Source organism: Mastigoproctus giganteus, chromosome 3 (genome assembly GCF_048544385.1).
Source record: "Mastigoproctus giganteus isolate SK-2022 chromosome 3, ASM4854438v1, whole genome shotgun sequence".
Classification (NCBI taxonomy): domain Eukaryota; kingdom Metazoa; phylum Arthropoda; class Arachnida; order Uropygi; family Thelyphonidae; genus Mastigoproctus; species Mastigoproctus giganteus.
In genome coordinates, this window is record NC_143577.1 from 72,191,834 (window position 1) to 72,480,191 (window position 288,358).

At 37.1% G+C, this 288,358-nt stretch overlaps 1 protein-coding gene across 1 annotated transcript; it reads left to right on the forward strand.

Annotated features, from left to right (window-relative positions):
• Positions 1 to 19,499: 19,499 nt before the first annotated feature.
• LOC150088080 (neuroligin-4, X-linked-like) lies at positions 19,500 to 240,300 on the forward strand. Its single transcript, XM_090370560.1, has 7 exons — positions 19,500 to 20,457; positions 180,350 to 180,499; positions 209,907 to 210,092; positions 220,620 to 221,409; positions 236,539 to 236,654; positions 238,647 to 239,164; positions 239,741 to 240,300. Exons 1-7 carry the CDS (start codon positions 20,022 to 20,024, stop codon positions 240,020 to 240,022), a joined length of 2,478 nt encoding a protein of 825 aa, XP_090226686.1. The 5' UTR covers positions 19,500 to 20,021; the 3' UTR covers positions 240,023 to 240,300.
• The last annotated feature ends 48,058 nt before the right edge of the window (positions 240,301 to 288,358 follow it).

Sequence of the window (288,358 nt, forward strand, 5' to 3'; positions counted from 1 at the left end):
CGTGGAGTATATTCGAAACTTCATTTCAAAATGCCGCAGGTGTTGTTCATCAATCTGTGATAACGTTTGTCGGAAATAAACTAGACATTCCCCAAGGTTAATCGGGTTGATCTACGAGCTTATTTACAATAACCCGATGGCGCTGAAAGATGGAGCGTTAACTATTTTGCCTTCAGGTTTTAAAAATGCTTTTACACTAGTTTATATTAATTCGACACTTTTCTCTACACCCAAAGAATCTCTTTCCGTTTTGAAAGAACCGATTTTAGCGACTTGTTTAAAGTTGTATTCGGTTTATTACAAATGCGTTGTGCCTAGTAGTGAATGATCCTGCAATGTCTTTTCACTCGTCTTTCTATTTTTGATGTTTTACAACCCAGTTGACGGTTTCAATTTTACTTAGTGATAGCTTTATCTTACGTCTTTTTGCTGCAAAACGAAAATATGAAATGCTATCGCTGCCAGACTAAAAACTTTCTTTCTATAATAGTACGTCAGTGAAAAATACTTTGGTATTGCTTATTAAAAAGTGGCCCTAAGTGCGAGGGCTCGCACATCTTTACTTCAGCGATTGCTGAAATCTAGGACGATCTGTATCCAGAAACGCCATCTATAGGCTTCACGAGAGCCCTCCGTGATCTGCAAGGATCTCACAGGCTTTTGTTGCACCAGAAAAAAAAACTGTGCAACTCCCTATTCAAGTAGGTACATATCCAGCTGGCCTTTGAATTTCATCAAGCTAACAGCCTCAATCAACCACGGAAGAAACTTATTTCAGAAAATAACAATTCGTTGGCTAAAAGAAAATTTTTAACAATCCACTCTAAGCCTCATCCCACGTAATTGGAATGTATGTCCCTTATGGCCGTAAATTCAAATTACGGCCACTTATGGATGGCTTCATGAGGAGGCTCTTTGTGCACCTCGAGCAGCTGTCTCTGTTCCCTTTAACCCTATACACAAAAGACTCCCTTTGAATTTGCTGCTGACAGCATGTACTGAACCTATGAAATACATCCTGAAAATGGTATTCTTCCTTCATCCGCTCACTCAACACAAGCTGGTATAAAATAAACGAGCGTGCCTATTAAAAGCAGCTCTTGCGTGAAAGATCAAGCAGGGTGGGTCAATATTAGCACAACATTTACTGTGTCAATATATTTTTTCAAAGTAATTACTTCTTGAGATAATAAGTTTAAATAAATGATTAATTATTAAATTATTTTATCAAGCGATTTAAGGAATGTTTCAGACATAAAGGAAATATAATTCCATAGCTTCGTTTTCCATGCTTTTACACGGATTAAGAGTAACTTTGTAGGCGGACCCTAGTGGCTCATTTGTGGTTATGGGATTACATTTATTACAATGACAGGCCGATTTTTGGTGGCTCTTGTTCTCAAGGGATCTTCCTCTCTTTGGGGAATAAGAGGATGAAACTGCGAATCGTCCTGTAAAGACCCCTTTCTTAAATTATCTTGTGAACAGTCTGTTATGACAACAAATGAGACTGATGTCAACTAGATTGTTGTTCAAAACAGTCTCTAGATTATAGAAAGCTTAATAAAATTTGAATTTTTTGTCTCGTTTCTGATTTAAAAGCGACCTCTACTCTGCCGATTTGTATTGTCATCCGTTCTTCATTTTTGAAATAACTTTTAGATAATTTTTTCAATACACAGTATTTAGTTTTAAAAATGTTTAAACACCAAAACAATTTTTAGCACCATAATCACATATTGTAAGGCAATCCCTCTACACGTGTTCTCTTTTCCACTGCGAAATATCACTCGGAATTTCTATCAGTCACTGTAAAAGTGAAGAACGAATTGTTTTCCCTCTTCAGACAAAAAAAAATTCAATTTTTTTATTGAATTCTGTTCGAGAAACAAAGTTCAGCATTTTTTTCACAGTTATGTAAGGAAGAAAGAAAATTTGCTAAACGAAAAATGTGTCAATCCTTGTCAATGGCTGATAAATTTTATAAGAAAGTGTAGCAAAGCCTTTACTTATTTTATGTTTCATAAGATAAAAAAGATTCTGTAAAAGCCGCTGAATTCTGAAATATAATATTGTCTTTGGAAATGTTGCGAGGTGTTTTTTATGTAGGAAAAATGATTCCCAGGCGTTTTCTCATAACACTGCACAGTATAAGGTAGCCTGCATTCCTTTTTTTGCAAGTGTTTCGCTCAAAAAATGCGAAAAGAAATTCATTGCAAATTTATATATATATACACACACACACAAACAAACAAACAAACAAATTATTTTGTTCCATAGTGCCGTCCCTTTCCAGTCGAATAGTAAAAGGTGTTTATAGAAATAGAGAATACTTCGATTGCAAATTAAAAGAGCTCCTTATAATTATCGAGGTAGATAATTTAATGTGTTCTATTCTGTTTGGATAGGGACAAATTGGGCATAGTACAATCCGATTTTTTTAATATCAGTTTTCTGACATCTGACGATCCCAATAAATCAGTGGGTAAAGCAATTATCAGAGTTTTGGTCTTGAATATGTAAGACCCGAACTCTGTTCAAATTGATTCAAAGATGGATATGCTTTACTTTTTGGTTGCGATAAAATTTTGGCGGTACTCAGACCACGGCATTATTTGTGACTGATTAGACAGCAATGACCATCTTTTTTTGGATGATCAATTTTTGGAATATTTATTTCGTTATTATATGAAACCAGAGATAACGAAGTTATTGCATGGCCAATCTTCCGAATTTTAGGTATCAAATTCTAGGCTTGGTTTTGAAGACCTTACTTAACTTAAAAATTTCACTTACCACTCTTTTAATAAAGAGAGTGGTAAAAATAAGTGAAAAATAAGTCGAGAAACGCATTGCGCCTTTTAAGGGTATTTGTTTTTTGTGCTCCTTGATGCTGCTTTTCTAGGCAATCATTATTATCAAAATTATAAGGTTCAGCTAAAATGGGGTTCCCCTTAGGCGAATTTTTTAACGGGACATCGGAAAAATTCGAATGAAATCGAAGATGTACTAAACGATGACATGAAATATTATTTGTTGGAACAATTCTAGCAAAACGTTTATTTGTTCAAGCAAAATTAGAAATTCCGAGAATTTGTAATTATGCTTTATCAAATAATGTTTGCACAGCACTGGAGTTAAATACTAGAGTGATGACAAATCACAGCGCCCTTTCGTATGAATTAATTCTCTCTGCAAAGTTAACAGCTAGTAATACATAACACTGGTAAGCTAGGAAACTAACTTATTTAAATTAATTCTGTTATGTTAATCCCGAGTCTGGACATAAATTTTACAGAATTCATTATGGATAACGTCCACGAAAGAAGCAAGTCCTCCAAAGTCTTCAACGCCTATAAAAGGTTCCTGCATTAGTAGTCAGTTGTCATCTGTGCGTGGTTGAGTTTTATTGTCTTAATTTTTCTTCGTATAAAGTGGTTTTTGGCAATATCAGTATTGTCAAAGGACACCATTGTGGCTGTACGAATTCACCGGCACTTTCTATTATGTGCGCGATAGGTTGTTCCAAGATCACAACGTTGGTGTGTAATAACAACAGTTAAAAATGTATATTGTCTCTGCTTTTGATGCAATTTGAAAGATGAACAAAGACATTTGGCACCACATATATGCTGCATATCGTCCTATGTAAACCTCAATGAATCTATGAAAAATATAGAGGATGTTGTTCTGATGGTACAGTGTGAACCAACTAGCAACAAATTTTCCGGCAATTATTATTAAGCCAGTATCGCATCCCTTGCGATATTCAAATCGTAAGCACTAAAATTGCCAGATTGTCAAACAAAACAACCAAGACAGTAAATGTTGATTAACGAGCTCATTAAAATACAAGGCTATACTCACTGAGTAGATGCAGAAGTAAAAGCTCATTCAATTTATTAAAAAAGTAACTGTAGTTAGTACCAATTAATCGATCGGATTAAATATTGTATTAAAGCAAGTCTTGAAGTAGTAGTCGTTCTATTGGAAACTGTGAGCTGTCAACACAGCGAGCGACAGTCAGTGGCACTACAGTTTTGCTAAAACTTTGCCTTTTATGTCTGCAAGACACAAAGTATTGAAACTGACTTCAACTTTGAAGATGCCGTAAAGAAACAATATAAATACCCCGAGACTCGGCCAACTTTCTTTCCAATTCGGTCGAGAGCTGTTGACAGCTACTTCTCTACTCTGCAGCTCAAAACATACATGCGGATCTATACTCAACTCTTTCCTCTAGCCCTGCGTAGTATCTCTGAAGATGAGACATCAAAATGCCTTGATTAATAAAGAAAGCCCCCGGGAGATAGCAAAATTATATTTATATTTTAAAAAAAGAACTACTTGAAAATCATTGCAAATCAGTTCTCTTAATGCTGGCTAATGTTACATAATGATGATGGCTGCGCACTGTGCTTTCCAGTTCGATAAACATTCTGAAGATTTCACGCTGTTTTCTTGGCCAGCTAACTTACGGAATCTTAGTCCAAAAGTTCAAATTTATTGGATAAAGTGAGAATAACGGTTCTTTCACCTGTTGTACTAAAATCTGTAGTTATGGTGTGCTCTGCACGTACTTGAATCCTTGTAACGGCTGTATCTAGATTTGGAGAGACGCAAGGTAGTATTAATAAGTTACAACAATGTTTTATTATTATTATTTTGTTCTCTTTCTATGATCTCATGGTCATAATTCATAAAAATAGAGGCGATTTTTGAACTCAATGTAGTCCTATTGAACTCAGTATAGGCACATTACTATACGACTCAATTAAGTCGTATAGTAATACTTTTCCTTAAAAATTTACAGGTTTTTTTTTATCAATATTTTATCTTAATATTTTACGTCCGAGTTCCTTTCGATTCCTTCCACGTACTGATTTCGTTTTTATTACCTAAATGTCGTGTGCTTATAATTGGAGCAGCCATCTTGCTTTACAGAAATAGTCCACGTCAAGATGTTTAACACCATCTTACATACACTGCCCTACCATTAATATCCGGACACCCCTCCATGGATGGGGAAACAGGTTCTATGAAATGCAACACGTCACAGAATCTGCTATAACAATTCACACTGGGCTCCGAACAGAGAATTGCAAAAGTGGGCATGCAAGATGACACGTTCAACAGAATTACCTCAACAGTTCAAGAGAATTGATCACCTCAACAAATGCTAGACGCCGATTAACATGGTGCGCCACCAATCCTGGACTGTAAAGCAATGGAAAACAGTCCTATGGACAGAAGAGTCGAGATTCGTACTCTACCAGTCTGTGATGTCTGTTCCTGGGTATAGCGAATTCCAGGGGACCAGTTCCTTCTTGATTGTATCCTCCCAACAATGAAGTTTTTGGAGGCAGTATCATGGTATGGGGCTCCTTTCATGGTTTGGCTTGTGCCCATTAATCGTTATCTACAAAAACACGAATGTTGCGCGATACCAGGGCAGCCTGCACAATTATGCACTCCCAACATTATGGCAATACTTCGGGGAAGGCCCATACCTGTATCAGCAAGACAACGCGTCATGCCATACTGCTCGGGTCGTGAGAGAGTGGTTTGAGGACATGGGTGTGGAAAAGTTGGATTGGCCAGTCCAGAGTCATGATTTGAATAAACCCTATCGAGCATCTTTGGGGTGTATTGAATCGTTGGGAACGTGCACATCGAGATCGCCGAAAGAACAAGGCTGAACTGGTGGCTGCATTAAAGGCCGAGTGGAGGAACATATCACCTGCCATTTATAAAAAGCTGGTTGAGAGTATGCCGCGAAGATTGAAGGCCGCATTAAAAGCAAAATGTTTCAGCACAAAATATTAAATGACACAATAAAATCCCTTTTTTTTTCTCTAAAGGCAGGTGTCCGGATATTAGTGGTAGGGCAGCGTATATTGTGAGTTTAGTTTGGATCAAATTGTAAATACAAAAGTTAAGGAAAATATACAGACTTGATGATTTCATAAGAACGCTTTCTATTTTTGTAAAACTAGGCTAAAATATTGGTTACCTCAATTAATTTAAGAGATGTTTAACATTTTATGGAGATAGGTTTACGTTATTTTTAAAATAATGTTACTGGAAATAAAATATATATATAATATAACTCATAACCCATTACGGAATTTTCTATCTATTGTCCATTTTAAACGATCATGGCATAAAACACAGCGCCATCTTTCACGTGCACACTCACTGCCTCTGTGAGCAGTTAGCTGAAGATAGTTGTTTGCGGAGGAGAGGCGCTGGCCAAGTCTCACTTGATAGGTGCTGATAGACATTTCCCTATTTAGGGCGTAATTTCTGCTGGTGATTCGATCCTGGTATTCGAGATGCTTTTGTAATGTCTGTTGTGGAGAGCGCTGTTGTATTCCAGGCACAAATTACCAGTAAACGGAACAAATCCTAGGTGAATGCTCTGGTCAGTACTTCAGAGCAGTAGAGTGAAAGGCGACTTCATATTGAGAGAGAACTGAAAAATATATCGCTACCCATCATCAGTTGCAAACACAGAAAAATAAAGAAAAAATTGATATTAATTCTAAAAAAGTTCTTTGAAGACTTGGTCAATAATATTATAAAAATTAATCACAGATTCAGTTATTACTACGTCGAATAATACGGGATAGTTATTCTAAAATATATTTTAGTGTATATTTAATATAGTTTAATGTAATTTAATACAATAATATATAATTTAATGTAGTCACATCACTTTAGAAGAAGAGAAGCAGTTCCTAATAATGTACTTCGTTTACACTGCAGATGAATCATCTCCTGCATTTGAAGCATTGAAAATAACAATTATCTGCCACATATACGCGGTGTGGCATCGGCATGTAGTTCCAATATATTGACAAAATAATCACCCCATTAATCTACAGCGAAATCTTCGGTTCAAACCTTCCATTTAGCTTGTCGGAATTATTAGAAAAACGCATATAACAGATGAAGAGATTGTAATGAGACGTGACTCGACATCACTCTTTTGGAAGTTAGCACTCAAGCGCACTAGAGTGAACCTAATTAATAACAAAAAAACTCGCTAGATTAGAATATAAACTCAATTATAACTCTGTTAATGAATTGCCTTATTTTTAAGTTGTGGCGGTTTCTAAAAATGATTTCTTTCAAAGTAAACTTAACCAGGTAACATTATTAATAACAGCGCAAATATTTGAATATAATGTTTATTTTATATATTTGTTAGTAATTTAATGTTATTCTCTTCATGATCGATATATTAATTTCATTTTTTTTCATATATAGTAATCATAGCAGTAGAATAAATATGTATTCCATAGATAATTAAAATAATTTAAACAATCAATAAATAGAGTTTTGGCCCCAGGTGCCAACCATTATAGGGATCGAGCGATTTTTAAAACTACAGTTCACGTTTAGAATCAAACGTTTTTTTCTTCCGTTCATCTCAATTAAGGTGAACTTTAAGCTAGTTACACAAATGAAAATGATATTTTTATTACTAACTGACTAATTTTATATCTCTTAGTCAATCTAATAGCAGAGCTCATGCTTCCCGCCACGAGCTGGGTTAGCTTTAACCTCTCTGGGTGGTAAAGCTAACCCAGCTCGTGGCGAGAAGCATGAGCATAATCGATCAAGAACTTCTACCTTTCTTGGTCCTGCAATCGTTGCCATCTGTGTCTGTGAGCAAGCGTTCTCCATTCATTATTCAAAGTTGATTATAGAAGACACCAGCCAAAATGGTCAAATGAATCCAATCAGGAGAACTACTAACAGATTACACAATCTAGACATTTCAAGCAGTTATTAACGCTAACTTCCATAAATGAAATCACAATAACTCTACGTGCAACTCTTAACTCATCCAAAGGAGTTATAAACGAATGGAACCTGTTAAATATATCAAAAGAGAGTGCGAGAGCTACACGACAAGCAGTTACACAAGCTAGAAGGATATGATTCAAAACTACAGCAGTCCAGTTCCAACGCGCATTATGATATTAATTTTCAGTACATCTGATTTGCTAACTTCATTAAAAGCAAGTTACCGAAATTGTCTTAGCCAGTATATATATCTTTATATGTACTTCATGTACTACACTAATCAGGTTCGTTTTAGATTATGGAGCTCCTGTTTATAATTCAGCTAGAGAAAACATTCTTATAAAATTAAGTACCATTCAGCGAATGTTTCCAATTCAAAGCTTTTATACAGACGCAAATGAATCTCCACTACATCAAGAGAAAAACGCTGTTGCTGAACCATGCTGCTAAAATTCAGTCTGTTATCCCACCCCATTCAGAAACATCTCTTTGAACCACTGAGATATTTCTAAATGGGATGTTCCATCTGATGAAGACACCTGCTGGAATCTGATTACAAGATCTAAAGAAAAGTTGGAAAATTCACTTTGACAATATTCATCAAGAAATAGAAGAACTGGAAGCACCTTGGCCAGTGGGAATACTCCCCTTCGACGACTAATTTCAATCTTGTGGTGAAAAAAAATTCGTTCTTCCTGCAACGGCCGAAGTTTGTTCCTTTTCTCTTTCTCACTGTTATCAAATTTACACTGATGGCTCGAAAACGGATACTGCTGTTGGTGCAGTAGCTGTATTTCATACTTTTACACTGCTGTCTCACTACTATTAGAATGCAATATGTATATTGCCGAACTATATGCCATTAAAATAGCTTTAGATGAGTTAAAAACATGTTTATTTAACAGGCCTTAATATACACTAGCTATCTGAGTGGACTATCCGCCTTGAAGAAAGAATTCTTCCTCAGTATACTCCATAATGGATCAAATACGCTCCCACTTACTGAATTTTAAATCAAAAACCAAACAGTCACGTTCTGTTGGATTCTAAAACCGGGCATCCCAGGGAATGAACAAGCAGATAAAGCTGCAAATATTCAGTGACCTCGAACACTGCCAAACTCTTTGTACCATACACTGATCATAAAATTAAAATATACGGAACTTGTAAAGATAAACAGTTTCAAACCCTCCAGGCATAAACCAATAAAACACTTTTTCAGATCAAGCAGAAATCACAATCATGGTAATCTTGTTTCGGAATAAATCGTCAGGAATAAGTAATTTTACCAAGGGCACGTCTCGGCTATATACATTTAACTCCTCTATTACTGTGAATGGGAGAAAATCCTTCCCAGTGCAACATTGTTACACTCACACTCAACTTACAAAAAATACATCGTTGTTGATGGCAATTACTGAGGAGGAATCTACAATCTCTATTAAACTTAGAAAAGTCGTGAACACTAAAGAATTTAACGGCAAATGGTGCAAACCTGACTGAATTTTTCAATTATTTAAAATAGATCCAGTTAATAAGCTAATATAGCTTGCCACATAGAATCTACGAATGGCATCTAATAGCCTTAGTAGTTCTTGTGTCAATAAAAATACATACCAACAACAACGTATATAATTGTATATATTTTATTATTAGGTTTTCGATTTTTACAGTATACACCATGCATCTTGGGAACTTTTTGCCATTAATGTTGGATTTGTAAGATTACGGGTGATAATGTGGTGTAAATAAAGTTTCCAACATATTCGAACATATCTGAAGAACTGTATACTTTTATTCTAAATTATAAGTAACAAAATTTCATTTTAAGCAATGTTTAACTATAAAGTTAGAATAACTATCAAATTTAAGCAATAAAGCTCCCTTAATTAATGAGAAATTTGTGACTGAACCTGTACACATTTTCAGAAATTGGAGAAGAACTGGCAAACGCTCCAAATTGTTTCAATTCATCTGTCAAAACACACGCAGATACCAAGCACTGACCTCGATGAACAATACTCTTCTTTGGTACACTTTGCCAGTCTTAAGCATAATTAAGGAGTTAAAATGATTTAGATATGCTACATTAAGTTTGGTAGAAATGAGGAATAAATCCATTCAACACATTCGCAAAATAATAGAACCATTTAGGTCCATGGTATTTCATGCATCAAGTAGAAGCTGTTGCACGAGTCTTAAGGTCTGCATCGAAATTTATGAAGCGACTAAATTTGAATTCCAATATTATTCACCGGGGAACTTAGAAAGTGATTTCTATTAAATGTCCTAGCAACGGCAGAGCTTTTAAAACTGTTTACCATTTTGATTGGCCCACTTGTGAAGGGTTAACCATGAACTCATGGTATGGTGTATATATGAAGGAAGTTCTGGAAGTTATACCACATATTTGCACCCGACAACAAAAGAAGTACAAAATATGAAAACTGCCTGAATAATTTGTTTCCAAGAAATTTTCCAGCGCTTGAATACAAAGGGTAGAAATTACCATGTACACAATACTGTGTTACCGTAAATTTTATGTAACTTTTGCAATTACTATTAGAACATCTGAAAGAGGGATCTGGCCCAAAATCCCGACAACCCAGAATCCCGAAAGCCCCGACAGTATCTACTATATTGTAAAAATATGAATATTTTTATATTTATTATTTATTTATTAGTTTTTTAGAAAACTATTTTATATTTTAAAATTATATTTTAAAAAACTATATATTTATTAGTTTTATTGTTTGTAAAAATTTACCTTATTAGATTAATTTTGTGTAGAAAGAATATAAAATATAATAATAATTTTAACGACAAATACCTCTCACTTTGAAGATCATGTTTTCTGTTACAGAAACAAACAGTTTTAGAATGCGATCAACAAATAAAATCGACTTAATTAACTTTTATTATATTGCATTTAATTCGTAATTTTTCGAGTCGAATTTTGGTATTTGCGTAGGGCGTTTGAGCAATAATTATAGGTATAGCATTGAAATGCTAAAGATAAAAAAAACTTGAAATAAGAATACTTTCGGAATATGAAAATTTAGAGTAATGTAATTTGGCAGCTGCGTCATAAATATCATTAGCATAATTAAAACTATAATTATGGAGGTATTTGTTATTAGCTGTACTTTCATGAATTTCTTTGACAAGTACATTAGGCATGACTATGGGCGCCGGCAGGATATTTTGAAAGGGGTAACAGGTAAAAATATCCCATTTTCTTCTTTTTGTTATTATGGGCTCACATCTGTTGAGTATGGGCTTGGCACACCCAGGGTCCTAAACTGGATATCATCATTCTTCTCTTTCTTGGTGATTCCCTTCTGCTTCTGACTCTCTCTCCTTCTGGGTAAATCGGGAATTTTTTTTTTTTTTGTGGAACAAGACAAAAGCCTCAGGCTTCCTTGCACCATATAGCTAAGAAGAAGAAGAAATGGTACTTCTTGTTAAAGATTCTGCAGTGGGAGAGGAAAGAATTCTTCTATTTACAACAAAAGTAAATATTCAACGCCTATCATGTGCTCAATATTGGATTATGGATGGTGCATTTAAAACCGTGCCCACAATTTTTTATTAATTATATACTTTATTTCTTTACCCGTTGGTAATGAAAACTATCGAATCTTCCCTTAGTTTATGTGTTGATGACGAATAATAGTGAAGAAAATTATAAACGTTTTTTTTTTTTTGTAGATATGATTGACTTTTCCGAAGAAAATGAAATTGAATTGAGATCACAGGCCATATTAACTCACCTGGAATTAGGTGCAATAAATGCCCCCAAAGGTGAATTCCCTAAAGTGTCTAAATAAGGTCCGTTTTTTCCACCTGGGACAATGTGTTTGGGGAAAAATTCAAGCAAGTGGACTAGAATCTTAGTACGGCACCTTTGAAGAATTTAGTCTGCTGCTTCGATATTTGTGTGCCTTGACATTTATTCCTTCTGGTGAGGTACCACAAGCATTTATTGTTCTGGAATTTACCCAGGAAAGCTGGTGATGTGATAGAGTGGTTCGAAGACAATTATATGTATTGAAGAATTAGACAATATATGCGTAATGGTACAGTAATTCGTATTCCACCATTATTTCCACCAACGTATGGTCCGTAGACGATTCCATTCAACTGGGAATTCCGCGCATCCAAAACAGTGTTAAGGCTTGGCATAGAAGATGGGAGTGTACAGATGGACGAGCACATATTAGCGTATATAGAGTCATCGAGGAATTTCAGAAAGATCTGCAACAGGTCGATAACCAGGCTGAATGCATATTTCATGGTGAATCCTGTCCTAAACGCAAGAAGGCGACAGTCGAGAGAGAAACGAGAATAATGACGGTTGTGAACGATCGTGAAAATATACCTGATGGATTACCTTCGCAGTATTACGCACAATGTATCTTTATAAATATTATTTTATTTTATGCATATGTATAAAGTGTGTGCTGTTAATGTTTTCAGCGGCCGTTTTGATTACACTAAAAACATTTTTTATCCCAAACAGTTTTTGAGATATGGACTCTTAACGTTGTTTTTTAAAATACCATCGATATGTCGGGATTTTGGACGGCACCGCCGAACGAGCTAAGATTGGTCTTTTAGATGATTTACAATTCACGTGATCAAATGTGTATATAGATATTAGCATTGTAAATTGTTTTAACGATTACAATGCAATGTAACGTGTGTTAAGCGCCAAAACAATAAGGGTATGAGGCGTTAAGTATATTGTGTAAGATTCATGTATTCCGTGGTCGATTTTCAGGATGAAAACCTGAGTTTACAGGTGGAAAACCATGCTACCCTTGCCTGAGACCGATTAACTCAGCCACGTTTTGAAAAAGACCCATAAAATTTCCTCGCGTCATTGAGGGGATTCGAACTCGGGTCTTTTCCACCCTGCGTGAGAAGGATTATATCAACTGTGCTACCCACGAGGTCGATCAATAGTGATAAATTTATTCATTCTATTTATTTTGTTTTGGGGAAGGGAACTCATGCTTGTCAACACATCACAGTTCAGTTATATAATATAAAACAATATATTCTGTAGTGATGAATTTTGTAGTGATGAAGGTATGAATTATAAATTATTTTTGGCAGATGCAGAAAAGTCCGGCCTCCTTGCATCATTTATCCATTGTAATACTAATAATCTGGACGTCTAGTTACGCAAAATAATAAACTCTTGAAACTCTATATTCACTTTCGAGAAACGTATCTTATATTATAATTCTCAGTGTCTTATATTGTTCGCCTTTTTGTTGGCAGTTCAAAAACAATCTTCGTGAAGACCTTTCTTTATACTTCCACTTAAGTGTGAAAAAGGGGATGATAAAAAAATCGTGGCAACACATTAATTTGGATGGAAGTAATAGTGATCTATATCAGTCAGTGCATGTCCAGGTGTGTGTGCCGTGTTCAAGACAGCCCATCATAGTTCCGTGACTGCCTCCTATTTCTTGTCTTATGAATACTCTCTAAGCTGCTAACTTGATGAAGAATCAGAACGATTTTAATACATTTGAAGGGAGGCTGTCACTTTAAAGTATGACCAATCGCTGTTTATGCTACACCGCAGTTTTATCACTACGTTGTTTTTCCTTTAAATCAATAAATGTTCGCATTCTACTCAAATATTTAACTTCTATATGAGGGTTCAGATTTCATTGAAGTAAATGAGAATTTTTCACCCAATCATGTAACGGCAATTATTGTTTGACTAAGGACATTTCGATTCAGAAATGTAGAGGAATTATCTACAGAAAGCAGTTCCTTTTGAAAGAATCTTTTCACCCTCTGTTTACAATTGTTTTTAACTCTTCTGCATCGTTTCAGAATTGGTTATTACTCTCACAAGAAAACGAGATGTAATATTGATTCCTCGAATTAAAAGATAAAATCGGGATCGTAGATGCACCCTCGTTTTCAAATATTAAATGCCCAAGCCTGGTGGAGTGAGAACAAGAACTCAGGAGACTACCGTTAACAATTTAGTATGCCTCAAAACTATGTTCCCGTCCAACATAATTGGTCTCTATAATGCGCTCGTCACAGATCCCTACAAATTTTGCAATGACAACAACTACAGGAAAGACGCACCTAAGAACACTTAACAATCCATTGAAATATAGTTCGGAAACCAATTCCGATGTTGGAAAGGAGCGAAGTAACTGTGACGACCATCTTATCATAAAAAGGTAGCTTTTGTTGTTGTTGGGTTTCTGGTATTTAGGCCATATTGCGTCTATCAATGTGGTTCATATTACGAGTACTTGTGTTGGCTGCTGTAGAAGCAGTTAAAAGAGATCATGTCCTATCACATAACCTAACCTAAACCCATAATGGGCGGTGTGCATTAAAGTCACCTAATAAACAGAATGGATGTGGTAATTGCAAGACACGATCTTCGATTTCTTAATAGTTTTGAAAGATAAAGGGAGACCAAAGTATGAGTAATACCAATTACTATATGTGTGGCAACGGCTTCTAAGGAGGTTTGCAAAGGAATGTGTCTGGAGGGGACTCGTGAATCCAACATTATGGCTACTCCTCCATGAACTCTATTAGTGTCCAATCTGTTTTGTCAGAAGATAGTGTATAATTTACGATTGAAGAGAAGGCTTGAAGTGTCAAATTGGTGGTCTTGTAAGCACGAGGTGACAATTTGAAGCAGTGAATTAGCTCATGGATGTTATCGATATTGCTGTGAAAACCTGTTCAATTCCATTGGATGATGTATTTCATTGGTTTTGTATGTGGAAGACGAATCTGTTTGCTTTTTATGAGCCAATTATATATAACGATCAATTTTTGATTTTAGAAACGATCAATTTCTAGTCTGGGATTTGTGGGACATCCCCTGAGTAACTGCTATTATTCATAACATCATCTGTATGTATTTCAAGCAGTTCTTGCTGTTAGTATCATCTGTATCCATGCTTGTTAGGCATGATCGCTTTACCTCAACAGGATATGATTTATGCAATTTTTCTGATACTTGATAATGCGAATAATTCTGGGGTGGAATTGTGAGTAGTGTATTAGCATTGGCAGTCTGTACAGAGCCAGCCAAAAACAAAACACGACATTTCACCTATTCATTTGTCTAGTTCTTCCTTGAATTTATTTAAACTATCAACTTTCACAATAACAGATGTAAGTTTTTTCCAACAATAAATTACACATTGGCTAAAAGCGAACTCCTGCACATCTCTTCAGCAACCGTCCTTCTTCAATTTAAATTTGTGTCCCCTCTTGTCCGAGCAAGAGAAAGAATTCCATCAGCATTGAGCTTCCCCAATCCATTCAAAGCCTTAAACACCTTAATCATATCACCTCGCAGGTGCCTACCTTTCAGACGCTGCAATTTGCAGAATTGAAGCATTCCGTGGATGAGCACCCCTTTGTTCTGTTCACCAATCTTGTTGCCCTTCTGTATACTAGTTCCAGCAACTCCACATCCTTCCTAAAATGAGGCCTCCGGACTTGTATGCAGTACTCAAAATGTGTCCTGACCCTTGCCCTATATACGAATACAATGGGATAATCACCTCCTTATCCCTGCTAGAAAAATTCTTGTATATCATTGACAAAACTCCATGAACTTTCCTGGCAGCTGTCTGCATTGCTCAGAGAACTTCATATCTGACTGCATAATTACCCCCAAGCCTTTTTTTTTTTTTTTTTCATTTTTCACAACCCTGAGTGTAGTACCGCACAGTCGGTATGTTACTCTGTGGATATTGCTACCCATATGCAGTGCTTTGCATTTATCAAAGTTAAACTTCAATGTCCATCTGTCTAACTTTTCTTGATCCTGTTGTAGTGGCACGCGATAATTCCTGTCATTAACCGCCCTGCCAACCTTTGTATCATCTGAAAACTTGGACATAAAGCTTGTTGCAGTAGCACACGGACTAATAACATTAGTCCATGAAGAGCAATATCTAAGGTAATATATCGTTTCTTGGAGCTGAAAATGCTTTGACTAGATTTTGGATACTATCTTTTCCATTTATTATTGCTTTGGTATACCAAGTTCGGTTTAGATGTATGCAGCCCAATATGAGATCAATATGTCTGGAGAGATGGACACTTCTATCTGATATGCCGATTTGTGACTGTGAGTAGCAGAAGAATCACTGCCTTTTGGCATACTTAAATTAACCTTTTCTTGATTTTTGATAAGACATTTTTTTATATTTTTTCCTTATTTCCAGAGTTCACAATCTTTGGAATAAACTGGTTGATTGCCCTTGAAATTAGGACACTGTGGTGTTGGTCCCATTCATTCTGTTTGTGTGTGAGTTTTGCACCCACAGTTTGGACGTTTTCCGTTCATGTTTAGACGGCATGCTCTCTGGGAGTGGCCAAATTTATGGCGCTTATAACATCTTAGGCGGTTTGGGATAAATGGCCGAACGCGGCAGTTCAAGTAACCTGCTTTGACAGCAGCTGGGATATTTGCTTTATTTAAAGTTAAGATTATGTTTCCGGTAGGGATTAAGTTGCCGTTTTTTCTGATCATTATTCTTTTTGCTTGAGTGATGTTTTCATCTTTTAGTTGCTGGACTATTTCTTCTCAGAAACGTTTAATGGATCCCAGTCTGTAATCACTCCCTTGGAAGAGATCAGTGGGGTGACTTGAACCGGAATTCCACTTAAAGAAGTAAGCTGTAATAATAGTTCAGAGTGTCTTGCGTTTTCTTGCGAAACTGCTGCGTTTTCAAGGCATCTCTGAGTGATGCTCACAGGTTGTACTGACAAAGAATGTAATATCAGGAATGCAGGAGATTCTAGCTTCCTTGTGGCCTTTTTCATTCTCTTTGAAAGACAGAAGGCATGGTCGGCGTCAATTTGAGAGCGCTTCGGCTCTAAACGTGGAAATACATTGGTTTCCATTTCTGCTCCTTTTAGCCCTGAGGGTTGGAGCTGTGCCACCGGTGACCAAGCGGTTGTTGAAGTTAGTAGAGTTGGTTATTATATGATATATAGACTAGAAAAAGAAAGATGGATTCCCTTTATGGGTTCTTGCTTAGACCTTGCAAGAACAGAAGTACTTGAAGTGAACGAAAGAGAAAATCACACAAGAAAATAAATAAAAATATATCGCTTTCAAAGAGCACTCTATATGTCTCAGATAGAAAATCGCTTGGCACTCGGGGCCTAAAACAGTAGCATCCTCCTGCCAAACTTCTAGTAGGCATGCTGCAGCACGCTTTGAATCTTCAGAAGAAATGATTTGTGCTAGAGTATATCCGTTATTTTCTCTCTGTAATCACGTGTAAAAAATAAAAATGTTCAATGTCTGTTAATTCAAACTTTCTATGTTAATTCATTCTTAATGCATATATGAATCTCACTGATATGGATGCATTTCATTTTAATTTGCATCTTTGCCTTCCTGCTGTAGGCATTATCTGCTTATTCAAACCTTTTGTTTGAATAAGCAGATAATAATAATTTATAATGGTGACATCATATTCAACAAAAGTATTTGCCTTTAAAGAGCGTAACACAGCGTAAAATGTAACTTTACACTAATTATCTTGCGAGTTCGATCAACAGTGTCCTGGTAACATGTAAAAAAATGAAATTCAATTTCTTAAACTAACATTAAACTGCTATATAAACATTATGAAGCGCTAGAGTGTCCCAAAAATTTCAAAATATAATGAATTATAGTACGGATGTGAAGCAGACTCCAAACAGTATAGGGATCTTTAAAAATGCATTGCACCAATGCAGATTTTCAAAATCTCTTCCGCCATTCTGATTACATTTTAATTACTTGCAGAACAGTTGCTGATTATAGCCGGCAGCGTTTCCTGACTAATACTGGTGGCATTTGTAATGATAAAATCCTTCAAGATCGGTAAATCTCCTTGACTTTTCCTTTAAGGTATCTCCCTTATAAAAAAATATGGAATTTAAAGCGAAGATATCGTGACTTTGGAGGTCAATGAAATTGGAAACCTATAGAAAATTAAGCGTCTGGGAAATGTTCATTGCATTTACAGGTGGGAGGTGTGTGTGCCGTGTTCTCATCTAGCACCACACGCTCTTTCATTTGGTACACGCTTCCAGAAATAACTGTAATGCATTTGGACATTCGTGTTGTTAACCGTTCCACATTTTCAGGATTCTTAAAGAAAGAAATAGACCTAGAAACCATTTTGGCATTTCATATTTAGATTCTGGACTAACTCTGCTTAAAAGTATTTTAAACAGAAATAGAAAAATTGAAGACTTAATTTGTTGAAATGAAGACTACTTTCAGTGGTATTTATGATACTTGTCAAGTTCCATTAAAGAACTTATTTGTCACGTAAATTCTTTATTAATTTCAATAGTTAACAAGTTCAGATGTCTTTTCTGCTTCCTAAGTGCTTATAATCTTTTTTTGCAGTTGCTTGTTTTATTTCCACAAAGAGTTGATGGATTTGTATCTTGACTCTAAAATTAATTCCTCTCTGGCTTTTGAAGATGCTTCACATTAGAGTCCACGCAGTGCGGTCCCCGATTTGCACGAGCTGTTAGATATGCAATGTGTATGCGTGGTCGAATCGGAAAGCTGCATAAGTTATGACACTGGCAGTGTGAGATCTATCTTCATGGTTCTTGATTAGAACCTCGGAGAGCATCCGAAGATAATAAGTAAGCCTTTAACTCTTAAGTAATTTAGAAAGTTTGAATGAAACTTCGTGATAAATTTTAATAGCTAAGATATGCACAGCGGATTTGAATTCTAAAGTCACTTTTAAAAGCATTAATTATTTATTACGCATTAGGGATAGTAGGTACAGTAGTCATTAAAATCCTTACTTACTACATTTAATATAAGACTAAACGTACCACATATTTAACATTTGAAAAATAATCCCAAAGAGGTGTTCGCAGATTAACTAAAAGCATGTCAATTGCTGAGCTGAATTATCTCATCTCAGGTGTAACTTTTTTAACACTCCACAAGCAGCCAAACTTGCCTTAAGACGCACTTACGTTTATGATCATTGCAAATTGATTCTCCACGGTGTGCGATTTGCTTTTCTGCCACTCTAAACAAGCTGAGAAACGCGTGTATTTGTTATTTACATAAGCTTTTCGATAAATGCACCGAAAAAAGTAGTCCCAGTGAAAGTTAAAAGTTTCGGGACATTACACTTGTAGGAGAAAGTGTAAACCCACTCCAAATGAACACCAACTTTCCTGTTGTTGGTTTACCGAGTGTCGGCTAAGTATCGTTTTGTGTTAGTCGCTTTCCCCTGCGGAATAATCAGAAGTCTTAAAAATACAAGCTTTCTGCAAAAGAAGAAGGAGTTGTTCGGCGAACGGACATGTGCAGTAATTTCGATTCCCTCTGTAATTCTCTCTGTTCTAACTGCGTATCTTACATGACAATCTTCGTCTTGTTAGCTAGGACGATGAGAATCGATACTGGAAGTCCGCCAACTTTTACAATGCATTCAGCTGAGACCGCTGCTGTCTGCACTTCCGTCTTTGTGACTCCATGTGATGGGTAGCAGCCACTTCATTCTAATGCTGTGCTTTTCTTATGTAACCCCCTTCGGCACAATGGACTTATCCAACATCCAGCACGCATGCTCTTCAGCTAATCAGATATAGCCCCAAAGAGAGAAACACGTCATGTGTTAGCACAATCTGCAGACAGGCATGATGCGTTCTAAAGTATAGAAGACACTTGCGAAGCTTGGGAAGGGGATGATGCAGTCATTATTCTGAACCGTTTTCCTACTCTCTTCTGCGAGAGGGCGCAAGTAATTTCGCAGAACGCTGTACCACTGAGAAAATCTCGCAGCGGCTAAAAAAAAAAATAATAAAAAAAAAAGTCACCATTTAAATGGAAGAAACCAATTGGCTATCAGCGTAGCTAGGAAGTGCGGCTTACGGTTTTCTTTCGAGCGAAATGTCATCGTAACGACTGAGCTGTCTTAGGAAACTGAATCTTACATTTCCCCGGAAATAAATAGAAGGGATGTCGTAAACAGTCTCGTGTTCTCCGCCGCATCACTGCGGTTGGAGCGGGTGGCATCCGGATCGCATCGAAAGTGTGTTTTACGAACTTTTTGTTTGCGCAAAGAACGGGGGTCAGGTAGGATCCGTGCACGATTTTTCGGATGCGTATCGTGGACTGAGGTTCGGGAATGAACCACCGAGGTTGAAACATGGTGCGAATATTCGGGAGCTGCTCGTTTCTCGTACTCTTCTTTCTGTGTGCGTGGAGGAATGTCCAGGCAGACACGAGGCGGTTGATGTCCCGCGTTGTGACAACAAAATACGGAGCGTTGCGTGGTTACATTACAACTCTTCCTAACCGCCACCTTCAACCAGTGGAGGTGTTTCTGGGTGTGCCTTATGCCAGCCCCCCTATGGGTTCATTAAGATTTATGCCTCCCGTCACTCCGGCTCACTGGCGGGGTGTTCGTATGGCAGATCGCTTCGGCCCGGTGTGTCCGCAGAAGCTTCCCGACATAAAAAATGAAACCGAAGCGCTGAAACACATGCCCGCAGGAAGACTGGAATATTTACGCCGGCTAATCCCTTTTCTTCAGAACCAAAGTGAGGACTGCCTTTATCTCAATATTTATGCTCCAGCTTTAGGTAAGTCTAACGTGATTTGTATATGAATTCTCAAGTGCCTCAAAGAATGTGGAAAAAAGTTAATGAATTGTTGGTTAAGTGCATCCAATACACACTGAACAAGCTGTTTGCTAATTTTCACTTATAATCTCAATCAAATGATATGTAACTTAACATAGACCATTTCTGTGATTGTCTAATAATCGTAACTCAAGCAGATTTATGGTAGAAGCCCATGCTACTAGAGCTATAAAACATTATTGCATATGTAGGACATACCCTACATGTACTGTACCTATGTCCTACATGTAATACACTAATAACCGCATGCAAATTTGCATGTCCCTCCTCTCTTGGGGAGCCTTAGAAATAATCTCAATAAATTTGGTTTCTCTTTTATCAAATTATCCTTTTAAGAAAGTTACTTTTATGTATTTAATTGATATGCTATGACAGAAAACGTATTATGAAGTCTGAGGTAATCCTAAGAACATTTTAGATTCAATGGGGGGATTACAGCAGAAACTACTGTTAATATTCTGTTCACTCACTGACAGTCGTTTACTGATCTACTTTATAAATCCATTTTTTTTAAGTGTCACTTGAACTAACTTAATTCAGTCCACTGAATATGAGACAAACTATTCTATATTATAACTGCTATTCTTTCAAACATTGTGTATGAGATTCTCTTTAAACTTCAAAGATATTCGATAGTATTTTACTACTTTTTTTACATACACTCATCTGACAACAAAGAAAAGAAACATAATATAAAATATGAGGAAAATACGGGTCAATATTTTCATTCATACGATACTCGGTTTATGTACTTAACTTCTTTGAAAGACTATGCGTATAGAATGCGCAAAAGACTGCAATCTTATAGAATTCCAGAAGAGCTTTCCCATAATGCAAAGAGTAGAAATTCAAATTTCATAAACTCTTACTCTCCATTCCTCAAAATGGTCGATACTTGTATTTGTGCAGCAATAATGCGAAATAGGCATCCATTGCGGAAATGGTCAAATGCTCCAGCAAACACCCTCCCTCTACCCAGAATTCCTCACTGTTTTTTCTAAACAAAATCGCAAACTACCTCCAGAAAAACTAACACCTAAAAGGCAACATGAACTTAATTTCAAAGTGAATGTATTAAAATATTAATTTTGTAATTACAGCCTTTTGTAGTTATGGCTTGATTTTTGCTATCAAATTGAAGAAGTATCATGTATAATATAAACATGATACTTCTTCAATTTGATAGTTCCAGTTAACTTATGGTTACTCCAATAAGTATTTTTAGTCAATTTATTTTTGTAACAACTCCCTTCTAATAAACTAGAATCTGTGGCTCGTGAGTACTGAAAAATCGGCGCTTATCATTCTGAATAATTAGCTCAATTGGTTCAATTGTTGTCAGAATTTTAATTCACATTGCTATCTTATAAGTTTTAAACCTAAACCTCCTTTTTTCCGTTTTTTTTTTGATTGGAACTTAAAAGATTTTATTCGACTGACTTATCAAGATCTGCGTTCTGCATCGCAAAGAAATGAACGGTTTCAGTGTTTTGGTGTAATTATGTAACTCGTATCTGTAATAACCACTACGCAGAAAGAGAAAGCCGAATTCTTTTAAGGAACTATAGTAGCATCTTTAATTCAGTTTAAGTAAAGAAAAAGAGATCTCCTTCCTTCTCCATTATGTGGTTATTCATACGTAAACTTTAAAGTTGATTGAATTCTAAGTACAGGGGATGGTAGATACCACACTCAGATGTTAAATAAAGTCATCCTACTGCAACGTATCATTCTGTTAAAGTAAAGGGAAAAAAGTACTTTTACAGACGTCTTCCGACGTAATGAAGAAATGTTCTCGATGTGCAAGCGCCGTGTCTGAGACCGTGTGTGTGTGGTTAAGAGAGAGAGAGAGAAAGAGAGATTTTATTTTGTTCAGGTAGCGAAGTGAATTCTAATTTCATCGTGTTCTCTCGAAAGAACATTTAATTGGCTGGTTTGTATTCTTTTAAATGTCGCAGATGCACGCACGGCCAAACTGAACCTACCATGTTGTTTAGAAATTACCCGGATTATGGGATTGTACGTAAGTCACCAAATTAAGCGAATTTGACGATGAGAAGATGGACTTTCCATACAGTTGACTACAGCTTTTGTTTTCATTACGTAGGTGTATATTAAGTGAATTTATTTTACCTTTTTTTAAAAGAAATACGTGATGTAGCGACACAAAATAAGACAATAGTAAGCTACGTGATACTGAGGTAAACAGGAGGGCAATTTCTGTACCCTATGACATTTTTCTTTCTTGACAAGAGCTGATAAATACTGAAAGCAAACGGGAGAGAGAGAATGAACTCCTGTTTACACTTCGAGATTAATTTCTCCGTGATAAACACGATGGAATGGAAATATTAAATCAAGTACAGGTCTGAATTCTAAATCCTAATTAAAGTTTACCCTGTAATCATACTTTTGATTATTTGGTGTATTTTTATTACTATCTGCGCATACTCCGGCTTTATCTATCTCCTGAAGCAAAAGAAAGATGATGGTTTCACTGCTTGACTTCTCTGCACCTCGAAGTGTGACTTAATGAACTTTTAGATCATTTTTAGCCAACTTCGGAATCAATGTACAATATTTTCGGTTCCACTGGGAAGGTTGCCAATAATTAACCTTTAAGCAGTATTGGAAAAAGATTAATGAATGTAAATTCTCTTAAGAAAAAGGAACTAACACTCATTGACTTCTTCCCCTCCATTCTACTGTAGCTAATGGGATAATGAAAATTGAATGTATTCTGATCAAATCTCTCGATAATTATACTTCAAGAAATATATATAATTATTAATATTCTGTTTTCATAAGAACAAGAAAGAAAAATAGGCATGGGATCCCCACCGAATCATTATTCCCTGACAAATGTTTTGTAGAGGATTTAGAGTATCGCCGGAAACTTTATTGACTGAATTTTTAATTCAGCAATTAGCCACGTGTCTCATTTTTGATAATTCAAGAACAGATAGTTGGAGATTATTTTTATCTTTACAATATAAGATTACACTTACCCCATTACAACTGCTTAAAGTTACCAAAACTTTGTTTCAGAATTTGTCCTTCACAGTGGTTGAGTATGACATCAATATCGTACTTCTAGATAATAATTGTGACAATTAACCAGTGGTATTTATAATTTCATGTTGTTGTAGTAAGGTTTTAGGTGCAAATGATTCAGACCATATTGCTCTATATATAATTTTCACGTATGGGATCACCGTTCAAATAAAACTCTGATAAAAAAAGAACATATTATTAAAACAAACACTTTTAGTTTTAAATACGGACTTAGCAAAGTACAACGCCTGCCAAATTGTCCCCATACCTAATACAGAAATTATCTACCACTCATAATATATTCTCGAATCCCAAAGAGCCCCTTTAAATACAAATATCCGTTCATTTAATGGATTCTGTAAATTTAGACTGATCGATGAAAACACTTGACATTTGAGATAGAGTTAATTTGCAGTGCACATTTGCTTTCCAATCAGAACTAGGAAAGTATTGTGCAAATAATAGTTGATTAATCCCAATTACCTTAGAATTCCTTAATAAAATTATTCTTTAATAAAAATATAAAATTAGTCCTAACATTTTTTTGGAAGATAACAAAGATAACTTAAATTCTTAAGCTGAATTTTACCATGCGCGTGTTAATTGGTTCAGAAATTTGTTCTGGTTTCCTAATAAGCATCAGCTTTAATAATCGGGATTAGCGAAAAGGGTTTGGCCTAGTGAGAAAGAGATAAAGTCAAATATTTGTTATGTAGTTTAATTCAGTTATTATTTTAGTAGCTAAACATTTTATTTAGTTCAATTAGAATTCCTCGTTGTAATACTGTATATTTTTAATTATCTAACGATCATTGAACTTATCAAACTGCATTTTTATTTCGAAGACAATTCTTGTGGTGTCTTTTGGGAAATGGAAATTACAAAACCGATTTAAATATGAATAGATCTGAAGAATTAATTTTAAAAAAGTGAACTCTGTTCCAGAGCTATTTCGGAACTAATTATTTGATTAATAACTCCTTTTAGAGAGCTTGGTACATACTGTTATATATAAATATTATATCAACATGGTTATTTTTTCCGGTGGTGACAGCAACAGGGTATGGGTTCACTATATTTAATACGTACTAGCTGTTAGTTGCATTTGTGGGTGGTACAGTTCGATAGAATGTTTTTTTTCCTTCTGAAAATTCGGGTTTTTCATCCAAAGAGCAAATCATCAAAAAATTCTTATGATAATAAAATAATTGTTTACTTCGTAGTACATTTGTTTTTAATATAAAATATTTTAATAAGTAAATTGAATATGACAGTCTTAGAGACTTTTTAGTTAAAATGAATTTTTCATTAGGTTTATCTAATTCAGTGAAGAAGCTCATTGAATTAAACCATCGAGAAATCTGCGCTTTCGGTTTTTCATCCAGAAACCAGAATGGCCAACCACAGAATACACGAAAAAGAAATGGTGCCCGAATAGATTTTGTTTTGTAATTATTCAAATTAAGAATGCACCTATGTTTATTCAAAAATATCTTGAAGAATACAATGTTTACGTAATTACCACGTGATTAAAGCGACCACCTCCATTAAAAACGAACTTCGCATAGTACCATAACATGTCTACAGGAATGCAATAGACAACATTATATACATGGAAGCAAAGACGTTGACTTTATTAAATAAAACTTGACAAACCCCTACACAAAATGATGAATTGTAAATCTGTTATAGAGAGTAAACTTACGAACTACCTCGATTAAACTCAACAGCAACTCCGATCCACCACCAACTATGCCTCCGAGAAAAGAATTTCTTCTGCTAATGCATCTGAGGTTCCGATTCGTATTCATGCTAAGGAAAGCAAAACAAAACAAGACATGAAATCATCTAAATGCAATAAGTTTCCTTGGTGACGTTGCTTCCAGTTTCAGCTTTGCACGCACTCTTGTGCCCACGTGCAGCTCGAAGAAGTACAGGCGGGTTTCCTGTGCATGACAAACAGTGTGTGTATGTGAGGTCGTCTGTTTGGTAGTTATCGTGAGAAGAGATGGAGAAGCTGATAGGCGATGGCTGCAGGATGTAGGATCTTTGCGTGACGTGAATTACTCTCCCCCATCCTCGTGTGTTCCTGGATGAAAATGGAGGAGGGGATGTTGTAAGTGTATGCGATCGTGAAAGGACACTAAAGTATCTCGGATGTTTTTTAAGGCCTGAGAAGCGACGGTTTACAGAAATTACCAGACACTTGAGGCTTAGTGCCCTTTTATTGTGTACTATCTGGACTGAAGGATGTGAAAACACTGAAAACTCGCAATGGCCTTTGGGCCGTTTTAAAGGTTGGCCATAACATCCTTCTTTTAGTGAATTTCTAACTGCCCTCTACAGACATAAAACATGTTAGGCAAAATCGATTCGGAGAAATGCGATGTACTTTTCTTCTTCCTTCGTTGTTTCTAGAGAGGTTGTATAATCCAGCCCTAAACATACTTGATCTTCGTTATTTGTTGGAAGTTCTTGTAGAGAAAACGCAAAGGTTGTTAACTTTGTAGAGAGAGAGAGGACTGATAAGACTCTTCTTAACCATCCCGCTAGAATATACCTCTTTTAGGTCTAATAGGCTTATAAAAGCTATTACTTCCAAACTTCAGGTGAGACAGATGAAGTTCGTTATTTTGAAAGAGGTCTGGAGTTTAGGAGTACTTAAGACACGTTCTTCTACCATGCCAATCTAAGAAAAATGAGAATAAAATTGGGAAGAAAACAAGAGACATTTACTCCGCTATTATAGTACTTATTTTCTTCGAATTGGCGGGCATACTGCCCAAAGGGGTGGGTAAATGGTAGGATATGTTTCACAAACTTATTTTAATTTTATCCTGCAGCTTTAGGAGGAACTCAAATCTAAATTCCCATACATCAGAAAAGTACAGCTTTAAACAAATATTAATAATATACCTTTCTTTCTTTTGTAAAATCTGTATGTGCTACTCGGTTTGCTAAATGGGTGCCAAATATCGACTTATATTGTATATTTTTTCCAGCATTGAATTGCAGTAAATTATACCTCTCGCGGGTGGTAGAGCCGTTCTGATCATTTCCCTTCGACATTGCGGAAATAACCCGGGGTTCGAAACGCCAAGAAGGTCTTAACGGTGATAAACCGCTTCCATATTTGATCGAAATACTCGGACTGACGTAACGTCAGGCCTAGTTAGGAAACATCGTTCTAAGAAGGATGTTTCCAAACATAGAACAGATCGCAGATATACTCAGCCACCAAAGTCTCAATATCATGAATAACGTGTCCTCGTTGGTAGCATAGTTGGTATAATCACTGTCCTTCCACACCGGACGGAAAAGACCGAGTTCGAATCTCGTCGATGACGCGAGGAATTTTTATGGGCCTTTTTCAGAACGTGGCTGAGTTAGTCCATTTCAAGCGAGGGTAGTATGGTTTTTCTCCCGTAAATTCTGAATTTTCGTCCAGCAAACAGCAAATCGACCACAGAACACACGCAGTTTGCAGACATATAATGTATACAGCGCAATATGGTCTAAGTCGCTGATGCCCCTAAAAAAACTGATCATACTCGATCAGTATGTGCTGTTCGTCAGAATGAGTTCTTTTCATAATTGACTCAACAAGTAAACAAAAATATTGTGTGCTTTTGGGAAGGCCTTCCTCAAATGAAAACAACAAATCTAGGAGCATCATAGGTTCCCTATTCTTACGCTGGACCACGCAGACAACTACTACCCCAACGTACGTGTGTGTGTTTTAATATGGGGTTGTATTCCGTACCAGTTATTACATTAATCGGTATGAGGTACTAAGAGTCTGCATGAAAGTGACAAAAAAACTTTTGTCACTTTTTGCATGAAAAGTGAAACAGCATGAAAATAGAAAAACTCTGCATGAAAGTTCAACCTCCCTAAAGACAATGTTTGACTGTATCACAAAATACGATAAAGTCCTAGGACCTTACTTCTCCTCTGACCCAACCGTAAACAGCAACAGTTACAGAAAAAAAGGTTGCAATTATATGCAGGTCTAGGAGTGGAGCAATTGCAGCAAAGAATGGATTTTCGATAGGACGGAACTATGCACTTGCACGTCGTATGTCTAGAAATCTTTTATAGGTTACATACCTCACCCGTTCATCAGTGATCGATCTAAAAGACAGATTAACTCTTATTAACTCATCAACTCTTATAAGATGTGTGCCAGCCCTTCCACGAGTCCAAATATCGTCTCGACATTCTGTTGGCGACAAAACAAAATTCCACCCGAAGGTTTCTCACGACGGCCGAAATATTTGAGGGTTGCTTTTCACTGTGGTCAACGCTGTAAGCAACTTTGCCACTTTAAAAATTAATTTTTGTAAATTAATATAATGATCTTTTAGAAATTCACTATACGCTTCAGAAAGCGATTCATTTCTGACCTTTCAATAGGTGTTTGGTCATATTAAAATAATCGTGAAGCTTTTTGAAATCGAGAAAGCTTTAAACACATTGAATATCGGATTTCAGTCTCTCCGCTGAATATATCGATGGTCCCCATGAACTCAGACTGGATAGTAGCAACAAAATATTACTATAATTATTTTTTTAATTAAATTTGGCACAGGGCTGTTTTATTCTTTCCTTTCCTAGACTTCATTTTCTTTATTTTAACGATTGCTCTTGTCTTGGATTAACTAACTTGTATCTCCAGTCTTGTATCTCTTTTAGATCTTAATCGCTAAACCTTTTTTAAGATTAATTACTTAAGGATTAATAATTAATTTTAGTAAGATAAATTGTTGGAATATGATCAATCTGAGCTAATTTCAACTCCGTGCTTCAGCTCTCATAAGGTGTAAACATAATTATCAAATTATTTTCATCGTCCTCAAGGATTCTATAGAATAAAAAGGGATACTAAATTTCTTACAAAGAGAATGAAAAATATACTTAATCGTAATCAGAATAATACCATACGCAGCTCTGTCCTCAATTTGTTTTAAATTCTTTGCCACCTGTCAATGAATTATTTAATTTTTTAAACTTTCATAAAGCAAATAATAGTTGATTTATGAAAATAAAAATTAAAATTATTTAATTTTTTAAACTTTCATAACAGTGTTTATGGATAAACACTGTTAGTTCTCAAATTCAGATCTATGAATAAAATTAATCAAACAATTGCATTTCACCTCCCAAATTCTGCACTTATTACGAATTTTCTTTCTTGATATCAATCTTCAATTGGACGTGGATCATTTTGATACTCCAAAGCGTTTGATTTAGTCTTCATCCACTTGTTGTCAGTGCTCCAACACTACGCGTATGGGTACTGGTAAAGGTCCTTACATGTGGACATGTGTTTTTGTAGGGGCCGCGTCTCATGTCACTGTGAAGTACAGAATCACTCTGAAATGGCCAGAAATGTGTTTGGTGTAGGTTTGTGTGAGTAGTGTGCATGTTCTGTTGTTGTGTCTGACCGGTTAGCTACCCAGAATCATCTGTCACCTGGACAGATGATTCTAGGTAATTGTCCATTCCACGGGAAAGGTGGGCCAGTCCGAGTAAAACACGTACTGTCTCAAAAGAGACTTTGATCCACCTAGTGTTGCCAGAAGGTAAAGGATACATGATCAACTATCTTCTGTTTCCTCTTGAGTTATTCCAAGCTTTTTAGTTCGCGCAACATTTCTTCTTTTGATGTTTGTTCTTCGCCAAAGTAACCAAAGTTTTGAAGTTCCTTTACATTCAGTGGTATTAGGCCCACTAGCTACTATACAACGAACAAAAAATGACTGATGTGGTCATTACCAGAAAAAATTCATTTTCAATTGTATTCCGTGACCTTTAAAAAATTTCGAAGCTATTCACTCCTGATAACTAATCACTTCATGCAGTTCTTTGGAGAATTCTACTAATAGAACAACGAGATTCGGCTAATAGAAATTGAGATTTCATTAGTAGAATATCAAATTACTTAAGAAATCATTTCATGTCATTTTAATTTGTATATCAGTAAACTCCCATCCTTTTCTTCCATATACTTTTTGTTAACTACCTTTTATCTTGACGTTGTGCTCTATTTGAATATAAATAAATTGATTATAGTCTCATAAAGCCATTGTTCCTTTTGACAACCTTATTTGCTATTGTATTTTTGCCAATATTAATTCGCTGAGCCATATTAATGAAACTCGACCTTTATGCGTTATTTAAAAACTTGTTAATGTTGGTTCCATTAATGAAGACGCAAGTGGAAGTAAAATGACCGCTAAATGTGAGCCGCATTTTTCTCTCTCTCTCTCTCTCTCTCTCTCTCTCTCTCTCTCTAATTGCACTCCAAACTTCAATACAGTGATAAAAACTCGAGATTTCTTTATGCCGCATTTATTTAAAAATGTGGTGTTTCCCGTTTCCATGGAAACTTTTCCCATATCGCCAAAACCTTTACAATGGGACTATTCACGTGGGACCATTCATTTGTGTCAGCAGAGAAGAATGAAAAGCGAAGATATTCGTACGATTATTTATTTTATTTTTCCCTCGAAATTTCGGAAGTTTATTTGGAATTGCTTTCTTCCTCAGAACGATTACCGAATGTAAATGTATTTAGAATTTGGTAAGGATTAAGGCGATGGAATAGCGTTTAAAAGAGCAGATCAATAACAAATTATCCCTGGTGAGAAAAAGCGGAGCGTGCAATAATGTGTGCACAGGTGGGGGCTAAACAGAGAACATAATAGGAAAGCAATATGGTGGGATTGAGGTAACAAAGCAGAACACATAGTTAAGTGGTGCAAAACGCAATTGAATGAAAACACGCTGCACAAATTTAGGGAACTTTTCAAAACTGCACACGATCACGGGTTTTAATTAATGGTTTAAAGAAAAGGTTCTATTTATGCTCCGGTAGGACCACTAAGTCAGACCACTAAGTTTGGTTAGATGTGTGTTAAGCGCCAAAGAAACTAACCCTATGAAGCATCACTATATTGTGTTTGTTATTGCGTGTATTCTTTAGTCGGTTTGCCGTTTGCAGGATGAAAAACGCAAATTTCCGGGAGAAAATCCACATAGCCCTTCTCTGGGACCTTCTAATTCAGCTACATTGTGAAAAAAAAGACCCTAAAAATTCCTTGTGTCATTGGCGGGATTCGAACGCGGACCTTTCCCACTCGATGTCGGAGTACTGTGATTATATCCGCTGTGTGACCAGCGAGGGCTTGCGTTACAGGAGTTTACAACAAATCATTTTGATAATGAATACGATTATTAACCTTACTGAATAGTCAAGTGGGATCAGACCATGGTTTGCCCGTGTAGTTGCAGTCCCGCGTTAACCCTTGGTTATGTCAGCCAAGTAAGTCTTGTGCATCATTGAAAAATATGTGCAACGCAAAAATTGGGGGCGTTTTACTTTTCCACCGTTAGTACTTATTAAAATCGTGGTAATTCTTCCCTTTGAAAGATAGTATTATCATGGAAGATCTCTCTTTTCTATGTCTCTTTCTCAGTTTCTGGAGTTTTTATTTAGTTAGAAGTTTCCTCCTGTCTTAGTGAGTTTGAACAGTGATGAGTTAAGGCATTCGGGCTCACAACTTCACCCTACCCCACCTGTTTACACGTCCTCTGGCTAAGACTGGCGTGGTGAACATATTTGCTTTCCTCTTCTAAGCGTCATCATCAAGTTGGTCCTCTAGGCGCTCTTTCTCCTGATCCCAAACCAATAATTCTTGCCTGCAGCAGTTTTCTTTTTACACCAACAACCGGAATTCGCTTTCAGAAGATAAAACCCATTCTTCGAAAACTTGATTTTAGGCTGTAATGGTTTTCACGGAGATTTTTCCTTCGGAATACAAATTTCTGTAGAAAAATGGTTGACGTCTTTCAGAGGTGTATTGATCTGAAACATCGACGCTAAGTTGTGAAGATCTGTCTCCGTAGTGTGCGTGGAATTGTATGCCTATTGGTTAACGACTGTTGTATCACCAGGTAGAATGCGGCGGTAATAACTTCTCCCAAGGAATAATCCTGTTATCACACGTACCTTTTTTCAAGAAGAAAGGGCATGATACAAAAGTTATTTGGGTGTAAAAAATCTTTATTACGTGCACTCCGCAAACAAACTGTATTCCTGTTTATCTGAAAGAAGAAAATTCTCGATTTATTTTCAGGTTGTTTTGTTTGTAATCTGAGCGATGATTTCTAACAGATTCTTTTGAAAGCGTTATTGGATTATTTGAATTTCCTTCTTGCATTTTCAAATATATTAATAGTATAGCTACACTCCAAAGAGTATTTGATAAGGCAGATTCGGTGAATTAAATTTATTCTTCAGAGCGTCTTCTAACACAGAGAAAAGAATTATTTAAATTTTGCTCCACGCCTGTAATTTTTCATTTTCATCTCTGCATATTCGAATATTTGATAGTGTTATTCAACATTATTCTGTTACACAAAGTACTTAAGGCAGAGACTGTTGACGTAATACAGTATTATCTTTGGCTGAATTATTTACGATAACAGCGATATGTCATAGAAATTTTTATTTTCTAGGAAAGCTCTCCTTTCCACTTTAACCGAGATTAGTGTATGAAAGAAATAGTAGTTTGTTACGTTATTCAATACGACGTAATAGTATTATAATTCACTATTCAGTTTATAAACAAACTGAACTGTTATATAAACTATTCTGGGATTTGCAGTTCATATTTATTTTTAATCATAATAGAGAAAGAGGGATGTCGCCCGATTTTCAAGGCGTTTGAGATATTTATTCTATAGTGGTATTTAGCATGATAGATTAAATTAATATAATATTTATATTAGAAACATTCGTCAGTTGACATCAGAGGAATTCCATTGGTTGATGATTTCTCCTGCAGGAATATGGACTGCGTGCGATAACACCGAATATTGCACCGAGGTTTACGACTCAGATTTAAGGGGGTTGCCGGTATGTAGTTCTGAGTGGCAGAAAGGGCGTGCACAATAAGAAGGATTTTTCTGCATTGGCTGGCCATGCCCTTCTACAGCTATGAGCCACTTCATAAACAATTTACGGGTGATCCAGGCATTTAAATCAAAGGGGAATGTAACCCCAGGGGCTCACATCTGGTGAGTATGGGCTTGGCACACCCAGGGTCCTCAGCTGGATATCATCATTCTTCTCTTTCTTGGTGATTCCTTCTACTTCTCTCTCTCTCTCTCTCTCTCTCTCTCTCTCTCTCACACACACACACACACACAGGGTAACTCAGAAATTTTTTTGGCTGGTGCAGCATAAGCCTCAGGCTTCCTTGCACCATATGGCTAATAATAATGTACACTGCTATACCATTAATATCCGGACACCCACTCCATAGATGGGGAAACAGATCCTATGCATGTAACACTTCACAGAACCTGCAATGGGCACTGGGCTTCGAACAGACAATTGCAAAAGTGGGCATGCAAGAAGACACGTTCAACAGAATTAGATCAACAGTGCAACAGAATTGATCACCTCAACAAATGCTAGATTCCGATTAACATGGTGTAAGGAGCAGTCGAAAACAGTCCTATGGACAGACGAGTCGAGGTTCATCCTCTACCAATGTGATGGCCATTCCTGGGTGTGGCGAATGCCAGGGGAACAGTTCCTTCCTGATTGTATTCTCCCAACAAGAAGTTTGGTGGAGGCAGTATCATGGTGATGGGGCTGCTTTTCATGGTTTGGCTTGTGCCCATTAGTCGTTATCGACAAAACCATGAATGCTGTGCAATACCAGGACAACCTGGTCAATTATGCACTTACAACATTATGGCAGTACTTCGGGGAAGGCCCATACCTGTATCAGCAAGACAACGCGCCATGCCATACTGCTCGGGTCGTAACAGAGTGGTTTGAGGACATGGGTGTGATTTGTTGGATTGGTCAGCCCGAAGTACTGATCTGAACCCTATCGAGCATCTTTGGGATGTATTGGATCGTCGGGTTCGTGCACGTCGAGATCGCCCAAAGATCAATGTCGAACTGATGGCTGCGATAAAGGCCGAGTGGAGGAACATAACATCTGACATTTATAAAAAGCTGGTTGAGAGTATGCCGCGATGATTGAAGATGGTCATAAAAACAAAAGGTTTCAGCACAAAATATTAAATGACACAATAAAAGCTGTTTTTTTTTTGTATATTAATTATATATTTGTATATATTTGTATTTGTATATTTTAGGGATATTAATGGTAGGGCAGTGTATAATCCCTTTGAGCATTGAGGATTTTTATATTTTCGAATGGCAAATGATTTTTACTTTTCTATTTCTATTGCAAATAGAAACACGGTCAGTCTGTCTTGGTGCTCCCCTCCCCTAGTTGTCGTTTTACGATATCGACCAAACGACGCTCCACCGCTGATGCACAGCGATACTGCGTCATTGCATTTCCGGAAATGACATGTATAATGTGGAACACTTGAAGTCAGGCTTCCACTCATGCTACTTCGGCTGCCTTTTCTTTCACCAGTGGACCGAAAATTGGCCAGTTGTTTGCGCTTGCTTCATAAAAACCACTCGTAAAACGTCTTCCGTCCGGGTCTGCATACTTTGCTTTTCGGATTCGTTTTTGTCTGCGAGGTCACTTCCTTTTGTTTCAGAAAATACGGCCGTCTGATTCGTGACATGCATAGACAGGGTAGACAATAGAATGCGGAATTTCCTTGCTGTTCCCATTTTTGTTTTCTTATTCTTGTCCACTGTGCACCAAGGCTCCAGATTCTTTGATATTTCCAGAACATTGTTTTCTTTTCGTTTCGCTTTTGATTCAGCAATAAAAAAAGACTTCACTTCTGTAACGTAACCTTTTTGTAAAAAAGGTCACATTACAGAAGTCGAATAAGATGCTCGAAAATATGGTCACATGTTATCAGTACGGCCTTCTCAACTCACCAAGTGACTTGAGAAGCGGGCTCACGGCAAGCAACGCGACAACCCACTCATGTTCGATGTGATTTAAGTCTGGTGATCGTGTTGGCCACGGCAGTCGTTGGATATCTTCAGTTTCAAGATTTTTCGTCGAAAAGAAAATATGGACCAACCGCACTCCTAAACAATCGCACAAGGATAAGTTCTCTGTACTTCTAAGCAGTTACAGTACCTCTATAAAAAACATGGAGTGGTGTGACCGTTGATCAGTATTCCGCCCCCACATGAGAACACTGCCTTCACCGTAAGCATCCCTTTCTCTGTTGGAGAAATTGGATGATTTGTAGGCTAAAACGGGACTCATCAGAGAATAGAACTGTAACCCAATTGTCAGGGCGTCAAGTAACACACGTTTATGTCACTAGATTATACGAGCTGTGCGGTGGTTTCAGATTAATCGGATACAAATCACTAGCTTCCTTGCGTAGACTCCACTTCAATTGGACCTTCTTAACAAAGTCAGGTTGGAAATGTTTTCACCTCAGACAGTTGATGACAGGACATCGTAGGATCCTGTCTTGCTGTTAGAGCCAGTTATCGGTCTGTTCTGGTTGATGTTGCCCTGGGGAGACCTTGGCCAGCTCTTCCTGTAATGGTTCCTATCCACTGAAACTGCTTTCATCATGCCAAGACGACACTGCGTGACACATTACGCCAACGTGACACCTCCGCCTGCAACTGCCCGGATTCAAGTCGTCCAACGACCCGCCATCTCAAAGAATAATCTAAACGACGATGGTTTGCCATCCTGGGTACTGGAGATGTGATTATCCCACTGAGAGAGCCAAAAAAACGGGAATTAAGTGATGTGGTCGCAACCCATGTTTTTATAAGCGTGAATAATTAGATACTCGGAATTTGCATACCAGGATGCCTGTTATATCAAATATTCTCCTTCGGCGACACTGTTCACAATAAAATATTAATGAAAAACATTTTGTTTTGTTAATTTTTTTCGAGCAGTGTAGCAGGGTTTTATGAGCATAAACGACTATGCTCATATTGCACTTTTTATATACTGTTTGGAAATTGCGTGCGTTCTATGGTCGAGTTTCTAGGAGAAAAACCACCACACTGCCCTCGCTTGAGACTAACTAGACACGTTGTGAAAAATGCCCATAAGAATTCCTAATGCCATCGACGGGACTCGAACTCAAGTCTTTTCTACCCGGTGTGGGAGAGATGGCGATTCTACCAACTGTGCTACCCAGAAGGGCAACACATCAGTAAGCCATTACATAGGAACTAAATTATTTCTGCATTGACAACAGTTAAGCAGTTTATATATATACACTGGTGTGCAAAATTTAAGGACTAGTCAGGTTTTCACCTGTAACTTCTCATAGGAGAGGCCTGGAAATGGGAAAAGCATACCAAAGGAACCTCGTGAGGTACAGAAATGATGAAGGAAACAACACCGACACAACAACGGAAACAAAACGGTACAGAGGGACTTTATTCAAAAATGGCAACATAGCACTGGCTGCCATGATACAGATGCATCACTGCCAAAGATGGAACGAAGGAAAGAAGTGGTTCTCACTAGCAGATATGGCCACCTAATGTCGATGCAGGCTTTGTTCTGCATCGACATAATGTCCTGCGTTCCTGTGCAGCTGGTTTGCAATGGATCCCGCTGTCTGGTGTCGGTCCTTCTTGGCCTGTAGGAGTATATAGCGGTCATCGTTGGGCGTTGATTTTCGTGGACGACCACCACCGGTCCTTCGAACAGCTACACCTGTCGTTCTGAAGGCCGACCATGCACCGTGAGACGATGCTATGGGCGATACCGAAATCTGCAGCCACACTCCTCGCACTTCGAGCTTCCCAATTATTCGACCCCGGGTAAAGTCATCTAGATGTTGTCGACTGACTGGCCATTTCGTTGTCTGTAGCACTGTATGAAACCAATCAACGTCTGTAACAATCGTGCTCACTATTCGGTAATTTGCACATAACTGCTGAACTTCTGCTTTTATCTGTTTAATTCTCTCATCACCATTCAAATTTTTGCATGTGCACCAGCTTTCTATTGAACGGCCACAGTTATGCAAATCGTCACAGGCTGTTTCGTTTGATTTTTGTGGTTGTAACCTTTAGAAAGTGGTGGGCCTTAAGTTTTGCACACCAGTGTAATACATGTTCTTGTTTATACTCCGGCACGACCAAGAGGTCGGTGGAGTTTACAATAAATCAATCAATGCAAACGTTAATCGTATTTAGTCACGGGCTCGAATCCCAGTCTACTCAAAGAGCATGTGCTGTTGCACTTTTTCCCCGACCACTCGGCTACGTCAGACGTTCAACACGCCACCTGGCGATCTAGACCAGGTACCTTGCCTGGCCACTTTCATTCCTTCTCCCCGGCAGGGTGGGAGAGGGGACGGGCTTTTTTTTATCCGTGTCCTCTCCTCCTCGCCGCCTCCTGGTGGGGCATGGGCCTGCCCCACTGACTTCCTTGGGGGTGCCTTCTCTATTGTCCCCATATTTCTGTCTTTTCCCTCCAGTCTTTAGTTTTCTCTCCCTCTATCTTAATGAAAGCGCGAATGCCCCACACAACTTTAAATACGTTCAAATTAACTTTCGCCCATATTCTAAGCCTTTCCTATTCAAGCGACATCACCCTTTGCAATTGAAATAAAATTAATTAAATGATTTTTTTTTAGGTCCTAGCCACTGAAATCTCAGGAAATTAGGTGGCAGGACCTGCCAGAGTAAATAATTATAATACTGGTGTACCTGGTCTGCCTTCACGGGACGAACGTGGGGCAACGTTCGGCCTCAGCAGGGGTCCAGCGGCTAAATGACTAGATGAACAATGGTACATAACACTACACACGTACAATAGCCATACACTTTTAAATCTCTAGCATTTCCAGCAAACTGGCACACCCATCACACTGCAAGCAACGCGGAGATGGGGGAACCCCCTGGTGCCGCTTGACACCAAACACAATTTACACTTACGCCGCAGCTTGACGTAAAGTAACTTAACCTTCTGTTTCACATTTTCAGTAAAAAACATTTGCTCCTACAGGCAAATTCCCAGGTATTTGACGCGTGTAGAATATCTCAGTGCGACATCTCCACACCTGAAAAGATGTGGCCTAATAAAGCTACGTTTCCCTTTCAACAATATAATTACTGTTTTTTTCTTAGATATATTGGTAATTTATGGTTTGCACTCCAAGTCAAAAGCTTCTCCACCACACAATTGGCCCTGTCTTCCAATTGCTTCCAGGAATCCCCAGAAACTATCAAAACCACATCATCAGCGTAGGCGATGGACAAAACATTGCCTAAGTCTTACTCTAAAAACTCATCTAATACAATATTCTACATGAAAGGTCCGAGGATCTACTCACCTCCTTCAATCTCGAACTTAAAATAACCTTACGATTCGAAAAATAGTCCCCAAGAAGCCTATATACATTTGCAGAACAGAGGGCAGTTTTAGCCCTGCGGAGGATGCAACCCCACCATAGGGCATTTAACACCCCCTTAAAGTCAATGAACATACCGAGTACGTATCTCATAAGTTCTTCCTGAACTTTTCAAAAAATTTCTTAATGACATCATTTGTAGAGAAGCCCTTTTTAAAACCATATTGTTTGTTAGAATCAAGTCCAGAAAAAAACATATCTTGGATAAAACCTTCCTATTATAAGCCGCCCAAAATAGGGACAAAGCAATCGAACGATACGAAGTCGGTTCGTCCAAAGACTTACCCGGACCCTTCAGGACCATTTTCCGAATCGCCGGTTTCCATAACTCAGGGAATATGCTGTCTCTTATACATACATCCATTGTATATATCCAAAAGAAATTCAGGATGCATAAGTAGAAACGTTTAAAAATTTCTGCCTCCAGGAAATCAATCCCCGGAGCTTTCCCGTCATTAATTCATAATAGCTGAACACTTCACTCTCAGGAGATATGTATTCACCATTTAGTTTTAAAACTTCATTTAGCCAAATAGAATTCTCTTCATGAGAATCAGATACGATTACATCAATCAAGGTCTGTTGGAAAGATCGGGCCCACGTCACCGTATCACGCTGGGTCTTTGCACGAACACTATGTTATACATGTATCACTAAAATTAACTTTATCTGTAATAATCTTATATACGGAACACCAAGGATCCCTGTTCCCAGCAATCTCCACAAAGGCCCGCCTTTGTGGAGATTGCTGGGAGCCGCCGACCCACCTTTATCTATGGGAGCCGCCGACCCACCAGAGTCCCATTACTAACACCACGACACAGAACTCTACTCCTCAACTGGGAGAAAGAACATCGGCACTGGATCTTGAATGATTGGAGACGGGTCTCCTGATCCGATGAGTCTCGTTTCCAGTTATTGCGAGCGGACAGGAGGGTGCATATGTGGGGGAACCGCACAAAGCTATGCACCCGGTATGTCAACAAGTTCAGGAAGTTGGCAGAGTTTTAATGGACTGCGGCGTGTTCAACTGGCACACGTTGGTACAAGTCTAGACACGTCTAGACGTACCTCTGCTACGTCTAGACGCATCTCTGAACAGTCCAGGTCACGTGTCCATACTTGCAGATCATTTGCATCTCTTCATGGTCATTGTGCACCCACACGGCAATAGACTCTTCCAGCAGGACAATGCGCCTCCCCACAGCCGTGGTGATTAGAACATTCCGCAGATTTTACCACCATGGAATGGTCTCCCTTTTCATCGAACCCGAACCCTGTGGAGCATCTTTGGGGTGCTGTGGAAAGGTCCGTTTAAGCTTTCTATTCTCCACCCAGGAATGCGACGGAATTATGGAGAGCGGTGCAGCAAGCAAGGATGGAAATACCTGTGGAACGCTTTCGTGAAGTAGTGGACTCAATGCCTCGCCGTGTGACTGCCCTTATCCTGGTCAAAGGTGGGCCTATACGTTACTAGGTAGGATATCTCATGATTTCTGTCCACTCAGTGTACTACAGAAATGAGCCCCAACAGTACCAAACAACAACAGTCTACATCATATTTATATACGGTAACGTCGAAAAGTTGCAGTGGCGAGCTCAGAACACGGACCTCAATCCCATTGGATACCAACGGGATTAACTGGAGTCTGGATTGATCTACAGCCAAAATTGCCTCTAAACGGAATGTCGTGAACTCCGTCCGACACCTAGTGGAAGTTATAAATTATGTCCAAGAAGGTTGAGGCTGTCGCGCTGGTCAAAAGTAGGCCAATTACGTAATGGATTTTGAATTAAACGCCCATTTTTAAACCGTAAACCCTTGTGTGTACGAATACTTTTGGTGATGTAGGGTATTCCTTGTGTTTACGCAAGAAATGGAGTAGAAAGTACATACAGAGTCATCAGTGGATAACGCTGTATGTACTATGCGCCATGTATCATGTAAGGCATGAGTAAACAGCGTGTACCGAGGTAACTATTATAACAGAGCACGTGAAGTGCCCTCGTGGGTGGAAAATGATTATATTCACCATCCTCCCACTGAGTAGAAAAGGCCTGAGTTAGTCATTGAATGAAACACTCGGAAACTAGGGCTTTTCATCCAGAAAACCAACCAAAGAAAATATCTAGTTACAGGTGCAATATACTGACGCTTCATAGCCTTGGTTGCTTTGGCACTAAACAAATACCTAACTTAACCTAAGCGTACAATGTCTTGGATTATGGTATGAGTTATTTTTGAGAATGTCGTTTCATTGTGACAACAGCAGTATTTGTGTAGCAGTGCAGTATTCATTATTGTCTTGCTCAACGTGAATTTTGTTCCCCGAGAGGAACTTTCAAATGGTACAAACTCCTCTTTCCAAGGAACAATACTTTATATTAAAATCATTTTTTCAATGCCAAGAGATATTCAGTAAGAAATAATCAAACAAGCCTCTACCACATAAACTGAAACAAAAAATGGAGCTTTGAATTCGATCTATTGATGAACATGTTCTTAAAGTTGCATCAGATTGACACACTAAAAACAGGCGAATGCATGCATATCTACAGGAGTTAAATATTTCCAGCACATTCTATAACAATTTTAATTAAATTATATATTAGTTTTAATTGACTTTAAAACTGTATTGCATATGAATTAGATAATCCTCTATAAAACAAAAAAGAATATAGAGAAGTTTTTTTAAGAAAAAGATCGCAGTTCGGGTAACTTAGAGACGTTTTAAGTATTGGACACACCAAAAAAAAAGGCACTTACCACTTTCAACGAACCACATCCTCTAAAAGGAGAGATCAACAAACTTGCAGTGATGTTGCAGTGTTTGGTTTTATGGTCACACTTTAAACACATTTTGAGTTTAAAGTACACATAAAGTCAGTTACCAGACATTAAACAAGTAACTGCAGAGATAATGGCCACCATTCTCTTCACAAGGAAGGTTTGTTGTGCTCGTATGATGACCAATTAAAATTATAAAAAGGTTTTAGGCCTCTTGTATGAATGTCTTTATTATGAACAGTCCTGCTTTACATGAACGGAAACAAAAATTATTTACTGCAGAAAAAAATGTTATAAATCGTTTTCCTCTTTGGTTTCGACATTTGCGTATTCCATTCGTAGTTTCCACTTTTTCACAACACTGGCTTCCAATAAACAATTTAACACCACCGAAAGAATTTTTATTTAGTGTGGTCACGATACACGTGTTCTGGGTGTAAGCTCCAGGTATCTAGCACACGCAATACAGAAATTTCACATCTCTTGATAGATGACCTCTTTACGCCTGGAGGACATTTACTTTCTCTTTGTTCCCGTTAGTATTTTTATGCACTAAATCGTATGCGGGATTGTTTACAATGCACTTTAAAAAAGAGTCAATTACGATAGAACTGCTCCAGAAGCATCCCGGGTGAGCACGTAGTCCGAATCTCAAATATTTTGGACACTAAAATGAAAGCTTAGATTTTGTAAGATTCGACCCAATAAATTATTGTTTTCTACAATGTATCTAATACCACTGCATCCGGTCAAGTTGTATCAATTTAGAAATGGTAATCGTATTCATTACACCTTTTACAGTAACATCTTACACAACTCCTACTCGTAGGAATACTGTAATAATGTTGTTACTATCTAAATAACACCACAACTGTGCTCAGAGATGGATTCCTCATTTTGTCCCTAATTTTTTATTGATCTTGGAACAGCAGAGTAGAATCCTTAGAGAAGTCCTTCCATCTGAAGAGGTTTCCTACATGCAAAATTGGACAACACGGTAGAAAACTTTGAGAGCTCATGACTGAATTGGCATTGCCAATTAAAGTCAATTCATACTGGAAAAGGCCTCTTAAAGAACAAGACATTGGAGTGCATTATTAAAGGCATTTCAACCAGAAGGTAGAAAATAAGTGAACTACACCGACGAGATTGGAAGAGATTTATGAACTTTCTGAAAACTTCAACTACTTAAGAGGGCAAAAAACACAATTGTACGCATCGACCTTGCATTTGATTTGCGTCGCTTTGCCTTTATATAAAAAGATTGATTAATTAATGCGGTTAGATAATTAATTTAGCTCAGGCAGATCAACATTCGAAGTTTTCAAAATCATGAAACTAATGAACACAAAAGAGGTGCTTGTAAATCCACTACTAGTATATCATTACATAATGCAGCCATAATATACGAGTATTTATCTTTTTGTCTGCCTCAAGTACCAAGCGATTTTCCTATGTGATTCAGATTGTGATCTTTCAAAGTTACTGAGTTCTATTTGGTATCAATTGACTGTTAGTTTTAATTCACTTTAGTTCAGTTCAACTGTCAATGTACTTAAAAGATTTCAAGTAAGAATCCAGTTCAAGTAGGATTATTTTCCTAGTATATTTATTAACTTTACTAACAAGTAGCTTAAACAACCACTTGGTCACTAGTGACAACGATCCTGTCTGGAGATCTTCTATAGAAACTACAAATTACACAGATTATGTAAAAGCTACACCTAATGCCACTATAAAAGGCGTTCTGTCTGAATTGGATTTGAAAAATGTGTCTGAAAGAACTACAAGAACGAATAGTTTTATTTTTTATTTAAATAATGTAGGCCGTCCCCGCCATCTTCTATAATACTGCCTCTAGTTGGTTACTGTCCCTGGCACGTGGAGCGGACCACGGATTCACTTTCTGAGTACTGATAATAAATCTCGTGGGTAGCACATTTGGTAGGATCGCCATCTCCACACCAGATGGAAAAGACCCGAGTTCAAATCTCGTCGATGACGGGAGGAAGTTTTATGGGTCTTTTTCACAACGTGGCTGAGTTAGTCGGTCTGAGGCGAGGGTAGAATGTTTTTTCCTCACGGAAACTCTGGTTTTTCGTCCAGCGAACAGAACATATTCACGGAGCAACATGGCCTTAGTCGCTGATGCTCCTAAAACCCAACAACAACTGATAATACCAAATAAAGAACAGCAAGCAAAGGAAAGAGAAAAGACAGAAGAAGAAGAAAAAATAAGAGAGGAAAACAAACTCAGCAGACAGCTTGAAGCAACAGTAATCAGTAAGTCCATGCATCCTGAAACAAAAACTAAAACGTCTCTGTCCTGCTTCTGGCACGATGGACACCGTGTACTTCGAAGAATGCGACGAAGGTCATAGCGGAACTATTCGCACAAGTAGGTTTGATGTTCTTATACGAACATTCCTGATGAGAGTGTCCACTCCTTGAACAATGAGAACAAACTATTTTCTTTACATAGAAACGTTATGTGCATAGTGAAGACACCGTAGCAAACTGTAATTAAATAGTACCTCTTAAACTTGTGACTTTTATAACCCAAATAAATATGACGAGAACGGTCAACGAAATCCCTAACTCTAAAACTGAGAGTCAATATCCAATTTTTATTATTATGATTTCTACTACCTCTCGAGAAACAAACTTTTACATTCTTTAGAAAACTCCTCCTCTATAGGTGTGCAATCGAGAAGAATTAAAATCAGAAAAAGATAGCCAGCAGGCAATGTAATTTCCACATTTTATCATCTAGCCGTGCCATCAATAGTTTAAAGTTGGATACTTCAGCTGCCCCAATTGTTGATCATAAGAATACACGCAAACAGATTGCACAGAACAAACTCCAATCAGTCCTAATTATAAAGACAGTCATCCAGATTATTCCGAAGAATGAGAACGTTGGCAAGCCGGAAAAACATCCACAAATAAGACAAAACATAAGCTATGGGGAAGCAAGGAAACAAATTTTACAGAGTGAGCCAAAGACATGCATATATAGCTGCAATCCGGAAATATCAGTCAAAAAGAATTACAAGCGAAAGTGTCTGTTCCTCCAAGCACATCTCTTACAAAATTGGGCTCGAACAGTCCTATCGAATTCCGCGAAATTTCTTTAAGAATTTCTCATTCTTCAAGCTAGTAACACCTCCAATTACACCGAAGACGACTTTGAAACTCCTGCAAGTTGATGTTGATACCAACCTTGATGAAACCATTTTATAAATTCATGTGGACATTCCATTTTCCCAAAAAATGACAAAGTAAAATTGGATGACGGCAAAAGATAGACTCTAAAAACAACTAAAAATATACTAATTCTAAAACAAGTTATGGATCAGATTCTACAATGAAATTATACAGATCTTCCTAACTTTGTGTATGACACAGGTGACTTAATTAACCAGTAGAGCAAGTAGGCATACATCTGCAAGAAACAAACTTCTCGCTACAGTTATCCAGCTCAGTCAAAAACTACGCGATCTGCAGGCAAGACAAAATCTACCTATACTGCACATGGAGGAGGAGGAGTAGCCATACTATTAAACTCCAAAAGTCCCCTCCAGACATTTACCATTACAAATTACATCAGAAGCAGTTGCGGTAGTGTTCCAATTACTTGTTTGGAATTACTCTCACAGTAGTATTTACATACAGTATATCGCATCGAGTCAGCCATGCAAGCTGACTATGCTCGACTAGATAATCTTGTGTTACAACTCCATTCTATTTATTGGGCGACTTTAATGGACATCATAAGTTATGCAGATGGAGCCGGACAACCGCCCACGGACATATGATGAAATCATTGCTTGGCAAATACAATCTCACGCTGTCAATCAGACTTCCACACCTATATCCATTTTCTTACAGGCTCCATTTTCTTACATTGACTTGTTGAATTCCGCCATATTGTTTCCAGACATTGTATGGAGGCTTTGTATAACCCGATAAAGATTGAACATTGCCCTTCACGCTCTAAACTTTCCACAGCGAGATCGTTGCTAGTAAACAACTGAACTAAATAGAAATTCTCTTAAGCAGACTGGATTAAATTTATCGTCGTGTTGCAATAGATGAAATCATTCACCGCCAAACTGTAGATAATGCTACTGAACATACAACAAACCAAATATTAACAGGCGCTATTACGGCTACACCATAAACATCAAACAAAATACTCACGCACGCTGAATATTGGTGGAATGATACATGCAGTTCCTCAAAGTAAGAAAAGAAAAAGGACCTATAATCAGTTTCGGAAAAATCCATCAGACAGAAAGCTAAAAAAAGATTCGTGGATAGGTTTTGCCTCTTGTATCATACAGATGCCAGAATAATTTGAAAAAATTACCCACCATTGTGGAAAATTTCCATCAGTCTTCTCCAAAATCCTGATCGCGAACAGGAAATAACTTACCAGAGGAAATAGTGAATGTATTTGCAGACTCCTCCACTCACCTTTTAGCAACACATACATTTGTATATATGATCCATCCCTTCAAAAAGAGTAAAGAGCAGTAGAAAAATATAAAATCAACTTCAGAACAAACTCAACTCTGTTGTACAACCAACCTCTAACAATGTTGGAACTGCAGGCAGGAATCCTTCAAGAACTCAGACCATCCTGCAGCCGGTCCTGATGGCGCATACTGTATCATATGAAAGTATCTGTATGAGAAAGATAGGTCCACTTCTGATCTCATGATCAACGCTTATCAAGAACGAACGTCTGTCACCGTGTCTCTGGACACAGACAAAGCTTTCGACATTCTTAGAAACCTCCATTCCCTTGGTCTCCCCGGCAATTTACTATCATTAATTCACAGCTTTCTCAACGATTAAACTTTTCAAGTCAGTTATTAATGTCTTTTCTCGAACATCTATTCAGGATGTTTCTTAATGATACATACTATCACTCGGGCCGTTCTCAGTACTATTGAAACGTATCCTTTTGCTCATGAACGTTGTTCACACTATGCCTGGTAAACTAGTATTTAGATATTTACTCTGGCAGGTCCTGCCACCTAATTTCCTGAGATTTCAGTGGCTAGGACCTGAAAAAAAAAATATATATATATATAATAAAATAAGACAAAAATTCTCGCTCGGTGGGGGTTAAGAAAATTGAGTAGAAAGGCCAAATGAGTTTAGTGTGAACGCAATTAAAATTATTCATTAAATTTTTCAAGTTATGTGGGGTGTACGCTAGCGTATTAGGTAGAGTGGGGGGAGACAGAAGGCTGGAGAAAAGACAAATATGGGGACGACAGAGAAGGCGCCCCCAGATAATCAGTGGGGCAGGCCCATGCCCCACCAGGCGAAGAGAGGAGTGGCAAGGAGGTGAGGGGACGGAAAATACCGCCCCCTCCCCCTACTGGGGGAGAGGGGAAAAGATAGGACCATGCAAGGGATAATGGTTTCCAAGATGGGCAGCAGCAAGCTGCAGTTGGTCTTCAGTGGTATTGGTGTTCCCATTTGGGATATCACTCATGGGACCAGGTCCCGTCCAGTTTAGACAAGTCAGTTCTTATCATTTATTAAGTAGGTTCAGTTGTTATTCCTGATTGTCATGTGTAGGATTCAGTTGTGCTCTATTGCAGTGAGCACTCGTCTTCTTGCGAAGAACGCTTGGGCATAGCAGGAGAAAGCCAGGTACTCTTGTTTTGTATCCAGTATGTTGTGCTCCGTCCTCTAGGACAATATAGGATCTTTGTTATTAGGATGTTGCGGAGGTCGTCATAAAGCTGGCAATCATACATTAGATGTTGCCAGTTCTCCAGACCGCCGCAAACACAGGTAGGGTCCTCTTCAATTCCCAAAAGGAAAAGTTTGGCATTGATGGCGCCATGTCCGGTGAGTAGGTATGCCGCATATTCTTCATTTGTACCAGACTATATCCCGCCTCGGGCTTGGATCAGAGTAGAAAATGCAAAAACCTTGGGAGGTGCAATATAGCCACAGAAGCCGATGCGCCAACAACTAAAAAAAAAAAAAGTAACAGACTATAATCTGATCCCCACTATTGCAGTCGCAATATTTAACTCAATATAATTCCATTAGAATAGCCTTAGGCGGATACTGAACATTTCAGTTCCATAGTTTATATGTAGATGCGCATGAAGTTCCATTGGCACTTTGGAGAAAGAAACTTACACTTACCTATGTAGCCAAATTTATAGGAATTTCATTTCCTTCTTTGACATTATCTTTTTAATCAGCCTGTGGTCAGGAACTGTACAAATAAAGCAAAAAAAAAAAAAAATAATAATAATAAATAATAATAAGTCTGCCGGAATCAGATTGAAGGGGGTTATACAAAACTGTAATAAAGAATTCTGCGTAATGGGTATGTAGGTTCATGGCACCGAACGATTTACAAACACTGTTTGATAAGGGGTGAGCTTTTCTGATTCGGTATCTGCTCTCTTGTCGGTAATCCTAAATTAAGGAAGACAAAACACGAACCATCGAGTTTTCGGACCTGCATGTTTAATTCTTTGAGCAATATAAAGTACCTTACCCATAGAACTGACAAACAACCATATTGCACGCATTGATTCCCAAAATCTTTGGAGTTCTTGTAGATGTTTAAAGCTGATAAGTTTCACCATGCTCATTGGTTTTTAGTGTCAGCATATAACAACTCGACGCCCAGTGAATAGATTTTCGCGAAATTTTACATTTGTCTCTACTAGAAAGATTTATTTGAGCCCTTACAATTTCATTAAAATTGGACCAATAGAAATCCGGAAATGTTGTTGTTCATTTCAGTGTATGTGTCACAGTGCATTCTTACGCTCTGGATTGGTCCAAAAATATAACGGTAAGTTTAGATTATCTGCTTAAAATCCTCCTTCTTGAAATAGGAAAGAAATGCATTTCATTGGAACAGTGGGACACGCCATGTTCCTCTTATTCTGGATGCCTCTTTCTGAACTCATTCCACTCGAGCATTGCATCAGCCCTACTGAAATAGGAAAACCAGTAAAAAAGAGCGGGCGTCCACATACAGTAAAAGCCTAACCTGTAAAAATAATGAAATTATTCTTCTGATGTTCACTGTGGAGGTTGTCTTTGAAAATAATCAGGCAGTTTTAAAATGAAATATATACCTCGGTTATTCCAACATTCTTTAAAACCTTTCTCGCTGCTTGAAATTGAGCTGGTATGGCACGTTTTATGTAACCAAGATAGTTTATTCAAATTTTTGCGCAACTAAATCAAATATGCCTGAACTTGGCGTTATATTTCACAGTAGTGGAAGCTGCAGCAAAATGCCTATTTCATTTGACTATCCAAGCTTCGTGCAACCATTTATTAAAAGCTTTATTACGTGCTTAAGAACTGGCAGAAGAAAACACAAACATTACCCATCGCAACAAATGTAATCTGGCAACGGGTGTGCTTATTTATAACTAAACAGCTGAATACGCAACGGGTGTGCTTTATATAACTAAACAGCTGAATACGCAAAAAACAACTATTTTGTAAGTTAAAGGATACACAAACACGAAACAATAAATTAATAAGAATATGACTTTATATCAAGATTTGAAGGTCAGAATAAAGAAGATTTCCTAGACGATCTGAAGAGATGGGTATCATCATTGTATTTCTATTTAAGGAACATTCTTTACATATTCTATTACAAATTTACATACCTCATCTGAAAGTAGACGAAAATGTTAATAGCAAAAGAACGTTGATGATATTAAAACATATAATATTCACAGAATACTTTCATTTTATTCACCAACGAGATAGAGGACATCTACATAATAGATATAACGAAAGAAAATGTTGTTGTTATAAGGTTTTAGGAGCATCAGCGACTAAAGCCATATTGCTCCGTGTATATCGTCTGTAAATTGAGTGTGTTCTGAATTCGATTTTCTGTTTCTGGACGAAAAACCCGAGTTTCCGAGAGAAAACATGCTACCTTCGCCTGAGACCGACTAACTCAGCCATGTTGTGAAAAAGCCCATAAAATTCTTCCCGTCAGCGACAAGACTTGGAACTTAGGTATTTTCTACCCGGTTTGGGGACGATGGCGATCCTACCAATTGTGTCACCCACGAGGGCAAGAAGATACCTTTTGAGATACCTCAGCTCGCTGGAAAATCTTACAAAACCAAAATACAGCTGTTGGATCAGACTTAGCATCTGAGTCAAGGTGAATTTGTCTGTCAATACGGATGGTGTTTGTTATGGGCACAAGAGCTGGTATTTCTCAGGCTATAGATGGGGCTTTCCAGTGGAAGAGGTCCCAAATCTGGGAACCATCAGTATTACAAGCAAAAAGTTTCAGAGTAGCTGTTACCTGATATGTCTTGTTCTGGTTAGCAGTCCAGGGATTTTGATTGGGCTGCCAGATCAGTGATACTACGATTAGCTCGACGGGTGCCCGAAGGGAGTCGATCTCAGCAGACAGAATTTCTCTGCAAACAGTCGCTTCAAAGTAGGGTGACCGCCAATGCTCACAGCTAAACCCCATACAGGATGGAAGAGTAAATAATGGTGTTAATGTAACAATTGGTTATGGAAAGGACATCCACATGCAACACTTGCTGCTTTGTTTCATTTCAAGAGAATCCATATGTAACACTTGTTGCTTTGCATACATTTTATATTTTTTTCTTTCTGTGATGATTATTATCCATCTGATGTTTTCTGTCAAAAACAACTCCTAAGTCCCTGTGGTGCCCAGCTAGGGAGATGGGTATGCCATTCAGTGATGGAGATAGCATTATCTCAGAATACTGTAGCGTATTTAGTTCGGTTCATCTGTGTTCCATAGGTGGCAGTGTATTCTGATAGCTGGCTGAGCTTAGCATAGCTTATGAAGTTTAGCTGCCCATGGAGGAATGGTAACGGACTAGCAGTAAACAGTAATCCTGATAGTTCACCATCCTTAGTGACTCTAACTGTTATAGATCTGAATAATCATTTTTGGTCAAATTGCATGTGCAGAGTTCTCTTTGTTAATGGGGATGTTAGGAATTTTATGATGGCACCATTGATGGATGTTGACGGAATCAAATGTAATTCAGGGAGATGATGGCAAATTCAGCATTTGCTTCAAAGGCACAAAGTGTGGCCATTAGTTGTAGAAAGCAGATCAGTGACTGTAAATCGATTTTTTGCTGCATAATGGATCTAAAACGGAGGCTGGGGAAGTATGTGGGTTAGTCGTGACAGTTCAAAGAAGTATTTTAAGTAGCTATAGAGGTAGACGCAGCTGCTGCCGACGTTAGGTGCTCATCTGGAGAATGGAGAAAGGGCCTGATCATATATTCTGTCCAGATAACAAGAAATTTGCCTTGGCTGATGATTGTATTGAAGATGCTGCTAGAGGTTCTATAAAGTATGGACTCTGGGCCTTCACCATGAAGTGGGGGGGGGGATACCATCAACGCCAGTCGTTCTATTCGCAGGAATGGAGTTAATGGAAGTGATAACCATCTATTTAGTCATCAAAAACATTCTTGGACATTCATTCTCGTTCAGGACATTCTTGGAAAAATTCAGTTAATTTTTCCAAGAATGTCCTGAACTTCATACAGAGGAGGAAAGGAATAAATAGGTCATGGATGTTTTAAATTATTCTATTTATTTTTGGGGTTTAGGGTTTTTCATCTGACTAGCTGGTTACGGTGATCATTTTTGTAGCAGCAAGAGGTGATAAGATTAAGCCAATTTGTCATTAAGGTTATTGCAAGATCAGGGATCATTTTTCAAGAGAAAGGTTGCTGCATCATATATGCATTTCTGTTGATCTAAGAACTTTGGACTGATAATTGTATTTAGTTTTGCTATCTGTTGTTGATCTAAGATTTTATTTATTAAATAGAATATTTTATTATCACTGCTGCTGTTCTCAATTGACTATAATGCAATTTTTATTTAAAAAAAACCAATTTTTATTGTATTTGATTGCATACATGTCTTCTTGTCTGGACGCTCGTTGATAAATAGAATATAATGATTTTAAGTAATTGTAGTTTATAACAAGAAGGAGCGCTGTTGCTTTTGTTCTACAAGAGTATTTTTTGATATAAATAGAAGTTTGTATTCTTTAGGTGAATTGTGTGTAAGCTTGCTTTTTATTTCTAATGGTTAGTAAATGCAGATTTATTTGAAGTTGGCATTTATAAGTCATGTAAAATATTGGTTGATTACGGCTGCAAAGCTTTTATCTTCATTTACTTTCTTCTTGTCAGCGGTCTTCTGTTCTAGAATAAATTAATATGGTGCCCACTTTCTGAGCTATTGTTTTAGTCCTCACTGTAGACTTTAAAATCGTCAGCTGGAAGCCTCTCATGCAGAGGAATGCTATTATGTCATGCCAGCAGCTGTAGTCTACTGATGTGCGCAAGTAAGTATAGATATATGGAAGGCAAGTAAACTACAAGTTTCTAGACGAATATTTCCGTTTATATTAAAGCCATACGTCACACGATGGCATTGCTTTAGCATTGCATTGATTTTGATGACGTCTTGAATCTCGTAGTATAGACGAGACTGGAGACATTTAAGCAGAACCATTATGTCAGCAAAGCAGTAATGGGAATGCTTTTAGTCCGCTGCATGACACGCAACATTCCAACTAAGTTGCAGTTGATCTTTAGGACCACTATGCGAATTATACACATAACAGCCAGATGGGAAATGGGTTTGAAGCTTATCGAGAGAGAGAGAGAGAGGTCCCTTTCTCCATACAGCTGACCGTAGGATGGGCATCATTTAATTTTAATACGCTGAAGATACAGATCATATTTCATACCTTATATGTTGTCGAGTCACTTGATAAAGCAATGTTCATCATTCTAATAAACAAGAAGAGAAGCATTATGTTTAATAGGATCAAATGAAATACAGTTCTAATAAACGGATGAGGAGAGCTGTAAAGTAGGGAGAATAAAGAGAGAATAATTTTTAACAGGCACTTAAATTATATATATGCCGGCTTCCAAAGATGAACATATTGTAAGAATCCATGAAAACATCCCGCTGCAGTTTCAGATGTGTACTACAGATTGGTGAACAGAAATTGGCCATGAATTTCATCAGCGACGATGAATACCACGCATAAATCACATAACACGTTGAACAAATGCGAAGTTGTTTGGAGAATTTTTGATGTATTGATCACTCTACTCATGGTACACTATTTCGCAAGGTACGCTAGGTGATATGGTTTTACGTGTATTATGTCTGTACAAGTGGATGCTCTTTGGCTAAGTTACATTTTATGGGGAATAATATGTAAATTGGACAAGGAACGAAATCCTAAACACATGGAATAACTCATAAGAGGAACGTCAAATAACTACAGCGCAGACTGAAGAGCTTTATAAGAATTTCTCCCATCAAACTCTCACTTAGTATTAGCCATATAGTTCAAGAAAGTCACAGGGTTTTTCTGCAATAGCAAAAATAAATCAATAAATCAGACAATTCTTTACATTAAACGAATGATAACTGACAAATCCACCGAATTGCCACTCTCACAGCACAGTAGTTATGATCCTTTCGTACCTTGTGAAAAAAAAGCATGGATTCGAATTCCTTTTTTCGAGCGGAATTTTATGGCTTTTTCTCATCATTGCTGGATTAGTCTGTCTCGGGATAGAGTTACACTGCTTTAAAATATACCGATACCTCAAAGACTTTGCTTTGGTAGATATACGGTCAGCGAGTACTCAGTAGCGAAGTTGTGGCTGGAATGTCAATTGCTGGGCAGTATGGAGATGTCCACTCACGGCATTGTAGAACCCACAGCGATGCTGCGTACTGTTGATGAGACTGTCAAGAAGCTCAAGCGCTAATGGGGAGCACTGATCTACAAGATGACTTTTCAGCTCAGAGAGAGATTGTGGAAATAGTCGCAAGGTACCAGTACCTCTCCCAAGTATGCTTTATAAGATTTCTAGATCTGGAGTCGAGAGATCACACTGATCATGTCATACGGATAATGATATTCATCTCCGGCTAGCTTTACCCAAGTTTGGTATTTCATGATTAATATTATCGTCCTATAAGATGAAACTGACCTGTATTGCACCTGCATAAGTTAAATAAATGAACTTTATTCATATATTATTTCTCACATGGGGGATTCAGGCTATCATCTCTACCACCCCTCTGTCCCCTGAATGCACATACAGGTCGGCATGCCCAACAAAGAGATACCTATAAAAAACTAGCACACATTGCCAAGCCCATGCCTTTCATTATGTTATTGAAGAAGCGTTGTTTTCCTGGCTTCCTTGAATGACTGTATGTTTAGAATCATCTTGTAGAGTAAGTCGTTTGGCGGGAGGGAAACTAAAGTCGTGAGGCTACAGTGTATTCTGTAAATTGTGTATCCTATGAAGTTCTATGTTTTGTTGGATGAAAAGTCCACCTTTCTATGGGGAACACACACTGAAAACAACGCTCAAATGCGACTAACTCGGCAGCAGTGTAAAATAAAACAGAAATTCCTCCTGTCTTGATGGGCGTTCATAAGGAATCCATGTTCAGGTGGCACTTTTCATGTTTAATAGTTGTCTGGACGGGACTCCAATCAGTTCATTTCGTCACCTAAGGGAGCAGATCTGCACTCATGGGTCATTGGTCTTGGATCCGTGTAACACGCTGTCTACACAAATTCTCCTTCCCAGGAAACTTGTGTAGAAGAAAACACAAATGTTCCTCTTTCCTTTACACCAGCCACGGATAAACCTCACAAACTGCTTTTGTTTTAAGACGCCATAAAGTAGCTCAGTGGATAACGATGTCCTCTCGAATTCCTGTGGAAAAAGATTGCATTCGATTGCCATCGCCCGTTGACGTGGAGTTTCGATTCGAATGAAAGGGAAAGATTTGCCTCTTTACCTTAGTTGCTTCAGGGCGTGTTCTACATACCTTAACCCAGCTACCCTCTCCATTAGCACAATAGATATAATGACGGCTCTCATATACTTTGTGGAAAAGACTTGAATTAAAATTCTATTAACAAATCGAGGAAATTTTACAGACTTTTATCACAAAATCTACAATAAAGACAATAGCGGGATGCCAATATGTGATTTTCTGTTGACCATCAGAACAAAGCGAACGTGTCAACCACTAATTCAATAACAGTAACAAATTAAGGAAGAGCTAACTATACCGGTTAATTCAATCCGAGGAGAAGCACGACGTCTGATGCAAATGGAAATAAGATCGTATCTTAGGAAAGTCTGAATAAGCCCAGATGTCTCTTTAACTTCTCGTATTTCAAAAATACTCTGCGTTCTGTCTCATCAACCTACACCCGTTCTTGTCTGTTCTTTCTGATGTTCTAAAATGTTACTGATAAGATGTTCGGGATAGCATAAGGCTTCGTAAGCCTAATGTAGAGAAAATATTATAATGAAACCACAGCTATTAAATTCAGAGATACCTGGCTTTAAGTACTTGACTATCTCTTATAAAGTCTTACACAACCATATCAGATCTTTTTAGTTTCCTTCTTGGAAACAAAACGACGGAATTGCTTAGCAAAATCCTTCAGTCATACGTTATTCGTTGTAATTAATGATTCTTATTTTAGGAGATGTTTTGGATAAATGAGTGCAGATTAGCTCCTTCATGAAAGACTATAAACAAAAGGGTACGTTAACAGTTTGAGAAGTGCTTAAAATCGGCCATTACAGCAACACACAATGGATGTTGGTAGTTTCTACCACAATTCTCTGCCAACGACATTTAATGTTCAAACTTCATAATAATTCTCAAGCCGGTAAATAGACTTTGTAATGTATTGAGCTCCTTCCTGGGAAACTTGTGTTAGTTTCCGACGGCTGTAAAGTATATTTAATATGAGCTGATGAAGCTGGTTAAACAGTTTCAAACTTTGTTTAATGTTAACATTAAACAAACACAGCATTTCAGCATTAAACAAAATTACCTGTTATTACTCCGTCGTACATTTACAGTGCCGTAAAGCTGAGCATATCATTACCGGAGATATATATATGGTTGGGTCACAAAAATTATTACTTCCTAAATAACATCTTCCTGCATGTTCTCTTGGAGGTAGCTTTTTTTATTAGCGCACCGCCCTACCAGAATATTAGAGAATGCAGTTAATAGCTAGTTAATAATCATTTAGCTGCTATATCAGCAGAGATCTCTTTTGACAGTGATTTTTGCAAAGTACCAGATTTGGCCATGAGACGTCAGTATTCTATTATATATTTGCTGGATGAAAAACGGGAATTTTCTGGAGGAAAATTCTGTAATCCTCGCTCGAGATGGATTAATTTGGACACGGCTTGATGTTAGCTTGTTCCACCTGCCTTGATGGTCCTCGAAGCCTTTCATGCGGTGTGGAAAATCAACTGTCATAACTCCTGTGTTATCCCCGAGGTCTGCTTTCCCAGATTCCGCAGATCATTACTTTAGTAGAAGCCTGAGAATATTATAAGTGCCTAGGATGATGCTCAATTTATTCAAACCATTTTCGCGCAATCATTGCAATTTGAGCAGTGACACTATTATTCAAGAATATGCCATTGCATAAACAAGACCTTGTTCGTGGTAACTTACCCTTCAAAGATGGCAGAGTCCTCAATGATAATGAGAAAACTAGAATTGTACCATGCAAATATTGTTCACACCAGAAGGCTGCAACTAGTTACTTCTAGTGAGGAAACAGTAAACTCTCGATCTATTACTTTGCGTAGCTTCCTCCACGCGTGCATTTATTTGTTGGTAGTATAGTTTGAAATGGGATTCATCGGGCCACATGAGAAATTCCCACTACTCCACCGTCTACTGGCCTTTAATGACAACACTGCAAATGGTTTCGCCTGCTTTACTCAGAACCGAGAAGTTTACCGAGTGCAATTCATTTGCATAATATTCACTGTCGTTAACTTCCTCCTTACTGGTTATTATTTGATGGAGCCCATGGATTTATGAAGTGCTGGTTTTCGATTGTTTTCGCGGTACAGTTGCGTATATTTCTTGTCCGTGTTTCCTGAAGTGTGGTGCTGGTTATTGATTTAACAGATTCCATGGATGTATAAAGTGTTTCTTTTCGATTTTTGCTTACATCCAGAGAAGCAAGTCATCTGTATTATTCATAGAGTATTTTCTTCTGTGCTGTTGATGTAAACTAAAAACTGCCTATATTTCACGTCAAAGGAGGTTGTCTACCACGTTAAAAATTTCTCTCTTAGCCTAATCTTTTCTCTCAATACCCTCATATAAGGTGGAGAAAATCAGGATTCGAATCTTGTAAATGATGTGGAAACGTTTCATGGGCTTTTTTTCATAATGTGGCCGAGTTAGTCGGTCTCAGTCACCTATGTGCCTAAATCCCTTCTCTACATTATCAATGATGGGCCATTGCATTTCCAATCCAAGGCAGATTTAATTTCATTTGTAACTAAGTTTTTACAAATCGGATGAATGATGCTGTTACTTCATCTTTCAATCAATCAATCAAAAAAATAACAGTCAGCGACTGCAATTACTTTTACACTCAATAGATTTTGAACGGTCCTGTGACGTTTAATTTCCTCCAACTACTGTTCATTTCATTTTATGTAAATTAAAAAAGAAATCTCGTGTAAGCCTATTTAGAATTGTAATACCAAAGCTTACGCTATCAAGCAAGTGACGCACACATGCAGAGAAATAATATATATAAAAAAACCAGTTGGAATCTTTTTTTCCCCTTTGTTTTGACGTCGCGTGCCCAGCAATACCAGAAAACAATTCATTGTTCGTTTACTCTGCAATCTCAAGGGACTCAAGTAAGGGGATGCATTTTTAATTAAACCGATAGCTACACGCTAACTTCTATTTGTTTAAATTCTGTTTTCTTTCTTTCATTTTAAGCTTATGGTTTGCGTCTGAGAGGGAAAGAGAGCTTCCATAAGAAGGGGCGATTTTAATGTTATTACTTACGGATATTTATCCAGCAGAGCCAGTCTTGTATCGACTTAATCTACGTTGGAGCAATACTTGAAGTATAATTAACTTATGATAATTCTTAGCGGTGCAGATTCTGAAGACTAACCACGCTTGCTTAAAAAAAAAACGTTTTTAAGCTCAAAATTTTTTTAATCAAATCAGATAACTTCAAGGCTTTTTTTGGCCATTTAAAAATTGCAAGCTGAGTATGAAAAGTCGGACATGAGATGTGGTAGGCTTTGGCCCATTAGTTTCAAATATTACAGATAATAGCACTTCCAGCCATAAAGTGACATGTGGTATCACAATCCTGACGTCTGTAACGGATTAGTAACAGTATTAGTAAGGCCAAATGATGCAAGGAGCAGACTTTTTCATTTTCGTCTTGAACCACTTTTAGCTCCTCTCCCTTGGGTTATACGTGACTCCAGTTATTCTGTGCCTCATAGATTACATTTAGAAGCATTAAACTTTATTTGCGATATTTAGAATCACATAAGCAATGGAACGAAATCGTTCTGAATCATCATGGTCTAGCTCGGATTGTTAACCATGAAATCATTTAACTTTTTCTGTAGGACTTATGAAATTTAGAAACAGAAGAGAACTGAACACTAAGACCTCACTCGTCCGCTTTGAAGACTGATCATTAATGAAACCCTCTGTCTCCTATCTTTGAGTTACTTTTCAACTTTTTTCAATTTATAGAGCAGCCTTCCATGAGGGACGCTATCAAAAACTTTACTAGATTTTAGGTATATAATATCCAATTTGTTAAGTGATGACTATATCATCTGAAACTCAAAGTTTAGTTATCTGTGGTTGATAAGTCGCTTCACTGGTGACTGACTGGAGATTTTTAAACACTCAAAAGATTTAAGTTTGACTGTTGGAAAATATCCACCGAGAATATAATTCAAAGTCACTGCCTTCTTCGGTAAAGTCATTTCGTGATGCTACAACAGATGATTTTGAACCGATACTTTACTCCAATTATCAGGACAATGCTCTCACATCCTGGAGCCCTGGTACACGGTTGGTTTCTGTGTGGAGGGGGACTGCCTTTTGTTATAAATCTGTGTTTTAATCATTTAACAATAAAATACCAACGTAAAGTAGGTGGGCTGGTCAATTTTAAATTAAATTCCACTTTCATCTTGTTTGGTCGGTTTCTAATTACTGATTGAATAACACTAGTTTATTTGAATATTTAATAATTTATAATAATTCTGTTTAAATTTTGGGTTTTGTATATCTGATGGTGTAGATCTCTGCGAATATTAAAATATTTATCCTCTTCTCCCCCCCCCCTTTAATTATTCGTGCAGTTGCAATAGGAATACAAAAAAATTAGTGCTCAGAGCAGATTTTTCGAGTTTTACAAATATCCGAAAGAAGATGCCATCAAAACTTAAGACATCTTTTGCTAGTAGACTGAGTCAAGCACATACTGCATGCTGTTTATGACTATACAAACGTAAATTAGCTATCCTTATTAAACCGTATAACTATATTACCCAAACTAACCTACATTTAAATATAAAACCTCGTTGTTGCTTTAAATATTAGCAGATTACTTAAACATCGAATAAGAAATAAATCAAAGGTTGCTTATACCGATTTTCAGGATTTCAAAAATGTTTCCAGAGAATATAAATCTAATTTTCATGTCGGTCTAATAAAATATTCCGCAATAAATCACACATCACGCAATATTAATATTTCATTCGTTTAGTAAATTAATACAAAATGATGGATTTAGATTGAAAGTGTCTGCTGAAAGATTATTAAAAGTTTGTCTGCTTTTCGCAGAATTAAAAGATTAATTCTAGTAATATAAATGCCTTCGTTCTTTAACATTTCTCAGGTACTTTAACTTCGAAGCCTGGATCCGTTAGTTCGTGAGGTACAAGTCGATAATAATATGATTAACTTGTAATGAAACTGGAAATGTAAATTTTATTAATGATTAAGTCATTATTTTTGATGATAATTAATTTATTGAGGCTAGAGTAATGTATCCAATCATCTGGGTATGAGTTTAGTTATTTTTCATTAAAATAGAGGAATGTATTATTACTACTAATTCCTCCATATCAAAATTTATGAGTTATTTTGATTAGTGAATGTTTCTCTCTTCCTCTAATAGTTGAATTGCAGATTTTACGATGATTTGTTTTCGAGTTCAAAGACAAAAGCGGGTGGAGGAATTTTTGTTCTCTTTAAAGCGACAAAGTAAAGTTTCTGTTTCTATCGCTCACGTTCTGGTAATATATTTTAAAAAGATTTTAAAGAAAACTGGCGATCTACCAAGAGTTATATCTCAATTGTGAATTCGTGTTCCAGGTTCAAGTCACGATTCCAAAAAAAAAAATCAACTTGGCGCCCTGCTTTCCAGCCATTTTTCAAGTGTTAAAACGCGAAGAATGTCCGAAATGCGAATTATATCCATTCCCATACCTTGCACGCCAATATGTTCTCGGATTTCTGTAAAACATTTAGAAATTCGGATCTATTTTTCCAGTGCGTACAAAGTTGGCAGTGATGGATCCCAGCTGAATTTAAAACGAAAAATCTTAGATGCTTTGTCAGACTGGAAATATTTGACTCTTTGGAATTGAAGATACTCTAGAGACTGCCAGCTGACTGTACCTGCATATAACTTAAGCTAATATCATCTGTTCAGAGAAGCGATCATGACTAAATATATATAATTTGAGATGAATGAATATATTAGTGAAAACCTCAATTTTCATTACCATTTACACCTCGCTGTAAAAATTATATTCTTACTCTAGTAATTTTCTTTGAGGGAAATTTTATGTCACTCTTTATCTATTAATGAAGGCCTGTCATTGTCTTTCATTCTGTCTCTAGGTTACTATTAAAATATCTGTTATTTCTTAGTAAAGGGATTTTTAAGTTTCATCGGGCTCTGATATTAAAAGCAGTACTTTTTAGTTAACCCCGAGTCTCAAATTTCAACCTCCCAATAATTTACCTTAAATTACACCTTACATTTTATTGGCATTTGTAATGATAGATCATTAAGCTTAAAATCACTTAACTCTGTAATTTTTATCATTACTCATTCGAAAGCTCAGGTTGCCATTTTGAAGAGATAATTGTTGTCTTGTTGGATTATGTGCAAAACCAAGGTGTATAATAGGATATTTTACAAAAACAAGAACTGTTCTAGAACAGTTATTAATAACAGTATACATCTTTTAACCTGGGAATAAGATAAAAATGTGCTTATTGAAATGCTAATAATATTTCTCGTAATCGAATTTAAAAACTACTAAATTATCAAGGAAGTTTATCGATTTCGTGCGATTATCAAGTATGTTCTGGGTTTTTTTTTTTCAGGATTATAGTATTGTTAATTACATACATAAGGTGATATAAGCTTCCATAAAGTGTTTATGCCCGCTAGACATAGGCCCGTTTCCTTTTCCCCATTTTTGAATCTGTTGGTTCCTTTGCATGGAACTTCTATAAGAATACTACACGTTTTTACTGCCTCCTATCGATTTCTTCATCCCTTTCTTCTACTTTCTGCCTCTACCGCACGTCTCTTTAACCGATTCCATTTCAATGCTGGGCTCCTCATTGGTCTTCTGCCTTGAATTCCAGTTCTCCGTAATCTTTTCAGCTGTCGATTTTCAGATAGGAGGAAACAAACGTAGAAAAAGTCTACCAACTAACTATCAGAATGAGAAGTTTCACTTGAATAGCAAAATAAAAATATTTACACTTACTATTACATCGAAATCTTTAACTAGTCAAAAAATCAGCATCGTCAATTGCATTCAAATGATGATTTGGATACGAAACGTGCACTGTTTGGGAGGATCTGAAATAGTTAAACGTATAATTGTGGAAGTTCACTAATTAGAAAGACACGTACAGTTAGACAGTGTTTATGCATGCGTGTGAGAAGTTAATTGCCATTCAATTATTCAGATGAAGTTATATAAAGTGGTGTAGCAGGGAACAGGTGCAAGTCTGGGTGCGGAGTGGTCTTTAATTACTTGAAAATGTGGAAGGAAATCACATTTTTCCCCATTAATTTCTGTGCGATTATCTTAGTGTGGTACATTAAATATTTATACTTGGATCATAGGATCACTACACCCAACAGCTAAGCCTGCTGTGTCTCAAACTCTTGGCGAATGGTTCACACTATCTTCGTCCTTTTTCTCGCTTAAAATTGTATCCACCCACATATTCACCTGCCATACATTGATTTTTTTTGGCTTCTTGCCATTGATTTTGTTTGAAAAGGTAATTTCTTCATACGAGTTTGAATACAGCGCAACTTTTAACAGACTTACACAAATAGCTAAGTAATGCCAAAACCAGTACATTCTAATAGAAGTGCTCTGAAAACAATCGTCCTTGCATTTCGAATTATTTATTTCGAGAACGGAGTAATTAATGAAATTACCAATGGATTCAATAAACAATTACCAGTGAATTCAATTCAAACTTATATTAATAAACTCTTTCAGTCGTGTTTCTCAATAATTGCCCATTAATTAACTGGTTATAAGCAAATTGCATTCTTATAAATAAATAACAAACTATTTTATGATACAAATTTAATTATTAGGCTAGTTTTTATTGAATTTCTCTAATTGATTATATTAACGCAATCTAATATTATTATTTTATATTTATCAAAATGTGATTGTACTGTTCTAGAAATTTCACACTTTAAAATTGCATTCCCGAGCCCTCTTTTATACAGTCCAATAATTAAATATATTTTTTTCCTTTTTAATACCTGCGTAATTATTAAGTTGATGATAGATTTAGTCCCCAGTTAACAGAAATGGTTTTGTTATGCTGAGAACCTTATAATACTTCTGTAACAATATATGAAAAAGGGAAAAAATTGCATTTTATTGGATGCGTATGTTTATTATTTAATATGTATTTAATTGAATTTCAAAACTATATTTTTATGTACGTCCTATCTCGAAACGTATCCTATATCTATAGCATTAAAGTATACGGAAAGATATATTCCGCATTATTCGATTTTCGCTTTAAAGACCAGTCTTCGTCTTACGCGAGGACTGTCTGTGATCATTAAAGTTCTTATTTTTGATCCTGTTAAATGAACTGGCGTTAACTTAAGAATCACGAAGTTTAACTACTGTATTACTGCAGTATTAGTCTATACGCATCTTATAGGACAACAGAATTGCCTTTTGAATTCCGACATAATTGAGATAAATGAATTATTTGTAAAACAGTAATGGCATTACAGAAATGTTAAGACTATCGATTTAAATTATTGCAAAGCGTTCTTATCTATATAATGTAATCAAAGAGGTTGACTGTTTGTATTGCAATAAAGAAACTGAGGCGGTGATGCATCGTGTATTGTGACTGAAAATTAAATTGAGTTATAAAGGTCGGTTTGTCTCTGAAGTCGTTACCGACTGTCGTGGAGACCTTGAGATGCCATAATGAAGACCATCGCAGAAGAATAAAGCGATGCTGCAGTATAATCAATGTGTCTGCATTACGAAACTGCGTTTTTCGTCTAAACTAACAGAATAAAAGACTTAATCTCTAATGCCATTGTTCACTGGCTTATGGATTTTTTCTTTTCACTGGATGATGGTGGATTGACAAAGGACAATGCGCGCGCGCACAAACATACAGACAAACACGCCTTTATTTCTTTTGTTTCATATAAAATTCATAAATGTCATTATGTTCAATATCTTAATTAGCGAGTAGAGGTACCCATTACCACATTTCGGGATTTATCTACAAACTTCGTAAGTGGATCATTGATTTTTAGGTGTATGTACCATGACTTCGACAACTTCGTATTTTCAAGGTTTGCGTGGGATACGTGGTAGTATATTACTGATATGCTTTCTAATTGGTTTATTTAAAGGGAAACTTTAAATTCCGATAAAAATTCGCCATAATATCATTTCAGTAAAGTATTTGGTTTTGTACGTGAAACAATTTTTTAAGCCTCAAGGAAGTTTCTGATCTTGATGCTCGGGACAAACCTATTACCATCCTAACATTATAATAGGACATTCCATCATCCTCTTAATTAATCCTTCAATTTGTTTCAACCCTCCGTTTCGAATTTTTCGATAGAATTAGTTAATTAACTGCCTACAGCAACTTATAGTACGTTGCTCCTGTAAAAGCTATCTCTGGTCACCTCTTTTGATCACTTCAGGTGTGCATCTACATGGGGTGTAAAAGTGTGAATTCACCTGGTGAATGAATAAATTCTAGGGCATGTTCTATAACAGCAGTATTTAATTTACTCTCGTTAACGTATTTAAAGAGATAATGATGTATGTGTCTACTGGAGCGAACTGGTTCTTTTGCGCTCATTTTCAGTGATCATTTGTTAATACTAATCAACCATCCGATTTATTTATTGTAAAGTAAAAATATGCAACGTTTTCATGACAAGAAAGCATATTTAGCATAATTATCAAGGTTTATTGTGAGGCTACAGCTGACATGGCAATAATTATTCCTCAGATTATTTTCTCCCAGAATCAATACCATTTCCGATTCGGGTAATGAAATTTTGAAGAGAACTAATCTTGAGACACATTCATTATCTCTAATTGGACCGTTCTTTTTAGTTGCGTAACATCTTTAGGGTCATGTATCTGTATACGCCTCGTTTCAGATAACCAATCAGCAAAGTTCACGTCTGGACTGCGAGCTGGCCATTTTATTTCAAAAACTCTACTAATGTTTCTTCAACTAAAATGTTCTCTTAATAACCACTAACTCTCCAGTGAATTTGCGGAGGCGTTCATCATTTTGGAAGATCATCTGATCCAACATCAAGTTACATAAAAGCATCAACTGTCCATTCTCAGTGCAGTAATGAATGAAGTGTCCTTTAAAAGTTTCTTCAAAAAAATTCAATCATGAAAGTGGATGAAAGACTGCACTACACTGTTACTTTCTCATCGTGTAATGGATTGTCAATTATTGTGTATAGGTTTTTCCTCCGCTTACACAACGCAATTGTATGGGCAACACAACAACACCATGGAGATAAAGTTGGCTTCGTTACTAAAAACTCAATTTAGCCTTGTTCGTTATATTCAAGTTGGCCGAAATGAGAAATTTAGCCGGACTTCAGTCGGAAGGACTTGAATATTTTTGAACAAGTCTTCAAGATCTTGGTCATTGTTTTCACTACAGATATCTCGGGTATTTGTAAACAAACTGAACACCTCTCTTGCATTGCATTCTTATGAGGGGAGAATTTAGAACTATTGGGAATAATTCGTTTATAGCTGGGCATCTCAGCATCGGTTTCTGTCTATATCAAGAGCCTTCCCATTTTATTTTTCTTAATTTCGTTTTTTATTTTTATCGCACCCAGTCGATATCTAAACTATCATATTAGGGCCACCCAAGAATTACCTCATACACCTGTGTGTATTATTGCCTGTTCTCTGGTCGGTTTGCCAGTTTGCTGGACGAAAAACCCGATTTTTCGGGGGAAGGAGGAGGAACCTTACTTCTCCTGAAACCAACTAACTAAGGCACGGAGTGCAAAAAGCCCATAGAAATTCCTAGCGTCATCGACCGGATTCGAACCTGGGCCTTTTCTAATCGGTGTGGGGAGCACGGTGATTATAACCACTGTGATACCAGCGACCATCCAGTCCGTATCGATGCCTTAAAGAAATTAATTGAACAAGGACCTCTACGTTTCTTTATTCTTTCTTATCTTCGTATAGACTTTTAGGGCAGCCTTAGCGTTGTTCAAAGCGATTATCACTTCGCTAACTCAGAATTCCATTGTGAATGATATATGATATGATTCTTACCTTTGATGAAGTATTTCTAGAAATATACGAAGGTTGTTTGATGAGTTTCTAGCCTCTTATAGAAGGGAGATATATTTTTGTCATATGTTTTCAAGAATTTGTACATTTATATGAACGCGTGCAACTTACAACACTTCTTTTAGGTCACTACAGTTCGAGCCTGCATAAACGGAAAAATTGAACGTCGAGCCGTAATAAAATATCTTTACAAAAAGGGGGTTATCAAGCAAAAATATTCATGAAATCATCATTGCATTAGAAGAATTTTCCCCATCATATGTTACTGTCAAAAATTGGGTGGCTTAATTTAAACGTGGCAGAACTAGCATCGAAGTTTAACAGTACAGTGGACATTCAACAACAACCACACCAGAAAACATCACTAAATTCATAACAGTGGTAACGACTGATCGGCGAGTAACTGTTAGAGAAATAGCAATCTCAGCTGAACGAGTGAAAAAATTCTGTCATATAAATTGGTTACGACAAAGGTTTCTGCACGATGGGTTCACCGCCTTGATCAGGAACGTGTTCGATTCCAAATGACAAAGCAACTTTTTTTCTCGTTATCAATCAGATCCTGAAAACTTTTTGCCAGATATCGAGATGAAACATGGCTCTATCACTACTAGCCAGAGCCAAAATCGCAGTCAAAACTATGAAAGCTTGCTGATTCACCACCTCCAAAGAAGGACAACTCAGCTCCATCGGCAGACAAGGTCATGACACTGGGATCCAAAAGGGATAATAATGGCGGATTATCTTCTAGAGGGAAGAACAATAATACGTAAAGTTATTAACTAAATTACGAGATGCAATCAAGTCAAAGAGGACAGGAAAGCTGACCTGAAGTATTTTATTTCACCGGGAAAATGCACCTGTTCACATATCGGCTGTTGCCATAGCTACAATTCATGGTTGGCTAGGGATTGTTGCCAACCCTCATTACTCACTAAATCTGGCTCCATCTGATTTTCACCAATTCTTGAAACTAAAAGCCAACTTGTCTGGAAGGAAATTTTAGTAGGATGACGAGGCGATAGCACCCTACTTTTTTCAGGGCCTTCAAGAAAGCGACTACAAAAATGAGATCATGGATCTGCAGCATTGTTGGGGAAAATGCATCGAGTTACAAGGAGACTACAGCCCTGTGTCCACTAAAATCAAATAAATTTCGGTTTATTGTCGATACGGGTAAAACCAGAAGAGTTTATAGATCCTTGCTGTGCTGTAGCCAGTGGATGAGTATAATTACATTCTTGTAGTATCAATACTGTTAAACTCATCTACTCCCATGCATCTGTCCTGGATTATGAACAGCAATACTTCTGATCCTGCCCATTGTTTACCGAGGTCCTCCAACATAGTGAGGTGAAATGGATTAACTCAGGTACTTAATTCAACAAAACTTTCTCCCGCTTACAAGACGTTCCATCAGCTATATTCACAAATCTTTAACTTTTACACTTCACCACAAGATTTTGATGAGATAAAAATCTGGCGCACTAAAATGTGAGAGCTAGCTGCCCTGACGTTATATTGTAATATGATACTTCGCATTAGAATAAATTTTTATTTAAAATTTATCTTCTCCTAGAAATCTGTCTCAGATTTTATAAGTATGCACTTCTTACTTTAAGTAAGGACAATTAAATTATAAAATGTTTTTTAGACACAGTCTTCGGCATTTCTGCGTGTACGTAGCACTCAAGTAGTTGATGGTGTTGTTTTAGGAGTGCATCGTTCAAGATCATTTGTTCCTTTTTCTACCAGCATTTCAGAAGAAACATTTTTATTCGATGCTATACATATTCAAATTATAAGTACATGCAGGCTCTTCCTCCTGATGATGGTGCAGAAAGCATAATTAAAAGAGGAGTGTTATTTTCGTTTTTTTATGTGTCATAACTGCAGTCCATTAAGAAAATGGATGAAAAACAAATTAAAAGGGGAAAAAAACACAAGCAGTGTTTTTTTTTTTATCTACGTTGTCACATTCAAAGAACACTTCCTTTGGTCATATGAAATATTCTAATTTATTTGATTACTCTGAAATGACATCTGAAAAAAATATTTACGAGTCATGTTTGGGTTTTTTTTTCCAAATTCAACATTAAGATTAGCTCTTGTTACAGTGGAGTTTTTCTTAAATAGAAGTGTGTTTCTGTTTTTATATTAATGGCATAATTCTTATTACACAAAGTTCTGAAGTGTTTTATTTTTCACAGACCTTCAGAAAGTCTGGAATATATATTTCAAGCTTTAACATGATATAAAGTATTCTTATAGAGAGATTCAGTTTGGAGGGAACTTTCCAGACAACTCGTCTATGAGGGATCTGATCGAGACATTTAAAGCTTTGAGAGGTTTAAGTAAATTAAATAATGTTTCAACACCATCCTTCTTTATTTCGTAGGTGGAGTAATTATAAAATAAGAAGGGGTAGTTGTTAACTGGATATAAGAATTTCTTTTAGCCTAAGTTTATTAATTTTCCGATAACTTTACTTATAATCTTGCAGCAGTGTAGCACTTTTATCAATTTAAAGAAGGGTTAGACAAATACCTGAAAGAACGAAGAAACAAATTGGAGAAAACAATATTAAGGCTGATGCTCCGCTGGTTTTCTTTGCAATAATTTCCTATCACGATTTTTGGAGACCTGTACTTCTTTATTTTGTTTAAAAATCATAAGAAAGAAGACTTTTAAATGAAGTTGGATTATGAAAACTCTGTTCAAATGATGTCAACCCAAAAAATGTTAATTGGACTTCTTTTTATGTAAAAGTAGCAAAAACAATACAGTCCATCTCTGTATATATCAAATAAAAGGACAAGATTAACTAGACCGGTTCGTTTTCACAACGGGCTGTGGAATCTGTTTTTAATATTATCTTATAATTTTAAGATTCATCATTTAATAATTATGAATCTGTTTTTAATATTATCGATATCATTGATATGATATAAATGATATTATTCATCGATATGTAATATATTTCTTAACTTACATTTATAATATGGAAAGCGGTCTTATAGGATTTTCATTTCTATGTACACTGAGTGGAGAGAAATCATGGGATACCTACCGGGTAGGCCCACCTTTCGCCGAATAAGAGCAGTCACACGACGGAGCATTTATTCCACTAGTTAACGAAAGTGTTCCACAGGTATTGCCATCCATGCTTGCTGCACCCCTGCACTTAATTCCATCGTATTCCTTGGTAGAGGAGCCAAAGCTCGAACGGACCTTTCCATATCATTCCAAAGATGCTCCACAGGGTACATGTCCGATGAACGGAGAGGCCATTACGTAGCGGTAAAATCTGTGGAATGCTCTTCGTACCATGTTCTATGTTCTAGTCACAACTGCTCTGTGGGGAGGTGCATTATCCTTCTGGAAGAGTCCATTGCCCTGTGGGTGCACGATGACCATGAAGGAAAGTAGATGGTGTGCAAGGATGGACACGTAACATGGACCGTTCGGAGACACGTCTAGACGTACCAGAGATCCCAACGTGTGTCAGTTGAACAAGCCCCAGCCCATTACCGACCGTCCAACTGCCTGAACAGTTCCTTGTTAACGTGACGGGTGTATAGCTTCGTGCAGTTTCCGCCAAATACGCGCCCTGCTTTGTGCTCGAAATAACTGTAAACGGGACTCATCGGAAGGAGACGCATCTCCAATCATGCAAGGTCCACTGCCGCTGTGGGTGGAGAAATGTGGTGAAGGAACGTGGCCGTTGACGTCTGTCTCGCATTGTTTCAGCCAGCCGGAGAGTGACACAAATCACCACCGACTTCAACGAAGGAGGCGCCAGAAACGTTTCCACCAAGTCAGGCGATCATTAGTCGCAATAGGTTATGAGCCGCCCACCCAGCAGAGTCCCATTGCTAACACCACGACACAGGACTCTACGCCTCACCTGGGCGAAAGAACATCAGCACTGAACCTTGCATGATTGGAAACCAGTCTCCAATCATGTGTCGTGGTGTTAGCAATGGGACTTTGGTGGGTCAGCGGCGCTCATAACCTATTGCGGCTAATGATTGCCTGATGGTCTGGGTGGAGACGTTTCTAGCACCTCCTTCGTTGAAATCGGCGGTGATTTGTGCCATTGTCGCTTTCCGGCTGACTGAAACAATGCGAGACGTCGACGGCCACGTTCATCCACCACATTTGTCCGCCCACAGCGCTGCCCACGATGAGAGGTTATTCCGGAAATGGCGTATTCCCGATACACTTTTGATGCTGTCAAACGGGGATAGTACAATTTCCGTACCAACCCCGCGTTGTGTATCTCTCTAAGTCGGTTAACTCACGTTTATCCATACTCACATCGAATTACCTACCGTATATACCTGCCAAGCGGTGGGTTTGTTCAATAGCGAGAGGGGTGACAGAGTCCCATTGCCCAGGACCAGGTATCCCATGAATTCTGTCCTTTCAGTGTACGTCTCTACTCACCCACCCATCTAGTAACTTTTGAATTTATTGTCTCAACCAAACAGTTACTATTGTGTGTAAAGACAAGTAGGGGTTTCAGGATATCCTGCTGGGAGGGATATTTCATATTGATTCATCACTATTACCAGCTAAGACCTAATGCGCTTAAAGTCCGATATAAAGGATTTACAACATATAACGAGAGGGGAGAAATCCAAAGGTCCCTGATGCTGGAGTTTGTCGATTCATTTTCTTGAGCCTAGAATTCAAATAGACTATATTATGCACTGTGTTAAAAGAAATAACTGGAAAAGGTACTCAAGTAAGTTATTGCTAGATTATGCAGCTTGACGGCCTCCATAGCCGAGTGGTCAGGAGCAGGAGTGCAGTAGCACACACTCTTTGAGTAGACCTGGGTTCAAGCCCCTGACTGCTGAATACGGTCGATCTGCCAACCCGCACTGGACCAGCGTGGCAGATTATGGTCCATTTCCCTCAGCATGAATTGTTGAGGAGGCTTCCATCCTGCAGTGGGTTGATAATGGCTGCACTTTACCTTTACCTTTTTATGCAGCCTGTATTGCAATTATGTTCGAACTTGATTTTGTAACACATCTGAGTTCCATGCAGCTCTTACGTTGTGTGTGTGTTCATCTTGTCTGCGACGTGCAAATTTTAAGGTTTTAAATGCGACAGCTTAAACAACCCTCTTCACACTGTTTTATACGGTACGCCAAGTTCTCTGATAGCCGAAAAAGTTGAATTTTGTGGACTGCGGATGAAACTTCTTAACTCCTCAACGGTTCCCCACTTACAATACCTTCCGGAATTCTGATTGTGGTGCACAGGGCTATTGGTAGTTGTAAAAGTCATGCCAATCATAGATCGAATGTCGGCTTGGTAAAGTTTTATCGAAATTTGTACATGTTCCTTAAAGTAAACAAACTTTTAAAGTTGTGAAGTTACTTTTGACATATTCTGTATATCAATGGGGTACAGTGGTTTTCAATTTTTGGACAGTGATACCCAGGGTGATATTCTTGCGTCCTTTCTTGGAAGTCTTGAAGCAGATCACAATATAAATAATGCAACCAGTTATGTTCCTTGACTTTGGCTGAAGAAGGAATTATGGGACGAAGAATTTGGAAAACAACCTTTTCTCAGAATTTAATATATATAATACGTATTTAATATATAATTTCTAACTTTCCCAGAGGCTATGCAGTGTTCGATAACTCTGTTGTTTATAATTAATACCATTATTTATGTAAAATATATACTTAATAGATAACAGAGCAGCAAAAACTTGTATAATTAAAGAGCAATTGTCCTAAAAGCGACAGATTTTTCTGCAGTTGAAGGATTGCTGTATTTGTATTATACAGGATATTCAAACTTCTGTCACATGGGGGTAATCTATAAATGAATTTTACATCAGACATCGGAAATCCACCCCTGTGAATCTAAGTGGCACGACTAAAAGCGTAACTAATTATGCTCATTAATTTTCTTTAAGACGTTGTTCCATTGCTTCGCTTATTTTCACTGTTAATCTTTCCGTTAAGGAGTTGATATATTTCTAAAGCAAGCATGAGCTACTTCTGAAGACTTCAAAAATATGTTCATTAAATAACCATGAAATGAAAGCCATTACCTCCATTGAATTAATGGATTTGCAGTTTCATGGTGGAAGGGAGGGGGGTTTCTCTTAAATGCCAATTTTCTTACGACAGTAAAATCAGTCCTGGAATTATTTCACCGAAAGTGAAAATGTCTTATCTCAGAATTACTCCACACTTTGCTAGGACAATCCCCTAAGGGAAAAGTCACGATGCATCGATAAGAAAAGGAAACAAAGCCTGCAGGACACGAAGTTGGAAAACGTATCGAACGTAACCTCGTTTACTTTAATAATGACGTATGTTCATGGACCAATTCGAAAGAAGGATTGTTATTTCAATTCTAATTATTCAGAAGTATTGATAAACATCGTGGATTAAATTTTATAAGTATATATTAAATCGTGTGATGTTATTATATATTCAGCAAATGGGATGTGAGAGCCATAAGGGTGTAAGAAATCGTTAACGCATTTCATCTACAGATTTCCTCTTAAATTTTATTGCAATTAGTACCACAAATAAACAGAAAATAATACCGTTGTAATTTATTACGAGTCATAACGTTAATGGGAAGGATTAGGCTTAAATTTCAATCCCTGCGAAAAGTCAAATTCTACCGGGATGGAGTATTTCGATGATTTAAACCCATTATCTGAATCTACTTAGGGGACTACAAGGTACGATATTCATATTATAATTGCGAGTAGGTAATTATAACACTGGAAATTAAGCAGAAAATCTCTCGTTAGCGATGCATGCTGTTCAGCTATTTCAGTCCTACCTCCAGGAGAAATCCAAATCCCAGATGGACATTTTTACTGGACTTGATAACCAAACGCCAGCAAGTAAAGATTTCTCTAACCGTAACTTTGTGCTCTAATTAATGTTAGTCCTCTATAATTAAAGAGAAGGAAATTAGATTTGGCCATTTATGCTTAATTAGCCGATTTAGCGGTTGAAATGCAATTTAAGAATCAAGTGGAAAGGAAAAAAGACCGCCTAATTTCACTCATTCTGTAAATGGTACTTAGATTCATTTGGTCAGCTTTTCATTTCCATTTCATGTTGTAAATTTGATCATTCTGGGATATTAACCCCCTAACGCTTGAATTACCACGATTAGCAGAAGCTGTTTTCAATAAATTTCCTTTATGTCGACTGGTTTGTATGTATTAGAAGATGACTTACGCAACTTGTACTGTGAAAACTTTAAATACGATATTAACGAATACGAAGTTAAAAACCAAGCAATGTATGTGGCTCTCATTAACGATTAAGTTTAATTCTTAGATACTAGATGGCTTTCAGCTTTAGGTCCCTACAAGTGCAATGTGCTAAATTTTCCATTTTATAATTATAATCAGAATAACGACAATAATAATCTGTTTTAAGACATTTGTGTATATCACAATCTGTGTCCTTATAAGTTTTGAATCGTGCGTAATGCTGAATAGCTCAGATTCTCGCAGATATGGATTTGGAGCATTATAGCCTTAGTTGCTAATGCGCCAATAAAATCCAAATCAAATCTCGCAGATGCTAGCCTGATATTTTTAGATGCCAGCTGAAAATTGCATAAATCACTGGAACGAAGTCTGGTCTCGACGATGTTGCATATACAATATCTGTTTGTTATAGAGGGCTAAATATAAAATATTATTGATTAATTTACGTGCCTAGGTTAGAATGGTTTATGAAAACTTTGTGAATCAGTGTTATCAATGTAGCTGAGGAGGTAAAATATGGCATTTAGAAACGATTTTAATTCACTGTACAGGAAGAAATTCGTTTCAGAAAATTATTAACAGAAATTTATGGGATTATTTATGCGACTGTATCCTCTGAAAGGATTCGAAAGTACGTTAGGAGAACGATAATTCTGTGGTGAAAATATTCATGGTCGTGGAAACACATTTTGGATTTCCAAAAGTAGAAATCAGGGGGTATGCGATAAAAGCGATTTTTTGTACACGTTGGCACGACCATGAGTTAGGGTTGAATTTGAAAGTGTCTGCAATTCTGCCCAGACACGATAGGAGGGAGTATATGATGAGAGCCTTGTCGATCAATTCGGCCCTGGAGAGATTGTGAAAGGCTCAAAAGGGTAGAATTTTTCTCAGCCTGTTCTGTGCTTGTTACCAGGAGAAACTGCTTCTACAGGGATGGGATACACTTAAATAGAAAGGGTGCAAGAATATTTGCTGATGCTATCGAGGCAATGTTAGGTGGGTTGGAAAACTGCTAGCTTGGGGGGGGGGATACACGGACTAACAGATTAACAGTAGCCGCTGGCAGAGGTCAAAGTGATTCTTGTACTGCTTCTACGTATTGGAATGAACAGCAGCCTGGAAAACAAGGTGCGTGGGATTTGAGAGACTGCTGTCATTGCGGAACAAGAAAATACATGGGCTGTGTTAGGGTAGCTAAGAATAGGAACAGGAGCATGTACACTTGCGTGTACACCAATGCTATGAGTTTGGTAAATAAATTTGATGAATTTGAGGTTTTGGTCGAAACGTCAAAGGCAGATATTGTTGGAATATCAGAGACGTGGTGTCACACAGATATAAGGAATGCAGAACTGGAATTTAGGGATTACAATGTGTACAGAAAGGATAGACAGGATAGGAAGGAAGGAGGAGTTATGCTATTAGTTAAGAAACGGAAATTCAGCCAGTCGACATGCGTGGACAGAAAAATATCGAGTCAGTTTGGTGTGACATAAGCACTGGGAAAGCAAAATTGAGAGTAGGAGTGTGTTATAGGCCCAATGACTCTGATGAGTATAATAAACAACTGTACAGAGAAATAGAGTGGGCCAGTAAATCAGAGAGTCTTATAATGGGGGATTTTAATTTCCCAGATATTAACTGGAATTTGTAGTTTGGTCACTCATACACTAGCAAGGCTTTTGTGGATTTATTGGATGATTGTTTTCTAGAACAGCATGTTCAACTAGAGAGAGAGAGAGTAATAGTCTTGATCTGATTATCAGTAGTGATTCTTCATGCATTAAGAATCGGCAGATAAAGGAACCACTAAGTGGCAGTGATCACAGTGTGCTGAAGTGGGATTTACTCAAAGAGGTAACTACCATTAAGGGTAAGGGAAGGATTTTTCTTTCGTAAAGGTGACTATGATGGTCTGAGACAGTATTTAAATTCTATACAGTGAGACCAACTGATGATGTTACCAACAGCAAATTCAAAATGGGAAGCATTCAAAGAACTAATCTTAGAAACTACTAGGCTTTTCATACCAACTAAGAAATATTTTTCAGAGTTAGGCCTAAATTGATGTCAGATGAACTAATGAGACATGTGGCAGAGAAGAAAATTGCATTGGATACATATAAATTAACAGGGGACAAGGAAGACCATGATAGATATAAGCTGGTCTGTAACAAGGTCACAGGGGAGGTTAGGCAGGCAAAGGCAGATTACGAGAAATCTTTGGCAAAGAATGCAAAGAAAAACAGCAAAGAGTTCTTTACTTATGTCAACTCTAGAAGGAAGGGAATGAATCAGATTGGTCCACTTGATATCGATGGTTCAACCGTTGATGATCCTGCTCAGATAGCTAACAAACTAAATGAGTATTTTGCATCTACATTCACACATGAGGAGTTATTCAGGGAGGGGAATGCCAAAGATGTATTAAACTCTGACAGTGAGCTAGATGATTTTGTAATAAGTGAGAGCAACGTGGAGGAGAAATTGTTGAAGATAAACATAAGAAAGGCACCTGGGGTGAATTTAAGCAAACCCTTAGCCATAATTACGAGAGCTTCCTTGGACTCAGGGGAGGTACCCATGGACTGGAGATATGCAAATGTTACCCAAATTCACAAAGGGGGATCAAAGGGCGATACAAGTAATTACAGATCTGTTAGTTTTATTTCTGTTTCAGGGAAATTAATGGAGGCACTGGTTAAAGAAGCACTGCAGGATCATCTAGACAAAAATTCAGTTAATAGCTCAGACACAGCATGGGTTTTTTAAGGTGAAGTCTTGACTGACCAATTTGATTGGATACTATGATGTGGTCACAAAGAAGCTGGGTGCAAAGAATAATTTTGATATCATATATTTGGATCTTAGAAAGGCTTTTGATACTGTTGCACATTGAAGATTGCTGTACAAATTGGAGCAGTGTGGCACTCGGGGCAAATTGCTGGTTTGGATAAAGGGATGATTGTGTGGGAGAAGACAGAGTGGTAATCAATATAGACTGCTCTTCGTGGACTAATGTTATTAGTGTAGTCCCCCAGCGTTGTGTTGGGTGCATTGTTGTTTTCTGTATTTATTAATGATGGTTTATCAGGCTTAATGTCTAAGTTTGCAGACGATACGATGGGTGGCAGGGTTTTTAATGACACTAATGACAATACGCCACTGCAACAGGATCTAGAAAACGTTGAGAGGTGGCAACTGAAGTTTAACATTGACAAATGTAAAGTACTGCATATGGGAAGCAATAACCCCAGAGTAACGTATCAACTGTGTGGTACTACACTGACGGTGGTACAGAATGAAAAGGACCTGGGAGTAATTTTGCAGTCCGATATGAAGTTTTCTGAGCAGTGCAGACGGTTTGCAAGAGTAGCATGGTGTCTTGTCAATGATATACATGAATATTTCTAGCAGAGATAAGAAAGTGATTATCCCCTTGTATAAGGCAATCGTCAGGCCACTGCTTGAGTACTGTATACATGTCTGGAGGCCTCATTTTAAGAAAGATGTAGAGCTGATGGAATGAGTACAGAGAAAGGCAACAAGATTAGTGAATGGAACAAAGGTTGTTCTTATGAAGAAAGGCTTAAATTTTGCAAATTGCAGTGTCTGCAGACTAGGCACCTACAAGGTGATTTTATTGAGGTGTATAAGGCCTTGAATGGTTTGAGCATGCTCAATGCTAATGGAATTCTTCCTCTTGCTCAAAATAGTCACTTGAGAGGACATAAATTCAAATTGAGGAAAGACAATTGTGGAATAGATGTGCGGAAGTTTGCCTTTAGCCAGCCGGGGGGGGGGGAGTTGGTTGCTGGAACAAACTTCCACCTGTCGTAGAAGTTAATAGCTTAAATAGATTCAAGGCAGAACTAGACAAACATTTGGAGCGAGTGGATGGGTGAAATGAGAAGGACTTCGTTTTTTTTTTTTTTTGGCTAATGTTGTATAAGTTTGCTTTCTTGCATCATATGCCTTTACTAATGCTAATGCTGGATAATTTTTTAAGGTGGGGGGGAAGTCCTTAATGTCTTGGGGCTATGCTTATCTGTTGAATATCGAAGATTGGACGTTGGATATCAAAGTGTAAAAACGTGGTATACCGATTTCATACATATTTTGGCGTAATGACTCTAAAATAATGTTTGATGTTACAGTAAGTTATATTTCTTCCGAAGTATGAATTAATTTTCTACACTATAATCCTATAATATGTTTATTGCCAATGTTTCCAGAGTGTAGAAACCTTTTCGATGCTGCCGCTTAAATAATTTATCTGCAGGTTACTCGTGAATCAGACCCTTAAGGCTTTTAGGTTCTCTGGAGGCTTTTTCGTGAAGCTGATTGTAGGTAGTTTGCTGAACATACCATGTTTCAGCTAGTCCACCTTGCCACTTCTTTTGTACTTGATTGTTCCATATGGAAACTGTCTGCATTGTTCCTTAACACCTCCTCTGTTAAAACCAAACCTAGCTGCCCTGATATATTCTTTGGGGATACCTAGTGAGCAAGCACAACTCGGCTTCTGCGATTCTGAAGTACGAGATTCTTTCCCTTAATATCTCTTGTGTATGAACAGAAATATAGCTCCGCTAAGCCACTAGACTTCTCTCCTTTTGTCTTGATCAGTCTGTACGAGGAAAACCTCTTTCTATCAATAAGAAGTGTACTGTGGTAGCCCTGCAACTACTGTGATCATGTAGCTGTTTCTTGCTGCATCAAACGGTGTGTAACGCCGTGAATGATTACCCTCCAGAGTAGTGGGGGTCACATGCCTGACTTAGTGATGGCATGTGTATAACTACCCGGCAGAGATATGGTGACTGATTGATCTATTCATCAGAGTTAAGGCATCTGGCTGATTCGCCTAGGTTCCTGTCCAAAGAAATGTTAGTTCTCAGTGTTTCTGTGGTCTGGTAATTTGAGCTCAAGAGGGTATCCTGTTAAGCTCGTTGGTGTCAAGCAAAGGACGGCAAGGTGTTTCCTCTGTGGGAGCGCTCCGTTTTAGCCTGTATTCTGAGAAACCACCCATAGTTGCTATGGCAATCCTTGCTAGAAAGCCACGTCGTTCTGCTTGACCTGCTCCTGAGGCTGGGCTGCTGCATAATAATAAAACCTAGCTATCAGGTCCGTGGATATATATATATATATGTATATTTGGGTGGAGATGTACATGTACATTGAACGAAAAATAAATCAGATGAAGCATTCTTTTCAACCTCTATGGCGTTGATAATTGACCTTTCTGGAAGCATCAGGAATACTTGTGGAAACAACAACACTGTGAATGCATGTTAGAGAAGTGCCACCCTAGCATGTACTTACGAAAACTGACGTTTCCATGGTCACAAATCCTATCAGATGGATGCTTATTCGTCTATTAATCAATTGATTTCGTATGATCGTACAGCCAATTTACCGCACACTCAGTGGCTACTTTATTAGATGCACCGGCGCCTCCGTAGCCATGTGGGCAGGAGCAGCAGTCCGTAGCATACGCTTTTTGATTAGACCGGTGTTCGAGCCCGTGACCACCAAATACGGAGGATGCGGAAAGGTCAGGGAGTGACCACCGCATATCCCCGGAGCAATATGGCCTTAGTTGCTAATGCTCCTAAAAACCAAATAATAACAACAATTAGATGCACCTACCTAATAGCGAGGAGATCCACTTTTAGCTCATAGAATAACCTGGATCCCTGAGACAGTGGAAGCGTAGCACAAGGATGATGCCTGTCCCTGTTGATTCAAAATCTTCCCACAAGTTGTTGCAAATTGAATGGTTGAGAACCTCTACACCGAAGAATTCGTTCCATATCATCCTGCAGATGCTCAATTGGATAGAGATCTGCTGACTGGGCAAGCCACAGCAATAGGCTAAATTAATTCATGATCCTGGAACCAGTTCTATGTAGCAAGGCTTGAAATCCGCAGCCGGTCTTGTGACGTGGCACATTATCCCGTTGGAAGAACCTATTGGCAGATAAGGGCTGTAGTGTTTCCGAGTCGGAAACAATTTCCAGATTTGAGCCAGTGGAGCAACATTTGAATGTCACAGGTTGCTTTGACATCCAGATGTTGCCCCACTGGCTCAAAGGACCTACATGCACTACAGAAGCACTCCTCACCGCTACCACCTGTACTATTTGACAATTGCTTGGATAGGTCCATGGACTCATGCTGTTTTCCCTATATTCTGATCCTGTCATCAGAGCAAACATCAGAAATTCGTAATCGTCAGACCCGGCAACGTTTTATCAGTCCTGTACTGCCTAATGTTGGTGTTCCTAAGCCAATTGTAACCGTACCTTCTTTGTTTTCACTGAGAGGAGTGGAATGTAGTTCCGTTGTCAGCTGTTGATACCCGTGACAAGGTAACAAGTTATGCGTTCTGAAATGCCTCTTTTTGCACTATTATTGTACTGGGTTGTTATTTGACTGATGGAAGCCTTTCTGTCAGAAAGGCTTCCACAGGATTGCTGTTGGCTGGATTGTATATGGTTGTTTGGTCAATCTCGTCAGAGTAAGACAAGGAAATTTTCATAAGCTGACTGCAGTTATTCCTTTATCACATGAAAGTCAGACTTTTAAGGTATCTAATTTACAAACAGCCAATGGTTAGCAAGGCCGGTTTTAACTTAAATCACGTTCTAATTCCATGCTAGAAGAAACTTTAAATATGATTCTTATCTATTCTCTAACAGCACTTCATTTTATTAGTTTCAAATATAAGTTTAGTTTAAGGTTATGCAGAACGATGGTGAACTACAGCATTTCAATAATGTAATTGTGTGCCTGCTCTCTGTACAGAAAATATTATCGTAGCCTCCTATGTTCTGATGGAAGATAGTTTCATTCTTGTGTTGCATGTTTATTATGATGTTTAAAATATCAAGCACGCAATGCCATTCCTAAAAAAATGCCGAGTATTGTATGTGATCTACACTAAAATTTAAGAATTTCTGGAATGTTTACTAGAACTGAATAAGGATCCCTTCAAAATAAAAATGGAAGTCATGGTGTGACATGGAAAATGTGAGGCCGCATTGTGTGTCATCGATATGATGGATTAATTCATCTGAAAAGCAGGATAGCGAGGATGAAAAGCATTCTTGTCGACGGCGACAAATCTGCCATTGCACAAGTGCGTTTGAAGAAGGAAAATCTTTTGAGTTGTTCATGATCGATTGGCGTCATGGTATTCTTAACTCCGTACTCATTATTGGCATATATTGTGTGTGTTATTATCCCAGATATTGCTGTCATTCTTTATTTCCGTAGTCCAGTGATTCTCACCGGGTATGTTAAGGCACTTTAAGTATCCGCGAAATGTGGGTACACTTGAACCATTCTCTCTTCAAGTCTGTGGTGAATGCAGAATCTTGAAACACCAAGTGTGTCTTGAGTACCAAAGTTTCAGAAATACTGTCGTATGTCACTGATACAAGTTATGAAATCCTCATGTACTGCTTATATTCTTCTGTTCTTGGAATAAACGTAATTGAATACACGTAGGACGTTAACGGGAAGCACAGTAGTTTTAACCACCGTTCCTCCTACACCAGCTGAAAAAAGTTTGAGATTTTTTCCTCCCGAGAAATGTTTACGGACTCTTATCACAATGGCTGGTTTGGTATCAGGCGAGGATTGCATAGTTCTTTTCTTCTGAAAATTCGAGTTTTTTTGTCCAGCACACCGACCGAGGAATAGGCATAATTAATGACACAATTAGAATATACTGAAGCATCATAGCCTTAGTTGCTTGGTGCTTAACACACACTTAAATGCAGTGGACACTACTAGGTAATAAGAGCATAGTAGACCAGGATAGCATGCAATTTGAAAACTATCTCCAGATGATGTAAATATTCTTAGAGAAACCAAACATGAAACGTCTTATAGACAATTGCGTTAGAATTTAGCTTGAATTTATCAAACCCCTGGCTTGTAGCCGTGAAGGGTACAATCCTTGTGTATACAATAGAGTTGTTGTTCTTCTCCTAACATTTTTAATCAGCTTTTACATAATATATAGTAAGCTCCCGTTATAACACTCCGCTTATGGCGCTGTTCTTGTTTTAACGCTCTTTCCTTCTGGTCTCATGGTCAATCCTATTAAGTACCATGCATTTTTTAGCGTCTGTAGCTCTCCAGTTAAAGTGTTCTTCACTTAAATCTCATTTCTGAGGTTGCAAAAAGGAATGAAAGGAATACATCTGGAACCCTCCTTCCTCTTGAGTGAGTGTGACAATAATTAACGTCTTTTACGCTATGCTGAACATAGCATTAATAAATTTTGTTAATGACATAATTATTATTATCTTGTTTATTCTACTTTATGGGTTATTACGTCCGACTATTATTATTGGTCGAGGAACTCTGACTGCCCTACAGGTGCACAGGATCGCGGCTTTCTGGAGTTCCATGGTGCCAAAGAGCCTACAAGAACCTAGCAGTAATATGCTCTTTGGAACCATGCTAGTGGTTGAGATGGTGATTGGGATGGCCTCCACTTGTTGCATATACCAGATCTCATTTACGTCCTGTCTAAGGTGTGTGTACTTCCTAACAGTTTCCTCGTACGATTTCTGAAGGTCGCTGGTGTTGTTGAATACCGCTATGTTGATCAGGTAGGTAGTCTTTTCCTTCTAGTCAGTGAGGGTTATGTCTGTGGTTCGCATTTTGTAATAGAGTATACTTTCTTTCAGTGATATCTATCAAAATATTGATGAACAATGAAAAATAGCCTCTGAAAGGAGATTCCGCGTATAGTGCTCTTTGAGGCCGTTCCCTTCGGAAGAGCTATAACAGGAGTTCACTGTACATATAAAACGAATAGTTACCACACAAAAGTTCTGGGTCTGGGGAGGGCCATCGCACTAATCGCCCTCCACTAGATGATCCGCCACTGCACTGCCATTTCTGGCGACAGTGGTTATATATAAATGCTAGGCTTTGACCATTTATCATACAGTCCCGACCCATCTGTTAGAACCTATGAAAAAATATTTGTTAGGAAACCGATTCGATGATGAAGTTAAATGGCGTGCGTTCGAACCTAGTTGAATGGAACAAGTGTCTGGATGTGATGGATTATGTTGAAAGGCATCGCCTTGCCTTGATCTGCCTTTATTTATGTGTCGTTTCATTCATCGCTGATTAAATGCTTTTTCACACACAAAAAAAAAAAAAAAAAAAAAAACACCATCAATTACCCTGCTTTTCAAACAGCCCTACTATACATGCTAATAAAAAACAATATTACAAAAAATTCGCATAATTCTTTTGAGTGCTGTAGATGTTTGAGATTGTAATCTGGCACGCTGTTTCAGTAGCACTGCATTTTAAATGGGTAGGCTAAACACGTTCTGCTTTTAAATTATACACAGAGAGACACATTTTTCCCATATAAGCAGAATGTTTACGAAAATAAAATAAAAAAGGAGCTGGTATGCCAGCCGCAAACAATTTATTTAAAACGTTTTGAAAACTCTAAGGCTAAACGAATACTTTCAATTGAATTCAACTTGGGGTTTTCTTATTATAGCATCATCTTTGTAGTGATTTTTGAATTTCGGTACGCCACGGGAAAGAAGCAACCGAACAAATACCGTATATACCTTTATGAGTTCAAGTCGTTGCTCACAGCCTCCTTTCACAATATATTCCTCTTTAATCATTTATTTTCGCTTTCGTCTGAGTCCGTGATTTCCTCGATATTTCATACACCACATCCGTCACCGAGATTAAGGATATTTCATTTCTTCTCTTTTTTTTTTTCTTTCTTCATCTGTTCGTAGACCAGAACCGACACATGCAGGTTTCGGTCCGTATGCACTTTCTATTAAGCGAGAAGATTGAAAACCTTACTTTAAGGCGGGTTAAGTAGCACCTTTTGTAATGGTTCGTGATAGAGTAGTGGAAGAGGAAGCTGGCGGATTGCATGGGCTTGATGGAAAAATGTTGAGAACCGGCCAGGTGCAAAAGGTATTAAGATACTAGTATTAAGATGATAAGAGACAAGAATATGTTGCTTTATAAATACTGAGCTTATACAGCTGAACTCTTGGAGGAAAGTTATTGGAAGACGAAGAATCTCGAGAAGATTTGAAACAAAGTAAAATCACTGGAACAATAAACGTAATGTTTAGACAACTGATTTGCTCCCCATTAAGTAGAGCTTATTTCCTTGGTAACCACTTTGTTTATTGAATGTTCCTCAGAAACGGATGCTATAAGAGCAAACCTCTAAACTAGCAAACATAGCAACTGTAGTTTTCGTACTTGGACACATTACGAATTAATGGAGTTTGGAAAACTAAGTACATATTTGGCCAAGTAATACTCTGATAATGTGTTTGTTAACACGGCACCTTTATGGATTCAGTTGAGTGGAATAAGTGCGTTATACGAATGTTAGCAGCGACGCTGTTATTAAACTTTGCTAAGTAAATCCATTTCTGCTCATTGCTTGACTCATCTTATTGGATCGGATTCTAGATAGGTTTTAGATTTAATAATTAAATATCATGTAATAATTTATAAGTATGTATTATAACTAAATATTTACACAATAATTATATATAAAATTTCTTTAAATATTTCAGTATTTTACAATAAAAATATGACTTTATTTGAAAAGGAAATTCGCTGCATTATTTGCAGTCAGGCAATTAAAAATCACTGCATTATTTGCAGTCAGGCAATTAAAAATCACTGCATTATTTGCAGTCAGGCAATTAAAAATCACAGATGTTAATCTAACAGGATGCAATGGCTTTTAGTACCTACCACTGCGCATGACCTATTTATATATATATAATCAACGCTGTTCGTAATCTGAGCCTGGCAGCTTCCAGCTAAATTACAAACAATGAAGTTTTTTTTGTATTTCGCTAAAGACATGTTGTTGCTTCAAAACATATTTGAAGATATAATATCTTAGTTTCTTTTGATAGAAGTTTTAAAAGAAGATAAGGCAGTAAATGAAAGAGACAGGAAGGTTTGCAGTACATCGCTAAGGGGAAATAAAAAACATTTTTTTTTTAAATGAACTTTGCTCTTCCTGGCAGTTTAAAATCGCATTCCCAGAATAACTTCGTTTCTAGAAAGGTTGAAAAAAAAAAAGTACAGGATATGGGCGAGTTTCTTAAGTACTTTCTGAAGAAACTTCAGCGAGTTTATATATTTCACTGTCTCAGATTTAGTTTTTTGATTTAAGCATTCACTGTAACGTTTGTTTTTTTTTTCTGGACCGTCAATGCTGGACTTTTAATTAAAAGAGTTCTGCGGAATAATATTTACATCTTTATCTTTATTACCTTCTCTTCTATCTGAACCTTCCATTCCCTTCGTATGGCTTGCAAAGAGCATGAACGCATTCAGACTTTTTATGGTGGAATATATAAGTTTGTAATGTAACTGACAAAAGTATTTAGCTACATTTTTTTCTGAACGTACTGCTTCTGAAACCACAAACAACTTTAGCTTTATTCATGATATTAAATCTCTGTACGCCATCTAGTGAGAGTTTGAATTATAAACATTATCATCATTGCCACTTGGATGACGGTTTCCAGAATTAAAACTTGTACTTCAAGTTTTTTTTTTATTTTTTCCTACATTTATTCCAGCGCTCTGGGAGATTTCGTATTCCTTTTGCCAAGGAATCTTTCGGTTGATGTCGACCACTTTAGGACTTACATTTTCCAATTCGCCATTTGACCTGAATCAACGTTCATAACACCTTTGGCACTCTGGCTATTATAATTTTCTTTACAGGGACCATGTTCTTTAATAGTTTAGGTGAAAGAACATGTGTCTTCCATCAATATTGGAACATTCACTTTTGTAAACGTTTTATGATTTCTAAAGTCTTTGAAATCATAAGTAAAGAACTAAGGAAATGTTAATGTACTTTTTGGATTTCCATCATACGCTGAATATTAGGTTGTTACGGATTATGATGTCAAGACTATTGATACTGATGTCGGGTTTCAATGCTAATTTACCTATACCGTATGAGTTCATCGACCTCCCTATTACATTGTCAGTCTCGAATCACTCAAACATATGGTAAATCTTGAAAGACAAGATTCCCATTCTCAAAGTCTTTGATGAATTTCAGGCCTCTTCAAAACTTCCCTTCAAAAAAACTTAACCATCATATTTACTGCTTTAGCTGTTGTAGTAATATAAGATTTTTTTTTCTAATTTAAATTTAAAATAAAATAATTTAGTAAAAAAGGTTGCCGAACTTGCACTAAATTGTCTAGCTAATCGAAATACTTTGTGCTTCCATAAACCATGGTCATATTGTGGTTTCTTGATTTATGGATTATTTATTTATATATTCTGCTATGTTTTCTATGCTATTGGTTGCAATTCGCTTGACCTCATATTATTACATTATTTTTTTTATTTAACTCACTGCGCATTACAATAGATGTCCAAATCGAATTTGGACATCTACTGTAAGTTTAATTTTATTTTCAAAAGCCTTCTGTTCTTCTTGTGCGATGCCTCTGATGTAAGCAGTGACAGCAGTTTGATTTCCTGAAGTGACCGTGAGTTTTTTTCGTAAACTTTAGTTTATGGTGCTCCCCACAGATAAAAATCAGATGGATTCAAGTCTATTGAACGAGAGGGGGAGGCTGCAGACTTTGAGATTATTCGATCAGCAAAGATTTCGAGGAGGAGTTATCATCGATTGTGTAGCATGGGCAATGGCGGAATCGTAATGAAACCACCCATTCTTGATTTCATCCTTATTCAGTTCACTGATGAATTGGTACAGAATATTGGGAAGTAATGCTCAGATTTCATTGAAGAAGATAGGCCCAATGATTCTTCTTCTTCTTCTTCTTCTTCTGGAGATAGCAACTCAAACACCAACCTTCTGCAGAAGGAGCGGTGTTTGATGCAGGCTGAGTGGATATTTGGATGTCCATAATCGGGTATTTTGAGCATTCACATGCCCTGACAAATGGAACCACGACTCATTAATGAGGAATGTAAGATTCAAAATACCATCGGTATTTTAAGTGATGAACCGTTGAAACCAGTGGCAGATTATCGGATTTGGTGAACTGCTGCTTTTAATTCTTGGAATGCCGATGTGGTACTGGCGTATTTGGAAATTCTTACAAAAATTTTTTCGGATGCTTTGCGTATACCTGCCACGCTCGTTAAAAACATACTCAACTAAAAACATACGCTCCTCAAATGACAACACCATCGTTAGTGCACTCCACAATAGCCTGCCATGTACCCTATGATGCCCACCACACGATGGTACAGGAGGACTCGTATCATTTTACACACTGCTGTCATACAGGTATATACTGACTTTCCGAACACCCTGTTTTATATATATAAGGCATATATAGAATGCTATCCATGCGAAAGGTGGCCCAACACTGAATTAAGTAGGTGATCACAATTTAGTTTTCACTCAGTGTATGTATTTTAAACTGAGAAATTTCAGAACTTTAGATTTTGTATAATTAATGAAGCCATCATTTCAGATGCGTTTCCACCACACGTAGAGGAAAAGCATCTGAAATTAAGAGTTACATCCATATAAAACACAGGGGATCAAAAAAAAAAAAAAATAGTATCTAGAAAATATGTACATTTATTTAGCAAACGAATTATATGAATAAAATTATATTCCACTGAGTCGATAAATAAATTTATTCTAGTGGTTACAGTAATCATTGATGTGTATAATGAGATGCCCGTGGAACCAAATAATGGAAACATTTTCTGAGAGTTTTCCATTGGAAAATAATCCACATACCGGCCGAGATCCTTACCCTAATGCAGCTCAGACACGAGGGATTTGCAGAATGCTTCTCCGGAGCGAAATACGCTTTGATGCACGAGACTACGCTTCTAAAATACTCTTCTCGTTCAATTAAACGAAAACCAGAAAGTTGATGTTGAGGGCCTTAGATTAATCCTGAGGATGCACTTTTGAAGTGCAGCAAACACATATATGATTAGAGGTAGCTGACAAGGAACCTATCAATAGAAGATACTGCAAAGTAATTTGCAATCGTGACATCGAACAACATCTCTCTTGACAGATTGAACAGGATGCACGGCTTCTGGATGATAGCTGAAGGAAACATTACTCTGAAAGCTGAGCAACAACATATAAACAGCATTCAATGAATTTTAATGAATAATATCAGACCCCGTATTAAAGCTCCTATTGTTCCAATAATTCCACCAAAATTGAAGTGGCTGCATTTGCTATTTAGAATATTAGTTAACAGCACTCAGTTATAACAATACTGAACATTTTTTTTTTAAAAAATTGCTAAAAATAAATACCCAAACAAAAGTTTCCGTAAGTGGCACCTACTTTTATTTATAAACGCTGCGTAATTTGAATAATTCTTACGAGAAACTTTCAAAATGTTTGTTTACGATATGTCTCTATTCATATAAAGCAATCATTTCTGTACACACAACTCGACTACATTACCATTTTTCAGGGGGAATAGGTAATCAAGGCTGAATTTCAAAACTACTGGTGAACTTTTATAGGTCTGGATGTCTCCGTTGAACTGGGAATAACTGCTGACAAAAAGTATACAATACGGTTTTAAATTTAAATTCCTGCTTATACTTCTTGATGGCCACATGGTCAGAAGAGTTCACAAATAGGCATAATGCAAGAACGTCACCGTATTTATCAGTCGGATCACTAGTAACTCACAAAATGTACTATAAGGATACACTACTCTCTAAAAGTATCCGGAACGTTTAGATATCACACTGACGTCACTACCACTCACTCTATTAGCGTATTAGTCCACCCTTTACCCGCTATGACACCACTCTTGAGTAGCCTGTCCACCAACGGATGGTAAACTACAGCGGGCATAGTTCCATTCTCTCTGTAGAACAGTGATCCAATTGAGCTGCCCATGTGGGGCGAATTGGTCTAATCCCTGACCGACGTTCCACTTGTGTTCTATAGGGTTTAAATCGGTACTCTCTGCCTACCACTCCTCCTTTTGTGCGTTAATGTGCGTGAACCATTCTCGAAAAGCATTGGCAGTATGGCATAGGGATATGGCATCCTGTTGAAAAAAACTTGGGCCTATATCAGAGATATGCCACATCACAGACCGTTTGATTGACTCGTCCGTGCACCCTATGGTCAAGTGGAATGAGACATTATGGTCTTCTTGTGCGGCGTTCGAGCGTAGTGACACCGTCACACATCAATTTAATGACAGCATCACAGACTGTCGACTTCGCACGGTCCATGCTGGCAGCTGTTGCACCAGCCAGCAGTATGACTTTTAACAGTAATACTCCTCTCCAAATCAGTCTTGTTTAAAACCATAAAAAAAAAATCTCAAACATACATACTATAATTCCCCGATGAGGAAGCGATTTTAGTCACCGTTATTTCTGGACTCCTCACAACAACAGCTGCCCATGGATGGTCTTCAGTGCAGTGAATGATTTTCCTCAGCGTTGATCTTTAGCTGGTCTGCGACTACTCTCGCTCTCTGCGCATTTAGTAACTTGATCTCTTGTCGTCTGTTTCTTGTGGGGCATCTATCCATAATTTACTCTCATTTGGTAAAGGCTCTTCACTTTTTTGTATACTGGGCAGTTTGTGTCACGAATCGAATGATCGTGTGGTGCCCTAGCAGCCTTACAGTTTGCGCAGTTTGGTGACTGTTCCTTGTTGGGGCAGTCCTTGAAAACATGGCCATTTTGGGCACAGTGGCCGCAGATGGTCTCACGCTGGTTTCAGGTATGGGACGTATGCCCAAAGCGGAGACACCTATATCACTTAGGAACCGATATGTGCTCTTTAAACCTATGGCTGCCCCCAGCCAATATGAATTCTATTTTGGGTTTCAATTAACCGTGTACCAGTTGAATGAATGCTTGAATGGTGCTCTTTAAAGTTTTCCCCACTTGAAAGTGCTTTAAGATCCAAAATAGATATTGATGTGAAGTGCTATAAAAAGCATTCTTCAAATCTACCAGGATTAGGTCCCACTGCATGCTGCCTCTGTTGCATACAAGAATACAAATCTGTACAAAACTATGAGATAAAGTCAATGTCTCAACACTTTAACCAATAAGTTTGATTGTGTAAGAACTCGATCTTACAAATATAATAGAAATATTTGTTTTGCTAAAATAAATCCAGGAAGGGCGATGGAAAGGGAGTATTAAGTTTAAAAATAGTAAATATTAAGATTGGATATTTAGTTTTAATGTAAATAAGGTTAAAAGTTTGAAGAAACACTGGATTTGCGGATGGGGAAGTTATAGATGTATGTGTTTAAACAGCAGCTAAATGGAAACAAGTAATTTCGAATAATATAAGAGAGCTAAAAGGGACAGCAGCTAGAAATAAGGAGGAGTGCCTTTAGCGCACAGGCGAGAAATGGTTGCTGAGGGCAAGAACGATAGGACTGTGAAACTGGATTATGAAGCATATCTTTTGATCTAAGCCACCATTAGGAAGTAAACAGGAAATGAGTGGACGTCCAGTGTTCGTGTCAAAAGAAAACGGCGTCAGTGTGGCTGGTATTTTGGTAAATTGGCCAGATGTAGCAGAGAAGGTGTGAACACGAAACAGGGTGTTTTGGAGGTGGCTGGAAACATGAAAGGGTCATAATGCCGTGTAAAAAAAAAAATTAGAGTTTTCTATAGAAGGGTTGGTTTGCGGCTAGGGAGACGGCTGTGCTGAGATGTTTTAGCAAATAGGAATGAATGAAAAATTAAACAGAGTATGGGAGATTGGTTGCGAGTCCTTGGGGGAGGTGTTCCAACCTTGAGGGAAAAAGAAAAGTTCAGTGGGGAGTAATTGAGCAAGTGTCCACTCCGTATTTTACTTCTTTGTGGTCTAAGGGGAGAAGGTCGTGAGTTGATGGTTGAGGTAAAAGTAGATTTTTTGGTGGTCGAAGTTCACATCTCGTGGTAGCAAGATGAAGAAGAAAAAAATGGGTGAGAGAAAGGGATAGTGAGGAGTAGAGGATGGGAGTAACTGCGGACTGAAAGGGATAATGGTTTTTTTTTTTTTTTCTGGAAGTATGGAAGAGTGGGAAACATGTGCGTCGAAAAGTAAAGAAAGCCTTGTCCGGCATAAGAAGGCAGTGGTAGGGTGATCGGCGTCACTGGCAACGTTATCGCAAGCTGTACCTCCAACGTTTTGTTGTGTAAGAGACTACACCTGTGTCTAGGGTCCGGCCCATCGAGAAATGGCCAGTTGTACAGATATATGTGTAGAAGAATGCCAGTCTGCCCCATAAAGAAAAAAAAATCAGAGTTCCCAAGCAATGAACTTAAGTCTGTCCTACAAAGGAAGCCTGAGAGCAAGGGAATTGGAAGTAGCGGCTATTTCGGAATTTAAGCCTGTTCCTTTTTTTCATTGAACCCGAACTCATGGACTCATAATCTAAACTCTGTAAGAAATTGATTGATAGTTCTTTCTAAAGAAAATTCAATTTGAAATAGGCAAGTTAGTTACTAAGGTTGAGATAATTTGTTATGAATGTTAATGATTATGAAAAACGTAAGGGTAATAAAAAGAGAGAAATAGTATAAAAGAATTAATAAAGAAATCATAGGGGTAGTAAGTCGAGGATAGTAAGTCGACGATGAGCAAACATTAATGGGAAGATTTAAAACAGTAACCCAGCCAAAGGAAAATAAGAATAGAAATCACGAACAGATTATGCTGTTTCACCTTCTTTTAATGCCAAACGACACGAGGCTGAGAACATCCATGAGAGAGAGGCTCTACTGGAAGAGAGACCATCAACCAAGTTGTAGTCTGAGGTGCTTAGAGACCACCAACATTGACCGTGTACTTTGAACGGTTGGTGATGAGAAAAATTTCAATTTCCGTATGTTTAACTACACCTTCCCGGTTACTCAAAATTTCTTCTTGATAATCTGACTTCAGAGAAATGTATGTAAAATTTGGAATACAGTGCATAACTTAAAACACACACATCGACTTCAATTAGGAAAAGAGAATTTATAAGAAAAGAACATGAAAAGCCTGTTGATTTTCATGTCATCACTGAGAGTTGTGCCATTTAGTAAAATGGCACAACTCTCTGTGATGATGTATTTATTATACACAAATACATCTTTTACAGCAACATGCATTTGTACACGATACAAGCAAGGCTTATTCTCGCTCCAGAAATTGTGGCATGTTTCTTAATTTGTGAATAACATTATATATTTTACCACGGAAGAATGTGGCAAAGAATTCCGGTCAGTTAAATATGTTATTTAAATTGTGATAAGATAAAGCAGTGTAGTATATTTATTTATCAAAGAGAGGTTTTAATTAATGTTAACAAGAGGATGATACTAACAATAAGTGTTCTAGTAAAAGAGCATCGAAAGAAACTAGTTGAGCAATATTAAGAAAAAAAAAAGAAGAAAAAAAATCTAGATTTGCTGCTGACTTCTCGGTTCTACAATTCGCCTATTATAGTTCCTGACCCACTGTGTTCTCGATTGAATGTTCAATCAAGCAGCTCTGATGAAAGCGAATAGCTCCCCCCCCCCAACCTCCATTCCTGCTCTCTTTCACAATATGGAAGTTAATTAAACGGAAGAAAAAGAGAGAACTGGAACTGCCGATATCACTATTGGAAAAGGTTCGCTATTGAAGATTTTCTCTTTGATGTTTGAGTGAGTGAATGTGTGTGAGCGCGCGCGTTTATTTATTTATTATTATTTTTTTTTTTTTTGAGTCCTTTTCTATCTCAAAGTTGCAATTCCACTCAAACAAAGGCACATATTAAGCTATAAATAGACAGCTCGAAATTCTCTCTTTCACTCACAAACACGTAAGATTTGTAAAGTTTGTTATCTCATTCGTTTCGAGTAGCTAAGAATTTCTCGACACTATTTATCTTTGAATGCCTGGAACTTCAATTCCGATATGGTTTCAATTTGATTGTTTGGGCTGCTGGTGTTAAGGTTGTGTTGTGTGTTCCTCTGTCAAAAGCACTATTAAATGGGTGAAATGGAAGTATTCTTTCATCGGATCACAGAAACAAATGAGGATATGATTGAAACGGATGAAAAATAAGGTCCAAATTTATCGAGAACGAATTGTAAGGGTGCTATAAGGTGGTAGGTCACAACAAATGCATAATGCAGTGATTCTCAACTAGCTTGACGCAGCATGAAATAGTGTATGGTAATAGCCATGGAAGTCATCGTATCTATCTACTGTACAGCAATTGAAGATGGACCAAGTGGAATATGTGCTTCCATAACTCCACGCTTTTATTACATAATATTTAGCAAAGCGAATGAATAAACGAAACTTCAGCATTTTTGCACCATTTTTGTTATAACCATAATAAATTCAATATATATGCTGGTGATATGCTTACTAAGCACATATATAAAAAAAAGCTAATGGACATCGTTGCTTACACAAAAATGGCGCTTAGTAATTTTCTCAGGTTAATGGGAAGGCAAACATTAGCGCTGCTTCCCAATGACCTGTGGTTTAGTGTGCCGGGAAAACTGTCGAAAATTTGACGAATAAATGGAAACCATTAGGGAAAAGTAATTCACGTATTACTATCCCCTAATGGAAACTAGTCTTGAGTGTATCATGAGATTATCGACTGTGTGTTGCTACACAAAAAGCTTTTCGCACTGCTCTAAAGTTCAAAATTAGCATATACGTGAGATTAATTTACAAATAACTGAGTTTTCTTTTAAAACAAAATATTTAAATAGAAATCGGTTCTTAGAAAACCCGCAGTTTATAAATGCCATATACCTGTGCCTCTTTGCCTAAGTTACCGTAACTCTAATCCATATTTTAAGCGCATATAAATTCAGTTCTGTGTTTGATTTCTACAAATTGATTTTAATGAACTGTTATCTGAAACTGTCAGATTGTTAATGTTCTTCGCTGTCATTATTGCAAAGTGTGCAGATTACGGATTTTTTCTTCTTGGTTAGGAATTGAAAAGATCTTCCATGTAGGATTCATGTCTCCGGTGGTGAGACACAAAGTAACTAAGGTATTACGAATATCTCAGTGCGTTAAGATTCAAATTTCCTTCGCTAAATACTCCATTAGCTTACCTAAATAAAACGCTTTAATTTCAGTGCCACATAAAGTGGTGCAAATACTTAAATATTAGTTATCTGATTACCTGAACAGAAGCTTAAGTACTTATTCAAGCGATGGAGCATATTAATTGGCAGCACTTATTTACAGAAAACCGTGTTATTAATACTTCTTTTCCACCATTCACTTTGAAGATACAACAGCACAAAGTCGATTAAACGTTGCTTTGAAGTAGTGGTTAATGATCCGTATTTTGTTAGCTCGCTTTTCTTACTACATTTTTACAGTTCTCGTTGTAAACGTTGTATGATCTCAAGAAACATTAATTTAGTGGATTAAGTTATTTTCTCGCTTGCAAAAGAAAAATCAACGTTGTCTCTGTGCTGCAAACTTTTTTTGTCGTATTATTTTTCGTATTCTAAATCCACTTCAGACTTTTTTTTAATGTTTCATTCTTTCTCTGGTTGATCTAAAAATATATTTTTGTAATTTGCAGCTCAGTTTACTGAATTTAATTAGTTCTACTTAGCGCCAATTTTATAGTTATTTTTCTACTCACACAAATGCCTGAATGGTAAAAAGAAATAATTTGTTTCTTGGAAGAATCTCTTAACTTATGCATTCTTTATTTTGTCTTTTATATTAAATAGATTAGGATATATTTACAAAGCACGTAACACAAACAGGAAATTTCATAACAAAATTTAGTTCAAGCTAATTTATCCAAAAAAAAAATAATGTTAAACTAGCGAATTACACTTTAAAGTGCGGCTGCATTTATTCTTGTCTTTATTTCAAAAATATATGAATGTTTGTTGCCATAGTTATGCGCCCATGCGCAATGGTACGTAACTGCTTGAAATTGGCTGCAATTGTTAGTGTAGGTAGCAGCCATGATAGATCAGATCTGTTTTTGTTTAAGTTTTTGGAGACTGCAAAAACTTAAATTGCGTTACGTAATTTGTGAACAACCTTATTCATAATTTAAATAATGTGCAACAGTAGTCGAAATGTCTTAACGGCATTCTTGTTTCATCATTTTATTCAAAGAATTGAATATTATACTTCCAGCGAATTTATTGTGCATTCACATAATTTATTGTCTAAATCTTATTTTAATAGATGGCGTTCGTGTCATTCGAGAGAACGAGTGGGGAAGTCTACACGCTTGCGAGATGAACAATACACGTGTCAGTAAAATTAACACGTTTCTGGCGATGATAATACGATGGAAAGTAGTTTGTTGGACTAATGCCAAAGTGATTTTCCGAGAGATTGCTTAATATTTAAGCTTGTAAGATGAACAAAGTGATATACGCAGAAAATAAATGCAGCTGCATTTATTGAATTCGAGAAAATGTGTAGATATGTATTGTAAAATGATAAAGAGTTCAGACACTAAATTACTAACTGACAATGCTTTAAGTTGAATACGATGTACTGAATTTTGGATCTTCGAGCGAATATGTTATTCTACTTACAGATTTGAAAAGCTATTAGCCCACAGATAAAGATTTTTATCTTATATTCGGGAATTCTTAAAGGTGCTTCCAAATGGCAGATCGTTAAAATGATAATTTTTAGTCAGTATAATATTTTATGTGCTCCTACAAATGGGCAGGTATATTTGCGGAAATCGAACTGTATTTGTGCGTCTTTGTTGGTGGGTGAATGGAGGGAGCTGTAACTGTAGACAGAAGACACTGTGTAGTCATAACCTTTTGGTGGATTCTAAAAAATCTTGAAAGCAAATTTTCGCTCATCTATCCTGCAACCATCCTTTTCCAATTTAAATTTATATCTCGTCTAATGTGTGTGATCCGAAAATGAGTAAGAATTCCATCAGCGTTTAGTTGACTCAATCCATTTAGAGAATTAAACACTTCAGTCAGATCTTCTTGAAGATGCTAAGTTTCCATATTCTGTAATATCTTGTTAATCTTCTCTGCCCCCGTCTCAACAAATCTACATCATTCTTAAATGGAGCTCCTGGAACTCTGCTCAACATGAGGAACTAGTAAATTTCTGTATACCATTGACAGAACTCATGGACTGTTGGAGTAGCTTGTTTACACTGCTCAGAGAATCTCATGTGGAACTGTACAATAACCCTAAATCTTTTTTCATACCCCACTGCCTCGAGTTTGATATCATCTAATGCCATGGTATTCTAGGATTACTGCTACCCACATGCAATACCTAACATTTATCAATGTTAAACTTCAATGCTACGTCTCGACTCACCTGCCTAACTTTTCCAAGTCTAATTCAGGAAGCGTACCCTGATCACTGTCATTAACTACCCCACTCACTTTTGTATCACCAACAAACAGATTACATGATATTAACGTTACTTTTTGTATCCAGTTCCTTTGTTACTGCTTCATAATAGCTAATCACAGTTAGTCAGACAAGATCTCTTAACAAATCCATAATTACATTATCTTATAATGTATTGTGTGAGTTTTCTAAATGCATTTTTCGTGTAATGGGTGTAATTGCAAAGAATTTACAACTGGACTGTTAACCGTATCGCATCAGTAAATATTACCATTATTTAAATAACACAAAAGTGTAACCATAATTCCAGTTGATTTTATTAATGCTTTTAATGATATTTTTTTTCTGTTTTTGTCTGGAAATCAATGTAGAAAATCTAAAATGTTTTCTTACGATAATTGAATATCAGAGAACGGCTAAAAATGCACGTGCTTTTAATCAGGATTTCGTTTTTTTTCCCATTCAGAAGATGAAAAATGTGTACCTTTTAATTCCTAGCTTTAGAAGCTTAGATGTCTGCAGATATGCACATATTAGAATGAATGAAGAATATCATTATCTTTTCAAGTGCGCCAGCTCATTAAAGCATGTTCTATCCAAGTTTCCAAGTCCTCCACTGAAGTTCCGCTATAATTATTTTTGTTATCTTCATTAAAGTACAGAGAGAGATTTTCTTTATTCTTAAGATCATTTCTGTCTGGAGTGGATTCAATTTTCTTAATCCACAGATGACTCAAGAAACTTCGATCGACTCGTATTATTTAATTTAAGGTTTTTCTTTCTATTTTTTTCTTTGTCTTGTTTCCCCCTGATTAAGGTTTGTTACCCAAGAACGTTGCAAACTTTTCTTAATGTGCTTATTTGAACAGTTATCTGACAGTTGGGAAATATGTCATTGGTGGAGCTTCCTATTTAATGTTACAGCTAATCCTGCATCGTCGCGAGCGACAGCTAGAAGCTACATCTGCATCAAGATAATCTCCTTGCCTCCCAGACAACACATTTCAGCGGTAGTTTTACTTTATTAGCATAAAATCAATCGGGTTTTCGTGTTACCATCTCCTCCTTGTTCATTTCTCTTCTTTCTTACAAGACGTGGACTTTCTTAGATCAGATGCAAAAGTTTACAAGGGTCTTCATGCTCATATACCACGTTCGGTCAGGTCGTGAGAATTCTTTCGATCACTATTTTGTGAAAAAAAATTAAAAAGAAGATAAAAAGGGAAATTCCAATCAATTTAGGGTTTTGTTCACCGATTTAAATAAGTGAATACACCCCTAGTAAAATTAGAATTTTAAATGAACAAAATTTTCAGTTGACCCTTATAGCATATTTAAAATACTTGTAAGAAACGTTCTGATACTATGTCATAATTATCTGTGGCAGAGCGACCTTGTTTCATCTAGTTAAGGTTTCTTAAGTATTCCTATTTAAGTTAATCGTAAAAATATTATCATGACCTTTGATCAGCCTACTCTGGCGTGGACTGATTCATAGGTATACCAGGTGAAGACTCCTTCAGCATATAATTATTGCTGCCAGAGTTTATAAAAGAAAACTTTCCAGTTAAAGTTCACTAGAATAGTAAATATTTCAGGAGCGTTAGCAAATAATAATAATTCATGAGTTATAATAAAAAAGCAACGATTTTTATGTGCGAACGGAGAAAATTTCATTTCCGCGCATCCGCCACATTGCCTATTCATTCCTCCAACCAGCGCACAGGAAAACATTATCCAGTGCTTCTGCTACAATGTACTGTATGTGGATTGCCCGTGTGATATGTATGAAAAAATAATAAATAAATAATGCCCGATTTCTATTCTGAGTTTAATGAAGGGGAAAAGCTCGATAAATCGTTCTCACAGAGCGAAATATAAAATTTAACGAAAATCCATCCATTAGAGGGCGAGTTAATACATGTGGACGGACAAAGAAACAATATGGAACAAGGTGTTGCCTCTATTTCTAATAATCACTTTTATTATTTCTCTAGTCCTCTGTGACAGCAAAATGGTTTAGTACACTTTTTTTGGAGAGCTAGAGGTTCGAATCCTATCATTAACTAGAAGAATTTCTAAAGGTCACTTCAGTCGGGAGCACTCCCTACGTAATGTATTCCGATTTTATATCAACACACACATTATACTTATTCACCAGCTGATTTGTATGTGTCAGTACAGATCACTATACCTCCCATACAGGGAAAGAAACTAATTATGATAAAGAAGAAAATGGTATTTCTCTAACTCAATATAGAAATGATTTTTAGGAGAGGCACATTATCAGCTCGGTAGTTGTTAGGTCTGTGCAAGTGCGTGTTCAAGTTAGATTTGCGTGTAGTGACAGAGGGCAACTTATGAGATAAAACTATCATAAAACATCTTTTTTACCTTTAGTAAAAATCTTGATTTGTAAGCGTAGAATAGGAAAAGAACATATTGTGGGTGGGGGGTATCTTTTATTTTTTACTTTATTATCTCTCCTTTTTATTCTCTTTATATTTTATATTATTACATCTCCTCTTTATATATTATCTATACACAATATATATATTCATCCCTCTCCTTGGAACCTTCATTAGGCCGATGCTTAAGAAATTTATTTGATTTTCTTTTCTTGAAGCAAGGGGGGTCCTCAATTTCCTTCCAAGGCCCACATGCTACCTGCTGCATAATATATATTATCCATTAATTTTATCAGAAGATCCAAGTTCTAAGGACTTTATTTTATTATTTTTCTCTTTACTCTAGCTTCCCTAGCTTGGATAATTCGTACCACTAATTGTTAATAGTTGGTGTCAATATCACACATAAGCTCAAGATAAAACAACAAACTAGATTTATTTTACACAAGATAGTTACACACACTTTATAATTCATAATATCGAAATTTTACAACAATCAACTATTACTATACATGTTATGATGTCTACACTCATCTTTGTTCTTCTAACCATAATTGTAACTTCCTCATCTGCTATACAGAATGCTAATAACTAACCAATACAATCATTTGAGGTTAACACAATCATTTGAGCCTTTTCAGGCTTAACAACTTTCCTTGTTCTCAGACACTTCTAATCACAGATGAGTAACACACACTTTCTTTCTCTCTTTCTCCCAAGTTATTGACTCTACTTCCTATCACTTACAATATATTCTGTTCCCCTGGTTTCAGTTCTTTACTAAATGTCCTGTCAATTACTTTTTCTTTCGTTTATTTATTTCTAACACCATTTCCGCTAATAATAATTCTATATAAACTTACTTGCATTCCTTTTCTACCACCTGGATGAGTTCTTTTTTTCTTTTTTGTTTCTTCCTATTTCCTCTCTGGCTTGGTCACCGCAAACTCGCTAGATGTGCTCCAGGCTCGACCTCAGACGTTCCAACTGCGCACAGAATCTTTTTCCAGGACTATTGTGTTTAGCCCTCCAAGGGTAACTCGGACGACCTTCCTTACTCAGATCATTCCTCCTTTGCTATTTTCCTTTCCCACTATACTATCATCTTTCCGGAACTATCTATATGCATTTCCCACACTCCCAGAATTTCCTTCAGCCACTTTCAAGTGCCTCCCCGGGATTCTCCTCCGCTTCGGGACTCTGACCTTCGGGCTCTCCTTTTTTTTTTTTTTTTTTTTTTTCTCCTGTCTCCCTCTCGCATCCGAGTTTTGTTTCCAACTCTCGCTTATTTTCCATCCAATCATATTTTTCTCTCTCTCTTCATCTTGAATTTCATTCGCTTAATTTTCTTTTCTCCTCGCCTGGACCCGCGTCTGATAGGTACAGCTCCTTTCTTTGTATTCACAACATCCGGGCTCTAACCAATCTCTAGAAATTATCCTGGGATGACCATTTCACTTACCTCTTCTGTCACGCTTCCTTACAAGACATCGCCTGTGAAATCATTGAGTGCTTCCCATGTCGGCCTGTTTGTACTTTGTTTACATCTCCAGTCTGTTTACTGATCTGGGTTTGTTTACTGATCTGGGTCTTCCTTTTGGATGGAGATGGAACCACTTTAGGGGTGTGGGCGTTCTTTTGTCCCCCGTTACCGTCAGCAGCCACAGCCCTATTTTTTCTGTAGGCATGAACTGCGTCAAACTGGCCTACCCATTGTATCACAGTCTGGTCAGCGTCCCTCCTGCTGCTACACTAATCTCTCACTTTCGAAGAGTAAACAGCACAAACAATTCTGCGGAGTGCTTCACTGTTTTTAACTTAGTTATTTATTAAAATTTGATAATTTATAAATTCCAAATATAAGTGTAAGAATAGTTCTTACAATATGTTAAGGTTGATGTGCCTAGCAAACTGATAACCCTATCAATCTGCTAATTGGTCTGGGCACACATGGGGTGTCCTGCAAACCTAATATGAGAATAAAATTTCCTCTATAACGATCCAAATGAATTTTGGCTCTAAATTATTTAAACGCAAATATTTTAAATGGGCAGAAAAATGCTGAAACGTATGGAATAAACAATTTTAACTTAATACGTTGAATAGCTTCTTATTCATCAAAGTACGTAATAAGAGGTACATGGTGTGTTGCAAAATTTAAGTTAAAACATAGGTGATAAACATCGGTGTTGGTAATTATGAACAATGTTGTTTTATACTTTTTTTTGGTGAATAAACTCCTCTTTAAAATATGGAATATAGAAAAGTTTTATAAGTGAAAATTCCAATACTATCGCTTAATAATAATGAGTGCTTCTTTATAAGAAAAAAAAAACTGGAGATTGTACAAAACATACACAGCCAAATTTTGCTAAAAAATACTGGCACAGCAGCTTCGTCACCATTTTGGAAACAATGTCCGATACGATACCAACGCAGACGCCACCTGGTGGCAAGCAAAAGCAGAAAATGAAGACTACGACGCATATATAACGTTCATTTTTCGCGCTCTTCTGACAATTGCAAGCAGCAGAGCATTAAATCGGAATTGTTGCGCTGTACATATTTCAAAGGGGGAACAGGTTAGCAATATAAGCAGCAATCATACGCTGAATAATTCAAACTGTGATGCAAAGACATATCGATGATCATTTCAGTTTCTCTCACGGTCACCGAAAATCCTTTCCTTTTTTTTTTTTCTTTCGCTTCTTTTTCCTGTTGACTTTTAGATGATTTCGAGTGTGAAATACCATTCCGCGGTGCATTCGATTATACGGAGAACTGTTCGATGAAATTACCAGCAGCTACCAAAACCAGCCGTGCAAAGTACGTATTTGTTTTGTGCAACAAACAAACGTTGAAAGAAGCGATAGAAAAACAGTGCATTACGTTTAGAAGAAATGGTTCGCTTTACAACGGTAAGTTTTCATGGAACTTGTGGGTGTTGTAATGGTCGAACAGAAACACCTTTTTTTTATTATTATTATTTAAAGTTTAACTAAAGGCAAAAATTGAAGTTTCCCAGTTCCATTCGAAAACTTTTATTGTAATGAAGTGCAATGGACGTATGGAAGTTAAGAGACTTTCTCTTTAGTATCTGTAGAAAATGCTGAATTAGTCGGTCCCAGGCGAGGTTAGCACGGTTTTTTCTACCGAAAACTCTGGTTTTTCGTCTAGCAAATAGATAAATCGACAAGTAACATCGCCTTGTTCGAGTTTTTAACAACCTTTCCACTTAAGTCGTCAGCTTGCTTTGGATGCTCTCGTAAATCTCATTTATGAAAATTAGAAATAGGAGGGGACTCCACACTTATCTCTGAGAAATCTCGCTTATTACGCTGGTCCACCCCGAAGACTGACCATTCATCACAATCCTCTGAGGCGCCTCCGTAGCCAGGTGGGAAGGAGCAGCAGTGCGTAGCACACGCTTCTTGATTAGACCGGGGTTCGAGCCCGTCACCACCAAATACGGAGAATGCGGAAAGGTCAGGGAATGACCACCGCATATCCCCGAGCAATATGGCCTTAGTTGCTAATGCTCCTAAAAAAAAACCAAAAACCAAACCAAACAATCCTCTGTCTCCTACATTTTAACCAGTTTATAATCCGGTGTCTTTGTTCATCAGGACACCATTTTAATAATCTTATTTAAAGAAAATAAGGTTCTTATTTAAATTCTTATCAATTATTCTTACCTGGTATTATTTAAAAATAATAAAAATTCGGGCTTGTTTATTTGACATTAAATGCCTTAGTATACCGAACAAAAATAAATTACAGATGGGAATTAAATGTCAGAACTACGAAAAACTACAACCTCTTCCTTTCTAGTTTGTGACATGCTTGCTGAAACCCATCTCTCTTTTTTTTTATGTTTGTTTTCTTTCGAGTCAGTGAACGTGAGAAAGGTGGTAACTTTAGCTGGAAGGGTACCGCATGTTGCAAGTTTTCTCAGGCGCTGTTGATTTCCCTATTTAGCGCTGAAAAGTTTCTGAAGCAATTTAATAGAGCAATAGATAATGAGTAACAGTTCAATTTGGAATTAGCCAATTTAATTAAACTTTTATAATTAACAGATCAAACACTTTAATCCAAATTGCTGCTTCCGAAATGACTAATTAGGAGTTTTAATTCTTCTAATAGGAATGGATATTCTTGGAGTATACACTGCAGTGTGTTCTGGTACCATGACATCAAACCATCTACTGAGGGTCAAATTGGAAAGACTAGCCCTTTCCCCAATTCGAGAAAATAAAAGAACTTTTGTTTCTATATTCCAAATGGTACCGAGAGCATTGCCAAGATCCAGGAGGCTAAAGGTCCTTTATCCTGTGTGATTAATATTAAAATCTTGTAAATTGCCAACTCTGCAATGAGCGATTATAACAGTAAACAGTCCACTTCCATTTGAAATTAAAAATCAGGAGCAGCTAAAAGAAGCGCGTTATTCTATACGAAATCTCAAAATATGTACCACGAATACATTCAATGGCTTTAAAATGTTTACCAAAACAAAATAAAAAGAGCGATTTTATCAATTTATTAATTCAATGATCCGGGATAGGCATTGAGAAGGAACACCACGAGACAATGTGAGCCCTTCTCATAAGCTTACCAGAAAATATTGGACCAAAAAGTAATTGCCTCAAGTCGCACCCATATTCAATACAGTACACCCGAGGATACTGTGATTAATGGCCTGAGGGGTAGACTTCGGCCTAACTTAATGGTCTGACGCTAGTGGCTGCCGTCATGAAGTGTTGGCACCAGTCCAGAACATGGTATATGAAAAACAGTTATATAATGCAGACTTGACAAATAAGGTTTACGCTGAGAGGTCGTGATTTTTTTTCCTGCGTTTAACAACAACGCAAACAAAAAAGAAAAGAGCGCAGGCGAATGCAGTTGAAATTATTTGCACACAGACTTAATTCATGTATTTATTATCACAGTGAAAATTCACCATTGGAGTGGCTCAAACTTTCAACAAACCATTGCTTGAGATATACTTAACATTAAGCAGTATGATTCCAGTTTACTCATCTTAAAATTTCAAAATCTATTGAAAGATTCAGAAATTTTTCCTGCAGGTTTATAGGATGAGAGTCGCTAAATACGGAGCAGCGTAGAAGAACGGTTTGGCCTTTCATATTTATGCGAAGTCACACATATCCGTATTTTCGCTCGGTTGTACCAAGTTCCCATTAATCTTCTTAAATGTTCGCGGACCATGGGAATAAACAGAAACTTCTGCCACCCTGAAACTCAACAACGTGATTTACAACTTCTTTTGATGAAAGGTTATTTCCTACACCAGAAAGAATTGCAAATGAAAACGAACGTGATTTCAATAAATAATTACCTCTCGAAAATTGCAAAATGGCGCATCAACTGAAATGCCAATGTTTTGTTAGTAATAAAAGTAATAATTTTATTAAAAGGAACTCCAGATAACTATCAGGAAAACTTTAGATATTTTAAAGTAGAAGCGCAAAGCATCTTGATGGATAGCGTTGTAGGATTAAGGATATGCAGTCTTTATCCATGACTTCAGATCATGAGTATAAACTCATTGGCATGTTTTGTGTTCTAATGAAACATATATTGAAATTATTGTTAAACATCAAAGATATCAAGCAATTATTTGAGGAATTTCTGTTATTCCTTGAGGGATTTGTCACCGCCCGTTGCTTCTTTTCGTAAGAGAATTTTATTAATGGATTTCTATTACAAATGAACCACATGAATGGTGATATCAAAAGTGGCTGTTCGATTAATGTAATACAGTATGTTCCAAAAGCCGAAGGGTCCAAAATTTTGTGCATTTCATTTTACAGCGGAGACAAAGCCATTTTGTGAAAATGATAATTTTATATTTTAAAAATTGAGTAATCGATGGCGCGCTTAGATAATTGAATATTAACAACAAATAGTAATGACTTTGTAGCAACGTTGTTTTCTCGTTGAAAGTTACTTTTCTGACCGGGATCTTCTGCAAATTTAATAAGGGAATACGGACAGAAATTCAACGAAAGAGATGTGCCTACAGAGTTTGCTATTTCGAAAATTATGAAACGATTTCATGGAACAGGAACAGTATGCTCAACTTCAAATTGGAAGCCCAATTGTCTTAACTCCAGAACAGCACGCAAATTAAGCTTCATCTCCTAGAGCAGCAAAGATTCCATATTCTCAACATTCTCTTAAACATCCGAATAATAATCAAAAGTTTGAGGGTTTCTAACTTTTGAATTTCCCTATATAATAAAATTGACTTCTTTTTTTTTTTTTTCCTGTCTTCAGGGCAGATGTAGTTCATTCGTGAACAATCATTTTTACGTATTGTCACTAACGTAGTAAATTTTATGAAATATTCGTATTGGGTAAGAAAATCGGGAGGTTGTTTTTACTGTCATGTACTAAGCAGTTTTATTGTACCATTTCACATTTCATTTGAATCTTCAATCTAAATATAGTTTCAATGTGCGAAATTCCCAACTGCGTATCTCAAAAAGTGACAAGCAGAAATATGGTAGAAAGCGAATGATATATTTTTAGCTCTCTGTTTTATGTTTTCATGTCAAATTTTTTTATAGATTTGATGGATGTTAACGATCTGCATCCATTCTCTTTGTCGTACTTCTGTTGTGGGAGGAGTGAAAGGGGTGTTATTCGCGAATCTGGTGAGTTAAGTCTTGGTTGATAGATAGGTATTCTAAAATGTCACACCGAAGAAAATATCAAAATTGAAAGAAATAACAGCGGGAGTATCGTTACTGTAAATTTGTCAAATTCCATCATACATATAAATGAAACATGCATAAGATAAAAATTATCTGCACAGTTTTTCTTACACAGTTATTTAATTAAAATTCACCCAGTATAAAGAAAGTTTATTATAAACAAATAGAATTTAATTAAAACTGTTTAAGATTGTTCTGCAAGTATCCAACTTGCTGTGTGGACATGCATCCACTCAGTGGTCGATGCAACTTTACGAAGAATGTTTATCAATTATGCTAATGTGGTGAATGGTCATCTTTTTTGGTATATGTATTACTGATTGTCACCTGGCGCTGAAAAACAGATTTGGATGCAAGCTGATATTCCGAAATAGACATCTATAGATGCTGAAAGAATCCACCTTCAACACCGACCGTGACTCACATTCATTCTCGAGCTACAGGTTCTTCTCGGGGAAAACTCATAATACACACCCCAAGAACCTGACACCTGTACTGCTGCTATTACAATTGTTAATGTACTAGAGTTTTAGGAGCATACGCGACTAAGACCATATTGCTTCGTGTATATGTTCTGTGGTCGATTTTTTGTTTGCTGGACGAAAAACAAGAATTTCCGGGAAGGGAAAAAACCATGCTATCCTCACCTGAGACCGAAAGATTTTTCACTTTAGATCAAATGGCACCATGTGCTCGGTTTTCGTTAGGTTACCATAATTTCCGTGACCAATGAGTGATAAATGGATAAATCTTTATAATTAAGGTTTGTCCTTCAAGATTTTTTAATAGTTATCCCAATGATATGCATTTTTGCATATAAGAGATAAAGATAAAGCAGTGTTGCTATATTCATGTGTAATGATTATTTATCTAACAAGGAAGTTTTTAAGCTCATCAACAAAGCCTTAATTCTGCACCTAAGCCACATTATACTACTCAGGAAAATTAGCGGAACAATACGTTTTCATAAATATTTTATTGTGAATAGTGTCACCGAATGTGAATACTTGATATTAGGCATCTTGGAATGCAAATTCGGAGTATCCAATAGAAATCGATCTACCACCTTTCAGTATCGCACATTATGGAAATTATTAATACCTACAAAAATTCGGATTGCGAACACAACACTTCATTCCAGTTCTTTAGCTTGCTTGGTGGAAGAGCCACATCTCCAGTACTCAGGATGGCAAGTCATCGTCGTTTAGATGATTCTTTAAGATGGCTGGCCTTTGGTCGACTTGAAGTTGGGCAGAGGTAGCACGTTGGCTTAATGTGTCACGTAGCCTCGCTCGGCACAACGATAGCAGTTTCACGAGACAGGAACCATTACAAGGAAAGCTGTCCAAAGTCAACCGAGGGCTATGTCAGCAAGAAGAGACTGCTATCCGGCTCTGACAGCAGGACGGAATTCTACGATGCCCTCTCATCAATTGTCTGTTGAGGTTACTGCGACCGCAGGTGAAAAGTTTTCAACTGTATTAAGAAGATTCAAGTGGATTCTACGCAAGAAAGCCAGTTTTTTGTATCCGATAAACCACAAAGCACCTCAGAGCTCGTCGAAACTGGTGTCATGAACTTGTGACTTGAACAAATGGGATACAGTTCTGTTCTCTGATGAGTCCGGTTTTAGCCTACAAGAAGATTTTAGACGTTATTTCATCTGGAGACAACGAGGTATGCGGTGACATCATCGCAATGACATCAGAGAAAGGAACACTTACGGTGGAGGCGGTGTTCTCGTGTGGGGCGGAATAATGATCAGCGGCTGCACCCCTCTTCATGTTTTTGATAGGGGTACCGTTATTTCCAGAGATACCGATAACAGATCCTCGAACCCCATGGACAACTTTTTAGAGGTGGCGGTTGACCCAAATTTTATTTTCGTGCACAACAACGCCACTGCACCCTGAGCTCAAGGCGGATGAATATCTTGAAACTGAAGATATCCCATGAGTGCCGTAGCCAGCACAATCATTAGACTAAAATCCCATGGAACATGTGTGGGACGCCCAAAGGCTTCTCACACATGTTTCTTTATGTCGCACTGCACGGTGACAGACAACTTCTCAGTCACTTGGTGAGCTGAAGTGTGCGCTGGTAGAAGATTGTGATTTGTTGCCACCGAATCTTATAGACACCCTTATATTTATATCAAGCATTATTCACCGCTTCCAGGCGTTTGAAAGATCATATGCCGTATTAGCCTACATTGTTATCCTGCATTGGCAAATTTTCGAGGCTCTTGTATCGACTTCTGTCATGTGACCTTTTTTGTAATTCTTATAGAACCCTTATACCTGTCCGAAGTTTCCCGTTGTCTCCTCATTTCATTGTTATTCCATGATATACCACCATACCAAATTTTGTCCCGCTTTATCCCAAGCTGCAGGAGTTACACCGCGTTTTCTGCGTGTTCTGTTAATTTTGGTGAGCAATATAGCTCATAGGCAGTGATGTGCTTCCAAAAACATCATTAAGTACATCTCCATTTACATTTGATCTTTGTTAAACAGAGTCCAAATTCTGTTAATGATTGATGTAGATTAAGATTTCTTTTCCAACCAGGGCCGAATTAGTCAGCCTAAGACAGTGTAGATTTTTTTTTTTCCACGAATTTAAAACTTGGGGCACACACGTTACATAACGGCGTCTGACTTGCCTATGATATGCACTATGTTATCAAAAGTCAAGGGATACTTTTAATAGTATTCGTCATATAATGCAAAGAAGCCGCAGGACTTTGCTGCATTGGCAAAAAAAGGATACAGTGTTGACATTGAAGCAGCCATTACAGGTAAATAAATTGATCTTTAGCCGTAATAAATATTTTAGTGTGTCCTAGAAGACTTTCTATTACTTTCTGGTAGAAAATTTTCAAGGGGGACTTTTTCTACTATGATAAAAATGCGCAGTATAGGCACGACTGTCTAGAACAATGTAGAATGCCACACTCGTCGTTCCAGGTACCTACTCCATACCACTAGAAACATCTCTCCCAGGAACATGACACTTTTGTTTCTCCCACCTTCACAGTTAGGACAACACACTCATGTAGTAGCGTTTTCCCGGGCTTGTCCATGCCCGAATACATCCATAATACTGGAAGAGCATTCCTCTTGACTCATCGTTCCACAGGACTGATTTCCAGTGGTCCTCAGTCCAGGTTCCATGTGTACTGCACCATGCCAATCGATAGTGTCCGAATCTTTTTATTATTAAAAGCTTGTGGGTTACAGCACTTCCTTGAAAATTCGTGGCATGCATCTCTACGTGTCGCGAAAACACTTATAGTGGCCGTTATCACCTCGAAACTCGGTCTCTAGGGTCTTAGGAGGTAATCAGCCTTTTCAAGGCCCATCGGTGGCTACTGTCAGTCAATAATTTAATCCTACTTTGCCGTTTCTGGGGCTGTGTCACCTGAATTTCCATTTCTTAAATATGTTGTCAAGTTTCCACTTTGAAATGTTAGTTGCTGAGTAATAGCACGTACCAACTTTTTCCCCACATAATATACAACTATTACTCCCCTTTGAAAAATCGAACTCAAAATATTTTTAAATTTCGTAGTTGCGCACAATTTCGCGAAATTACATGACTTTTGGTAGGATAGTGTATATCCATTACGAGAGCTTATATAAAGGAAAATCCATTCTGTTCTATTATATTTTTCTTCCTACAGGAGAACTATAATTATTTTGAATGTTGTTCATAAACGAGAAGAGATTTTTATAAATTTATCGTATTATGTATCATCTCTTATATCTTCTTACACAAAATGAAAGGCATTTTGAATAGCAGCTTATAACTCACTTAATATGCATCTCCTTCAATATTTATTGTCAGCCATTGCTGAAGAAACGGGACAAGAACAACTGAAGTATATTCATAAATTAATAATAGCTTAAAATGGGATTCTCGTGTTCAATAGAAAATTATATTTGATCGATGTGTGGATGCATATTTTGTTATTATGAAAATAAGTAAAAGCGTTATTTCGTAAACCGATATTTTCTGCAAACCTTTAACCCGAAGACTACATCCTGAATGTCCCTTGTGGGAAATATGTCATCGCCAGAGCATAAACAGGGGAGTCTGGAGAAAGCAACTTTGAGCTAAAATAGGAGAGCGGAGAGTAGTGCGTAGATGGAGATAACTCGATATTAAAGATGAGCACTTGTAGATAGGCTGTGAGACAGAAGGTACTAAACAGCGAAGCGTGCACACTATGGCCAAACTTTAAATTCCCACTTTGAATAATAACAGCGCTTCTCATCTTTTCTTCATAAATATAGATAAGTTTAGCCAGGTGGGAACAAAAAAGTCTATACTTATAACGCTAGAGCAATCGGATATTTTCGACGCACGCGGCAAACTTTATGAGCGAATGAAAATAAAGTCAAATAACCAATTGACGTATAATGGCAAAATGATATTTAACTTATATAACTTCTTATAAATGGAGAGAGAGAGAGAAATGGAAAGAAAAATAAATATAGGAAGATGGAGGTGGAAAGAAGGAAATATTAGATGAACAGAACTGAAATATAGTGGCCATGCTAATCGTTTGGAGAAGTGTGGGTTCGAGTCCCTGCAACTGCGGTTAGCTGATCTAATCAGAATTTTCCTATTATCAAAATATCTTTTTGCATCTCCACTCTAAATCTATTATCTGGCAATTTTAGGTTTTGTATATTAGCTCCTTTTTTGTCCCACAAAATTGAGGTCAATGCTTTTCCAGCGATTAGTTGGGTTTGCAACTTTTTCGAAATTGGATCCCTTGTGCTTCCACTAAATGCTTTCTGATTAGGATTCAGGATCATAAAAACATAGAATCTTTCATCACCAGTACTTAAACTCGATAAAAATCTATCCCATTTATTCTAAATTCTATTTTGATGTTTGTCATGAATGGAGAGATTTCTGGGAACCCATCTTGCACGAACTTTGGATATTCCCAAATGCTCATGTATTATTGTTAAAATGCTTCTATAGGAAATATTAAGTAATTTTTTTTCAAGTTCAGACACTTAAATTCTTTTTTTTTTTATAATATTTTTCTCCACCGATGGTAATTGTTGCAAAATTGATCGATCAGACCTTGAACGATCTTCAGTTGACTCTCGTCCTCATTTGATCTCCGCCAACAAGCTCGAACAGTACCATAACTGGTAGATATTTTCCCAAACACTCTGGTCATTCTTTCGTGTATTTTGTTTGAGTTTCTATCGTCTTTAGTCAAAAATATAATTACTGAACGATGCTCAATTTGCTGGATATTCATTCTTCTTCCAGCTTCAAATCTAAAATAGTAAATTTAGAAATTGCATAAGACAATGAAATACAATTTATGTCATATTATTTTATAAGCCATTAAGCTATTCTATAATTTATTAATGCATTTTTATACATTCTGTTATCAGTACTTTTGACCACCCCTTGTGTATTATGCACACATATAATCCAATAAATAAAAAAACAAAACAAACAAAATATACATTAGTTCTCTGACTGTACAAGAAAGTATCCGGTCATACCATTTTAAATCACGTTATTCTATTGTGTATTGTCCAGTACACTCCATTGAGTAGTGAAATACCGCTTTTCGATGCGATGGTGTTTTTTGCTGTCCAAAAGCTTCTCAGAGATCAGCTCTCATCTATGTGGGTATTACCTCAGAAAATAAAAGAAATTCCAGTAGAATGTGTGGCCACGAACAGAATGTTTACTGTTCCCCAGTGTATTTGCTTTCCAGGAAGGTGTCACATTAGTGTCCTGCGTTACCAGAACGTTAGCATGATTCCACTAGAAATCAGAATGCTATTCTAATATCTATTGCGAATAATGTTGAAAGAATTGATGATTCAACAGGAGTGGGAAAAAAGCCAGAGATCGTCACATTTTCCAATTATATGAAAAGGATCTGGGGATTAACATAGTTGGGCGAGTTGTTGTTTGTGTATGATATCAGCCATGATGTTTTTTTTATCTCCCCTAAGAAATTTAGCAGGCACCAGTTTGCACGAGACATGTCTTAGTAACAGTACAGATGCGGGTGATAATATGCGAAGAAGACTATTCCTGAGAAAATGCCATCTGTATCGAGCGGCTTAGCAATGGATGTCTCAACGAGCTTAAATTTGGCACAGATTAATAGTTTGATGTTATCAACCTTTTTTCTGAAATTTTAATTATAATTAATAAACGTGTAACTAATGAGTATTTTTAGTGGTCGAAAAGGAAATATTTGCAAAATAAATTTTCAGTTATTAATTAAAATAAATAAATACGAGCGTCGTAGTTTATTGGTAAAAGGTTAAGCATTCATATAATCCAAGCACAATTCAAAAATCTAATCCTTTTTTTTCCAAATATAAAAGTTTAAATCTGGGTCTTATCAAGCTACCTGATAACCAATGGTTTTCCAAAACGGAGGGATTCCAATGCCTATTTAAACTCCACAATGCCTATTTAAACTCCATCCGCACGCATATGCCAACTTTCAAGTTTTGTAGCTTACGCTGAAGTCTTTACCTATAAGACTATCTCTCTTTTCACAACTAGTCTTGTTGTCCTTCCCTTCCTTGTGTTCTTTCAAGCCAATCGATATCTGTCCCATAATGAGGCCTGCAGACCTGTATACACTATTCAAGACACAGTCTGGCCATTGGTTCGTGAAGTGGAATAATCATCCCTTTATTTCAACCTCAAAAATTCCAATATATCATTGACTGCACTCCAAGCGTTGTCCTGCTATGGAAAAAGCTAGCATAGCTTTACTATTCTAGCTTTTTTCTTCACTATAGAAGAGTGGATATAATAACACTCTTCTCTAGAGTGGGTGTGAAAGCTCTGCTTTCTAAATCCATAAAAATTCCTTTCGTCATTGATGGGTTTGAATCCTGTCAGTGACGAGAGGATCTGTATGGGCTTTTTTCGTAAGGAAGCTGTAAGTTGGTCTCCGGTGATTGTTGCATGGTTTTATCTTCCGGAATTGACTCTTCGTCTGTAACCTATAAACTTTTTTCTTATGGTGACGATGGAATGTTTAATGACAGTAGACTGGATTAGAAACAATGAGATATGACCAGGGATGCCACTATGGAGAAGCTCCATATCAGAGATTGATCTGTGGTAGATGGAAGTGAAAATATTTGCAGATCTTTTGGTAAAATGTGGATCTGTACAAGACCGGGGATTCGAAGGAGATATCTGAAGAATATTTTCTGGACAGGTGGAAACATATTGATGGACTTTTATCTAAGACCAAATAGGAAAGGTAAATTCTATTAAGATAGGACCAAGGCATTAAACAATATAACTGCGAATATCAGGTCCTGAAATCTGTAAGTATCCTTTTTCATCAATTATGACTTTCTTTTATCTGATTCAATACCAACAAGACGTTTTATCCGATTAACTTTTGATTGATCAGATAAGAAAATTCCTTTTTTAGGTGCGCTCGCATATATATGCATAAGCACCTGCTGCTTTTGTCTGTCCGTCCCCGTATAATAACCTCGACTCCCATTGGATGAATTTTGATGAAATTTTATATTTCTTTCTTTTAGAAAGATTTGACGAGACACTCTAAATTTCATTAAAATAATAGTCGCCGAATTTTCATAAAAATCTTGCAATTATTATTTCTTTTTTTTTTTTCATACGGTATGTGTGCAAAAAATTCATTCACGGATTAGTTTTAGACAGTCCTTACAAGCTTCGCATTAAGATGTGTATCAGTTGTTTGCATGCTGTACTCAGTCAGAAGGTATGAGGGATATATTTTTGGCAGTATTTAAAGGCAGAGATCAAAACACAAGATCTAGTTAAACATCGTTCTCCCTAATCTTGATTGAGCTAGTTTGAGTGAACCTCGCTGATGATATGCTGAAAAGTTGGCATGAAAAGTTTCATACATTTGCATATTTCAGATATAAACCATCTATAATAGCAACCAGATCACAGCTGCGAATCAAAGGCATTGCTTTCGGTCATTGCTTTCTCAAGAATGTTTAAAACAGATTTATTTACAGGCAGTGGAAGGTACACCACGGCAAAAGAATAAGAGAAAGCCATGACAAAGAATTTAGCACAAAACATTTTTAAATTTTTTTCAGAGGATTTGGAGAGAATTAAATTGTTTGTTGGATATAAACATAGCTATGCCTGCTCCTCTGGATTTCTCCTCTGAAGACAGATAAGTGGAGATGAGCAATTTCTGTGTCTTTGATCCTAGTGTGAAGCCATGATTCAGTGAGGAGCAGAAGGTTGAAATGATCATAGCATTGTGGGGTAACTTCGGGTAATTTGTTTCTTGCAGTTAGATGTCTTATCAACCTTTGAGAATTAATCTTTCCAAGGCCTGGGGAGTTAGTACAAAACTGGAACAAGCTAATAGTAATCGAAGATTTCCAATGTACAAAAAATTTCCCTCACTCTACAAGCATCTCTTTCTATATTTTCATGTGTAATTCTTCCGAATACTTTTGAATAACAGTGTATATAGAAATGGAATGCAAAAGTTTTTTGAGGTCAATTTGTGGCAGCAACAGAGCACGGTGTACGCAGAAACCGGGAGCAGGTAGATGTTGTATGATTAGGATATTGATTTTTCTGCAGCTGTCAGAAGTTCCTAGTGCAACTATCTACGAATTACATGTATTTTTTCGTAAGATGACCTATCCAGGTAGAAAGCGTGACCTTTTAATAGTTAACACGATGGAACCAAATACTTAACAATAAATACGTTTATCTGAAAGGTTTGTTTGACATGTTATTAGTAAGATTATCGAAATAAGCATTCAATTAATTACATCAAGATTTTTTCGTGTGCTTTTGATTTCTTCACAGATTTAAAATCGAATCTGTTCGCTTATTTAACTACACGTTGGCGATTTTTTGTAATATTTTCGTAGTCTTACGAAAATAGTTTATCACTCTTTTCTAACAGCAACTACAAATACAAAGGGACATTTCAATACACTAATTAATTGCAAAGGGATTATTTTCACGTGCCTAATAATTTATAAGAGCTAGAGAAAGATATTTTTTTTAGGGTAAAATGTGATTGGATTAAAATTGGAAGTTTACATATGTAGTAGGTAAGAGAAACCCGAAGAAATGCTTAAAATGTCAGTACGTAATTAACATTTCTCAAGTAAACCACCGCTCCCCTATTTCTTATAAAACTGCTAAATGTGGTTGCATCACGTACGCGACATTAACCCGGAGAATTACTTTGAATTTAAGTTGAAAAAATGCGATTATACGCTTCAGGTGCAGAATATATCAGCAAAACATTATATCTACTTGTAATTTCGTTTCTGACAAAAGAGGAATAACATGTTTGGATGGTGGGGGTCATTCATGCTCGTCCTCCGATTATTTGTCCCGCTTATAAACCCATATTCAAACAGGAGAAGGTTTCCCGAATTCAACCACTTAATTTTGAAGGTTAGAACCTTTTGACAAAGTGGAGTATCAAGCAGTGAACAAGTTCCTGCACTTTCAGGGCAAGACAGCTCAGGAAATTGACAAAGAAATGAAAGCTGCGTATGGTCAGAATTGCCCATCCTATAAGAGTGGAAACGGGAGTTCCAGTGCGGTCGTACAAGTGTCTTTGACGAGCCAAGAGAAGGATGGCCATCAACGTCCACAAATAGTTGTAAAGGTTGAGCAGCTGGTGCTGAGTGGCAGGCGTGTGAAAATTCATTTCATCGCAAATGCAGTGAGAATTAGTTATGGGTCTGCCCACAGCATTTTACATGACCATCTGCACATGTCTAAGGTCTCCGCACAATGGATACAGAAGCAATGTCGAATGCAATGTTCTCCCCAACGGTTGGATTTGTGTAATGCGGATGTTGAGAAACTTATTGATCAGTTGGTGACGAATGCTGGGTGCACAATGAAGAAACCATTGTGTGGACGCCGCTTTGATTCGTCTCAGGACGTCATCAGTGACGTGGAATCGTGGTTTCAGGCAAAAAAGTGCGGACTTCTATGATCAAGCATTGAACAATTGATCCATAGATGGGAGAAATGGAGTACATAGAAAAGGATTAAAGTTCCTGTGAAGTTTCACCTTTCTAGGTAAGGGTTTGAATTTTTTTTTTGATACCCCCTCGTATTAACACGACATATATGAAAGTGAGAGAGAATAATTCTGTTACACGTAACATAAACATACCCAATAGGTTCAATCACTTAAATTGGACCACCACTGTTATTGTTAATCTTGTACTGAATTATTCTTAACAAGTTACTAGCAAAAACAAATTATAAAGATCATATTTATAATTGCACTGTGATGTTATTGTTTGTAAAATAAGATTTAACTATATTTTAAAAAATATTTTACGTTGTTTTAGAAATATATCAACATTTAAAAAACGTATTGCCCATATAGTATATATTAACAGTATAGAAATACAATATATACATTATTTGCAATCCACACTTACGTTGCCAACAGTGAAAATTTTAAAAATAGTTATTAAATTAATTTATTATAAAGATAAAACAGTAAACTGTATTAAGAAAGTTTTTTCTGGCCAAATTCAATGTAGAAATATATTTTTTTTTATGGGAAGAATATCCTTTAAGTATAATATGAATTTTATCTTCTTTATTTGGTTTAGCGATTTGAATAAAAAGTGCTGTACTCACTTGAAGAATATATCACTGCATATTCAGCCACTCTTTGGATTAAGAGTAAAAAAAAACTGATCCAGGTAGTGCACTATCAGCAAAAGGAAGAATAGACGAGTATTAAACACACGAGTAACTAGGTTATCACATATTAATACAGTTATAATAAAGCAGCCTAATTTTTCATTAATTCAAACAAAATATTTTTATATCAGTATAGAAAGTAGATATTTGAATATTTTAATGTATTTTTTATATTTTATAATTAATAACGTGGCTTAAGGCAACTCCTCTGCAAAAAATATACATGGATGAATCTTGGCGACTCACGAAGGTACCAAATTGATTACATCTTAATTAAACAGAGATACCGTAATGAAGTGAAGAAAGCAATGTCCTATCCGGGAGCGAACGGAGATTCAGACCACTCACTCGTGAAGATGAATGTGGAACTAAAATTGAAGCGCCTGTACAGAAGGAAATCATTCATGAGAGGAATGTTAAGAAATTTAGACAGGACTGTAAAAAATATGTTTCAAGTGCTGACCAATGTTATCGCTGCTGAGAAGACTACGAACGATCTAGACCAAAATTGGTCTTTAATCAAGGAGATGACTTGTAAAGCTACATCGGTGGCTCTGGGTAAGAGTGAAAAAATTAAGAGGAAGCCTTGGATCACAGATATTTTACTGCTGAAAATGGATGAGAGGAGGAGACTGAAAGGCCAAAAAAATGATGATAATAAGAGGAACTATCATATATTGATAAGGAATGTAGGAAGGCTAAAGAACAGTGGTGGGCAGAGAACTGTCAAGAGATTGAAACGCTCGAACAACAAGGTCAGGTGGAAAGAGTAGAGGAATCCAAACGAGAGCAATGCGGGATGAAAAGGGAATGACAGTACTGAACTTCGAAAAATAAAAGGAAAGATGGAGCAGATATGTTGAAGAACTTTATGACGATTCAAGCACGTATACATGGAGGAATACGGCACTAGAAGAACAAGAAAACATGGAGGAGGAAATGTCTAAAGATGAATTCAACACAGCCTTAAAGTCCCTTGGTAATAACCGAGCACCAGGAATTGACAACATACCGGCAGAGCTTTTAAAATACAGTGGAGAAAATCTGAAGAAAGCCTTATTTGATCTGATAAATATTATATACAGGGATGAGCGTTGGCCGGAGGAATTCTACACATCAATCATAATCCCCATACCCAAGAAGATGACACCAACAGTATGCCAAGTCTACAGAACTATAAGTCTTATTACTCATGCATCCAAGATTCTGCTGAAAGTTATCCAAGTTCATATGGAGAGTCATATTGAACAATTTCTGGATGACTCACAGCGCGGTTTTCGCAGAAGCAGATTGATAAGAGAAAATGTATAACATGGGAAGAAACCCCTGTGTGTGTTTTGTGGATTACGAGAATGCGTTTGATAGAGTAATCGGAGAGAACTGTTCCCACTGCTTGAGAAAATCGGATGCAAGATGAAGACTATTGGAATGATCTATGACTTGTATAGAAGACAAAAGGCGGTGATAAGAGTGAGGGGAGAACTGACAGGAAAAGCTCAAGTTAAAAAGGGAGTAAGAGGGATGCTTACTTTCACCTGATTTGTTCAATGCTTTTGCCGAAGTGATAATTAAGGAGGCACTTGGGAATAAGAAGTGGGGGATTAAAATAGGTGAAAGGTACGTGCAGACGATCAGGCCATACTAGCAGGTTGCCCTGCTAAACTGCAAAAAATGATCAGAAGACTAAATAAGAAACGCTGAAATATGAAATGAAGATAAACGTGATGAAAACAAAGCAATGATGATGGATAAAATGTTCATTCCCTTCCGAATTGAGATCTGTGGAGTAAGAATAGAACAGGTAGAGCACTTTAGGTATCTGTGGCAGTTATTTGCGCAAGACATTTCATGTAAAACTGAGATTCAATCCAGAATTGCAATGGCAAAACAATCTTTCAAGAGTAAACTGTCGCTGATTAAAGAGAAGCTGTCGCAGGAAATTAGGAAGATAATAATGACGTCAATTTCCATGCCCAAAGCTAAGCTGTATGAACTGGAGACATACCTACGCAAAATCGGTTTATGGCTAAACTCAGAAAAGTCAGCACAACTGACAATAACTAATAAGAAGATTAAAAAGCAAATCAAATTATCTCTTAATGGAGCACAGATTAAGAAAGTCAACTCATACACCGACCTAGAAGTGACGTGGGACGAGGGCCTTACCTTCCAAAGGCACTTTCAGAACACGAGAACAAAAACTCTTGCTGTCATATGGGTTGTAAGGCAGGAAATAACTAGGATTCGAAACTAGCAGCTAGTGACCCAATATATACAAAGATGTATCGTTCCTGTATCCTTATATGCTTCGATAATTTGGTCATCTGCTCTTAATGCTTATATTAGAAAATTTCTCAGCCTGGAATACTGGTTGCTCCGGTGGTTAAATAGAATTTCCGGGAAGCCCTTCACAATTTCGAAATCCATACTGTACGCAAACTTGAACACAGCTCCGTGGATTCAGATGATCACAATACATAACATCTGCACTCTAGCACAACTTCTGACTGGGAGTTTAGTTGCCCCTCAAATTTAAAATCTGGTAGTAAGGCCCCGCCCATTGCAGCGGATCTGTATACGAAACTACAAATATGATGAAGAACGTAATTCAAGAAAGACTTCAAGTGCCCTCGAACTCATCCAAAAGATTCTTATAGGACTAAGGGTATTCTTTTTTGTCCAGAGAATGATAGTCAGGATCAATTGATGGTGTAAATGACGATGTCATTTTTCTATGTATGTAATTTTTCCTCTATATTTATTTATCTTATGTAACATTATAATAAGTTTAGTTGGATGTATGTATGAGCCACCCTCCTAGATAATTTCTGTACAGGGGTGTTTGTTGAGTAAACTAATAATAATAATAATATATCTGGTCAGTGGCCCTATATGCAACAGAGACTTGGATTCTAACAAAGAGACATGAGGCCTTCGAGATTTCGTGCTGACACAGGATGGAAAAAATTAAATGGGCTGAAAAAGTGTCAAATGTCAAAGTATTAAGACTTGTCCAAGAACAAAGGAAAATTCTAGGTACATTAAGATCAGCTAGACTGAAATGGGTGTGGGCCACATGATTCGACATGGTGGTTTGCTTCTCGATGCAATGGAGAGGACTGTGGAAGGAAAACGCCCTAGGGCTAGACCAAATAAGATCTTCATCAGGACGTTGCTGGATGAAGCAGGACTTTGAAATTTTGAGGAACTAAAACAAACGGCACAGGTGAGACAAAGTTGGTGACAGCTCATCAAAGGAACTGACCCGTCACAAAATTGTACTGATGATGAAGATAGATTAATAATAAAAGCAATTATAATTAATTATAAAAAATATAAATACATCTGTATTTATTTGATTAATTAATATTTATAATAATTAATCAATATTTACATTAATAATAAAATTAATAAAATAGAGAAAAATATTAACCAAGAACTAGTCTTCTCACAGGGAAGCCGAGCGGCATGGAATGCTTCAAAGGCACGACTGCTGGATGGAACAACCCTAGGAAGCCTAACTCATAAGTCAATAACAACACTTACTAACAGATTATGGGTAGTTTCCTTGCATTAAGGTAGTCGTGTCGGCTTCTTTTTGGAGGACTACGTGCTGCTGCTGTGCTTCTCATGGGAGTACTGGCTTTTGATCATTCCTTTTTTTGTTAAACGATTCTCATTTTTTAACTTTATTATGTTTTCTAAAGCAATTTATTATATAATTGCTTGACTAGAGTTACCACCCAGCATCTCTCATGCATAATTTGTTGGAACAACTTTTATACGTGATAAAACATTGTGTAATTGCTTGGCGTGATCAAAGAAACAAAAAACGCGACCCCTCATCGCCTTAGCTCTCCTCTTCGCCCGTTACAGTTCATTCTTCGAAATTTTTCCGGAAAATAATATCTGTACATATTCTGTACATGAATAGTGCATTTATTTTGCCAATTTCCATTTTCTTTGTCGTTGTGTTATCTCTTATACCTGATTTAGTTATAAATCCAAAAATGGGTCTTGGATGCATGCGTTTCTTTGAAACTGTTCCCTTTTATAAGAAAGGCGAAAAAGAAATTTAAGAAAATCAACAAATTTTAGAAACTGCCTCTACGTTCCTTCAGGCTTCTCCATTAGCCGAGAGTCATCGCTTTGGTAGTTAATAGCAATTATCTACTGCTTGAGGACAATTATATTTAATCTTCATTAGGCCTTCTATTCATTGAAATTGTTCGAGTGAAGCAACGGTGGTGGATTACCAGGCTTAAGTAAATATTATTATATTAAGACAAGGGCTTAGACTAAGGGCTTAGACTAAGGGCTGAAGATCTCTAGCGTGTTATTAAGCTTTCGTTCATGTAATTCATTAAGCAGCCGGATAGGCAGTAGAATTCCCAATAAAGAAATTTCCTCAGCTGACTTAAGGTATGTTAAAATATACTGGCTTAAGGAGATCCCAACGTCGCACTACGTGATAATTTTCTATTATTACATCCAACTTGATTTCTACACTGCCTGGCTGCTTTATTAAGACCATGAGATTAGGGCTATGTGCAAAGGTCTCTACAAAAATATGCGACTCAAAAAGTTGAAGTCGCATCGTGTGTTACGTGTGCAGGAAAACCCCTTAACGCTACTGTCCAAATAAAATAACTGGTAATGGAGAACGGACAGGATCGTAAGGGCTTCCAAAGAGGTATTAATTTAAGATGAATGAGCAAGGTGCTATATCTGGAGAGGATAATCATGTGTAATATATGCACCAATGAAAGAGTGCACATATAGAGGAAATCTCCAAAAGCACTCTACGGGGTACAGGAGAAATAGGTGTAATATGTAACTATCATCAAACGAGAGAATAATTAACCTCTGCATTTAATGTGGATACATCACAAGGTATTACTATGGACTACATGCAGAGAACTCTACAAATAATGCCCTGCGGGGATAGGAGACCCTCACCGAAGCCACTAATGTTGGATACCAAAGGGAAAATAAGGTTGTGTTTGGGCCAGGACTTAATGGATTCAAGGAGACTGGAGGAAAGTCATGTGGCCTGAGGCTGACGAGTCCTGATGAATCATTTTCAGCGCCAATAGATGAATACATGTATGGAGAAATCAAACGGTACTGGAACCATTCAGTTGTGTACCCTAGTACAGGTCGCTGAAGGAAGTGCAATGATTGGGAACAGAGCATGTTTGCGTGGCACATTCTTGGTCCCTTCTTATCCCACTGTAGGGTACTGTGAACGCCACAGCTTATTCGAATCATTAGAGATCACATTTTAGCCTTATGGAGGAATTTACGAATACCCCATTGGAATTTACGAATACGTTGTATTCGTAAATTCCTCTGGGTCGATATCACGAATTTACTAATTATTCCCCATTTTTCCCCAGGAAACTTTACTGATTGATCTCTGCTAATAAAAAGAAAACAAATATCTGACAAATTAATTTCTTAGAAAAGGAGGGACAACAGCACTCTAAGAAAATGGACGAAATCCGGACGTTAAAGTACGCGAACTACGAAGCATATTGTAACACCGGGACAAGAGAAAGGAATTTGTATAAATGGAGCATTCATATCTTGAGAATAAAAATAAGAACTGGGATTTCACAAGGTATTAAAATTATTCGACGCATTCTTGTTTACTTTTAAGCTATGAACTGCACTTACACATTTGGAATTTTTGGCTATTACCATTGCAACATCTATTACAAACCTTTCAGCGATGTTCAGAGGATGCAGAAGTTTTGATTGCCAGACCTGGAAACAAATAAAATTATTTTGTTTTCTTTCCAGCGAAACACGGAAAATCGTTGGGAAGTGGCAGTAAATCATGTGTAAATAAATGACTTGTCTTTTCAAACTGAATGAACAGCAAGCATGCCGGTGGCGAAAAATTTCCATTTAATTCTCATTATTCGATCTCGTGACTGAAACCATTTTATTTCTTATTAAGTTTTCTAGCATCCTCTCCTTCTTCTGGAGAAGAAAAATACATAAATATGAACGTGTCCCAAATCTATCGATTCTCTCTTAATTTGCTTTTCCTCTTTAGCTATTGATTTTTTTAAACTTTTATATTCAGACTTTTTTACAGTCATGGAAGGTTTTTTAAAGTTGAGGAGAATGAAGTGGTTCCTTTGAATACTTGTAATGATATTTGTATCCGTTAAGATTTACTATTTAATTTGAAAACCCTCATGAATATATAAATTGATCTCAAAGCGACATTTAAATGCGTAAATGTTCTCTTATATTTCGATCGTGCGGCCTTCAAAGCGGCGACCAGTTCAGCTCTTTTTTTTTTGTGCAGCCTCTCCTCACTGTGTAAATTTCTCAGGTTGAGCCCCACATGTAATACGATGTATATGTGGTTCCTTCCACCTCACATTATAAATAACACACCCTTCTGGCAAATACCCGTCCCAGGGCGATCCGCATTTTGCGAATAAATAAACAGATGATCGTATTAATAAAACTCATGGTTTTGACCAAACCAGCTAATGATCCCAGGTCAAACCGTGAAATACAGCAGCAGCAGACCACTACGTTACTTACGCCAAACTTCTTTATCGAGACGAAACAGTCCGGCAGGTAGCTATCTAGGCATCGCAACACCCAGGAACGACTATCAGGCTGGGAAACCATATACCATGACTCGTCCAAAGCTCAGCTTTCCACTGGTCTAAGTTCTGAGAACGGTGGGCCCTACACCAAGCTAGGTGCCATCTGACAGTCGGAGTGATTAGTGGCTTGTGGACGGGAACATGACCGCTAAAATATATCCTAATTTTTTGAGAGCCTGTGTGAATGCTGCGACAAAGTCGCCCTGCCTTCCAATCGGATGATTTTTTTTTACAGGGTTCTCCTGTCAAGTTTCTTCAGCTTCGGCGGTTTTATGGGGAATATCGTAACGGTTTCCACACCAGCCCACTTCTATTTGCCGATCATGTCACCAATCGTCGACCTAGGGATCTTCAGTGACGTTGAAATGTCACGTACAAACCGACTGCTGTGGCGCTCTATTACCATTCTGCGCTGAAATCCGTCCACTCCTTCGATATCGACATCTTGCATTCACAATCGTGCTACTATCTGCTGGAAGGCCTAATAGCATGTTTATAGTTGCGTCTGACACTTGGATAGGACGTGTCCAACTATCAACCGAGGGTCCGGATATTAATGGTAGAGTAGTGTACATATGCAATTAGCATACAAGTCAGACCTTTCTCATGAATATTACACGAGAAACTGTTCTGTTTCTCCAATTATCTACTGCTCAGAAGTTCGTTGGCTTAACAGAGACAAGTTTTGCAATGTTTGTTCTAACTGGAAAAGGAGATTTAGTAAACAACATTGTTGACTTGAATGGAATATATAATTTGGCATTTAAATGAGTCGAATTTCAAACTGTAGAGGAAATATCTATGACAACTTGCTGGCAAGTTGAGGCTTTCCAAACCAAATTAACTTTTTTTCATTAATAGCTTTTAAATAACAACACTTTTCATTTTATAAAATGTCAGAAAATATTTCTTTACAGGAGTAACGGTCAATAAGATGGTAACCGCATTAAATAGCTAGAATGCTCATTTCGAAAACGATTTTTAAAATGTGAACAAGGCAAAGGAACATCGCGTAGGAACTCGTAACTGAATTTAGAATTAGCACAATAGATATTACGTTGTTTTACAAATAAAGCTAACTGCATTGCCTCAGAATTAAAATATGGATTTTCATCTTCAGAATGATTTACTGCGCAGCAGAAACATGAATTTAACGATGGCAATTTGTATTTTAATTTTTGAAACTTAACACGCACTGAAATTTATTGGTATCCAGCGCAGTGTCAATAGTGATTAATTGTTCGAAATATTCCAGGACTCAGAATGGAGGGTAATGCATCGGCAATGCTCTGCACTCTTCTACAGCAGGCACTTTTTTTTCTGTAAGTTTATTCGGGAACACGTACATTAACGAGTAGGACTTTTCGTTTATGAAGTTGATCACTGGAATTAATCGAAACTTCCTCAACCTTTCGTTCAATTTGTAAATGAAATTAGACCCTCTCCTGTACCACTGATATTCTTTAACTAGCTATTCAGTATTTTTTGTTTTCATTTCGATATACTATGAATTACGATACATTAAATTTTTGTTTCGCGTTTAACAGACGCCAGGTGAGCAAATACAACAACCAACTCCCATTCTCACATGAAACAGGTGTGTAATCTTTCCATAGAGTTTGATTTCATCGGCTAAAAGCAAGCAGCTGACAAACCTACAGACGTTCACATTGGGTCTAGGTTTCAGTCAGATCAGTTATCTTAAATTCTAAACTAAAAAAAATACGATAAAAAGTTAATTATTATTGGTTTTTCTCGTTTATTTCATCCAATATTTTTAATTGAGTAGTTAGCAAATCCTAATTAATAGGTCACCGTTTTCGATTCAATAAATAAATCAATTGTCTTATAAGTAAAACAAAAAAGAGGATCACACAGATGCCACGCGAGTGTCGTTGTTAAAATTTGAGTATGGGAGTGACAGAAGGTTAAACATAAAAATTTTTAATTAATACAGTCGTTCAACTAAACACAAAAGCATCATTCGCAATACTTGTTTACACGAAATATTCTGATTTTGCACTGAAATTATATTTTAAAAAGCGATTATGATGTCAATTCTAATATAGTCCCTTGACTCCTGTGGACAATGCCTTTCCCACATTCACCAAGCTCCAATTCCCCAGGCATGTTCTGCGTGGCATCTAAAGGATCAACCAGCACAGGAACCGCTTCCATCTACTCCTCGGCAATTACAAGACTCTGCTGAGGGCACATGAGTTGGTATACTGCGAAAATGTTAATGGAAATTAGTGGAGACCATGCCATGATGAATCACAGCTATGTTACTGCCAAAAAGTAGTCATATACGATATTAGGTTGGAGTACCTAATAAAGTGGACAGTGAGTGCCTATTTAACTTTTCTTGATATGGGCCAAAACGAAGGACAATTTCGTAATGTGGCCCTTGAGAAAAGTATTAAGCACCATTGATAAAGTGCCACTTAGCATTCTTATTGAAGCTAACACAGTATGATGGTCTTCCGCCTATGCACGACCAATCGTCCACACAACGGACAGTCCATATTAACTATACATGCGTAACCTTTTAAAAGTATGTTTTTTCGTCATTAGCATTCATAGAACCCACATATCCTCGTAATTTTAAAAACCAAAGTACGATACAACTTGCAAACGTTTGTACCTCATGATATAACGATAAACCTAAAGATATATTTTCTTTTTCCTAAGGTGTGTGTTTAACTAACTGTAAGATATTGCAAACACTGAATAGTTTCCATACAATACAATTATTTTTTCCTAACAGCAGCATCTCCATAGCTGTATGGCAACATTATGTTCTACTGCCATTGAGATTAAGCTACTTCCAAATAAATTTAGTTAATGATACAGTATACTGTACACTGCTTGACAAAATTAACGTAACACGTAGAAAACGTGGTGTAGTTCTCTTCTCTGATGAGTCCCGTTTTACCCTGCAAAAAGATTCTAGACGTTATTTCATCTGGAGACCAACGCTACCATCCCTCCAACATCACAGAAAGGGACACTTACGGTCGAGGATATGTTCTCGTATAGGGCGGAATAATTCTTAACAGCCGCACCCTTGTGTGGTTTTGATAGGGTTACCGTAACTGTGCAGAGATACCGAGAACAGATCCTCGAACTCTATGGGTGCGGGTGGTCCAGGTTTTCGTTTCGTGCACGACAACGCCACTGCATATAGAGCTAAGTGGTGGAGGAACATCTTGAAACTGAAGATAGTCAACGACTACCGTGGCCAGCGCAATCATCAGACTTAAATCCGATCGAACATGCGTGGGGTAACCTTGGGCGTCGTATTACAAGCAGACAGCCAGCTCCTGGGTCACTTGGTGAGCTAAGGTCTGAACTGATCGAGGAACGGAATTTATTGACATAGAATTGTGTAGACACCCTTATATCGAGCATGGTTCACTGCTGCCAGAGCTGTTTAGGGGTTGGAGGTGATCATACGCTGTATTGATGTCACGTGACCGTATTTTCGAGCTTGTTCTATCGACTTCTATAATATGACCTTTTTGGTAATTCCTACACAACCCTATAAATGTCTCTTATACCTGTCTGAAGTTTCTCCCAGGCTCCTCATTTCATCGTTATTCTGTGGTACCCCATTATACCAAGTTTTGTTCTGCTTCATCGCAAGCTGCACGAATTACACCACATTTTCTACGTGTTCTGTTAATTTTGTCGAGTAGTGTATCTTCTGATATGCTGTACATTCCTTCTATTTGGGTAGTTTTCTTCGGCTGTCGATTTCAAACATCATTATCCTAATGTAAGAGTTGTATAGCAAGCTGAAGCCATCGAAGATATTGGTCAGTGAAGCTGTTGTGTCCAAGTCACACCGGATTAGTATTGCGGGCCGTTATACCTCATCGTCAGGTCATATACATAACGTTAATTATCAGTTAGTACTATCGATGGCCATAGCAACCAGGAAATGGATGCAAGGAAACACCAGGCCACACGCTGCCATCGCAGTTCTGCCACAATAGCAGTTCAGCATAATTACAGGGTTAAAATGGCAAATCAGACACACAGCTTTCAGTAGGGTTGAACTTGATAATTACAAGAGAGATAACATTTTATTATATGAGAAGCGCTACGAATATAGAAAGGCCGCGTTGTGCAGTTGAAGAACTTCCTTTAAAATACGATATTTGAAACAGTTAGAGTTCGTCCTCACTTAACGTCCGAGTTGCATTATTACAGCATTAAGCGAATAGTGTTTCTGTTAAGAATTAATGTTTAAACTGGCGATGCATTCTTTCAAATAAATATAGTCAGAATTAACACCTGTAAAGATAAAGCGTATATTCGTAGAGGCAATACTTTATACTGATATACTCTGCAGTTTTGTAAGTAAATACTGCTGAATTAATGCTTACATCTATCCATTGATAATCCGTGAAGCGATTCAATGTTTTCAATTCTTGGGGTGCTAATGGCTGTCAGCCGGAAGGGATTCATCGAATGCAGACAATTCGTGCCTTTCCAAAAGAACCGTAGTGAACTGGACACTTAGTTGGAGCCAACTAAAAAGACCCAAGTCATGCACATGCCTAATTTACGTAAGAATGTAGTAACGGTTGCCAATGTAACGAATAATCAACGCTAGATACATCGATGGCGACAGAAACTCCTGAAGTATCGCTCTTATAGCTTAGATCTCTTTCCCCTGCTGTTTTAATATTTTTGGGGCTGTAGAAAAAGGCACTGAATAGTTTCTGATTCTATTCGACTGAAATGCAGCAGTTCTTCAGGTGTTGTTTTTATTCGCAAACGAAGGAATTCGACAAGGAAGGCTTGCGTCCTTAGTCAAACAATAAAATGTATTTCTTTAATGCTAAGGCAACTTTCTGTGAATCGGGTTGTTTTCGTTGCATCTGCCTTCTATACATAAATGAAGACAGAATAAAGTTACGCTAATATGACAAAACCAATTTGAATGATATAAGAAGAAAGTACTGTGCACAAGTCATGTAATTAGTCTTCCCTGATAACAGATTTACTTCTAGTTAATGAAACATTTAATTTATTAACAGATCGGCTTCTTCACCGGAAAAGAGTTTAAAATATATATTTAAGCCACTCTCTTCTTTTTCAAAAAGAAGATGAATGGGTAGTAATTTTCTAAAATGAGTTCTGCTGAGAAAATCTGCTTGTCAGCTGAGTTAACTGTGTATCTTCTTGTGCGGAGCTAATAATGTGATTGGATATCGATTTTGGTGTCCTTTCGTGAAATGTAAGGACGCTATTTCTCGAACCACAGATTGCAAAATTTTGTGCTTTGGCTTAAGGTGTGGAAACTTTCTCTCTCGTATGTACACAAACACACACTGAGTTGCCAATTTATTAGGTACGCCTACCCTCATAAAATGCTGGGCTCCTTCAGTATCACGTTCATATCATGAGAGCACGTGGGCAAATATGTGCAATAGCGTGCAAGACTAAATATTTAATTCACTTTGAATGGTTGTTGAGTAGGCCACGCTAGTATCAGCACCTCGCTGAGTCCATGCGATGGTGAATCCAAGCTGTGCTGAGGGCTAAAGGGAAGGGGCCCTGCTGCTATAAGGTGTACCTAATAAAGTGTCCACTCGTTGTATCTGTAATAATAAAATCACGTGTTTGTGTAAGCGCCATAGTTTGAAGATTCTGAAATTTGAAAACTTGAAAATTTGCATGCATACTTCATTTTACCTCATTAAATTCTTTCTATTAAAATTTCTGAAGTCTAAATAGAGCCATTATCGATATTAATTAAATACGATCTTTTCATAAAGAAGAGATGGCGTCCTTAATGTCATTCGACCAGATTGATAGCTTTAAATTAATTTCAGATATCAGTTAATGCCCTCGTTGTAAATTAACGAATGGAATAATGTGAAGCGCATTAAATATTCTCTGTCTCTCAATAAATGAAAGAGAAGACTTATCTGTAAATGAGACGAAAGCTTTAAATTGAATTCGGAAATTTTACGATAATAATGTAATATGAAATTCATATCATAATGTGCGAATTTATATAATGAAATCATACGTAGTGTCTCATATTGCAAAGCCAAAATATCGCTTTAATAATTTCTTCAAATTTATAATTTTCTCTTATTTCTTTCCTTTTTTTTTAACCCGGAAAAATGTTGTTGCCCTCTCTGGAACCACATTCTTTCTAAAGCCAGCCCACTTATCAAAAGATTTTGGCTTTCCTACGTACTATCTGTTGGTTGAGTTTGATTGGTGGTCATATTCAGTAAATGTGTATATAAATTTATAAATTAAACATCCGTTCTCTTTTCACTGTTGTTTATGAGGCGTTATTTGATCACTTTATACCTTAGCAGGCTGAAAAGGACAGTTAATTATTTTAATAAGCTCTTGAAGTATGTGCTTGTGGGTTCGCAAGTCAACAGTTAACTTTCAGTTTCACAGAGATGCAATATACCTTGCTTATAAACTGGTTCATTGACCTTTACGTTGCCTTTTGTGAACACATTCCATTTTGAATTGAATTTAGTTATTTCCAAGTACGCGTTTTATGTGTGGGAGAAATAATGGAAGGATAAGTTATTTGATGGAAATCCATGGTTCCGTAGATTTTCATCAAATGGACTCGTTCAGATGCATAATCAGATTTTAAGTCAGCAGATTTTAATACAGGATCAAAGAAGTTTGACTGAGTTTTCCTTTAACTTTCACTGGGCGCCTCCTGCTTCTACTTTTCTGAATAAATTTATCATTATTCTATTTATTTTCTTTCTTATCGCCTTCAAAAATTCTCATTAAAACAGTTATAAGTTTAAAAAGGTTCTCTTTTAACTTCTAAGAAAACCTTTAATATTTCAGTTCCATCAAGTCCCAGGGTTATCTGGTTTTTTTTGTTTTTTTTTCGCAAGTATTTTCCTTCGTGAACTGTTTTAGTGAAACTTTCCATTACATAATGAAATCAAAGTCAGAAAAAAAAAGTAAAACGTGAACACATAAAGGTAACCAATATTGGAAATATCATAGAGTTTGCATTTAGTTTCCGGGTCATCTATTTCCTTTCCACAAAGATTGTTGAACAGGTATTTTGACCGCTGAAAAACACCTGCATCGCTTGAAGAAACGCAAGCTGCACACGGCTATCGAAGTCTACCGTCAGCTGGTGGATGCATGTCTTTTATGTGGAAGTAATAGTTATTGAGACATCGATTTATTTTTTTTCACACCATGGCCGTAGGAAACGTAGACCAGGAAACAAAATAAGACTTTCTGTTATCCCAAGAAGTTGCCGACTTTGTACATAAAGTACAAAATCAAAATCGGTCCACTTTAAAAATGATTTCCCAGTAATATATTTAATCATTCATCGAACAGACAGTAAAGTTAAGACAATAAATTTAATCAAACAGTAAATTTAAGCCTTTTTCTTTTAAAAATGACGAACACCTTAGCAATTCTAACACGCAATTTTTGTTTGAATGGTCCCAGTTTGAATCCCACTAATGACATGAAGTATTTGGGAATTTTTATAGTGGAATTGAGTTAGTTGGTTTGCAATTGTAGTGCAAGATTTGTTCGTGTTGTATTTATCCCAAAAATAAACAAACTGGCCTTAGAACACAGAATGGTTACAGACGCAGCCTGAAATAGATTCGATCTAATGGATACAACTATTATAAATCTATTTGTGAATAATGTAGTTAGTTTCCCTTACCAAACAAGCATTGATAATAAAGGTACAGTAGAATCCCCGCTACAATGAATATCGTTTTGTGTGTGTGTGTGTGTGTGTTGTTTAGCTGTTTCTGGTCGCTTTGCTACCAAGAAGCAGCGATCACCAAGAAGGCTGCTTTCCAGTATCCGTCTACGCCACGAGGAGGCGGGACCAACTATACACATACTAAACTAAATGTAATATTTCAAGCACCTATAGGAATAATCGCAAGTCATATGGATGCAGCAGTCTCCTATAATCACGTACAGTGGTGAATACCACAAAGAATCCCGCATCCACTGCAGAAACTGTAATAGCAATGGATGCCAGCAGTTCCCGTACCCAGGAAGCCCAAATCTGGGTACAAGCAGTTTAAAATCCCATCTCTAATAAACTGAAGACCAGCGAATCCTACCCCCAAGGGAAGGGGCTGGCAAAAAAAAAAATTAATGGACAAAATATTATTATGGTTCAAAAAAAAAAAAATAATAATAATAAAATAATAATAATAATTATTAAAAAAAAGTAGCTTTGTTGAGTATAGAAATTAGCTCAGCAATCCACGTCGTCTGTTGAAAACCTGTGTGGCAAATTCCTGTAGAGCTGAGAAGGCATTTTGATTTTCAATAAGATATCTTTCATTTCCAGGAGAGAAATTATGCACCGTACTAGATAATGTTTGTCTTAAATCTTGGTAAACTGGGCAGAAGAATAAGACGTGACTCCAGTCTTCAGAGGCGCCGCCGCTGCAGAAACAGGTTTCTGTCGTGGATAGATTGAATTGAAGATGACGAACGTTCAAAGAACCGTGACCAGTTAGAATGTATGATGTAACAAGGCTTGGGTAGAACCAAAACTGATTACTTTTTGAGTAGTGAATTTAATATCAGATATAAAACATCTGGTCACAGCTCCTTTGGTCGAGGAATTCCATCTCACTTGCCATCTCTTATGAAGCTCAGTCCAACATTTCCTTTTTCATTCTTTGGATCGGCAGTGGGATCATAGGTCAAATTGGAAAACGTTAGAGGATATCCTTTACGAAAAAATAAATTACGAATAAATTCAAACTGCATGGCTCGGATGGGAAGCGATATGTCAGAAGACGAAAATCGGAGGCATACCATCCTGACTGCATAACACCGACTGTAAAGTTCCCCACCGATCAGATGGGGTGGGGTGAATTAAGTTTATTAATGAAACGGTGAATACAGAAACCTACACTGCTACCTTGAGGAGTGCTTGAAACTCGTTATTAGGGATCACCACACAGAAGTCCAAAACTGCATTTTTCAACAGGACTCAGCACTTTGCCACACAGCATAATTGGTATGTTTTATGCTATTTAGATTTAATGATGAGTTTGTCTTCTTGTCTCACAAGGTTTAACACATACTTACACAATGTTTTCCCTCGTTTTTCTCCCTTAAGGTGCAATCATGCCTCGGAAATATTGGCATTACAGTGTTGGACTGGCCCGGAAACAGTCCAGAGTTGAATTCTATTGAAAATTGCTGATACATAACGTCGTCTAAAATTGCTCAGAAAAAGCCAACAAGTAAGATTCAGCAGCAGGAGAGAATTGTAAGGATGTGGTAGCACGAAATTGGGCAACCGAATATCCCGAAGTTGATTAACTCTATGCCAGATCGTTGCAAAGCTATAATTGCAGCTCGAGGAGGAACAACAAAATATTGAAGACGTATTTTGTTGATTTACAGTACATAACACTATTATGTTAACTTGTCATTTCAGTTTGTACACGTAAATGCAATAAAATGTATGTTTGGTTGCATGATTTCTCATATTTCTATTAAATACGCATTTTACCTTTTGGAAAGATATTTATGGCAATTAGGTATATCAGGTGCAGTCTTTTTATTGGTTGTATGTACACTGCAACACAGATATATTTATAGAACCAGAAAAAGTTGGTTCTGCGAGTTTGAAATTGGACAGCAAATAATGTGACTGTATGCGGTACGTGTGCGTTTAGTTTCGAAGAGTGGGGCAAATTATTGATGCCAATTCAAAATAAAAGTGCCCACGGAACTATTTGTACAAAAGCATGCAGCAGAAACAGAACGTCTATGAGACAGAGTGGATAGAGTTTGTAGGAGACGGGTCATTGATTACTGCCTTCTCTTGATTATATAGAAGCCTGAATGAGATTATGAAGGCACCGCCCCAGATGTGGGAACAATATTCAGTTGGTGGGTCAGATTTGAGATTTATACAGAGTGAATAGCTGTTTAGAGAAAAGGGAAGCCTCTGAATGAAAAGCAGAAAAATTTTGAGGAAAACATCCGCGAGATGCAGAAAATGATTAAAAAACTTATGAATATTACTGCCACCACCAAATTAGAGCTAGAAGCATAATATTACGTGAAATTAATATCACCAGGGGAAGCTATTAACTCGCTCCCCAGTAAAGCAACGATCGAGCCGGACCATTTCTCGCTATTGATGGTAAAAATATGTAGTGATTATATAATCGACCCGCTCCACCACCTCTTTCAACAAATACTAAATGAGGGGGTTATCCCGAAAGCACGGAAGAGATATTATGTAAAACCAGTTCCAAAAATAAACAATCCTAAAACCAGTAAAGATTTCAGGCCCATCGCAATCGGATGTTCTTTGCAAAAAATATTTGAAAAAGCAATCCTAAACACCGTCAATCAGCACTGCTTTGGGGGACAGGCCAGAATACTTGCATTCTGTGCTTCCCCGAAGGTCGGCTATTACAAATTTAATGGAGAGTCTACTACGGATACAGCAAGCATTAAATAATAAACAACAGTTAGACATCGTTATCCTGGTTTTCCTGATGTATATCTATACATCCTGATGTATCAGCTGCCTTCGACAACATCTCTATCCCAGCTATGACAGTAATCCTGAAGGAGTATTTCCTCATTACAGGAAGCACTTTAAGTGTTCTGACTAACACCCTTCAAGAAAGGCAGATTATCGCAATTAACGGGAAACAAACAGCAACTTACTGTATCTCCAGGAGAGTACCCCAGGGGGGGCGTACTGTCCGCCACTTTCTTCGCCATAGCCTTAGCCCCATTTTTAGGTCAAAACTGTGAGCAATTCGTTACATATACAGACGATTTGAAATTTTTTGTTAACCTCTAAAGAACAAGACACTGCACTTCATCTATCCGAGGAAGCAAACGAGACAATCAGGAAGCTAGAAGAATATCTACACTATATTGGTCTGAATCTTCACCAACAAAAAGAAGAAAAACGAAATTACGATCTTTGTGAACACTACCAGAGTTCTAAAAGCCCCCACGCATGTCAACCTTGGCCTTATTATTATTATTATTATTATTATTATTAAAATCCGTTTATTAACGGATTTTAATAATAATAATATAAGTGGGATGAAGGATTAAACTTCATACCTCACTTCGAATACATTAGAAAAAAGACATACGCAGCACTCTGGAGCACTAGACAAGAACTCACCGGTCTCCGAAGTCCTCATCTTTTGATTCTATACATCCTTAAATGCGTTACGCCAATTCCGTTGTACGCATCGACCATCTGGTCATCGGCCCCGAAAACAACATCAAGGTCTTCTTAGGAGTAGAATACTGGCTCCTGAGATGGCTAAATAGGATCGCCGGGAGACCGTTTACCATTTCAAGAGCGGTTTTGTATGCCAATCTTGACATCACACCCTGGAAGTATATCATCATTACTAGAAGCATATTAACTCTGACAAAGCTACTAACGGAGAGACTAGATGCACCTAAAGTTGGAAATGTGATCACTCGCCTTCGGATGATACGACCGAGAATAAATAGGGAAGAATCAAGTCTCAAGTGTCAATTCACTCAGTTGGACTCTCTGGGGAGATGAGATTCTTCCCAGCAAATACTGTTAAGTATTTTAATAATTTTAACATAGATCCAGAGAAACCATGTACAGCCAAATTGCATAGGACAGAAATATTTGGTAATGTGTACCGGCAGGTAAAAATATTACAAAAACGCTCAGTTAATAATTAATATAATAATATTTACTTTTTAACTAATTAAAACTACTTAATTTATTAACCACATGCTCTGCGTTTTTTATCTTCAAATTTTGTAAATAAATTCATGTAAATATGCTTGTAAATATTGACATAATGTAACCACACCCTCTGGATTCTAGACTCTAGCCATATTTGTGATGTGCTTAGGTCGAGAGAGAGAGAAGAAGTCAGGGTAGTTCCTAATAGAGATATGTGCTTTTGTCTAGAAATTTGAGTGTCGTCGTCGATAGGCATTGGAGCAGTTGACTATTTTTGCTGCAAATTATACAGGATTGAGTTTTAGAAGGAATGGAGTTAACTAAGGTTTCTTTGTCCCATTTAAGAAGTAACTGTATATCGGCACTTAAGAAATTAAGATATTTACCAAGTTGAAGCTGTTTGTGCAAGACAAGGTTTCTCAAATTAGAACGTGGAATGTAGAGTACTATAATCAGCAGAACTACAGATAGTGGTAAAAGGTCATTAATATACAAGAGGAAATGATTGGGAGAAAGAACTGAACCTTGAGGCACACCAACATTAGGGTAAGACAGACAGCCATCTGTCATCGCTCGCAGTGACACCAGAGAGAAAATTGGATGCCCCCAAATAAAAAGTTGATAATCCATAAGATAGGAGATTATTTAGAATACTTTTTCTCTAAAACAATCAAAAGCTTAGAAATATCAAAAGCAACTGCTCGAATTTCATTATACTTTTCCATCAAATTTGCCCAAATGTGATTAATATAAACCAGTATATCACCAGTGGATTGGTACTAGCGGAATCCATATTGACGATTGATCAGATGGAAGGTTTCGAGATAACTTAAGATTGATGGATTTTTTTATTAGTTTGGAAAGAGTGAAGGTAAGTGAAATGGGGAGATAACTGGATGGGAGGGACTTGTCGCCCTTTTTAGGAACAAGTTGGATATGAGCAAATTTCCAAGCAAGAAGGGAACACACCAGTGGAATAAGGAATTGAAAAAAGGGCCATAGAGGAGTCAGCGCAGGAGCGCAGGTTTTACGAACAAGTAGGAAAATGCCATCAGGATCTGGAGCTTCCTTAGCATCAAGATTGTTCTCAATTATTCTAACACGCTTCTGACGGAAGACCACAGGAGGCATTGAGTGGAGTTTTTGTCTATCACACGAAGTGGTTTACCACGATTTTCGATACAAGAGTTAGAATAAAATCAAGATGCTAGTAAGTCGGCTTTGTCTTGAGCTGAGGATGAAATAGAACCATCGAGTTGTAACAGAGATGGGCGTATTAACAGAAGTTGTGGCCAATAGAAGTTGTGGCAGAATACCGGAATTCTCGATTACTTTTTGGAAAAGAAGCAAGTTTATATTCTTGGCCTGTTCAAAATCGAGTTTGGACTGATTAATACTTGCTTTAGAATTGTTGGGAGTAATACCATAGGCAGAAAATGAAGCTGGAAATTTGTTTAGAAGCCAAATGTAATATGAGCTGCATTATTGTTTTAAACAGTCTTAGCACATTGATTGGGAAACAGGAGTTTCGATAACGGGCGAGATTTCATGGCGAAATGCGGAATAAGGATTTCATCATTATAGTAATAAGTTCATTGACACGAAGTGGAGTGGACGAACGGTGAGATAAGAAGATTTAAAACAGTAATCCAACCAAGGAAACGAAGAACAGAAATCTTGCAGGTCATCCTATTTAACATTCTTGTAATGCAATTAACAAGATACTGAGAATGGCTATGAGAGACACAGGCTCCATTAGAGAAGAGACAATTACCAAGTTGTGATCTGAAATGCCTAGAGGGCCACTAATATTGACAGTGTACTTTGAAGAGTTGTTGGCTAGGAAAAGATCAAGAGTGTTTGGCCTGTTATTAGAATTGTTTGGTATTCTGGTTGGCAAATGAACAAGCTGTGTGAGGTCATTAGTAATTGCAAAAGCCACGCCATCTCGATCAGCTGGATCTTAAGTCGATAATTAACGTTCGTATGACTTGGCGCAAATCGTCGTATCTATACGTGGAAAATCTCAAGAAAGCAAAACTAAGTTTGCATAGGAAATTTCGCGTGTTGCTAACTCGTCGCGGAGATGTTAGTCGATCGCGCTTTATTCCAACAAGCACGCTTTAGACTGTCCAGAACCTGGTTGCAGGTCTCCATCAATTTATATATAAGAAAAAGTATAGAAGATATGTCACTGCAAGAATATTTGTAAGAATATAATTGTAGGACAACAGATTTATGCCACGTTCATATCACTGGAACTCCAGTTGGAAATTGTTCATTATCTATTGTTACCTTTTCTAAATTTCGTATAATTTTATCTTACTTTATACTTGTGTAGCAGTATAATTGACCGGCCTCCAAATCTGAGTGGTCAGGAGCGGGAGTGCAGCAGCACACGCTCTTTGAGTAGACCGAAGTTCAAGCCCATGACTGCTAAATACGGTCGATCCGCCAACCCGCACAAGACCAGCGTGGCAGATTATGGTCCACTGCAGAATGGAAGCCACCTCAACAATTCATGTTGAGGAGGCTGCCATTGAGTTGTTCCATTGAGCTTCCATTTAATTGTTGAGGAGGCTTCCATACTGCAGTGGATTGATAATGGCTGCTACTTACCTATCTCTCTTATTTGAGATAGACCATTTGTAATATTATTCTCTTATTTGTAATATTTTTACAAATTACATCAGAAGCCTAGAGATAGGATTTCGATGTGAGCCCTCTAGACTTGATTCAACTTTCAATGTAAAACCCCTGGCTATTGGCCGTGAAGGGTCGTAATGCAGCGCAATGAAGATTTTATAATAATTATAATCATGGCGCCTTGCATTAACTTATATTCATGTAGCTTTCTTGTAGCCCTAAACTAATACAGATTTAGTAGATATTTAAATAAAATAAGGCGGAAAAAATCACTACTTCTGTGTATTAGTTCAGCAGAATTTATTTATTAATTATTAGATTAATTTTCCATAATACGTAAAAACGATTGGTTGATTCTTAATATTAGAAAATTCGTCAAGATTATTTCAAACTCTTGAAATTTGGATTATTTCATTTGTTCTAATTTTTGCTATTCTAATTAAAGTTCTTATTTTTCTAATCTTAAGTTGTTCATATTTCTAACGGTGTGGGGGAAAAAATTATTCTCCAATAATCAGAATTTAAGAACCTGCATTCATTATTTTAAAATCTAAATATGCTGTATAGGCGTATTGATTTAATTAATATTTCTAATTTCTTTGCCAATTTTCACTTGAACTCTTGAACTTTGTATTCCCTTTTCTATTTCCATTGTGCTGTATTATTATTATCATCCATATGATGCATACTTAAGAAGGAAAGCCAGCGTATTAAAACATAAGATATATTAACTGTATGAAAAAAAAGAAATGGTCTCCTGAAACACAAGCCTTGACTCTGACAAAATCAATAATATGCCCAAGGAAGTAACCGCTACTCAGGTGAAGCGATAAACCAGAAGAACAATTACGAATCAGAGGCCACGTTTCAGCCGAGGAAGTAAATAACATTTTCACAGCACTCACACATACCAACATGGTCTCGGCATTGCACAAATGGAAACAATTGACATAACACGCAGTCCAAAATTAAGCAAGTTATTCCAGAACCATCTGATTACGTCACACCTCAAAAACAATTGATGAAATGCTGTTTTAACATTTATTCGTCTTATGTATATATGCCATAACCAAACGTATTGTGAGAGCACTGGAAAAAAGGAGCCCATGTTGTAATAAAAGCACTTGGTTAAGTGCTAACCTGTACTTCATGTTTGTTATCCCGATAAGAAATGCATTTCTAATCTTAAGTTAAATAAAGAAAATACTAAAGGAGGGTTCAAGTAGTTAAATTAATAGCAACATATTTCATTCATTATTCGGGAAGTACATTTTTAGTGGTTCTGTCTGGTATTCTTCAGAAACTGGAAGAATTAATTGCGAGATATGACTGTACAGCTAATGCTCCAATTATCTTAGGCAGATGATGACACAAATCTCTTCAAAAACGCTTTGAAAAATAGAAATTGCTATGCCGAGTGGAAATATTCGTGACAGTCCACTCATCATAGAAATCTAAATTGGCATTTCATGCGATTTTTTTTGCTTAAACCTTAATAATGGCCGCTCTGGCCAAGGCGATTTAGACTTAATTAGGTTATTGGAATTTCTAAGAAAATATATCAAAAGGATATTACGTTTTAGTGAGTGCATTATAATTACTAGATAGAAAATAATTTTAATTACAGATAATAGACACAAAATTCAGCGCATTATCTTTTCTGATTCCCAGGCTATTTTCAACATTTTATTCATTTCTACAAAATAATTCATCAGTCTAAGTCTTCCTGCTGTTTATCATAACCCCGAAGAAAATAACAGTGGAAAGCAAACAATATCGTTGGGGTTTCTAAATCACAAAATAAAACGAAAGCCATTTGTGGTCCTTAACAAATTATCCTTAAACAATGCTCATATATTGTACTCTTAGTTTAAAGTCTGTTCACGTGGACATTGACAAAATGATAGCAACCACAACATAATTGGTTCCTTTACAGCCGTTTCGTCTTCTCTCAGGGGAGCGTTTACCTTAACTGACAGACTTCCTTTGTACAGTTCCTTCCAACTCGTTCAACATAGTATTCCAACACATCGCGCGTAAACGTTGGGAGACCATGAATCATCCTATCCCAGTTCCTTCCCCACTCTTCCTTCACGTTCCTTCTTAACTCGTATACGGAACCTACATTCAACTAAAGCGATAATGTGTACTTGTTTAACAAGATCTTAGAGCATTAGATCATAATTAAAACAAACATTTTGAGTGTTTGAATTTTCTTTAGGGACGTAAGTCGAATTTATCTTTCTAGGTATACGAATTTATCCCTACACAGTTATACTAAATTTATTCAAACAAAATCATTAAAAACGATAAGATCAATTAACGCAAAAACTGATTTTAAAACAGGCTTGGCGAATCATAGCACCAATAAAAGTAAATTTTCTACTCTAGAGTGCTTAGTTAATGCTTACTTAGTGTCAAATTTAACCTACATTCTGATTTGATTATAAAGGCCAATTAAAAAGAATCCTATAATTCTTGTGGACAACAAATAAAACGAATCCTGCAACAATTGTTGTGGACAACAAATAAAAATGAATACTACACCAATTGTTGTGGACAACAAATAAAATGAATCCTACAACAATTGTAGATACAACAAAAAAAGGAAAGCTGCAACAATTCTAGAGATGGCAATTAAAAAAGATCCTTCAACAGTTGTAGAGACAACAATTACAGAGATCATTTTTACCTTTGATGAACATTGAAAATTATCCGTATTCCCCAATAAATATCATTTGAGATGTATAGTTTTCCTTCGTTGTTTACATTTGGCTAAAATCTTAAGAGGCTAAAACCAGTCAGCACTTCAGAAATTCCCACTCAACTTTAGAGCACGCTTTAATTATTTATGAGACAACCGTGCTTCATTTTTTCAACACAGATCGAAACGGTCCCTAAAACTGGAGAGGATACAGGACAAAAAAAACTAAACCACTCGTGAGTGGTATTATTATTTTCTCTTTAGAAGCCAACTTACTTATTCTTCATTCGTCTATAGGATTTCATCCCCCACCTCTTGACGATAATAGAAGATTGGTATAAAAGTCATTCCATCTTAGGATCATTTCGACCATCTTTCTTAGTTGGAGTATATTAACTCTAATGAGTTTTTGAACTGATAAAAATGAAGCACTAATATGGTTGATTGTAAACCATATCATTGTGAACAAGCTCATTTAGCTGAAAGAGAAATTTGAACTTTAAGAAAATAACGTTAGAGCGAAATGAACGTTTTATGACCATTATTTCTTTGAGTATTATTTAAATATCTCCATTAAAGGAACTTATATTCAATTTCCATTTGCGTATTTCGACTTTCTATTACTCCACTGCTATTAATAGAAAATTGGAAATAAGAAATGTCGGCATATCTTAGAACATATTATACTCTTAAGAATAAAGAGTATTTAAAGTTTGATTATCTTCACATATCATGCGTAAAACAAGAAAAATTAAGTTCACGAACCTCAATGTTAACATCTTCATTGGTTATTACTGTATTTTAATCTGCGACTCCAAAACTCCATGCGATACTGCTTTAAATGAAGTATACACAAACCATTAATTGAAACTGGAATGTCCAACTCTCAAGTAATGAACTAGATAATGAACACTATTTCTCATGAAACTAGACTTAATATATTCGATAATGAAAATAAAATTAAATACCATTTGCTACGAACTTCATACGTTAAATATGTTAAAACCAGCCCACATAATGGAAACCTTTCAAGAAGCTGAGCTTTGTTTTAGAATATTGAATATTTCAAGGATAGGGAAGGGTTCTGTCCACTCCCTAAGCACAGACATTCCGCTTCTGCTTGCCTATATATTTTATACATATAATTTTCAGTGAGCAGCATTCACTACCGCTGTGCTACCGTGAAATCTAAGTGCTAATGAAAGATTTCCCCTAAAGAAACCGTAAGAGGTTTCTAGGCATATAAACCATCACTAGAGGTTTCGAGTCTGAATTCTCAAATGCCGTTTTTCGGAAATAACTATTTGAAAAAGAAAATCTAAAATGTCTTCTGATTTCTAAAAGTAAAAGAAGTGTATTTTAAAATGTCAGATTATTCACATAGAAATAATTGCTTTATATTTTCCATCCAATTTAACTTTCTTGAGTAGCTACAACAACACGATAGTCTTTTACGTATTTCCTGAGGGAATTTTATCTTTAAACGTGATTTCCCTTTTTTTTTCATATAGCGGAAGCAAATGTTGCATGCACATCATTATACGTTAACATAAATCAACCGTAAAATTGAAACAGAATGATATTCCCAGTTCTAAAACTAAAAATTGTTACAAACTACTGAAACACGGAGAAGCCTACAAAGTGATTTCACTAGAGCTAGACAAACAGCAGTAATTTGCAAGATCTAGCATATACCTATATAAAATATACACGCTATCAGAACTACCGCAGTGCGCCCACTGTAAATAACCATTTTAAAGTCTAGATTATTAATGAGTGCTTTACTGCCCACAGTACAGTAAGAGACCTCAATGGAGCGAGCAGCGTAATAACCTTCGACAAATATATACCCTTTCCAGTAATATTCATTACAAATAACCAGCTGGGAAAGTCAATTTCTTCCTTACCCGAAAAATGCAGTACTTCAAGTGAAAGTCGAAATGGATAAATGAACCCCAAGATGCGAACATAAAAGCGTTGAGAGTATCTTTGCTCCATATACCAGGAAATAAATTTAATTTTCTTCTATGTTACGGTAAATAATTTCTCTAGAGCTAAGAATATTTCTTGGTTTTAGTGAAATTGCTGTTTTTTCGGCGTGTAGATGTTTGCTTCAAGAAGCTAGCCTTGACCTAATGATAAGGCGCATTTAAGATGCAGTTCTCTTAAAGATGATACTGAGAGATTTTTTGTACTGCACGTCTACGTGAGACTAGTCGACATAGTCCTACGTCTAGAGTAAGATCCATGTTGGAATCCAAACCAGCAGAGCTCTAATTGAAGCGCCCTCGCTGCTAGCGCAGTGGTTATAATTGCCGGGTTCGAATTTCATCTCAAAGGAAAGATGGAATCTCGTGGCGAAAATTCAGAATAATCCTAATTCAAGAAATAGATTTTGCCATTTAATTTCTTTCTTGTTTAAGAAGAAAATTTTTAAGATGGCATAAAATATTTCTCCAAGAAGGAATGAACTGCGACATTTCCATAATAACCAAGGAAAATTTATGATAGATAATCTGAAAATAAGTCTCGTATAAGGAATTAAAGATAGATTTTGTAGAAGGCTGTGTGTCAATAGACATCAAAGGAATAAAATACCTTTTATAGGGATTTACAGAAATTAACTTGACAGGTTTCAATATCAATGCCAGATATGTCTCAGTGGTGATGGTTTTATTACGTTTGTTGTTAGTGCCAACAGCTGTATGATAGGAGATGGATCGGCACACATGCTCAAGTCTATATATTAAACAATTCACCGCATTTTGATGTATTGATATCCTTTATTTCATATGTCTTTATACAGATATATTGAAATATGCGAAATCAATTGCTTGGGGTTTCGTTTTGTAAGTAAAGCCTACATATAACCTTTTTTTTTGGGGATTTTTAATACACAGGAGGTAATGGTATTTCAGACTTCTCTCCCCTAAGCCGGCTTTAATCGACTGAGACATAGAAGGTTAATCTTGAATTATATTGTCGACTTCAAGGAGCCAATAAAAATGGATATGATTGGCCTTTGTGATCCGTTTAATTTCTTTTCCACAGATAAGACCACATTTTTTTCACGAGCCAAGGAAACTAAAGCCATTAGGCCTAAGTATATCGCATCTGTTAGTTGCATATTGTAGAAACGTTTGCATGCTGGATTTTTAATATAAATAAGAACTTTAGACATTCATTTGACGCTTATTACGTTCAACCAGATATATATTTCCTCTCAACATCCATTACAGAGAAAAATTGAGGGAATGGGCTTTTAATATGGCTGTTGTTGGTGGTGGTAAGACCCCGATGAATTTAAAAAATGAAATTTAAGAGCCTTTAGAATATTTGGGATTTAAAAGCCTTTGGGGTATTTAAAGGAAGACGGATGACCTACCTTAGAGAAATTATATAATGGCAATCCACTTAACTAAATCACAAATTTGATTGTGGACGCTGATAAATATTAGCCTTAGTAACAGAACAGATTGGCCTAAATTACACTGGGGTTCTCCAACACTCCAATGTAAACCAATAGCTACAAGCTTGAAGCTATACTATGACACAATTATAAGGGTGAATGGTCACTCTTCACTTTTTAAGTCTCCAAGAAACGGCCTACCTTTCTGCTAAGTTGCGTATACCACTGATTAACGGTCTTTCTTTTGATAAGTAGTTCCATATTAAAAGAAGATACAGAAAATTAAATGTGGTAGAAAACCTTCTCGATATCTCTCTATTTTTCTGTGTTGAGAACATAAATAGCACTTCAAATTACTTGGTGTAATTCTAATGTGATTTGCAATATTGTTTCTGAAGCTAAAGATAAATATTTGTTCAAAATTTAGAAGAAATCCTAGTGGCTGTCACGGTTAAATTTTCATTTACAGACCACAGAATAGGCACAATTTACAGACGACTTACTGGCGCCTCATGGCCTGAGTTTTCTCGTCGCAAAATCCTAAGCAATCTTCAACTCTGTTTTAGAAAGTCTCTTCCCCTCGATTTTTGACTATAACATTTCTATTAAGAGCATAAAATAAATGCGAAGAAAGAAGGAAAAAATTGCAACACATCGTTTTTCACCTATTTGTTTAAAACTTTTAACTATTGCACGCAACTGAAAAATAACAAACAATCCAGTCATACATAATGATCACAATGTACGTTGTTTGTCAGAGTTCCTGGAATGCATTTTGTTTCAAAGTAAACTGCATCCACAATTTTGATACGATTTCCCTGGATAGCTACAGTTTATTTTCAATGGCGCCATAGATCTTTTCAGAGCAATCTTATATTTCTTCTGTTATCTTTCCGTGGCTTTTCCATTCCAGTAGTCTTCACTTTTTTCGATATTGGTGACAATCGTAAAGAAGAGAAAGTTCTTGATTTACTAGCAAACAAGTGAGGATCTTCGTTTGCAATAAGAATCAAGCCACCACAAATCGCCTCACTTTTCTCAGTATTTTATTTTCAGTGAAAGGATGTTTTAGAATGTGATCGAATGTTTTACTTCATAGTATTTTCTTCATACCTTCGGAATGTATGGCAGTAATATAAAGAAAGTGCTGAGTCTCAGATTAGGTAAAACACATGGCACTTTTACCAATGAGCTGGAATTTGTGCTTCTTTCTATCACATTCAAGAACTTAAACTATTTTGTGATTCTGGCATGTACAGTTTTCAGGTATACAATATCGAACTAACCTCTACTCGGCTGACCCGGCCCAACAAAGAGAACTGCAACAGCGATCACGAGCTATTCAAGAATATCGAAGATATTAGAGAGTCAAAGTTCAAATCAAAAGTGTCCCGGTTGCGCTACCTACAGACAGTATCGTAGAAAGCATACGTCTGATAAATGAAAGGGGTATTTCAGTCTCTTGTTGATGTTGGTCTATGTGTTTGTGGATGAAAGATCCGAGTTCCTGAGAAAAAAAACTGCCATGGAACGTTCGCTTGAAACTATCTAACTCGCCCACACTGTGAAGAAAAGAGAGCTCAATTGCCAGCACAATTCCACAATTCCGCAATTCCAAAGAAGATTTGTTGATCGTCGGGGCACAAATTGGAAGACCAGAAGTAAGCAAACGGTGGAAATATTGGATAAAAAATGTCCTCTTTACAAAGATGTTTTTTGCAACATCTTCACAGTGTCGCTAGAGTACAGTTATAGCTAGTTAGAAGTGATTGTGGAGGATCCCCACTGGACGACTTTATAATTGGCCTATTAAACCTCTCGTGTGTTTTGTACACTGCGCATATACCAATATCGGAATGTCTTTTCTTTTTTTTGAGATGAAAGCCATGGAATCTACACCCAAAATCGAAAATTTTCACCACACCTTTAAAAAAATACATACCGTTAGAGTAAAGCAATAATTGTCGTAATTTTATTTTATTTATTATTTTTTTTTGTCATATTAGGGCCATCAAGAGCTATCTTATCTGTCCATCTGCATTATATCCGGAAATTTCACGTGTTCTCTGGTCGATCCTGTTTGCTGGACGAAAAATTGGGACAAATTATTTATGTACAAATGGACAATTTGTTTATTTATAAATAAATAAATAATTTACCAATACAGAAGTGGAAACTACAATCTCTAGAAATTAGGATGAGAAAACGTTTCCCAATAGGGCCATCAATTTTATTATTTTTAATCAGACACATCGCCAAATGAAGGTCTCAAGTTTGTTGATACCGATGTCGGTGAAAACTCACTGGAATATACTGAGCGAAATGTTGAAATTACTGAGGAAATACCACAGCTGAAAACATTAGACCTTTGTAACCTCTTCCTGTAGCTAAATATCTCAATTCAAAGTTCGTGAGGTGAAATGGCTTTTCTCATTACGATGAACTTTTCTCATTATCATGAACTATTGAACTCAGCGAACCAATGGATTGACACACAAAGGTGTGTGTGTCAATCCATTGGTTTGCTAAGTTCACGTAGGATAACTGAGCCCTTTTCAGTAGCCAATGCCTGCTCCATTCTGATTTTTTTCTTTTTTCTGGGCAACAAAACAAAGCAGATCCATATCTCTCATTTGCATTGACATTTATAAACAATAACCGAATATCTACTACTGATGTGGGCCTCTATATGCATCGCAGTGTGCGACGGAATGTGCTACGGTTGTCTTCCTTGGCCAGAGGGAAAACGTTCTTGACCAACAGTCAAAGTCAATTAATTGCTTCAGCAGCATAAAGGTGTTAACTTCAAACATGAACTCAAACTTTGTGCGTGTAGGGCTACCTTAACTAACAAAGATGTATTACCGTTTATGGTCATTCAGATTCTAAATACAGGTGTAAACAGAAGTTAATGGAAGCTGATCTTGGAATCATTTTCATTATTCATATTAAATGATGGCGTACGTGGATGAAGTTGTCGATCGTAAACACGAGGCATTTGTCAATAACGAAGTATATTTATCACTAGATAAGAGCATCACGCTGATTAATTCTGAGTCAAGTACCACCTGGCGTGTGTTGGATTTAGATTATTAGATTTCGCTAACCTCTGAAATTGCTATTGCCATCTCAAGCCCAATCGATATCCGTCGAATGCTGCAGTTTACTTGAATTTCGCTTATCTCTTTACATATAATCAATTGCACATACACGCACGCACGCATGTATTCAATATATTCAACACACTCTAATAATAGTTCCCAAGAAGCATTTATTCAAACTTTATAAGACTTTCTGACAGCTGTTTTTCCCTTATGCAGCCCTTAAGTTGTTTGTTTTTAAGACAAAGAAACTAAAGCTGCAAGTGTGCCCTCGTGGATAGCACAGTTTATATAATCACTGTCCTCCCCACACCGGCGGAAGTGACCCGAGTTCCAATCCCGTCGATGATTAATGACTCAAGGAATTTTATGGGCCTTTTTCACAACATAGCTGATCTAGTTGGTCTCAGGCAAGGGTATGTTGTGAAACCCTCGCCTGAGAGTCTCAAACAAAGCTGCAAGTCGTCAGTTATTGTGTTTGTAAATTGAAATCGACTGAATCAGTGAAAGACAAATGGAACCAGAATGACCAGGAACATCCACAAGTGGAGATGGCAGGCTTATATTTACTAGATGAAAAATCTGAATTTAGGAGGGGGTGGGGGAATTATGCAACTCTCGCTCTAAACCGAATAACTCCGCCACGGTGTAAACAAGGCCTTTTTAAAATTTTCTCCCCTTGTCGATGTACGAAATCAGGACGTTTCTAAATGGTGGGAAACCTGAAGAAGGTGGTGAGAAAGTTCGACCTTCTGCGGAGAACAAAAATTGTGGCAGAAATTTACGAAATACGTTTAGATTACACAGAAGGGCGCTACGGGATTTAATTTGTTTCTATATATCCTATATAGGTAGCAGTATTGCGCAGGTTTAAATCAAGTGCTATAGGTGCTAACCTTGGTTAACCTTTTTATTCTTCTAATGAAATTTTCAGATTAATCCGAGGGAACAGAGCCCTAATTTTTCACCCTAATATATTATGAAGCCAAGTCTAGACTTCTTTTTATGTGAACTTTTGGAATCTCTCATTGCTGTTGTTGTTGGGTTTTAGGCGCATCAGCAATGTAGGCCATACTGCATCGTATAATATGTCTGTAAATTATTATGTGTTTCGTGGTCCATTTGCTATTTTCTACAAGAAAAAACCCGAGATTCCGTTAGAAAAACCATACTACCCTCACCTGAGACCGACTAACTCATCCACATTGTAAAAAAAAACAGAAATTACTCGCGTCATTGATGGGATTCGAACTCAGGTCTTTTCCACCTTGTGTGCGGAGGACCACGATTCTACCAACTGTGCTACCTGCGAGGCCTCCTGGGGCTTCTTATTCGATCTGGTCATGGGACAGACTGAGGACCTTTCTGATTTTCAGAAAGGTATTATTGGTGGATCAGGTTTAGCAGGAGACACACTTGAGAAAAACAAAAGAAATCAGTGGTGTGTCGAAAGCAGCCATCTCAGAAGCATACAATGGTAAAGGGAGAAAGAAGAATGCAGCCCTAAAAAAAAAAAAAATGAAACAGAAAGTTGGTACTCCAAGAACAAGATCGCGACGATTTAAAATGAACTGTGCCTCATAATAGATAGAAGATCCAGTGTGCGGCAAATGACAGAAAAAATCAATTCCGAACATACTGGCCACAATTTTTGGACATTCACAGTGCTAAATAATGCGATTTTATCATTCGTTCTTGATTAGAAATTTTTGCTGAGATTATCCTGCTGGAATCCTTTCAAAAGAATTTGACTACTTAATTTAATGTGTATAAGAAAATGAAACTCATCCACATGTATATGAGATAATAGCACGTAACAATTTAAGGTATACGCAGGTTTATAATTCTGGTTTTCCTGTGGGTATCTCCTTATATCGGGTGAAACAGAAAAGATTCCTGAGAGAAATCTGAGGAAAAACAAGTCGATACATTTCACTTGAAATGTGAAAAATGGCCACTTGAATGAATTTCCCCAGTGACCGAGATCAGTTGTGAACTAATCGCTTTGCAAGCCAAGAAAATACGTGGAAGAGTCGGTGACTGGGTGATCACAAGATACAAACCGTATTCTATGTACAGAAAGAAAACTTCGCGAACCTTAGCGCAGAACTTACTATCTTTATAATTCCCATTAACACTTAATATTAGATGAAGTTTGGACAATTGTAGCCTCTAATCGAGAAAGCCACTTTCATCCGCACTCCTTTATTCTTCTACATGAATGTAAATTTGTCGATACGCTGAATTACATAATTATTTCTTACTACACTGTTCAACAAAATTAACAGAAAAAAAGGTTTTTCATGAATATTTTATTGTAAACTATTATTTTGTAATTATATAATGTATATTATTATATAATAATAAACTATTTGATATAGTAGGCATCCTGGCATGCAAATTCCGAGTATTCAATATAAATCAATTTACCACCATACAGAGCCGCACATTATGCAAATTATTCGTGCTTATAAAATTATGGGATGCGACCACATCACTTCATTCCCGTTTTTTTGGCTTGCTCAGTGGGATAGTACTTCTCCAGTATTCAGAATGGCAAGTCATCGTCGTTTAGATAATTCTTTAAGATGGCGAGCCGTTGGACGACTTGAAGGAGGAGGTGGCACGTTGACTTAATGCGTCACGTAGTGTCGTCTCGGCACTAGAGAAGTAGTTTTAGGGGACAGAAACTATTACAAGAAGAACTTGTCAAGGTTCCGAGGGCTACGACAACCAGAACAGACTGCTATTTGGCTCTAATACCAAGACGGAACTCTACAATATCCTGTTTCTCCATCCACAGGCGAAAACATTTCCAACTGGAGTGTTAAGAAGGCATAATTCAAGTAGACTCTGCCCAAGGAAGCCAGTGGCTTGTATCCCATTAACCTCAAACCACCGCAGAGCTCGTCGAAACTGGTAACATGAACATTTGACTTGGAGCACTGACAAATAGAGTACAGTTCTGATCTCTGATGAGTCCCTTTTTAGCCTACAAACAGATTTTAGACGTTATTTTATCTGGAGACAATGAGGAATGCGATTCCATCCCTCCAACATCACTTACAGTGAAGGCGGTGTTCTCGTGTGGGGCGGAATAATGATTAATGGCCGCACCCCTCTTCATGTTTTTGATAGGGATACCGTAACCGCACAGCGGTACTGAGAACAGATCCTCGAACTATGTGCGAAATTTTAGGAATGCGTTTTGCTCAGATTTTCTTTTCATGCACGACAGCGCCACTGATTTTAGAGTGGTGGAGGAATATTTTGAACTGATGATATCCAACGACTGCCGTGGCCAGCACTATCACAGACTTAAATCCGATCGAACACTTGTGGGACGTTCGTGGGCGTCCCACTGCACGCAGGCAGCCAACTCCTTGGATCACTTGATGAGATAAGGTCTGCGCTGGCGGGCTGAAGAATGGGATTTGTTGCCACACAATCGTATAGACATCCTTATATCAAACACAATTCACCGATGTCAGGCCTATTTAGCCGGTGGAGCTGTATTGTTGTCATGTGACCATATTTTCAAGCATCTTTTATTGATTTCTGTAATGTGACCTTTATGGTAATTCCAAAATTGTTAATGTGTTTAAATGTTCCTTATACCTGTACGAAGTTTCTCACCGTTTCTTCCTTTCATCATAATTCAATGACACACCACCTAACAAATTTTATCCCGCTTCATTGCACGCTGCACAATAACACCACGTTTTCTATGTGTTCTGTTAATTTTTTTCGAGCAGTGCATATAATTTTTAGTACTCTTTCCCGTGAAATATGCAGTATAGCGTTCGTAAGTTAAGTTAAACTTATTTCGTGTCATCACGAAATTATATTGCTCAACTAGTGTAAATCTTTTCACCATGGGCTCGGTGTATTGTAGTCATAGTAGCTGCTGCATCAGCAATCTGTAAAATAACCAATCACGTACTGATTTATCAACACCGCATTAAAAAAAACAAAACGTTCTTATTTATACCCCAGTACAACCAGAAGGTCAGAGAAGTTTACAATAAATCTTAAATAAAATAAAATAAAAAATAAATACGATCGTTAATAGTATTCAGTAGTGACAGCCTTGAACCACGGTCCACCCAAAGAGCAAGTGCTACCGTGGTAATAGTAACAGAGGCATGTGATGCAAGAAGGCAAGCGTATTCTTATGTTGCATCAGCAAAATAAAAAAAATAAATAAATAAATAAAATAAAAACATACAATTTCACATAACCATTCCCTCTAAATGTTTGTCCAGTTCCTCCTTGAATTTATTTAAGCTATCAACTTCCACAACGGCAGATAGAAGTTTGTTCCAGCAATTAACTACCCGCTGGCTAAAGCAAATTTCCACACGTCTATTCTACAACTGTCTTTCTTCAATTTGAATTTATGCCCCATCAGGTTCGTAATCTGAGCAAGTGGAAGGATCCCATCAGAATTCAGCATGCTCAACCCATTCAAGGCCTTATACATCTCAATCAGATCACCTCGCAGGTGCCTACTCTCCAGGCGCTGCAATTTGCAGAACTTAAGCCTTTCTTGGTAAGAGGACCCTTCGTTCCCCTCACCAATCTTGTTGCCCTTCTCTGTACACGCTCAAGCAACTCTACATACTTCCTAAAATGAGGCCTACAGATCTGTACGCAGTACTCAAGGCGTGGCTTGATCATTGCCTTATACAAAGAGATAATCACCTCTTTTTCCCTGCTAGCAAAATACTGTATATCATTGACAACACCCCATGACCTGCTCTTGCAGCCTGTGTGCATTGCTCAGAAAACTTCATATCTGACTGCACAATTACTCCCAGGTCTTTTTCATTTTCTACCACCCCTACCACATAGTTGCTACGTTCCTTAAGGGTTACTTCTACCCATATGCAGTACTTTGCATTTGTCACTGTATTGTCGCTCGTGACCACTGGGCTATGTCAGGCCACCTTTAGTACCTTGCAACTAGAGAATTATTAAGTGAATACTGTATTGTACATATTAACTCAACTGCTGAGATCAACACATACCATGTAATACTCCAGTTTTGAGATTAACGAATGGAAAACTACAAACATATCACAAGTGAAGTTAAACCCTGTTATTATCAAAACTACTACATACTGCAGGAGAATACGAAGATTTGGGGAGGGAGATTAATCCCCTATTAAAGAATAAGGCCGTACATAGTAGTCAACAAAGAACAATGGAAGACAAAGCCTTAAGGGCAAAAGTATTGGAAAGCAATTATCATATTAAGACTTCAAATAACGTAAGCCAATATGAAATCAGTTTCATAATATGTTAATTATATTTACACTAAAAGCTCTGTTATTTTTGGTATACTTTATTTTGGCTAATACTGTACATAAGAATCGTCTGCGCAGATGATTTTTAAGACGATGTAATACAGTGGTTATAATCACCGTCCTCCCACCGGATGGAGAAAGTCCGGGTTCGATTCCCGTCAATTAAGCAAGGAACCTTTATGGACATTTTTCATTCCGTGGCTGAGTTAGTCGGTCTCATGCGTGAATATTAAAGTTTTTTCTCCAAAACTCGGGCTTTTCTTCCTGCGAAACAGGCAAATCGACAAGAGGATCCATGTAATTTAGAGATATAATACACACATGTAGATAAGCTAATTCTCGGGTTGCCCTAATATGACTTTTTGTTTTTTTTTTGTACGTAGAAATACTCCTCTGATGGAATTGAGAAGTCTGCTTATTACTGGTACCAGTCCCATTAATCCTAAAAATAACTAGTACAGTAACGCAAACAACCAGTTTGGGGAACACCACATCAACTTCACTTTTCTAATAGTAAATGGCATAACTGGAAATTCAGGACATCTGAATAAATCGTAATATCTCATTGAATAATGACAGCCATGCATGAAACTAGCATCAGTTTTACTCCATGTCACTGAGAAATAATCAAATCTCTATTTAAATTCATTACTACCTACAAATCCCATATGATTCCCTTTAGGAAATCAACTGTGTTAATGAAAAGGATCTGTAGATTTGGAAAGACTCGAAAGGTAATGTTTACGGTTGAACACCCACAGCATTAGCAGAATTTAAACACTCCGCTATCAAGTGATGAATATTTCTCTGGAGATGCGCACAGCTGTAAACAACATCATTACTTATCCGTTTAGAAGCTGCTATTCAGGAGAATAGAATTTACGTTTCGGATCTATTGACCTAATAGTAGCCCCTAAAGGTCATGTTTCTGAATTGTGGTTCCCAGGACGTGCACTGAGACTACAAAGTAGGAATAATACATCTATTTATTTCAGTCATGTGCTCGCAAAGGACAACTTTATCAAGCAAGCCATAGCTTGGATTAGAATTGGCCCTTTCCGGGTGTATTATCGAAAGGGGCTTTTCACAGATGTGTGTATATTCTCCGATTCTAAATGGCGAACATTGAATCAATAAGATAAAAAAAAAAGGAAATTCATTCACCAACTAATTTAACAAAACTAACTTGTCTGTTGGCTACGAGACCATAAGGTATCAATGAGACGTCGTTGGGTAAGGAGGAAGATTTTTAACCATAGTCACAAAGAAAGATTTGATAATGCCAACAGCCAGCTGATTGTTAATTTCCACCAGAACCCTACTTAGAGCTACTCAAATATCTTTATACTTGTACGTCATCGTTTATTTCCCCTCCATAACCATAAACGTCTTAATGAAAAGATATTTGTATGCTTCTTACCACTCAATATTAAACTTGTGTACCATCTCCTTCCTAGTTAATATCAGTTCTTTAGAGAGGAAGGAAAAGAAGGGATTAATTGCCCATCCAAATTATCTCACACCTTACAATGCCGAACAGTTTTGAATATATAAATTTATAATTTACACTGATACTTTCTTTCATCCCGCAAATGATATTTGTAGGTGTTTCAGCCCTGAAGTTTTTATTTTCGTATAAATGATGGGTAGAAAAGCTATTCTATTATTGCTTAATAGGAGACGAAGTAATTTATTCTAAATCTTTAGAAAAGGAAATTATTAGACCTCTTTGAGCTTTAATACTGAGTTCTAATAAATGCCAAAACAGTACAATGGTTTATGAATATATTTAAATACTGATTAGGAGAGACAGAGAAGGAAAAAAATAGAGACGAAGTAATATAAACACACTTAAAAATCTTTTATCTATTACACTATTCATTCAACTGATATCGCTGTACTTATAATATCCTGATTGCAGTTAACCATTTGTAGAAGCGCATCAATTGCTTAATTTCGTATTTAAAAATTAACTCATTAAATTCTGGTTAATATCATAAACTCGATTCCTGGTTTAAACTTTTCGAAGTATTCGTGATTTATCTTTGCGCATGCAAAACTCGAGGGTAATATGGTAACAAACATACATTCAAGAACGGTTTTGATAATGTATAATAGATTCTCAATAGTTCCCATTGCATCTTTTCAAATAGTGTTTTTTTATGAAATCGTCTCAATGGATATTAATCACTGTGAACTTGGCACTTTAACAGAGACTAAAGAAATAAAGTGAAGATAATTTTCTCGTCCGCGCTTTAACGTTCTTAGGAGGTGATACGGATGACGCTTCGCCTATCACTAACGCCAACTTTAGCAATATTTTATTGAGCTAGATATATGTCTCTGCAGAACATCAAACAAATGGGATCTAACTCCACATTTTAAGATGTGAAACTTTCTGGAAGTGCAACATCAAGAGGAGTCAACAACCTGCCGTCTCGCGGGTTGTTCTACTGATCGATATCTTGGCAAGATTCACGTATCGATCTTGGAAGAACTGGCGTGATGTAGCGACGCTAGTTGAATCGTTCTCTCTCTCTCTCTCTCTCTCTCTGTGCCTCTTGATCTCTCTCTCTCTCTCTCTCTTTCTCAGCACATGATGCATTGCACTTGTATCCACCAGGGAGTGATAAAACTTACAACCGTTGCACATTCTTTCATCTACAATATAAAATTATGGCTCTGGAATTGGTAACACACCCGTTAAGGAGTTGGTTATGCGAATACGCTCAGCCTTTTGCAACAGCCAATATTTCTATTCCCCACTCGCTGAGTAATCGAAAAATAGAGCAATTAAAGACAGCACCAATTAACTGCTACCACTGCCGCCAAACTCGAGTCTCTGAGCTCTTCCTCTTTTCCTGCAGCTGCAGATTTCCCCTTGAGGAGAAACCAAGTCTCCCGTTCCCAGAGCCCAACTGGAAATTGATTTCATTTCCCAAATTGCTCGGGACCCTAAATCTTTGAGATCCGCTTGTGAATTCCCGATACGCTGAATATTTTAAGGGAACAACCATTCATAGGATAGCGTGCATTATTAAGATTCCGCTGACAGTTCACCATCATCGACACTGGCCGCATTCTTCTTTACGAACGTGGATATTCCCGTTAATTCACTGAGCTTGTGAGGGAGTTTTAGATTGTTTTCCTATAAACCCCAAGGTAACTAATACTGTGACGCCTCGGTATATCCTGTCTGCAAATTGCATGATTTTGTAGTCAGTTTTTCCTTCATTAAACAGTAGATACTACTTAAGAAGGAAAGCAGCTGCTTTTCTTTTGAAATTTTAAGTACTTAAGCCCATTATATATCAATAAATGTTAAAATAACCAGCCTGTCAGGAATAAAACGCCTTCCCAACACCAGATGGAGAAAAACCTGAGTTCGAATCCCTTCGATGAATTAAGCAATTTTTATGAACCTTTATCACAATGTGGCTGAGTTAGTTGGTCTTAAGCGAGGGCTGTATGTTTTTTATTTCTTCTATCTATCTGTTCACCTAACTCTGCGCCAGCCAGCCGATTTTCTCCTGTTTCCCAAAGTAAAAGTGACCCCGAAGGAATTCCAGGATGAAGAGGAAGAATAAAGTAGTTCTGAACAATGGCATGGCCGATGGAATTTCAACATAATTATTTCAAAGGCATTAAATAAATATATTTAAGAATGTAGTGTCCTGTAACCGCACAAAAAGTCCTCCCTTACAGTATAGTGGCTTCACCTCTTGTTACAATCGTTTAAAGAGGTCTGGGATCGAGTTCTGACGTAGATTAGAAGACTTTCTGAAGAATTATTCAATCGGAGCATTAGTTAGCTGATGTCAGATGGCGGGGTAAGGTTTCTCTGCGAATTATGCCAGTTTTTTCAACAGGCACATCATAAAAATCGGCCCGCGAACATATATTTTTACAGAAATAATGCACAACAGCACAATATTATCTAAGTCGCTGATGCTCCTAAAACACAACGACATCCAACTTCATTTCAATGCATTTTAAATGAAATCCTGCTTAACACAGGAAGGTGCTACTTAAAGATTTATATTGCAGCATTGTAGAACGCAACCTATTTTTACGGCAAGATATTCTTTTCTTCTCATGACAGTTCGCGCACATAAAATTAAATCTCATACAAAAAAGGACGGAGGCAAAGAAAGAGAACCATGCTACAGTCTATCCTTTCCAACATCTTTATTCACTGGTCCCTCTTTTTTTTACTAAGATGTTCGGGTATTTACCTCAGGGTTTTTGTAAGCCGATACCAAGGTCACGAAGATGGAGTTGCTCGAATAACACTTTTACTCTCTATTGAACAGTTTCTTACTACAAAGGGAAAGAAACATTCAATACACCCGTGGACTTACAAAGAAACTACGTCACATTCTATCAGGTGACAGCTTCGCAGGGATCACTTCCAGGCCATAAGTCACAAGCGACGTGAGCACCCTAGGAAGTCATTGTCACTGAAGAAACACGAAATTGGCAAGGGAGTTTCTCCAGAGACATAATTTTGTTTTTACAGAGTAAGAACTTCTGCAATTAGTCTTAATTTTGGCTTCTAGCTAAAAAAATAAAGTGTCAAAGACACTTCTATCGCAATATATAAATAGATATATCTGCAAAAAAATTGTACTAAACAATTTTGCTATTTTGGATTCCTGAAATTCAAATTGTTGCTGTCAAAATCGACAATCAGTTTAGATGAAGAATGTGACCTTCTTAAAAAAACAGAGTTCGCTGTAGTTTGGTTATTGCTGCGTTATCCTTTCCTTAAATAAGAATTTCTCAAGAAAAATTAGCTGCTATTCCCCCTGATTCTCGTAGAGAATTTTGTATCTTAAGAACTGCATGAAATAGAACAATATTCTACCATCAGCGTACAGCAGATTAAAAAAACAAATAAACAAGATTCTGCTCAGAGTTCATTATTTCTGTTAAATCGATAGAAAGTTAAAATAGTGAGAAAAGTATTGACAGCCGAATATAACCATTGGCAACTACGCTTGAAGCATCAATCTGTTAAGATTGAAAGTAAACAAATTCGAAGTAGTATCAAGTATTGAGGATTTATAGCAGTTTACAGAGTGGTAGCCAATATTCACAAAAAAAAATCCAGAGAACTCACCTATTATCTACAGAACGAAAAATATCCAGTTCGCAATCTTCGCACAATCTAAGCGATTCGCCAGAAGAAACGAAACCCATCGAAAATTATTCTTCGATAGCATCAAGATATATCGATCCACTGCTCTCTCTTCCTATTCTTCTTGGAGATGAATAACCCGGAATCACTACCGCCCAACATATGCACATAGATACAATGATTTCTTCATAGTGGTGTATTATTGACCCAAGTGAGGCCAATAATAGGGTACCATAATGGCCTCTTAGAAGGAGAGGCATTGCGCACGCGAATGAGTTTTTTTTTTCCCCCTTTGGCTCATCCTGTTCGCTAACGTACTTCATTTAGTCCTCTAAGACTTATTTGTATGCGCTTTGCCAAGACCTTTTACTAATTAATAAGCATTCTCTGCACGAAAGGCAACAATAATTAAATCGGAATTTAATTTGAAAGGCTGAGTGAATTTAATATTGGATGTCTTGTTTATGCTACGGAATAAGATGATGGAAAGATGAGGTCTGTTGTTCATGAGTTACATATTTAATAAGTTGATTTGTTAATAAGAAATAAACCAACTGGTGGATATGCATTAAAAAAAGAGAGTGGTTCGATACACGTTGTTAAGAGTCATGAATCTTGGAGAACACGAGAAAAATTCTTTTGTCTTCAACAGCGCATTATCTTGGCTTCTGTACAAAAGTTAAACTAAGCTATGGCATAAAATTCATTCGTTTTATTGTCGGCCATGCATGAGTTTTATTTTTTCCATAACTAATGTGCAGATCGGAATAAAAAAAGAACACTCATTTCGCGAGTGATTGCATAAGCCAGCTTTTTTGGTATTTTTTAATTTAGACTTTGTGTGTTCGTTCAAGCGAATGGGGGATTTGCTAATCTCTTAAGCCACGACTGCAATTTAAAAATATCTTAATAGGAAGAAACAGAAGTAGATATGAGGTTCTGTCATCGATTTTACATGCGCTGCCGGTACTAGAGTATATACTCTGAACTAGGGGTAATCGTGTAGGTGCAGGGGTTAGGCATATCGGAAATTTGAAGTTTCTTGCACACTACGTCAAAAAAAACCACATTCGGACTGCAGAATAGTTCGTCCTTTTCTCAGGGACAAGTTTTGCTGACCTACTGGTGAGATGGCGAAAATTATCCCTAAATCGAGGATCGATTTAGGGATAATTTCAATCGAATTTAGGGATAGTTTTATCCTCGATTTAGGGATAAAACAGTTACTCGTTTATTTTCCACACAGCTTTTTAAAAATATGGTTAGGGATATAATTTCTGCTGTTAAATGTTATTTCAGCTATATTCGCTTTTATTCCAGCTTTCTATCTCCTCTTTCTGGCTTATAACATGCAGTAAGAAATTAATGTACGTAAAATATATATAATTAATTTATTAATACACCTGCAGATGTGGATACCGCTTGTCGTATGGATTTGGCAGCCTAGACGCCTGTATTATAAGCATAGCTTGTCATAAATATAGTTTTACACGAAATCTGTAATTTTAAGATTATTTTATCAACAGTTCTTAAAAGTAACTCATAAAATACATTTTAAATTCTTTAAAAAAACCCTGATTTTATTCTATATACTAGTCTTATCAGATCGCCCTAAATACACAATTGTTTTCTTAAATTCCAATCATAAATATCGTAAATAAATTTATTGTTTTATGGTCAAAGGAGTTCGTGTTTAATCCATGGACTAAAACATTATTTATAAATTTTATTCATAAATGTAGTTTTAAATATACTACATTAGATTTAAGGTTAGTAGAAGAGTTACTCAGAAACATTCAAATTTCCATCTCCATTCCGTTTTAGGTTTAAATTCAGTTTAAAATGAATAGACGTGGTTTAGTGACCAATTATACTCAAACAACTTAAAACGGAACATTGTCTGTTGTCTGTTTAGTTTCTACTTTCAGCATTAAGTTATTTTTTATTGACTTTATCCAATTAAAAAAAAACATAAGTGATGTGGTTAGGTTTATAACCCTGTTATTGCCACTTTCGATTATGGGATTTGGTTGTGGTCTGTTATGTGTTGGTTTATTAATGGATTGCGATAAATCCCTTTTTTATTATCTTCCCCAGTTTTTATGTCATCCATCGTTCCATGTTAGCTTTATTCCTCAGGTTAAAACGTGCAGCCAGCAAAATTCCCGAGAGAGAAAGTTGTAGATAGTGAATAAAGCTATTAATCTAAGCGGATGTCATACAGTTGTCTTGTCTTTGGGCAACCGTAATGCAAACTCAAGTTACGCTTGATAAATGAACAGTGTGTATGCAAAGATGTTGAATATTAACCGATTTTTTGAGGAACATGATAAAAACAGAATATGATCTGAGGAGAATTAAGTCGTCAGAGTACCAGGGAGAGAGAGAGATGGGCTAAGCGAAAAAGCGGATGTCTAGGATGTCTCAAAGGCAACATTTATCTGTTAGTTTCAAATTAGGGCGTTAGGAAGGTTGGGGGATGGTCACTGACAAGTGAAAGCGTACAAATGCCTCTAAATGGATAGCAGCGTCCTGTGGACCTTCGACAAGTATTACAAGACACAAGAGATGTCTCAAAACCATCATTTTGAGATGGTTTTGAGACACACCTGCCTTTATGTGTGAATACCCATAGATTCATTTCCTTTCCCCACTATACAGAATAATGAAAACCCATAGTGAAATTAAATATTAAATGCTGATCTTGCAGTAATACAAGATCCCGATGTGGAAGTGTTGAAATTTTCTAAAGTATTGTCCGATTTTTGTTGAGACGAGTAGGAAGTTTTATTATATGACTGACATTGATGCATGAGCCACAGGAGCTCTTTATGGAAAGGAGAATCTATGAAGGATCCTTGGAGTTTTTCAGAGATGTTGAGATAAAAAGGAAAGGCTTATATGATGTTTGATAAAAGTTCACACTATTTATTTATTTGTATATATGCACAGAGATTTATTTGTAGACTGTTTTCTAATATTTATATATATATTGTTCTCTTCATTTTGGATTTTATGCACAAAGAGGTTATAAGGATTTTATGTTGATTACATATATACTTTTCATTGTATATAGTGATGAGTGTGTATAATGATAGTTCTGTATACAGTATAGTGATGAAGTATATTTTGTAGACGTGATGGATTCTGTTTATTTATTTGTAAATATTGCATATATGGATGTATTTTGTGATATTTTTCTGTGCATGTGTACATTTTAGTACGAAATTTATTCTCTTTTAGAACTGAGTTTTTAAAGGATGACGAATTGTGACAGCAGAGCATTTATGCATACTGAAGTGTTCGTTTAGATAGTGATGATCCGCCTCCCCGGGCTAGGGGCGGTAACGCACCACATATGCCTGACTTATCAGGCTGGTTGTGTGGTTAAGTGATCAATTCCAAATAGGATGCAATGAAATGTAGCTCTATGTACCTATGAGCTATGCTCAGAAAGCACCATGACAAAAGAGTTTGGAGACGATGATTATTTGTATTAATACCATATATTTCAGCATATTACGCTGTGGAGTTGGCATTCTGCCAACTGTTTGCAAGTATAGGAACTTGGCTAACTTTTTATGGTTAGTTTTTTTTTTTTTTTTTTCAACGTAAACTTCGGGCACACTGTGGGGCCATATTTCGAGACATTCGAAGAGTGCCTCGTACTAAAGCATAAATAATAGAGCATCGATGAATATTAAAGAATCCAGATTTAGCCTTAAAGGGGACTCTTCTTAGACTCTATCTGGCCAGAATGAAGAACATCAAACCAGTCTTGAAGATTTTTGAAACGGGCGTTTTAAGAATCTCATCTTGTGGTGTGAATAGCAAATCGTCCATAGCTCAACCCAGGAACCGTATAGTTTGGGGATCCATTTACAGGGTTCACAGACGAGATCTTTGTGTCCCGTGTGGAACGAATAAAGAAAGTTTCACTTTGTGGATACTGATACTCACATTGAGGTTTATGTGGTCGAAAAATCGTGCATAGTTTGGCCAACACGGTAACTAGATTTGAATCCACAGCGCAAATCGAATACAAAACGATCTTGGTTGCAGCTTCTGACGCTACGCTGATCCGTAGCACGAGGTTCTGGTTGGCTTTACATTAGCATTTCCTTTTATCACTTGCAGCGATTATCATTAGCAGACTTTCTGTTATCAGTACACTGCAAGATATCAGAAAAGAGGAGAGATTCCTAACCACTCCCTGAAGTGGTAACAGCGAGGATTCAAACATGTCTCCTAGGGGCAGAACCCAGATGTAGAAAGAAACTCTTTTTAAGGAAAGCGAGTAACCTGAAAGTTATGATAGCACTATAGTTTCATGGTCTGATTTCGTTGCTCATAATAATGAATGGTGCATTGATTCCAAAGGTGAACTTTTCTAGCCTTAGCATGTTGTAACCTAATTATACGTAGCAGATAATAAATCGAATTGGAAAAATATGCATAAAATCAGAGAAGAATATAATGCTTGAGGACCTACGATTATTAATGGTATCTAGTGATAATTAAATCTCTCTCTCTATGTATGGCCGCTCGATACTGGCACTGTGGGAGTTCCTCCTTGACTAAGAATGCCCTAGAACCTCCAGTGAAGAATCGGAAATGAGAGTTATTAAAAGGACAATGGTTATATAATTCTTGGTTGTAATTAAGTTGTTACAGCCGAATTGGATTGGCTGAGCTTACCCATTGAGAAATCGATTTAAGGTTTCTGTAAAATAGAGCAAGCAGCTCTAAATAAAACTAATGAAACCTACTTTCAAATTGTTTCAACGTTATAAAGAATTAAAAAACTGGCTTCGTTAAGTCTATCCAGAACTTTAAACGTTTCCTGAGATATTCTGAGTGCTTTTTTGAAACATATTTTTCAACATAACCCACGGACATTCTGACATAGTCGGAATTAGCCAGGACTCACTTCAGATGTTCTGTAAATTTAGTTTGATATCTCGAAAGATGGCAGCTGTCTTGTTTCACGAATAGCAAATTGAAAATTTCTGGAAACACGGTCTGAAAACAGCCCGCGTATTAATTTTCCACGAATGGATACAATTTTCTCCATTTCATTTCCTCTATTAGATTGCTTCAGTGCTATTGAATGTGAAAATGCCAGAATATGGCTCAGAAGTAAGTGAAGATGAAGTTTACATTTTTTTAAACCGAGTTGTACGTATTTCAAAACATACCTTCATCAATTGCAATATACTGTGAGGAGGAACTTCATCATTGCTTGACACGTTTGGTAGGATTTTGTCTTATATTCTTCGCCATTTTCAGCAAACGCCCGCTACATGCCAAAAAAGCCTTCTATCTTACAGAATTTTTGCTCAGAAAATGACATACGTAGTCATTCATGGCTGTGGTCACTCGTTCACCAGCCACACAACGTCATTCGTCGAGATCTTTCTTCGATTATGGGAAAAACTGCCGCATCTTTGAATGATCGTGAGAATCGCCATCAGCTGTCAATGTCATATTCCTAGACGTCTGTTGGCGAACACGTATGCAATCTACTTCGTGTGACTATGAATATCTAGGAATTTGTGGTTCCAAATTTAGGCGTCTGATGCCTCGCGAGGCGATTCGCTCTGTTCCATTGCCTCCATAACCTACATGTTACGACGTCTTACGAAGTCTATGAATCTCAGGGGCCAGGTTAGATGGTGGGAGATAAAGACGGAAACGAAAAAATATTTAAAAAAAATGAATGAAAGATGGTGAAGGAGAATAAAAGTGAGATAAGAGATTAAGTATCGAATGAATATACTATTGAAAGAAAAGGGGGAAGAAATGGAAGAAACCTCAAGTAAAATACAGCGAGACATTGCCGATCGATGGCTATAATCCTGAAGATTAGTCCGAAGTCATATAATCACTATTCAGTTAGGCATATTATAAACATATGTATAAATATTATCATTGCAGTACGCTGTATGCATTTGTACTTCTGAATTCGATCATGGATAACGCTCTAAAGTTTTATAAAAAAAAATTCAGCTTCCTGATCCATCCTGTGATAAACAAACATACGAATCTAACTATGTTAGTCACATCCTCCACTGTTTTCCCAATTATAAAAGCAAAAATTCCAAAAAAAAGGAAATAATATTTTTGGCTATTTCTAACAAATACTGGCTATCCTTTTAAAATATTCTAAATTGGTTAAATTATTTTCCTAGAAGCATGCGAAATATCGGGCATAATTATTCATGAACTGTTCATTATAGAAACCTCAGGGGGATTCCAAGGTTATTAAAAACTAATTATAAAGAAATGAATAGAATATTTTCTATACAGCGTTCAACTACAGATAAGCCTGCCTTGTCGCCTGGATAACGAGGCAAAGCTACGTATCAAAATCCAATTAATCATTCTAAAGAGACGTTTGAGAGGACGTCTGTTCCGCAGCAGAGACAGTTTTGTTTCATAAATATATAGAGGAAGAAGAATTTGGGGTGTTAAAAAACTAACGGGAAAAAACCCTTTTTTAAAATGTCTTTTTCTGAGGGAAATGACAGGTAAATAAGCAGAACAAGTCACTGTCTTGCTCTGGAAACAGAATACCGTTGATCGATGTTTATCCTTTGCAAAGAAGAAAAACAGTAGAATTGGCGATTTTTACTGGAGCAGTAAAGATAAAAAAAGGCGAATCTTTCTAGTAAGGAGCTCATCTACATTTATCTATCAGACGAATAAGTTATTTTCGTGGGATAGTTTGTTTTTTCAAACAATTTCCATTGGAACCGATCACTACAAAACACGAATTAGGGCGAAATTTTTAAATTGTTAAAATAAAGAACGAAAATATTAAATGAAATAAACTGCATTTATTTAACTTTATGTATAATTCAGTGATTTTAATAAATGAACTGATGCTAAAACGCATATATGCAGAGGAGTGGTTAGTGACCAGCTACTGAGTACAGTCATTTTTAAAGGCATTAAAAATTCAAATGGGAGTATCGGTGTAGCTCTTCTTGTTTACGATACTGACAAAGCCAGATGCCCAGTTTGTTGTTTCGTCTTTCGCCAAAGAAACTAAAGTTATGAGGTCTCAATTTATCAATTTATTGTGGCTACTGGATGATGTCTTCACGGGGCTTGAACACAGCCTTTTCTCGCACGATATAGAAGGATAGAGATCACAATCACGTACATCCACAAAGATTTAAGTTCTCAGAAAAGCAAATAATCGCATCCAATTCGAGTTTCACGCAAAGAGAATTCCGAACATCACCAGGAATGTTCTGATATCTTTATAAACAATAACGGTATTATATTTGTATCGTAAAGTACGAGTATGGTGACTTAAATTATACATATCTAATGATAAATTAAAATTTCACACTTTGAGAAATATATTTCTGTCCATAATTAGGATTTCGCTTTTAACAAACATGTAATAGTTTCTTTTCTTCTAGCCGCATTTTATACTGCTAATCCCATCACTGGATCACTCTGTTTCGTAGCGCCACGTAAAGATAGTTTTCAGACAAGTCCTCTGATATCTGCACTGGGTTTACCTACATCTGCTAAAGATGGAACAAGAAGAGATGGATCGTTTTTCATGACCTTCTCTCGGGAGAAATCACCCCGCCTGACGCGCGACAGGGCTAGAAAACTGTCGTAGGACATGTAAGATAAAATAGATGTTGGTCTCCCTGGAAACTAATCACAAGGTACGGGTGTCGTATCCCGGCTCGTGAACTGTGTTAAAGCTACGAATTCCCTTCCTTCAGCGTGACTCTGAATTGACAATTATGAATTCCTGAGAATAATGAATGAGAAGTAGTGTAAGCTTTCTTCTCAGGCTTATTCGAGGACTGAGCAACGTAGGCTTGGGGAACGCGATACAACAGTATTTCTTTAAGAAAGATGTAATACCCGTCTAGCCATCATCCATCTATAACAAAGAAACAGAAAGTATTCAGAGTTCCATAATGGATGATTCAGTGATCGATCCGTCTTTGTATGCTTATTCGCGATGATCTTTCACGGGCTTACATTCTTTCTCTTCTCCTCCTCCCCCTTTTGTCGATACATAACCTACACTCGGAAACTCACGATGCTTTGAATAATAGTCAGGTCCGACTCTCTTCTGAGAGAAAGAGACGTCTGCTTACCCACCCACCCATCGACCCACCTGCTTATAATGGAGGCTGGGTATCTCCGAAGCAACACTGACAAGATAACAGGGTAACGTGCCCCTAATAACGGCTGTGGTGGCACGAGGTGACACTTCCTCTAGCATGTTGTCGCAATATGACATCGAGTCTCCGGGGCGAACACTGTTCTGAGTGTACAATGTAGGATACACAGGGAGAGCTGTCTGCGGCTAAAAGGATCATGGTAACAAGCTTGAAGCTCATGAACTACGTGCGTTGTTCCTGCGGACACTGACGATGACTTTTGCATTCCAATGTGTAGCAGGTTGCTGGTTCTGTAGCAGCTTTACTTAGGTGTACCATGTAGGCGCGTGTTTTACATCCAACCCGCAATGAGGTTTACGCGTCGGAAGAGTCAGCTGGCGTCTAAGCCTCCTTTCCTCTGCGTGTGCTGTTTTGCAAAATTAGTGGTAAATATCCATTTTCGACTTTCTCAGCTATTTCGGAATTTATAAGAAAATGAATCGTTAAGTAGATAACGCGCAGACTTGTTATTAATTAACACAAATGAATTTACTGTCTTAAATTTAATTAGAACATCTTTAATTAGATTTCCTATTAAAATTCAGTTACTTGTTGTGATCTAGGCGTTAATTTAATACTAAATCTCTCATATAAAACTTTTAAATTTCGTGTATTTTGTTTATAAACACCTTTTCATGTTGCAGTAAAATCTTTATAGACTGGTAATTAGGGTATCGAAATTTTAAGGGGTGAGAAGATAGACGAAAATGTTACGAAGAATTTCTGAACAAAATGTTCAATTCCCACTATCATAGACAGCAAAAAAGAAACAGTAATTTAATGGGAGTTAGGGTTATTTATGGTCTCATTATAGGGCTGCTTAATATTAATTATGTGGGACAAAAAAAGTCCTTAATTTTAACCGCAGCTCATCAAAAGATGTCATGTTTAAAAAGCAGTAAGGAACCAAAAGGGGGACTTGGTTATCTGATAGCACGTACCTTGAGCCAAGTGGTTAGGTAATTTATTTCATCTCAAAAAAGAAAGAAAATTTCTGCCTAAATTTTCCCACAAATTGAAGTATCCGGCTGGTTTTAATTAGCTCTAAAGCAACCCAAGGTACGGGAGATTAGTGTCTAAAAATTGGTTGTGTTAACCTGTTTGCGAGGTGAGAAACTCGAGAAAATCATGTTCAGCCTAAAACTAGCTAATATACTGTATCCACACCTGACAGGAAATAAGTTCTCTAGTTATCGATTAGATTTGACACGATTTGGAGTAAATAAGTTCCTGAATCATCGATAGTATTTTTCCCAAATCCATTAGCGTATTTTGCAGTTTTTAGAATCAGGACCGTTCCAAACATTGGAATGGCGTTGCATGCAACTATCTGTCGAGAGGTTACTCCCACCACATTAAGGCTTTTGTCCATAATGGCATTTCATCCAACGTAAAGACTTACCACCATCTCAACTGACGGGGAAAAAATTCATCATTTTTAATCCTAGTTTAAAAAAATACAAAGCAACTTGGTTTGTTTACATATTTTGAAAGCTCTCTATTTCGAACAAAGAGTCGTCTAATTTTATAAGTTACCTTCAGCTCAATGTACACCTAGTCCCAGCTGTCCATTCGATGTCTAATTCCAGAAATACTTTTTATACAGCTCACTGTAATTGTTTATTAAGCAAATTCAAAATTCATATTAAGCCATGGTCTTGTGATAAAGATTCAGAAACTGAATCTCTGACGCTTTCAGGTTCGAGTCCGCACTCTACAAATAGAGGGTTCACGCTTTCAGCTAGTGGCCACATTTAAAGAGTGACTACCATCCGCACTGTTTCGTTTAACCAGAGAATCTGAGAAGCTGCGGCTCCATGAGTAGCTGCCTTTATTCTCCTAAGTAGTTTCAACTTAAGGAACACGGCAAAACCTAATCTTCCTCGATAAAGGACCAACTCGATTAGCCATCTGAGCAATCAAGTTTAGGTAACCAATCTTCAGACTTAATATTTTCGCACTACTTTCAACCTTAATTTGTTTGTTTGTTAATTTTTCCGCCAAAATTGGATAATTAACAGTAAAATAATGAAACTACATTCATTATTTTTTATTATATCAAAACCGGGAAATAATATTAAAATTTTAGCGACAGCTGGAGAAAATGCTGCAATTTATGGAGATAAAATTGTGAATAAAATGGGTTACGAAATTTATAAAAGAAGGAGAATTATTAAAGGCGATAGATAATCTGTTCGTATGGCATATTCAAGGTAAAGATTGATTCAGATTTGCGAGCAATGCCTCGAATAGTGAGAAATTCATGTGTAATTAAATGCTTACCTTTTGGGAGTTACTAACTGGTTACGAGAATCGTGTCGTCTTATTAAGATCTAGAAACAAAATGTCAACGTCTGGAATATCAAAATCGCGCATAACCACACTGCTCGACAAAATTAACAGAACACGTAGAAAGCGTGGTGTAACTCGTGCAGCTTGCGATGAAGCAGGACAAAATTTGGTATGGTGTTGTACCATAGAATAGCAATGAAATGAGGGGACAGCGCGAAACTTCGGACAGGTTATAAAGGGACATTTATAGGGGTATAAGAATATATACCCCTATAAATACAAATGTCCTTATACAAATGTCTAAGAATTGTATAAGAATTACCAAAAAGGCTACATTACAGAAGTCGACACAAGATGCTCGAAAATATGGTCAAGACATCAGCACGGCGTATGATCCCATCCATCGGCTAAACAGGCCTGACAGCGGTGCTCGATATAAGAATATCTATAAGATTCTGTGGCAAAAAATCCAATTCTTCCACCAGCGAAGCTCACCAAATGACTGAGGAGTTGTCTGTCGGCGTGCAATGTGACGCCCAAAGACGTCCCACACATGTTCCATGGGAATTTAGTCTGATGATCGTGCTGATTACGGCACTCAGTTTCAAGATATTCCTCCATCACTTGAACTCTATTTGCAGTGACATTGTCGTGCATAAAAAGAAAATCTGGGCCAACCGCACCCATAAACAGACGCATATAGGGATCTGGGATCTGTTGTCGATACCTCTATCAAAAACATGGAGAAGTGCGGCCGGTGATCATTATTCCAACCCACACGAGAACACCGCCCCCCACTGTAAGTGTCCGATGTTGGAGGGATGGTACCGTATTCCTCGTTATCTCCAGAACATCTAGAATCTGTTTGTAGACTAAAACAGACTGACTCCTGTTTTATGAACAGTATTCGGCGACACTGTTCACAATAAAATATTCATTTTGTCGAACGGCGTAGTTATTCTTCTAGGTAGTTTCGAGTTAAGGAACACAGAAAAATCTAAAGCAGAACCAAATTAGAGACGCGCATCCATACGCGTCTCTATTAAAGGAATTTTACAATACGATATTGTTCCTTCGCAACAAATAGTTAACCTTCAAGCTTTGCATCACAGTAATACGTCCCCCTTCCAACACACACAAATTAGCTAAGGATTGTTGTTACTAATTCGCTTCAAACGTAACATCAAGATATTTATGAAGCTGATAAGCATATTTATAATATAATAAATAAAAGGCTAGAATCTCGCAAAACCCTTCCCTCTAATAATGTTTAGTATTGCTCTTAACAATATCCAGCCAAACTCTACAATCCCGTGATATCAATACTGCTTGGCCGCTTTATCAAGACCATGGAGATTTTGGCTACATGCAGCAGTCTACGCAAAAATAATGCAAATCTAATAGTTCACTTGATGCTGCCTGACGTGTACAGAAAAGCCTTCTAAAGCCAACTGGCCCGAAACTTGTTCTTGGTAACTCAGTAAATCAATGACTAACCGATATGCATAAAAATATCTTGCGAGCAGAGTCTAATCGTACTTTAATCTTGTCGCTTGAGGATTTCAGATCTTCGTTGATAATGTAATCTTGACAAAAAGAGCTATTTCCACATTCTGTTATTAGTTTTTCCAGTTTTCAGATAGTCAAATAATTAGACTGATACTAAAATAAGCTGTGATTGGGGATTCCTAAATCTAATGCGCAGCAGTCTTCTTCTGAATTCAACAAATATGAGTGGCAGTTTATTTTCAAATGTACGCCACCAAGAATGCGCTGATAAAATCCAAAATCTGTTTTCTGTCCCTCAAAATCGTAACCACATGCAGTCTGAAATAGTGGATCAGCAATATATAAGAAGGCTCATCATTTCCAATCGTCTACCATATTTAATACTAATGTTTGACTTCTGATCGAAGATTTCTTCACGGTTCCTTGGAACTCAACAACCAATTTGATTGGACAAGCAACCCTTCCTCTTATTAAGTAACGTTATTATTTTTTTTTAAATTATAGCCCTCCAGTAAGATTTCCCGAAGCAGAGTGTTTACATCGAAAGTGACCCGTGGCTCCTTTGTCAGTGGGTAATTTAGTAATCGACCATTGTACAAATTAACCCCATAATCTTGTTTCTCTTATTAGGAAAAGTTTTCAACCCTCACCGAAATATGTTCGACCGTTATTTAGCCTACTAACATCCAGATATAGTTGAATAATAATTATATTTTATCCACGTGCGCTTTCTTTTTTTGGCGTTACTTATAAATGCATCGACTTCGGTACAGACCTTTATTTCTTTATGTATTTTATTTGTTTTTGCAATTAAAACAAAAAAAAGATATTTCACTACACAGCTGCTGTCAACAACCCTTGAGGCAAGGTATTACGGAGAACACTACCACCCGTTGAACTTAATTTTTTAGTATTTCTGTGCCGCAGATGCAATACCTCAAGTTTGGTAGCGTCCATTTTTCAACCCATACTTGCAATCAGTCCAAATCCTTTCTAACAAAGCACAGCGTGATTTCTGATGGTTAACGCTCCCTCCCAACCTTTAAGTGGTCAGCAGTATTTGACAGATTTCTCTGTATTCCCTCAACAATATTATTTAAGAAGATAAGACCAAGCGAAGCAAGAGCACTGATCCCTAAGGGACTCACTTGCTATTTCATTTCGCCCTGAAGAGTACCCATTAATGACCACCCTCTGTTTCCTCTCGTTCAGCCAACCACAAAACCACCGATGAATCTTTTCTGCCGACCGGGCTAGCCGGGTGGGTAAATTGCCTGCTTGGCAACCCAAAGGTAGCGGGATTCGAACCCGCTACCTTTGGGTTGCCAGAGTAGAAAATGAAAAAAACTTTGGAGTGCAGTATAGCCACAGAAGCCGATGCGCCAACAACTAACAAAAAAAAAAAAAAAAAAAAACCTTTCCTGTTATCCTGACTTGCTGTAATTTCTACAACGCCCTCTCATTACGACCTGTATCAAAAGACTTACTAAAATCCAAATTTGTTTCTCGTGTCCAACTGCTTTATGACCTCGTCATAGTAACATAGCAGATCAATCAGCCAAGATTTTCTCTTCAAAAATCCATGCTAAGATCCATTTAGGCTGATGCTCTCTCGAGATGGTGTTACGTTGTGTCTTAACCACAGACTCTTTAATCTTACCAAAGCAATCAAATTATCCAAGTTTAACTCATTACCTCATCAAAAAGCCATATATCAAGATCATTATTTGTGCCGCATATCCTCATGATTTATAATTGATAACATACAAATTTTTGGTACCAAAGCTATAGAAAATAAAATATTTTCCTGGTTTCACAGAATATATTCTACATCACAAACATTCTTGAGAAACGAAATATCGAAGTTCTGATGTGACCACTGAAAAAAATCTTTGTAAGCGTAAATTGTGCGAACTTTTTTTTATTTTTGGTTAGGATATTTAAGAAAGGTTGATTATGTTTAAAAATCCTTTCCGAACTTTAACAACCCTACTTGCATTCTTGTGTACAGATGGAAATTCTACCGTCAAGGATTAAATACTTCGGCCTTTAACAGCGAGAGCAGAAACTGGAATTGACAATTCGAAGAAATATGTAGCAGGAGTTGGAAAAATATTAGAAAGGGAAATACGGCTGTAGTCTGCGGCAAAATTTCATACATAAGCAATGTCTGGTATGTTCAATTTTCGATCAATTTGCACTCCAACGGAATTCGGATTCTTTGCTTCGCCAAGTTCCTTCTACAAAAAAAGGGATGGGGGGGAAACATCAAATTCTTAAGCCAACAATATTGCATCATGTATAAAGATAGCTGTTTATATACAGTGGTGTCGTTATGGAATTGGGAGAAAAACTATTGAAAGAACAGGAATAACTCTCTTTCTCTGATGTACGCACAAAATTTAAATGCAATCAATTCAGCCGCATAACTGGCTTTATTTACTCAATGATGTTGAGGGCAGTTAGGAAGCTTCATTGCGTGATAGTTATTTCCTTGAGATGCAGAGCAGTACTGAACACGTATAGTAAAAGGCTCAGCATCTTGACCAGCTGGATTGGCATGGCTGAAAACCGGAAGCCAGTTGGAGTTCTGAACATTAAAATTATCAAGGAATATTACTTCACTATTAGGAAAGTTTGATAAGAGAAATTCAAGTTACAAAGAGAGGAAGTCAAAGTTGGGAGAACGATACAGGCAATTTGAATTTGACAGAATGGGGCAGAGAGAAATTTTAAGCTAGATAAGATCGAAAAGAGGAGATTCAAATTTACCAAGGCTCTGGCAGGGAATATCAGTACGGTGGACAATCTAGCGACTGGCTTGCGAATACCGTTTGAAAGCTGTACCCTCGAAACCTTTTATAATCTAAAAAGACATTAGTCATACTGCATGATGTATAATAATAACGTTGTTCTCATTATTTCAGATTATCTATATATTTAATACGGAAGCCGTTTCCTTTACTCCGTCAGTTTGAACAATAGGCTTAACCGATCGGGCTGGAAGTGGTCTCAAATTGAAGATATTTCTTCCTAGGTGTGCACAAAGTTGTTAAATTTTAAAAATTCCGATTAGTTTTATTTTACGGAACGGGCCATTTTTGTATTCAAAACGAGTACAAAACTGGCCCGAGTTTTTCTGATTAACAATTTGCACGTTCGCACAATCGTGTCCTTTGTTCTGAAAAAAATATATAATAAAACTCTTCTACCAATTGCGAAATTCTCTACTAGCGCTACCTAGCTTAAAAGAAAGAATAGTTTTATTTTACAGAAATAAGAAAGGATGGGACACGTAATGGCTTACTTGCTCACGACCAAACACGCACTATAGTTATTATTATTATTAGCCATATGGTGCAAGGAAGCCTGAGGCTTTGCTGCACCAGCCAAAAAAAAAAAATTCTGAGTTAAGCCTGAGAGAAATAGAAGGGAATCGCCAAGAAAGAGAAGAATGGTTATATATAGCTCCATTTCTTTAGGACAGCTAGAGAAACTTAGGGCAGCAATAAGCGACATTTATAGGAGTTGTATAAGAATTACCATAAAGGTCATATTACAAAAGTCGATAGAAGGCGCTCGAAAATATGGTCACGACATCAGCACGGCGTATGATTCCCTTCAATGGCTAAATAGGCCTGACAACGGTGAACCATGCTCGATACAACGGTATCTATAAGATTATCTGCAAAAATTCCATTCTTCACACAAGCGCAGACCTTAGCTCACTAAGTGACTTAGGTATTGACTGTTGTCGTGCAATTCGATGTGAAGGGTGTTTCATACATATTACATCGGCTTTAAGCCTGAGAATCGTGCTGTCCACGGCAGTCGTTGGATATCTTCAGTTTCAAAGTACTATATTCCTCCACCACTTTGGCTCTATGTGCAGTCGCGTTGTCGTGCATGATAAAATCTGGCCAACAGATCCTCGACATAGCGGTCGAGGATCTGTTGTCGATAACTTTGCGCATTTACAGTATCCCAATGAAAAGGGGTGCTGCAGTTGATCATTATTCCGCCCCACACCAGAAAAACGCCTCCAGCGTAAGTGTCATTTTTTCTGATGTCAGAGGGATGGTACCTCATTCTTCGTTTTCTTCAGGGGTTAATAGCGTCTAGAATCCGTTTGTAGGCTAAAATGTGAGTTGTACCCCATTTGTCAGGGCTTTAAGTCAAATGATCATGGCACTGGTTTCGACGGTGTTTTGGATTTAATGGGATACAGATTCGTATATCCACTTGAATTGTCTTCTTCATATAGTCCGGTTGGAAATTTTTCACCTGTGGCCTCAAAAGACAGTTGATGACAGGAAATCATAGGGTTCCGTCTTGCTAGAACGACATAGCGGTGTGTTCTTGTTGAAGTAGCCCTCGGGCGACCTTGGTCAGCTCTTCATGTAATGGTTCCCCCTCTTCTGAAACTGCTTCATTATACTGAGACGATACTGCGTGACACATTAAGCCAACGTGCCACATCCATCTGCTACAGCCCGGCTTCAAGCGTCCAACGGTTCATCATCTCAAAGAATCATCAAACAACGATGACTATCCTGAGTACTGGAGATGTGGCAATCCCACTGAGTAAGCCAAAAAACCGGGAAGGAAGGGATGTGATCACAACCTGTGTTTAAATAGGCATGAATAATTTGCATAATGTGCGGCTCTGCAAGGTGGGGACTCGATTTATATTGGATACTTGGAATTCTTTTTTTTTTTTTTTTTTTTTTTTTTTTTTGGTAGTTGTTGGCGCATAGGCTTCTGTGGCCATAATGCACCTCTCAAGGTTTTTGCAGTACTTTGATCCAAGCCCGAGGCGGGAATCGAACCCGCGACCTTTGGGTTGCCAGGCAGGCACTTTACCCACCCGGCTAGCCCGGTCGGCTACTTGGAATTCGTATGCAGGATGACTATTAACATCATATTCGACACTGTTCATAATAAAATATTCATGAAAAATCTTTTTTTTTTCTGTTAATTTTGTCGAGCAATGTAATTGCATTATCATTATTTCCTCTTGCGTTGAAAGGTCGGATAGACCCTTTCTGCAGATTGAAATAGACGTCGTTTCGAATTTTAATAAAAGGAAAAAAACCACCTGAAAACCTTTCCTTTGAATATTATGACTCCACATTTATTTATTCTTCCGTTAGAGGTTCTCTTTGGAGTTGAAACACCGTGATTTTAACTTCTGCTGATAACTTTGTATTCTAGCTTTACAGTTGAATTAATGAAAATATTTAATGAATTAAATTTACATACATTCAAAATTCTACTTATTGAAATTGAGTTGAAATCATTGTCATAAAAACAAAAGCTTGAAGTTCCAATGTGCCAGAAAAGTTGAACATGCTTTTTTTCCACTTTAAAAGTCGACTCCTTTTAATTTTCATCTGAATTTAGGACTTCCAAAGCCATTTATTCTTTGTTATGTCTGTTTAGATTTTGCATAATTCGGCTAAAATTTCTTTACTTTTATCGAAACTTTCAAGGCTTCCCTTTCAATCCCCCTCCCACTTTCATCTAAACCAACTCGGGATTTTTCATCCAACAAAACAAGCCAATGGATCAAACAATATGCTGGCAACTGGTCGCCCTGTCTTAGTGCAATTGCAAAACTGTTATACCGTGAGGTATGTCGACATGTAGGAGGCCGAAGGGCAAGGGGGTTCGACAGTTAGTTTGGTATCATTGTTGAAGAGCGCAGGAAGCAACTGAAGAATTTGGCAGAGGAGACCCAAATATTGTCTCGCCTGTTCCTTTCTGCAAATAGAAACATACGATGCTGAACATCACCAATATTTATTGCCGTTCATATTAATTAGGATAAGAAAACACTTTCTGTTTCGGAATACCTGAAGAAAGGAAAATTATGAGGAAATAAGAATGTGTCCAGTTGACTCTTTTTGCTTCAAAATAGCAAAAGGATTTCAGATACTTACGATCTATGTCCAGTTCTAAAAAAATATATACAATAAAGCAAAATATACAAAACTTAACACAAATTATAACGCTACCGAGCTGCAGAGGCCAAAGTGGAAACCTCTGTAGCATCGGTTACGATTCTATGTAGTATTTTGGTATTTTACATTTTAGTATTTTAAAATGAGCAAATGCTTTTAAGAAACACAGCAAAAGGTGCATGAATTCGGCGAGATGATGCTGAATAACAAACTTATTTTATATTTCAGAAGAAATTAATGCTGTCTCTTATAATATTGACAAACAAATTTTCTGGAGGAACATAGTAATTCGAAATGTGCCGTGTTGTTTTTAAATAGACCATGGAGTTGATCAGTCCTCTTTATAAAAGAGTTGATACAAGAAAAATCTCTCCCAAAAATATTTCCCAAACTGGCCTTCTGCTTTAAGTTATTTTTAATTCGTTATTGATGAATTTACAATTCGGCAATTCCGTTAAAATATTATCCTCGGAGCATTGAGTTAATACCTTCTAGTTTAGAAATGCGTCTCGAAGGAACAAAACGTGCAAGGTAGTCGTCGACTATATGAACATTAAATCTCTAAAGGTTACTTAAAGAATTCTGTTCGCTATTTTATGGAACTAGAATGAGCACTGCGGGCATTCGTAGAGACTTTTAAAGGCAACCAGGGGGATTTAGCCGCCCTCAGGTAGAACTAGATGTTTTTTTTTTTTGTTTTTTTTTCTGAATTTGTTCCTTTTTGTGCAACTCGTGAAGGGAGAGCAGATGAAAGTATTACTTCGAAGGAAGAAAGTTGAATTATAGCTTTGTCTTTCCTGGATATTACCTTAATCTGCTCACGGTTCAGAAGACAATTACGGTTCTTAAGTTGGATTTCCAGGTGAGAAACAGAGTTAGGCTTATGTTCCCAAACGATATCTCCCATACCTGTTTTTGTTTGAAACGGAAATGCATACTCTGATTGGTTTAAGATGTTAAATTGTAAAGAGATGACATCTGAAAAGTGTTGTGGCGACTGTCTCACCACTATTAAAAACAAAAATAATAACATTAAATAAACGAAGCGTGGTCTTTTCACAAAAAGTAGCAAACCCAGAATAAAAACACCTGTTTATACCTGAAAGCGCGCAGGAACTACATCGATATTGACTGATTGTCACAGTTCAGCAGGATTTCCTTGAGATTTCATCGGACATTCAAAACTGGGAATTTTATGAGATGACTGAATGTTGTTGTTTATTTGTTGTAGGCGCATCAACGTCTTGGACCATATTACGCCGTATATGTTATGTTTGTAAATTGCGTTATTGTTCTATGCCCAATTTTCCTGTTTTGTTGGTGAAAAACCCAAGTTTTTGGGAGAATAACTCATCCACGTTGTAAAATTCCTCGCGTCATCGAGAGGATTCGAATTCAGGTCTTTTCCACCAACTGTGCTACCCACCAGGGCTAAAGATGACTCATTCATTAATCCTGATGTTTTATTAGCAATATTAGTGGAGTGGATGTGGTATTTCATTGGAGGCTACAGGCGAAGGATTCTGCATCATGAAAGGTAGGATATAGTAGGTAAATTGCTACAGCCATTCGGAATTTGTCTATACTTGAGAACGGCTAATTCAATTTCTCTTGAAATAACTTCAATAAGTTCATTCCCAGTCCTTTTCAAGCAGACGGCTGGTGATAAAGCTACTATCTATCTATGAGAGCCTTATAAAAACGTTGATTGTGAAGAAGTTAAGTCATATACATTCTCATAAGCATAAAAAAGGTAGCAAAAATGGCTGTGCGGATTGAATATTAATTTTTCTGCCTGTTATTTGATCTAACAGTTTGTGTTTCGAGAAGACTCCCTAAAAATGAATGATTGATATTTACATATACAGACTGCACTTCAGCAAGCAGTACACTGGTTTGAAAACTGCCTTCTAAACAGTGTGGTTTGAACCAGGAATTGTTCTGGACTTTTTCTCACAATGTGGTTGAGTTACTAGGGTTTGGGTGAGAGTTACAGGCTGTTTTCTTCCAGATACTCAGGTTTTTCATCCAGAGAAACAAGAAAAGCTGATCCTAGAATATATGGAACTTGAAGATGCTCTCATACTCTTAAGATTTTGGCCAATCAACTGCTTTTTTCCTTAATGGAAAAGTTGCTCCCGTCCCAAATAGTTAATTAACTTTCGTTCTGTTGTTCTAGGATTTTTTTAGTATGTCATATGTTAATCTCGCAGATCAATGACTCTAAATTTCACGGGACAGCTCGGGAAATGTGCAATCCGTATGCTCAAATGATTTATTTCGAATAATTTATATTCAGTCTAAAAATAGAGCAATGTAATTTATATTTACAACTCTTTTCTTCGTGAAAATACTGTTTCACATTAAGTGTTACCAGCACTATAAACAGTCCAATGTATCTAAACAAACGAATACTCCAGATAATGATGCTTCTTCTATCATTTTAATAAAAGTCTTGTCGTCGGGAACAGAAGCATCATCAGGGTGGAAGATATGCATCGAGTTTGCGGGAGAGTTCACTAAGTTTAAATTAGGCTGGCAGGAATCAGAATGATAGAATACATCAGACGACAGATACATAAGATCACGTGACCACCAAACTGTTTCTTTATGCTGATGACGCAGCTCCTCTTTTCAAACCTCAACATCAAATATCGTGGGTGGTGAGTAAGTGAAGCGATTCGCGGGACCTGACAAATGAGTTTTCGGCAGCTAGACGCTCAAGTCACAAATAAGATTACACCACAAAGAAATTCGAATGCTTAGAAATGTTTCAAAGCATTTTCACCGGGATATAAAGAGCGGATGGTCTTAAGAAACAAAAGTTTATTGTAGTTTTTATAAGTAACTTTATAAATCTGGTACTCTGAACTATTTCAGTACAATAAATATAAAATTATTGCCAGAATAATTTCGCTATAGATTGTCAACAGCAGTGTCCCTAAACTAGTGGAAGTTGTTCTCGTGCTTTCCTTTCTGGGGAAGATGTTTGCTATACAAACATCCTCCCTGGAAAAACACCACTTCTTTTTTTGTAGTGGTAACATTTATGCAGAATTACAAAATCATAAAAAAGGCGCACGTTAAGAGAATATTTTTTATAACTTAAGCAAGAATTTTTGAAGTTAATACTCTTCACTATCCATGCGCTTTTTAAAAGATATCTTAGAACACATTTTAAAAAAAAAATCCATTTCTTTCTCGTTGAACTATGGATATACTTTGTTTGAATAGTTTTAACAGACTCCTTTTGGACTATCATTGTGGTTAAAATGCATTAACTATGCTCTAACCACGCCTTTCTTTCCTAAACTTGGTTAGGGTGCTAGAAAATGTTATTTACATCCCAATATATTAGAAATGAAATGTATAATGCATGTGTTTGTTTAGTGATAAGATAACATCAAAAGAAAAGCCTACGCTACGCTTTAAATATTTATTTTTTTCCAGATATAAAAAAGAGAAAAGTAACTTTTCGCTGGCAGAAAGCAAGGGTCTATTGTTCCTGACAAGACACCGAACAAAGAATTTTTATTTCATTTCTGTCTCGGTCCTGTTGTATATTTAATATTACCAGACAGAGAAAAATCGAGCTACCATACGTAGCTTAAGGTTAGAAGAGCTTTCCTTCTTCCATAATGTACAGCACTACATACATCTTATTCTACCATTCAATTTAGACTCGCTGCAGCCCGTGGAATCATCTTATATTAGCATGCTGCTGTGTAAAGAAAGCTGTTATGTTTAAGCAACATCCAATAATTCTTTATGACTTTCGACTTACTGAAATTTAAGAATTGCATATCCTGCTTATTCATTCATCATTTTAAATACTGTAATTAGAGTGGAATTTACGTACGGTTTCTCTTTCTCAGATACACATCCATTTTAGATATAATTATCTTCCTGGCCCCGGTCTGGGTGTAATACAAGCCAAAGAAACTCGGTAACTAGAATATTGATTCTAGTATTCTGTTTCAGTTTAACCTTTAAGTGAGCTGTTGGCTCCAGAAAAATAATGTACAACATAGCCAAGTGGAGAGTCGCTTTTTTCGATATACAGTTAAATATATGTTTTTCTATAAATGTTTATTTTACCTTTGATCGATTTTATTAAATAATATAGCTGTAATGATAATAAATATGTTATTCATGCTTTTTTATTGAATTTTGCAAGATGACAGTTGTCCGGAATTCAACGCAATTATATTCTATCTTGCTGATCGATTAAAGAAGGTATTCTGATATCCGCATGCCTTGTGCTGCAGGAAACATCAGTGCAACCTCACCAAAGATGTCATCATTCGTGTGGCTGGAATATCATTACCAGCAGTAATGGAGTTTACCTATGTATCGACGCATGCAGTGTCTACTGTGGGGCAAAGCTAACAACAATAAGTCCGACCGAAAAAAAGATACTCCATGACTGAGAGAACATGTCTGGCCAGCCATGCATAAAAATCGGGGGGCATCATTTCAGAAAAACCTTCAGTTCTTAGAATAAATATGTTTTGATGTTTTTTGTAGTAGCATGAATATATTGAGCACTCCCGCATATATTGAGCATTTTTATATAGTCGAATATCTCGAACTGTGGTGGGGTGGTAGAGTTTTCTTCCGGATACTCTTGTTTTTATTGCCAAAAAATAAAAAAAAAACTTTGAAACACATTGAGTAGACATTTTTGAAGCTCGATATTACTTTGTTGTCATGTTGAGTCATCAAATTTTCTTTTTCTATTTGTTTTTCTTTTTCTTATTCCAGCTATGAACTCCTTATTTCATTTGAAATCAGTCGACATCGATATGAACACAATTTATTTTCTCATCCTGTCATCTGTGACAAACGACTCCTGAGGGATCAAAGATGTATTACTATCCGACACACGATACAACTTTCAACAACCAATTACGGAATGATGCTTCTCATCAGGGTATACACATAGAGAAAACCAAACAGCAATGTTCCCATGGAATTCAGCTGGACTAGACAGCGATGAACGTCAGCATTGTAACATTCTCGCGAAGTATTAAATGAAAAAGAAAATATATATTCTTGGTACAATAATCTGATGCTATACAACGGATACGAAACACCTTACATTCCGGTAAAATTATTTTGTAAAACTAAGTTTTAGTTGTTGCCAACTTTTTACCATTTTTTTCTACAGAAGACCTTCCAACCAATCCATACTTATTTCCCCCGGTAGATGCATTTTAAAGGATTAAAAGTTGGAATCTTATTTCCAACTTCTTCGCCATGAAGATTTATGTTACACGCATTAAATCAATAGCTTCTCCGTATTTTCCGCTGAGCTAGACTTGTAAATTTTAGGTTCGCCTGCCCACCAACTTTTCGCAGGTGCTAAATTCAGAACGTCATACATATTTGTAATACACTGTAGGAGAGAGAGAGAAAGGAAGTTGAAAGAAGAGCTGACCAAGCAAAGAACGTTGGGACACGCTTGAGGTAATGGTAGAAAAAGCTCTGCAATTTTGCCATCGTGGTGAATAATAATTCCGATTGCTGTCAGAGGCGAAATTCGAAACTATGTTAGTGTGTAAGGCAATGCGAAAAGTTTTTAAAGTTGGGGTGTAACTGGGGGAAAGAAATGAACGACTGAAAGGAAAAGGGGGGAGTTGTTTAGAAGACCTAACAGAAGTTCTTAACCACTGAAGTGTCGATGATGATGGGACTTAATAGGAAATAATGTCAAAAAAAAAAGATAAACAAATTGTAGAACACACGTAATCGATCGCTATAGGTGGACTTCTTTATTTTCCAAAACGAGGGGAAGTCGTAGTCCAATTCTTTTAGCTCCTCACCACTGACAACTGCGATGTTCATTTTGTTTTTCTTTTGGAGATGATACAGCGAATGTCGAGCAAGTGACTTGTCGGGCAAATGAGTGTCATCTAAGTGATTGGATACTATAAAGCATGCCACGGGACACTTCACTGATTGGTATTTTGCAAAGATAAAGAAAAAAAGCTAATTACAGTTGACCAGACCGGCAATAAAATAGATGCTTTACCATCGTAATAGAAATGAAGGGAAAAACGATTTTGTTAAATACTGGCCTTTCTCCAGACATTTTATTGATTATCACTTTCACTCCTTCAATTGCTATTTCGTCTTTAAATCCGCTTGAATAGTTTCTTCTACAACTAATTGGTTCTTTTAATAAAAGCACTTCTTAATGAGTTGTTAACAGATATAATATTCCAAGAAAAACGTATTACTCTCCTTTTGTTTGTAAATTCTTCTGTTAGCAAATATAAGGCACGTGAAAAAAAAGCTACTTCCTTACTATCCCCATCCCAACCCCTCCTACTTTTATTGCAAGATACCCTTTTCGATGAGGCTTAGTTTTGTGAAGAATGTCTCTGCATTTTGATTATTTTGGGGGAGATAAATTACCACTCCATGCCACTGTTTTTAACATATCGCGCCTATAAAAAATCTAATTACGCTAATTGCTTCGTTCTCTTATCTCGTTTCAGAGGTTTTGCTTTTTTTTCCATTTCTGTTCATGGTGAAAGCAGGTTTTGCAATTAGAACTTAAATCATAGTGCCTGAAACTTTAAATATTTCTTGCAAGGTTTAATTTGGGTTTGGAAACAATAAAATTTTATGATAAGTAAAGCATAGCTATCTGGGAAATTTGTTTTTACCAAATGTAAGTCGAATCTTCTTTGGCGTATTTGTGGTGGAAGTCGTTACTAGTTGATGAATTAAACATGGAGTGGTAATTGCGCTTCGGGCTGCCATAATTAAGGTTTATAAATTAACGTACAGATTCCGGGCATAGATATCGCACTACATATGCCGATCTCGAAACACCCATCTATTTATCGGCACTAGTAATTAAATTCAACGCCAACCTGGAAATGTCCCTTTGTAAACTTAAGATATTTCCATTACGTCCTTCAGACAAACTACAAAGCACCTAACTGACTTACAATTCTTCTTCGGGGAATTTTGCGTGACTTTAACAATCGCCCTTTGGTAATTTCCTTGCCCCTTTACACGTTATATTTCTTGATTAAATGTTTGAGAAGGAAACGTAAAGCTTACAGTGCTCGTGCAAGAGGATTAGAATTCTTATAAAGATGTTAAGACTTTGGGAGAACATTGCGAATGGATTGTATGCTGTTTCTGCAAAGTAGTGAACGTATATTTTACGAGTAAATAATTATAGTTGGAAATGTTTATGAAGCAACAAAGCAGCAGCCAACAGAATTAAGAGTGTTGAAAAGTCTAAGAAAGGTCATTAATGTTTGCCTTACTGAAGTGTGACTTATTTGACTTTTGTGGCGAAGAAGAAGCCGTTGCACTTTAAAATTAGCATAGAATAAAAATAACTACGCTTTAAAGTTAGTAACTGGTGGCTTCTTTTTAATTATAAACCAGTTATCTAATGTGAACAAGGTTTCCAGATATTTTCACTGTAATCGGAGAAAGTGGAACGTTTTGTGAAAAAAACTAACTCTGTTTCTCTACTATCTGTTGATTTATTTTAATAGAATTCCACACTTGTCCCTTTTCAGAAACTCATCCTTGTATTTTTCCCAATATAGCCGGACGTGATCCTGTTAAAGTTCCTGTGATGGTTTTTATCCATGGTGAGTCTTACGAATGGAATGCGGGAAATCCATACGATGGCAGTATATTAGCAAGTTTTGGAAATGTGGTGGTTGTTACGATAAACTACAGATTGGGAATTTTAGGTAAGTGCCTATAAAATTTTAGAATTGGAGATTTGTAGACCTCTTTTCAGCCAAACTCAAAACATTTTTGAATTCGTACATCTGTAGATCTCAACATGTGGCATAGTGGCTCAAAATTTAATACAAAAAATGGGATGACCATTTTTATTATATCATGGATATATTAATTTTGGATCGCCTCTTGTCTTGTATGCTTATCCTGGAATATAAAGAGAATTTTATTTATTTAATTATCAAAAATTAATCCTTAGGACTTAACTGATAGTTAGCAAACCTCTGGCTAAATGTGACTAAATGGGCATATATGTGGCAGCCCCAATTCCCATATATCTCTTTAAGATACTGCAACATTGTAGGTTGCTGTTGGTTGGATGAGTTCAAGAATTAATTCATGGATATAATGCTAATATCGACATCCATGAAAGCACAGATTTTGTACTCAAAATTACTATCAATCCCGTGTACGGTTCAGTCGGTTTTTCTATTCTAGACTTACAGCCTCCTCTTTGATAACATTAATATATAAAGTGTCTCACGAGCGGATTTACACTCTCTAGAGTCTTTATTCCTAGCAGGATTTCGTCTCAAACAGGAAACCTTTTAACCTTCGCCACAGACTAGTAACTCAACTCAGCAAAACCTAAAAGATTTAAAAAAATGGGTTAACAAAATATAATTTACAGGGCATCACTCTCGGGGATTTTAAGATTTTAAAATTGCAAGAAGTCTTTGCACAAAACTTTTTTTGATGGAACTATTTTCTGACACAAGACCTCCGGAAATAAACATGGTAGCAACCCTCTATTCTCTGTAGTACTGGTTAACTTTAGACAGAATATAATCTTATCTAACAGACCTTCTGTTTAAAATTCTGTTTAGCACAACTCTACCAAAGGCTTTTTTTCTCTCAAGAAATCTATGGCTAGTCCATTACTTTCCCGAAACATTTTTTTTTATCACCAAAATCCCTTGGCTGTCTGAGCTGTACGCACAGTTCCAAAACCCTTTTAGTCAGCTGTGAGTAAGGAGTTTTATTTAGAACATTGAATTCTAAGAACAAGAATAACTTGTTTCTAACACCATGATGTGCCTTACATTTTCAAAGTTTCTTATTTATCTGGTGAAACTCATGTAAACTTGGTTTGCGAAACAGAAGGTGGGGGATGAAAGCATGCTACACACAACCCCCTCCCTTTCTTGCTTGCACACGTAACAAACAAAGACAGTTATCTGTTCCTTCGTGCGACAGCTTCTGCGTCTTCAGTTAGAGAAATATACTTAAACATCTATATGTTGCATCGGACTGCAACAGGTTCCCAAGATGAGCTGTCCATTTCAATTCATGTTTGTACGAGTTGAAGGATTTACTACATGATTGATTCAAAATCACTTTTGTATTTGTTCAAAAAAACAATTTACAGAACGTGTTTACTTCTACTCCGCTGAATGAAACGTTTTTCATGCTTCCAACAGTCTATCCTTATCAAACCTAAAGAAGCAGCTAACCTATCAAACTTGAAGAAGCAGCTATCCTTATCAAACTTGAAGAAGCAGCACCTCAAGGAGACTACACGATTACATTTGTGTCTGAATAGTTCTCTGAATTTGAATATTAATTTTTAACATTCAAGTTCGTCATCTCAATAACACTGTGAGCAATTGTATTCATCCTAAAATTTCAACAGAATAAAATGGTTATCGATTGCAATCGATATTGCACCCGATTTTGTCTTCATACAATGAAACCTGAACGAAATGTATGCAATTGGCCATCAGCTTTGCAACTGTCTTTATTATGTGGAAAAAAATCTCCATAGCATCAGTCTATGGAGATTATAAGCAGCGTTTATGTTAACCGTGATTCTTGCTCCCATTTAAACTGTTTGTTAATAGATGGCGTTATCGAAGACCCTCAGTGCTCTATCCTCACTTATATACTACCATACCAAGATATTAGAGAACTTACCTCAAGGATCCATCTTTATCAGCGATAACAACATCAACCTTGCGTACCATGGATTCGAATAGGTGTGCACAGGTGTCCCTGATGATGTCTCAGATAACTGAACAATGGATTTCTATATTCCTGGAAAAATGTAGTTTGAAATTTTATCAGTATTGCAATAATTCATGATATTTACATTTAACAGGAAAAAATTAATGGATAAATGCTTTTAATTTTGTTATACTTATGTTTGCATATAATGTATAAATCTTCGTATCTGTATTTAAAGGATTCGATTTTAAATTTTAATATCGCATAAAATCTAAAATCATAATTTTTATTAAAAGTTTTTTAATAAACCTTATAATCGCGAATATTGTGATGAATACAATGTAAAATGATCTAAATATTCATTTAGTTAAATTGAAATGTCTTATAAACCGCTTGTATTATAAGAAAGCAAATGTACTTAAAAAATAATTATATAAATATTAATGTCTTATACAAATACTGTATAATAGTATAGATTTTCAAATTGCCACTTTAACAGATTGTAATCTGTATATCTTGTCTGCGTCGATCCAGGAGTGAACTCCAGTACTGCCTGTGACAGTATTTTCTATGCACGAAAGCTGTGCCCATACTTCTCGATGGATCGATGATATAGTCTTCCTTTATCACACATGCAATTAACTTTTAAGATATTGCAGCTCTTCCTATAAGGTCTGTGGCATGTCATGTCCTGCATGTCATAAACTGTTTCAGTTGCCTACGTGAGAATGGTGTGGAAATGAGAATGGTTGCTTCTCTAATGACATTGGGAGGCCAGTGTATTCATCTTTGGCTATACAGGGTGTTTCAAAAATGATGGTCAATAATTTAAAGGTGAAAAGTACAAACTAAAATAAGAAAAAAGTCCCAGTGAACATCGGGCCGCAAATGAACCGTTTTCGAGATAATGCACATTTTCTGTTAAGATCCGCCACTGACTATAGGAGAACTAGTTTAGCAAAAAGCTGTGAATCCTTTGCTAAGGGTGGTTTTATTAAACATAAGATAATACATTTTTAATTTTTGGTTTTAACACCACAGGATTTTACAGATGTTACATGTTACAGGATGTTACAAAAGGTGCTCAAAATGCTGTCCTTGCATCCCTACGCAGCTTTGTAGTCTTCTCTTCATTGAGTTGCGAATCCTCTCAGGCATTCCTGGGTCATTTCTGATTTGAAAGGCTGCTTCAATCCAACGCTGCAATTCCTCAACTGTGTTAATGTCAGAAATGTACACCAAGCTTTTTACATGACCCCAGATACAAAAATCCATAGGATTTAAGTCTGGTAATCTGGGCGGCCACATTACAGGCCCACCTCTACCTATCCACCGTTGACCATACCTTCTAGTTAGATACCGAGTCACAACTCGAGAAAAATGTGCCGATGCACCATTATGCAAAAATCACATGTTCTGGCGTTGCTGAAGTGGAACATTATCATCATTAAGGAGGTCTGGAAGAACATTTTGCAGGAACTGAAAGTACAGCTCTCCTGTTAGCCTCCTAGTGGTCCTGCCCAGACATTCAACGAGAAACGTTGTTGATGTCCTGACTCGTGAATTGCATTAGGATTTTCGTTGGACCAAACGTGAAAGTTATGAAAATTAAAAATACCATCACGAGTAAACCCAGCTTCGTCAGTAAACAAAATGTTGTTTAGAAATTGAGGGTTCAGGACACACTGTTGTTGCATCCACTGGAAGAAGTTCACTCTGTGAGGGTAGTCTGCATTGCTGAGACCTTATACGCGCTGGATATGGTAGGGGTACAGTAATTGGCGATGTAAAATTCGCCACATACTGCTATGACTCAGTACACGCTCTTGCAGAGCAACCCTCCTTGTCGAAATTCCTGGATTTTGTTCTATTCTTTCTAACACCCTTTCCTCACCATCAGGTGTTATTCTTCTGGACCTACCTTCTCGTACTCCATGTGCGAAGCGCCCATGTTCTCTAAGGCTATGTGCGCCTGTTTGGGCTGCTTTCGGCGGAGAAATGCTTCTTGGTACAAACGTACAGTCTCGAGAGCACTGCCGTTGGCTTTACCATACTCTTCGTTGCTGTAACCTCTTTCCATGTTGACTATCCTTTGAGAAGTACTATTATGCCTGCTACGTCTCAGAGCATTGAGAGAGGGGAAAGGGAGAGAATGAGCATAACTTAATCTAAACAAACAAGTTAGCGGTGGATCCCAACCAGAAATGTCCAATATCTCGAAAAAGATTCATTTAAAGACCCATGTTTACTAGGCTTCTTCTTTTTTTTTATTTTACATATTGTAGTCTGTACAGTTCACCTTTAAATTATTGACCATCACTTTTGAAACACCCTGTAATTTCACTGATTTCGATTGACTAACTCACTTTATATTTAATATTCAACTCGTTTTATATATTAGCAAAAATCTGTGGCTTTTTAAATTTTAATTTTATGCAAGTATATGTAGATGAGTGCACCAGTTTTCTGCAAATAGATCTGGAAAGAAAACTTTTTAGCGTATTAGCTTTCTGGAACTTTTGCTTAAGTTAAGCGACAACTTTTATCGTACATTGTGAGGTCAATCAGAACTTCGTAATGCGCATACCTTGTACCATACGTAGATTACAACTACGCGAAATGTATTTTTAGTGGGGTGAAAGTAAAGCGATTCGGCTTTTCCATCATGCTTTATCACACACACACATCTATTCAGATGGTATGATGTTTCCGATTCTGAGTTCGCGATGCAAGTACAGAAGCAAACGATATCCCGGGCAGCAAAGTGTAGTGGGAAACGATGTGTCTACGTCAGTAGCTAATGAGGTGGCCTTTCTCAGTTGGATAAAACTTTAATGGCTTTTCTGCGTATCGATTCTCTCTGTTTTCCAGGTATCATTTCTTCCAGATGCGAAAAGAAACACAAAAACACTGTACGTCCTACAGGAAGATCAAATACCTCCATCTTTGTGAATCGCATCCCGTGTTTACAAGGCTTAGACAAATAGGATAAACTTCCAGCTGTCACTGCGTCCAATAATTCCATATACATTGCTTGAATAATCGTTTGTGTCCAGGATGTCTGCTTAATGTTCATCTGAGTTCTTCCACGCCGGTTTTCATTCATAGCTGACTTCGGTTGATATTACGCTTGAAAAGAAAATCGATCAGCGTGTAAAATGGAATAATATGTGTTTCTTTTTTGGTGGTGTTCCATCCTTTGTCGCCACTCCCCATCTACCTTTATTACAATCAGATCTTGGAAAAGCATCGGACGAACAAAGCTTTTCTATATCCACATCACGGAAGCACTTTTGTATTTGATTTTTACCGAATTTTGTAAGTAGTGGACTCTACTTACCCCGCTAAGGAACTATATAGCACGCATTTGTATGAGAAAGATGCGTAGAAATTTTCTTGTCCAGAGCAATTGTACCATCTCTCAAGTTTGGATATGATTTTGCCCGTAAGATATCTGAGCTGTCACAAGAAATGGTCTTTCGAAATATCGCTGCTTTACAGTTTCTTGTGATTCTATTTGAAATCTCTGACAGCGCAGAAAATTTCTGTAACTAGTAGGCAGTTTTAAGATTGGTGACGTAGATATAAAATGGAAGTGAACAATCCCCTTCGGAATGAACTCAATTTATGCTGAATGAAAGTGTTGGGAAAAGCGTCTGTTTTTTTTATATTTTGCAGAAAATTGAATCTAACTTAGAGAACCTTATAAAAACAGGTTGATTAATTCCAGTGGATTAAACAGATAAATATAATATAATATAAAAATTATATTAAATAATATACATATTATTATATTATAATATTTTAAATAATAAATATCATGATAAAATATAAATATATATATAATATAAATATTTTCCAACAATGAATTTTGTTAATTAACCAACTTTCAAGAGTGGCTCCATCTGGTAGCAGTTTCACTTCGATGAATATAATGGCGCAATTTAGACGCCTTGGAGAGAAGTCAACAAGAAGTATTACAAAAGCGAAAGTACTTTGTTATTAGCAAATACTGAAACAGTAAAGAAATTTTTATCGATTTTTCTAAAAGACCGCTATAAAATAGGATTGCGTTATAAAGTGAAGAAAGAGATTCCCTGCAAACAACAAACATTGGGAGATTGGAACAAGGCACGTCAACAGTGGCTCCAAATTCAATCAAGAACAGGCTTTAATTGAATCGAGCGTTGACTTAATGCACGAGCAGATGCTATTTATGTGATTGGCGACGATACAGACCGTTGTTGGCTTAACTTGCATATATCCGAATCAATTAGTTGAGGATCTTAAAACGTCACACAACAGCGTTCGTAGAAATCATGCACTCGCGCTGATTTTCATTAGCTGGTTGGATATGCACAATCAGCAACAGGCTGCTGCAGATGGTGGCGAGTGTTCAGTGATTGTCCAGACGCTAATCACTGTTAAGAAAGTGTGAGACCAGGTTCAATCATCTCTGTTGTATTTCTAAGTGCAATAATTTGAGATCATGTTGTGCCACACATCTATTATATGACAATTATGACGATCTAAAATACCATTCATTATAGAGCGAATATATTTATAATTTTTAGTCGCGTTCGCATATATACACTGCCCTACCTTAATATCGGGACACCTACCTTTAGACAAAGAGAGAGCTTTTATTGTGTGATTTAATATTTTGTGCTGAAACCTTTTGTTTTTATGACGTCCTTCAGGACGTCATAAAAACAAAAGGTTTGCAGATTTGCAGAGTATGCAGATTGACCTTTAACGCAGCCACTAGTTCGGCCTTGTTCTTTGGGCGATCTCGACGTGCACGTACCCAACGATCCAATATATCTCAAAGATGCTCGATAGGGTTCAGATCAACACTCTGTCCAGGTTGGCCTGATATTGCACAGAATTCATTGTTTTGTCGATAACTACTAATGGGCCCAAGCCAAACCATGAAAGGAATCCCATACCATGACACTGCCTCTACAAAAGTCATTGTTGGGAGGATACAATCAAGAAGGAACTGTTCCCCTAGCACTCGCCACACCCAGGAATGGCCATGAGACCGGTCAAGTGCGAACCTCGACTCGTCTGTCCATGGAACTGTTTTACCCTGCTTTACAGTCCAGGATTTGCGCTCCTCACATCATGTTAATCGGCGTCCAGCCTATTGTCTTCGCCGTGTCTGTCCGTCCGCAGGTAACAACGCGACTCCCAGTGGACGGATTTTCATGAAATTTTATATTTAGGCGTTATAAAAGTGAGCCCTTCCAAATTTAAATTGTAGTTTTTAACTTTAGACAGTCCTTGTAGTTGTCTAACCCCGATTTTATTTCGATACATAGCTCTAATATGCTTCCACCCAGTGTGTACATTTTAAAATTCCACTGTTACCAACACAGAATGAAAACTTCAAAATAGTTCAATTCATAAGGGTGAAAATCTTCGTGTTAGTAAAACAGAAGTAGACACCGTTGCGTTTCTCACATTACCCGAGGCAAATGTTAGTACTGCTAAGATGCACAGGAAGAGAATGGGGATTTTACGACTTGAAAGCTTCATTTCAGCGTAGCCGTAAAGGCGTAAAGAAAAAGGTTCCGGTACTAATAGTGTAAATAAAGTGTTTACACGGAATTTTCTAGTCAGCAGAGCCTTTATTTGATAAATAAATAAAAGCCCGGCAAATTTTACTTCGCTTTTAGAATATACAAGGAGTAGAGCGTTGATGGTGAACTGGTTTTAAATAATGGCATAGGACGCCGATCAAAACTACTGCGGGAACGTCTTCTGCTATGCATTTCGACAAAGACGTGTGGTTTTTGGTCCCGAGATAGTTTCTTTCATTCAGAAAGCGTTTCTATGTAGACCGGATGGATTGCTTTGTCATTTAACCAAGGTTGGATAGCGTGTCAGTTCTGGTTGTAAGCGTTGTAGCAGTGCTAAAACGTTTATAAGTAAGAATAAAAATAAAATAAACAGATAGGTAATAAATAAATAGAATAGATAGGTAATGTGGCAGGTGTGCAGAAAATAATGAAAGCCTGCTTTTTGAGCAGCTTATTGTTATCAGTTTACTAAATATAAGAAAGCTAGAACACTGAGGAGATAAACCCAAAGAGAAAACTCTCCCTGAACTTGAATTTCACGGACCGGATAGCTGGCAAAGATACTACCACATGGACATCTGGAAATGACAACGCTGAGCGGTTCCCTAGAAGTTGCCTAAAAGCAGACCTGGCATGAAGAGACCAAAAGGGATCACCAACACCAAACATGGAGACATATCATCCCTTGTGGTACTACACTAAAAGACACCATGTTTTAGTAACTGAACCTGCCGGGATATCACCACCTGTGACATGACAAACAGCTGACAAGCTGCTACAGAGCCTTATTGGCGATCTGAGTCGGCTCTCTTCCCTCTTGTGGGGAATGGCGGCTAAATGGCCAGAAGAACAGCGGTACACGACACCACACATTTCAAGATCCATGCACTTTTAAATCTCTAGCTTTTACAGCGAACTGTATTACCACACAATGTACGCAAAATCCCAAATAACTCAGGGGAGGAATATTCTACTCCTTCCTCCTGAGATTCGCTAACTATAACTTCGATTGAAGAGGTATTTAGAAATTGCTCCAATCATCGACTGGACTCGAACCCAGTCGCTCCACAAACGAGTCGCAAGTGTCGAAACCGCTATACCGTCACGAAGGACTTGCATGCAGCATGGAATAAAGTGGAATAAATCAAAGCCACAATAGTTTGAAGAATAGGAGAGGGAGCTGCTTAAGGATTTCCCATCCCACCGCTGCAATCCAGTCACAACCTCAAGAGATAGTTCAAGCTATCGAAGTCCATTAAGGAAGCAGTGGCCTGTACCCTCTTGTAATCAATGAGAGACACGCAGTACGTCGTTCGTCTTGTACATGGGTGGGAAAACCCATGTCGAATTTATTAACTTAGCTGCAGTACGATACGACAAATACATCACGTCCGTCATGATGTTTGCAAACAATGAAAAATAGTCCTTTGTGTTTCGCTACGCTACTGTGAGACTTCAGTCTTTATCCAAGAGCTCTTATTTTACTCATAACACCTGCAGCACGCGCTTACACAGCCCACTGAAACAACTTCACTATTTACGTACAGTTATAAAACCACGACGGCTGTTGTGCAGCTGCTCTCCAGCACCTGTACAACGTAGTAAATGCCACTACTTTTTGAACAGCCCGCGTATCTATTTTATTCATATGAATTCATATGCTGGAACTTTGATCGTTGGCTAATGACCCTTTATATGGATACAGTACTAGATAGGAGAGATGGTCTGATTGTGTGTGAAAGTGAAGCATTATGGTTTATGCCTTAATGGATAAACCATAAAGACTAGCGGAACCAAACTTCATAAAATATTTAAAAACGTGAAATTAATCTTCAACAACAAAGCGTAAGTTAAACTAATGTTCTTTTAAAACTTTATATTGATAACTTGAAGTAATACTGACTTAACTAACAGAAAGATGCTATCGAGTTGAAAATAAAATAAAAAGCAAAAGTGTTTCTTATTACCAAGAAAGTGTTCTTTTGAAAAGAAAAAGAAGGAAAAACTTTGTGAGATTACGTTAGCAAAACTACAGAAGGATATGTTATGTTCCTTGCAGAAGGAGAAGGCCGTTGTTAATGTGTTCTGTAGAAAATACGCGGGGAAAAAGACAGCGAAAGAAAACGCGTCGGGGGGGGGAGTGGAAATCAGCCATTCTCTTTGCAAATAAAAAATTCTTTCTCTGAACAGAATCGCCACACGGTGACAACCCGTAGCGGAATAATCCTCGGGGCCAGCACGCTGATATAGAGCAAAGATTTCTTGGAGCATTCATTGAAAAGATTGAGCTCTTCAAAGAACGTAAATTCATTCAAGAGATCCCTCTCTTCAGTCAGTAATTCAAGCAATTCCCAGTCGCGAGACGGTAGATTTAGGACCGAAATGCAGCACCAGAACGGAAATTTAATGATAAATTATTCTGCACAAGAGAAAGAAGACGTTAGTAATGAAGAGTGCTGGTCCTACTTGATAACTACATCAAACTATCTTTGTAGTTTCCATGCTTGTCCGTGGACAAAACGTCCAAATAGCTTAGGAGGAACAGTAAGAGTGGAATAAAAAGGAACTGAGAGAGGAAAAGCCATTTGTTTTATCAGAAAAATACAGCGAAAAGTCCTTTAGAATCTAAAACAAAATATTCGCAACAAAATGGAATATAATTAAGTTGTAATTAAATGTTTTGTTTAAAGACCTCGGATAAAATTAGGAAAATAATGGTGGAATAAAAACAAAGATCTCTACGACAAATTGAAGTATTTGTAGTGTATCTAAAATGGTAATGAGATTACGATCGCAGATGCTAAATATAAAACTCGGCGCAGTCCAGCGATACAGGAAATAACTTGCATAATCAGAACGTGCAGCGGATGAGAATTGGTCTTTGTACACGTAACGAAAGATGGCGAACGCTAATCCAATAATATCGAGTAAACCTAGTCACGATTACTGAAGGACAGATATAATTAAATAATAAAATTATACAAGAAAGGAATTTAAGTATCTTGCATCTCTGTTTCTTTCTTTCTTTTTTGTATGAACGGAGAGAACATCGAACAGAAGATAACTATAATTGTCTCTAGGGGAAATGCAGAACTACAAACCAGCCCACGAATGCAGAATTCAGCGTGCACTAAGACACGAGAGGTGTTAAGGATTACATATCAAACTCGGAGTATGAGAGAATGGCTGTGTGCATTTTGAATACGTTATTCTTGAATGAAAATAAATTAATATTCCATAGGTGGTGGTGAATTGTCCAGAATATCAACGTAGAACAGTCATGACTGTTCGAAGTCATTATGACCAACATCCCAGACGCTAAAGTACCTTCCAAATTAATGCTTTAGCTTCTGGTTTGAGCACGCATTCCAATCGGGCGTTCATAAGTTCACTTGTCGTCAGCAGCTGCTGCTCTGCAATTCTCTACCGATAGCGGATGCACTTCACTTCCACTTTTGTTAATGTTTGGACCTTCCATCCCAGTTTCTATAGAAAAAGAGAACTGTCTGGATCACATACCGATTGTATTGTTGTTGTTGTTATTGGGTTTTAGGCACATCAGCGACCGGAACCATATTGCGCCGTATATATCTCTGTAAATTGTGTATGTGCTGTGGTCGAAATGTTTGGAATTTGTCTCCAGAAGTAAAAACCATGCCACCTGCCTCTGAGATCGACTAACTCAGCCAAATTGTGCACGAAGCCCATAGAAATTTCTAGCGTCATTGACGATATTTAAACCCACGCCTTTTCCACCGGGTGTGAGGCGGACCGTGATTGCATACCAACTGCGCTACCCACGATGGCTTCACATATCTGTCTTCTTCTTCCAGTCACATAGCTCCCTGAGGATCTGTTGTGACCACGAACAAATTCCTCCAACTGCATCGATCATGTGCTATACGAGCGGTATCGCAAAATGTCATGCCCAAAAGTTCACTGATCTCATCCACCTAGTTGCAGGTCTTCCTCTGCACCTCTTCCCCTCGATTTTTCCTTCCATTATATTCTTCAACCGAAAGTTTTCCCTCCTTACATACCCATACTTTTCAATTATTAGTGGATTCTTTCGGCCTGCAGAACCTTTTTATTTCAATTGCGGTAGCATCCCCTACTTCCATCTTTCCGCAACATTAACTACAAGCGGATGTTGTATTCCAAAGAATTCCATTAGAACGCCATATTGGTCACGGTCGCTAAATGACGGATATGACATCAGACCATTGAACTTTAAATTGCGCAATTTTCAGTGCTATAGAAAGAATCCTGTTTGCCGAATAACCGCCTGGTATTTGCCCTATTAGACTTTAGTACTGACAGCATGTTGGGGTTTTGTTAGCTGTTCCAAGAAAGCTGTTTTCTTGGGTTCGGCCATCCAATCTAAACCACTTTATTCTTGTCTTACATAGAACTTTATTATTAACTCCTTTTAACCTGCAATTTTTTATGTTTTGTCAGATACAAATATTAACATATTTATGAGTAAAATTTTACTGGGCGTATAAATAGTTATTTTCTTTAATTGTGGATTAAAGAAACTAGTTAAGGATTAGACTCTGTTTACTGGCGTTACCAATGAAACTCAAGATGGCAGAATGCACTAGAAAGATGAAGGTACTAGTGTATTTTTCTTACGTCTTACGGTGAATTGAAATGGCGAATGTGTATTTATTTTACAGAAGCTGAGACAAATATTTACAACAGCAGGAAATGTTGGCAGATCCAATCATGAGTGAAATTTGATGTCAGAAATCGGAAAGCTTCTAGCAGTAAGTTCATAAAAACACAAGACGGCGACTAGTAATGATGGGTGAGCATCTATTCGTTGTAAGAAATGAAACCAAATGCTATCAAGTGCACAAATAATAAGGAAAGTGCACTCAATAAGAATGATGAAGTGACTCGAAACAAATACTTTCCAAAACATTTCATTCAGGAAAAAAAAACAAACACACTTTGGATTTTCTGGAAAGATTTCTCATGTATGTTGGGAGGTTCACATTACTTCAAACTCTAACGATTTATGTTGTCAAATATAAAATAAAACTAGATAAATATTCTAGAAGAATATTTTAATCTGAAAATTGAAATAAAATGAAACTTTTCAATTATTCATTCATCAGTAAAAAGATAAACTTTTAGTAAATGTGAATTTGTAATGAAAATGAATATGCAATTCGAAAAGATTTATAACAGAAACTTCTTACGGTATGCATTACCATCTCCTGTAGTAAATAAAACAAATAGAAATGTTGGATTTCATGAAATACGTCCAATTCTAGATAGTAATGGAAAATAAGAAGCTGGGCGCCATTTTTAGTTCAAATATCTCATTCTGTACGATAGCTTTTGTACCACCGTTGAGCACGCAATTTTGCTGAGGTCACACCGTGATGTCTCGAGATCATACCATTTATACACAGGACTATGATTACCAGAAAAGCAGGTAATCTGTTGGGAAAGCAGCGAATAAAGATGAATCGAAACTGATTAGTGATGTTTGGAAACTGTAAGTCGCTTTGTATTCTCAGATTTCGGTTCGTTGAATAGAAAAACAGAATAGCTGACTCGAATCCCTTCTACAAAACTATCCGATTACTTTAAATCCTTTCAATAATGAGGGTAGAATTATAAAGGAACTCCGCTTCTACTTTAGTTTTCTCTTTACATCAACGCTTCCTCGATAATTAGGCAAAAGCAGTACTGTTAACTGACTCCAACGTCTCCAATTTCTTCCAAAAGGTTCACTTCAAAAGGGTACAATTAACTTCTTAATCACAATTTTAGAACCTCTCTTTTTCCTTTCAATAACTATTTACCAACTCAAACTCTACCTTGGCTTAATGAGTTTAATGAAACGTTTGGAAAATTCTGAAGTGTGCGCAATTTAAATAATGAATTTGCTAATAACGGATATTTAAAAATGCCGACGAGAAGACAGAAACAGTGAAAAATTAATCTCCACCTCACTTTGAAGTTGAGCAGTCTTCACTAACTTGGAACAGAAGCGAAAAGAAGAACAAAAAGAAAAAGAAAGTTCAATTTCGTAAGAGATATTTCGGTTCTAATACTGTACAAAATGGATGTGGGCGTTACCAGTAAAGCTCAAGATGGCAGAAGAAAGATGAAGCTACAGTTTGACAATCCATGACTGGTGACTGTGTGCCTCTTATTGACAACTGCACTATTACAGTTTAGCTCTAATCTAATCCCCCGGTATTGTGGATCTCAGAGTCAGTGACAGCAGAAGCGTAAACACCACAACAGATGAGTTTATCGGAGTTCTTTATTACTAAACTATAGCATACTGGGTGTAAAATGAGATATCGCTTACTGGGAAGCTACCACTCACTCTTGGCCCTTTGGGAGGAGATGGATTCTGCAGATTTATGGAGATGTTCGGAGTTACTCGTTTATCAGCACTGAAAATAATAAGTCAACAGACCTTTATGTTAGAAGTCGCGTTAGAGTGTACTTAAAATAGAAGACAAAAGATAAATTGTAAGGAGAATTGGTTAATTCTCTTAAAGATAACATTAATTGTAAAAGGAAGAGGAGAAATGGATTAAACTTTTCTGTTTACTTCAAAGGGACTTTTTTGCCTGAATTCCATTGTTTTCTCACTGTTTATGATTCTTAAGCTAATATCCAGTATTATACATGCATTTAAACCAAATAAAAAAGGCCGACTGAATCAGCATCATTTATCATCATCAGTTCCCTTTTAAATTAAAATAATCTTATATATAATATTTAATGGTGTATTTAAAAACTTTTCATAGGCAACAATAAATATGATATTATTTTACTTTTTACGAAGAAGGTTAACTTCGCCTTCTCTTTTTATAGATAATCCAGAATTCGCAACTACATCTCGAATATTTTTTACTCTTTGTGTTTTCTATATCGTGTTGATGTTCAAATGATTTGTTGGTTGGTATTTTTTTCACCAACACCTCGTGAAGAACACGCGGAACGAGATCAGTGATCCTGAAAATAGGGTTTGACCAAATTAACTTCGCACTGCTGACAGAAGGAAGTCAGTCATTAAGTCTACTTCCGGATTGATAGTACAATGGATGTTAGTTTAGAGCATACTCTTTGTAATCCAAACATGGAATTCACTGGTCACTAATAATGCAATAATAATGGCTAAGGTTATCTCGTTCAAGATCGAATCGTTGGCAGCCTGCACGTAGGGCAGCCTGCCAACGATTCGATCTTCAGCGAGATAACAAATTTCGCTTTTTTGTTTTTTAAACTACAGTGAACTTGTGGAGTAGAGAAGCCACTGAAGGATAATTTTCATTATTGTCGTGAGCTGTTATCAGACTATGAGGGAAATGAAGCTTTCCAAATGACCCGTGTGTGTGTGCATTTCTTTTTTGTGTCTGCTCTCACTGAGTGCACCCTTAGGAAGTGTCGCGTGCTTGGCTCTTTGTCATCAGCCACTTTCTTTATCGCGTCGTGTCTTCTACTCTGTAACCACTTTGCTTGATCATGTACCGTGCCTTTTTCATCTCTAACCTTTACATTACTAACACCAAGTTGCTGATTTTATCATTTCTCTTAAGAGTAATTTTTAATATTACATCCCTCAAGATAAACCTGGCTCTTGTTGGCTTCATTTTATCAATATTTTGAATAGGCTTTATCCTTGAGTTATTTCACGACAACGAATATCTAAGAAAGACATCTTATAAATTTCATCCTTTAATTTAATAATACAGTGAGAATACATTTAAGCTATACACGTACGTTTCCTGAATGGTGGACAGATAAATATAATACCGCTCACGAAAACCTTCCAAGATCTCCAGTCCTTACACTTGTGGACTCTCTTTCGAGTGGGATTACTTTAAAGATAAACTACAAACCTAAAATGCTATCAGGTTTATAGAAGATATACAGGAATCATCTAAAATTACGAATAATATGTACGCTACAGCAGGCCGAGCTGTTCAGAAAAGATTTTATTCATATACACAATAGCGGAAAACATTTTGAATATTTGGCTTAACCACTGCTATATATCGCATCGTATACCACATACATAACCAGTAATTTTTGCTTTTGCGCCATCTCAAATAAGATTAGGAAGTGACCTTATATTATGTCCATAATCTGCGTTTTCTATGGCCGGTTTGCTTGTGTTTTGGAAGAAAAATCTCGAGATTAGGTGTGACTTTGGACGAGAACTACTAATTTGGCCACAAAACGACTAAAGCCAATAAAAAGTTATTTTCTTGACTAAATTCGAAGTCCAAGGCCTTTTCAACACGGTAGAATAAAGTGGAATAAAACTGAACTGTTTTATTCCACTTTCTGGTATGAGTACAATTTTTTATTGAAGTAAAACAATCTACTTTACCGGGAAGACTAGATAATTTTGCATTATTTAGATCAAGATTTTTTTGCACTTTCCTCAAAATCTTGGAAAAAGTCATACTTCCTGCTCTCACCCATCACATGTTCGGCCACAAACCTCCATACCTCCATAGTGTACTACCTGGACGTTCCACGATCACCAACCTCTTGGACACACTGTTCAGAATTGAAAGTACTTTAAGCAACAAAGAGCAACTGGATATTGTGTTCCTCGACATTAAGGCGGCCTTTGACAATCTGTCCACCCATGCATTAAGTACCATACTGTGCAACTACTTCAAAATCTCTAGCAACATTCTAGTTCTCCTTAGGAAACTCCTTCAGTCCAGGACCCTATGGATCAGAAATCAAAACCATAATCACCACATTCTCTGCTCCAGAGGGCTCCCCCAAGGGGGCGTTCTCTCTGCCACCCTCTTCGCCGCATCTTTAGAACCCTTCCTATCAAACCGTACTAATTTTACCACCTACGCAGATGATATTAAGTTCTTCATCATCACAAAATGCCCCCAGTCTCTCCAGTCTATTACTGTGAGCTCCAACCGAGAGCTACATGAACTGGAAAACCACCTTCATGCGATTGGGCTCTCCATTAATAAAGAGAAAAAATTGCACAACTTTCTATCACCAAGAAGAAAAATACCAACGATGTGAACATCATTATAACGAACTCTTCAGTTAAAAAAGTCACCCAACATAAAGATTTGGGTATCATCTGGGACAAAGATCTCACCTTCTTGCCTCACTTTAATGCCACTCGAACAAAAACATATTCGGCTTCATGGGCAGTAAAACAAGAGATCTCCAACTTCCATAACCCGGACCTTATCATCAAATACATTCTTCGTTGCATTTTCCCAATTCCATTATATGCCTCGACGATATGGTCCTCAGCGCCCTCATCATACCAAGCCAGGTTCCTCTCCCTGGAATTCTGGATCTTGAAATGGCTAAATAGGGTTACCGGGCTAACACCTACAATCTCAAAATCTGTTCTGGTCACCAATCTTAATACGCTTCCTTGGAGGTCTCTCATTATCTCTAGGAACCTTCTTACCCTCAGCTTCTATCCGGAAAACTGAGGTCACCCGATATATGGGATATCATCGCCAGACCGTCCGACAGGAGAAGATGCCAGTCCAACACATCCCCAAACAGATCGAAGCTGCGTAGCATGTCCTCCCTGGACAACATGTTTCCACATAACTCCTAAAAATTTAATAGATTAACTATAGACGTTGAGAAACTTTGCAAGGACAGAACATACAGAGCCTCCATTCTTGCAGACATGTATGCCTTAGTCATGCTCTACGTGCACTCTCTGTGATGTCGCACTATCCACGCTCCCGTGTATCCGTATGCACTTTTATTTGTTGTAACTTTATGTTTTTGTATCTTCACCAGTGGCTGTTTAAGGCCGTATATTGTATCTGGCTCTGTATACAATGCATTTGTCTGTATTTTATGTTTTATCTCTGTATGTAACTCATGTCCTCTAGCTGCATAGCTGTAAAGGGACATTTATTCGGAAATAAATTGATATTAATAATAATAATTTACACAAGTGTAGCGCCTGCTGTGAGGAACTGAAGATTAAAAATACAGGTCGCTTTTTTCGAATTTATGAGCCTATTTTGTTTCGGGGATAATTCTTAATTAAACTGGATAGCTAAAAGATTCGTTCATTGAGGCTGAGTCCCTAATATCAAAAAAATACTTCAAGGCCAATGAATTTGTTCAAGGTTCTGGGCACATCTTTTCAATTTCGATGACCTTTATGCGTAATCCGATATCTGACACATTTTAAAAAAAAGCTCTAATAGCATCTGTGTGTTCTCACACAAGAAACAGACCTGTACCCAGTTTCTAAAATAAAGAGTGAATTGCATCTTAATGAAAAGTTGTGGTGCATGTACGTATACATCAACCATTACAACACCAAACTTGTCTTTTACTTACGTATTAACATAATAAAAGTTCGCAGAAGTGTGCATTCAATAGCTCCATCAGTATCGCTTCAATACCTAAATGGTTTTCTTCGTCCACTCTGCTCCACGTGAGTCTAAAAAAGGAACGGGAAGAGGTAATTGAACAAACAACATAATGGACACTGACGGCTCTGTACAGGAGACCTAACAACACTCACGAACTCAAAGGAAAAAAAAATCTAGTATCGTTAGGAGGGTGACCTTGGCCTGCTAAGTCGACCTTCATCTTCTGTGCGGGTCACGTGATTTCATTAACCGTAATGAGAAAAGTATGGTAAAGTCGGATATTTCTCTTCAAGTAAACTACGAAGATATAATTTCGCCATGGAGTTTGTAAAGATGAGATTACTCTTTCGCTGTGACCTCCGCTAAGCTAATGGTAAATGAAGGTTGCCGTTTTTAATCTTAGTAAAGTGGTGGCCAGCATTGATCATTTCTGAAGTCACCAGTCTCTCCATCAGGTAATCAGCGATCCAACGCAGACCAGCCGGTTATTTTTAGCTTTATTTTGCATACTTTTCTGAGGACTTTTTTTTTTAAACGAAAATTTAAAATTATAAACTCGGGAGATTGCTTTTTTGGTCGGCTGATTCGATTTAAAATTCAAATTGAGACGCCATGAAATTCGAGCCTTTTTTTTCTTAATTCAGTTCTCTCAGTGTTAAAAATTAATCTATCGATGGCTGCTGTCTTCTTCTTTCCTTTACGAATTTATCACGTCTAAGGATTAGATGTTTTTCTCACAATTATGCCCATTAATGGGAAAATTACTTAAATGGCCAGTATCGATTTAAGTAATTTGGAATTAATATATGACTCGCTGGAGACTTCTAGCTTGTATAAAATAAATTGGAATTATCCTATTTTGGCCAATTTCTAAACCCGTAATGAATGTCAATTGGTAAAGCAGCATGCTCCACTCAATAGTGGACTTCTATAAGAAATACCTTTCTGAAAGACATTTCATATCTTTTATTGAGGTTTTTATTATACGATTCAATTATATTGAGTTTAAAAAAGAAATATTCCCCTACGGATGGCTCAACCCTTTACACTTAAAACTCTGAACAAGCACGCTCTCGTGTTGCTTATATGGCTGATGATAAGGCCTTATAAACAACACGAGTCTTGGTTTTTTTTTTAAAGCCGATTTTTCCGTTTTAAATAACCTTCGAGACAAGTTTTGTTCGAATAAATATTTTGATTTTGGGTATTTAAAATCTGAGTTCATTAAATTTGCGTATTCGAACAAGTTTGGTTGGTTTGACAACGGATGAAACAGCGTTTGTTTGTCTGTTGTTGCCTGTTGCCAAGTTGGGTGTTGCTATAGCAACAACCGAAGACTATCCTAGCTAGCCGAGAGAGTTCATCCTGGATGTTGGCAGGGGAAATATTAAATTCGAGTCTGTCTGTTTGCATTAATTAAAAAATACGCGTACACAGCAATGAAATTGAAAGAAAATTTTCGCAGACATCAAAAAAAAAAAAAAAAAAAAAAAATCAAGGAATGCGAACGTTAAAAAAAAAAAAAAAAAAAAAAAAACTCTGAAAATTTACCGTACAAAAATCTGATTAAATATATCTTTGCAGTATAGCTTTCTATTTTGATTATAATTTTCGGATATTTAATATATTACTAAAAAAATTCCTTAGAATACTTATTTTAACGTAAAAAAAAAAATAATTCTAGAAAGCAAAATCAAGGTTGTTGAAAAAAAAATTATTTCCATTAAAAAAAAAAAAAAAAAACGCACTGATTGTAAGCCACTGATCGTTAGGAATTGATTGTGAGCTGCTGAAGGTTGGCAGGCTGGATGATAAATACAAATGACAGCAGGGTATTCGACGAATGTGTCTCTATTCCCAACAGGAAATTTTCGCATTCCTTTCTAAACGATGGAATTTCTTCACATACACAGCCATTGTGAAAATGAAGGAATTCTCCTAAAAATAAAGAACGAAGTTGAACGCAAGTTGGCAATTGAGATATTTGCATACAGAAATTGGTTCTAGTAAAAGGAGTCTTTATACTTGGCAAAGAGTGATACTTATTGAATTCTAATGATTGCGAGAGGACGTCTACAGCAACAAGGTGCGAGGGACAGGGTGTTAGTAGGAGTGACGCATTGGCTCTGATTTTCAAAAGAAATCTTGGAAAAAACGGTCTGTTTTAGTTCTTTTGTTTTTTTTTTAATTTTAAAATTCAAAAATAGATTTAAATTTTGGGTTTAGAGGTGATTGAATGTAATTTTTTTGGGGTTTGATTTTTAAAAATTTCACTTTTATAATTTGTTTTGGAATTTTAAAATAAATTTCCGATTTATTTATATTTGAATTTGAAATTTTAATTTAAAAACTGGAAATAATTGGATTTCAAATTTAAAGTTTAAATATTCCACTTAATTGAATTTGAAATCTGAAGTTTGATTTCAAAACGTTTACGTTTTCTAATTTTGTTTTATTTTCTATTTGAATTTGAAATTTAATTGTCAGATTAAAACGAAGTATAATTGATTACCACGAAACAATCAAGAAAATGTGAATCCAATAACTGAGAAAAAGTAAGGTGTAAATAAAAAAAATTCACAAAATACGAAATGGCTTAACTACGAAAATTAAAAATGTTTAAGATAAATACATTAAAACAGTTTACAGCAGATGCATAATGATCAATATTTAAAAAAAAATCCTCTCTGAAAATAACACACAGAATAAAAGTACGAAACGTATAATTTATACTCTGTACGTTTGAAAGAAGCAAAATCTTTTGTTTAGAATTATTACCAGCCAAAGATGCACAAATAGAGAAAGTCTAACTGGAATATAGTGTGCGCAGAATAAAACAGACGGAATATATAGCTCTCCTTTTCCGTCTTTTAAGAAAAATACCGCTGAGCCTTGCCTGTCAGATAGTAGCTGTGGTGTCATGAGTCTGAAAGGAAAGTTTTCGTGACATGGAAACATTAGGATAGAAACTAAAGTATATTTTTCATGTCAGTTGTTGGTGCTGTTTTGGAAATATGAGGTATATTTCGATCACAGAATGGATAGCAAAGTGGGTATCGCTACGAATGATTGATAGGTTCAAGAATAGATATTTTTCCGTGATTTTAATTGTAGCGAAGAAAGGAAAAAAATCTTTGGATTCTTAACTGTGGATTATAGTAATTTTCGTGATGTTTGATAAAGTTTCTTATAAAGTAAACATAAATTCACAAAATAAGCCTCATTAAATTATGCATGTAGTGATTTTTATTGTAGAATTACCTGTAATTTTCTTTGCAAGAGCCCATGCAATAGATTAAACTTCTATTTTTTATTCTATTATTTTATTTCCTTGTCGGTTATATCTTTGTATAGTTTCATGCTTGATAAAAAGAGAAGCATTTATTCTTTTATCTTTTAAAGATATTTTCCTCTCAGATATTTTTCCTCCGACATATACTGAGTGGACAGAAATCATGGGATACCTACCTAGTAACGGGTAGGCCCACATTTCGCTCGGATGAGGGCAGTCACACGACGAGGCATTGGGTCCACTAGTTCACGAAAGCGTTCCACAGATATTTCTATCCCTGCTTACTGCACCGCTGTCCATAATTCAGTCGCATTTCTGGGTGAGGATCCAAAGCTCTAACGGACCTTTCCACAGCATCCCAAAGGTGCTCCACAGGGTTAAAGTCCGGTGAACGGGGAAGCCATTCCATGATGGTAAAATCTGCGGAATGCTCTTCGAACCATGTTGTAGTCATGACGGCTTTGTGGGGAGGCGCCTTGTCCTGCTGGAACAGTCCATTACTCTGTGGGTGCACGATAACATGAAGGGATGCAAGATGGTCTGCAAGGATGGACACGTAACCTGGACCGTTCAGAGATGCGTCTAGACGTACTAGTGATTCCAAAATGAGCCAGTTGAACAAACCCCAGACCATTACTCACCGTCCACCTGCCTCAACAATTCCTCGTTGATATGACGCTTGCAGAGCTTCGTGCGATTTCCGCCAGATACCCAGCTTCCCGTCCGCTCGAAATAACCGGAAACTCGGACCAGGAGGAGACCCGTCTTCAATCATCCAAGGTCCAGTGCCGATGTTCTTTCGACCAGTTAAGGCATAGATTCCTGTGTCATGGTGTTAGCAATGTGATTCTGTGGATCGGCGGCTCCCATAACCTATTGCGGCTAATGATCTCCTGATGGTCTTGGTGGAGACGTTTCTTGCACCTCCCTCGTTGAAGTCGGCAGTGATCTGTGCCACTGTCGCTCTCGGGTTGGCTGAAACAATGCTAGACAGACGTCGACGGCTAAGTTCATCCACCACCTTTCTCCGCCCACAGCGCTGTGCACGATGAGATGTTATTCCGAAAATGGCGTATTCCTGATACACTCTTGATATTTTTGAATGGGGATAGTGCAATTTCTGTACCACCTGCGCGATAGAGTGACGCATGCGTTAGTCACCCACTATCATCCCTCTTTCAAAGTCGGTTAACTCACGACGTTTATCCATACTGACATCGAATTACCGTCCACATGAATGCAGAGTACCTATATACCTGTCAAGCGGTGGGTTCGTCCACTAGTGAGGGGGGGGGGTGACAGCGACGCGTTGCCCAGGAACCAGGTATCCCATGAATTCTGTCCTTTTAGTGTACTTCAGCCATGTATAAACGTTGTAATTTACACATATATATATTGTTTTCGTAAATATTCTTTTAAAGTAAATAATTATTTTAATACCTAGCTTGCTCCTAATTACAGAGAACGTGTGCTCGAGGATACTGCCGTGTAGCGTACGATCATTAAAGTTATCTGTAACGTCCAGTGTGATGTTGGAATTAAGTAATGCAAGTTGAATGTTGGCCTGTTCTTAATGAGTGTGTCTGAAGCACTCACGTGTATTCAGCGTGAGTTATTTAGGTTTCCAGGATGCATTGAACACGTTGGATATCGTAGTAGCAGTGTCCATATCTACAATCCACTCTCATGAGATCCTCAAGTCTTAACGATCCTTCCAGAAGAAAGCTTTCTGAGATGATTTTGTTTGTGGTGTCTTCCCAGCAGCATCTTGTCGACTTTCCTCTGCTGAACATGCAGTTGTGCGTTTTGGCATAACTGATAAGCTAAAGTGGATCTTGATCGTCCAAACTGAGTTTTTACCCTTGGAACCTGGGCTTTTACCATGGATATAAATAAACTAACCACCGATTTTGCGCAGTTAACATAAACGTACTAACACTTATTGGCTTTAATTACCTCGATAACTTAATCTGAACAATTCAGTCCGACTTTGATGCAAAGAAACTACGCCGCTACTTAAGATAATGATTATACTGTGTGACAGTTAACAGACAGCTTATTATTTATACTCTGATTTTTCTTGTTTTGTTTACTACTTGTTTATTATCGCTGTTACCTCTTTGCGTTCTCCATTTCTCCCTGCCATTTAGACCCAAAGACGAATTCCAATCTTGTATCCCAGTAATTATTCAATAAACAGGTCAATGAACGTTTATAGTAGGACTTGAATGGTCGTGTTCAATATTTTAGCCTTCTACCCACTCTTTAAACTGTTACTCAAAACAAAATTCGCTATCGACTGTCATAAATACTTGAATGAACGAAGAGTACATTTATTTCCATAACTATTTAATGTATTTTGGTTTCTGTCCGCTCTAAAACCGTATGAATAACTGCTCCAAGTCACTCAACATCTTAGAATTCCAATTTTTTTCAAACGTATAAAGATATACTCTATATGTATAGAACAAATTCAGTTCAGGAGTCTAATATTAGCTGTTTGCCCTCTATACGTTGCAAATTCCATCGATATATTATTCATATCGTCTGCCGATCTAACGTTCCTTCCTGAGGATTTCTTTACCAGCTTCAAACCACAGATCTATTATTTATTTAGGCGCTTTTCCATCCAATACATTCATTCTCTCTTCGGGTAGGCGACTGCCACCAGCGCGTCATGGATGTATCCGAAATATGGTAGGGCAATTCTAGAATTTGATACACAGCGTGGTAAGCATTTTATTAAATTATTTTCATTCTACAAAGCTATAAAACATACGAATTATGTTCACAGGCTGGCAGCAATTAAAATTATATTCTCTTTGGTATCGATTATATTTCTTATATCGGATATATATTGAAAATACTTTTAATTATTTAAACCAAGTGGGCTGGGGAATAAATATCAGTTCCTTGTTTTCTTCTAGCTTTATTATTGTGAAAAATATACACTACATTGCCAAAAGTATCTGGTTAGATTTGAGAAAAATGAACCATACTTATTAAAACATTTAATTGGATTTTAAAAATGCTATTTTAAGGAACTTTCTCTGGTATCTTGTGTGAAACAACTCGAGTTATTGTAAATTAAATTTCTAAAATGAATGGGATCGCTGAAAAAAGTTGTATGCTTTTATCTGAGAAGAAATTTAAGTTAAGTACATGGGGAAGAGAAAAAAAATTAACCATCAGAGTGATATCAGTTCTCCGAGTAGTCCGAATCCGCCTCAATTGTTTTACTTCGCTTCCAAACAGCAATCAGATTAAAGATTTAACACTTCCTTTACGGAAGACATTGAAAGTAATTGAATTACACAAATTCGTAACCTAACAGATCATTGTACTGGAGAATTCATCAAGATAGTAGGAAAGATAAAGCACTTATTAACAATTAAAAATGGTTGTAAGATCATTTTAATAGCTAAAACTAAGTAGAGTCGTTCAGAGCCTGGAAGGTAACGCCAAAGGGTTTTTTAGCAATTCATTCATTATGTGGATTATGTTAGCAATTAAAAATAGCATACATAATGAACGCCAGTTTTTTTTCTTGTGATAAAAAATACAAAAAAAAAAAAAAAAACAACGGTCTTTCTTAGACTAAATTAGGCCTAACTGAAGGTAATTTTTCGTATATGTTCGATTGTACTTTTGCGCCAATGTCACATAGTGCTGTAGTGCTAGTGATTTATCGACAGAAACTTGTCTTATTCTTGCGTGCGCTTTTTTTTGCCCCTTTATACGTTGCTTTGAACAAAAAACGTCATCGAAATATTGTCTGAAAACTAATATAAGGTTCGACGAAGTGAAAGACTAGATATTCATTATGTCTTGGATTAATGGCAATCTGCCACTGGTCTACCGTTCGCCGACTGTCATCAGCAGATGAGATTAATGACAATTTCCTTCAATAGCACGACACAAATATCATTAATTAGCGTTTGTGAACAAATGAAAATTGATTGATGGGGGAAAAAAATGAAAGAAATGTAACTTTCTTACGGGAGCATTTCCCCACTCCCCCACCTTTTAATACGCCCATTGGATACAACTGTTAGATAATTAATGAACTCGGGGTTAGGGGGAAATTGACGATGGGCTAGAAAGATTACAAGAGGACAAAACAGGTGCCCGCTGTTTGTACTGAAAGGACAACTAAAATTCCTCAATATTGAAGCTTTCTCTGCAGGAAGAAATTATTGTTTAATTGTTCGTTTTGAGGGAGTGACAAAAGGAAACATCTCTTCTTTCCCTCCTCCGGGCCTGCTAATTACAGATGACTTTGTTATTATAAATAAAATGGCGAGATGACCATATGTTATGGAAAGAAAGAACAGAATTTTAAAAATGAAAAGTCAGATCAATACCAAATTTTCAATGCATGTTTCACTGTTCCCTGGGAAGCTTTCAGGGCCTTTGCGATTCCACAGCCCCCCAAGTTCTTCACTAGAAAAGGCAGCGATAAATTTTGTACAGCAGGTCCGATCCTTTTAGAAATTTGAGATGAGAAGTTACTCATGTACGCCTATCTCACCCCCCCCCCACAAAAAAACTTCTATACAAGTCCCACCGCACGACTACCCATCACGCGATGATGCTGTTTCGGTAGACATTTCTTGAATACGATACAGAAGTTTCTAACCTGTAAGGTACATTATTTAATAACCCAATGCGCCTGAAATACAAAGAAATGTTTGCCTCACCGAATTCTTTTTTTAAACCAAGGAATTCCTATTCAACCACTACGAGGGGCAATCTGTAAGTAATTACCCTCACCTAAAAATCTCTGAGTTAGGGATTTCAAACTTGGTTGGAAATTTCATCCTGCTCTATGTAGTTCCCTTCTAGAGCTACACATTTTCTCATCTGTGGATTCTTTCAGGTGACTTGGATAGACATCTCCTCTTTGAGCAGAAAAACAGACTTTCACTTCTTCATTAATTATCTCTTTATCAGTCTGAAACCTGTGACTACGTAAATCCGTTGTTCATTTTAGGGAAGAGAAAGGAGTCTGAAAGCGATAGGTCAGGAGAATAAAGCCGCAGCTGTGTGAGCAGGCCCATTATTGGTTAGGAGGCAAACATCTTATAGTCTCTCTTAACATTCCAATCAGGTTTCTGTAGTGTAGTGTAGTGCCGACCGGGCTAACCGAGTGGGTAAAGTACCTGCCCGGCAACCCAAAGGTCGCGGGTTCGATTCTCGCCTCGGGCTTGGATCAAAGTACTGCAAAAACCTTGGGAGGTGCAATATGGCCGCAGAAGCCGATGCGCCAACAACTACCAAATCAAATCAATCAATGCAGTGTAGTACTCTTCCCATAGATGCAGTTGCCCTTTGGAAGTTAATCTGTAAGGATACCTTTAGACTGTCAAAGACTGACAACATTTGTTGGCAAACAATCGAACCTTGACTTCTTTGGTCGTTGGTGAAGATGAATGTTTTTATTCTTTGCTCATCTGTTTTGTTTCTGAGTCACAGTGATGTACCCAGCATTCATCCAAAAAAATCACCATTCTCTCTACAAAGCTCAATAATTGTGCAGATTGATTTTGGGGAGATTTTGAGGCGATGTAAATTATCTCGGACTATTACTAATCAGACTACCATTCAACCGTCTGTCTTCAAGGATCAACTGTTCCACTTTAGCCACAATGACAAGGTCTGTTTCTGAGATGTGCCTTCCTTTTCTTAGGAAGGAAGGCACATCCTTCCTATTCGCCCTCACCTAAACTCTCTCTTCAAATTTTTCGCAGTCTTATATGATGGGAAATCCTCCCCATATACAAATCTCCTCATAGATTTGTTTTGCTTTGCAAATGGAGAATTTTATAACGGATCCGACCTCAACCTTCTCCAGCAATATAACCTCTCGCTGTATTCATAGCTCTAATTTAGTAACCGATTGATCAAGAAAATCAAATATATGTTAACTTGCGAGACAGTTGAGGATTTGATATTATATATACATAATATGAAATCCTTAACTCAAATATTCTAGGTGAATGTAAATACTTATTGATCGCCCATCGTATTTATAATTCTGTACTCAACTAGCCAAAAAAATCTCTACATATCTTTAACTCAGCATTATTTAGCTGGTCTTTGTCTTGTCTGTTTTCCATCTCGTACTTTAAAAAGGCGAAAAACTCTTTGCTATCTTTTCAGTTCGCTCATCTATTTCGCTATCTATCGATGTCTATGTTATTTCTGTTTATCGCATAAAAATAATTAGCCAGTCAGTCTCTCTTTCTCTGCTAAATCCCATTTACTTCCTCAGATTTCTCAACGCTGCCATTACTATTTATCTCTTTGGGTTTCAGCGTTCTAAAGTAGTCGATTTCATCGATGATAACTAATGGAACCGTAATTAATATTCACCGTTATCGCAACATCAATCTTTCTACTCATCGTCCACCTCCTAATTATCCTAATTAATAATAAAAAAACCATTAACTTTTATCTAAGCGAATGTCAGCTGGTTTGTCTCACCCAAATGGTACAAACTGGCTCTAATACATTTACTGCCATCCGAAGAGAAATTCGGATGCCAGTAAACATATTAACTTCTCCAGACAGGTGAGTTAGTTCTCGATTCAAGTTAAGCATTCCTCGTGACACTTAAGAAGGAAATAAAGAAAGAAAAAAAAAAGGTCTTCTCTTTACACTGGAACTGAGTATGGAAAGCAACGTCCTCAATCATAGCAGTAAAGTAATCCATCCTGATAAAAACTAGCATTTGGAAAACCTGCATAAATTAAATTACTGCGCGTTACTCCAACGTTGAATATTTCAAATATTAGAAGGAGGAAGTTAAAAAAAAAAAGGAAAAAAAAAAAAAAAGAGCCAGATAAAGGAACTCGGCTCAAATTTATCACGGTAGTGTGACACGTGACACGCGCTGTCAGAATCTAGCGAGGAAGCGTCACCTTGCTTGACGCGCAGAAGTAATTCTTCGCCTAAGCCAACGTAAAAGTTTTAAGCAAACAATCAGCAAACTTCGGATGACAGGAGGAAAGAGGGAGTGCAAATAGACAAGGCTTAACCAAAGCGGTACACACGATAATAAATAACAACAAAGGTTAGAAAGAAGAACGTCTATGAGGACACTTTCCATTCAACTCGGCTCTTCAGATGTAATTTGCATAATATTTTGCCAATCCCAGCTTTTTTTGTTCACCGCTGGATGGCGTTACTAATGAACTCCCAATCTTTCTATTCTTTGGAGTCCGTCTAATCTGAATATTCGTATCCGTGCGGACGTTCCGATTCTTAATTTGAATATTAAGCCTATTCATCAACTTTTTCCCATTTCAGTGTGCACAACGTTCGGAGGCTGTTCGCCAAACTGAACTTCGCAATCTGGTTAGAATCCGCTGACTGCTTCAGACGTTTTCCTTTTTCTTTACTTGGTAATGATTGTTCTCAAACTTTCTTCGTCTGGCGCCTTTCCTTGACAGATTTATTTTCTTATCCTAAACGTGTGGTCTCTCTCTCTGCGCACAGCCTATCATCCTACCTCTTCTTGTAGAGGATTTTTTCCCATTTTCTCAGAGCTTCGTACTTTTCCGCCCCTCAATCCCAACGAAAAATACAAAACAAAACGCAAAGTGCAAGATTTTACGTTTGCGGTGTTCCCAATGATTTTTCTGTCACACTTTTATAAGTCAGTGGGTTGCTTTTAATTTATTTTATTGACTGTCATTCGGAAATGGCATTCTTCGACGCCATTTTTTTATGATATAGGTGCGGGGACATTTTACAGACTTATAAAAATACGTCGTCTGCTTGCTTAAAGTCAGCAGACGACGAACAGTATGAAACCGTAGTGTTTGTCGTCTGCTGGCTTTTAGCAAAGTGTATAAACACTTCAACTCATAAATATCAGTCCCAGAATGTATAATCCTAATATTCAAACTCACATACTTTAAAAAAAAAAAAGTTTTCCTCATCATATATTATTGTGAAATATTGAAAAATCATCTGTCGGGGTAAATTTCCGCATTTATTTCTAAGAAAAGGAATTTTAAACTTTTTATCCTTATTACTTTCGTGTCATCTATTTTATTTGCCATAAAAAGCCGCAGAGTTGAGAAAGTCTCATTATCTCGCCATCACATCATTAAAAATAGCTTCTCTTGATTATCTTCTATCTTAGGTTTTCTTCCTGCGGTTGAAGGTTCCGCCAGAGGCAACTATGGACTAATGGATCAGGTCGCAGCTCTGCACTGGGTTCAAGAAAACATAGCGGAATTCGGTGGCGATCCCCGCAATGTAACCATTTTTGGACAAGGTCACGGAGGAGCTTTTGTCAACCTCCTAATGGTGTCTCCCATGGCTAAAGGTAAGTTAAGCAAACTTTTCTTATCTCTTAAATATTTTCCTAATATTGACTTTTAAGAATAGTTCTCGAGTGTACGAAGTTAGGCAAAGATAACTGACGGATCGATCGGCTAAATGATGTTCATCACGTAAAGAACAGATCAGGGCAGATGGAAGAAATCAGCACTAAATATTTGATTAGATATCGAAAATTAAGCACGAAAAAAAACCTTTCTGCTTTTGTATGTTGCGGCCAAAACAACATTTGGAATTGAAAAGGAATTCTTAGAATATTTTCTAATAAGTTAGTAAAGGAACTAGTTTCTGAGCACTTTTATAACCAGGGCTCGACAAACACGGTCGCCATGGAGACTAAGAAAGCCGTCTTGGCTACTAGTATTGTGCAGATTAGTCTAACAGTTATTAGAACAGATCGGGCTATGGTCTGTGGCTTGCAAGGATTGGCGAATCCTTCGTGGCAGCTCAGTCGGTACCATAAATCACCATCTGCTGCTCGTTTGGTGAGGTTGGGATTCGATTCCATTAGACAGCTGCAAGAATTTTAGCCATTTTCAATCGATTTTGTATTTAGCCACCCTCAAGAGGAATTATAGTTTTCTGAATGAGTTATTCCTGGTTTCTCAGCCCGCACAACATACAAATTGTTCGCTGAATAGAGCTTTGATGCAATTAAAATACTTATAATAAGGATTGATTATTTCCAACAGAAGCACAGTACAATAGACTCTTAGTGCAGACACTAAGCTAAGGACTATTATTGGTTGAAGGAACTTAACGCTGGTATTTCTACCTCATCGCGTGATTCGAGTTTATTGAGTAATGGATCTTCCACAAGACTTGGTCTTTCTGAATAACTACATCAGCACGTTGAACCGTAGAAGACATTACGGCTTCGGCCAGACCGATGTTCATTCATTACACTTGAACGATCACTGCACTGCGCATGCTACTGAAAATAGTTGCATTTGAAAAACCGCTGTCAGTACAAGTATTAACGAGGTCTCAAAAAACTGCTGCGTCATTTTTTAATTAAAAAAACCCAAATTTTCCATTCAGCAATAAACTATGATTTTTCCCCCTTTTATTTTCTTTCATAAATAATAAAATGTAGACGAAGTTTACAACATTTGGAAAAAGTAAATATATCTACAGTTTTTTTTTATTTGCCTTAAATAAATCAAAATAATGCAACGTAAAACATCGAAGCCCGATTCGCGCAACATTCATATTGAGAAAAGAAAATCTCTCCAGGCTTTACATTAATAAATCACGTTATCGGAAGCACCACACGCCTATATATTTAGAGATATAGAGAAGAGCGAAGAGCAGCCTTTGGAAGTTATTTATGTACTGTTTTGAAAGGTTTATGGACCGTGCTCGTGTCGAAATAAGTTTGTGTGTGTGTGTGTTAGGCAGTTAGCAGATAAACAACTAATAGAGTTCCAGTATTTATTTTGAAATATTTCTTAAGATTTACTTTTCGTGATACAGTAATCGGCAAGATTTTTAGCGATATTCATTGAGAATGACCCACAATAATTGGAATAAACATGTTAATACAACTATTATGAGATCGAGATTGAAACGTGTAAAAGACTGAACCTATTTCGGTTTGTATTGCAATGAGACAAGATGACTCTTGATATTGTATTGAGCAGTAGGTTTCTTTTAAGGAATTAAGGGCAATTAATCTACAGTTTTTAAGCTTTGTATTTGCGAAGGATCATAATAAACCGATCTCACTCTTCAAATATTGGTTTAAGAGATTTTATTTTCGTACAGGAACAGGCTTTGGTTCTGTATACAGTTATCTGTGATTTTTTGTAATGAAAGACCTCCAGCTATGGGGAAGGGTTGTTCAAAAAGTAGTGGAAACCGCCTTTTGCATACTATTGTGAGCAGGGATTTCATGGCTCAGGCTACCTATAAATGGTAATGAACTGTTCTACAATAAGTGTACGCGAATGGAAGTTCTTTCGCTGCATGGACAGTGTAAGAGTGTGCTGCAGGTGCTCACATTATGTTTACGATACAAGATCAGCACATTTGGATAAAGATTAACATGGATAAAGGTCCTATAGAAGACCCTTTCCACCGCTCCATGGTACAAGAAAGATAGACCTTCTGTAAATGATCCTTGGTATTCATTGGTGTGGTGTGATGTGAGCAACAGTTATGCAAAAATAAAACTCAAAACATGCTGCTCCTTACGGACTGTGGACGTACTTGCAGTGTCTGGAATTAAGCGACATTTTCAAAAGATTTCGCAAGGTTCATTTTCACCACTTCTTCAACAATTGGCGATTCCTAGCCGTCAGTTTTAATTTAATTGCATATATTATTTAATAAATATTCAAGGACCATTGCCAAACCAAAAGATAAAATATAGGTATATAAGTTACACTAATGAACTTTTTTTTTTCTGAAGCTAAATAAAGCTCAAGTTAAAAAAAATCGATGTTATGGAACCCGCAATGTAAGCTACAATGGCGCAGCTCTGACTAGTTCCAAAAAAATAGAATTATTCCAAAGAGATTAAGCTGAAAATCCTCTAAGTAAAATATTTAGTTGTCGTATAAGTATCAGTTGGATACTTTGTGAACAGATCTCGCATCTATGAAAGGATCTGTAGAGTTTACAAAGATGGACGAAATGTTAATTAAATCTTGTGGAAAATACAAAAGAAAAACTTCTTAATAGAAGTGAAATATAAACAGAAATTTTAAGAGCAAAATGAAAGAAAAACAGAGGAATGAAAGGAATTTAGAATAAGTATAATACACAAAAGGGATGAGAGGGAGAAAAGATAGACCCACTAAAAACGAACTGGAGAGAAAGTTGAGGTAAGCTGGTGTGTTTACCCATTAACGAAGAGTACCTTTAAGACACGAAATGAATGAAGCTGGGGGATTGGACGTTTGCTTACTTTAAAATCGAAGCAAGACGCACGGTCTGTGGCGTGCTTTTAATGCGGTTCCCATGGAAACTGCTGCCTTCCGCTGGCAAAGGTGTACAAACTATGGTTCTAATGACCTGAGCGGTTATGAGTGAGATCATTTTAGGAAAACTGAACCTCCAACCAAAACGAAGAGACACATTAGACTGTCGGCGACAACGCACATTCCACATATACACTCCGTAAATGGAGGTTGCCTTTTGTTTTCTGGGTTAGCGTCTTGGCGGCGCCTCGTAATGTCATCCCTCCAGATCGAAAGCTTCCTGTTTTGATTCCTCTCCAATACGCGACTTTGTTCCTGTCTAATATTAGAGTTGCCTGGCCCAGAAACTCCGTGATTTGAGTTTGATTCACTCGCGGCCCTTATTGAACCAGAGAATTACGAAAGCGATTTATTTGCATTGATTCTGTGATCCCGTGTGTAAACATTTCGAAAGAATCGATACAGGCGTAGCCTCAGTAGAATGGACAATGGGAATTGCTATCTGTGTTTTGTTATGATATCCGAAATCCGCGCTTAATACCCCATACTTGCATAAATATTCATATCGGCTCGTGCAACTAAAGATCCTCTTGGACTTTGTTTTTCTTGGCTGGCGTCTGGGGTCTGGTTTGCCTTAGTCGGAAAGACAAGCGAGATTATTTTCTCTATTTCTTTATTTTCCGCTTGTCAGATAGTGGAGACAATGGACACTTCAGGTATAAAACCCTTTCAAGCGATTCCAGGCAATTACGATTCTTTAAAGATTTCTAATGGTACTAAGAAATTAAAGCGGCTGCATTGAAGAGGAACACTAAGTCATTGTCTGTTGATTGCTTATCCAAATTATTTACTGTTAATAAATGTGACGTCCTCTGTAGTAAGTGATCGCTTTGTTTTTTTTTTTTTTTTTTGCCCCTTTCATCCGCTATACGAATACATTTTGACCATGACTACTGAAGCAAAAAAAAGTCGAGCTAAATACAGATAATGATTGTTATTGCCAGTCTACGAAACTATTAATTTAAGATCATACGTGGAACTTGATTTTATTACGTTTTTCTAGTTAGCAACGACATTTTTAATTAAGAAACTAAATACGAATTGACCAGAATTGTCTAACTGCTTGAATTTGAAAATATTAGAAAGATCTGGGTTCAAATCTCGTCGAGACAAAAGAAATTTAAGGAATTTTTCGCACCGTGGCGTAACGATTCAATTTTGCTTGGTCATCCAACCAAATAGACAAGCCTATCACTGAATACATTAAATTTGGAGACAGTTTACAAATGCCTCGTGACCTTAGTTTCCTCAGAATAAATTCAAAACAACCCAATCAACCCTTATATTTAAACCGCAGAGGACAATGATGAAATTCCACAGGACTTAGACTTCTTGGATTGGATAGAACAAAGATCTTCGTAAAAGGACAGTTCCATGATTTGGTCCATCTCATTTATCCGTAAATTCCACATGTTCGATGGTCTATTTACAATTTAAGGATGAAAAGTCCATGAAAATCTTGCCCGGCACTATTTTGACCATAATACGAAAAAAAAAAAAAAACTTTACAATGGATCTGCTGTCCATACACAACATCTCCTTAAATTCGTCTCGGGATGAAAATCGCACCAAGGCTTTTTGTACTTGGTGTGGCAGAATTGCGACTATAACCTATTGTAACTGCAGCGGTGGCCTTTAATTCTAAAAAAAAAAATCCCAAATTATCACCACCTGAGCTGTAATAAGTATATTATTGATATTCTGAAAGAATATATTTGTAAATAGATATAGTATGTTTCATGGTATGATGCCCACAGCTACACACAAGTATGATTGTCACTCACGGAAATTAAACAGCATATTTATGGACTTATTTAATTGCAGAATCCTAGCTTCCTTAGTTGGATCTTGTAGGTGATAGAAATGTGTCCATTTGGGATTGCCATAATATTCAGAGCAGTAAAGTCCCACCTCTCAAAGTAGCGACTGAATTCAGTGGAGGCGTCTGTGCTCTTCTGTTTCCTCCGGCAGAGCCATTACTTCCGATTGTTTACTTTGCTAAGGCTCTCCTGTTGTACTGTTTCCACCGAGAAGAGCAGGTGTTTCAGAGCGTAATAAAACATCAGGCCTACACTTGCCTTTACTTTGCACACTCTTACTGCCAGCTACCTTCCTTCCTTCCTTCCAAACAAACAACGCCGATAGAATTTCAATGCACGGATGCTGTATTTGGTCTGCGTGGCCAATATCCCAAAGATAGCAAGAAGAGCATCTTTAAAGTGAAAGCGAATTCTTCATGTTTATAAATGTCAGTAGAAAATTGTGGAAGAATTATTTTTGCGCGAGTATCATTTACATGAGTTTCTTTTCATTCGTTGATTTAGAAATAGATAAATAAATACTGTAATTCTATACAAAATACTGTGGAGGAAGAAAGGGGAAATGATTTACACTATAAGAGCTATATAAAATGAACAATTTTGTATTTCAAATATTTGTCAACAAATCACAAAGAATTATGTTTAATTCAAATGTAATAATGTCATTGATTCAGCTCATTCCTCATTAGTTCTGATTTTGCGACTTGAATACAGTGGAGCACATAAAAAGAAACATACAGAAAACTCCATGTGTACAGATATAAAAAGTGTCATATTTGGGATACCAAAGAAATAAATTATATGCCCATAAATTTCGTGTGTTCTCTGGTCGATTTTCCTGTTTTGCTGGATGAAAAACCAGTGTTTTCGAGAGAAAAAAAAACAATGCTATTGACGCTTCAGACCGCTAGCTCAGTCAAAAAAGCCGATAAAAGTTCCTCGCCTTATTGACGAGATTCAAGCCCGGGCTTTTTCCATCCAGTGTGGGGAGGACGATGATTACAACCACTATGTTACTCGCGAAGACATGGTTTTACCATCTTACAAAGCAGGAAAACCAATAGTAGAAAAAGTTATTTACAACAATGATGTAACAACGACCCATGGTCGTTGTAACATCATTGTTGTAAATAACTTGTTACATCATTGTTGTAAATAACTTTTTCTACTATTGGTTTTCCTGCTTTGTAAGATGGTAAAACCATGTTACCCTCGCCAAACGTATGTTTACAAATTTTCTTTTCCCTAGCTATCAAATTGTACATAGATCCACTCTACTCTAAGCCTGATCATAAATGGGTATTCTTCGGAATGGATTGGAGTAGCAAGTAGTTTGGATAGTACTCGGATCGCTCGTGCTTATGCGAAACTTGCAGAGTTTTTTACGACTAAGGTCGAGAAAGCGTTAATGACCGGAACCAGGTTATGCTGTTTCAAAAGGAATTGAACCAATTACCAGTGTATGAGCTGAAAAATGACGTCTAACGCTACCCAATTCAAGGTAGTTTGTAGTGTGTCCTTACAGTCCTCGACATCTATTGAAAATTTAAACTCTTCGTTGATGTTTTCACTTGAGGAAGAGTAACCCAGGAATGGGTTATATACTAGGAAAGAAGGATTATAGGAGATTTATGATGAAAAAGACTCGAAGATACAGAAAGATATGAAGCTCAACGTGCAGTTTAAACGGGCAGCAAAAATGGACACATCTTCTATATTCCCTGTTATTTTACATTCGTTTCTAGCCTCATCTACGCGGAAGAACAGATTTCCTTCATTCATTTTACCGAATTCTTCCAGCTCTTTATATACCCCAATCAGATTACCCCTTAGATGCCTAGTTGTTAAACTTTACAACCCACATTTTCTAGGCAGTTCTTCATATATGAATCGATTGGCATTCATCAATGATCGTTACCTTCCTCTGAATTCGTCATCTCCAGAATTAGTCTTTAGGTGCGATATCCAGACCTGAATATAATATTTCAAATGCGATCTAACGATCGTCTTTTGTAGAGGGATAATGACGCTTTTTCAATGCTGGAAAATGTCCTGCAAATAAGGAAATGATACCATATGCTTTTTCTAGCCTATGGTATCCTTTCCACCTGTTTATACTTGTATGGAAAATTTCATGTCGAATTGAATGGTAACTTAAGCCTTTTTCATCTTGAACCATGTTTACTTCCTCTCCCTTTAGCTTATACTCATGACTCCAACGTTTCTGCTCCCCAAAGTATTTGGTAAAAATAGCAAATGTTTGTAATGGTGGTACATCCAGATGATTCTTCAATTGCTACTTTTTATAAAGAACAAAATACTTCCGTAAAAGCTTAACACTTCCCATCTCATCCTATATTTTCGATCGCACGCTACACAGATTTCCTGACTGCGCCGTGATTTCTTCCAATTATCCTTTATCACTGGCTATTTCCGTGGATCTGGAGGATGTACAGACACATTCTAATGGGCTCGTGGGATTTGTGCCGAAACTTAAGCGTGAGTAGTTAGTTGTATTAGCACCTAACTTCTTTTACACCAGCTTATCACTGATGAATATTCACTTACAGTACTAAGCTTTTAATTGCTCTGTTGATTTGGGAACCCATACTTGCTCTCTAACTACTACCTCATAAAATTATCGATGGTTATTGAAAAGAATAATTGCAGTGGCCTTCCCTTGACGTACCCGGTAATGTTCTGGCTTAACGTAACAACATCGAATAAAACTTCCCAGGAAATCTTCGTTTATCCCGAAAATTATCCCTGTTCCCATGGTAGCCAACATCTGCGCTAACCACATTCGTACGTATGTAAAATGAAACTTGTTTATCTTACTACACGGTCCAGTAAGTACTGCAGGCGATAACTATTATATAAATGCTAGGAACAGAGACTAAATAGAAACAAACAAACAAGGAAGAATGACTTTTGAAGTTTATTTCTGTCGTTAATCTGTTATTCCCTGGTGGTCAGGGTCTCCTGGTACGCTAAAGCCATTGTCATTAGTCTTCTAAAATACGAAGCTTATATCCTAAAGCTTTTCGACGGTTGTTTCAATCTCTGTTTTCCACTTAATACCTAGAAATTTTCCTTAATGTTGTAATCACCGGATTAAGCAACGTGAAGTTATTCAAATTTACTAAATCTAACAGAGGGAGTCATTTTTTGGTTTGATACTTCGCGTACTGGATGATGAAAGGCACGAGCCATAAATACAGTATAAGGCGAATGGAGTACAGCCAGACTAGAACTCAAGCTGGGTGAGATTGAGAACGTCTGCAAGTTCAAGAAGGGATTAGACAATTAATTATTCAGCGTTGAACAGAGTTATGACAGGAAGGAAAGTTTTTTTTTCCGGCAGATACAGTAAAATCCAAGCTTCCACCATTCTAATACTAAATTTTCATTTTACTTCCTAGCATAATCATGCTTTCTTCTCTGTTTGTTTCTTATGGACAGCTTTCAGCAATCCACCCTAATTTATTTATACGAGTATATGAGGCCCACTATTCGAAGGCAAGCTTATGAGCCCAAAAATCCAATTCTACTGTATATCTATCAGCCATCTTGAAAGAAACGGACATGAAAATCGAGAAACATTTAGAAGTGATGTCAACAGTCCGATCCAAGCTATATTTAGAGCAAGTCGGTGGGTCCTAAGGCTACCTGACAAGACTATTTTTTTTATTTCGACCCGTCATGAAGAAAGTTATTGTAGGGTTTCATGTGCATCAGGAACTTAGGCCATATTGAGTTATATATATGTCTGTAATTCGGGTGTATTCAATTTGTAGTCAATTTGCTGTTTCCTGCATCAAAAACCATGCTACCCTCCCCTGAGACCGCCTGACTCAGCCATTTTGGGAAAAAGAACCATAAAAATTCTTCGCCGCATTGAGGCATTCGAACTCAAGTATTTTTCATCCAGCGTGGAAAGGAAGGTGATTATACCAACTGTGCTATCCACCAAGGCAAATAAAGAAAAGAATAATAAGCTGCATCTGGTATTTCCTGCTATCACAAGTACTCGTTCCATCGGTAGCTCAGTTGAATTATAGTTGTGATTCTAATGTCTCTAGGCTGGTGGTTGAAATCGTACTTGAAGCCTTCGCTATTTCGATGGAAGATTATTTACTTAAAAATTAATTTGAAAACGAAAACTTAAGTAAACATATTCTGTTTACTTATTTTGTTCCTACAAGCGATTTTTTTCAGATTTACTTGACTGAATAATAAGAAACATCTTCCCACGCTTGTAATGTTTAAGAAAATATACACTCAGTGAAAAGGAAATTATGCCCACCTATTCGTAATGAACTATGCCGCCATAACTCACAGGCAAGCGGAAGTTGTTGCTTAATATGGTGCATGCTTTCGGGCCTCCATAGTCGAGTGGTCAGGAGAGGGAATGCAGTAGCACACGCTCCTTGAGTAAACCGGGGTTCAAGCCCCTGGCTGCTAAATACGGTCGATCTGCCAACCCGCACTGGACCAGCGTGGCAGATATGGTCCATTTCCCTCAACATGAATTGTTGAGGAGGCTTCCATCCTGCAGTGGGTTGATAATGGCTGCAGTTTATGGTGTATGCTTTGCTGGCAAGAAATGGGATCCATGGTGCGTATGAATCGACGTTTCACTGGTGAGGTATTCATTTTTTTTTTCATTTTAATTATTTACATATACAAACACTTTTATTATGCAATCATCCGGTTCTACTGGAAAACTCGTTCTGATTATAAACCATCCCATACAAATCCATAAATAGAAGAAAAAAAACATTCAAAAGCTCTATAGAAAAATATGTATACATGTAACTGTTCAGTGTAGCGACGGCACCTGGGACTTCAACTCGAACAGTAATCATCATACTGTTTACAGAATTTTGTAGTTTGGCCAAATGAAAATCACATGGTTTGTATGTACCACCTTAACTGGGCAGCAGCAAAGTAGTACCCATCCTCAACAAGAGGAGGTAAGCCTGTATTAAATTAATTGCCCAAAAAGGGACAGATCCCACATACTGGCAGCTCTTAGAAGACCGTGTGACCCTGCCATGTTGCATTTTATTCTGGACAGAAACGGGATCTTCCAAGACGATAACACGCCGTGTCATTGGGCCCGCACTGTGCACGAGTGGTTCGAGGAACACAGTGGAGATATCACCAATCTTGATTGGCCTCCAAATTCGGCTGACCTCAATCCAATTAAACACTTGTGCGATGTTTTGGGATGGGAAGTGAGGGGTATGGACACGCAAGCGTCATTTATTACGACATTGTGGAAAGCCTTGTAGGCAGCCTGGTAGGTGGTCACAATTCAGTGATCACTGAGTACGTTATGTATATTTCTGTGAACTAGGTGAGCTGGATTTTGTGTGTGTAAATTGTTTAGCTTCCGTTATCGTAGAATAAGAATTAAGATTTATTTTACAACCATTACTGCGATTCTGGTAATTAATAGCTGGGTGCAATGTCTATTAGTATTATTATTGCAATAAAGATTTGTAATACAATGTGAATTTACTGTCATCGCATCTTAACTTTTTATCTCAGCAGGTACTGATTAAATGTTTCTGTTTAATTACATTTTATTCATACCAAAATTGTTTTAATGCACCGTAATTTTAATGCAATTACACGATTTCTGACTGTTAAAAATTAAGTTGTGAGCACAGCGGAATTCTGAACAAAATTTTGTACTTTCAGGACTTTTCCATCGTGCCATAATGCAAAGTGGGTCGGCGCTAAGCTCGTGGGCCATCGCTACTGAGGCTATGACTTACACAAGACATCTGGCAAGGATTCTCGGTTGTCCACCGCAGGAAAGTGCGCTCCTTCTGGACTGCATGCGACAGCGACCTCTGGCGGACATAATGCGAATCCAGCTCTTAGTTCCCGAGCATCTTTCTGCCTTTGGACCTACAGTAGATGGAATCGTTATACCAAGTGAGCCCCTGGGAACGATGGAGGAATACAACAGTCTCTACGGTCAGTACGATCTCCTTTTTGGGGTTACCCGGATCGAATCGTATTTTCAGTTCACCGCCCACGAAGAGAGGCATGGCATCGACGCTGAACGCAGAGACAGAGTACTGAGAACATTGGTCCGTAATCTGTTTACTTACCACATGCAAGAAATTTTTCTGACTATAGTAAACGAATACACCGACTGGACACGTCCACTTCAACATCCAGTCAATATACTGGATTCAGCAATTGATGTTCTTGGTGATGCTTTGATCGTGGCTCCCATAATGCGGGCAGGCAACTATCATTCCAGGACTCATTCCAAAACGTTCTTCTATGTATTTGCTTATCAGACGGAGTACGGGGACTACACACAACGTCAGGGTTGTATTCACGGCGAGGACTTAGCGTACATCTTTGGAGCGCCTCTAGTCGGTGGAATCGCGCATTTTACTAAGAATTTCACTCGTCAAGAAGTAAATCTGGCGGAAATTGTGATGACTTATTGGGTTAACTTTGCTAAAGTCGGGTAAGTTATGCCTAGTGATTGTGTATTTATTATGTGTTTCTCTATTTTTGCATATCCATTATATACTTTATTGTTGTGTGATACTGCTTGGATAAAAAAATAAAAATTGCATACAGAACATACAGATAAGGACTGATCAAGCAGCTTCCCATATGCAAAGCCGATAGGGAGAGTGAACGCACGTGCATAGTTTACCACTTTAATGAGCCCAACCCAACTCTAAAATAATAAATTATATTAATATAAAAATTAATAAATTTCAAAACAGAACTTGTATACGTGCATAAATAATATATATATTCAAAATTCACATAATTTCTGCGCTACTCCAGTTCATGAAAAGTTTCTTCATAAATTATCCTGCTCTATCGATTACTACGTATATTTGAAATTCGATTTTTATTTCCTTAAAGCGTGTCTTATCTCTTTTTCTCAGTAAGAAAGAGAGACTCGGCTATCAAAGGCGCCCCTTAAATGAATGTTTGGTTTGCGTAGTAAATTGAGCAGAATTTTTCTTAGAAAATTAAAATTTTACATCAAATATTAAAGCTAACGATGTTGCAGGCAGCGTAACAGAATTATTTCCTTACTGGCAGACTTCATGAATAATATATGATGTATTGCTTCGTGAACAATTTCCTCCCTAACTTAATCGAAGTTGATTTAGCAAAGTTGTAACTGCGTTCAATGTAAAGGGAGGAAACTGTTGCTGAAAGAAAACTAGTATTAAAAAAACAACAACAACAGGTAATTGAATTTCGTATTTTTTCCACCAATGGTATCGCCAAGACAAAAGTATAATGGAAATTCTGAATTTTTATTTCTCATAAATATTGAATTCCGTCGTAGTTTCCATGGAAGGTACAAGTTCAGTTATTATTCATTAATTAGTCACTTCAGCTCTAATTTTTTAACGAAAACGGCATATTTGTAACGTCAGCTGTGGATGCTTAAAATATACACTGCCCTGCCATTAATATCCGGACACTCCCTCCGTTGATAGTTGATCAGTCCTACTAAAGCACCACGTGACAGACAACTATAAAAAAAAATGGTCGAATATGATAATAGTGTACCATATAAGCAATCGCTCTGCACGTAACATTTAAACGGCACTGAAGATCCCTAGGTTGATGATTGGTAATGGAAGCTGCGTTGTAGTAGGGTTTAGGCACATCAGCGACTTCAGCCATGGTGCTGAAACCGCCACGGAACTATCCAAAAGCGTCCGAAGCCGGTGGAACGTGACAGGAAAGCTCATTAGAATCGTCCGCTTGGAACGCAGGTCGACTTTGTCGCAGCACACACACACACACACACACACACACACACAGACCCACAAATGATTAATCACTCCGACTAATGCCAGACACCCTCTACCTGGCTGTCCTTGAGCCATAGACCAATGGTAAGCTGTGCTTTGGAGTGACGATTTACTGTAGATGGATGGTCTACCACTCTGATGGTCGTGCCTGATGCCAGGAGAAAGCTACCTGTTGGACTGTATCGTCCCCACAGTGAAGTTCGGCAGAGGGGCGTGATGATGCCCTTGTTGGTAGAATCTCTGTCCTCTCCACATCACATGGAAAAGACTTCAATTCGAATCTCGTCAATTACGTGAGGAGTTTTTATTAGCTTTTTCACAACATGGCTGAGTTGGGTGGTCTCAGGTGAGGGTATAATTTTATTTTTCTCCCAGAAACTCGGGTTTTTCGTCCAACAAACAGTAAATCGACCACAGAATATATGCAATTTACAGACAATATATACGGCGCAATATGGCCTCAGTCACTGATGCGCCTAAAATCATACTAGAAACAAACAGCGTGATGGTCTGGGACTGTTTCTAATTGTTTAGGACACGAATTCTAGGATCTATCTGTACGTCCTGGACAAAAATACGTTACCTACTTCGTGGAGTTACATCGCCGAAGGCCCACGTACTTCTTACAGCAGGACAACCCTCTGTTACACTGTTCGCGTTGTGACGGACTAGTTTGAGGACACAAGCGTTGAAAGTTGGATTGGTGAGTTCAAAGCCCTGATCTCAATCCTAATAGAGAGCCCCTGGGATGCATTAAATTTTCGAACGCGTGTGAGGAGAGGCTACCCAAAAAACAGAGCTAACCTGGTCGAATGGCGGGAAATATTGGATAACATTTACAAAAAATTGGTGGAGACTAGACGCTGTCATCAAGAATAAAGGTTTCAGCACACATTATTAGTTTTCCTGATTAGCACTCTGATTATTTCCAGGATATTATAGAAGTAGGGTTATCCAGTTGTGAATAAAGCCCGGGTGACCATTCCCCTTAAAATGTGTTCGTTGTTGGCACTATTAAATTGCAATGAACTTAAATCAGAATTGAAATTTTAAAATATTTCTGGTGTATTTATATTACTCAACACTTTCTTGGTTATACACGGTGGTTCAGAACCGATATCTTAATTCAAGTTGAGGAAGGATTGCTAAAGGATAGATCTGTGGAAGTTTTTCTTCAGCCAGCGTGTAGTTGGATTGTTGGAACAAACTTCCGTCTATTGTTTTGCAAGTGGCTGGTTTGAATAAATTCAAGGAAGAAATAGAAATATTCATGGAGGATATGGATGAGTGAAGTGTGTAGTTTTTTTTTTCTTTTGGCTGATTCTTTATAAGCTTTCTTGCATCGCTTGCCACTAACAATACATTTAGCCTGTAAAGAGACTTATACCATGTAGAAGATGGTGCAGGTGATTTTAGAATAGAATCTGTCGCATATCTGAATGACAAGCAAGCCTTTAATTACGTGGAATGACATAGAATGAATGAAATGTGAAACTGCGTTAGTTTGCAAAACAATTTTCCCTCCTGAAGAATTGTACTCCATTCTCATTTTTAATTGAAATTAATTAAAATATATTGGTTGGCATATGCGTTTATCAGCACAAGGGCCACTAAGCTCAAGATGTGCCTGTTATGCAAGTTTGGAGGTCATGTTAATCTTTAATTTATTATATATTCGGATCTGCTTTAGAAAACTGAAAAGGTCATTTTAGTTTGCATCGTTTCCGATTAGATGCGTCAGTGTCATTGGTTCCTGTACATTTGACAGGGATTGTAGATTTGCTGCTCGAATATTGTGGTGGTAATTGCATTCAACAAGGGTATAGTTAACCGTGAGTTGCGTGTTATAATGCATGCACTGGGGAGAATTGTCTCGCATTAATAGATAAGAATTAGTCAAATATCTATGTCCAATACGTGTTCTCTTTAATACAACCTTTCCTTGTCGATTTGTTCTGGAACTGGACTGCCACTGTTGTGGTTTTTTGTTTAATCTGGAAAAGTCTGCTGTTAATTTGTCTTCCTGATTTCATGCCATTTATCTTTAAAAGTTTTTTATATTATTATTTTATAAATGTTACCAATAATTCTGTTGTATTTGAGGTTGGGTGTTTACAGCTTCATCTGCCAGTTCAATCCCTGAGAATGAATGTCCACGTATCGAATAGAATTTGAGTGAGTAGTTTCTGGTTTTGGGAACGAAATTGTTTCAATACTGGATGATATCTAACGGAAGATCTGCTTTTGGCAGTTTGTATCGTACTCAGAGAGCCTGCATATATTATATAAACCAATATTTGATATTACTTACATTGCCTCATCAGACTATTTTAAGTTAAGTTCTGAAAGGTAAAACATAAATCCAGAGTCATTTTCAAACCTTTTCGGAATTTATTTTATGTTTGACCAAAGAAACTAAGGCTGTGAGGCGTAAATATTGTGCATGTGTAAATTTCGTGTATTCTTTGAAAACCCGCGTTTCTGAGGGATAAAATCTTGTAATTCATCACCAGACGGATAACTGAACATCTGTCTTGTTAAAAAAAAAAAAAAAAATTGCACACTACTTCTCATTTCAATGGGAATCGAATCCAGGTGTTTCCCACCACGTGTGAGCAAAAGAGCGATCGTAATCACTATGGTGCCAACGAGGGGGACCAGAGAACCTGTTAGGCCTGATCTGTTACGTAGAATGTAATTCACGGATGGATAACCTCACCTCAGATACCCGTCCATGAATACATTCCACAATAATTTTTGAACAAACTATAAACTGCTAAAATCTTTTTGGTCAGAGTTTGTTAGCACTGCATGCGAGTGTATTTCAAAAACTTAACGATGTTATTTGAACTGGAGTATTTCATATACATATATTTTTCACAAAACATTCTGTAATTCTACTCTCCAAGTCAACCTAAGACAATCCTTGCTATTTTTCCTTGCAATTCTGTGAGAAGAAAACCAGTCACGTGATACAGTAATTATAGATCCTTTCCTGTTTTACTGGGTAACAATCTTATCATCAGTGAGTTTATTTCCTTTACCTCCAACTGTTGTAGTTCCTTTTTGTGTTTTTTTCCAGTTCACGTCCATCCTCAAAAGTTAAAAAAAAGAAAAAAAAAGGAACCAGCTTTAATCAAACCAACAAGATATATTCTTTCTTCTTATAACGTGCAAGTACTTCAAATGATCTCCCCGAAAGGAAATTTATACTGCAAAGCATAAATATTTCACTTTTCATCTTTTTTTCCATGTTTTCCGCCATACATTTTTAATTAATATTTGATTATTTCATTTTTTATATTTAATATTTCTACTGCAATAATTTCACTCAATTTCTACTTTATTGTATTGATAGACAAATCTTTTGGCTGTTGATAGACAAATCTTTTGGCTGTTGATAGACAAATCTTTTGGCTATTGATAGACAAATCTTTTGGCTATTGATAGAAAAATCTTTTGACTATTGATAGACAAATCTTTTGGCTATTGATAGAAAAATCTTTTGGCTATTGATAGAAAAATCTTTTGGCTATTGATAGACAAATCTTTTGGCTCATATCATTCTAGATTTTTTTTTATTGTTACGAAGTCTTTTTAATTGTTTGATTTACGTCTGCCAAAAAAATAGCAATTGAGTTTTCAGGAAAAGCACCTTTACAAAGATATATTAGCCGACAGTAATAATTCAGTAGAAAGTAATGTTATTTTGTCAAGTCTTTAGGCTTCCTTTCAGTCGATGCATGTACGTTTAAAACGCCAGTTAATCACCAGCTAGTTAGGTGACAGGCCGTATCACTGAATTCGTTATCGCACGTCTTCTTTGTCGTAAGCATTACCGAGAAGAGTGACAGTAGATAGGACATTCATTAATCTACCTAATAAAGTCACGTGGAACTCCAGTAATGCTAGTTTGCATTTTGATGCCCGATGAAGTTACCCCCTTCCCCCGCACTAATTTTCCCAAACGCTCTAACAGAGATACGTCTTTACATTTGCGTAGTCTTGATCCGTTTTTGGTCGACGGCATCCATCTTTACATTTCAAGATAAGCTCTTTTCATAATACCCTTGATGAGTGATGAGAAGGGTTTCGTTGGACGATTTTACACGAAAATTGAATCCCCATATTAAAACGTATTTGATGTTGCAAACATCCGTTGCATAAAAACTTTATTTACTTGGACATGGTAATGAAAGGCTTCGTTAGAAGTGACACTTTGCTTTGATAATGAAAAAGTATTTCATTAATATAATGCTAATGTGAAACCAGTCGCAATTTAATTAATGCAAAGCCATTCTAAAATTAATGAAGTCACGGAATAAAAGAAGGTAAATTTACGTTTTCTATTGTATCTACTAACTCACATTAACCGGTCAAAAAAAGTAGTTAAACACAAGTAAATTATTATGGAAATTACTTAAGTTTCAGCGCAAATATCTTCCCTTCCCCCATCCCCTACTAACGTATTACCTTACGGGAAAACAGTAGTATGGACTACTTCGTTAATAATATTCTACTATAATATCCAAAGAAAGTAAATATTTACCACCCACTGGGAACTACGAACGTTGCTTCAATCAAGATGCGCTTGTTTACAAAGAGTTTAACATAATTAACTACATTGTGGTAATGCTGGGTCATATGTTTCAGCAGGTACCCGAACTGTATTTCCATATTTTACATAGATCTTTCCTTTAAAATGTATCTGTAGTAACCATGAACTAAGTGTTTAAAATGCAGGGGAGAAATGCTCAGAGAAAAACAGGATTGAGTTGTTTCATTAAGGCTGTGAGGCACTGATATGTCGTGTTTGATCTACGGCCTGATTGTTTTTACTGGATGGAAAACTACGATGTCCTCGTCTGAGACCGAATAACTTGGCCACGCCGTTAAAAATAATGTAATAAAATTCCTAGCGTCATTCACGGATTCAATCTCTGGTATTTTCCATAATTGCAAAAGAAAATACCCCAGAGAATTCATAAGAAATATTTAGTTGTATTGCATTTAAGGTTCAAGTCAGAATTGCACAAAATGCAAACGTCTTTTAGAAAACAAATAGCGAAAGTCTTCGTGGCTTTTTTGCCTTTAAAATAATAATAATAACAACACCCAGAAACAATAAAAGGAAGTTTATACTTAATCCAATATGGGAAGATTAAGCAGATTTAAAAATTATGGAGATTTACAAACGAAAATACTAGCGCGTTTTGAACCACTCAATATTTTGCTAAATAATGTAGATTTTTAGAAAATATTTAATTCCCTTGTAACAATAGAACCTCAAAAATGTATCCTTGGGGACATACACGTTTCAGCTGTGTCAAAATTCTGGTTATTTGAGAGGTACGCATATAGCCTACATAATCTTAAAATGTTTTCCTAAATAGTTATAGTGACACTGTCTATCCCATCAGTGTAACCAAAGAAGATGAATAATAAATAAATTACCCGAAGTTCCCCTAAATATTGCATTTCACGTAATCTTAAAAATACCTTTTAGAAATATGCCATTGTATCTTTAAATTAAGTTCCTTAAATTTAAAAAGACAGAACAAATTGCAGCATTCCAAATGATCCTTTAAAAAAGTAGCAGAAAGCAATTTCCCCTTAAAGCAATTACATTAGGAAACACAGGATTCTTGTGAAGTTATTAGCTGCATAGCCCTGGTATACTGATCAACTGATGTTTAATTTATTAGTGTCCAAATAGAAGAGCACACTCCACGAATTGTTGTGATGGAACTTGAAGTTTAAACATTAACATTGCGAGAATTAGAAACTGCGGTTCCACTTTGACACGTACTAGCTTAAGAATGAACAAATATTGGATCCCTAAGCCAGTGAAACGCTCTATGAACACCATCTGCTACGTAATGAATGATTTAGTTGGGAAAATTAAAGTGGTTGAAACTGTAGCAATCACTGCTTTTATGGACACGTGTCTTGGTCCCTTAAAGAGAATTCCAAATATGTGCATATTAATAGATATACAATGATAGAGGTGTAGACATCATTAAATTTACAGCTACAAACATTTCTGTGGTTAAAAGGCCTGATTGCTATAGAAGGAAGCAAAGCGTATATATATTAAACTAATTACTTCATGAATAACGAATTCTACTAGCTAATAAGTGTACTAGTCATGATTACTGGTGACTGGGAAGTCCCAAAAGTGGGAAATAATTTTATTTCGTTTTCAACAATGTATAGTGATCTCGTGCCAAAGTAATGAACGAGATCTGATGCATTCTCTATGATATAAGCATCACTGTGGCGCCAGAAAGATGTAATTGTGCTGAATAGTTGGCAGCACGATCTTTGGAACTTGGTAATGTTTAGAATCGTATACCATCGACTTAAATGATAGGATCCATTCAATTTTTATTCGACGTTGACCTTTTAAGACAGTTTCGACAATAAAATATTCTTCTCTGGTAAAGTAGAGTTGTTTGTTATGCTGCAATGCATCTCAGACAATACGATGTTAACATTCTAGAATAAATTTAGCCTAAACCTCTTTATCCTATAAAATGGAAGGCTCTTATGGCATTTCGAGTCTCTTCCACAAATTCGAAGCAGCACACATGCCATAACGAAGTTAGGTAACGTCTACGTTATTTCTGCTATTTGCTAGTAGTAGTCCATCAACTCCACTCAATATTCACTACGTCCTCTCTATCGAGGAATCTCTGTATCAAGATACTAATGCTACTTTACAGACCATTTAACCTCAGATAGTTGTTTTTAGCATTTTTGTCAGTGTTTGCCCTACAGAAAAATATATAAATAAATCGCACTTAACAGTTAAATGCATCATTAGATTTCGCAAGTTATGCTCCCTGCTCTATTCCTTCGTTTACATGCACTGCCTGGTCTTAATATTAGGAATACGTCGTATATCTTGCAATATATTTGGACATGTTTCATGCTATGTTACATAACAGATTATTGAACAGAATTTTAAGGAAAATTGTATGAACATCTCGCCATGGAAAAAAGGATAGCAAACAGTTCAAAACAAAACATTTCAATGTCGTCCTTTTTAGAAATATTTACCAGTTGAAGCGCATGTAATGCAGGCGTTATAGTACCCGTCTGTATTACTGAAATGGTTGTATATTTCGGTAGAGTAAGCAGCGGGCGTGAGTATAAATTACATCGTTCATGATTTCGGTTCTAGCTGTTCAAAATTTAGTAAGTGTCGTCAAAGATGTTTACACATAAAACATCTTTCGTGCGTAGTAAATCGCGATTATTTTATTGAGCTATACTGACGCACCACAATAGGGAAAGAAACCGTTTTACGAGGCGATCAAAACGAATCATAATTCTGACACAATTACCTAATTAAAAATTAATTCAGTTCAAATTAATATCAATCTATTCCCAGTGGTAAGCTTTCCACTACAATGTCATTTGCCTTTTTAGGTGGATATAAGATAAAAGCTGAATCTGTTCATACAATACTACAGATAAATGCGAAATCTTCAAGAATTGGTTGAATTTGAAAACTGAATATTACGTCACTTGAATTACAACACTTATGTATCCATTCATGGTTTATTAGCCTAATCAAAAGTCTCTCTAGTCAGAGTTCGTTTATTTTAAATATGAGAAATAAGCTATCTTTCTTCAAGAAAGATATACTTTAAGCTGTGTACTGAATCAAAGGCATTTGAAATTAGAAATGCCAAAAAGCATTGCGCTATTGATGAACATATGGTACATATGCCTTCCTAAAATTGCATCGAACTCTTTAAATTTCTATTCATCCCTTCTGTTTCTCGGCAACAACCTTCCTTCACTTGTATTTTCTCAAAAACTTATAACCTACAGAGGCAATTCAGCCATTATATGGTACATCAGTACCACGTAATTATTAAATGGCTGTCTTTTGGAGAGGTCTGGGTTCGATTTATAAATTCCTCTCCAAACGAGGTTCTAGTTAACCGATCTTAGGCGGATGGAGTAAGGTTTCTGCCCCTTCACAACATGCAGATCGACTCATCACACATGGCCACAAACAAAATAGATGTACTATTTCAAAAAAGTAACAATATGAATTTGCATTATCGTGGGGTGAATTCAAAGGCAGAATCTTCAGTAGGAGTCTTCGGCTCGCGGCCATGGGGAAACACCATTAGGTATATAAAGTCGTAACTAATTATTGAAGATAATTATAGTATGGTTGTTAGATTAATATAGCTATTAATTACACTCGAAATACGGTTCTTAACTTTTACAGAGTTGCACAATGTCGGGAGATGAACGCAGTGAACCAGACAGCACCATAAGTTCCAGTTTAGGGAATTTTTCGCCCTCCTGGGATTCTTCCACCACCGTGACATGTTGGCGTGGTGGGATAACGACACAGTTACAATTTCCTAGTGTAATAACTCAACCACAAGGTAGAAAAGTCTTGTAGTACCTTTTCAGATATTCCTGTCAGCTTTTATTGATTCCGCAGTCCCATTCCGACTGCCGCCACCGGTGTACAAGTGAATTTCCCACTTCGTGCCTTGTACTGCCCTTGTCATACCGTCAACGCAGAGACCCTATTTTAAAATTAGCATAGAGTTTAATGGGATCTTTGCACAGAGAACCTTGAATCGTTTGCAAGTTACAGGAAATATCGGCCTTGCGACAGAGCTGCAAGATAATTACGCGCTTTTCTTCCCCACCATTTTCTCGTCAGAATGTCATTAGCTACGGTACATACGAGAAATTCTATGTAATTCGAGATCGTCCGCTAAGGAATTCACCACTGCGGAAAGCTGACACTTATTGTTAAAAACATTAGCTTCATAACTTCGGCAATACCTTTCGCTCGTCTGTCGCGAGGGCATCTTTTAAATTATCACTACTTGAAAAAATTCTACGCACTTTATTTGCTCTTTATATATTTCGTTTCTCTGCGCTTGGAATGGCAATTACTTAATATGTAGCTTCAAAAAAGAAAGAAAGAGTTCTTCGAGATTTCTTTTTGTTTTTTTACTTTTAATATAAAGCATTTAAGAGCTTAATGGTTTATTGCGATTTAGTATAGCAGCGTGTTTTTCTTTTCTTAGTTCTTTCTCTTTTAAGATTGCTTCTACATTCATCAAAAATTATTCCCATTAGACTTTATTCCCATTAGACTTCTTAAAAAAGAATGGAAATTGCATTTTTTTCAAAGTTTTCTTGCAGTAACTATAATGGCCAGTAGTTTTAAGGACTACGTGGAACGAGAGATTTTTATTCATCATACAATTTTGTTCATCTGAATAACAAACTGTGGTTAAGAAATAGAAATTAACTCTCGAACTATAGCAATATTGGGAAGTTCATGTCACAACATGTTCATCAGTAACTGGTGGCGATACGAATGTAAAGTCGCGAAGAACCTTCTCCAACTTTTCCTCCGACATACAAAAAAATTTATCTCCAATCACTTGCCTCAGCGCAAAAATGGTTCATGGATTCTTTTGAGACACTCGTCCTTGGATAATCCCAAAGATTAAAAATCGCATGGGTTTAAAATTAGTGACATCAGACGCCACATCAATTCTGGAAATGTTTGGTGAAACTCAAGCAGTTGCTATTGATATTTCAAAGCTTTGATCTTATTTGGCATAAAAGACTTCTAATAAGCTTCCATCTCATGGATTTCCAACGTTTTTTTTTTGTAATTGGATATCCAGTTTTCTCTCTGACTGCTCACTGCGGGTGATGGCTCTCTGTCTTCCAACTTCTGCAGGCGTTCCTCCAAGGTCCAGTTCTTTCTTCCACTCTTTTCCTCTTGTACATTAATAACATTTTTCCCATTGGCTAGAAACCCTATCCACAGTTTTGCTGATGATAGCACATTGCATTCCACCTTCCAGTTTGAGAAACCTGGACTTGCTAAAACGGCTTCAACTTTTCGAATATCCACTACTAATTCCTTAAATGCTGATCTCCAAGTAATTCTCCAGTGTGACCAAGACAACTTATTGGATTTCAATCCTTCTAAAACTCAGTTCTGTTTTTTATCTCGCAAAAAGGATTCTTCTGCTTCTATGCTTATCTTATATGCCACTTAGTTTTCTAGACGAGATTACATATCTCTATTAGGTATTATCCTGACTTCTAAACTCTCTTGGCATGAGCACATTACAAATATTACTTCCTCTGCATCTAAAAAACTGGGTTTTCTCTTTCGCTCTCGGCGTTATTTTTCTTCTAAACAGCTACTCAATCTGTACAAATCTCAAATCCGCCCTACCACTCTAATAGTGCCTTCCTTCCGGTCAGTAGATACAAGTGAGAGACGGCAAAAGTTGAACCTCCGGAGTGATGAGAGATGTGTATTCCCGTAGCTCTTTTAGCAACAAGGAATATTGTTCCTACATCTGGAGCAGTGTCCCGTAACCTCTCTCAGGCTTCAAAATAAGATAGTCAAGTTAATTAATGACCCATCTATTACAGAGTTTCTCCACTCTGTCTCATGTTTCTGCTGCATGCCTTTTCTGTAGATACTTCCATAGGCACTGTTCTTCTGAACTGGCCTCTCCAGTTTCCCCTTTTCTCTTCCAAATCAATCCTAACACGTGCCACAACCAGTCAGCGTCATTTTACTGTCCAACTTTTCTTCTTCCTCATTTATTCCTTCAACTTCCGTTTTCTGGAACAATCTTCCTTCTTACGTTTTCCTATAAATTACAATCAATATAAATTGAAATCTAATGTCAACAAGTACCTTTTTTCATCTTCAAACTTCAACCCATGCACAGTACTAACTGCTATAGGTTCTAATACCTTTCGGGTTGGGGTTTTCATTTGCCCAGGAATTCCATGAAATCTCTGCAGAAATTAGAATGCAAATCTCGATGTTGCCAACAAAATCGCTAAATCTTTCTCTACAGAGTAATGATTTTTTATGAAAACATTTAAGCTTGCGAAATCGCAATTAAAAGATATAGTACGTTGAATAAAAACATCACCCTGTAGTTTTCTTCGCAAAATTATTCTCTCATATATTTTAACGGATGTATATGACAAGCCGATACTCAATTTCATGCTAGATATATCTTAGTATGCCGATAACAACAGCGCCTTATACATCATAAAATAGGTGCGCGAATTTAATACTTGCTGGTCAATAAAATGCTAACATGAACCTATCTTATTACAAATATCTATGCAGCCAATATTGGTTGACACAGTAAAATATTTTGAATTATTTCGTTAGTGCTTTGACTAAACTTTTCTGAATTAGAAAGCAACTCCGACTTTAAAGCTTATAAACTATATAAATAAAGCATGTATAAATATATGCATATTTGCATTCTATTAGCAACAAGGGTTTCCTTCCTCCTCAGGCAGCACATGAGAATATCAGAAACATCTTGTATTTTTCGCTATCATAAAAGAGCTCTTGCAGCGTCACTGCTTAATTTATGGAGAAACATTCTCGTAATATCCTCATATAAGAGACGATTCCTCAATATATGTTTAGCATCATCCAGTTCTCCACAAACATAATTGGATTTATCCTCAACACCTAACTCTCTCGTTCTACTTTTTACTCCATGCCTCATAACCACATACAGCACTCGCCATATCGAACCAACTGTTCAACACTAGCATACCTTCAGAATATCGCCCTCGTGTGTAACACAGTTGGTAGAATCACCGTCCTCCCCACTTCGGGTGGAAAAGACCTCAAGTTGAGTCCCGTCGATGAAGTGAGAAAATTTTATGGGCCTTTTTCACAATGTAGCAGAGTTAGTCGGTTTCAGGAGAGGGTAGCATGTTTTTTTCTGAGGGAGACTCTGATTTTTCGTCCAGCAAACAGAAAATCGACCACAGAACACACTCAATTTACATATACTGAGCATTTACTGAGCAATATGGCCTTATTTTCTGATGCTCCTAAAACCCTATTATTACAACAACTTCGGAATATCAGAATTCCTTATCTTCAGAACACTCAGAGGATCCCTTCATTTCCCTCACCAATCTTGTTGCCCTTCTCTGTACACGTTCAAGCAAATCTGCATCCTTCCTAAAATGAGGCCTCCAGACCTGTACGCAGTATTCAAAGCGTGGCCTGACCATTGCCTTATAGAGAGGGACAATCATCTCCTTTTCCCTGCTAGCAAAATTCCGATATATCATTGACAAAACCCCATGACCTGCCCTGGCAGTCTGTCTGCATTGCTCAGAAAACTTCATATCTGACTGCACAATTACTCCCAGGTCTTTTTCATTTTCTACCACCTTAAGTGTAGTACCACACAGTTGGTACGTTTCTCTGGGGTTACTTCTACCCATATGACGTACTTTGAATTTATCAAGGTTAAACTTCAGTTGATACTTCTTAGCCCATCTGCCCAAATTATCTAGATCCTGTTGCAGTAGCACACTGCCATTAACAACCCTGCCAACCTTTGTATCATCTGCAAACTTCGACACTTAGAATGATATACCTTCATCAATATCATTGATAAATATACAAAACAACAGTGGACCCAACACCGAACCCTGTGGGACTCCACTAATAACAATTGTCCACGAAGAGCAGCACCCATTGATTACCACCCTCTGTCTTCTCCCACTTAACCATCCTTTTATCCAATGTAGCAACTTACCCTTAATACCATTCTGCTCCAATTTGTACAATAGTCTTCCATGCGCAACAGTGTCAAAAGCTTTCCTGAAATCCAAGTATATGATATCAAAATAATTATTTTTTTCATCCAGTTCCTTTGTAACCACATCATAATATCCAATCAGATTTGTCAGACAAGACTTTCCCTTAACAAACCCATGCTGTGTCTGAATTATTACTGCAGTCTTGTCTAGATGATCCTGCAATGCATCTTTAACCAGTGACTCCATTATTTTACCCGGAACAGAAGTTAACCTAAGTGGTCTGTAATTACTCGTGTTACCCTTCGATCCCCCTTTGTGCATTGGGGATACATTTGCACATCTCCAGTCCGTGGGGACCTCCTCTGAGTCCAATAATGCTCTCATAATTTTGGCTAAGGGTTTGCTTAGTTGCTTTTCCGCCTCCTTTAATATAACTGGATATATCCCATGGACCCCAGGTGATTTTCTTATGTTTAACTTCAACAATTTCTCCTCCACTTTGCTCTCAGTTATTACAAGATCATTAAGCAACCTGCTACAATTTGATAACCTTGTGGCATTTTCAAACCTTAATAACTCCTCATGTGTGAACGTAGATGCAAAATACTCATTCAGTTTGTTTGCTATCTGAGCAGGATCATCAACAGTCGAACCATCGATATCAAGTGGACCAATCAGATTCATCCCCTTCCTTTTAGAGTTTATATAAGTGAAGAAATCCTTGCTGTTTTTCTTAGCATCCTTTGCCAAAGATTTCTTGTAATCTGCCTTCGCCTGCCTAACCTCCTTTGTGACCTGATTACAGACTAGCTTATATCTGCCATAGGCTTCTGAGTCGCTTGATAATTTATACGCATCCCATGCATATTTCTTCTCTGTTACGAGTCTCATTAGTTCATTAGATAACCATTTAGGCCTAAACCTTGAACAATATTTCTTAATAGGTATGAAACGTTTAGTAGCTTCCACTATTAATTCCTTGAATGCTTCCCACTTAGAATTGGTACTCGCGTTTCCCCTCACAAGCGAACAAACTGACAAAGTTCAAGCAGCTCAACACCTCCTTTGAATCTGATCTTCACTTTGAATGCATTATACACTTTTATATTCCTTTTTCTTACTGTATGCCAGATGGGATTCAAAAATTGTTCTTTACACTCACGCTCTCTTTTGTATCATTTCAGAGACCCAAATATCCCTCCACACGAAATGGATGCTTTTATAGATCGAAGCAGAGGGCGCTTTGAGCGGATCCTGTGGTCTCAGTATGAAACTGTTCATCAGAAGTACTTAATGATAAGTAAGTGTATTCTTTGCTTGTAAAGAAAATTATATTGATTAACGTCTTTAGAATTTATATAGTACTCTAGAAAACGAGCGTCTAATAACAGTAAAAGAAAGAAGAAACGAAAACCTTATGAACAATTCTCAGTTTAATTATAAGTAGATGAAAGGATTGTGTTCTTTTACTCTTCTTCTAATATTCTGAAATAAAAGGAACTGTTGGTATTTTTATAATTAAGGAAAAGCACGGCTCTCTATATATGTCGTGTAAGTGAAAGATAATTTGGGAGAACTTCTTAAACTTCAAGAAAATCATTATAATTCAACTGCTAATAGCAAGGTTTTCGTGTTTTTGTTATTTAAATATTAGCAACACTCTAATAGTGCCTTCCTTCCGGTCAGTAGATACAAGTGAGAGACGGCAAAAGTTGAACCTCCGGGGTGATGAGAGATGTGTATTCCCTTAGCTCTTTTAGCATCAATCAGGTATAAATAGCGCGATAAATCTCAAATCTTTTAGGTTTGTCAATGGAGTATTTTTATCGGCAGTGGAACAAATGGAACATCTACAATGGCATCCAGGAGAGTTACCTCAGTTGGGAGTATATCTACACCAAATAAGAAAAAAAAAAAACGAGCTATCATTCAACTTGTTCACTCGCTATGACAGAAACTCTGATTGATTAGCTTTCTTAGACAGTAAAATCTGATCGATTCTTCTGCGTGAAAAGGAAATCTATAATCAATAAGTTAGATCGTGTCATGAAGCTTCACATAAAAAGATTGTTGGCAACTTTTTTTCTTCTTCTAAATATTGATTGTACTAAGTTTCAAAGTTAGTCACAAATTTTAATTCCGAAGTTGTCCTGAAAATTTTTCTTTGTGTAATTTCTTTACTGATACAGGGTCTTGATTCCTTTTGCAGTAATAAGATAATGTCTTGACAGTTTAATGAGCGTGATTTTAGATATGTTTATTAAACGTCACTATACGAAGGTAAATCAAGAAATAAAGGCTACTTTTTTATTAAATCAAGAAAAGGAAAATATGCAAAATGTTTGATATTACTTTTCCAAGTGCAGCCCCCCCTCGCCTCTCCAAACACTCAGTCCACAAGTCCTTAACACCTTAAAAGAAAAACATTCCTAATTTCTCGTGAGGACACTTTTGTATTTGTACAGCTTGCTTGACTTCATCATCATTCTGGAATTAGCAGAGGTTCAAAACGAAGTTGAATCCGCCTGTTTTCTTGAAGGAGAGCATTCACTTAATCAGCGTCGTCACCGACACTTGTTTTGTCTTTTCTAAACCTTCTCCAGCCATTCGTAGACTTTCTCTATATCGTGTCAACATTCTTCTGTGCAAATGGAATGGTTTATCCTCTTCTGACTAAACAAACATGATTAATCTGATGAAAGAAGATTTATCTGGTCAGAAAAGTCTGCTAAAGCACGTTGCTCACTAACGGTGCACTAGGAAAGCTGAGAAGATATGATTACATCTCAACTGGATAAAAAGAGACTGAGTGCACGCAAAAGTAGACTTCTCTAACAATGTATAGTAGAGATAATTTCAGTAGGCTGGTAAAGATTACTCACTGGCTATTCCGAAAGGTATTCACTCTACTATTCACGTTTATTAAGGCGTATTGCCAATTCCCTGACGTGATGGTTTTTTTTTATAAAATAACCCTGATTTCTTTAATTGCGATAATGCTGCTTAAGTTTTTATTTTAATACTTGCTAAAAAGCGTCTGTATTTTATACATATGCCCAATCATATTGCCAAAGAAGTCTCCGATCTTTAATTTATTGATTGAAATATCATATCTAAACAATAAATCGTATTAATAAACTTATGTTACATCTTTAATCACGAGTTGTGTAATTAGAGCGTTTCAAACGTTTATAATTGAATACTTCATGTATTCTCTAGTTCACTAGATTTATTTGATTTTTTCAAATATTTTAATTCATTTAGGATGATCTTTCTATCTCTAATTTTACAGCAACGAAGCATAAAGCGAGAGATCATTACCACGCCCATCGGCTCTCCTTCTGGCTTCATCTAATACCGCAACTCCATCGTCCAGGTACATTCTACATCATTCCTCAACATCACTTATTGGACGACCACGAGAACCCACTCAGTTATGACGGAATTGTCCGTCAAGTACCCCTTACGATAACTTCAACCGAATCGACAGTATCGGAACCGGTTTCGCCAGTCAAGACTCATCCTACCGTATCCGGAACGTGGAATGCCACCGCAGAAACGGAACTGCGAACGTCTGTGAAAGCGACACCTACCGATCGACACGACAAGGAGTCCCGTTCGCCGCCTTTCACTAACTACACCGATATGAGATCGGTTATCATCCATCAAAATACCTACTCGACTGCCCTGAGTGTTACAATAGCTGTTGGGTGCTCTCTGCTCATCCTCAACGTTCTCATCTTTGCTGGAGTTTATTATCAGAAAGATAAGAATAGGCTTGAGGCGAAGTTGCAGAAACGCAATTATAAGGTGGGTTGTTAATTGGTATTTTCATAGTTTAGGTCAATATATGGACCAAAGAGTAATAAACCATATCTGTAAACCACCTTTTTAGTTTTAATTATGCTTAATTGTAATCATTTAAATTGCTAAATTCCTGCCAGAAGCTATTGCATTTCATGGAATACGTTGCTGAACAATGAAATTCCTTGAATAGCTTATGGCAGAAATTACCTTACGATGTAAAATGTTTTACTCTTTAATATACAAAATTATTTACAGTGTATATCGATAAATTTTAAAATGCGCATGCGTCAAGATATCAATACCAAACTTCTTGGATAGTTCTAGTTTGAAATGAAACATTTCTCGATTATTCATAAAATATAATTTCGTGCTATTAGTAATAATAATGTTAAGCTTAATTTCTTTTAAATTTCTCCAACTAGAACGAAGTAAGAAAATAAATAGCTAATATACCTTTTGTCCTGTTCTATACACACTACAGTAGTTTGACTTGCCAGATATTTCAGCTGAATATCTAAGTAAATTTAAGTGTTCTTGATTAAGGCTTGGTTAAATATAATTTTTTTTATTTCAATTTAGGTTCGTAGACCGAGTGATCGAGAAAATTCTACATCGTCTCAGCAAACCAAACCATCTCCAGTAGTGGCGCCCTCTCCTGGTGCGGTATCTTGTAGAGAATACAGTCATCAGCCACCTCTTCCAACAGTCCAAGTTGTGAGGCCTATTCCACCGAAAGTACCACCTAAACCTGTTTTAATAGCACCACCGGACACCCTACCGGAAGCTCAGCCATTACTCCCACATACTGGTGTCCAGACAACCACATGTGTCCAGCCGAAAACACAGGAAATGCCAGTGTGACACTCTGTCAATAGGAATTCCCTTCTACAAGGTAGGGAGAAATGGCAGCGGCTGAATGTAAACCGGAGTGATAACACCTAATAGGAAAATGGACGCTTTGTTATCCTCCGAGAGGACTGAATCTAATGCCAGTACCTAGCAGACATTCCAAGGAACGATAACAGAAGAAAATCTAGTTCCACGTCTTATGAAAATATTTGCGGAGTGAAATACAAAAACTGATAAACTCTGCGAACTGTAGATGGCAGCAAGTGATTAATTTGTCTTAAAACTACAAATAAGATGGCAGTTTGGCATATTAAAAGTCTAGCGTTCATCGTTGTAATAATGAATTCAACAGTACGCAATCAGTTCATCATTACAAAATAAAGCTCATATACAGTATGTTCCCTAATAAAAGAAAATATGATATTTGTTATTCAGGTTGCAGTAATTGCTTGCATTGTTTTGGCAAAAAAGTCTAGAATTATTACGCATTATATTGTGGTATTTCCAGTAGGAATTATCCCTCTCTTTTGTACATGCGCAGTGATTATATTAGCGTTTCCTTGATCGTTATGGTACGTAGATAACTGTGTTGTTTGAAGGTAAAGTACTCAAACCTATTGGTTTAATTATGTTTATTCCCGAATTAAAAATATAATGGATACAAACGTTTCGTGGTATTTTCTCACCACGTCTTCAGTGACAGCTGTCTTTACAATATCACCGTCACAAAAAGTCACCCAGGTTACAGACATTTCCATTTTGAAAATAAATATAATTAAACCAACGTAGGTACTTTATCTTCGAATATCAACCTTTATTGACTGGTTGGTTTATATAACCACTGCGCATGCACAAAAACATCTTCAGTAAAGTCAAAAAGCTTGTTTTCGAAAATTTAAAACAGCCTCCAAGGACACAGCGTCTGTGGCACGTTAATGATTGGTTCGAACATGCACGCTCAGTCGGTTTGTGGAATCCAACGAAGTCTCCAGTGTAGTCAATGGCTGTATTGGCATGTTCACTGACTGAGTGAACGTGCCAATACAGCCATTGACTACACATCTATTTGCAATATATTTTGAACATGCTTCTCGACGAAGAATACTGCTTTTTTCTCAGTGCGGGTTAAGAAAATTATCTTGCTGTTTTTTTCTGCGTTTAATGGACCCTTCAGCATCAACAATATCTTTCAAACACTCTTCGTGCATAAACAGATACGCAAAGAATTCATTTTAAATCTCAACGGAGAAAACATAATTAATAAAACTGGCTGACATCTGGCGTGTGCTGTTAATGAAATAAAAATGCGCTGCTGGTCGCGATTCGTGTAAACAAGTACTTAAGCGACTCGTACAAATAATGCACTTTCAGAACTAATGAATATCTAAGTTGAGTCGTCCACAGAGCTGTAGAAGACTTAATGGACAAATAGAGTTCGCGTACTGACATCTCCTTGCATTTAAATTCAGGAATGCAAATATAGTAAACTTCATTAGCCAGTGTGATCTGGCACAATGATAATGCTAGCATGCATATGGATTTGAAAGTGCTCAAATTTAACTGTTCTTTTGCTTTTAGAGGGCCTTGTTAGCCTTCCTTGAACTATTACGAAAACCGAAGCACGGTATACAAGGATTATATATGTTTTTAAATCCTAACAGTTATTTTAAAACTTTGTAGTTAATTATACATATCCTCAAGCTTACCGTACAAAAAAAAACTGAATACCAAATTATGGGTATTAAACAAAGAAATGTTGAATGATTTAAATTCATGAGAATAGGGAACCCTCCTCTTTCTGTTGTTCTACAGAATTTACATCTTTTATCTACGTGTGCTTGTTTACCAAAGATTTTAAAACTCTAATGAATATTTAAATGCATTATAGAGTTCCAAGATGCGAAACAGAGTGAAAATAATAACTCTGGAATCGACACGTTTGCCCACTACCGGCTTTCTTGAAAAGCTATGGAATTAAATCGAAAATATAAAATAATTAAATCATTCACTGGCAGTAGAAAAGAAGTAATACTTTTACAAGTAATTAGGGCTAGTAAAAATTCATTTTCAGACAATTCCATAAGAATTTTAAGATTCGTTAAACAGTTACATTTATATTCAGATATATTTCTTAAAAAAGGGGTTTTTTATGTAATATTACTATTTATTACATGTCTTACACAGCCACATGTCACTATACCTTGGGATACGTTTTTTAAGATTCTAATATATTTATAAATCCCTCCTGAGCAATAGTTTTCTACAAAGAGGTCTCAAACATCAAAGCAGATGGAAAGAAGAATAAAGTTCAATAATACTTCGTTACCTTTTTTTTTTTACTCAAATGGTTCCATGTGATTTGGCTAATGATGTTTGTTTTGACCTCCGCTTTTTCTATCGTTTAATATAGAGCTATTCATTTGCCTTGACTCAACCACTAACCCCTTGATAAGCTAGAAACGGATTGTACTTCCTTTGCTTTCTGTTTTAGCGTTAATTTCCTTCGGGAACCGATGTCTTTATGGAGACACATGCTGCAGCATTCCCTGTGTGTGGAATCTTTGTTTGCTTAGACCAAAGCAGACTCTATGCTAATACTCCCACGGATGGATGGATAGATGTGGCTGACTGCTCTTTATCATTCAGAACAGATGCGAATTTCAAATGGTATTTTGTTAGGCAAACGACCGGGGTAGTGACGCTATCAGAAAATGAATCGCTTTGAATCTTTGGTTAAACATAAGAAAACTTTGTTGCGAATCTTTATATTCTTTTAACGACAAGAATTTTAACTTTAGAAGTGTTCTACCAGCAGGAGAATTTTTAGTGAAGTTAGTAAATATTTTTTTCGTGCAGACCAACTGACTTATTGTATCAAAAAAAAAAAAATTAAAATTAAAAATAAAATTAAAATTTAGGCTCATCAGAGACTTTAGACCATATTGAGAATTAATACAATTACATAACCAAAATATATGCGTGTTCAAATATGGATCTCTAAGTTCCATTAAAGATTTTGAACACTAAAAGCAATGAAACTCTCTGCGTGATTGTACGTAAAGAACTTCATAAGAAATTAATCGGTGTAAATGCAGAACTCTGAATTATTCACCTCTAAATCTTAAACCTTGAAGACTGAGGTGAAAAACGTACCTTAGGGTAGCCTTTTTACAGTTCCTATGAACAGGTAATTAACATAAGGATAATATATCTTCGATCCCTTCATTTGACTATGAGGCACAAGTATACTGTGTCTGTAAAATCGGAGTTTCCTGGAGAAAATGCATAACTACCGCCAGGGACCAACTAACACAGCCACGTTATGAAAAGAGGTGAAAAAGTCTCGAACTCGAGTCTTTTTCACCCTCTTTGGGAGGAAAGGAATTACACCACTATGCTATCCACGAAGGGTTCTTCTCTCTAGTTTGCTTTGTAACAACGTACCTTTTCCGCTCCTTAATGAACGTATTCCTAGATATCTCTTTATCTTAGACATTCCTTGTATGGCTGTATTTACATATAATTAGAAAGTCCCCGCACGATAACAAATGCTGAATGGTACAGTGGTTTAAAAGATGCTGCAGTCCCCAAAGAATAGTATACTTCGCTAATCGAAGAATATTGGTATTCTCTTTAAGTTTATGTGGATCGTGAACAGTTTGAAACGTTTTCCTATTAAATAAATATCTAAATCGTGAAATAAAAAAAGACTTTTCTATTGTCTTCAATTTTCTGTTTACATACTAGTCAACATTTATGAGCTAACTTAATTAGTGGTGACAGTCAGAGGAACGTTGTTTTCCACTTAATGGGTATGTCAATAAGAAAATTATGCACTTATTGGCTAGAGAACAGCTTGCGAAATGCGTACAATGGCAACTATGTTGTAAGAAAGTAATCGTGTAGATTAGCACATATCAAGTAAGACTATTGCTGGATGAAAACTCACAAGAAGTTAATGAACGCTTCCGAGATTACTAGCAAAAGTTCTGCAACAGCAGTTGTATTGATTTTGACAAACAAATTTTGTAGCACATGGGATCTACGGCTCCATACAGGGCACGGAAACCTTAAGCACTTGGAAGAACTCCTTCTTGGTAGCTTAGATTCAACAGATAGTGACTTTCCCTAGCAAGCCTCGTCTATCTTTTCCTGATGTATAAATTTGGGAATACTGAGAGAAAAATGTTTCACGCATAATCCCCAAATTTGCAATTATCGTAAGGACATTTTAACAGTCATGGGTGGGGTACTTCTAGATAGTGCTTTGCAACGATAAAGAACATCTCTTTCACTGGCCTAGTACCCATTTTTTCAATACAAAAGCGACCACATGAACACTTACTCGTGGACCTCAACAAAAATATGTATTTAATTTTAATATGCAATGCATTGCTCTAGATATGTCCAACACCTCGTATAACGATTGTGAAAATCGCATTGGTACGTTTCAGTTACTTTAAAGAATATCCTATACTTCTTAAATCCTGGCCAAATGATCCAAGAAAGATGACTTTTTCTAAATAAATAATATAAAATAAATAATGTAAAATATTAGTCAGGAGTCGGACCAGCTTAGACCAGCTATAGCCCCTAGCTAGTCAATCCTGTAAGGCGGAGGAATTCTTGCGTCACTAGACACTTCCAGTTTGTTGTAACCATTTTCTTTGGGTAATTACGCAGAACTTAACTATATGTGAAGTAATATGGATCGATAAACTTAAATGTTACGGATATCGATTGGGATTCAAAGCTGTCCAAAGTTTAGGAAACACCAAATATTCATTCTATAAGTATATCTTAATAAATCTCTGTGAAGGATCACTTAGCCATTCCTGCATCATCGTGTTCAGCATTTTGGAAGCTGAACTATTGAAGGGAACAGAATGAAGACAAAGAATATAAATATAATATATATTTATAACAAAGCCAAACAAATGCCCGACTGGGCAAGCAGGGAACTGCGAACTTTACTTAGTTTTGAAAAATCTCATACGAAGAATCTTTCATTTTTATTTTAACAGATAAAAAACAAATAATTCGACATTATACGGGATTTATTTTTTTGTATTTTTATCCACAATAATAACTTGCTGCGAGTTATCGACATATAAGTAACATGCATTCCTCCACCTGAAATCAAAAGGGATCTGGAAAAATGATCCGTATATATATGCAACTGAAATATCAATCGTTTTCCAACTAGAAATGTGACAAACGTCTAAAGATTTTTTCCATTTTTAAAAGTGTATTTATTTCCGGCATTTCGGAAAACAAAAAAAATTAGAATTGCGCGTCCATTTATTGAAATGTCATTTACTTGAGTTCCCCAAACTGTTATTTTAAAGTTATATCTCTAGTGCCAACACCTTTTCCATATCAGATTACGCATGCATACGGCACTGAATTCAATTTTAGTGGACAGTATCATGTGGAGAAACCGATTAAAATAAGGTGTTTAATAGAAAATACAATGCAGAAATTGAAGATTTTATCTTCGATTTTTGTTTCGTCTACAAAACGAATAAGAATACTTTCCATTAAATTTTTTTTTTTCCAAGAAAACAACGCTCCATTTCCAAGAATTCCTTTATAATAAACACTGGGTTCATCATATAAATAAAAGCGACTATTCCAGATATTATATGAAGTCAATATACTCACTATGAAAATAAAATAAAAAAGAAAAACAAAATTACCTTCAATGCATAAAAATAATACAGTACTTAATTAATCTGTGAATGGCGCTTTCCTGTACGACACGAAAGTATAACGGTGAAGCCACTGTGCAGTGCTATTATTTTTCCTTACTTTTCTTTGTTTACGAAAACCCTAAACACGAGAGGCACTGTGCATGGGTGGAAGGTTGAGAAAGCGAGACACGATTATTGAAACCAATTCAAAAGAACAGTGCTCATGAAAATATCTATAGAAAAGGCATGCAGCAGAAACAACGTCTACGAGACATACAGTGGAGAGACTCTGTTAGGGATGAGTCATTAAATAACCTAACTACCTTCTTTTAAATGGAATATAGAAGCCTGAGAAAGGTTTTGGAGGCACCCTCCGAGAATGTTGGAACATTATTCCATAGTAGAACGGATTTGCGATTAGTACAGAGTGAACAGCTGTTTGGAAGAAAAGTAACGCCGAGATCGAAAGAGAAGCCCCAATTTTTTTAGATGCAGGGGAAGCAATATTTGCAATGTGCTTATGCCAAGAAAGATTAGAAGTCAGGGTAATCCCCAAAAGAGATATATAATCTTGCCTTTAAATCAGTCAGTGTAATCTAAGATAAGCATAGGAACAGAAGAATCCTTCTAAGACTGAGTTTTAGTTGAAATCAACTAAGTTATCCTTGCCCCACTGGAGAATTACATGGAGATCAGCATTTAAGGAATTGGTAGTGGCTATTCGAGAAGTTGAAGCTGTTTGTGAAGGGCAAGGTTTCTCAAACTGGAAGGTGGAATGCAATGTGTTATTAGTAGCAAAACTATAGATAGGCTTTCCGGTCAATAGAAGAAAGCCATCACAATATACGAGCGTATGAAGCGTATTTTACTTGGACAACAGTAAAAGAGTGGGAGAAAGAACTGAACTTTGGGGAAAGCAGCACAAGTGGAAAAGTCAGAAGACAGAGAGCCATCTACCATCATCCGCACTGAACGGTCAGAGAGAAAACTGGATACCGAATTACAAAAAAACAGCTGGCAAACAATAAGATGGAAGTTTATTTCGAAGATCTTTTATGCCAAACAAGATAAAAAGCCTTTGAAATGCCAAGAGCAACTGCTTGAGTTTCAACAAATGTTACCAGTGAATTTGTCCATGATGGGTAATATGAGCCAGTATATCGACACTGACGGAACCATACTTGTGATGACTGATCAGATGGAAGATTTCTAGATAGTTTAGGAGCTGGCATTTGACGGATTTCTCCATTGCTTAGAAAGAGTAGAAGTAAGTTCAATGGGAAAATAATTGGATGGGAGGAATATGTCACCCTTTTTATGAACTCGCTGTGAGCGAAATGAGCAAATTTCCAAGCAGAATTGAAAACATCTTTGGAATCAGAAAGCGAAAAAAGGCGACACAGAACAGAAATAAGTTCAGGAGCACAGGTATTGAGAACAAGTGGTAAAATAACATCAGGATCTGGAGCTTTCTTATCATCAAGATTGTTCAAAATCCTTCTACCATCCTTTTGACGGAAAACCACAAGAGGCACTGAATGAACTGTACTGGGAATGGTAGGGTGGTGGTTTACCACAATCATCAATGTGCGAGTTGGAAGAAAAGTAGGATGCTAGCAGGTCAACTTTATCTTTAGCTGAAGTGGCAGTAGAACCATCTACTACACAGATGATTCTATTGGCACTTCAGCCAAAGATAAAACAGATATGGGCAAAAGTTGTGGGCAATAGCTTTGGCAAGAGACCAGAATGCTCGACTACTACCATTTGGACAAGAAGCAAGTTTTCTACTCTTAGCTTGTTCGAAATCTAGTATGGACTGATTAATAACCGATTTGAAATTGTTGCGATCTTTGGTTTAGGCAATAAATCTGAAGATTTGGAAACAAGTATAAATTACGATATGCAACGTTATTCCCTTGTACAGTCTTAGCACATTTATTGGAAAACCAGTGTTCAGAGAAATGACGAGATTTTAAGGTGGAATGTGCAATAAAGGATTTCATCCGACACGATCTGAGCAAACGCTGACGACAGAAGATTTGAAACGGTAACTGACTTAGAAAAAGAAATCTCCGCGTTCATCCCATTGTGCATTATTGCAATGCTAAACAACAAGAGGGTGAGAGTGTTCATGAGAAAAAGGTTCCATTAGAGAAGAACCCATCACCAATTTGTAATCAATCTGAGGTGCCCAGTGGACCACTCACCTCGATTTAGAAGGGTTATTTGTGACTAAAAAGATAAAGCGTGCTGACTGCATGGCTAGGATTGTCTGGTATTCTGTTAGGTAAATGAACAAATCTGAGTGACGCCATTAGTAATTTCAAAGGCCTCAGCATCCCCATCCCGACCAGCTGGGTCCATGTGACTTGAAAAAGGAAGCCAGCTGGAGTTGTGAACATTAAAATCACCAAGGAAAATTACCTCACTGTTAGGAAAGTTGGACTGGTTCAAGTCAAGTTTTAAAGAGTTCCAAATAATTAGTGGAGTTGGGAGAACGATAGAGGCAATAGATGAATTTATCAAAATGTATTAGAGAAATTTTAAGCCAGAGAATATCGAAAAGGGGAGATTCCAAGATACTAGGTCTCTTATATTGAAAATATCAGAGCTGACATATGCACAAGTACCACTGTTGAAGCGAAAGGAATCATACAGCGAATAATTTGAAAACTGAGATGAGCAGTGGTTGACTCAACCCATAACTGGGATTCTGTTAGAAAATGTACATGAGGTTTGGCAGACTGTAAGTGGAAATGGACATCATATAGATTAGAAATGAGACCACGCATATTGGTGAAATGAGTGGAGGGGTTTAGATCTTTTCACAGATAAATTTGTTCTATTAGTTTGACAATTTATGCTGTATTTAGAAGTAAGAAAAGGTGGCAAGGACATGCTGTATGAAGTAATGAAATTTTTGGATATGCCTGGTAACACAGAATGGTGGCATTACTCCATGCTCGCCACACCTGAACACCTGCTTACGTTGTTTTGCACCTGGGTGGCCACCTCCAGTATGCTAGGTTTTGTTTGTTTGTTTTTTGTAGTTGTTGGCGCATCGGCTTCTGTGGCCATAGTGCACCTCCCAAGGTTTTTTACAGTACTTTGATCCAAGCCCGAGGCGGGATTCGAACCCGCGACCTTTGGGTTGCCAGGCAGGCACTTTACCCACCCGGCTAGCCCGGTCGGCTGTATGCTAGGTATCTTCGGGACTTGCACATGAGGGTTATACCCGAATGCGGGTATACGACTTTTGTTTTACTGAATACGAAAAGTCCTATGTATACTTCATCCAAAATTAAATCTATACATGCAACTACAAAAAAATCACGGACAATTAAACTCCAGCATGCTGTATCAGCTTCCAAAAGCAATTATCATAAAGATTTAAACTTATTTATTCATTTATTCATCATGAGTAGGGATTAGGGGTTGCAATGAAACATTTTAATGCCAATAGAGTGGCTTTGCTGCAAAACTTCGGTGTTCCACAATAAAAAAATATTCCTAGTTCAATAAAGCACGCACTGTCTCGGAAATATTTACCCATTAATATTCACAGGTCTCTTTAACTGCTAACGTGATTATTATTTTCCACGACTGCTATTTTCAAGGACGTTTCTTAATAATCCGATTGACCTTATCATTCTTTCTCAGACTGAAAAGCAGCTATAAATGCCAAGCTGCCATAATTCATAGCAGAATTTTTATAAAGTTATTTATATTAATAATTTTTGGTATTTCTCGGCTTCTTGGCATTCTGAATCGTATGAGAGGGTTACATTTCCTCCTTTTGCTCTCAGATAAAAACTCCTTCCACATGAATTCTTTAAAGAATAAGTCTTTCTTTATCTAATGTTGACACTTTCGGCATTATTACACACACACACACACCTTACTCGTGTAGAGTTTCTCCTTCAAAACAGTTTCCCAGTTCAAGATTAGTTTCGATGGTCTGTGGAGCACTATCATCCATCGCTTTTTTCATCAAAATGTTTAGATTTTATTTTTAAATAGCATTCCATAAATTCAGCAAATGCCGTTAATAAATGAGGTTGTTTATTTAGAAAAATGATTCTGAGAACTTGGCATCCTCCAGCTATTTTTAGAAAATCTTGCGCATCACCAGAAGCGAGAATCTTGCAGAGATTCTCCTGCGCTACCTCTGAATTACTGCAAAAGAGACTTGTCGCTATATATTTAGCCATTCCTCCATAAATCTGGAACAGTTTATTCATTTTGCTAGCATCTCAATGACCGCTGGATAGTTACTTACTTTTTCTCATTCGCCAATGTTTCACTCACTGTGCTCAGTGCATTATAACGAAGGCATTTGAAAAAAAAAACACTTTTATATATTTGCGTGTTAATAATTAAAGAAAACTAAGTTATTTGTTCTGCATTACTTAACAATATCTTCATAGTTAACAGCAAACTGCTTATTTTGTGAAAAAACCCTAAATGCAATAGAGTTGTTCAAACAATAGAAATGGTACGAAATTTATGTTTGTGTTTAATTTAAATATTCATATTTATCTTAAAAATAAATTTATTTTCTATTCAATTTATAATATAAAAATCTACTTATTTATTTACTTCTTTATTGTATAAAAATAATTCAGAAATTGTTTCTATTTATGTAAATGAAAATACATCTCGATTCCAAAACCAACATATTTGCAATTAGATATTTCCCCTTCAATGACGCAACGCATACGTCACTTGGATACGTCATGCGCATGCGTGAACTTGACGTACGTCAAGTTCACGCATGCGCATTTCGATTTGTTTTCAATATATGCATTGTACATGCATAAATGTACTTCAAAATAGGAATGAAGTTAACACTCTTATGAAAGACATAAAACAACAAAATGCTGGTGTGAAACTTTGGAACAAGTCTCACACTGGTAATGTTTATTATCTTGAAAACAGTTTCTTTTTCTGCTTATGTAACTCAAAGAGAAACTACACAGACCTGAAAATTTATGTATAAAATTTTTCTGCCTGCACGGCACAAACCTTCCTTACATCTGACTTTATGATCATCACTCACTACCAGCTGCAGTTTCTTGCTGAATGCAGTATTTGAAATGAAATAACCAATAAAAAGTCTCATAAATTCGAAAAGAAGGGACCTGACTGGAAAATCTCAGCAAGTCTAGTTGATACTTCCTCATAAAATGAATACACCAAACTAGGTAAATCTGAATAACTATACTGGGTCAAGAGGATTGACGGTAGCGCCCCCATGAGGGCTTTTTTTAGTTTCATCCAATATTTAGAATAAAATACTCGTGTTTCTAATATAAAATGATATTTATAAGAAAGAAGTAAATGTTATTAGAACATTTACTAATCACCCAACCTAATTTCGCGCGCGCCATTAAAATGAGTTTGCGATAAAGGAAAATCAAGTTTAAATAATTCGGCCATTCCCTGCATGAACCTCTGATATTTGGGTTTAATTAGCAGATCTAGAAAAGATTTCGGCAGTTAATAAATGAAAAGAAAGCCTTAATTGACTCATTAATTCTCTATTTTTAGTTTTAATCTTAATAACTTGCTGTTTCGATTTCACAGCGATCTTTTGAATCATTCATCTACGAATATTCTATCGCGAAATACAATATTTAGCAGTGATGAAACCGGACATATTTTCATTGAATAAATTAAGTACTTAATAGTCGGTAATATATTAATTTTTAATCAGAGTAGATAATTATATTTTCAAACTAAAGTGAAATGAAAAGCTTTTGAAGTATAGTTTTACTAAATTTAGTACAGAATTTTTTTTCTAATGTCTGCTGCGCTAAATGGACGTCCATTAAATCTATCTCATATACTTTTATGTTTTTAGCCTTTTAAAAATACAATATAAGTTGACTGAATATTAGATTAAAATTCTGACATACATAGAAACTTTTTAGATATAGTTATCTAATGGAAAACTAATTTACTGTGTATCATTTTTTTTTCAAAAGAACTTAATCTGCCACAATATTAAAAGCGGTCGTCATGTGAGGGAAATACTGCATATTCTGGAGTTTTACGATTTATTTACAAGCTAAGAGATTTACGATTGTTATAATAAGACGATGAAAAATTTTGTAACCCCTCTCTAAACGAGGAAATTAATTTCTCCGATTTCCCTTTCTTTTCGGTAGCATTATATCCCAAAGAAACCTTAGCGTTCGCTTATTTCAAAAGGCTCTTTGATATTCAAAGCACACCACTGGGGTGTAATACAGTACGTGGAGTGGTTAGATAAACTTGGACGTGCAGCTAATCCTAAAGCCGTTTGATAATGAAGATATTGTTAGTTTTCTTGACTAGTCGCAGACAAGAAACAAAATCTCACTTGAGGTAAACTAAAGTAAGAAGATTGCCGTATTGAATAATGCTTCGCCCTCACCGAGTCCCATTTATAAAGAGTAAAAGTGTGTCATGTTGTTTTCATGGCTTTGTCTGGTATTAATCTCGAAATGTCATGGGTGGCTGATTTAATATCAGCTGTAAATCGGGAGTTGTTATTAAAGATGGTCCAGTAGGAGTTTACTGAAAAGGACACAGAGAAGAACAACTACAAACACATTAAAATCTTCATATTAAAATGAAATTTAAATACTCAATATGTTAAACTTTCATATCCACAGCTTTCGGAAGACTGCTTGGATTACGTATAAAATGAAGAAAGGTCTTCATCTTGCATCAGTGATGGTTTAGCGAGGTTGAAGATGTCATAGACCTGAATTTCTGTGACCACATCAACTGTTTAAACCATGTAAATTGAGTTTTAAAGATGTTTCAGAGAAGAATCCAATGGCTTCTAAATAAACCACCTTTTGAGTTATTTCAACGTGACTGCTACCTTGAGTGTACATAGATAATCCCACAAAGTTATCAAATTAAAAAATATATTATTTCGAAAGAAAGGCCAGTCCTTAAACGACATTAAATTGGTTAAGCCAAACAACATGATGGAATCTCTGCTGTTACTTCAACTAAATACACTTGGCAAAACTTTAACGGAAAACAAACATCTAAGATTGATTTCGTTGTAATGTTCAGTCTTGTGCAATTTCAAGCTTCCTTTTCATATCACTGGCCCGGAAAGACATGTAAACCGACACTGCCTTGCAGTTGCGTAACCCCTTAAAGGAAAGAAAATTGCAATTCGGCAAAGCAGAACCGATTATCCAACTGTACACAAGGATTCCATTTCGATAAACGTACTGGTTCCGACGCATTCATTACTGTGACATGCTTTGTCATTCTACTTAGATATTGGAAAGTTAAACAGATTTGGGCAAACAACCACTGAAAAGAATCATCTGTGTTATAATGATATCTAAATGACATCGATCTTTTCAATTCGCCCAAGAAGTGGTAAAGTTCCTTGAAGTAAACTACAACATTATCATTTGAAATAGAACCGTAAGAACGTATTTAGATTATTAATTAATATAATTTATGTTCTGAAAGCTTAATTTACATTTTAAATTAATCGCACTTGGAGAACCATCTGTCATATTGTTTAAAAATAACAAAGATTGGTATAATATTGTTTAAATAAACCTTTTATGGGATTTAAATGATTAAAACCGCTCTAAAGAAGAATAGTTCCCCAATTAATTCTTAAATTCTGTGGTTTTATAAACAATTTCTTATATTTTAGCAATGCATCGTTAGAAACATTCCTTAAGACCAAAGGCTTTAAAGAAGGAAAACAAAAATAAGACGAATAGGAAAGCATTTTGGCTCTCCCACCTAACGTGATTGTCCGAACAATCCAAACAAAAGCTCTCATAAAGAACAGATTCTTTTCTAGAAGAAACAGACGCTAAAAGATTAAGATAGCAAGAAGTGAGCTAAGACCCGATCATGATATATTGCGGGAATGGACCAACAGTTAAAAGGACAGAGAAAAGAGAGAAAAAAAATCGCAACAAATCAAATGGACTTCCCTTGATGGTTTTTCATCTCACTGATGAACACTAACACAGTTGCCTTTGAAATCTTATAAAAACAACTCGGGTGGCCCGGCAGTAACTTACTGCACTAAAGCGAACTGTAAGATCTAGAAATTGCTTTATGGTATGACTTCAGCGCCGGCAGATAACTGATTCTGTCATCATCTTCCGCGACAGTTTTCTTTGAAAGTAGTGAATAAGATAGATGCGCGCAGAAGGTTTCAAAGAACACTATGGCATCTGTTAGCTGTCGTAATATTTTAAGCCAGGTTGTTTGGCTACTTTGTTTTAAAAATACAATGACATCGTTGTGCCAGCTCGAATATACATGTATATAAATATCTGGTTCTACGTACCGTGTCTTGTAAAGACAACCACCAAAAAAACAACTTATTGCTACTTCTTGTTGGGTTACAGGATTAAATTTGAAAGTGTCTGTAATTCTGGCCAGACACGATAGAATGGAGTACATGATGGGAGCCCTGTCAATCATTTCGGGCCTGAAGAGACTGTGCAAGGCTCATGGGATAGAATTTTTCTCAGCGTAGTCTGTGCTTTTTAACAGGAGATGCAATTTTTACAAGGATGGTATGTACTTAGAGAGGGTGAAAGAATATTTGGTGATGCTAACGAGTCAGCGTTAGATGGGTTGGAAAACTTCTAGACTGGGATACACAAACTAATCATTTAACAGCAGCCGCAGGCAGAGATTAAAGTGATTCTTGCATTGCTTCTTTTGGAGAACGCAGCGACCTGGAAAGCGAGGCGTTGAAGATTAAGGCCTGCTGGGGTTTTCGTGGGACAAGCAAAACCATTGGTTGTGTTAGGGTTACTAGTATGTAAACTGGTGCTGGAGGATGGTGAAAACATTCGAATGATTTTGAAGCTCCGATAAAGTCATCGAATGCATTGTAGGGATATCAGAGACATGGTGTTTTTTTAAACATAAGAAATGCAGTATGTGAATATCGGGAGAACAGTGTATAGAAAGGACAAAATGGGTTTATGTTTCATGGCAGTCTCCAGAGTTTTCCTCCCATTAGCCTCTTTAGTATTTTCCAATGCCGGCAGCGTGGTAAGTGTGGGTGTGTTTGTTCTGTTGAATGTTTGCCGGCTCCTGGCGCCTTCACAGGCATGGGGCATAGAATGAGTTTGTTCAATGCACCCTGCTTCCCATCCTTCGCCACGTGGAGGCGCGCCAGAGTTCACATTGCACTGACGGTACGCCCAGGAAGAGGTTCCTGGGAGTACCTTTTCTAAAAAAAAAAGTGAAAGGAAGACTGTATGTTGGTGGGAGAAGTTTTCAGGGAGGAAGGAGTAAAGTTTTAGGCAGTAGGGGATCGAAGAGAGATGCATCCCTTGAGAAAAGTAGAGTTAGGACAGTGGAACTCTTTGGTTCCGATCAGGATTCATCGGCTTATCGTCGTGCTGTGGTCTCTGTCACTGTTAGTGGGTGTCCAAATCGGTGTCTGAGTTCAGGTTCTGTTTAGAGTAGTAAGGATTCTTCTGTGTTTGAAGAGGCCGGCCACAAAGTCAGCGAACGAGGTGAATCTTTGAGGAGTCGAGATGAGATTTTTGACATTTTCTTGGTCATATACTTCAGTGATTATTTGTAGTTGATCTCTTAGGTCCTGATAAATGTGGTATTGGAAGATTAGGCGATTGTATCTGGTGATCCATAGGGGCAGAGAGGCGAGTCTGTTAGTCCATGAAAATACAACTTTGAGTTTATACTGCCATGTCCGGTTAGCAAAAACGATAGAGGGTAGAGTGTGTTTAGTGTCAAATGGCACCAGGGGCTGCCCCCATCTCCGCGTAGTATACTTTGTGGGTGTGAAACAGAACATTGTTAATGCCAGAGGTTTAAAGGTGTATGGATATTGTAAATGTAAAGTGTCGTGTACCATTGTTTCTCTGGTCATTTAGCCGCTGGGCCTCTAATGGGACCCAACGTTGCCCCACTCCGCCCCATGGAGGCAGACCAGGTACACCATTATTATAGTTATTTACTCTGGCAGGTCCTGCCACCTAATTTCCTGAGATTTCAGAGGCAAGGACCTTAAAACAAAAAAAAAAAAAAAAAACGTAGAGGAACGCTGAAGTTGAAAAAGCCAAAAACTGGAGTTCGCAGTTAATTTTACATGTTTAAATTTAGACGTGTGGGGCATTCGCTTGCATACAGTTAGAGTACGGAGGTAGACTGAAGACTGGGGGAAAAGACAGACGTATGGGGACGTTAGGGAAGGCGACCCCAATCAGTCAGTAAGGCAGGCCCATGCCTTACCAGAAGAAGAAGTGGGGGAGAGGAGATAGATAGATCTCCTCTCCTCTCCTCCCCCCCCGCCAGGGGTGAGGGGTTACAGGTACCACGCAAGGGAGCGTGATACAAATCGCCAGATGGCGCTGGCAGCAGAGCTGCAGGTTGTCAAGGTCGATGCAAAAATGATAGATGAAATCCAGGCCAGAACCATGTAGCGTATTTTTGTCGAATATTTTAGCTTCTGGTAGGAATTAATATGTGGTTCTTCCTAGCGCCGAGCCAGTCGACTCCTTTTTTCCACTCATCCGTCATTTCTTCGATTATTCTCTTGCCTTGTTCAGGTTTATTGCGTAGTCTGTTTCTTGCGTGGAGACTCTTCCTTCGGTAGTATCGAAGATGATGGAAGGCTACTTCATGTTGGATCGGTAGCTTGCGGCATATGATCTGAAGTGCAACTGTGGACACTGTTCTTCAGGCTCTCGAGATTTCAAGCAGGACAGGAAGTAGGGAAGGAGTTATACTCTTAGTTAAAAGCACATTAAATCTAAGGCAGTGCATCCAGTTGATATGGGTGGCCAGTGCAAGTCAAGAAAAAGTTGGCAACCTAAGATAAATTAAGAGAAGTCTCTGGCAAAAAAATCCAAAGACTTCTTTGGATTTTTTTCTGCACAGACTTCTTTACTTATGTGAACATTAGAAACAAGAAGATGAATAATATTGATCCACGAGATATGCATGGTTTAACTATTAATGATCCTCTAGGTCGCTGACAAACTGAATAGGTATTTTTCATCTACATTCCCAAGTGAGGAACGTTTTTAAGGATGGAAATGCCTGAAGTATATCCAACAGGGAGCTGAAAGATTTTGGGATAAATAAGAAGTAAGTGGAAGAGAAATTGTTAAAGCTAACGTAAAAAAGGCACCTGGGCTGTATGGGATCTATCAATCAAATTATAATAAGGAATTCAACAGAAGAGATTAGCATACCTTTAGCCATAATTAAAGAGAATCTTTAGATTTGAGAAAGGTCCCTACGGACTGAAGAGCTGCGAGAGGTATCCCCAATTAATAAAGGGGAAATCAAAAGGTAATATGAATACTGGAATTGCTAATCTGCTAGCTTGAATTATTTTTCAGGGAAAATAACGGAACCGCTGGGAAAGAAGCGAAGCAGGATTATCTAGACAAGAATGCACTCAAACTGCTGTCACAGGATAGATTTAAAGGGAGATTTTGTGTGATCTATTTAATTGGATACAGTTATGCAGTACCAAAAGGAACTGGATGAAAATAATTTTAACATCGCATATTTAGATTCATAAAAGCTTGTTATAGTGTACCACGTAAAAGAATGCTATACAAATTAGAGCAGTGTGGTATAAGGGGAGAGTTACTTATGGATAAAGGGATGGTTGAGTGGGAGAAGGCAAAAGATAGTTCCCAATGAGTACTGCTCTTCTTGGACTAATGTTATTAGCAGACCCCCCCAAGGCACAGTGCTAGGCCCACTGTTATTTTCAATATTTATTAATGATATTAATGAAGTATTAACGTCTAAGTGGCAAATGTTATTGAAAGTTGACATAGTGGTTAATGACAGTAATCAGGGTATGTACTTTCAGAAGATCTATAAAAATTAGGCAGATGAGCTGAGAAGTGGCAATTGAAGTGTAACTCTGACAAAAGCAAGGTACCGCGGTAACAATAATCACAGAATAATATACCAACTGAGTGATACCATACTGAGGGAAGTGGAAAATGAAAAACATCTCGGAGTAATTGTGTAGCCAGATATGAAATTCTTTGAACAGTGCAGATGGACGGCTAGGCCAGTCCATAAGAGTTTTCTCAATTATATACAGGAATTTTGGCAGCTGGGATAAGGAGGTGATTATTCCGTTGTATATAAGGCAATAGTTAGGCCAGATCTTGAGTATTGCTTGCAGTTCAGGAAGCCTCATTTTAGAAAGAATGTGGATCCGTTGGATGGGTGCAGGGAAGAGCAGCGAAATAAATGAGGGAAATAAAAAGCGTACTCTTACCAAGATAGTCTTCCGTTCTGCAAACTGCAGCGTCTGGAAACCTATCAGAAGATCTGACTGCGGTGTTTAAGGTTTTGAATGGATTGAGTAAGCTCAATGATGATGAAATCCTTCGTTTTACACAGACTATACAAATGAGGGGCTTAAATTAAAACTGAGGAAGAATGGTTGGAAGGTAGATTTGCGGAAATTTGCCTTCAGCTGGAGGATAGTTGCTTGCTGGAAAAAATTTCCATCTGGTGTTGTTGAGGTGGGTAGTTTGGATAAATTCGAGAAAGAACTAGACAGACGTGTTGGAGGGGGATGGGCGGATGATATAGGAAGTGTTTTTTTTTTCTGATTCCATATAAGCTTGCATTTTCTTCTAATATGTTGGGCAATGATTTTTATAAAATTATCTGTAAAATGAAACTTAACTTCATTCTCTTATATTTTCTGGTTAAGTTTTAAATGTTGTAGTCACGAAATGCAAAATTATAAAGACATCTTTTATTTTTGTATAAGAGGGGGACTTTCAAATTTTAAATGTGCCGTGTTAATTTAAATATATTGAAGCAGCTTGGCTCATATGTCTCTAAGAGGAGTATAATGAATAAAAGGTATAAAACCAATGCAAATTCAGAGAGGTCGATCTTTCGATAAAGCAAAAAAATGTTTTAAGAAATATAATTCTTTGTATGATGGCAGATTCATCGACAAGAACATGTTGTTGCGAAAACAGTTTCTAAAAATTTAAACTTTTTCACATGAAGTTAGTTTATGACAAAGTAAATCTAGAGCCGTCATCAATTCCATCCAAAATATCATCATATATTGTACAATTCGTACCAATCTGTTGTCTGGATCAGTGGAAGTAGGGCTGACGGTAGGGCACTGAATAAATATGGTAAACAACGATATGGTCAGGTGCGAAATTAGGTTAAAATTAAAAGCTTAGTAGCAAAAGCTAAGTAGCAAGTAAAGAACTATGCGACAAAAGAAAGAGTAAATTTAAAAGGCGCTCAGGGAAGTAAAGAAAGAATCTATTTGTCCTACCAAATAGTCACCACAATAGTTCAATCCCTATATTACACCGCTACTTGAGGACGCGATACTTAAGGTATTTTGGGGAAGAATCTTTCCATCTGTTACATCTAGATTAGCCTGCTGAGCATACCTTTGAAGCTGCTGCATTGGGATGCAGCAGCTTCAGAGGTATGCTCAGCAGGATAATCTAGATGTAACAGATGGAAGAGTTCCGTTGTGCGAGAAAAACAGAATATTAGTCATTGACGTATGGGGAAGAGAGAGTAAAGAATAACACAGAGATTCGGTGAGGTTTAAATGAGAAGTAAGTATTTAAGGGTAGTTGTTGCGGACCCCAGCGTTTCCCCCATTAGCTGCTTTTACACTTCTTGTGGTGAGGCTTGCGCCAAATCCGGTCGTGTTTAGTGTGTAAATTTTGTGCTCTGTTCTGGTGTTAGGTTGAGTGACCTGGCAACTTACAAAAAATCCCATCCTGTTATTAGGATCAGCAAAGAAAGAAATATCGTCAGGAACATTCCTGTCTCCTTTGAGGAAAGAGTCCAAAGATCGTGGACCAAATTTCACCCCGTCACACTCCATTAATAGGGAAAGATTCAGTATTAACAAATATATGTACTATGTACAATCAATAGCAAGCCTGAGTTGGATTCAACAGTTCAACAAACAATACAAATCCAAAAGGAAAATCCGCTGGGGTAGTTTTCCCAAGGATCAAATAGAACAATCTTCAGAGGCAGTAGAAATCCGAAAGTAGTTCTAATATATAACAAACTATTGTTACCATCTAATAGAAGTAGTCACTGTGAGAAGTAATAGAAGAAACTTTTCAATACACCAACTCTGAGGTGCAAAGAGTCACAAGAACAACAGTCTATCTTGGGTTATATGATAGAAGTTCATCTCTCATTTTGAAGACACGTGTAGCAAATGTATTAAGAGCATTAAATGCAACCTGAGATTGAACAAGTAAGGATTTATTTTCCCTAGTGAAGAGCCCTGCAATAAGTTGAAGTTCTCGTCTATAGTCCAAATAGCAGTGACAATCAAGAAAGATATGATCCACGTTCTCTTCTAGCACCAAACAGAAAAAGTGCAGTAGAAGACAATCCTAGTTTAAACAGTTTACTATTAATTCTGCTATGACTCGACAGCAGGAATGTGCCGTACAATCCTAAAGAAAACCATACAAATTCTTTCTTCTTGAAACCTCTAACTAAAGGTAAAAATTCTCTCGTTACACTACCAACATCTGAGGTTTCAGTGTAGATGGAACGCAGTCTTTTCCTTTCAGAAGCCAAAGAAACGCTCAAGTCAAGTTGTACATCTTCAAAGGAAACAGGGTGTGCTTTTTTCAGATGATAATTCAAGTATCTCTATATTGGATCTCATGATGGGTAAATGAGAAGAAAATAAATAAGGTTTTCGCACCAAAAGTTATTGTTGTTGTTGTAGTTCTGGGAGAATCCAGTCGTCAATTACTGAAGAGTTCCATTGTGCACTACAGAGGCTTTCTCAGTAGAGTGTTGGTGGCAGAAAAAGTATCAAAATGAGTAAAGTAAAATGGTACCTGTTTTGTCCAGTTAATCCTCAAGCAGTAGCGTTATTAAGGATCTGGAAGCTGAGTAACAGGCCGGTCAGATAGCGCCCCTGGCTCCTACTACTGCTGTGATAATTTCTTTCAGTATTAGCAAAGAACTTCCCGAAATAAGTCTGTACTGGAAGAGCTATAAGGCAGAAGAGAGACTTTACCACACTCCGTGGAAGGAATCCACACAAAGAAACCATATCGTCAAAGAAAAGGAACTCAAGTCCTTTGAACTGTGTTGTATTGGAAAGGATGCTTAGATAAAGTTGTAGATTATTTTAGAGTAACGTTGAAGTTGAAGAAATTATCGCAGATGGTTTTTTTATCTTCACAATATGACGAACACGTTGTACACTTATAAGGATGCACACTATGGCCAAGCCTGAGAAATTACCGGTATATAAGCGCAATCTAAGATGAACACGGTCACTAAATTTCCTTATTGAACATCTATTGATCGTTGTTCAAGAAATTTTATATGGACCCAAGAACTATAAAACATATTCTTCACAACTAACCCACAATGTGCCCCATTCATTTTCTGCATAAAATATGAACGTTACACGTTTAAGGATGCAATTATACTAACACTAATTGCGCCTTTGCCCCCTGTATTTTGATAATTAAAGTTTAAGCAATTAAATATTAATTCCCGTGGCTTGCTCGAGAGAGAGAGAGAGATCTTAGGTTTCAACCATTACCACGCGTTAATTTCATATTGAGGTTCATTAATTGCTTTGTAGTTCATTTCTAATTACTTTTCAAGTGTTTATTTTTACATTTATTACAGCACAATTGACAATTATTTTTAAATTGAAGCCATTGTTTACTCGGATTCTTACCACTCATTTTCTCTCTAATGAGATTGGGTTGTTAAAGAAATGTACTTCCTTTGTGTTCCTCTGCATACGAAAGGGAAGACGAGTTAAGCAAACAATTTCTCCATAAGAAAAACAGAAAGGTGTACGCTTACCTTTTAGGAGAGAATTTCTTGATGTCCGCTGATGATAATGTTATGTATAGGAGCCGCAATCAAGGATTCTTAGTCCAGCAACGCCTTTTTGGGAAAACCATAAGCATAAAGGGTATCTTCATGACGTAGCCCATTTATTGAGTTTCATTAACGTACTTATCAATTCCAATATTCACCTATATGGGTTTCATTATCCAGCTATGAAGCGTAACTGATAACCACCATTCATTCTCTTGCCAAATCGATATATGATTCTCACTACAACAAATGTTATTCAAATGATGTGCTAATAATGCTCTATTGTTGAAGTGCAAGTGTACCTCTTCAGTGTTGATGCGTAAGTGTGCCTTTTAAATCAAAATAAGCTATTTTTGGCAGAGAAATTGTTATGCAGTTGCAATCGGTTAACCGAAGAGATATTTTAGCCATTTAATCAAAAATAAATAGAATGAAACTTGGTGATTAAATTTTTAAATATATACACTACATTACCAAAATATCAGTTCGTTTTCCCCAAAAAAACCACGGGATTTTGGGGAAAAGAACCACACCAGCCATCCAGGAACAGAATAATAAAAAAAATAGTAAAATAATAATAACCAAGAGCAGCCAACACCACTCAATTCCGCCATCGAGAGACTGACCACAACTCATAAAGGAGAGAGGGGATTAACTGACCTCATCGAACAAGAGAAGAAGGTTACTAAGCACCTGTGGGAATACTTACAGCAAAACACGGTACCAATACATAAGAAAGATAGAAAAACAGCACACAACAGGCAGCCTCAACAAAGAGACCACACTCACGCAGACATAAGATGGCCTCCAACGCTGGGTTCACGAAAAGAAAGCTTTTCCCCGAGACCGAGGGATTCATGCGCGCCAACCAAGGTCAGGTAATCAATACCAGGAACTACAGTAAATAAATCGCATGGACCCTGGAGTAACAGATGACATGTCTTCGATGCCACTTGGTCCCAGAAACAATTCAGCACATCACTGCAGGATGATAACCCAGCTGGAGTACATTTCCATAATCGCGAGATGACAATAACCTAAATAATCGAGTGATTAGTAGTCACTAATTCGAATGATATAATTAAATGTAAAAATTCGATTATATCATCCGAATGAAATAAACGAATGAGTCACTCGAATGATATAAGTTAAATCCAAATAATTATAACCTCTCGATCATGCCAATCAATGCTCTCAACCAGGAATTCAGAAAGGACACAGGAGCGGATATAAGAACAAAGGCAATTGTCCTTGTTCTAATATCTAGAGGGCTGCACAGCACTGGAGTTTACAGAACATCATGTGTTTCATCTGTTGAAACACATGATGCTCCATTAGCTCGGTACCCATCGTATTTGCTCCATGGAACATTGAAAAGATGTGTTATGGACGGACATATTACGGGCCGTGTTCGATCTGGTGAATTCCCTGAGGACATAATTTACCAGAGTGTGTCATCCCAACTGAGATGTTTGGTGAAGGTGCTATCACCATCTGGGGTAGTTTATCGTGATTTGGACTTGGATCATTGGTAGTCATTCCTGGAACTACGAATATCATGTGGCACACTGACATCCTGGATAATTCCGTTCTTCGTATACTGTGGACAACCCTTTTTGCCTTTCAGTATGACTAATCACCATATGCCGCACAGCTTGTAGCTACTTCGTGTGAAGACGGGAGCATGCAAAAACTTCACTGACCAATCGAGAGTATCGACTTTAATCCTGTTGGGATTGAGATGAAGTGGAACATCAAATTCGGGCTAGGCCAACACTTCCGCAATCAGCAGCTGAACTGATCGCTATGTTGACAGAGAACTGGATGAAAATACTGCGAAATATTAGTTCCAGAGAGGGAAGATTTGGCTGGGAACTCCCGTTTTCTCTCACTGTCTATGAAAGTAATTCGTTTTTACGAACTGGCCGATTTTACTGGCTAATCAACTCCTTAGCAATGTCAATTTATTAAAAAAAGAACGAAAAGAATAGTTTATAAATGGAGTTAGTGTAAGCCCGTTGACAGCCTATCCATTGGCCACGGAACTTGTTTTCGTACTCACATTTATATTTCAGAATTCTTAAAGGAAATCTCACTCGAAGTCTTCCATCATATATAATGCGTCTTTAAGCGAAGGATGTACGATAAAGCACTTATATATGCTTTCTATATGGTAATGAGAAAGAGTAAGGAGAGTTAAGAGACTTCAGAAAATTCTATTTCTTAAAGAAATCGAGAAAGGAAAAGGCGCTGCTTAAGAAATGAGGAATCTTAAATACAAATGGCAGAGTCTTAACCTTTAATAATTGAAATATTCCAGGAATCCCAGCAGAAGAAAAGAAGGAGGCTACACGAGACGAAACGGTTGTCTTAAAACCGTTACCAGGAGATGAAAAGCTAGTGTACGTTCAGAAAAACCAATACCAATCAAAAAGAATTAAATTTGAGCATTAACTTTTAATTCGAGAGGCATTACATCTTAATCTAAAAGAGAAATATCAAACGTGCTTGTAAATGGTACTTTAAAGCACACTGGAAAAAAAGTAAAAATACTTTTCTTCGATTTTTGTTTAAGAAAAATGCCGCTTGCTTTCTAAGAACATCATATCAGGGAGGATCTCTCTCTGGAAGCGATCCTTCTGCCAAATTAATGAAATGCATTTTTCAATTTCTTTAATTTAGTGCTATCAGACAAACATTCAGATGTTTAAAAGAACGCATTTCTGTTGTTAATGAATGCTGTTTATTCGAAGGATTTTTTTCCAAAAAAAACGAAATTCTGATTGAAATCTAATGTGGATGATTCTGATTTATGATGTTGAAGGAAGTGAAGAAAATAAGCGAATTTTTAACTAATGGGGGTGGGGAGGAACAGTCTTAACTGAAACAAGCTAACTTCCGGAATTAAAAAGAGGAAAGCAATAAACCATACACTCTGAGTAAAAACATTATGACTATCTACCTAAAAGGGTTTTGGGCCACCTTTCGCCGTGATAACAGCTTGCACCTGGTGCATGCAGCAACGACTCCATGAGGCAGCCAAAGGTGTCCTCAGGTATTCTGCGCCAGCTGGAGGTTCCGGTTTTCGGGAACACGGCGAGGCACTGGCGAATGCTACGTTCATCGCATCACACAAATGTTCCATGGGATTGATGTCGGTGGAACTTGGTTGTCAGGGGAGCAAACGAAATGCCTGGACATGATCCTCGAAACATTCCTGCATAATGCCGAGGTAGGAAGGCAGCAATGTCCATGAAAGCGTCCCCCAAACCATGATACCCCTACTGCTGACCTGTTTTCATCCCAACCGTGCAGCGTGGTTGCATCTGTTCATCGTCGAATACGCATCCATCCATCTGCATGATGGAGCTGGAACCGTGATTCATTATAGCAGGCATCTCTTTTCCATTCTTCCAATGTCTGGGGACGATGTTACCGTGTCCACTGCAGGCGGAGGTCGGTTAACACAGTGGCATAGTGTTTTATAGAAGGGTGCACCATAGTATTTTGTGAAGAATTACAGAATCTCTGTAAAAGCCAGAAAAGTGTAATGTCTCGTTAGTGTGAGTATTTTTATGCTCTGTGTCTCTGGCTACTTGGTCGCAGGGCCACTAGTGGAACCCTGAGTTGCCCACCACCTCTACTAGGAGGTGAGCTAGGCTGCACATCATACTCTGGCTGGCCTCCTCAAGGGTTGCTTGAGCTTCCCAACGGAGACTGTTATACAACATGGAAACATGAATAGGTCGCCTACTCCATAGGTCTAACCATATGAGCGGTAGCTAGATGGTGTGCTCGGAAACATTTCTCTGTGCACCTTGGTTGTAGTCTGCTTTTAACTGGGATCGTGAGTCATCTCTTCTCCCGCGGGCATCACGTGCAATCGGCCGTTCACCTCGACTGTGAAAGAGTAGTGGTCTCAGCGTTGAGTTCTGTGTTCCTCTTCGGAACATTGCTGCCACACCTTTCCTAAATGGCACTCAGACAATCGACAATGGCTAGTGAGATGCTGGACACTTTTCCTAGAACCACAAATCATTCCCCGTTCAAACTCCACCAGGTCTTTCCCTTTCCTCATTGCACGGGCTTCGTATTGACAGGTATTACCCGTGCTGTCACTGTATATGCTGCACCGATTGGTGATGTCACTCATAGGTGCTGTGAAATGCGTCCATTCGTGGAGACAAGGGGTCGTTATAATGTTTTGGCTCATTAGTGTACATTATATTGTAGGCATTTATTACTTACGTACTGCAGTAGTCATATTGAGTTATTCATTTTAAGAAGCCTGAATAGCATCTTGCTGCTGCTGCTTCATCTCTTAATACATTCATATTACGGGAATGCAAAAGATCTCAGAATCTCGACTAAAACACTCCTTCGGTTCTGTGTTTGGTTCATCTTAAACGAGAATGACCACCTCTTTCTCAAAACAAACAGAAGCCGGCAATCATCGTTTTTATGTCATGGGCTGTTTTGCATTTCTCCTCTTTCTTTGCTCCACCTTAATCAGATCATCATTGAGTCAGCTCAGCAAAGTTCGGTTTCAGCGTCTCCAACCATGTCACTAATACAGACTTCATCGAAGCCCATGTCACCTTCTAATTTTACAATCTATAATTGAATTCCAGAGACACCGGCAAGTTCCCGAACATCTTGAATATAATTCCGCCATATAACCCTCCAGGAACATTATAGCCATAGCCGCTTATGTGTCATTAAATCTCCATAATAACAACAACAAATATATCCCTCCACACACCTTTCATCGTAGTCTGAATGCCTTTCTCCCATGATGCCGTAAAGTTGTCTTATGTTGTTACCTCTTAATCCTCGGTTGGAACAAAGAATATGAATTCTTTGTTCCAACCGAATTCTTTGATTGGAATGCGGTTCCACTTAAAAATGTGCAGTTGCAACACTGAAATATTTCCAACTTTTTATCCCGAAAACTACAGTCTAATGCTTGCAGTAATAAAGGCACGAACCAATAAGCATATAATGGATATTACGTCAGTAAAACCTTTAAAAGTCCGAAATAAATTGCATCTGAATTAGAATATTCCTCCTAGTTCCGGTGTATCTTCACTTCTGCCTTTGAAACCCATTACCGCGATCAGCACTGGCAACCTTCCAATTTCATCCCCCCCCTATTCAAGATGGCGGAAAACATTTTTAGTTGTAAGCTCCTGAGCAGTAAACAAATCTCTATCGTCACCTAATTCACTTATTTCCACATTCTTTGCTTCAATCTCTAACGGTTATGTCAATCTCCAAAATATTCTTCCATTCAATCACACCGTTATGTATTTTCGTTAGCAATCGAGAATATTCTTCCGCTGTTATCGCATTTGCGTTTTTATTTCTCAAACCGGCTGCGTTTTTGCGAAGAGTTTTCCTACGAGTTCTCTTTAACACGTCGAAGGACCAAACTTCCATTAGCGATCACTTGGAACATTGCAATGCATTCTGCTTGACAAGAAAATGACACACATTTCTGGATGCATCGCTGTGGCTCTTCTAAGACAGATGACAATATTCCCAGATAAGGAAAGAATTTCAAAAAAAAAAAACCCTTAAAATAAAAGTGAAGCCAATTTAAATAAACAGTGTGACGCAAATGTGCGAACCAGCAACGTATTCTTCTTGTTATTTACAACTCAACTGTCGATAACGATATATTTCATTATTAATTCATTATTACTCATTAATTTTAAAAAAAATCAAAAAATAATAAACGAATACAATTTTTATCTTTCTTACTGAGTGATAAAATCGTAATACACTATAAATTAGCTCAAATAATTCCATTAGGTATGATTTGTGAAACTAAATCGTATTTAGTTTGGGATTTTAATATTTCAACAGGGTAAGTGCAGAACGTGCAGCGCAGTTCTGGTTAAACTGAACCTGAACATATTGTAGTAGTAGTAGCATGTGATGCAAGAAAGCAAATGTAGGAGCTTATGCAGCATCAGCCAAAAAAAAAAAAAAAAAATCACACCATTCCCTCCAAATGCCTGTCCAGTTCGTCCTTAAATTTATTTAACCTATCAACTTCCACAACGACAGATGGAAGTTTGTTCCAGCAATTAACCACCCGCTGGCTAAAGGCAAATTTCCGCACATCTATTCTACATCTATCCTTTCTTAATTTGAATTTATGTCCCCTTAGGTTCGTAATCTGAACAAGTGGAAGGATCCCATCAGAATTCAGCGTGCTCAACCCATTCAAGGCCTTATATACCTCAATCAGATCACCGCGCAGGTGCCTAGTCTCCAGCCACTGCAATTTGCAGAACTTAAGCCTCTCTTGGTAAGAGGATCCCTTCATTCCCCTCACCAATCTTCTTGCCTTTCTCTGTACACGCTCAAGCAAATCTACATCCTTCCTAAAATGAGGTCTCCAGACCACCTGTACGCAGTACTCAAGGCGTGGCCTGACCATTGCCTTATACAGAGGGATAATCACCTCCTTTTCCCTGCTAGCAAAATTCCTATATATCATTGACAAAACCCCATGACCTGCCCTGGCAGCCTGTCTGCATTGCTCAGAGAACTTCATATCTAACTGCACAATTACTCCCAGGTCTTTTTCATTTTCTACCACCTTAAGTGTAGTACCACACAGTTGGTACGTTTCTCTGGGGTTACTTCTACCCATATGCAGTACTTTACATTTGTCAAGGTTAAACTTCAGTTGCCACTTCTTAGCCCATCTGCCCAAATTATCTAGATCCTGTTGCAGTAGCACACTGCCATTACTGTCATTAACAACCCTGCCAACCTTTGTATCATCTGCAAACTTCGATATTAAGCCTGATATACCTTCATCAATATCATTGATGAATATACAAAACAACAGTGGACCTAACACCGAACCCTGTGGGACTCCACTAATAAAATTAGTCCAAGAAGAGCAGCACCCATTGATTACCACCCTCTGTCTTCTCGCACTTAACCATCCTTTTATCCATTGTAGCAACTTACCCTTAATACCATTCTGCTCCAATTTGTACAATAGTCTTCCATGCGCAACAGTGTCAAAAGCTTTCCTGAAATCCAAATATATGATATCAAAATTATTTTTCGCATCCAGTTCCTTTGTAACCACATCATAATATCCTATCAAATTTGTCAGACAAGACTTTCCCTTAACAAACCCATGCTGTGTCTGAATTATTGCTGCAGTCTTGTCTAGATGATCCTGCAATGCATCTTTAACCAGTGACTCCATTATTTTACCCGGAACAGAAGTTAAACTAACTGGTCTGTAATTACTCGTGTCACCCTTCGATCCCCCTTTGTGAATTGGGGATACATTTGCATATCTCCAGTCCGTGGGAATCTCCCCTGAGTCCAAGGATGCTCTCATAATTATGGCTAAGGGTTTGTATAGTTGCTTTGCCGCCTCCTTTAATATAACTGGATAGATCCTATCCACTCCAGGTGCTTTTCTTATGTTTAACTTCAACAATTTCTCTTCCACTTTGCTCTCAGTTATTACAAAATCATTAAGTATCTTGCTACAATTTGATAACCTTCTGCCATTTTCAAACCTTAATAATTCCTCACGTGTGAATGTAGATGCAAAATACTCATTCAGTTTGTTTGCTATCTGAGCAGGATCATCAACAGTCGAACCATCGATGTCAAGTGGACCAATCAGATTCATCCCCTTCCTTTTAGAGTTTATATAAGTAAAGAAATCCTTGCTGTTTTTCCTAGCATCTTTTGCCAAGGATTTCTCGTAATCTGCCTTCGCCTGCCGAACCTCCTTTGTGACCTGATTACAGATTAACTTATATCTGCCATAGGCTTCTGAGTCGCTTGATAATTTATATGCATCCCATGCATTTTCTTCTCTGTTACGAGTCTCATTAGTTCATTTGACAACCATTTAGGCCTAAACCTTGAACAATATTTCTTAATAGGTATGAAACTTTTAGTAGCATCCACGGTTAATTCTTTGAATGCTTCCCACTTAGAATTTACTGTTGGTAACATCATCAGTTGATCCCACTGTACAGAATTTAAAAACTGTCGGAGACCACTGTACTCGCCTTTACGGAAGCAAAAACCCTTTCCTTTACCCCTGATGGTAATTAAATCTTTAAGTAAATCCCACATCAGTATACTGTGATCACTGCCACCTAGTGGTTCTTTTATCTGCAAATTCCTAATACATGAATGATCACTGCTGATAACCAGATCAAGAGTGTTACTTTCTCTGGTTGCCTCTCGAACATGCTGCTGCAGAAAACAATCATCCAATAAATCCACAAAAGTCTGACTAGTGTGTGAGTGACCAACCCACAAGTTCCAGTCAATATCTGGGAAGTTAAAATCCCCCATTATAAGACATTCCGATTTACTAGCCCACTCTATTTCTCTGTACAATTGTTCATTGTACTCATTCGAGTCATTAGGCCTATAACACACTCCTACTCTAATTTTTGTTAGGGGCATGAGAGTAAGTTTGCTTTTATAGGTTTCGGAGATCCACAAAAGTAGTGCTTAAAATGGCAGATTGGCTCTTATTTTCAAAAAAAGTAGTTTTTTATATTTATACAAGGTATTGTTTTATTTATATGTCAGTAAGATGTAGCTGCGAACATACCTGCATCAAACACGGGGAATTTTCGCCTTTCACTTGTGTTTAGCTTCGAGAGCATCCCTTTTCACCATCCAACAATAATCAGCTAACACGATGTCACTTCATTTCCTTTTATATCTTTGTTCCATCCCTGCGATGTCTTGACGGAAGCCTTTCCTTGACACCTTGCTAGTTTTGTGGGAAGAAATCCAGGTGTGAATTCAAGAAACGCATCTTCCGGGACATATTGCACCCCAGTTTTTCGTAAGAAGTAATGAGATCTTTCACAAGCCCTGTAGTTGCTGGCTTTAACATTTCCTAGAAAACCAGTAGAAACATTTCGAAAGATTTTCACGCTGATTTCTCGCTATCACTAAGTACACGTTACAAATGTTCGTCTTTGAAAAGTTGCCTTATTTATGGACCAATGAAAACCCTGCCTTGATCCTCTCTATAACTAAGTCCTCGGAATTTTCCTTTCAAGTATGCGAATGCAGGACCGTTCCGGCTCAAAGCCTTCGGGAAATTTTTCATGAGCCCTAATTTAATGTGGAATGGTGGAAGCAAAACTTTATTTGGATCTACCAGAGGTTCAAATGCTATGTTCTGTAACTCCTCTTCTCGTAGTGCATATCCTTGGCACGACTATCCCACTCGCAGAGAAAGCAACAATACTTAGTGTAACTTTTTGTAGTCCTAATAAAATGGCGATTATCTTTAAATCGCCACATACACCAATGAGCCAAAACATTATGACCAGCGAGTCGTTATGCAAATCGAAGTAACTGAAGTGAACTACAGCGCGTGCGCGGGTCGGGACTGTATAAAAACCACCTGATACTGAGCTTCGTTAATCAGTGTTACTTTTGTTCTTCAGATGGGAAAGGCAGCGGACTTAAGTAAGTTTGACAAAGGCCAAATTGTAATGGCCAGACGACTGGGTCAGAGCATATCCGAAACGGCACGGCTGGTGGGATGCTCACAGTCAGCCGTGGTTAGTGCCTACTAAAAGCGGTCCGAAGAGGGGGATCCAAGAATCGCCAGCGAGGTGTTGGACGACCACGGCTCATCGATGCTTGAGTGAGCGAAGGCTCTCCCGGATGGTACGTGGCAACAGAAGGGCGACTGTGGCGCAACTCGCCGGTAATTGTAATGCTGGTGATGGGAGTAATGTGTCACAACACACAGTACATCGAACCCTGCTGAAAATGGGACTGCGTAGGTGAAGGTCGCTCCAAGTGCCCATGCTAACCACAATTCACCGGCGACAGTGCCTACAATGGGCACGCGATCATCGATACTGGACATTGAGTTATTGGAAGAAGGTCGTCTGGTCCGATGAATCACGTTTCCTGTTGTACTATGTGGACGGCCGGGTACGTCTACGTCGTTTACCTAGGGAAGTGACCGCGCCTGGATGCAATGTGGGATGAAAACAAGCCGGTGGCGGCAGTTTCATGCTTTGGGCGATGTTCTCCTGGGATACCCTGGGTACTTGTTATGTTTGTTATTTGGTTTTTTAGGAGCATTGCTCCTACCCACATGGCTACGGAGGCTCCTGATACCCTGGGTACAGTCATCCATGTGCCGGGCGCTCTGACGTGTACCACCTACGTAAACATCATTGCTGACCAGGTACACCCTTTCATGGCAACGGTCTTCCCCTCTGGCGGTGCCGTCTTTCAGCAGGACAATGCGGCATGCAGCACCGCCCGGATTGTTCGAGAGTGGTTCGCGGAACATGAGGAAGAGTTCCAAGTATTTCCCCGGGCTCCAAATTCCCCAGACATCAATCCCATCGAGCATCTGTGGTTTGTGTTGGAACAGCAACTCCGACCTGCGGCGTCTCAACCATGGACCTTACAGGAGTTAAAGGATCTGCTGGTTACGTGTTGGTACCAGATACCACAAGACACATTTAGAAATCTTATAGCGTCCATGTCTCGCCGGGTACGATCTGTTTTGGCTGCACGTGGAAGACCAACATTATATTAGGTAGATGGTCATAATGTTTTGGCTCATCGTATCTGCCACTCATACTTCTGATAGTGTACACCTAAGAGGATGTTCTCCACGTTTGCGTATGTTCCTTTTTTGTGGACGGGATACGCAAGAGTTATTGAAGGAGGCATATTTCCATTGTGTAATAACACAGCCTTAGAAGCGTCTATAAATAGTCGCCATTCCTCAGGAACGAGCCTCATGTTCATTGCTGCCATTAAACCCACATCCTTACAAATAGTGCGTTCACCTTCTTTTTTCAAAGAATTTATCGTAGTCCTTATTTCGAATAAGAGGTGTTGGCACTTTCGCAGAATGATCTAGAAGATTCTGCTGTTGTCGCCTCGAGGGTAAAAGCTCTGCCTTATTCTTCGGCAGTTATAGATCCCTGATGAGGTCATTAGGCTAACTTTCTGTGATCTAATGTGGTTCAGAAGGATAAAGATTTGGTCGAAATGGTGGATTCCTTGACGAGAAGGCTGCTATACCTCTTTCTGTATATCAAGTTGATATTCATCAGTGTCTTCATCAGAGTGTACAGAAAAACGGTTGGGTGATTCAGGAATAGGTAGTACTTCATTGTGAGGCACTGGACGAATTGAAGATTCTATATTTGGGCACGTCACTGTTCACTTTTTCTTCATTGTCATCCCTTTTCTAATAGGAAGCAGCATACAGAAGTAAGGCTGTGAAGTGAGTTCTTGGCTCCCTCCATATCACGGGCACTGCGAAAGGCATAAAACGTCCCTTTTGATTCAACCACACCTTGAATTTTGATGAACAGTAGTATGTGTGGAGCCTAGTTCTTGTCTACTTTACACCGAAAGTAAAAGAAGTAGGCCTTCTTTATGGCTCGAGTTGAGGGACGCTTTCTTGAAACTATGTGACTTCTCCACATGCGTAACAGAAGTCATCGGGACTATTCAGGCAAATTACGGGGAATATTAAGCTTACAAGACACAAATACTACGCAAAAAATAGGAATCTCACGGACAACTGGTAACTGAGAACAAATCTGAAGGTATCTAGCCGTATTCGAGGATTACTGAAACAGAGTTGAAGACGCATTTGAGGCGACAACTTATCATGTGATGCAGAGGAAGGCGACAATTTCCGATCACGTGAAAAAAACGTGGTGGTACTGAAACTGCGGTGTTGCTGAGACCCGTAGTTGATAATGTAGAGTAACTCGCTAATATAAGACCCCAACTGTTATTCGAAAACATGAGCCAATCAACAAATTTTAATGCGATTTTCTTGTTCAGCAGAATAAAATTATTCAAGGTTGGGTATTTTTATGTTCCTAACATTTTACGTGTTGGTCAGTGTTATAGGTGGGAGCTAATATAGTTGGGGAAGGTATAATTCTGTAGCCCAAATCGTTTCAGAGAGAAAGACACCTTAGCGGATAGATTTCGGACAGTGTTGCCTACTTTAAATGGATGTACCTCATTCTATGTAGGAAAGTACGAATTGTATTTGTAACATTGTAAGTATGGTACTGTAATATACAAAGGGGTTGCTCGAAGTTGGCAGGAACCGTCTGGTATATTAAATAAACATTTTTAAAAAATGGAGCAATTGGAGCAGCACACTGGCTTTTAATTTATGCGGGTCTCACAGGCTGGGCATCAGAATAGATTAATATTTACTACTAGAGTAAACGTAGGATGTGGGCACTGTTCTCATTACTGGTGGGACTCTGCTCTCCTGTCCCTTCCTCAACTCTCAATGTCTGCTATTCACCTAGCTGATCTCCTCTGTTGACTTGTGTGCTGCCAAGACTTTCAGTTTGGACCATACATACTTGGGCTGGTAATGACGGGTTGACTTTATTTGGTTCATCTGAACTTGCTACTTACAATCTGTAAAGATGAAATCATTTGAAGAGAACATCTTTGGTGAACCATTACATCTTTTGGACCATGAAATTAAGTCAACTAACCAGGAATCTTGTTTCTGGTTATATCTTCTTTAAGTTTGAACTTTATCAACGTGCACTTTTTTTTTTTTTATAATTGATTGACTGATAGCGTTTTAGTGAGCTTCCTATCTAATGTAGGTGTAGTTCCCGAGCGTCTTTGACACTCATTGGAATATCCTTGACTTCGTTACCTGCTGGACTGGATTAAGTGGATATATGTACTCAATAATGTATTTATGTTTTGTATAAGTGGATTCATGTATCTATGTCTTTAAGTATGGTATTGTATAATATGACCGGGATGCCAGTTTTTGGCAGAGAACGCCTACTAAACGCCCAGTATAAATAAAAAAAAATATCCTCATCCTTTTAAACATGCTTATATTTCACCAGTCCATAAACAAGACTGTAAACTACTCAAAATTATACATAAATCACTCAATTAAAACATCAAAAATATTAGAAACTATAATTTATTTCAATCAGGTTGGTACTTTTATATCGACCTCTCCATGGCCTTTATATAATATCAAACTTCAGTTTTATATTCAAACAGATTGGTTATATCACAAATTTATTCATAACGTTATAAATGCAGAGTCGAAATTATTCTTTCTAACCTTAAATTTTTCAAATTCCCCATATTGAACACTTGAAAAAGTTAAATAGCTTTCATATTAAATATCGGATACCATATGGAAAATCAACTGCCATCTTAATTTGAATTTAGTTTATTAAAACGGGCTAGATCTTTTCATTACCTTTCCTAAATGTATTAAAGAGCTTTTTTTTAATTATTGTAATCCTAATTATATTTTGCAATGGTTTTATTTAAATATAGTATTGTATTCTATAATAATTACATATTTTTAATTTATTATCTTGCAATTCTGAAACTATTTTTTTCATGTACTCTTATTTCTATTTTTAATGAATTTTGGTGTTTTATTTTTTAATAGAATGTTAAATGTTCCGAATACAAAATAATATTTTATTACTGTCGATATATTGCATATTGTTATCGGGAATTAATCTGTTATGAGCATTAAAAAAACATTTTAAATATCAATCTTGCTCATAACTCGTAAATGCAGCATGAGTGACAAAAGCATTCACAGAATTTTTGTTTAATAACACGTAGATTATCAGCATTTATCTCCAAAACGGCCACATCTAAAAAATATAATAAATGGACTCCATTATTTCGGAACTAAATAGTGAATTAAAACCACAGCCATTTAAATATATTACTAAAACTAACAGACCGTTCTGTAGAAGATCATATTTAATAATTTCGAACATCACTCACATTTTGAAGGATAAAAACAACATCTGTGTTCCTCTGGACAAAATGGGTTTGGTAATTTCTTCCCTTTCTATTTCATTTATTTTGAATCTTTTGTGGTTTCTTCGTCCAAATGCTACATCAAACATTAATTCGAAGACTTCAAGAAATGAACATTTCTCCGAAAAATTCATCTTTTTCTCTACATCGTTTATTTATTTATTTTTGAGGTGGGGAGGAGGGGTCCTAAAGGAAATATTTAGTTAAAAACGCACCTCATTTTTATTTTTCTATGTTGGCATAACATCAAGACAACCAGTGGGGAATATCTTTGCTCTTTCATTCTTAGTAGTCCATATGAAAAGGGGCAAAAAATAAAAAAATAAAAAATATATATATGAATTGGCCTCAACAGACCATAACAGCCACTCTGTTTCTGCTCAAATGGCCGTCTTCAAGAAACTAGTGATGTGCGCTAGAGTGCTTTCCGTATATATTTTTTCCTCTGCCAAATTGTTGTATATAATACTTGTAGTTATAAAGATATTTCATAAACTAGAAGGGAAAATATTACTTTCGCCCGCATTGAAGCTCTGTGCCCTGCGTTTAGGTGGAAGGACATTTCTATTTTTCTGTGCATGTTTCTTTTTTACTGTAAGACAACTGGCTGTGGAATGTGGGAATCTTCTCTTCGATATATAACTTTGATAGCGAATATAACATTGATAACGTGTTGGTGTTTCCTTTGGTACAAAGTGAAACCAACTTTGAACTGATAGGAAGGTTAAAGAACTGATAGACGCGAGACAAACTGCGAGAAATGTGCCAACAAAAGATAATGCTTTAGGAATAAATTTTATCTCTGCTAATACTTTTGTTGAAAAGCCATTTTTCTTCCTTTGGATTATTTTCCAGCGTAGATAGGGACATGGGCGTGATAGTTATCACTTCAAAAGGCAGCCAAGAACTTAAACCGCAAAGATTCAGAAGTGAATCTCCTTTGAACCTATTTTGAAAAAAAAAAATTTATAGTCATATATAAGCTTTATATCGAAGGACTATGGAGGATTTTCAAAACAATATATTTTTGTTATTTTTTATATTCATGAAAAGACTTCATTTTAAAATAATACTAATTTAAATAAAGCTTCCCAATTTTCCTCTTAGCAATTACCACAAAATCTTTATATAACTATGCATACCGATTACAACCAGTCCTCAAACAAAGATCATTCATACTATGGCTTTCATTAGTTGCCTTGGTAGTAATGCAGTTCTTTTAAACAAGCGGCATCGCTCATGAAAGCATTGTTTAAATATAAAAAATAAGCAGTATAAAATGTGTTTAAAGTAGTGTACAAATCAGTGCTTTGCATCAAATTAACACAGAGATAAAATGTTTGATTTGAAGATTTTTAAAAATGTTCTTAGCTTGCGGCTTTAGCCTAAATGGTATGACCCTCTAACGTAGTTTAAAAACAGAACTTCATCTTTAATAGAAATGGCAGATTAAATTTTGGCGAAGCCATTTGTTTGAAAGTAGTGCAATATCAAGGAAACTTGTGGTGAAGGCAAACTTTGTTTTGCTATGAATATGAAAAAAATCCTACTTTGCCCTAATAGTATCTCAGATTTTTTTAAGTTTAAAGACAACTGAACTTATGGCGGTGTCCTCTATGAATTAAAACTGAAGAATGATTCTGTATATTGCATACCCATTACAGAGATTGTACACAGTGAGTGATACGTTATTAGTTACACCTATCTTATATAACCTATCTCCCTCCCTGCTTTAGCCCTCAAATACAGCCTGGATTTCTTGCAGCATGGACTCAATGAGATATCGAAAGCGACCGTCAGGGATGATGGCCTACGTTGATTCAACCGCTTCCCAACACTTGTTGCAAATTGGATGGCTGTGGATTACTACTTCGAACAACTCGTTCCGCTCAATTGGATTGAAGTCTGGTGACTGGAGAGGCCATCAGCAGGCTGAATTCATTCCTATATTATTGGAAAGAGTTCAATATTATTCTGACCTTGTGATAAGGCGCATTATCCTGTTATATATTTGAAGACACTCACTATAGCCATGAAGAGAAGCACCTGTTATGCGACACTATTCGTTACACTGCCACTATGAGCTGGCATTTTTGACACCTAGTATTATGGGTACATGACCCATGCTATGTTCTGATCTTCCCATTAGTGTGGAGCATCAGGAATGAGGATTCATCAGACCAGGAAATGTTTGTTTCCGAATCCTCCATTGTTATTTTTGAGACCGAATTTTGAACCTTTTTTTTTTTTTTTTTTTTTGCTGACAATCGAAGTTGGCTGTAATATATCATCCATGACTAGGTATAAAAGTTTTGCGTTTTGAAATGTCTCTTTAGCTACTACTGTTGTAGTGCGTTGCTATTTGACTGATTGTGATTTTATGTGCTGCGCCCAAGCCTTGTCATCCTCTTTTTGCCTATCACATTCAGCGAGAGCTGCTCTCTACCATATGACCGCCATTGGTTGAAGGTTATTTGGTTATTGGACGAATCTTGATACACCCAACAGACAGTAGTACGCGAAACTCCAGAAGAATTGCAATTTCCCAGATATTCTTTATTATTATCTTTATTTTCTTCTAAGAGACACCTAATTATGGCCACTGACCAGGGGTTTACATATATACGAGGTGTGGCAATAAAGTTTTCGGACTGGTGTAATAAAAAAAGTGAAGGAGCTCAAAATGTTTTTTTTTTTTTTTATTCGTAATAATTACCACCTGACTGAATACTGTTATTATACTATCCTAAAAGTTTCTGAAAAGAATCGGCGAAGGCATTCCAAAGAGATGATGTTCAGTTCGGCGGTTACGTTTTTCTTCATGTCCTCAATATCCTGAAATCTCTTTCCTTTGAAGGAAGTTTTCACCTTGGAAAAGAGGAAAAAGTCCGCTGGTGCCATATCAGGCGAGTAGGGTGGATGGTTGATCTACACAATTCTATGTTTCGCCAGAAATGTCATCACAACAAGCGGAGAATGGAGGGGGCATTGTCATGCAACGAGAACCAGCTGATTTTCTCTCGAAAAATTGCGGCCTCACCCTGGAAATGTGCCTTAATAGTCTTAGAAGCACTTTTGTGGAGTAGAGTAACGCAGCATTTCTCTTTTCCTTTCAGGTTCAAATTCCTTGGGAATCATATTCTGTTTGTCAAAAAATATGATCAACATTCGTCTTGATCCTGGATTTCTGTAAACGAAACCTTTTTGGGCTTTATTGGCGATTTGAAGTCCATTGCATGCTCTGACTCTTTTTTTCCTCTGGCTCGTACTAAAATACCTAACGCTCATCTCTAGTGGCAATACAGTCGAGGAAATTAGGACTGTTTTGACAAGTCTTGATGAAGTTTGCACAAGATGACAGGAAACAACCATCATTCTGCCAGCCAAACAATCATCATTTTGAGGGTCAAATGATGACCTTTTGCCACAATTTCCGGAACTTTTGAAAGTTTATCCTCATTTCGAAAGGTCGACGGTGTTCATATAGGCGCGTCTTGGCCGACCACCATGCCACGTTCAGAGTCGCTTAGATCTGTAGTTTTTCTCATTCTCACACTGAGTTGCACACATGCATATTCACATGGCATAGAAATATTTGTTTTGCTAAAATAAATCCAGGAAGGGCGATGGAAAGTGAGAATTAGCATTAATGCACGAGTATTAAATTAAATATAGTAAGTATTAAGATTGAATATTTAGTTTTAACGTAAATAAAGTTAGAGTTTGAAGAAACACTGGATTTGGGGAAGGGAAAGTTGTAGACATGTGAATTAAAATAGCGGCTAAAGGTAAACAAGTAATTTAAATAATACAAAAGAACAAACAGAGACAGCGCAATGACTAGAGAAGGGGCGCCATTTGCAAATAGACGAGGAAAGGGTTGCTGCGGTCAAGAACGATAGGACCGTGAAATGGGATTACGAAGCGTCTCTTTTGATCTAAGCCACCGTTAGAAAATAAACAGGAAATGAATTCAGTGTTCGTCTAAAAAGAAAATGGCGTCAGGTTGACTGATATTTGGGTAGTTCGACATATTTAGCAGAGAAAGTGTGAACACGAAAATTAATGTTTTGGAGGTGACCGGCAAACATGAAAAGACCATATTGCCGTGTGAAAAAAAAAAAAATAAGAATTTTCTAGAGAAGGGTTGGTTTGTGCGCTAGGGAGACGGTTGTGGCGAAATGATTTAGCAAATAGGAAGGAATGAAAAATTAAACAGAGCAGTGGGATTAGTTACGAGTCCTTGGGGGAGGCGTTCCAAATTTGAGGGAAAAAGAAAAGTTCGGGGGGAGTAATTGAGCAAGTGTTCATTCTGTATCTGACTTCTCTGTGGTCTAAGAGGAGAAAGTTGTGAGTTGCGGGTTGAAGTAGATTTTTTGGTGGTCAGAGTTCACATTTCGTGGTAGCAAGATGAAAAATAAAAAAAAAATTGACTGGTCCGGCAATGGAAGGAAATTCCATTGCTGGACCAGGCAATGGAATACTTCCGAAGTTTTGTTGTGTAAGAGACTACACTTGCGTCTAGGGTCCGGCCCGTTGAGAAATGGCCAGTTGTGCATATATGTGAGCCAAGAAAAGAAAGAAAGTCTGTCCGCCACTAAGGAAAGCAGAGTGCCCAAGAAATGGAAGAAAGCCTTTCTGCCACGAAGGAAGTCTGAACTCAAAGGAAATTGTAAGTAGCGGCCATTCTGAAACGTAAGTCTGTTCCTGTTTTTTTTTTTTTTTTTTTTTTTCCCTTGAATCTCGAACTTAAGGACTCAATCTAGCTCTGTAAGGAATTGAATGATAGTCCCTTTTAAAAAAAGGAATATTCCTGTTGTATTAAGCAACTAAGGTTGAGATAATTTGTTACGAATGTAAATGATTTTGAAATAACGTAAGGTGGTACAGGGGTAATGAAAAGAAAGTAATAGTATAAAGGAATTAGTAAAGAAATTATATTTATAGGAGTAGTACTGTAAGGATATGTTAACCTATATCATTAAATTAGGCCAGGTGCCAACACAAGATAACATACCAGATGAGGTGCAAATAGAAAGAAATTTTATTAATAGAAAAACCTCACGAGTCAATCATAAACACGTGATTCTGTTAATGAAAGAGTTTATTTCATTAAAAGGGCAGTGCACGCAATAAAGTGGCCACTAAGTGTAGGTACTCGGATAGAACAACACGAAGATGGTTATTGCTTATGTATACTGCAAGGAGTCACAAAGGAATTTATAAAAGAACTAATCTGAAATGAAGTGAGGTTGAATTAATGGATGTTTGTGTTTGCACAAACATATGTGGATGTCCAATACTGTTTAGTAGCGGGACAATGTAGTACCGTTCCAAAATATATTAGGTTTTCTTATATTTTCTCATGACAAGATTAATAGCTCTTGGAATAGTGAAAATTGAACAGATGAAAATAGATGCATTTTTAATGGGAAGTGATAAGGGGTTTCCAAAACACAATGAATTTGTCTTGATTTAAAGCACTCAGGAGAACGACAATCATCTTATTCGTGCGTAATCCCAAGGGAAATTAAATCACACAACACCGTATGATTAGTAAAAGATAAGAAAGGAAGGTTCTCAAGAACTGTAACAGAAGAACTCCTTACAAGAATATCAAAACCACAGAATTTCTAGTAGAAGAAAAGACACATCTGAAGCCACAAATAACAAAAAAGTAGATTAAGGATTTAGGATTTAAATCACAGCAGCCATTAGCTGTTTAATTTATCCAGTGAGAGTTGTTTTAAATTACCTCGAAAAGTCAACTAATATCTGGATATTGAGCGCTCTGTAATGGGACACAAAGTCATAAGACTGTAATCAATCAATAAACACGCATGCGCCATATCCGGGCAAAGGACATGCGCATTAAAGAAAGTGGAATAGTAAATCATACCAGGAGTGATAATATAAAAAATATTTTACTTTATAAATAAATAAAAATTATGAATAATAATAGGAGTATTTTAACTGTCTTTATTATTATTATTTTTTAAAATTCTAATAATAAATCAATTTTTATTTCTGTGCACGTAAAATTAACATAAGTATTGGGCTGAAAGATAACGTAGCTCTGTTTGAATCTCCTTCCTATCCAAGTTTTCAATTAAGGCGTTTTTTTTTTTTTTTATTCATAAACCATCCGGCAGAACGACCAAAAGCGATTCTGTTTCGCTGAGTCGTAAGCGAATGACCGCATATTCTGCGAAGGTTATAGATACATCCACCAAACCATCAGGATGGTAACTTACCCCATTTGCAACTTAATTTGAATACTAATAAGATGAAATAAAGATGAATTACTATGCAAAAATCTCATCACTGTCGGCATTGCAAAACTAACGAGACAATAAATGCTAAGGAAGGCCGAAGTTACTGACGAATGTGCAGATTTATGGGGCCGTAGGAGTTTGGACTTGGTACAAACAATAAAGTAGACACCGTTTCGGAGTGCTGGTGGTAATCTAAGAGAAGGACGCATAAAGATCTCAGTTGGAAAAAGAGAACTTATGAGATGCCGGGTTATTAAGTCAGAAGAATAAATTACAACACAAGGTAAAACGAATCGGATTAAACAAGCTTCTAAAAGCGAAAAGAGAACATCAAACTTACCATATTTTATATAAACACCAAGATACTAATTTCATGCAGAATAGAAGTGAAATTCTTCGCATATATTTGAATAAATTATCAGCAATTTACCATAATTATATAACGTATTAAGAACTCACCGTTCACGAGTCTTTCTCTTTCTCTCTCTCTCTCTCTCTCTCTCTCTTATTAAATTCCTGTGGAGATTATTTATAGATATTACATGAATAATTTTTTTATATATTTTTCAACTTAAATTATTTTATTTTTAATAAAGAATAAATAAATTTTTTATATAAATACTTTAACTTTTTATTTATACTAAAATGTTTTATATAAAATACCTTAAAAGTCTTAATCAACTAAGAAAAACAGCAAGGGTTTTATTAAAGGAAAAATCACACTTGATATATATTTTTACTAACGAATATTCTGATAGATATAAACAAATGCGCGTTTAGAGGCTGTAAACGCGAGGAAGTAATATTCTCTAATGAACTATAAATATTTAAAACTACTCTAAACAACTGGAACTATAAACAGGAACAGAGTCTGATTATTTTCCTCACAGACACTCATCGCGATCAGACAGGCAATCTTCATGCTAATAACTGCCTTGATAGGTCATTAGGGATTGTATTTGCAGTTATTAAAATCAGAAAATGGATGCTGTTTCTCTATGAGGCAACGGAGTATCGCCCTAGAGTCCATTATGCTCATGAGGATGTCATCTACAGAATATTGTCTGTAGTAAAAAGAGAAGCGCTATTTATCATAATTATCGACCATTTTGTACTGCACTTAGAACTCGGTGACTGAACGAAAGACGGGGGTTAATATTTCGTTCGAAATAGTAAATGATGATGACGTATAGCTACGACTAGAAAATATAATGCATTTTGGCAGTTGTGTACGAATATTGCATCAAAATTGATTTACATTAGATTCAGTTTTAACAAGCATCGTAATATTCGAGAAAATGCTTACTCTGTGAACTGTATTCGTGAACTGAGGGCTGTCACTGAGAATCTGTTCGCTCGTCATTTTCGGCAATTTCCCACTGCTGTTGCGACTTCGCAGCGTTGCTTGAGGTCCTCATTAAGTGTGTCAAGATTCGTTATGACAAGCACGCCTTACAGTTATTATTGTGAAGTATATATCCGATCATAAATCTGATTCTTCAAGTATCGAGACTTTATTGCTATTACTAAAAGGTGAATTTGTGTCGTTATTTCTGGTTCTAATAACAATCGCTTCGGGAAAGGTTCGAATAACAATCAGGAAGAGTGAATTTATTATTTTTTTTGCAACTTCTTTATGTCATTTTACGTAGTTTATTAATCGAAGGAACACAAGAAATATTCATAATAAAAGCACATAAAATATAAATACAATTAATTAATTAGAAATAGTAATGTATCGCATTTCAAAAGCAGATCTTGTCAGGCGAATTCGCAAATATGTAAAAATGCCTATTGTCTTACCAAGTTGTCCGTCTGTCCATCCACATGTAACAATTGGACACCAAGTGGGAGTGCAATAGCACACGCTCTTTGAGTAGACCGGGGTTGAGCAGACCACAAGTATGAGACTCTAAACTAGTTGTCAATCTCATTATTAACTAGTTAAAACTAGCAATTTCTACACTGCCACCAAAACTGTATTCGTATCTCCCATGGACAAGAGTTTGGTAGATTCCTGCATTCACCACTAATTTTCATCAAAAACAACTGCTACAAAAAAATGGAAAACTTCAAGTTTAGATATTAAGCTTCTTAATATTATAATGACCTTCATCTAACCTTCATCATTTCATCTACATCCTTAGATGTTCTCACACCAACATAAATTAAAAGCTGCAAGCCCAGGCAGGATACCTGCAATTCTTTAAGCTAAACTTGAGGCCAACTAACACTGCATGCATGGTGTTCTCACTGAGTTCACCTCCATCGGTGAACCCACCTTCTCAGGGATACCGTTACCAAGCACCACAGTACAAAAAGGCCTTGGAATTATCTTCGACCAAAAATTAAGATTTAACGCCTGTATAAAGAACCTGTTCAAGCACTTCAGTGCTCTACGTCTTTTAACTTCACCTCGGTAAATTACCGTGGATCTAGAACACTGGAGACCACCAGTATTTTCTCTGCACGAGTTACCTATACTTTAGTTCTCTTATAATCAGGAGATAGCGTTTCTCTTGAATTGAGTATACTGATTGCGTCATAGGAAGTTGGGCCTGATCCTGTCCTGCTGTGAACTGTTCATCACTTTATTTATATATCTTGCTTTTTACTTATGCTACTTTTTTCTAATTGTACATATTCTATATACTACCTTTATGCTCCTGCCATAATCTGCCGTGGTAGGTAATTCTATAAAAAAAATGATTTATTTAAATAGGAATACTTTTCGGATGATTAGGCATTACTCAGAAAGGATCGGTCAGTTGAGAATAAAAATTGGATCAACACCACATTTTCAGTGAATGTTTCGCTAATATATGTGGAAGTTTTAGACGCAGTTCTAGTTTCATAGCTAAGAAACGTTGGAAGTTCAATTTTGATTGGTCAAAATAGAGAGGTGCCAACTATCATACGACACTTAAAAGAAAAAAAATCAGTGATTAAAAGAAATAAATCAGTGAGACTTCATCAGCCGTCCTGGCTAAGGGCACCTTAGAAGCCCTCCGTTTTGAAAAGCCCTGAGTTAATTCCTTCAAGACAGGAGGAACTTTGTTCACGTTGTGGGCGAATCCACGGTGGATGAATTTTTGATATTCTTGTGGACCGCACACAAAATTTCAAAAATGAAGCAATTGATTTTTGACGATTTGTATTGAAATAATACGGACGTAATTAGCTTATTATTCCTTTCCACCGAAATACTGAAAACAATGCCGAATATCCATTTTTGTTAAATAAATATTAACTTCTTTAATCGTCAGGTCTTTTTTTGGACATCCACTTTATATGACTATAAAATCCACTAATTAAGCGTTGTTTTTTTTTTAAAGAACAATTTAACTGCTTCAATTACAAAGAAAAAAAAATCACTCTTTAAAACTTGCAGATGAGGTTAACACCCCGAAAAACTCTTAAGCGTTATAAAAATTCCTAATAATTCTAAACATGTTTTTTTAACTTTTCATACTTTCAGAGAAAAAAAAGAAACTTCGCAAATTTCAACAATGAATAATTAAATTGCGAGATCAATGACCTCCGTATCGTTTTCATGTTACCAGTTTCACAGAAGATCGTAAAGTCTCTAGCTAGCACGGTTTTATTTGTGCCCATCTGTGAGCCACAGCATTTGTGCCTGGAAACGTGAACTTTACCTAAGCAAGGGAAATGCAATCAGTACTCTCTTTTACGTCGCATCTAACAATAACTGCTCCATGTCGTTTTTCTTTCTTTTTTTTTTTTTTGTTAGGTTGAGTTTTTTTTTTTTTTTTTTACTTACAAAATTGCGTGTACTGTAAGTTATTAGCTCGGCTAGTGGCTGTTTACTTTGGTTTTTTTTTTTCCTTTATTACTAGAACTGCACAAAACAGTTGGTGAACACAGCGCGCGATGGCTTATATGGTCCACGCTTTCTCTCTTTCACGTGGACAAACACTGTGATATGTTTGCTTCCTCGAAATCAGCTCGTGTTTACATTAAATTAGGTGTCTCCAGACATTTTACTGCATTAAATGTGATAAATACCTTCTGAATATTTCTTCCAGATTTGCAACTAATTAAATAAAAAATAAAACAAACAACAAAAAAACATGGACAAAATGGCGGAGTTTACATGTTAAAAATAAATAAAACTTTTAAAATGACTTAGACGCCATTCAAGCAGTGTTTTTTTTTTTTTTTTTTTACTCTTTGAACATTCCTTCCCCTCTAACAACTCCTCTGATCCCCTTACCTGTTTCTACGTAACAAAATGCTGGATGGACTTTAAATCTCATTCAGGTATTTCTGTCCACGAGACTGTGGAGAATGTATATAAGAAGTATTATTTAGGAATAATACTTCTACACCACAGTTTTATAACTGACGTACATTACTGACGTCATCAACAGACAGTTAATTTTATCATTTTAAAAATATTTGTCTATAACGGACCACAGACTATATGGTCTACTCCTAGACCACCTAGACCATCGTCAATAGACAGTTAATTTTAATAGTTTTTAAACAATCTTTGTTGTTAATGTGAATCAATGTAAGAAAACTGCAGAAGTATTATTCTTAGACCCATATAAGTGTAAGGAGGACACTTAAGTGCTGGTCGTTGGATAGATAAAAAGGATCTCATCAACTTTTGATAGCTTATAAAACAAACATTGAATTGTAGCTGGACTTTTAATGCCAAGTCGTACCGCTGTCCGTTTAGAGATTTAGCAGTTGATGTCCAACGGTATCAATGAAAGAGACGAATGTCAGGTGATCAAACAGCTTAAGGCTATATCCGATCGTCGTAGAATTCCCGATCATATCTAACTGGCTGTTGCAAGTGAACTAGCAGCACTATAAATTCTACCAATGTATTCTAAGAATCAAAATAAAGGGCTGAAGTCCGTTGGGTCTATTTACCTCCACCTCTCCAAAAAAAAAAAAAAAAAAAAAATTAAACACGCGGGCATATCAAGAGTGTTGATAAAATGGGCATAGTTGCTTTGAACGCTGTATCCATACTTGATATATTCAATATTTTTACTGCAGTTAATAGACGCGAAGGTAAATTGCGCCTCTGATGGACGTTTTGGGATATATAACATGAGTAATAGAGCCATTAGGTAGAGGGCCATGTCACGGTGAAGTCAATAATCCAGGTCTCATTGTTGTTAAGCCTAATCGTCCACCGTTCCTCATTCGATAAATCATCATTACATTCTCAATATAGGCGCCGTATTTTAACTGAAAATAGATGACTGTACATAATAAGCACATCCCAAGGAAAACATTTCTCAACGGATAACGTCAGGACTTTGTCATTTCAAAAGAAAATCATTATAATCTTAAGAGAAAGGTGATTTATGAGGCATCCATATTTATAGCCGATATCAGAAACCCTTGTAGGGTAAAGTGAATAGACACATCACAGAAGCGATATAAAGTTTTATTTCGACCACCGTAAATGGTGTTTTATTGCCCCTCTCTTGCCCGCTATCGACAAGAAGGAAGATGGAATCTTCGGCTATCATCAACTTTCTTTTGCTAAAGTAAAAAGGGTTGTAAAAATGCTGCGCGATGGTTTTTACCCCCAGCAATTCTTCCTCTAAAGAGTTTCTTTTACCGTTTTTGCATTCCTAATTTAACTCAGCTTTAGAGATTACCGTGGCCAACTTAGGGACAGAATTGCTTAACTAAGGAAAAGGCAGCCCAAAACATAATACTTTTTGTTCAATCAAAAGGCTGCCATTTTGTGTCACATTTCCTACGACTTTTATTTCAAAAGTGAAATAAGATTTACGGTCTCCCTGCCAAACTAAATGGCTTTGCCATAAACGACTTAGAGACGAGATGCGATTTCAGTTTTCCAAGTATTTGAAGATTCCATTATTTTATTACTTCAAAATGTTGTATTTCATCTTTTCCAAGGCTGATTTGATATTCTTTTATCATAGAAAAGCTTGAGGATGACCAGAGTTGTATGCCTAAGAAATATTTGCTTTTGATCCTCTTGGAAAAAAGACAAAATTCAAGACGGAAAAGTTTTGAAATGCGTGGTTACCAGAACACTCTTCCACTTATTGAGATCACGTATGAATCTTACCAGTCAACTTTTCAATAGTCTTTGTAAATTTATATTGTGCAAATCTCGCTGCCATAGAGTTCCATTGATCTTCCGTTCTCTAAGAAAATAAGCGTATAAAGTGATGCTGAGTTTTGTTCTTCGTAAGGTACATATTCTTTTTTTTTTTTTTTTTTTTTTGTTAGGTTAAAAGAAGACGTCGGAAAGAAAGTGTTCCAATTGAATTAAGATTGCTCTACAAAAGTACTGGTTTATTGTGTCCTATACTCGAGGTTTCATTTCTTCAATTATTCGAATATTACTCATGAATTGACACATTTAGAAAGCAACCACGTCTTGCCTCAATCCTGCACTTCACATAAACAGCGCTACTTCATAAAGAGTACCTTTGATTTAAGTTTACTGGAGTTATTATTTTCTATTCAAATTTGTGAATATCAGGTTTTCCTTTTCACTTTCTTTTAACGTTTATTAAGAAAAATGCATTTATCTCCTTACAAAGAATTGGCAACGTATTGATGGACCGTAATTGCTTGTTTGTTTCTTGTCTGCAGAAAATGCT

Excerpts from the sequence above, each read along its gene's own strand:
- LOC150088080 (XM_090370560.1), top strand. The coding sequence starts at position 20,022 with ATGGTGCGAATATTCGGGAGCTGCTCGTTTCTCGTACTCTTCTTTCTG. Across the intron at positions 221,410-236,538 it reads GTTAACTTTGCTAAAGTCGG|AGACCCAAATATCCCTCCAC; the intron begins GTAAGTTATGCC and ends GTATCATTTCAG. Across the intron at positions 236,655-238,646 it reads TCAGAAGTACTTAATGATAA|CAACGAAGCATAAAGCGAGA; the intron begins GTAAGTGTATTC and ends CTAATTTTACAG.